The 272521-nt window shown below is 40.2% G+C and overlaps 7 protein-coding genes and 1 long non-coding RNA gene across 14 annotated transcripts in view; 4 read left to right on the top strand and 4 right to left on the bottom strand.

Moving 5' to 3' along the window:
* Positions 1–58275: 58275 nt before the first annotated feature.
* ksr2 (kinase suppressor of ras 2) lies at positions 58276–183302 on the bottom strand. Of its 4 annotated transcripts, XM_075467394.1 has the most exons (22): positions 182589–183302; positions 167557–167697; positions 165345–165495; positions 155262–155297; positions 152161–152662; positions 123512–123684; positions 102125–102194; positions 100824–100907; positions 100431–100516; positions 97795–97815; positions 97432–97541; positions 93930–94098; positions 91962–92003; positions 89046–89115; positions 82029–82077; positions 79589–79950; positions 76484–76580; positions 76253–76386; positions 73292–73426; positions 70595–70724; positions 69219–69352; positions 58276–58458 (listed from the first exon to the last, which is right to left on the bottom strand). In XM_075467394.1, the coding sequence occupies exons 1-22, from the start codon at positions 182760–182762 to the stop codon at positions 58452–58454; spliced, it is 2877 nt and encodes a 958-aa protein (XP_075323509.1). In that variant the 5' UTR covers positions 182763–183302; the 3' UTR covers positions 58276–58451. The 4 variants fall into 4 exon arrangements, with proteins under 4 accessions (XP_075323509.1, XP_075323507.1, XP_075323508.1 ...); XM_075467392.1 differs by lacking the exon at positions 58276–58458 and having other exon boundaries at positions 67312–69352; XM_075467393.1 differs by lacking the exon at positions 58276–58458 and having other exon boundaries at positions 67312–69352; positions 97432–97538.
* A 1367-nt stretch (positions 183303–184669) lies between these two features.
* On the top strand, positions 184670–190385 carry rfc5 (replication factor C (activator 1) 5). Its single transcript, XM_075467407.1, has 11 exons — positions 184670–184825; positions 186345–186409; positions 186824–186960; positions 187084–187163; positions 187290–187363; positions 188625–188784; positions 188937–189018; positions 189136–189265; positions 189521–189598; positions 189911–189965; positions 190072–190385. The coding sequence occupies exons 1-11, from the start codon at positions 184779–184781 to the stop codon at positions 190175–190177; spliced, it is 1014 nt and encodes a 337-aa protein (XP_075323522.1). The 5' UTR covers positions 184670–184778; the 3' UTR covers positions 190178–190385.
* Positions 190348–195818, bottom strand: wsb2 (WD repeat and SOCS box containing 2). Its single transcript, XM_075467406.1, has 9 exons — positions 195568–195818; positions 195160–195328; positions 193671–193873; positions 193456–193587; positions 192854–192954; positions 192194–192390; positions 191918–192007; positions 191715–191831; positions 190348–190916 (listed from the first exon to the last, which is right to left on the bottom strand). Exons 1-9 carry the CDS (start codon positions 195605–195607, stop codon positions 190703–190705), a joined length of 1263 nt encoding a protein of 420 aa, XP_075323521.1. The 5' UTR covers positions 195608–195818; the 3' UTR covers positions 190348–190702.
* Positions 195149–196405, top strand: LOC142382004 (uncharacterized). Its single transcript, XR_012769913.1, has 2 exons — positions 195149–196153; positions 196273–196405. It is a non-coding gene; the product is annotated as an uncharacterized LOC142382004 (long non-coding RNA).
* vsig10 (V-set and immunoglobulin domain containing 10) lies at positions 196248–206326 on the bottom strand. Its single transcript, XM_075467404.1, has 8 exons — positions 205917–206326; positions 205516–205824; positions 203069–203323; positions 200849–201133; positions 200602–200718; positions 200438–200450; positions 197772–197914; positions 196248–197680 (listed from the first exon to the last, which is right to left on the bottom strand). The coding sequence occupies exons 1-8, from the start codon at positions 205966–205968 to the stop codon at positions 197586–197588; spliced, it is 1269 nt and encodes a 422-aa protein (XP_075323519.1). The 5' UTR covers positions 205969–206326; the 3' UTR covers positions 196248–197585.
* A 1173-nt stretch (positions 206327–207499) lies between these two features.
* Positions 207500–209558, top strand: pebp1 (phosphatidylethanolamine binding protein 1). The gene is made up of 4 exons (XM_075467409.1): positions 207500–207847; positions 208134–208243; positions 208892–208992; positions 209126–209558. Exons 1-4 carry the CDS (start codon positions 207713–207715, stop codon positions 209341–209343), a joined length of 564 nt encoding a protein of 187 aa, XP_075323524.1. The 5' UTR covers positions 207500–207712; the 3' UTR covers positions 209344–209558.
* Positions 209559–210796: 1238 nt separating this feature from the next.
* Positions 210797–269190, bottom strand: taok3a (TAO kinase 3a). 4 transcript variants are annotated; one of them, XM_075467397.1, is made up of 21 exons: positions 269022–269190; positions 246018–246147; positions 238137–238370; positions 235265–235336; positions 234449–234550; positions 234061–234106; positions 233165–233261; positions 232649–232762; positions 231645–231736; positions 231362–231455; positions 229784–229865; positions 225896–226063; positions 224559–224756; positions 223314–223439; positions 218619–218855; positions 217549–217677; positions 216569–216772; positions 215758–215997; positions 215089–215301; positions 214627–214809; positions 210797–212222 (listed from the first exon to the last, which is right to left on the bottom strand). In XM_075467397.1, the coding sequence occupies exons 3-21, from the start codon at positions 238266–238268 to the stop codon at positions 212061–212063; spliced, it is 2691 nt and encodes an 896-aa protein (XP_075323512.1). In that variant the 5' UTR covers positions 238269–238370; positions 246018–246147; positions 269022–269190; the 3' UTR covers positions 210797–212060. The 4 variants fall into 4 exon arrangements, with proteins under 4 accessions (XP_075323512.1, XP_075323513.1, XP_075323514.1 ...); XM_075467398.1 differs by having other exon boundaries at positions 269059–269190; XM_075467399.1 differs by lacking the exon at positions 269022–269190 and adding an exon at positions 268755–268893.
* Positions 269191–271588: 2398 nt separating this feature from the next.
* The window catches only part of suds3 (SDS3 homolog, SIN3A corepressor complex component), a 7748-nt gene continuing 6815 nt past the window's right edge, over positions 271589–272521 (top strand). The window contains exon 1 of the mRNA XM_075467386.1: positions 271589–271793. Coding sequence (XP_075323501.1) covers positions 271682–271793 — 112 coding nt within the window. The 5' untranslated portion in view covers positions 271589–271681. The remainder of the gene's footprint in view (positions 271794–272521) is intronic.

Genomic DNA, 272521 nt, shown 5'->3' with positions numbered 1-272521 from the left:
AGCCATCTATTTCTGACTGTGGCTCTGCTGTTATACATCTCTCAAAACTTCTACTTGGAGTGTTACTCCTAAAGTTACATTTATTATTTCAATGCTGCTTTAGCCGTTTCATCAACAAATGCATTTTCTTTTGAGACAAAATCTGTGCTAGATGTATGCGCAGTGCATTTGCATACTGTTAATTTTTTGTTTTTTTAGCATTGTTAATAGTTCTACATGTGTCACGGGTTTTCCTGTAGATAGTACCATTCCTCTACATTTTATTTAAGTATGTACTGTAGCATACTGGCTATCAGTATACACAGTTACTCTTTTATCTATCATTAGTTTACATGCTTCAGCAAGGGCCACTAATTCTGCTGCTTGCTCTGAATAATTAGATAGTATCTGCTGTGCTTTTTAAAATTGTGGTGGAACTCACCACAACATATCCTGTTATTATTTTACCCAACTCATTTTTCCTAAAAGACCCATCTACAAACAATACTCCTCCATCAGCTCATGGCTGATCTTGAAGATTTGCTCTTGATTTTGCATTCTGCTAGCTCCTAACAGTTTTGTTTGCAGTTATAAGGCTGATACTGCATGTGGCTCTCTTAAAATAAGTGAATGGAACAGCACTATCGTTGCTCTTGTTTCTACGGTCATTAATGCAGCTTATTACGGCTCGAACACATAATGCCCATGTCATGCCACAGTATCTAGTTTAGATGAAAAATAAGCTATTGGTTTCAACTTTGCTCCATACTGCTGTGTCAACACTGAGGTCATAAAATGACCCTTGCAGTCTACCATTTGAATAAAAGGTTTGCTGTAGTCTGGTAATGCTAATGCTGTACTGGAGACTAACACCTTTTTAATTTCACAAATGCTTCTGGTGTCTATTTGAGGACAGAGGACATTTTCAGTGTTTCTTCATACATTAGTTTGTTTAATGGTGCTGTTATTTCTGCATAATTTGGAATCCAGGCTCTGCAGTAATTTGTCAGTCCTAAGAATGACATCATTTGTTTCTTTGTGGTTGGCTTGGGCCTGGAGAACCGCTGTTTTTTACTTTCTACTATGGTTCTCCCTTTTGCACTCAAATTATGTCCCAAATACTTCACTTCCCTTTTACACAGCTGTAGTTTACTTTTACTCGCCTTGTGACCTTCTTCAGCTAAATGTTTCAACAAAGCTAAGGTGTCTATTTTGCATGTTGGCTCATCTGGTGAAACTAGTAAAATGTCATCTACTTATTTCTATCAGGACTTGGCTGTCTTTTGGAGGCAACAAACTTTGCCATTTCTTGCACTCACAAGTTCTCCTCTGAGTGCATTCAGCAAAGCGTAAGGGTCTGGGACTTATGGAGCTCTCTGTATGACAGCTTGATTTACAGCTCTTAAATCCTGCACCATCCTCCATCGAATGGATGGGGCCTGTTTTCTTACTGGGAATGGTGTATTACACGGTGAATCATTACACAAAACTATAACACCTGCTTTTATTAAATCTTCAATTACTGGTTTTATTCCATCTTGAGCATCCTGTTTTAATGGATTCTGTCTAATATCTGTTTTAGCACTCATCTGAACAGTTTTCTGTTATCTGTCCAACATCAGTAGGTCCTTGTGACCTTAATTTATGAGGGACTCAGGAAATGCTTCATCTGAGTCACTAAAGTCAGAGGTCATTACATCTCATGTGGACAGTGTGTTTAATGGACTCCTGCATGGACCTGAACAGTCCAGAACAAAGCCTTTCTAATGAGTCCTGTCTCAGCACTGTACCACGAGTTAACTGATGTTTTTTTTTTATTACTAATTTTATTTTTATTTTAGTCTGTAGCTATTTCTCCATGTACCCAGATCCTCCCATTTCTGATTTTTTGCTTTGCTTACTGAGACATGCAATGGTCTCCACTCTCTTTTAATTTATTTATTTTGTCTGGAGTTACTCTTTTTAATTGTTTTTTCTAATCTTCCTCATTTTTATACCAAAAAGTAACATCTAGGCCCAGGGCTGGACTGACAGTCTGGCATACCGGGCATTTTCCCGGTGGGCCGACACCCCTCGAGGGCCGGTGATGTCGTTTTTTTTAATTAATGTAAAAAAAAAGTGACCGGCGGGCGGCCCACGATTTCATGTTGACGGGGCTAGTCCAATGAAATCTCTCAGCACCTCTTTGGCCCGCCCCTCCCCTCACCGTTGACACAGGTCATCAGTCCTACCATTTGAGCTGAACGGACTAGGAGAGAACAGTCAAAAACCGAAATGGATAAACAACAGAAACGAAAGGGTGGTGCACAGAAGCTGCGAGATAAAAGGCAAAAAAGCCTACAAGCAGCAAAATGTGCGAAGCTTAGGCTACGTTCAGACAGCACACTGAAATGACCCAAATGCGACCTGTATCTGATCTTTTCATGACAGTCTGAACAGCACAGATCGGATTTTTTCAAATCCGATCCAGGCCACTTGGATATGTGGTCCTAATTGCGATACGTATCTGATCTTTTGACATGCGACTGCAGTCTGAACGGCCAGGGCGCATTTATCCGACCTACGCGTCTGAAAAGCCGCTCACATCACAGTCCCACCACTCCTGGCTACGACGACGCACCCAAATGTGTCTTTGGATAGACGATGCCACTGCCCCACAAAAGCCTAGCTCTTTTTCTTTTTAATATCCTCTTCCGTGATTAATGTGCTGGCTCCAGCTGGACAACAACTTTAAAAATCTGTTGTGTTAGGATTTAATTACATTTTTCACAGAAAGTGATGAGATTACTTGTGTGATCGTATAAATATTCATGGTGGGCCGCCATGGCCAAAAAATGCCCGGGCCATTTTTTTGGTCCCAGTCCAGCCCTGCCAAGGCCTCACTAACATATAATCTTGTAATCTGGAAACTACACTCTTCCCTTCAGTTAATAGGGCTGTGGCTATTATTTTATTAGCTGGATCTTTGTCTAGCAGATCTAATGTGTAAAAATAATGACGTGATCCTGCTTTTTTTTTAAGAACAAAGAAATCTCCTGCCTTGAATTCCTTTGTCCTTTTCACTACAATCTCTCCATCATAATCTGGACTGACCAGAGACTCGACAGAGAAACTTCGAACTGACTTCTCCACTGAATGATATCTGACTGACGTTGACGGCAATGATAACTTTTCATGACTGGACAGACACCGACGGACAATTACTTTAAAGAAATTCTGATGGATGTCTGCCGTTCATGACACATAATGTGAATTCATTCACGTTCAAGTTCTTTATTAAAAAACATGTTGCGTTCAGTTCAACGTTCGCGAAAAAAATGAGCGTGTTCAATGAACGCGTTCTTTTGAACTCGTTCACGCACAACACTGCTGTGCACCCAGGTAATAGTTTTTTTTAAAAAAGTCTTTCCCATAGCCATACGTGAGGCGACAGATTTTCCGGGGGTCACTGTGGGTGGGATGGTACATAAACTGATGCTTTACGCCGATGACATCTTATTACTGGTCTCCGATCCTAGCAGATCTGTACCATGTCTTCTTGGAATTATAGACTTATTTTCAAAATTTTCCGGATACAGGGTGAACTGGTCCAAGTCCGAGGCACTCCCCTTAACAGCTTATTGCCCCTCCACTGCCTTCCGTCCAGGTGCATTTCAGTGGCCTCAGCAAGGTATTCTGTATTTTGGTATTCGGTTTCCCAGACAGCTTAAAGATTTGGTTAAAGTCAATTTTGACAAATTATTACAAAAAATTTCTTGTGATGTTGAAAGATGGGCAACTCTTAATTTGTCTATGGCAGGTAAAGTTAACATTTTGAAAATGAACTGTGTTCCCAAACTCAATTATCTTATGCAGTCCCTCCCCTTAGAAATTCCCCACTATTATTTTAAAAGGTTCGACAGAATATCCAAGATATTTATCTGGAATGGTAGACGGCCCCGTCTGAACCACAGCAAGTTACAGAGACCGGCTGATAAAGGAGGCTTAGGGCTACCAAAGATGTTATTTTACTATTATGCTTTTAATTTAAGGCACTTGGTCCATTGGTCTCTCCCTCCGGAAAGAGCCCCGCCGTGGTATTGTATGGAACAAGCTGTTGTTGCCCCTCTGTCACCCATGCAAGTCTTGTCTACTAAATTAAGTAAAAAAGCAAATGCGCATCCAATAATCGGTCATCTTAAATTAATTTGGACAAGGGTTGCCCGTATATTCAAATTTGATCCCTTTCTAAATATCTCTTCAAGTATCTGGTTAAATCCTAAATTACGAATTGGTAAATTTCCCATTTATTGGAAGATATGGCAGGAGAAGGGAGTGGTCACACTGGGGGATCTGTATTGTGATGGTTCATTAAATTCTTTTGGGGAGTTGGTGCGGCGGTTCAGCATCCCTACATCTCACTTTTTCAGGTACCTGCAACTTCGACATATGTTGGGGGCGGTCTTTGGGTCCGCTGCAGCGGTTCCCCACAATGCAGAGCCTCTAGAAAGAATTTTAAAGAGTTATGGGAAAGGACACGAGGCAGCTGTCTATTATTCTATGTTGATTCAGACTCTTGGTAATGGGCCCATTGCAGCTCTACAGAAGACATGGGAAAGGGATCTGAACTTGACATTTAGTGATGAGGATTGGAACAGAATTTGTAGGAATATTAAAGTAGTTTCAAGGGATGCAAGAATACGCCTTATTCAATTCAAAATTATGCATCGTTTTTATTGGACTCCCTCTAGATTATTTAGATTAGGATTATCATCCACTTCGCACTGTTGGCGATGTAAATCTGAGGAAGGTACTTTAATTCATGTTTTATGGTCATGTCACAAAGTCCAACAATTTTGGACCAATGTTTATGATAATCTATGTGAGATAACAGAGATGCTAATTCCATTTATTCCTAGACTATTTATTTTGAGTGATCATTCAGTTCTGACAGGACAGGATAAACATGTTAAAAGCTTTATCCAGTCTAGTATTATGATTGGCAGACAAATACTTGTCAGGGGATGGAAGACGGACGGGGTACCCTCTACGCAAGAGTGGGCAGTAGAGATGGCACGAGTTGCAGCTTTTGAAAAAATGTCATATAAACGACTGGGTAGACTGGATATATATGAGGCAAAGTGGAGCAAATATCTAACTTTTAACTTCTATTAAAGGGGTTATATAGTGGAGAGACGCAAGGTTTCAAAAAAGTTGTATAAATATATAACTGTGTTTCTTCTTATTTTTATATGTATTTTATGTTTTTTTATTGTTACTTTGATCATGTTGTTTGTTAACAGAATACCTCTTTAATGCAGTGCTCACCTTATTTACTTCTTGTTTTGATTTTACCGCAAATAATTTTCTGTGTCTATTTTTGTCTTCATTGATACGATTGGTGTAACTATGGCAGTTATGTGAAGGAGCACGGGGGTAGATGTTGGTAACCAGAAAGCGATCAGCACAGATGGTGGTGCTTGTTTAGGGGGGTGGGGGGTCTGTCTGTTTTGTAATTGTTGAATAATGAAAATGGAAATAAAAACTGTTAATCACAAAAAGAAAAAAGTCTTTCCCATAAGAGTTGGGTGGCTGCACTGAGTGTGTTGAAACAGAATAATCTTGTTTTGTGAAAAAATGTTCACTTCCAGAAAAAAAAACACCAAACCAGTGATAAATGGCTGTGATCTCCAGGCCCTCAGGTGGCACTGCTGAAAACAGGCACAATTCGGTGGTGGAAATCAGGAACACTTCTTGAAACTATCTTCGATGAACACATTTTGTGAACATGGCAAACCTGTCCTATTTGCCTCACCCATGTCGCTCCTGCCTCACCACCTGCTTTAAAATGTGCCTCAGTTACATTCCTGTTGTCACAGGTGTTATGCCGAAAAGTGCATTCCTGCCGAGAAATGCATACTTCTGCATACTTCGGCAGACCTTTGCCGAAAAATGCATCCCCTGCTGGTCCCCTGCTTTAAAGAGAGAATGGAATGATATAACTACATCATCATTTGTTTACCTGATTGAGTTAACAGAAGCTAATTTCAATAAATTCAAAATTGTCTTTAATTTTTTAGATTATTTCATCTGGGCTATACTGAGTAAAGATTGATACTCATAGAAAATGTCTCCAACCGTCTTGCGGGCTTACAACAAAAGTGTCAGTCACGGCCCTTACTTTGGAATATTTGTACAATAATATAATAATAGGTGAAAGAGATGCTATAAAATGTGCAAATGTCGGATTATCATAAGTGTACATGACATGTATTATTAATCCACATGAAAAAATTAGAAAAAAAGATGAACGAATGAAACACCATTGTCAGCTCAATATTATCACTGTAACTTTATTGGATAAATGTAATAATCCACACCTGAAACACTGGATGAATGAGGATGCATTTCTCGGCATAACACCGGCTCGCGTAGAAGTTTTCAAAAAACCAAACGCTACTGCAACCTTAATATCCTCCGCTCTCTAAAACACACTCTACTATGTGACACTGCCTTGTCTGTGGGGTTGTGGAATTGCCAATGGGCAGTAAACAAAGCAGACTTTATTCCGGTTTATGCCAACCACCTGTCACTTTACATCTTGGCTCTCACTGAAACCTGGATTAAGCCTGAAAACAATGCCACCCCGGCTGCACTTTCGACCAACCACACATTCTCCCACACCTCTCGTCCATCTGGGAGAGTTGTTGGAACGGGCCTGCTCATTTCCAACAAATGGAAATACAACCAACTGCTACCCAAAGCTAAATACCATGCCATTTTGGTAACTGCACCGGTCAAAATCTACATTGTTGTCGTATATCGCCCACCGGGACAACTCAGTGACTTTCTAGATGAACTAGACACCTTGCTCTCTTCCATCCCTGAGCATGACTGTCCCATAATGATTCTTGGTGACATGAATATCCACTTTGACAGCCCTAACTCTTCATATTTTCTGACATTAATGCACTCCTTTGAGCTACAACTGGTTGGCAGTCCTCCAACTCATCAAGCTGGCAAAGAGCTAGATCTCATTTTCACAAGAAACTGTGCAACAGAGGCCCTGTTTGTTACACCTCTGCACTTTTCTCACCACTATTTCATTCAGTTCAGAGTGAGTCTCCCAAGAAGACCCTCTGCTTCCATCCCTATGGTTTCCTTCCGCCGCAACCTCCGCAACCTGTCGTCCACCCGCTTCTCCTCCGTTGTTGACTCCGCTCTTCCGACCTCCAGCACATTTTCCTCTCTTGAGGTTAACGATGCCATGGAGTCCCTCTGCTCTACACTGAAATCATGTCTGGATGGTCTGTGTCCTCTAACCACCAACCCGCTCAATCCTCCCAGTCCCACCCTTGGTTTAATGACACTCTCCGAACGCTGCGCACCAACCTCAGAGCAGCTGAAAGGAAATGGCAAAAATCAAAAGATCCTGCAGATCCAACTAAATTCTAGGCACTACTGTCATCATTCTCATCCAATGTGACTGATGCAAAAAAGTCTTTCTACATTGACAAGATTCACAGTACTACTGTTGTAATTGCCGAAATTGAGCGCCAGTAGTGGTAAGCTACGTGAGGCTTCCGGGGGTTCCGGCAAGATGGTGGCGGAAGTGGTACCAAGTTATCGGGCTCTCAGCACCAAACTTATACAAAGTTTTATTTTGACCGACTACCTTCTGTTAAAATAGCTGGCGCACTCCACCAGTGACCTATCAAGCCAAGTGTAGTGCAAAACTAAGGCTAACCCAATCAGAATGTGGAAAAAAAAAAAAAAAAAAAAAGAGCGACATAGCACATCCAGGAAGGAGGCTAAGGCTAGCTTCGAAGCTAGTGACCATGACTATGAAAACAGTATGGAATGCAACCTACAGACACTCTGTGAGGACAAATTCCTACTCTTACAGGTCATCCAAGTAAGCCCCCACTTTCGAAGAAACCCACCCTAATCCAGCCGCATAAAGAATATGCGCTCGAGTCTGATGATGCTGTTCAATCCCTGGCTGAACTCATCAATAGCAGAAGCGACACCCTCGAAAAAATGATGCCGTCTGTCCGCGGAGAAATTAAAGCACTGGTGATACACATCAAAAGAAGAGTAGAAAGAACTGAAAACGATGCTCAAAAAAACTTCCAACCGGGTGTCTGAATTGGAACGCTACAGTCGGCGGTGGAATCTGCGGCTACATGGCTTGCCAGAAACCAGGGAGGAGGATGTACGGGCACGAGTGATCAGCGTATGCCAGGCGGTTTTACCGGAGGAAAAGGTGAAGCTTGCTGACGCTGTAGATGTTGCGCACCGAGTGGGAAAACCTCGACAGGATAACATGAAACCACGAGGGGTTATCATGAGATTCATCTCCCGAAGATTTAGGGATGCAGTCTGGAAAGCGGCAAAAAGCAGCTCCTTTCTCCAGAATAAGGGCCTACGCTTCACAGAGGACTTAACTCAAGAGGACAGAGAGAACAGACAAAAGCTGTGGCCCTCTAAAGAAAGCACGGGATGAAGGGAAAACAGCCTACTTTATAGGAGGTAAAGGCTACATAAATGGGTCAGAAATTCTCTTTTGATATGTCAAATTTAAGATGCCTAGGTTTGAATAAGTGCCTTTTTCTCAGTCCTTAAAAACGCAGGATTGTCTAATTGTCATATATGAGATGTTCACAATTTCTCAAGTTCCTTTACATTCCTTGTTCCACTTAAATATCCGGTAATATGCCTACTGGTCTAAAAGGGATCAGTCTTTTTGTTGTTGTTGTTGTTGTTAAAGTGATACTCCGGAGTAGATTCAACCTGGGGTCATTTGAACCGTGATATCCAGCCAAGTAGCCCACCCACAGTTTTTTCGATATTGGCTGAACATCAGCTGAGTTACTGAGTTATCCCGAATAGCTTCGTACAAGGGTTAATGGATCCTGGTCCGTATCTCCAAAATTACCACACTAAAATCACATGCCATGACACCAAACTTCTACAGTAGTACAAATATGGTCTGTACTCACCAAACGAAGCATTTGGAAGTTTGAAAATAGTCCAGGAGTTTATTATTATCAACACAAGCCTGATAGCTTCTCTGCAGCTAAAGCTGCGTCAACGTCACTTCAGAGAGCTGGGAGCTTCAAAGTAAGATGAGGGTTGATCTACTACTGTAGACAACAAAGTATATGCTATATTCTACATGTTTTTTTATGAATTTTTATGTTGTAGAGTTGTGAAGTTATTTTATCAATGGAGAAACTGAGCAGCCTTGCTTTGTTGTCTACAGTAGTAGATCAACCCTCATCTTATTTTGAAGCTCCCAGCTCTCTGAAGTGACGTCGACGCAGCTTTAGCAGCAGAAAAGCTATCAGGCTTGTGTTGATAATAATTAACTCCTGGACTATTTTCAAACTTCCAAATGCATCGTTTGGTGAGTACAGACCATATTTCTACTCCTGTAGAAGTTTGGTGTCATGGCATGTGATTTTAGTGTGGTAATTTTGGAGATACGGACCAGGATCCATTAACCCTTGTACGAAGCTAATCGAGATAACTCTGTAACTCAGCTGATGTTCAGCCAATATCGAAAAAACTGCAGGTGGGCTACTTGGCTGGATATCACGGTTCAAATGACCCCAGGTTGAATCTACTCCGGAGTATCACTTTAAGTGATTTACCTACCTTTTGATTTTGATTGAAATTTGCACTTTTATAAAGATTTGTTTATTTTTATATAAAGAGGTAATGTTGTTTTCCCAATTAATACTTTTTGTTTTGTTTGTTTGTTTTGCTTAGACTACTATGTTTAGTTATAAAGAAAATACGGTGCTGACCTCGATAGCTCTATGTTACTTTTCAACACTATTCTGTAACAAGACTTTCTTAAGTTTTGGTTACATTTTTCCTATTACATATTGTTCCTTTTGTTTGTTCATTCATGTTCTCACTTGTTTCACTAAACGCCAGGTGGTTACGCAATAACATTAGAGAAAGGCTTTATTTCTTTTTGCAAAACCGTTCAAATCAGATTTTTTTCTTCTCGTCACGACCTGACAGACAGTGGACCCACAGAGCAGACCAGAGGCAGACGAGGTAGACGTAAAAGGAGTTTATTCCAAGTCAGTACACGGGAAGGCAGTCAGTAAGGCAAAGGTACAAAATCGCTAGGCAAAGGGGTAATCCAAAACAGGCAATGAGTCGGAATAACCAGAAATGCAATCGATATCTCGAGAAGTAGAACGCCGGAAAGCTAGCAAAATGCACAGACAATCTGACAAAGACACACTGGGGAGCAAAGGTATAAATAAACAGAACACAGGTGAAAACAATGCGCAATCAGACACAACAAGAGTCAAGAAACCTAAAATGATGCACAACAGGAAGTGAAGGAAAAATAAAGGGGAACAAAATACACATTACTTCTTTAACCTTGAAAAACATCACTTCACTAACAATAACATTAGTAAGTTAAGTATTAAGGGTGCTGTTACGGAAGACTATCATAAAATTGCTTGACTTTTGCTCGAATTTTTATAAAGACCTGTATAGTTCTAAATTCTGCCAAACTGCTGCTGATAATTTTCTAAATCCAATATCAGTAAAAATTATAGGTGAAGCAGATAAAGATTCCTGTGACAGGCCTATATCTCCTCAAGAAGTACAGCAGGCTATTAATCATCTCAAAAACAATAAATCTCCAGGGTCTCATGGACTAACAGATGAGTTTTATAAATCTTTTTTTGAGGAACTGACTCCCTTTTTACATAAAGTCTTTATAGAATGTATTTCTAATGAATCTCTTCCCACCACACTGACCCAAGGAATTACTGTTTTAATACCCAAACCGAAAAAAGACCATCTACTCTTAGACAATTGGCGACAGATATGCCTACTAAATAACGATTACAAAATATTAGCTCACTTATTGGCATCAAGATTAAAATCAGTTTTAGGCTCTATCATAGAGGAAACACAATCAGGCTTTATGAACAAGAGGCATATTGCAAATAATGTCAGGCTAGTCCTAGACATTTTGGATTATCCAGATATGGTAGAGAATGATGGATTTATACTGTTTGTAGATTTCTAGAAAGCTTTTGATACCGTCGAACATCCATTCATTCTACAACCCCTTAAGAAATTTGGCTTTGGCAACTATTTTTCCTCAGCGATCAAAAGTCTATACCATAAAAGTAACAGCTCAATTAAACTAACAGGTGGCATGTCCCCTAGATTCAATATATCTAGAGGCATTAGGCAAGGGTGCCCTGCTTCACCATACCTGTTTTTACTTGTGGCTCAGCTTTTGGCTGATCACATCAAATCGAGTGAGGTGAATGGTATTACTGTCGTGTTTTATTTCACATTTTGTACTGGATGTTCGTTGAAATTACTCCGCCACCGCTAAGAAAATAGTGCGAGCATGAACGAGCTGCCAAATAAAACACGACAGAAGCAACTTTTCGCCACGAAATTTGATATGGATTACCAGTGCACACCAGTAACCACTCCGATGAGTTGATTATTTTGAAAACGGACGTTTATTGTGCTTTTACGGATCTTTCTAGACATACGCATGACTTGCCGTTCTGAAGCCGGTTGAGAAGAATCAAAATTAGGCAAATACCGGAGACAGCAGTAAACATCAAAAAAGCGGTGAGGGGGGTTCTAAAACATTGCAGACGACTCATAAAAGAGGCTTAATGTTGAAAATACCGCAGTTCCCCTTTAAGATGTCATCTGGCCTATTATCAAGCACATACTGAAAAGCCTGGAACCATGTTATTATCAAGGTGCACATAGCATGGATAACTTTTACATCTGTGAAGGCATTTTTAAAGCTGCGGTCGGCAACTTTTTTTTAGTCATATTAGCTTGAACTGTCATGGGATTCTGGAAGTAGAATATTAAATAGGCTGTTTAGGGAAAATCCCGAATTCTGTAGCTCCCTCTGAAGCCTGTAATCATGCTTGCAAAAATCGAGCGCTCCCGGCTGTTTTTAACCAATCACATTAGGGTGGAGGAATCCTACCTGTCAATCACAGCTTGTGCACACGCTGCTGAGCGTGAGTCTGCCCGCAGCTTGTGTGCTGCACACTGGTGTGAACTCACGTGCACAACCTCGTCCACAGAGGGGGAGGGGTTCGGGGGGCGATTCGGAGCTTGTTAGAGGTTGGGGGAGGGACCTGAAAGTTGTATCAGTTCGAATTTTCCGATTTTAGACTCGCAATTTTGAAAACCTGCCGACGGCAGCTTTAATGCTCAACTGTATGTTGCTCAACATGTTCCTGAGCAATAGATGTTTTCATCTATAGAACGTCTCTTTCAAAAAAGACTTGTCTTATATCAGGAGGACCAAATTCTACATACAGCCCGAATGCTCCACAGTTAAAGAGTTTGGATGCTGAACCGAACGTGCGACCTATTTTCTCAATGGTGCGACAAAAAAGAGGTTTGCACCGGTGCAACCACCCGTTCGAGGAAAAAAAAAAAGTATGCGACTCTGAAAGTCTCCCTGTGATTCAACAACAGACACACATTAGACCCATATCGTGGTCTAAACGAATCAGACATAGTGAAGGGCGAGACCCCCTCTGATTGGCCCGTGTACGTGTGTGACAGAGAGGTGATGAACCTCGGCTCGTCAGATAAACAGTGGATGTAACCGCGGGTGATAAGATGAAAAGAACAATTGACAACTTTTTGGTTAAGTTAAGGCCTGATACGTCCGAAAATAACCACAACCAATGCTCTGACACGGAGCCATCAACCTCCCACGTTATGTCATGCCCTGGTCCGGAGCTAGCATCCGGAGCTAGCATCAGATAATGAGCCGCATACGATCGACTCCGAGCCAGAACCAACTGAAATTAAAAGGGGTAAAGTGTATACATTTGACCAGTTTCCCTGGCTAAGATGCAGTAAAGCCGATAATATAATGCACTGCATTTACTGTAAAGTGTGGCAATAGTGCATTTGTGACTGGTTCTAATACATTTCGAATTGAAACGCTGAAAAAGCACAACGCATCTATGAAACAGATTACCTGCTCAGTGTCCCCTCTCCCCGCTGCCTTTCAGCGGCAGGCAGCAGCAAACACATCATCGGACGAGGCCCAGATGATAATCAAGTTTAACGTTGCCTACCATATTGCAAAAGTTCCCTTCTCTAAGTTGAAGTCCAAAAATAATTCTTCAGAAGAAAAATGGCTTGAATATAAACCCAACGTACAGCAATGATGTCGCATGCGTGCAATTTATAGGAGTCATCGCAGATACATTGGAAAAAAGAGACGTCTGTGCTAATTGCGAACAGTGAGTACATGGCATTCCTGATCGTTCAGGAATGTGTCATTGTGTACGGCAGTATCTTGAGGAGAGGAAGACCGGTGAATATACTGATATATATATATATATATATGTATATATATATATATATATATATATATGTATATACCCAACTACAGGAGTTGGCCATCCGAGGGGCATGTGACTGCAAAAAGGAGCTTGATGAAACTATGAATGAAAATTCTTTGAGGAGATTCTTTTTCAGATCTGAACTCTTGTCACTGATGTCTTTTATTTCAGTAGTGGAACCATGTGCGTTTGATAAGTTCCATGTTTCATGAGGTCGACACTCAGAATTTCCCAGCTCTGTTCGAATCCCTTTTTACAATGTTGAACAAAGTTTTAGATTGTGGGTCATCCAATCCATTTTTAATTGAAAAATGTGATGCGTGTAAAAGTTCCATGCACAAAAAACACATTCACTGAGGAAACAATACACACAGCAGCTGAAGATATCCTTGCAGTTCATTTGAAGAATAGAAAACAAGGAACTGTGACTGCATAACGACTTCTACAGTATGTCAGCCACCTTCATCTTGATTAACAGTCTCAGCTCTCATCTCCTAACCTCAATATCTGCCCCTTATTGTAACCCAAGTGATAACAAATAATACTGCCTGACATTTTTGTCCCTTTGCATGTAAATGCTAAGTGTTTTTCTTCCAAAAGCTTTTAAGATTTAGGGGACTTTAACAGAGTTGTCACCTTCTGTTGTCTGTTATCCTCGAGATAACAGAGAGATATTTAGTTTGTTAGGGTAAGGCAAGCAATATGAAGAATGTAAATGACCTTTTACTGCATTACAATTGGTCTCAAAAAGTTATCTGTTCCTCAGCCCCGCGTTCAGACAATTCAAACACGAATGAGCAGATTTCACAGCTGACTGAGCATTTTTGTCACAGTCAAAGTTATACAAGTGCTTCCTGTATAATCTAATCCTCCTTATAAACCTCCTTATAGCTTTTTTTTTTTTTACCTTCACCATACTTTTAGGAAGCTGCCTCTGGACTTTGCCTGCATTTCTCGGACAGGAAGATTTTCCTTGCTTGACTTCATTCTGTAATGGATTCAGTTTTTCTCACTGGGTCACCTAACTTCCTCTGAACTTTGGTTAGACAGCCACCATGACATTATCCTGTATGATAGCTTGGGAATTCATTTTTCCCCTCAAAGGCAGCAAGCAAGTCGAGGCCCAGAGGCAACAAAGCCCAAATCATGTTCCCTCCACCGCACTTCACCTTTGGGATGATAACATTAATATGCAAGGCTATAGTTCTAAAAAAAGTCCTCATAAGATGGTCAGACATGAGACGTAGGGAAGAAACATGGTTTAGAACCACAATAACCTTTTTCAAATGAGTCTTAAGAATTGCTTGATTTCCATTTCCTTTTTACTCTGTATACTTTATGGTTCACTCACTGACTATGTTTGAGAGTTAGCTACTTCGAACTACTTGGTTAGGTTTAGTTAATTTTGTAGCTAGCTTTGGGAGCTAAAACTATTTTGTTGAAAGAACTTAGTGATTTGAAACCTACTGCTTCAAAATTTCAATATGACTAACTAAAAAGTCGGCCAGAAAAGGGTGGATTGAATGCTCTCTCCGGGTCGGGAATGAGATCCTTCCCCAAGTGGAGGAGTTCAAGTATCCGGGGTCTTGTTCACGAGGGAGGGACGAATGGAGCAGGAGATTGACAAGCGGATCGGTGCGGCGTCTGCAGTGATGCGGGCTCTGCACCGGCCCGTCGTGGTGAAGAAGGAACTGAGCCAGAAGGCGAAGCTCTCGATTTACCGGTCAATCTATGTTCCTACCCTCACCTATGGTCACGAGCTGTGGGTAGTGACCGAAAGAACGAGATCGCGAATACAAGCGGCCGAAATGAGTTTCCTCCGCAGGGTGTCTGGGCTCTCCCTCAGAGATAGGGTGAGAAGCTCGGAGTAGAACCGCTGCTCCTCCGCATCGAGAGGAGTCAGATGAGGTGGCTCGGGCATCTGGTTAGGATGCCTCCTGGACGCCTCCCTGGTGAGGTGTTCCGGGCCCGTCCCACTGGGAGGAGACCCCGGGGAAGACCCAGGACACGTTGGAGAGACTATGTTTCTCGGATGGCCTGGGAACGCCTCGGGGTCCCCCCAGAAGAGCTGGAGGAAGTGGCCGGGGACAGGGATGTCTGGGTCTCTCTGCTCAAGCTGCTGCCCCCGCGATCCGATCCCCGGACCAGCGGAAGATGGTGGATGGATGGATGGATAACTAAAAAGTTGTGCTTTCCTATCCCGTTGAAAAATTCTAGAAAAGGTGGCCAAAAATTGTATTAACCTGAGCGGTCGTTTGTGGCTGATCCAAAAGCTTGTAAATCATATGTCAAAATGGCTAACTCAACAGCTGAAAGAGATATGTGTTCTGTCTAAATATACTGCAGCAACATTTGGGAATGAATAAGGGTAAGTATTTGCCTATGCAGTTTGTTGTTACATATTTCATTCTCCAAAGATGGACCCTTCTATTGCATCATAATGCGCCTCCCTACACAAAATATCAGTCAAGATCATGACACCGCAACATTTTTTGGAAACGTGATACTGGGCTCACATACGACGTTGAATTTTTATGTTCGAATTAGATCAATGCAAATAAAAATTAAGCGTTAATATAGGTTTAATTGCTTTTGCCAGATGAGGCAGAAGCTTAGATAACTAAGAGTTCTTCCACCAATCAGAGCTCATCAGTTGGGCAAAACTTTGAGATACTTTAAAAAAAAAAAACTTATCATAGGTTTAACCCAGCATATCAGGATACATTTACAAATGTTTCTGCATGAATTCTAAACATTGGTTTTTTTTTTGTAAATATATCTTGTTGAAGCAACATAGTCATTGAATGAGGACATCATACATGACTACAGGTACATTAAAGGAAGGTTTAATGAAAGAAAAAAATAAACATCTCAGCCCACTTTAAGGGTGTGTCATTGGAAACACAGTGACACACGCACTCATTCAGTGCACGCCCACATTCCAAAGTCAGTCATGTCATTATGTCAATCACTTCCTGCTTGAGTGGTACCATCTGCCTTCTCATAAAGCCACACTCCATGTGGATCACTGTGCAAAGCCCCTGCTTAGCCCAGTTACATTGCACATTGCTCAGAGTTAAGATTCCCCGGTTAAAATGACATTTGTTTCTTTTTATACACCATCCTCTCATCCTGTTTGTCCCTGGACCATCATCTCTTTTTATTCACTTTTAAAAAGAAGAGACAGGGTCATTATCCAGACTTGCATGCGAAGCTGTAAGAGACTGTTTTTCTTTTGCAGGACTGCATGTTTTATACATCCATAAATACACATACTGAGATATTATGCAGATGCATATTCATTCCCTGAACTGTGGATTTGATTGCATTTATCGTCCGTTAAGAGGAAAATCTAGGATTGTGTCCAACGAGCACAATTAGCCGATATTGTAGTCCTTTGCAGATCTGTTGAGACAAATGTTTTAAAGCATTTCTGATCACTGAATTAAATAAAATCATTCGTCAATATTTCCTAAACTGAATTGGAAAGACTTACCCTGTGATGTCAGCTGACTATTTTAGGGAATATATCAATGTGGGGAATATGTGATAAAAAGAATAAATCAAATATTCCACTGAAACTACTGTTTGTGATCCTGATTGAACTACTTGTAGAACTGTGAAAAGTTCACGATTATTTATTAAGAGAAAACAACAATGGAAGCAGTGAATGAGTGCATCTCATGCATACCTTGGAGTTGCTGAAAGTGCTTACGCAGTTGGAAGGCCCAGGTGTGCTGTGTTAGCTGATGAGCTTAGCATGTCAGCCAGGACCTCTCTCTCTCTCTTTTTCGTTTTTTTTTAATGGCGGTTGGCAAACAACTTTTAGTAGCATTACCGCCACCTACTGATATGGAGTGTGGATCACATGACATTTATCTATATCCCTATATTTATATATACCCGTTCACTATATATTTATATATATACATATGCACACATCTATATATATATATATATATATATATATATATATATATATATACCTATACATAAACATTCATCTATACACCCATATATCTACTTATGCCTACACTTTTACATATTCCCTACTCATATATCCTCATTTATATACTTTATCTATACTAAATTCTATTATATAACCTACATTGTTTTAAATAATAAAAAATTACCTGATAACATCTGTTTCCTGATTCTTTTTGCAATAAATCTACTATATCTAATTTCATTTTCATCCTACTAAGATTTCTAATTAAATTATTTCTCTGAGCCTGATAATTCCTACAATATATCATAACATGTTCTATTGTTTCATCTTCCCCACACTCACATTTCCCTGATTGATGTTTTCCTATCATATATAAGTTTTTATTTAATCCATTATGTCCAATTCTAAGTCTTGTTATAATGATCTCCTCTCTCCTATTTCTTTCTGTTCTTCTCATTTTCCCTATTTTCCTTTGTATTTTAAACAACCAACGTCCTTTTCTTTCTTCCTCCCATAACTTTTGCCATCTCTCTTCCATTTTTTGTTTTATAATACCCTTTACCTCTTTTACACTCATTCTTACATTAATATCAATCATTACTCGTTTTACACTCTGTTTTGCCATTCTATCTGCCATTTCATTTCCCTCAACTCCATAATGCGCTGGTACCCATATAAAATGAACTATAAGCCCCATCATATTTGTCTTGGCCTCACTAAGAGTAGCTATCCAAGCAGCTAAACAGGGATTCAGAAACTCCGCAGATTCTTTCTTGTGATTTTTACTGAACCTTCATTTTTTGTGAAACTGAAATACAAACACATACAAAACATGCATCAAAAATAGTACATGAATTAGTATTTAGCTAAGTTACATCATGTGTTTGCTATGTGAAAATACTTCGTTTTTAATTGCATTTTTTAACCTATAAACATGTGAATTATCAGCATGAAATAAACTAGAAGTATGATCAATTATGTAAAACAAAGTACTTACAGACGTTGCTTGAACAAGCATAGAAACATAAAAGGTGGCAAATGAGGAGTGGCAGACAAGGCAGCTGTCTCCACTGCAGGCTAGGTCAAAATGATTCCTGTCACTAAGCTTCTGACAACTTCCTGTTCAACTGAGTCGTCAAAATAAAAGTCTCTCAAAATCGTTTTTATAATAAGAGTCATAATAACAAAATAGATACATTGGTCTTACTACAAGTGTAAACAATGAAAGTTGCATGAAAGGAAAATATTTAATGCAAACATGACACTCCCCGCCTGGGGTCTGTAAGAACCCACATTTAACTATCAACATTGCTGGTGCGTTCTTCGGACAGAAGCAGGACTACTTCTGTGACGGGACGAGAGAAAGTCTTTTTGTTTCCGTCCTTAGCAGTAGTCACCTCGACCTTCCGGACTAGTCCATCTTGCCCTGGGAAAGTCTTTGTGACGACAGCGATAGGCCACTCGTTTCTCTTTGATTGAGAATCCTTGAGTAGAACTACGTCTCCGCATTTCAAGCTGGGCTTCTTGTCCTGCCACTTTTGACGGAACTGCAGCGTGTGAAGATACTCGCGCCTCCACTTGCCCCAGAAGATGTCAGCCAGATTTTGAACTCTCTTCCATTCTTCCTTGTACCTGGCCGCACCCTCAAAGTTGCCAGGGGGAGGAGGTGCTGACCCCGTCTTCAAGGTCAGGAGCATGGATGGAGTGAGGATCAAAGTTGACTCTGGGTCTGACGATACTGGGATGAGGGGTCGAGCGTTCATCACTGCAGCTACCTCGGCCATAAGTGTAGACAAGACCTCGTGTGTCAACTGCGTTCTTTGCTCTTGTAGCATACAGTCAAGGATGCGCCTGGCGATCCCGATCATCCGCTCCCAGGCTCCACCCATATGGGATGAATGGGGGGGATTGAACACCCAGGTGCAGTTCTGGTCACTGAGGTATCTCTCTAAGCTCTCTGAGGATGAATTAGTGCTGGACATTTGCAATTCCCGTGAGGCACCTACAAAGTTCGTCCCGCAGTCGGAACGGATCTGCTGTGCAGGACCTCGGATGGCGAAGAGACGTCTCAAAGCATTGATGAAACTGCTGGCAGTCATCGTCTCGATCAACTCAATGTGCACTGCTCGGGTACACATGCATGAAAACATCACTGCCCATCTCTTGGAATTGGCATGTCCTCCTCTCGTACGGCGTGAAGTAACCTCCCATGGCCCGAATACGTCTACACCAACGTATGTGAAGGGCGGCGCTACCTGTAGCCGTTCAGCTGGTAAGTCTCCCATTTGTTGCTGTTCTGTTTTTCCTCGCAGCTTCTTGCAGGTCACACACTTGAACAGAAGACTAGCGATGCTTCGTTTTGCACCAACTATCCAGAAGCCTGCTGACCTGATGGCACCTTCTGTAAAATGCCTGCCCTGGTGTTTCACAGCTTCATGGTAGTGACGTATGAGAAGCACCGACAGGTGATGACGTCCCTTGACAATGATGGGATTGATGTCATCCAAATCTAGGCCTGAGTGCTTTATGCGGCCCCCAACTCTCAAAAGTCCATCGGAGTCAAGAATTGGATTCAGTTTGCACAGGCTGCTTGAAGAAGAAATGTTCAAGCCTTCTCGTATGCACTTGATCTCTTCTTGATAGCACTCTCCCTGAACACTCTTCAGTATGCACACTTTGGCTTGTGCCATCTCTTCCACTGACGGCTGGCAGATGTGCCAACCTCTGCAACTGTTGGTGGGAGTAGAGTGAGAAAAGGTGCGAGCAATGTGGATCAAGTGCGCTATTGCTCTGATCAGAGTGCTTAAATTGGAGAAGCGTTCAAAACGCTCTGGCTGCACAGTATCTTCAGGGATGTGCATGAGGTTTGCTGTCACCTGGGGACGTATCTCAGAGTCTGTCGGAGGATCGACAAGGTCGTAGGTCTCTTGAGGCTCAGAGAGGTACAAAGATGGGTTGGTGAGAAAGGCTGGTCCTTTAAACCATGTCGTGCTGCTGAGAAGAGCCGCTGGCACAGAGCGAGAGCCGTAGTCAGCTGGATTCAAGTCCGAAGGTACGTATCTCCACTGTTCAGAGCAGGATGAGTGCCGTATGCGTTGGACTCTGTTGTGCACGTAGACGTAGAACCTCCGTCTTTGGTTGTGGATGTATCCTAACACTACTTTGCTGTCAGTGTAGTATACTATGTTGTCGAATGCCACGTCCATCTCTGTAGTGATCATCTCTGCCATCTCCACGGCAAGCACTGCCGCGCAGAGTTCCAGCCTCGGAATCGTCAAATCAGGTTGAGGCGCCAACTTCGCTTTCCCATACACAAAGCCAGTCTCTACATGCCCCTCTTGAGATGAGACTCTCATGTATGCCACTGCAGCCACAGCTTTCACTGATGCATCAGCAAACACGCAAAGCTCCTTTCGCTGGGCCCCTGATGTAGAAATGGGTGTGTAGACACGTGGGATTTGAAGTTCCTCTAGGTCTTGCAATGAGTCTCTCCATTTCATCCACTCGCCTTCCATATGGTGCGGGAGAGGTAAGTCCCAGTCCCCTGCCAGGCTGGTGAGCTCTCTCAAGAGCAGTCTGCCCTGAATGGTGACTGGGGCTAGAAACCCTAGCGGGTCATAGACACTGTTCACAGTCGACAGCACCCCCCTCCGGGTAAAGGGTTTCTGCTCACAGGTGATTCGGAAAGTGAATGTGTCCATTGCGATGTTCCAGGACAATCCTAGACTGCGTTGGATTGGCAGGTTATCCGCAAAGAGATCCAAATCTTCAATCTTTTGAGCACGATCATCAGGCGGAAAGGCTTCCAGGACTGCAGGCCGATTGGAAGTGAACTTGTGTAACCTGATGTTCGAGGCTGCGAGCATTTGTTGAGTTTGCCTTACGACACTGATGGCTTCTTCTTCAGTGCTGAATGATTTCAGCCCATCATCCACGTAAAACTCGCGTTCAACAAATCTTCGTGCTGCAGGACCAAACTCTGCTTCCTCTTCTTCAGCAGCCCTTCGTAAGCCGTATATGGCGACGGCAGGTGAGGGACTGTTTCCGAAGATGTGGACTCTCATCCGAAATTCAGTGACTTCACGTGCCATGTCATTGTCCTGGTACCACAGAAAGCGAAGGAAGTCTCTGTGGTCCTCCTTCACCACAAAACAATGAAACATGTGCTCGATGTCAGCTGTAACAGCCACCGCTTCTTTCCTGAACCTCATGAGCAAGCCCACTAGGCTGTTGTTGAGGTCGGGGCCTGTAATGAGGACGTCGTTGAGTGACACTCCGTCATAGGCTGCACTGGAATCGAAGACGATGCGGATCTTGTCTGGCTTTTTTGGATGATAGACTCCAAACAGAGGTAGGTACCAGCACTCTTTGTTCGCTTGGAGTGGTGGTGCGATCTCTGCATGTTGTCGCTTGAGCATGTTCTCCATAAAGTCCAAGAAATGCGCCTTCATGGCAGGTTTCTTGTCCAACGACCGCCGTAGAGACATGAGCCGGTCATAGGCGAGCTGTCTGTTGTTAGGTAGCCGTCGTCTTGGCGAATGGAAAGGTAATGGACCAACCCAGTTGTTGGCGTCATCTTGATGGAACTCCTCATCCATGATTCGCAAGAACTCTATGTCTTCAACTGATGGTCCGAGCTTGTGGTCGTCTGGGGTGCGATCGAAGATTCCTTGACCCAGGCTCTCACCATTGAGAGGTGTCATCGAACTGCATACTCGGGTAGGCGCTAGCTGATGACGACTGTTGGGCTTTTCTGCAAAGGTTTCTTTCACCTTGATTTGACCACTGCACGGCTGAAGATAGCTTGTACGACCATTTTCCAACACTGTGGTCTTAAGGCTGTTCACCTGGAGAGGTCTGTGGGTGGATCCAAGACAAACGTTTCCGACAATTACCCATCCCAAATCCAGCTTCTGTGCAAATGGGGAGTTGCCCACACCATTGATCTGATCTCTGACTTTGTGCACCCTTAGGATGTCCCGACCCAACAAGAGGAGGATGTCGACATCAGGATCCAAAGGTGGGATTTCATCCGCGATACACCTCAGGTGAGTGTGGTGTCGGGCAGCTTCTGGTGTAGGTATTTCAGAGCGGTTGCTTGGCAGCTGATCACACTCAAGAAGAGTAGGTAAAGAAAGACTCAGCTTCTTGTCTACCGACTCTATGATGAATCCACAAGCCCTTCTTCCTGACATCTCCGTTAGTCCAGCACATGTCTTCAATGTGTATGCATGCGAAGATCCCTTGATCTGAAAGATGTCAAAGAACTTGGAGCGAGCAAGAGAGTGATTGCTCTGATCGTCCAAAATGACGTACATTGTCTTGGACTGTTCTTGGCATCCAGCGGGGTACACATTGACTAGGCTGATTTTGGAGCATACTCGTGGGCTTACTCCTTCTCCACACACCTGTGTACACTTTGAAGTCACCTCTTGGCTGTCCGCTTTGTCGCCCTCCCTGCCATGGCTTGCTGGGGGATGAGACGCTTTGGATGACCAAGGGGCTGGACCAGGATGGAGTGCTGATACGTGGGCATCACTCTCGCATTCGGTACATTTGATTTCAGCTGTACAATCTTTCGCCAGGTGTTGAGTAGAGGAGCAACAACGGAAACAGATAGAGTACTTCTTAAGTAGCTGCTTACGCTCATCCATTGTCTTCAGTCTGAACCCGCGACACTTCTTAAGCGGATGCGGCTTTTGGTGGATCGGGCAGTGTTTACCTGGGTTCACTGCACTGTTCTCATTCTCACTGGGTGACTCTCCAGTAGAAGAGACTTGCGTCTTGTGGACCGCCACAGGTGTTTTAGCTGACCGGTCTGAATAGCCCTTTTTCACATTTGCAGGTATAGACGAAGAAGCAAAGAGATTAAAGCTGGGGTCTGTGCGCGCTTTAGCCTCTGTGAGAACAAACTCCACAAATACAGAGAATGGTGGAAAGCTGACAAGATGGGTGCGTTTGTATTTTGAGCCATACGATATCCACTTCTCTTGTATGTTGTGAGGCAATTTCTCCACTATAGGGTGTATGCCTCTGGCAGTGTCTAAGTATGACAGACCTGGTAGACTGCCATCTAGCTTTGCATACTCCAGCTCTGACAGTAGATCTGCTAGTTCACGCAGCTTCCGTGGGTCGTTAGATGAAACCTTTGGAAACTTTTCCACCTTTGTGAAAAGTGCGTGCTCTATAGCCTCAGGTGAGCCGTAGGTCTCCTCGAGCCGTTCCCAGGCCAATGACAATCCAGCTGGCGGGTGACGGATGTTAACAGCTTTAATTCGCTTGATTTGGTCAGCTGAGTCCCTGCCTAGGTACTTCACAAGAAGATCCAGCTCTTCTGCTGCGGACAGATCTAAGCCAGCTATTGCACTCTTGAATGATGCCTTCCATGACCAGTAGTTTATGGGCTGGTCATCAAATGAAGCGAGGCCTGACGTTACTATGCGGCTGCGAGCTAAGAATTTAGCAAGATCACTGGTGAGATTGAAAGACTGGTAATCTCCATGGTCAGGCACTCTGGGGATAGAACGTCGCGGAGCAGGTACAGGTGGAGGACCGTTGCTTGAGCGAGGTAGTGGACTGTTATCTCGCGGGGCTCTTAGAAGAGGAGGCGGGCCATAATCAGCAGCTGTGTGATTCACTGGCACTTGTAGATCTGTAGCAGTGTGGGGATTTGGCGTGCTAACATCTGCATTCCTCATCTGATATGGTGTGGCACCTGTATTAACACTCCTTTGTTCCAGCACATATTTGGTAACAAGTTGCTTTTTAGCTTCCTCCAGATCTGAACTAGAAGCATTACTCCTTATCTCATAGCCCATTTCCATTAATCCAGCTTCTAATGCATGCATTTCGGCTTTTGCTGCTTCTAGCTCTTGGTCTGCTCTGAGCGAATCCAGTGCGGCTTGCAGACGTGCTTGCTCCAGTTTAATGTCTGCTTCCTTTTTCATGAATGATGCTCTGGTTTGAGCTGCTTCAGCTTTCGCCTTAGCTTGCAAATACATCATGCTAGATCTGGAGCTAACTGAAGCTTGGGCACTATGAGATGCAAATGATTGGGTCTCAAATCTCGCTCTTGGTTTGCGCTCCATCATTTAAATAGTGCTTGAAAGACAGTTCAGTAAATGTAAGCCACTTGTGAGTTCGTTAGCCACTTAGCTTCGAAACAGCGCTGCTCCATGCTTGCTGTGATGCCGTCTTTTCACTGTCTTGGCCTCACTAAGAGTAGCTATCCAAGCAGCTAAACAGGGATTCAGAAACTCCACAGAAGCAGATTCTTTCTTGTGATTTTTACTGAACCTTCATTTTTTGTGAAACTGAAATACAAACACATACAAAACATGCATCAAAAATAGTACATGAATTAGTATTTAGCTAAGTTACATCATGTGTTTGCTATGTGAAAATACTTCGTTTTTAATTGCATTTTTTAACCTATAAACATGTGAATTATCAGCATGAAATAAACTAGAAGTATGATCAATTATGTAACACAAAGTACTTACAGACGTTGCTTGAACAAGCATAGAAACATAAAAGGTGGGAAATGAGGAGTGGCAGACAAGGCAGCTGTCTCCACTGCAGGCTAGGTCAAAATGATTCCTGTCACTAAGCTTCTGACAACTTCCTGTTCAACTGAGTCGTCAAAATAAAAGTCTCTCAAAATCGTTTTTATAATAAGAGTCATAATAACAAAATAGATACATTGGTCTTACTACAAGTGTAAACAATGAAAGTTGCATGAAAGGAAAATATTTAATGCAAACATGACTATATTAATTCTATATAGTGTTTGTTCTATTTCTATTAATACATCTGGTCTACTTTCTGACTTACTATTTTGAATACTAACTAATGAAGAACTTGAATCTGAACATATAATTGATTTTAATGGTTTAACCTCTTCTATCCATTGAACTGCTAAAAGTACTGCAATCCTTTCTCCAGTATATACTGATACTCTATCACTAACCCTTTTCCCCACTTTAATTTTAAATTGCGGTACAATCATACCTATCCCTATTCTATCATCTAAAGTTTTTGATGCATCAGTATATATATGTACATAATTATAATATTGGTTTATATGTTCCTGTACAATATATTTATTCAAACTAAACTTATTTCTATTCTTGTTTTCTAATAATGATAAATCTACTTTTGCTTCAGGTATTATCCATGGTGGAACTATATGTAATGGAATCATTTGACTTATATCTATTTTATCTAAATATTTTTCCCTAATTTTAACATTTACTATTGTTCCATAACTTTTAATTTTTTTCTTTTTCCCACCCTGTTTCTAATACTTTTACAGTTGGATTATCTTTTTTCTGTCCTTGTAATTTTGACCAGTAGTTTAAAGATAACTGTTCCCTTCTCATTTTTAGAGGCATTTCATCCATTTCCACCTGTATTGCTGCTATAGGAGATGTTTTTAAAGGCACCTGTACATATTCTTAAAGCCTGATATTGTATAGTATTTAACTTTTGTAGATTTGTATCTGCAGCTGAATTATATATAATGCTCCCATAATCCAATACTGACCTAATTAAACCTGTATAAATAGCTTTCAATGACCTTCTATCAGCCCCCCACTCAGTACCAACTAAACATCTCATTATATTCAAAACCTTCCTACATTTATCTATTATTTTCTTAATGTGTATACCCCAAGTCATTCTTTCATCCAACCATAACCCAAGAAATTTAAATTGCTTAACTCTTTCCAATTCCTGACCATATATTTTCAACTTAATTTCTCCATCCACTCTTTTCCTTGTAAAAAACATTATTTTAGTTTTTTCCACTGAAAACCTAAATCCCCATTTATATGACCACTTTTCCACCATTGAAATTGCTTCCCGTAGCTTCTTTACAATAAATTTTAAATTCCTTCCTCTTTTCAACATTGCGCCATCATCAGCAAAAAGTGAACAACCCATTCCACCTTCTGATTCCTTAAACATATCATTAACGATCACAGAAAATAATAATGGACTTTATGCTTCCTTGTGGTGTCCCATTTTCTATATTAAAATTTTCAGAATATTCCTTCCCTATTCTTACTTGTATTTTCGCTTACTACTTTGCGTTCCCCTCATATTATCTTCCTTTGTCCTTCTTTATTTTCCTGCCCTACCACTACCACATACATGACTCCAATCTCCATTTTCCATTTCATCATCTCCCTCATCTTCATGTAACCCGGTCAAAAAACAGTGATATCCTTCAAGAATAATAAAAAGTCAAACAGATTAAAAAAGGTAAAAGTTCATGGTAATGAATGGTGTTTTGTGTATTAAAAAGTGCATTTAATGTTATTATTTCATGTTTATAAAAGTGTTAAAACGTTACATCATTATTATTGAAAGTACAGTAAGAAATACGCATAACTGTTTCTGAATGTATTTTATTGTGAAAGGGTTCGTACGTCCCTGGGTGTTGTTTTTGGGAGAAATCGAGAGAGGGAGAGTAATGGCTGAAGTCCGAGAAGCGCGTGGGAGAAAGTGAGTTAGAGGACTGTGAAGTGAATGTCTGTCACCAGAGTTGTGGAGGTGTTCGACCAGAACTCTTGCAAGAACTTGGTGGAGCTTTTCCTGTTGGCTTGAGTGGAATACTCAATCTGAAAAAAGACGAAGCACAGAAGCTAGCAGCTAGCACAGTAGCTAGAAGTTTCCACAGACTTTTGCTAAAGCTAGCGACAAGCTAACTGACCGCAGAGACGGTGGGGATTGCGTGTGGAGTCGCAGACGGAGCAACAGAGCCAGAGCGCTGGAACGGAGCCGAGCACCGCGGCATTGGCAGTGGCGTGTCCTCCAGGCGGAGCCTCTTCTCATCACCTCGTCTATCCTAGAGCTGTAACAAAATCCGGGTTATCCGGTTTTCAACCCGGATAAATACGTCACCCGGGCAGACCGGATGGTGGCATGCATTTGATCCGCCTTAAAAAAAAAAAAATTAAAAAAAAGATTAAACCGGAATATATATATATATATATATATATATATATATATATATATATATATATATATCCCTCTTTAGTTGCCTACTAGGCTACAGTCTTTCTCTAGCATGGTGTTCAGTCACGAACACACAGTCACAGACACACACTGAGTGAAACGAAACCTAACTCCCGCCCCGTTTGTCACGAGCCGGTTAAGTGAGCCATGCCTCCTACTGATCCGTCCTGACTTGCGATCCGTCCGGATGGGACGAATCCCCACTGACTCGTAACTGCTCGAACGGCTCACTCTGCTCGCGCTCGGCTCTATCTCTCTGCTCGCTCGCAACTCTTAGTTGTATAAATGAGCCACACCACCACTTATGTTCCAACTTCGTAGCGTTGCATTTTTTTCTCTAGTTAAGCCAGCCACTTCATGACGGATCCTTGCTCGGTCAGACCGTATTGAGTCGTTTCTGTGTGGAAGCGGGTGCCTGAGTCTGGCGAATCATGCCGGCTCTGGGTGACTCACGGCCAGACGAGTCACGCGGCAGAATCGAAACTTAAAAAGATCCGAGTTGGCATGGATCCACTTCTTGCCCGTCTGACCGCTGAAACGCTGGCTCTGGGTGACTCAGCGGTCAGACGGGCAAGTAGCGGATCCATGCCAACTCGGATCTTTTTAAGTTTCGATTCTGCCGGCAGCAAGGATTGTCGACTCGTCAACCCATCTGACTGCTGAAGCCTCTGTAGCTCGCTACAGGCTCGGATAGCGTGGCTTCATGCATCTTGTACAGTCGTTGAAAAATAATCATTAATGCTACCACATTTGTCTATTTGTAAATGCACACACTAGCTGTTGTGTCTGGCTTTCAGATAAAATGGCATTGAATTATTACTTGACAAAAATAAATGAATGAAACTGTAGCCGTAGGCTGCTCTTTGATTTATCAAAATGAATTGATAAATGGGATAAAAAAAGGCGAGGCGCATAGCCACTAAACGGCAGAAAGGTTTTTTTGTTTTGTTTTGTTTTTTAATAAGTGACTCAAGTGATTCAAGTGATCCGTATAACTCGAATCCCCTCCTCGAAATGATCCGATCAGCCCGGATCGCCCAAAAGATTCGAGTTAAGCATCTCTAGTCTATCCTGCAGCCATTAGTCCACCTGTGTGTGTGGATAAGTCACTCGGGGGGTAAGGTACCTTTTTTCTTTTATATTGCCCGGTTGTGGTGAAGCAGCCATCTGGTTTAAGGCTACACCGTACCCGAATTTCATCCAGGCCTGCAACGTTTTGAACGTCATATTGAAACAGTGGTTTAATTTCATTGCCGGCTTTTTATTTTCATGTGGCCCATTTAAGTGTCATATATTGGATGTGGTTTGCATTCTGAAAAGGTTTGAACAGAAAGTGTGGATCTGTTGAGTGCATATTCTGATTTCATAAAGGTGATTAAGAATATTTTAAGTTAAAAACAAAGGTTTAAGGAAGAATATCCATATTTTTATTTTATTTTATTAATTAAATGATTGAGATCTACTTTTCTAAAAGCTTGTGTTGTGACCTTTATTACTTACCTGCTACTTACCTAAAAGAGGACTTCATAGGTAAGTTAAAAGAGAAACCTTGTGGTAAAAAATAACTTGATTTAAAGGTGAAGTTTCACAATATTTAAAAACCACTTTCCCAAGTATTTTTGTTGTATTTTAAGTATTACTGAAATCCAAATCTTATTGTTTTGAAAGAACTCAGGTTAGCCACCTCTCATTAATAGTTCAACCCACTAGAGAGGCGCTACATAAAATGAAGGCACCGCTGGGATAATTTTGGATTTCTGAAAATAAATAAGAAAAGAAAAAAAATATCTCAAGTAACTAAGCAAAGTACCAAACTAAGTTACAAACAGCATTAACATGGAGAGAACAGAACTAATATCAGAGTTAATAAGCTGGTGCCGTGGTGAGTGTTTGGAAGAGATGCATGCACTTAAGACCCTCGTTCCAGAAGGTGTGGAGAACAAAGAAGTGGAAGAAGTGCTGGAAACCATCACGTGCCTGGGCGGAGTGCGTGTCCGTGGGAGAAACTACAGTGCAAAACTAGACCAACTGATGGTCTTGTGTGAGACTGAAGTGAACGTGAGAGAGGACAGGGTTCCTGCCGAAATCGAGCCCCGTGAAGGTGTGAAGGCGTGGCCTATCATCATCATAGGGAAGGCACAGTCAGCTGCTGCAGAGTTCAACAGTAAACTACAAGGGCTGCTGCAGGCTGAAGGCAAAACAATGGAGGACCTCAACTCAATACTCACCAGTACATCCCCGCCCACTACCACCAGTGCACCCCAACCCACTAAACCCACTGAATCCATCCTTCGCGCTGTCGGAGAACTGTTGGGCAAGACAACAAAACCAGCAGATGGTGGGAACTATGGTCGACTGCGCATGTTCTCTGGAGCCTTACCAACACCGCCAGGTGAGGAACCATTTGACCATTGGCTAGAGCAGGCATGGCTCATGGTGGAGGAGACTGAATGCTCCGACAGAGAAAAAAGACGCCGACTTATTGGAAGTTTAAAGGGCCCCGCACTTGAGATAGTGAAAGCAGTGCGGCACACCAGTCCTGACGCCAGCCCCATAGAGTGCTTGGAAGCCCTTGAAAGTGCTTTTGGAAGTGCTGAGTCCGGAGATGACCTCTACTTTGCATTCCGGCTGATGCAACAGCAGAAAGGTGAGAAACTTTCCGATTTCCTACGACGTCTAGAGCAGTCTCTAGCTAAAGTGGTTCAACGTGGTGGCCTTCAGGCTGGCGACAAGGATAGAGTCCGGCTGGAGCAACTGCTAAGGGGCGCTGTCGCTTCAGACCTGATGCTGATCCAGCTGCGTTTGAGAGAACGTAAAGCCACACCCCCAGACTTTCTACGGCTGCTGACTGAGATTCGTGCCGAAGAAGAGTACGAAACTTCAAGAAAAAAGTTAAGTGCCTCAGTACATCAACTGCAAGCTAATCCAGAAGTGGATGCAAGGCAAGCTGAGATCCAGAATTTAAAGGCGGAAATCAAAGAACTGAAGTCAATGGTTGCATCAGTCGTGACCAACGCAGCTTATGTCAAAGAAGATTACAGGGAGGCTAAAACCATCTCTGAACCGCCTGGCCCCGAGAACCAGCAGGATGCCGAGCTGGCTGCCTTGAAAAAACAAATGAAGCGACTAAAACAGAAAGCTAGCAACAAGATGTCTGAACAAGGTGCTACAGCTGCTGTTTCTACCATGGAGGCTTCCAAACAAGTCTCCCACTCACCTAAAGGAGCACAGAAAAGGTCAGAGGAGAACTTCTGCTACAGGTGTGGTGAGAGCGGACATTTTGCCACAAAGTGCCGAAACCCTGAGAACCAAGCCAAGGTTATCAAAAAGCTGATTCACGCTTTAAAGGTGACTAAAGACAAACAGCAGTCTGGTGATTTCCCCCACCAGTGAAGTCAACTGTGGTGTCAAGAAAAGTGCTGTTACCTCATCGGAGCCGGCTGGTATCCCTGAGGGCTTGGTTGGTCCACCCAGCATCGTACCTGTGAAGGTAAATGGACATTGCTGTGATGCCTTGTTTGATAGTGGCTCCCAGGTCACCATTATCTTCGAGTCTTGGTATCAAACCTACCTGTCGGATGTCCCAATACGCCCCGTGTCTGGTTTAGCTCTCTGGGGGCTAAGTGACTCTGAGATCAGTTATCCCTACCGTGGGTACGTAGTGGTCGACATTGAGTATCCAGCAAAGGTGGCAGGTGCTGACCAGGTGGTGGCAGTCCTCGCTCTGGTCTGCCCACAGCCACGCACGGCAGACCAAACTCCTGTCATTGTGGGGACCAACGCCAGTCACATCCGACGTCTTATGCAGCAATGTAAAGACAACGGCATTGACATCACACAGACACTGGGGATACAAGCATGTTACAGAGACAACATCCTACCATCGCACGCCACAGCCTCAGCCCTGGAAGAAGAGGATGATGTTGGCAGTGTGTTATGGCAAGGCCCTGGCCCGCTCACTCTGCCCCCTAATGGAGACTGTACCGCAGTCTGCAAAGTCAAGTACAAGCACCAGGTTGACAAAGAAATCCTGATGGTTGACTCATCGCCAGTAGCTCCACTCCCCGCTGGTGTGCTACTCCAGCCCATGGTGGTGCCCAGCGAAGAAGTGAACGTCTACCATTTCAGAATCCTGGTTCAGAACGAGTCCTCGGCTGAGACAGTCATACCAGAAGGAACAGTTATCGGACACATGTATCTGACCGATGCTGTCACTCCTCTCTCTCCAGCCAAGACAGCGGACACCGAGTTCGATGCAAACCTGATCAACTTCGGAGACTCACCTGTCTCAGAGGAGTGGAAACAGAGACTTCTGCAGAAGCTGTCCACAAAGCCGCAGGTGTTCTCACTGCACGAGTGGGACGTTGGATTGGCACAGGGAGTAGAACACACCATCCGAATGTCAGATCCACGGCCTTTCAGGGAGCGCTCTCGTCGCCTAGCTCCAGCTGACCTGGAAGATGTGAGAAAGCACCTCCAAGAATTGCTGCGTGCAGGGATCATCAAGGAGTCTCGTAGCCCCTATGCATCCCCAATCGTAATTGTTCGCAAAAAGAACGGAGCCGTGAGGATATGTATTGACTACCGATTGCTGAACAGCAGAACAATCCCCGATCAGTACACAACACCTTGCATCGATGATGTGTTGGATTCAATGACTGGAAGCAAGTGGTTCTCTGTTCTCGATCTGCGAAGCGGTTATTACCAAATTGCTATGGCAGAGGAAGATAAGGAAAAGACGGCATTCATCTGCCCACTGGGGTTCTTCCAGTTTGAGACGATGCCGCAGGGGATAACAGGAGCCCCAGCCACATTCCAAAGATTGATGGAGAAGGCTGTGGGAGACATGAACCTGCTGGAAGTCCTTGTCTACCTCGACGACCTGATCGTGTTTGGCCGAACTTTAGAAGAGCATGAAGAGAGACTTCTTAAAGTCCTCGACCGTCTGTCTGAAGTTGGATTGAAAATCTCAGTTGACAAATGTCAGTTCTGTCTCCCCAAGGTAAAATACCTTGGTCACATCGTGTCGGCTGATGGAGTATCGCCTGACCCATCCAAGATTGAGGCAGTTACACAATGGCCGCAGCCTACTCACCTGAAGGCTCTCCAATCCTTCTTGGGATTCTGCGGATATTACCGCCGTTTCATCGCCAATTATGCAGCCATTGTCAGGCCATTAGCCGCTTTCGGACAGACCGTTCTAAGAAAGTAGTTATCAGAACTACCCTCCACGAATTTCGTTCTGATAACTGTCCTTCCCCAGCGGAACTGTTTCAGTCTGCATTCGCACATGAGTCGGGACCTGATAGGGACTGATGCGCCGCGTGCAGCCGTCTGCTTCAGTGACGTGTTAGCCGTTTAGCGCTACATTCAAACACAAAACAAAACGGTGAAAGTAAGGAGAGTAGAAAAAACACCACCAAGAAGCTAATATGGAGAGATGGGAGGCCACTGTGTTTATGGTCTGCATGATGGTGATATTAATCATGGACAATCACATCAGGCGTCTAATATCGAGGCTGGAAAAGCTCACACAGAGAGTCAGGAGATACTTTTTCATTTCATGAAGGAAGAAAGGAGAGCAGAGCCTGCAGACAAATGAGACCAGTGTAAGTTTAACTTATTAAACACCCGCCGGTTGTGTCAGTGTCTATGAGGAAACATTTCAGCCATGATAGCATGACATGGGGCGTAGCTACCGACCACCACACACCTCCGTTAGATTCATTCTATAAGAACTATGAAAAGACCCGACCTCGGAGAAGGAGCTAAATAGTTATAGGAACTAAGGGAGAAAGCCCCGAGTTCCTGTATGTCCGAACACGGGAGAAAACGGCCCCGCGGATTAAAAGGTTATTAGAACTGCCAAAGGTTCCTACAGTCCGAAAGCGGCTATTGTCTGAGCTCATGAAAGGCTACGCCCCAACACAGCGCGGCAAGAAACCTGAAAAAGACAATACAAAGACTTACCTCAAAGAGTCCGAGCCCTTTGGTGAGAGATGGGACCAGTCCTGCACCGAGGTGTTCCACAAGATTATCCACTGCCTTACCCACGCACCTGTGTTGGCCTTCGCGGATCACAACAAGCAATACGTCCTGCATGTAGACGCCAGCATGAAAGGGCTTGGCGCCGTCCTATATCAGGAACACAGTGTTGGCTTGAGACCGGTTGCGTTTGCCAGCAGGAAGTTGAAGACGTCTGAGAGGAACTACCCCGTTCATCAGCTGGAGTTCCTGGCCCTCAAGTGGGCGGTTGTGGATAAATTCCATGATTATTTGTATGGGGTCAGATTCACTGTACGTACAGACAATAACCCGCTTACGTACGTGCTATCGACCGCCAAGCTCAGTGCTGTGGGGCACAGATGGCTCTCTGCCCTATCCACGTACGACTTCGATGTTCAGTACCGACCAGGCAGGCACAACATAGACGCTGATCTGCTCTCAAGGAATATGCCTGAGGAGAGTTCAGAGGAGTGGACCACCATCCCACAGTCTGGTGTGAGATCCATCTGCAAAAGAATCTGTATCCCAGGTACTGCAGGCAGTCAACCGAGGTACGTAGATCAGTTGGGAGCGTCGCCTGAGTGTGTGCCTGACGCCTACGCATTCCCAACTCACCTGGAGTTGAAATCGCTGGGGCAGATGTCGAGACAAGAGTTGATTGAAGCTCAGGAGGATGATGCAGCCATCCAGTCTGCCATTCAAGCTGTTAAACATGGCAAATGGCCGGAAGACAACGGATCCAGTCCAGAGAGTTCTCGTCTAAAAAAAGAGATGGGGAAACTGATGATGAAGGATGGGCTACTCCATCGCCTGAGTAAGCGCCCCTCTGGAGAAGAACTCACTCAACTTGTCTTGCCAAGCGAGTTCAGAGAAATGGTGATGAAGTCCACTCACGATGACCTCGGACACCTTGGTATTGAAAGAACCACAGACTTGTTGAGGAGCAGGTTCTTTTGGCCGAAACTGGCCTGTGATGTTGAGCAGTACATAAAGAACTGTGGAGAATGTGTCACGCGGAAGACCCCCTGTCAAAGGGCAGCACCGTTACATCACATTTCAAGCAGCGGACCAATGGATCTGGTGTGCATTGATTTTTTTATTTTTTTTTGTCCATGGAACCAGACTCCGCAGGTATCAGCAATGTTTTAGTGGTCACGGATCATTTTACCCGTTATGCCCAAGCTTTCCCCTCCCGAAATCAGAAAGCGCTGACGGTAGCAAAGATCCTGGTGGACAAGTACTTCCTGCATTACGGTCTGCCAGCAAGAATCCACTCAGATCAAGGAAGAGACTTTGAGAGTCAGCTAATCAAAGAGCTCTTGAAGATGATGGGAATCCGGAAATCACGGACCACTCCCTATCACCCGCAGGGAGATCCGCAGCCCGAGAGATTCAATAGAACTCTTCTTTCCATGCTGGGAACCCTGGGGTGTGAGAAGAAAAAACAGTGGAGCAAGCATATTGGTTACCTGGTTCACGCCTACAACAGTACCAAATGTGACGCTACGGGGTACTCACCCTATTTCTTGATGTTTGGCCGTGAAGCAAGGCTGCCAATCGACATGTGCTTTGGAACCTCTCCTGATGGTAAAGCGGACGCTTGCCATTCACGCTATGTAGCCAAGCTGAAAGAAGACTTGCAAAGAACTTATAAGCTTGCATCTGAAGCTGCCTACAAGACACACCAGAGAAACAAGAGGTCCTATGATAAGAGAGTTGGATTCCAGACCCTGGAAATCGGCGACAGAGTCTTGCTGAGAAACTTAGGACTAAAAGGAAAACACAAATTGGAGAGTCGTTGGAGCCCAATCCCTTACGTGGTCCTGGGAAAGATGCCCAACCTCCCAGTGTACAAAGTGAAACAGGAGGATGGAGAAGGAGTCAAAACTCTTAATCGTGATCATCTCCTGCCGATTGGACAGTTCGTGAGAATGCCAACAGTGGAAACTGAGAACAAGTCACATGACAAGACAAGACAAAGAACAAGATCTGAAACACAAAAGAGATCAAAGAGAGTCTTACCTGAAGTCCAAGAAGTTCTTCAAGAGTGCACAGATTCCTCTTCAGATCTGGAGTACTATGGACCTGAAAAACCCTACAGTACTTACCTGAGGGAGATCATGGAAAAAGAAAGAGAAACTGCTGGACAGTCAAATCTCATACAAGAGGATTGTGATTCTTCTCAACAGTCAGATGGAGATCCTGCTGAGGAAAGTTCATCAGAGGGAGACAGTTTGGAAGGAGAAGAACACAGTATGAGAGAAGAGGATGGAGGTCAAGATTCTGATCCTGGAGAAGAAAGTGATCCTGAGTCTGAACCTTGCCACAATGAGCACCCAGAGATAGTCACTAAACCAAAAGTGATTAGCCAACCTGAAGGCAGGCCAAAAAGAAAAGTGAAACCAGTCATTAGGTTAACTTATGATGAGCCTGGTAGAGCAAGAGATCAGCCTCTCACTATTGTGCATAGAGGAGTTGTCATTAAGATTAGCAAGAGTTAATTTGACCTAAGTCATGCGCCCTTTCCTCCAGTTAACTGTTAAAGAAATAAATAAAAAAGTTCATTATGTTTGATGAGGACATCAAAGACATTTAGAAGGGGGAGGGTGTAACCCGGTCAAAAAACAGTGATATCCTTCAAGAATAATAAAAAGTCAAACAGATTAAAAAAGGTAAAAGTTCATGGTAATGAATGGTGTTTTGTGTATTAAAAAGTGCATTTAATGTTATTATTTCATGTTTATAAAAGTGTTAAAACGTTACATCATTATTATTGAAAGTACAGTAAGAAATAGGCATAACTGTTTCTGAATGTATTTTATTGTGAAAGGGTTCGTACATCCCTGGGTGTTGTTTTTGGGAGAAATCGAGAGAGGGAGAGTAATGGCTGAAGTCCGAGAAGCGCGTGGGAGAAAGTGAGTTAGAGGACTGTGAAGTGAATGTCTGTCACCAGAGTTGTGGAGGTGTTCGACCAGAACTCTTGCAAGAACTTGGTGGAGCTTTTCCTGTAGGCTTGAGTGGAATACTCAATCTGAAAAAAGACGAAGCACAGAAGCTAGCAGCTAGCACAGTAGCTAGAAGTTTCCACAGACTTTTGCTAAAGCTAGCGACAAGCTAACTGACCGCAGAGACGGTGGGGATTGCGTGTGGAGTCGCAGACGGAGCAACAGAGCCAGAGCGCTGGAACGGAGCCAAGCACCGCGGCATTGGCAGTGGCGTGTCCTCCAGGCGGAGCCTCTTCTCATCACCTCGTCTATCCTGCAGCCATTAGTCCACCTGTGTGTGTGGATAAGTCACTCGGGGGGTAAGGTACCTTTTTTCTTTTATATTGCCCGGTTGTGGCGAAGCAGCCATCTGGTTTAAAGGATAAGACCGGTTTTTTGACATTGGGCCCTTGATTTCACATTATAACATGATGTTCTACTCACCCCTGCTTGTTGTTGAACATTTGGAGCTGTTCCGAAGATATTCGAGAGGCGTCTGGCTGCTCTCTTGAGATATTCGGCCATGAAACGGTTTCCTATGGGCAAGCTTATACAGGCACAAACTATGCTGTTTATAATTTATTAATTACTGTACATTAGCACTGATAACGTGGAGGTGCGTCGCTTACTTAAAAAAATCCGGGTTACTGTAATTTTGATTTTTTTGTCGTAAAGTGGGTGTTACTGACGTCCTCGTCGTGCTACTGCCACAGACAGCCCACAGACCTGCTGCCTATTTATTCATTCGGCTAAAATTCAAAATTAGTAACCCGGATTTTTTTAAGTAAGCGACGCACCTCCACGTTATCAGTGCTAGTGTACAGTAATTAATAAATTATAAACAGCATAGTTTGTGCCTGTATAAGCTTGCCCATAGGAAACCGTTTCATGGCCGAATATCTCAAGAGAGCAGCCAGACGCCTCGCGAATATCTTCGGAACAGCTCCAAATGTTCAACAACAAGCAGGGGTGAGTAGAACATCATGTTATAATGTGAAATCAAGGGCCCAATGTCAAAAAACCGGTCTTATCCTTTAAGGCTACACCGTACCCGAATTTCATCCAGTCCTGCAACGTTTTGAACGTTATATTGAAACAGTGGTTTAATTTCATTGCCGGCTTTTTATTTTCATGTGGCCCATTTAAGTGTCATATATTGGATGTGGTTTGCATTCTGAAAAGGTTTGAACAGAAAGTGTGGATCTGTTGAGTGCATATTCTGATTTCGTAAAGGTGATTAAGAATATTTTGAAGTTAAAAACAAAGGTTTAAGGAAGAATATCCATATTTTTATTTTATTTTATTAATTAAATGATTGAGATCTACTTTTCTAAAAGCTTGTGTTGTGACCTTTATTACTTACCTGCTACTTACCTAAAAGAGGACTTCATAGGTAAGTTAAAAGAGAAACCTTGTGGTAAAAAATAACTTGATTTAAAGGTGAAGTTTCACAATATTTAAAAACCACTTTCCCAAGTATTTTTGTTGTATTTTAAGTATTACTGAAATCCAAATCTTATTGTTTTGAAAGAACTCAGGTTAGCCACCTCTCATTAATAGTTCAACCCACTAGAGAGGCGCTACATTCACCCTGAGACGCCATACAATCCAGTCACAAATCAGTTTATGCCAACCGCCCTACCGCCACGTCTCTCCAAACCTCCAACTCCTCCGAACTACGTTTTCGATTTCAAAATTCAAATCCACTCCACGTCATGTCCGTCTGAAGCCTTTGCTCCTCCTTCCGATTCCGATCGTCAGCCAGGACCGCCACAGCTGATGTGCAATAATGAAAACAGACATGAACTATGTAGAAACTCCTTTGAGAATATTTCGGTCGTTGGAAAATTTTCCATGTGTGTGTTCTTTGAGCCAATATTTCTACAAATGACACTTCTACCGTGTACTCTTTTTTTCCTAACGTAATATTTTCAGTTCTCTTACCAGTTTTGACAAGGCCAGAGACAGACATACAGGATTTACTACAAATTAAATTAATTGTTAAATCAATTTGTTTAGCAAGGTATGCTAAGCCTGGGATTAATCAATGTAACAAAGGTGGCTCACTTCTAATCTAGTAGATCGCCACGGTAACATACTGTCATTCATGCGGCATGTCTAACCTGCTTCAGAGGAGGAAACTGTCAGAGTTTAGAAATGAACTTACTATAAAAATCCCCACCCTTTCACGAACTACTTCCCTGATGGTATCTATATGAGAACTTTACATTTTCAGTTGAGGGAAAAAGGCACTGTCCAAGATTTTGATATTTTTTCATATGCTGCGAAACATGTTCACATGCTCCTTTTCTTTATGCTTTTCTACATAAATATTTAGTAAAGCACCACTAAACAGCCCAACTTACCTGCTGTTGATGATATAAAGCAGAATAAATGAAAGATAGCAATGATTGAAATTCCACTACATCTGACAGAAGTAACTTTTCGCAACGAAATTTGATATGGATTACCAGTGCACACCAGTAACCACTCCGGTGAGTTGATTATTTTGAAAATGGACGTTTATTGTGCTTTTACGGACCTTTTAGGACATGCACATGACTTGCCGTTCTGAAACAGGTTGAGAAGAATCAAAATTAGGCAAATACCGGAGACAGCAGTAGAATTAAAAAAAAGCGGTGAGGGGGGTTCTAAAACATTGCAGACGACCCAGAAAAGAGGTTTAATGTTGAAAATACCGCAGTTCCCCTTTAAGTCAGATGTAGTGGAATTTCAATCATTGCTAACTTTAGCCTGCCCGGGACCAGGCTAGTTCAGCAGCATAAACTACCATGGTTAATCAGCGGGCGTTCAAATAAGCCACGTTTATGGAACGGAACTCTCGCTAAATTTAGCCAGAACAAGCGAAATAAGCCAGGCTTTCCGCTAAGCAAGCTTCTAGGAATACCCCCCAGGTCTGGTATTTAGTTTAGCCATGTTTCCCCATAGTTTCTGTTGCTTTGCCATCACCTTCATTCACGTCACCTGTGTTTTTCCCCTCAGCTGCACTGACTCACCTATCACTCAGTCAGTATTTAGTTTCCAGGTTTCCTTATTGTGTTTGCCAGATCCTTCCCGTCAATATCCTTCATGTCACGCTAAGTTAAGCATTTCATTTCAAGTCAAATTCTTTGTTTTTGTTTTCTCAGCCATAGTGTTGTTTTCTTTTCTCACAGTTCAGTTATTGTCATCTGCGCTTTGTGTTAACCTTGTTTTTTTTTAAGTCTGCATCCGTGTTCCTTTACGCCTCACACCAGCCAAACCTGACGGAAACCAGCTGAATCTGTCTTGTTTTGTAGCCTAGCAAGCCAGACCCGTACAGCAAAAAGCTGTACAGGGCCCCGGAGCAAATTCCATTTGCGGCCGCTAGGGGCGTCTAGATTTCTAGGCTATCTGTTTTGCTTACTCAGATGTAATTAAAACATGAGTCATTACGCTGTACACAAGAGCCATCTTTAAGAAAACCTATTGCCAGTCTGCTTAAAATCTTTGCCTATTGAACATTGACATATTAAAGAGAACTCCTAATGATGTCTATTTGAAAGATTTAGGTTTAAACTGAAAATGTCTCGTAAAAAGGAATCCTATATCTCAACATTTGCATCTGCCATTTTAAGATGGATGACAACCCTCCAGCTTTAAATGCTAAAAAAAAAAAAATGAGCTTAGGCAGATATACCCCACTCTCTCTATACTGTGCCTGTATGTCTATCATTGTAAAATTGCATTGCAAACTGAGAGATGGAAAGGACAAATGGCCTCTTTAATGTATATCTGCTTTTTAACTAATCGCACGATTTAGCCCCAAGCTGCTTTCCCGAAAACATACTACAGTACAGGGAGAAGCCAGGATTAGCTCAGGGGGTGCACAAACAGTTTGTGAGTCCTGATGCTAGTCTGAAAAGGAAGTGGTGGATTACTTCAATAAAAATGCTTTTTAAATTAGAAAGTTTGTTTCTTCTGAAATGTAGGATAGGATTTCATGAAAGATAGATGGAAAGATTTCATCTTAAAGCAATGTAATAGTGAAACTTGAGAATAACGTTATATAGTTTGCTTAACAATAAAGTCAAACTAGACCAAACCAAGACATAATTTTGTTAAGATATACATTTTGATGTCATAGATTGAAACTGTAACTTAACTGAAGTTCAACCTTAAATGTTGCACAAACTCAGCCTTCCCGCTTGATTAAAAACAATTGTTGATATTAAAATACCATCACTGTAAGTAACAGCCAACTAACCTGTAAAGGCTGTTTCATGCCTCAGTCAGCATACTTTGTCTTTTGAGGTAGAAGGTGCGCCTGTCTTTAATCCTGTCCTTTAATTCTAAGGTTTTACGTATGACTAATGGGATTAATATAAACATTAAGATTAGAATCAGATTTATTGTCATGCATACACACGCAATTTGTCCTCTGCTTTTAACCCATCCAGGTTGGCACCTGTTGACACACTCATGCTCATGCACACTGGAGTCATTCACAGTGCCCAGGTGCCTTGCTCAAGGGCACCTCGGCCGTGACAAGGAGGTAGACTGACACCCCTCCAGCTGTCTGTCAGTTTCACCAATCTTTTTGCGTGGTGAGAGTGGGAATCAAACTGCCAACTTGCTGGTTATTGGACCACTGACATTAACCACTGAGCTACAGAGCCACAGCCACCCTATCTCATCTTCACTAGGTCTTAAAACTAGAGAAATACAACCTCACGTGAACAAAGAAGTATACGACACAATGTCACCCTTATTGTCACAATTATTTATTTCACGAAAATTTAACCAAAAAGCAAAAGCACGTCATTTGTTAGGCACTGATTTTTTTTCTTAAAAAAATCAGCAGTTTGATCAAAAGGACGTTCCTCGAGACATATCAGCTGTATGGTAACATAGTTCATGGACATAACCTGTAATCTTGGCTGTAATTGCATGATAGTGCACAGCTGTGTGTGGGTGGAACTGTGTTGACAACATTTATTCAAAACTGGCTGCGCCTCTTTTCCTACAGCTGGGGCACCAGCCTGGTAGAGCATATCTTTTAACTGGAGTGGAAAAGCAGCAAGAGGAGGCGTCTCCATGAGGACAAAGAAAAAAGAAAAGCCATACATTTCTTTTTTGTTTATTGTGTCATCAATCACTGTCAAAATAACAATACCAGAGAAAAAAAACATGCATAATCAATTACCTGCTGGTTAAAGCATAGCCTGGCATGTATTGTTTTGAGGCAGATTCGTTGACTTTTTCCATTGCATTGTTTCTTGGCTGGAACCAAATTTTTTGCTGAGCAAATGTCACTTTCGGAAGTTTAAGTGAGCAGAATATGAACCACCTCCCTCATGAGGGCTCAAGTTTCAAAACAATAAATGTCTCCAAACGATTTCATATAAATAAAAAGAGTCCGAAATCTCGTCCAACTGCTCTGTGCAGATAAGAAAAACACGACCAATTCTACAACATCTAAATGCCACATTGGATTTTAAAGGAATCCTTGTATGAATACACAAAATATACATTTGTTTTTTGTTGTTTGTTTTTTAAGGGATGCACATTAAAGTCTCCGAAAAGAAGAGGAAGCAAAACAATCTCTTGATGATAACACAGGAGGGTGAAAAACTCCATATGTAATTATCAAATGGTGAAAAACCTTTGAAAAAAAACGTATTTACATAAAACTCAGATCAGTAAGAGAAAATCTGGCTGTAAAGGGTAAAGTATTTGATTATCTTCAGGGTAATACTAACACTGTTCAGTGACCGGCTCTGTGAATGGGGGCTCTGCCATCCTGGAGGAGACCACTCCCATTAGGATGGAACCGTTTCCTCAACTCTATTTTGATTCTTCCATTTAAGCAGACCTCATCATTCCAGTAAAACTCACAGGAGTCCCACACTGTAGGGGTCAATTAATCAGATTTTTCCTTTCATTTGTCCTTTCTTTTGACCTGACTGAAACAGGTGCTAAATCAGTTACTGTTACGGTCCCTGACCTCCAGGGGGGGAGCTCTCTTCATGAGACACCCTTCTTACCTTTTCCTGTATTTCAGGCCTACCTTGCTGCCACAGGTGATTGGTATTACAGCTCGTCAGCTGCTCCATAAAGAGCTTCACTCAGATGTGCCAAGCCGCCCTTCCTTTTTCCTCTGGGCCTTGATCTGGTGATCGTGTTTGTGCTGGAGTATTGTGCTGGAGTATTGTGCTGGAGTATTGTGCTGGAGTATTGTGCTGGAGTATTGTGTTGGAGTATTGTGTTTTGAAAAGGTGTACAGTTTTGGCATTTGCTTTAGGTCACTGCCGAGTAATTTTGTGTTTTGTTTTCTCACAGTGGAAGCTGGTAGGGGTTCTCTGCCTTTTTTGTTCTCACTCTATTTTTTGGTCAGGCAGGGAGTTTAGCCCTTGTAATTTTAAGTTGACTCTTAGCCAGAGATATTTTCATTTCATAATTAGAGGGGGTGTTTTGTTTGTTGTTTTGGCCTCGGAGACCCTGAAGAGTAAAAGCTTCACTGTGGTTTTGGATCTTTTTGTTATGTTACCTTTTCACAATTATAAATAAATTATACTTTTTTCTATGGACATCAACTGACTGAGGTATTACTTACTTTGTTTGTGTTACACCCCAGTGCCATGACTAATCATAATTAAGAGGGTTGTAACAGTTATTATGACTGAGATCTCTACCAGTTGGCTGTCTGGGTTGGTCACTAAACTGTCAATTAATTGCTTCAAAGATTACATTTTCTTTAGAAGAGATTATGATTCTTCTCTTCCCTTAAAGGGGAACTCCGGGGCATTTGAAGCGCATTTCCATTGCTAGAGGTTGTCAAATACTGATAGTAGGACACAGACAGGTGCAAATCTGCGCTCCCTGTGTGGAGATAGCGCTGTTCGCTCAGCCTGTCATGCGAGGCTAATACGTGGTGGCTAAGGGGCAAGCGCTAACCCTTCCACGTAAAACAACAACTTGCACACTGCAGAAACGTCACACCACTTTATAAACCATCCGACAATAAAGTCACAAGCCTTACCATCAAAACCATATGCATGGTTCTCACATTACTGGCATGGGGACGTTACAAAACAACTTTATAAACAGCATGTAACTCACCGGTTAGTTGTACGCTCGCGCATGTGAAAGCCCAAAAGAGTCAATGGACGATAATCACATATACAAAACAATTATCTTCTCTAGAAAAACTGCGTTCAAGTATTTAAAACATTACAACAATACATGCCCAGTAATATTGTTGTAATGTTTTAAACTTGTCCTTTGGCCACCACGTATTAGCCTCGCATGACAGGCTGCGCAAACAGCGCAATCTCCGCACAGGGAGCGCCGATTTGCACCCGTCTGTGTCCTACTGTCAGTATTTGACAACCTCTAGCAATGAAAATGCGCTTCAAATGCCCCGGAGTTCCCCTTTAAACGTTGTCCAAATAAGTTGTTTGCGAGAGCAACTGCACATGAAGAGTCAAAATGGCGTCCATTAAGATGACAGTGGCCTTGTAAAAACTTTCTTTTTCTTTTAACCCTAATCATGATTATTTTCAAACTCAACCAGCTCGTTTTGATTTCTAACCATAACCGAGTAACGTTATTGCCTAAATCCAGCCAGGAAGTAGCAAAAGTTGTTTTTTCCAGAAATCTCCAGATTTTCTGTTTGTTTAGCATTGAGAGATGAGAACAAAGTGGGCAACACTTAAGAAAGGGTGAGAAGACTGAAATAGTCTAAATATGTGCAAGATGATGCCAGTGTTTTCCTACCGGCTACTTTGTGAAGAGTGTTCTCCTTTTGATGTGATCCGCAACATAAAATCAGAGCCGATTCCCCGAGCGAGACTGAAAATCTGTAAAGACTTGTGGGCCAGTGTGAGGCGGGAACTCCTCTGGGATATTTCAAGCAAAATCTCTCACTTGAAAAGAAAACACCCACTCATTGTTGGCACTGAGATCGTCTTGTAACCAATAGATTGAGCAACAAAAAGAGGGTCAAAGCTGCAGAGCTAAAGACGGGATTACAAAGAGCCAAGGGGCGCAAAGCCATTGAAATGGGCTGTCACCGGGAAAAACCGTTACATACACAGAGGAGCTCCACTTTCTTGTTTGTCAGATTTCCTAACAGACTATTGAGGATGATAACAGTAGCCTCAGGTGTCAACTCCAAAATCCTTGTGGGTGGCATGCACCACTGCTGCTGATAGTTATATTTGATTTGAACCTCATCAAATATAACTGTATTCCTTTTGATATTTCTGAAGAGCTTATTTCAATGCAGCATGAGCTTAAGTCTGTCGTAAAATTTAGAGTCAACATTCATTTTTATTTTGCTGTAATTTCACACAGATTAAGATAGATCTTGTAGCGCAGTGTTTCAAAAACTTGGTTAAAGGTTGCATCTTGTTTCTTTCATATAACTGTTAAGCATTGCAGGGCATGACCTAGGCCAGGTAAGTAACATTTACATAAATGTGGACGGTTTCATGTCCAGCCAGGAATTTAAAAATTGCACTGTAAAACTAAAGGAATCCTCCACTACCTTTCACAGCAACAGTTTTTGAAAAAGCAGGCTTTGTAATACGTGTTTTATACCTCCTTGAGAGCATCAAAATGTTTCTATAGAAATTCAAAAGCAACTGGCAGAGCAGTGAGATGTATTATCTTTCTACATTTGAGGGAAACCTTTCATGTTGGTCCCTGATAGCTGGTGAGATCAAGGTTTACTGGTTTCAAACCCTATTTCCAATAATACGTAGTAGACTGCCACAGTGAGCATAATATGAACAGATAAATTATGGTCCACATGAGGCTGCTTTGACCTATTGGAAGTATAGAGCATAACTGCAAAAGATGTTGAAGTTACTCAAGTGGAATACAATAATGGGCTCCATGGGAGTGGCAGACAATTTCAAATTCATAATCTTTAAGTCAATGGACGAGCCCACTGGTGCTATTGATACCGCAACTTTAAATTAGTTTTCTAACAACTTCTCCAAATGAGCAGAAATTTTGTTGTGTGTCTTGAAGTGGTCCCAAACTCTTCATATGGACTTGGCAAATAACCATAATGGCCCTTACATTTATAAACATTTTCCAATCTGTAAGGGAAAACAACAGATGTGCACTAACAAATACTATCATCTCATGAAAGGCTAACAATATCGTCATAATATGGTCGCTTAATTTTCACACTTGAAATTCTTGTGATAGTCCCAACTATGTCTATTCATTTAACTTTATAAGACCTAGGCTATTCTTTGACATTTCTACCTGAAGAAACATCCACAAACATGAACAACCTTGGGCTCTACAGACAAGATAAACTTGAGATAAATTCCAAATACAAGAGGTCTCCTTATCTGTGTTGTCAAGATGGAGCAAGTTTAGAAAAGCATCTCATTAAACCTGTTAATTAGAGAGTGAATAAGAGGTTTCCAACAGTTAGTAAAACAATCATGTTTCTGAACCTACAAATTATCAGCAGCAGCTCCTCCAAATTTGATGCAAAAAAAATCAATGTCTATTTTAGTCATATAGCCACCGTAACAAGTAATGTTATAGTTGGTTGTGGTATAAAGCTGCTGATTGTGGGTTCTCTCTGGGGTCTCTCATTTGTCTCTGTGTGGCCCTGTGATGGACTGGTGACCTGTCCAGGGTGTACCCTGCCTCTTGCCCGATGACCGCTGGGATAGACTCCAGCCCCCCTGCGACTCGACTGACAGATTAAGTGGATATAGAAAATGGATGGATTTGTTTCCAGAGACTCAATTTTGCTATTCTATTTATCCATAGAGCAACATATTGTTAACTTAAGTTTGAGTCTCATCCTGACAACGAGTGTCTTTAAGTAACTTTACTTTGTGTTATCCGGTTTGCATTCAGTTGCTGTTTTCCCTGCATGACCACTCATTGCTGGTTCAAGGCGTCCAGGAGGCATCCTAACCAGATGCCCGAGCCACCTCATCTGACTCCTCTCGATGCGGAGGCACTTAAATAATAAAGTCCAATTCAAACCAATTGGAATTCAATTTGTTGTACGGTAATCATAACAGCGGTCAGATGCGCCAACAGGCAGTTGGATGCAGGTGGAGATGGCCTCCAAACGGCAGTACAAGTCGGGAGCAAACAAAAGAAAGATGAAGGTCTAAAGAAGACATACCTCCGCTTATCAATGGCGCAAGAACGCTTGAGTGGCCTGGCCATCATAAGCATCAACTCAGAAGTGGCACAGCAGCTGTCATATGATGACCTCATTGATGACTTTGCATCCAGAAAATGCAGACGTGTGCATCTGTGAAAGGCTTGTTCCATCGTTGAAAGACACTGTTTATTTGATTTGGTCCTACTAATAAAGGTTGTAAACCTAAATGACATTTCGTGATGCAGTCATTTTGTAATGGGGGGGGGGGGGGGGGGGGGCTAAATTCTGCTTAGAGCCCCAGTTTGGCTAGGGGTGGCCCTGCTGACATTACAATACTGTGGTGCATTAAGATATAATTTTCCTGGATTACTGAGTGCCACAAAACAGCTAAACACACAAACTAGATATTATATTGAAATACATGACTTTGAAAGTCATGGTGGAAAAAGAAATACTAAAGTAAGTCTTTATCAGCACGAATACATGGTTTTCAGTAGCGTGACTCTTTCATGAGTCTGGACGAGCAGTCTGCAGAACAATGGCGTTGGCTTATCCACCTTCAATATAGTCTATTCAATTCAAAGGGGAAAAAAGCAGCTTGCCAGTATTTTTTTATTTCAGAATGCCAAAGTTGGTTTTTATGATCATGTGTGTTTGTACTGATAGGATTGTTCGTCAATTTTGTTGTACCTGCAAAAACAAGAAAGACTTTCCTTTAAGTAACTAAAGATTTTGTCAACCGCTGCTTGTTAATGGTGTATGAAATTAATACATCAGCTTGAATTAATGTATTTTTCAACATGCCGTGCCTTTTGTTAACTGGATAAACTCTAACCCTTCAAAATCTAATTTCTTAAAAGTTATTTTCTTGTCTGATCTCACGACTTTGGAATTGTGCTGGTTTTTTAACCGAAGCCATCTCATCAAGGACTGATGAAGACAAGGTGAATGCAAGGTGATCCCAAATAACTATAATTAAATATAATTAACTATAATTAAGTGTGTTGTAGGATGGAAAACCAGCATTAATCAGTGACTAGATTAGGAGCTGCTAGTTTCCACTCTATAAGTTCTGGCAGCTACAGCGTGGTTAATTTAAAACAAACAAACAAGAAAACACTTTTTTTTCCGCACACATCTTTATTCTGATTAAAACACAGTTAACCAAAACTACCATCTCTCCTCTGACCATATTTTGTGCTGCTGTTTCAGTCAGTGGGCACATGTGCGGGATCACCTTCATCTTGTGCACAGAAACACCTTTTGGCTGTTTTAGAGTCAACAACAGGAAATTCACAGAGTAATTACCTATTACTTTTCTTTAATAAACCAGAGAATATACATTATACCTAATATTACTCATCCAGATTTTTTTCCCCTTTTGTCTTTTGAGATTCAACATACTCAGTTTCCCTAAAATGATAGCAAAGATGGACAAAGTGCACCTACTCTCTAAATGATACATTGTGCTTCCCATCCACTCCATCAACTCAAAGTAAAAAGAAAAAAATAAAAGAGTAAAAAGGTTTAATAACAGATACAAAGCAGCAGCCTGTACCTGATTCCACATAAAATCAACTGGACCATTAGTTTTGGTGGTCCAAAACCAAGTGGATGCTTACCTATGGCAATATTAGGTTGAGAGTGCACACATACAGAGGAGTAGTTTTTCTTTCATGTCCACTGATTTGCATTCTTCCTCTGAAGTCTGAAATTACTGATTATATCCAACAGGGAAGCTCATGAGGCCAAAGACATCTCCTGCTGTCAGAGCCTGTGCCATTTGCTTGTGGGTGATTGCTATGTGCCTTTCGGGGTTAAAGATTCTGACCGAGGCGAACATCTTATAGCTGCAACTCCACAGAAAGCTGCAGGAGCTCTGGAGATCATTTACTGTAGAGACTAAAACACTGATGATAGTAATCAAAATTTTGAATTTTTAACAGAGATGATCATGAAGCGGTAGTCTTTAGTTGTGTCAGTCATGTGTTTTCCTCACTCGGTCACAAATTGCGCATGCTTTTGTAGAGCCTACCATGACTTTCAGTGCAACCTATTTCAGTTGAAAGGGTTTTAATGTCTTTGTGCCTTTGCGTCCTTTGCAGGTAGGTGAGATGGTCAATTTAAAGATGAGTCATGATGCTTTCCCAATCTTAATCAATCAGTTTTCAATCCCTGAAGCCATGTTCAGGGATTTCACAATTTACAATCAGAAAGTTCAAACAAAAGAAAAGTTCAAAACTGTATACAGTGGAAAAAAAAAAAAAGTACAGGATCAGATGAGGGACAAACTGGGCAACAGATGTGATGGCAACCCTGTGCATAATTAATGACACATGAAATTTAATACAGAGTTCTATTCAAGAGAAAAAAACATGTAGATTATGCTAACTGATGAAATATCAGCTAGAAAGTGTGGGGTTGAGGGTGTAAAAAAAGTGGGTAAATATATCAACATTATGTATTTTGGTCTGAAATCAAAGTTTTCTTTGTAATCATCACTAGTCTGGGGTAGTTTTGGTGTGGTGGTTAGCACTTTCGCCACAGCAAAAAGGTTGCTGGTACAATACTCAGTCGGTCCCTTTCTGTATGGAACTTAGGCCGATTTCAGACCAGAGCGTGGCGTGGCGGCAGCGAAACGACGGCAGTCTAAAGGCTGATTCTTACTCGGCGCAACCTCGCTCTTACTAGCTGGTCGCAAATGGCGCAAACGGTCACGTGACCCAAAATTCCGCCATGCCCCCCGTCGCAAGCTAGAAAATCCTCGCCCGGCGCAAGGGCGCGCACACAACTTTTTTTCTGACTTCGCGCGCGCTCAACCGGAAATAGCTGACCAAGAAAAAGAAAAAATGAACACTGCAGAGACCGCGGTGACCGAGAGGGTGCGCCTCTACAAACATCTGTACGACACGTCTATGAAGTTACACTGGGACAACGTTTGACAAAGTTAGTCTTGTTGCAAAGGACGAACATTCCACCTTCTCTTCTGTTTTTGCCGCAGCCGCTTAGCTCTGAGATACATATACAGTTCTACACCCAGAGTAAATTCATTCCGCATCAGATGTGCCAGCCTCTGCTGACGTGACACCACAGGTGGCATTGTGTATGCTTTCTTCGTATGCTTTTCAGCTTGTTTCCTCAACAGTGACGCCCGCTGGTCTGGAGAGAACTGCAAATGTGACGCATACTCGGCGCAAACTGCGCTTATGAGCTGAAGGAACTGTGAAGGGGCTGGCGCTTTCGATGACGTCATTAATGGTTCTCGAGCCAGAACAGTTGCGCGTTTGCGCCGAGTAAGAATCAGGCTTAAAGGCTCTAGCATGGTTGCTGCGTCTGCTCGCGCGAGCGGTGTTGATGACGTCACGAGTTCGTGCCCGCCATAGGACCCTATATAGTGGCGCAAGTCGTTGCGCGCCAGTAGTTGCAATTTTCTCCGTCACAGAGGTGGCGCTGCTACGTTAAGGTTACCTCTACTCTACAACCAGGAAAGTGGAGAAGAAAACAATGCCGCTGTCAAGAGCAGAAATACTGTAATGATACTGCTGCAGTTTTCGGATCATTTAAATTTTTTACTTAAGTTAATAGAGGTGAAGGTCTGAAGCCCCCGGCATCAACAGAGTCTCTGCCCTCTTCTTTTTCTTCACGTATCTGTCCCGTAGCTTCTTCCACACATTCTTACAGAACTCTCCCTCTTTCCCCAAAGTTCTGCCCATCTCTGTGCACCAGTTTTGGGAGTTTACGTGCTCCCTGTGCTGTTTCACTGCAGTTTCGTACAGCTGCCTGTACAAACGCACCTCCTCACTGAACCTGGTCTCACATCGGTCCATCCGGTTCGTTGTGCTCGGCGCCGCCAAGTTACAAAAATCGACTGGTGCACGACAACGCGCTGCGCCGTCTTTTCAAGGGAAGCGCCAGGCCTGAAACGTCATTTTGACGTCACGGTGCGACACCGCCGTGACAGACGCGGCAACCATGCTACCGCCTTTACGCCGGTTATCAGGCGGTGTGTTCAACTTGGCTTTTCACACCGGACAGTCCGCGGCCGCGGTAGTTCTGCTCCAGCCCTGTCTGCATTCCCCATTCATTTCAACGGGACACCGCCGGCCGCCGCCGGCCGCTGCCGTCCAAATTCCGCTCGAGTTCTATTTTCCAAAAGCAGCGCGGGACGGAGGCGTCTCCGCGCCGCTACCGCCCGACTACCGCCGTGTCGGTGTGCAAGGACAGATCTGTTTCCATGTATTTTCACCTCCGCCGGTGAAAATCGCTTCCGTTCCGCCACGCTTTGCCGCCCTGGTCTGAAATGGCACTTTCTTCCTGTGCCAGCATGGGTTTTCTCCGGGGATTCCATCCACCTCAAAACAAGTCATTTTAAATGACTAACAGAAATAGCAAAGTCCTTAAAGTGTAAACTCTGCTGAATAGTGACTGAAAGCACAAGGAAACGACAACCGAGCTAAAAGAATGTGTCAAAGTTACTTAAAACAATTCTTTGGGTTTAGGTGGCAGTTAAACTTGGTTGTACAGCTTGAGAGTCACTAACTACAAATGGGAACTTTTTCAACTATTAACCATGATAAATATTTCTTTCTTGGTAATGTCTCAAAATAGCATGAGACTGTGTTGCTCTGTATAGGTATTGCCATAGTAATATGTAATAACACTTTTTTTTTTTTTTTTTAAATGACAAATCAATTGAAGTTTTCCTGTCAGTTTTACATTTTCTAGTGAGAATGGTTTGAAACGTGTTTGGTAGAGCAGCATTAACCCTAACCCAGAGCAGGTGACAAAAGTACCAACCAAATGTCAGATTTACATCAACTGTATTTTACTTTACAAAAATGAATAATTGGATCTTTTCTTTTCCTTATTTCTTCACACAAATGACTTACTAGTATGTAGTCTACCTTATTCAAACTTAAATACATATTTTTAATCCCCCTATGCCAACTGCAATATTGAGGCCCAGATTGTTTAGTATAACCACTGACAAGCTGTAGTGTAATGTTAATATAACGCTCGACAAACCTCAACACCAACATCCATGGCCCTGTTTTAGAATTTAAATCCTGTGAATGTGCATGTGTGCTTGGTTTAAGTGTGTTTCAAATTACAGCCATGAGCTATAAGAAAATAGCATTAAAGTTGAGTCGGTCAGTATCAAGAGAATAATGAATCAGCTTTCTAAATCCAATGTCAAGGCAAAATAAACTGCCGTAACAGGGTTAATGATGTCTCAGGGCACAACGTGAGGCCTGCTGTTTGCTTTTTAATCAATCAATCTTGCAGTAAAGGACAAACGCACAAATAAAATGCTGTAAACCAAGATGTGATTTGTTTCTACTGATTGTGGTGAAGCTATTGCAATGCTATTATGGCACTCTTCTGTTTCGTTGCTAGCTCTCAGCACAAACTTCACACAAAACACATGAGCTTATCACTTAAATTTTTATTGATTTCTTTTTTTCTCTCTTCTGGACAGTAGAACAAATCCAAATGTTGCACAAAAAACACAAAGTTTATAACAAGGCCTGCAAATTTGAATTCATTGACATTCAGCTGAACAGCAGAAACTAAATCATTTCTGGAAGGGTAGAAAACCTTTATAAACTTTACTGTACAAATTATACAAATGAAGATCTGTTACAAGCTTGAATGCTAGATATGCTCTTTTGAGTAAAGACAGCATTGTGTGTAGCTGATGTTGTCATGAGAGCGACATCCCTGATGATCACAAGCAACATGACAGTGACTTTGATGATGATGAGTTGCAGATGTGATTTGTCACAGTTAGGGGGAAGAAGCCTCGTGGTTTTGCATTTTGACACTTTTGCAGCAAAGCATTTGAAGCGCCGCAAAAGAGATGACATGGTTTACTGTACGGTACTGTAAAACTGTAAAATAATTCTCCTCCATAGCAAACAGTATCCATTTAAATGATAAAAGTAGATTCAGAGCATATTTGAATCAGCAAAATAAGCGCCTGTGATCAGAAAGGAGGTTACACTGTATAATCGGGCTAATCTCTTCATACTGGATGAGCTCTTTCCTCTTGGAAAAGCTGCCTGTATTTGACATCATCCTGTAGATTCTCAAATTCAACTTTGATTTGATGAAAGATATAACTTTCAAATATTTCCAAACTAAACCTGGGGGTTGGAAGTATTATAAGAAGCCCTTTCAGTGTGCTCCCGTTAACTTTGTAACAGTCACATTGAGATCAGTACCTGGAGGAGTACCTCAGGGTTCCTCAGAGTAAAAAGCTGTAATCATACGCTTTGGGGAGAAACTGCAATAAGCTCATGCATCCACCTCTCTGAGCCTGTCTGAAATTGTTGCAATGAGCTGTGAACTGGTATAGGAAAATAAACATCTTTGCATCCAATCGACTGCATGTTCTCATCTGAGTTTGTTGTGGAAAGCTGCTTTTCTACAGTTGACTGCCTTGTGTTATCTGTAAATATTTAGTTGTAATAGAGGGAATTACGCGAGCAGGAAAGAGCACCTCATTTCGCAGTCTGGTGCTGCCTTTCTTCATCTGTGAACTGTAGTGTCCCCCCCCCCCCTCCCCTTCTCTCTTTTTTGATGTCCAGCTACTGTGTTTGATCTCCACAGGGCCCCATTAGCCAAGTGCACATAGGAAGGTTGAGAGGAATTGGTGAGAAATAGGTCTAATGGCGTTTGCAGTCTGCCTATAGGCTGTGTGCCCATACTAAAAAAAAAATAAGAAGAAAACCAGTGCTTTAGGAGTTAGCAGTTACATTTTTCAACAAGTTTGTTTGATTTCTTTTTTGGTAGGGGGGTTCATTGAATGCTTTTGGGGCATAGTCCCATACATGGTAGCGAAGTCACATAGTTTTGAGAGATAGACTTACATATTGTTAATTTGAGCAGATTTAATATAGAAAAAAATTCTTCTCAATTCCAATTTGTCACATCGCAAGACGCTTGGTCAGCAGCCCGATGAGTCTGCGCCACTCTTAGATGTGCAGGGTTTTTTGAGCTGGAAACATAGCAGTCGCGAAATGCTTTGCAATGGCAGCGAGGAAAATGTTGGCAAAGTTTTTTTTGCAATAGAATGCATTCAACACCGTGATGTTTGCTTTATCTTTTTTATCCATATCATTTTACTGCCTACTCATAACTAAGTACATTACAGCAAAAAATAAATAAAAATAAAGACCTGAAGAAAAATTAAGACATAAAAAAGGGAAAAGCAGCAGTGTCAAAGTGGAGCTCATGTATGAGTCGCACACTTTGGAATCGGGTAAATATCCACCTCCTCCAACCTCCTTTTAAGGTTTGTGTTAATTTTTCATAACCCAGCACCAAGCTGATGTATTTCTGTTAATTTTCATTATTGGCACTGTCACTTGCTGCCACTTAAGTATAACTGGTAACATGCACTTTTAGAGCAGTTCCCCGTGTGTCGTAAACTGCAGCTAAAGGGTAACTCCGTGCACTGAAAACTGACGCGATGGGACCATTTAGCAGTATGTGGTCATTTCGGGATGAGAACGTGCTGCAAAAACATGGCCACCGGTTTTAATGTAAGAGCACATCACGTGGAAGATGGTTCCTCTACATGGTCATTTCCCAGCTTTAAAAGGTATTGGGAGTGCTTCAGGCTCCAGACATAGCACACAGTATAAACTTCACTCATGTTTGCATTGTGTGCTGTGCCTTGAGCTTTTAAACACAGGGCACGCTGAAAGCAGGCTGTTCTGCTATACATTTACAGTCAGAAAGGCTTGTTCTGTTCTTTATTCTTTATATATCCATTTTGTCTGCATGTAAAACTAGACATTCACGCAAACAATGGTGAACAATGGGTATTGACTAAATAAAAATGCAAACCTTGAAATGTGGAGGTTGCTCTTTTTTGCCAGATTTAAAGAGGAGAGGCTTCATGTGTGTTTCCAATATCCATAAACCACATCAAACCTAAAGTGAATGCAAGATTGGCAAATTAAAAAAAAAGAAAAAAAAAGACATTTCTCAAAACTGTCAATGATCATTTTATGAAATCACCTCTTAAGTAAAATATTCTATGTTGTTTTCATTGCATAGTCATTACACACCTTCACGTGTAGGGAAAGAGTTTGAATGTTTAAGTAGCTCACTCGCTCCAACTAGCATGTATAAATATTCTATCCAGGTACCTATGTGATCTGCTCAAACAACATAGAAAATGCTTCCAAAACAGATAAATCTCCAATTGCATGGAGATCAACTGGTAAGGAGAAAATTCTTCACAATATAAGGATGGGAGTATCAATGGCAGTATTTTAACATTCATGTGGTGGGTATCTAATTCTTTTTGGGGAATTATTTCCATTTTTCCTCCCTCACTTGGAGGAGATTAATTTTCCTCTCCAGAGAAACGTGTGTGCTGATTTCTAAGTTAGTAGACCATGTAATAGAATCAATTTAACTGAGATATTCTCATTGGAAGGCATGATTTCCTCCACTGGCTCTGGGTGTCTCTCTATAGTTTTTCAGGGGCGATGACTTGCTTGAGGCTGCCTTCTAAAGCAGTTTACACATCTCTGTGAAAAGAAAGTATCTGTGGCAACATGACTGAGTATACAAACATTGTACTAAAATGTTGGTCAGGTTTTGGCTTTAGGGACCATTGTGCTGCCAATAAAGTTCACATGTGTGTGCCTTCAGAAAAAAAACCAACTGAAAATATTGGTGCTAATGAGAGAAATTAAAAGTCATTCTTTTCTCCTTAATAACCCCTGCCACTGAGATGCCTCTGAACAAGGCACTTAACCTCTGACTGTGCAGATGTAGCTGCTGAGTGGCGCCCAGCAGTAAATAAATGCTTGTGCAGCTGTGTATATGTAGCAGTCACACAACTGAACAATGTTTAAACAGTTTGTGTCAAGTGTTTTGCTGCCTCAAAGAAGCTACTTCCACAGGGTACTAATTTGTTTTCCAAATTTCCATATAAAATGTCATCGCCGCTTCCCTTAGAGTCTGTTCTGCATTTGTTCTGGTGAACAAAACACTCCATTTTTGTGCTCTTCAGAATTTGTGGGTACAACCCAGTTGCCAGAATGATATATTTCATGTTTCTCAAAATCATGCATTCATGTTATCACAAAGTTGCAAAGCTAAAAACCGCCTGGTGTCTCACCCACCTCACCACGTAGTGATGCTTTGTCTGGACTGACCAGGTTATTTGAAAGGCTGTATATTACATGAAATCATGATATTTTCCCTACCTTAGCTTCAGTTACTGTACCATTAATCTTGTTGCCTAAACCTGACCAAACAATGAGTTGAAACTAAATTAAAAGAATAGCAATAAACAATAGCCAGAGACGTGTGTGTAGAGGAGCAGTTTTCCACAAAAATATACAGGAATTACTTTTGTTGGTCATCATATGGACCCGAGTTCAGCAACAATGCACCTTTCTACATAGTGTCAGTGATTTGCAATGTTTCACAAAATTTAGCTCACCTGTTTGATGATTATTTTTTTTCAACTTTTATCAACCATGGAATACACAAAACTCTGTGCATTTACGGCCATGTATTTAAAATGATTGTGCAGGCATCACAGTCACAAGAGAGTGGTAGGCGATATATGCTGTTATGCTGCCGCTCAGCAATGTGCACGCAATGCACATGACACGCAGCTTATGTTTAATTGTTGAATAAAAAAAAAACAGTCTATAATGTGCAACTTGGGTGTCGTGTACTTTTGCTGGTTGATAAGACAGGCGCACATGCAGGATGACCAACCCAATTTAATGGAGGAAGGCAAGAAAAGAACAGCTGCGTATTTTGTTTTTGAAACTTTCAAAGGAACGTCTTTCAGGCATAGATTTCTCTGGTCTCTGCACCATGTTTTGTATCTTGCTGATGGTTCGGGCCTTGTCAACCTGTAAGCTAGAAAATCCATTTTAACAACGTGGGTAGGCACTGTGAGAGTATCTGTTTATGTTATATCAAGCTATGAAATCTTACTGAAACCTAACCAGTAGACTTTTAAGGCCTACTGCTCTCCTTACAGCTAGTTAAAGTGAATGAACAGTCATGCTTTTAACTCTGAAAATATACGGCCTCTGTATTTGTGGCTTTATGGGCGGCCGTGGCTCAGTGGTTAGAGTCAGTCGTCTAATAACCGGAAGGTTGGCCGGGGTCGATTCCCACTCTCGCCACTCAAAAAGATTGGTGGAACTGCCAGCTGGAGGGGTGTCAGTCCACCTCCTTGTCATGGCCAAGGTGCCCTTGAGCAAGGCACTGAACCCCCATGCTCCCTTGGTGCTGTGAATGGAGCCCAGGGAGCATGGGGGTTCAGCAGCTACTAATAAAAGAATGTTTGTGAGTCTGCAGTGCCAGAAGTTGTAGAGTATAATCAACCACAGTTTTGATAAAGTTTGTAAAACTCTCATGAAAGCAGTGATCAGGTGATTAGAGTTACAGAAACTTCTGTTATCCACGAGACCAGAGTTTGTTTCCCATCCCAGCCCAAATTTCTGCACTCACGATTGTTTAAACTTTACTTTTGTTTTCAGTCACCATTAACTTCCTCTTTCCCTCGCTCCTTCTTTATGTATCAGAATCCATGTGCTTAGATCTAAATACACCCTCTAATTATGATTTATTCATTTTATTCTTTTTTCTGTTAGGGTTTGGGTGAGGGATCACCTTTTACTAGTCAATCAACATGAAATAATTGATCTTTTTTTCACGTCTTTTTTGCATGTTTTACCACAAGCGCAGGTTGTACAGGTTGTTAATCCAGGTGCTCATGCATGATGCCGGAGAGTTCATGTTGAGAGTTTACATATACATCCATGATCTCTAGAAACATGAAATGGCTACATTCTAATTTTCCAACTGGGTTTCAGAAATTGAGTTTGAAAAAGAAAAGATTGTGGTTTTGACTTTTTGTTTCAAGAATTTTTTTTACCTTTCAATTGATGCAAAAACTTTTTTCTTTTTTTTCTGTCCAATGTTACTAAGACTAATGAAAACCATGACATTCAATCATCAAAATGTTTGTGGTGTTTTCAGATTTCAGTCATTAATCTAACTGTTTGTGCTCAGGGTATTTCACCAACACATATTTGTTTTTGCAGATAATAAGTATGTTGTTGTTGTTGCTATAGAGAACAGATGCACATGGTCAGCTGTTGTCAGTTAAAAAACTAAATAAAATTCATTTTAAAACAAGGTGTTTAAAAGAAAAATAACTAAAGGCTGTTCCGTGGTACCACTTAAAGCAGAAAACACAAGTTTGTAAAGTACACAGTAAATTTAGGCAGAGTCACCATGCCGCGTAGTCCAAATAAATCTGTTAACTCTTAAGAAACCAATAGATTAAAATTTTCTTTCTGTGTTGTACAAAAAAAGTCCAACTAATTCGGTCAAGAAAGAACCTTAAAGCAATGGATATTTGTGTTAATATAGTAAATGCATTGAAAAACAATTTAAAGCGTGAGTGTTATCATCAGTAATGATTGTGGATGTAAAGTCTTCAAAGAATGTTGAACAAAATGATAATTTCAAAATGAGACATCATGAATAACTTTTTCTTTTTCTTGAGAGAATGTCTCATGGGGCAAAGCTTCACAATCATTGGTATTGAATAAATAATGAATATTTGCAGCTGATGATGAATTGCAACATGGTATGAATGATGTATGAAGGTTGAAATTCCTCAACAGAAAAATGTTGAATTATTTTAGGGTAGGGCTTCAGGCATAAAGTGGAGAAAGGCCTCTCTGTTTGAAAGTCTGCGGCTTTGTTTAGTCACCCACTCTGGCAAAGTGGGTCAATACTGACCGCTAAAGGGTCCAATCAAGCATTTGGGTGGGGGGGGGGGGCATGTATGTGTCAAAGCTGCAGCAAGAAGGAGGATCAGGGAAGGTGGGGGGGCAAGGAGGGGCAAGAGAGGGCGGGTGGTAGGGCAGGCAGGTGGGCAGTGGAGCAGATGCGAGCAGAGCAGAGGACGAGCTTCACGCAAAGACACAGTCCCGTCGATGCCTCCGTTACAGCCTGGAGCAGGAAGGGGGAGGGAGGGAAAACAGAGACAACATTAAATTGTAAGCAGTCTTAACACACAGCCCTGCAGGACACCACAGAGTTAGTAGTCTATGTTGAGACAAACAGTTTATGAAGCAGAGCAAGCAAGTTTGCAATACCTACCATCACTGTATTCGTGGTTTCTTTTAACTTTGCCATTTTAAAACTGAAACAAACGGCATTAAAAAGAGGCTTTGTTGAAATAAATGCCTGAATATGTTTTGCATTGTGAGCAATATGTGTCCAAATGCTGCCTTGATGGATGAAATGTGTCTTATATGTGCGCAGTTTGTTTATAGCTTGTAGCAGAAAGTTCTTGTGCTTTTTAACCCAGAATATTTTTTTTTTCTTATTGAATTTGAATGAGGTCCCTCAAGGATATATACTTTGCTGCCCAAGTTAGTACACTTTCACTTATTTTTCAACAGATTGGTATAAAAAAGCTTTAAATCAAGCTCTTATAGGAAGCATTAGTAAGCCCTTAAGACACTTGTTAGCAGTTTATAGACAGTTTATGAATATCAATAAAACTCTTGAGTTTCATGTTGCTGTTTTAACTATTTTAAAGCACTACAAACAATTTAAACAGTCCACTTTTTTGTCATTGTTACACTTTTTATTTTTTGAGATGCTTTGATTAATACATGCTTCATTATGCATTTATAAGCAGTTCTAACATGCACACATTAATAATAAACTATGTTTTTCTCTGCTGCCATATCTAAAATGTCAGCAGTCTTTTATTAAGGTTAAGAACTCGTTTACTATCCAATAATAATCTGTTAATTTATATTTAAGAACTTCTTTCTTTCTTTACTGAGTTATTTTTTCTTGGATTATAGGGGCCAGAGGGTATAGTTACCTTGAAACTCTGTAGTGATGACAGTACAACACAGGGATTATTTTAGTCCAATTTGTCATTTAAAATTTTAGAAATAGCATAGATTATGTAACTAATATTGAGTTATCTTCACTGGTTGACTGATTTGGTTTTGGTTTGGTGACGGTTTTGGTTTTGGAAGGAAATGCACTTATGATTTCTTGTGACCTGAAGTTCTTTTGCCTACCGATGTGGAACACACTTATTGTAAGTCGCTTTGGATAAAAGCTTCTACAAAATGACCGTAATGTAATTTAATGTAATGACTTTTTATTCATCTATTTATTTTGGGCCAAAAGACAGACCCAGGAATGATAAAACTGTGTTCCATACAGTAAAAATGGACACAAATTAGACTGCACAATTACGTTTTTTAGTGACTGTTTCATGTTTGCTATAGGAATCTTTGTTCTGCAACTTTTTGGCCATCATTATCTTGCATTTTTGAAACAATGAATTACAGGCAAACGGCAAGGACAGCAGAAAATACACACCGCTATTGACTGGTCAATCATAACGAAACCCTGCTCTAAAGGAATAAAATCTAATTTATTCCTTAGAGGACCATATTTTTCAAACTTTCAGCGCATTAGATGAAATGCAGATTTTAAGGATTTTCACATTGGCTTTATCTTTGAGAGATTGTATGGGGGTGTGAACACGTTTTTTTTAGGTTTAGAAAGTAACTGCTGTGAAATAACTTGATCAAATGAAAATTATTTATTTCTCTAATAGACTTTCTTCTTCAATGAGAGGCCACAGTTTGTCTGAGACTTTTTTTTCCAGCTCTCTTTTGCTTGTTAAGCAGGGAGGGGAAATGGTCACTCACACAGTAAGCTTTGTCTTTGTCATTAAATCAATCATTGAAAGTTTTAAAAACGGATTTCTAAATTAACATTAGTTGCCAATAAATGTCGAATCTATTGTCTTAAGGTATTTCAAGGTCTTTTAAAACAGAAACTGCTTGCTCTTTGTTCATAGCTGTACCCACACACAGAGACCTGCTGTGACTTCCTGACTCTGATCAACTTTATCAGGACGAAAAGACGGAAGATAAGATGTTGCACATAAACTTCCAAAATGAGGTAAAGTTACTCTAGAAAAGGTTTAAAACACTCCGTTATGTATCGCTGCATGTATTGCAGCTTGTGAATGTAAAGTTTTGCATGATTTAAACCACTGTGGATCTTAGTGAGTCCAAATGTCACCGTTGTTGCACATCGTTTGCCAGATGGGCCGGCACAGGGCCTGCTGGAGGGGACGAAAGGGTCACATCCTCTATTCACTTGCATTATGTAAGATTTATTTTTGGGATGCACTGTTCAAATCAGCATGGTTTGCCAAGTGGTTGTCAGATAGTCAGCCACTCACAGGCTCTTGCTTATGATGTGAAATCACAACAGTTTGACCACATAAATAAAAAACATTTTTCCCCTAATCTATCAGACAGGCCTCCTCAGTTTGTACTCAGTCAGTAAGACATTTCCAGCTGATTTGACAAGACGAATATTTATGGCATTGGCATTAAATTCATTTGCTCACTGAATGGGGCCAACAGCTGCGTGGGATTCATTGTGGTGAACATGCAGGTGCTGTCAGTGTGATTCTTGGCTCCAAGGCTTAACAAGCGTCTCCTAACTGGCACGACATTGGACTCAGAAAGACTGAACCTTTAGTGCACCCCACTATATATGGTGCATCATGTAATGCTCCTGCTTCCCTTCTATCTTCCAAACATTTGCTTTAATGAATTCCATCTCTAGCATATTAAGCCATGTGGGTGGTGATAAAGAGGAAGCCACAGTCCTTCGAGGCTATGTGGCAGAGCTAATCTGTGTCTCTAAATTTCCTGATTAAAATATGAGTGTTTTTGTAGACCTAAACCATGTTTGTGAAAATGAACACAGAGTAGCCATAATTACTCTCATTAGATCAATCAAGGGACTTTTTTTAAAGCTTGTATTTGCATCTTATTTAAGAAAATTATGTTTTAAGACTGTTAAATATTTCCACCTAAGTCTCTAATCAAATCAAATCAAACTTTATTTATATAGCACCTTTCATACTAAAAAAGCAGCACAAAGTGCTTTACATAAACCACTGAACTTCTGGGTAGATCACTTTTAGATGTTTTGTTTTAATCTTTGGGGTGTTTAATTTTTTTGAGTTGCAGTCCATTGTACAAACTGCTCAACTCACACCAGAGACTGTAGTTAGCTTACTTTAGGTTATGTTAACTTTAGCAAAAATAGCAATATGATGAGTAGCCTCTTGCCACAACCTGAACTGGACCATCCGACCCCAGCCACATTCAAGTCAGCCATCGTGGTATGTAACACGATATCACTCCGGCAGAAGAGTAAGTTTGAAACCAACTTGCTCGCCATGTCAGTGAGTCTTGCCTTTGTCATATTATTTTATCATGTTATTAGTGTTTTTAAGATCTTAAGACCCTCAGTAAATGTAATTATATAGTACAATGGTACTTTTTTTTGTGGAGATTTTGCTGCTCTTATTCGTCAAACATATCATAATAATTTTATATATCTTATATTGCTGAGCAGCTAACCTTACCTAGCATTAGCTGGTAAGTTTTCATCTCACAACCTAACTTTAGCAAAGCCAAATGTCCATCCATCCATTTTCTATATCGGCTTAATCCAACTCAGGGTCATGGGGGGGCTGGAGCCTATCCCAGCTGTCATTAGGCAAGAGGAGGGGTACACCCAACACAGGTCACCAGTTCATAAAAAGACCAGCACATGTAGGACTTTAAGAACGCTATGCATCACCAAAGATGCTGTGTGAGTTTAAACAATACTTTATCATCCCAGCAACAAGCATTATCGGTGCTTTTTATCAGCTTCTCAGAAATCTCCATTTGTGAAGCTCAAACTTTGATACATCCTTCCAGCTAAGCCTTCATCCTTTCTGAGAGCTGCGGTGGAGTGGCGCCTGTCTTCATTCTTTTGTAACTCACAGATAAGCACAAATGGATCTTTTCCCTCAGTAAATAAAGGATATATATATATAAATGTGTTGTGTTTGTTTAATATTGAAACTCTTTAAAGACTTGCCTTATAGAATATACATTGAAACAGAATGCAATGATTTACCAATATTATAAACCAATATTTTATTGAGAAAAGAACATAGAAAACATATCAAATGTTGAAAGTGAGAAATGTTACCATTTCATCAAAAATATTTACACATCTTGAATTGGATCACAGCAACATATATTAAAAAAGTTGGAACAGGGCAGCAAAAGGCTTGAGATATAAGTGGTACTGAAAAGTAAGAGCTGGAAGAACATGTTGCACCTAGTTATGTTAAATGGCAATAGATCGGGTATAAAAAGAGCACCATAGAAAGATAGAGTCTCTTGAAAGAGAATGGGCAGAGAAATAATATTTACAAAAAAAGGCATGATTTTGTCATGGAAATCCCTGCATTAGCTTGGGGACACTTCCAAAAGTCATTGTCTATGAACGCAGATGCAGGTTAAAGATCTATCGTGCAGAGAAGCAGCTATATGTACACATGATCCATAAACTCCTCTGTCTTCTCTGAGGTAAAGCTAATTTAAAACAGACTGAGGCTAAGTGAAAAACTGTGCTGTGGTCAGACAAATACATTCATAATAAATTTATCTATTTTTAATCATTGATGCTGTGTCCTCCAGACTATAGAAGACAGGGGCCATCTGGCTTGTTGTCAGTTCGAAAGCCTACATCTCTAATGGTATGGGCTGCATTTGTGCCTATGGAACTGGCAACTTGTACAACTGGAAAGGCACCATCAATACTGAAAGGTATTTATAGTTTTTAAGCAACATATAACAAAGAAGACTCAGGACTATTGAGCAACTTGAATCCAATATTAGACAACAATTCAACAGCTTTTTTCTCCCAATGGTCCATTAACTAGTTCAACTCAGTTTCCAGATGTTTACAGACTGATGTTAAAAGAATAGGGGATGTTGCAAAGTGGTAATAATGGTTCTGTCCCAACTTTTTGAAGACTTGTTGCTGCCATCAAATTCAAGATGAGAGATTTTCTATGATTTTTACACATAAGTGTATTGTCCATCATGAGCTTACACTTAATAAACATTGCTGTTATTTTTGTCTTTTTATGTCATCATGTACCGTAAAAGGAAGTGCACTGAACCACATCAGGTTCTGACACTTAAGTCCACAGAAACCAAAGATTCATACTCTGATGGGCTTGAGCCTGTCTAGAATTGAGTGATGAGGATTTGTTTTACACCCCAGTGGCTGAAGCTGAGGAGGTAGAGAAGAAAGGAGGAGGACAGGTAAAGCTCTACCTATCAATTTATTACTCCTTTTTTCTGCTCCTTGCCCTCACTACTTCAGCTTCTTCAACCATATAGTCCCAGTTTTGACAGTGAATGATACACACACACAGGCATGCACACACTATCATGAGCATGCTAACTTGTTCACAGAAAAGTTTAAACAAATGAGAGGCAGAAATTGCAGGATTTGTACTCGTTGAACAGCTTTGTTGATGAAACTGTCATTTAGAGCTTAAAATTTTCTGAAATATCAAATCGAATGAGCTTCCAGACAAATTACTCAAATGACTTCTTATATAATAATACTGAGTATTATATAAAGTTATTTACACTCAAGAGAAATGTTCGCTGAGACCCAATTTGCACCTGGTAACACATGATCTATACTCTGAAAGTTATGAACTGCGATTGGATCTAAGCCAGGTATAAATGGAAAGGTACAACATGGCTGCATTAAATAAAAATCTATCTAAAACCAGCAAAAAGTCGCTACGACTTTGATTCCCAAAGCTGTGTCATTCATGTGTTTTTTTGGACATTTCAATGTTTGTAAAAGGGAAGACTTGCATGGAGATGTGTATCAGATGTAGATGAACATTAGAGAGCATCTCTCAATACTGTCCTTAAACTTTTTCTACAAGAGCATTTGGAAATCCTGTCATACGAAAAGTCAATCAAAAATGATATTGCATATGGCTGAGATGGAAAAAGAGGAGGTATGTGACCTCTAAACTTACCAAACAGATTTTGTTTAACATCAAGAATGTGTTGACAATGGAATGACTGACTTTACTTTGCTAACATCTGATCACAATCAAAAATACACCCGCTTAGTTTCTAACTTTATGATGTAGACTCTATATGCAACTTATGAATGCAGGCACCTAAAGACTAATTAGATATGGTCCCCTCACATACTGCCAATGGACGGTAATTTTAACCCGGGAATCACATCATAATTCTGAGCTGTCAGACATTGTGACGACTCAAAACTTTATAATGCAGTGTTTCCCATGTCTACCCTCCAAATTCTGTCAATGCAGCATAATGCCAGGTGTAAACGAGGCCTTTAAGGTCACCTCTTCCTGCAGATTTTTGAATTAATCAACACTCTCGGACGTGGAGGGCAGCTTCACGAAGGGACCCACGCTAACAGAGAACAAAATGGCAAATATGTGTTTTCGACTTCATGTTGCATTTTTATTATACTCTGCTCTAATCAAGGTCATTAGTCTGCATTACCTTCTTTAATTATAGTTCATAATAATATATCAGATGCTAATATTGCACATTATTTGGCGGGCTAATTTGTTAATTGAAATAGAAAAAACTGTTTTATTCCTGTTTCCAGTAAAGTAAACCAACTTGTTATCATTCAACAGCATTTAAATATAAACTGGAATTATCGTAAACTTACTTCCCGCTGGCTGTAGTTTTTCCAAATAATTAATCCATCTAAGTCGATCACATGGATGTAATGGAAACAAGTAAGAGGTGAAATAAACCTGTTAACATGAGGAAATGTCTATTAATTGTACCTGCTCGGTAAGCAAAGCTTGTTAAGGGAAGATGTTTTTTCTTAATCCTACATAACTTTTAAAGAAGCCTTTTTTTTTCTTTGTTCATTAGATTGACATTTGGGAAAACAGAAAATTTTAATATTGTAAGGTCTTCGGAGGTCCCTGTTTTACTGCAATGTGGCTGCTTGCTTTGACATTTGCTCACTGCATAAAAAACTTAAAGCTACTGGTTGTTAAGCTCAGCAAGGCCTCTATGGTTTTTATTTATTCTATAAACATTTATTCCTCTATATCATAAAGAAATTGTTTATACCTGGATACATTATCATTATTACTTGAAAATCAGAACAAAAATATAAATAAATAATCCTTAATGAGTTCCCATATATGATTGTAACAAATATTTCTGCAGTAAAGACTAACTCGTCACCAAAGTAAAATATGGATTCAGGTTGACTTGGATAAATATGACAGAAATGAAAGAGAAAAACATTCAAAATGAAAACATTGTTTTATTGTCATACATTTTGTAAAGGATGAGTGCAAATAAAAGAACTCATGACCAAAATCTACTCATCACTAAGCCATGGACCATAAGGCATTATTAAATACAAGCTTTTTTGGGAGCTATAATCTACAATACCAGGACGAAATCAAGGAAAAGAAACAACACAGTATCAATGCAATTAGAGGGAAAATGGAGGAAAATAAATTTTAAGTGAACAAAAAAAACAGAAGGCAACGAAAAAAAAACACAACACAATTTATACATTCAAAAGAAAAAGTTCAAAAAGTTCACAAGGATTATTAGTATTACGGCAAGTGACGATAAAACATATTCTACAATCTGTTATGTACACTTGGCACGAATGTTCTATCTTTGATTGTTTTCAATTCAGGTTGTTGTCACCTGTGGCATGTGTACAGGTTGTAACTCTTTTAGTGAAATTCCAGTCTAATAGTTTATATAGTCTATAAATATAGTTAAACAAACATTCTCTCAAACAAAGCTGTGAAAAGTTTTGCAAAGCCCGACGTAAAATTTGAGATCAAATTGCTCAATGGACAACAGGTTGTCAGAAAATGCTCAAATATTACATGTATGTGTATATATCTGTATCTATATATATTTATAGATACAGATAAATACATCTATGTATATATGTATATAGTTGTAGGATTTTTTTTTTTGTCATAACAAGAATCAATCTTTGAAAGTCCTTTTCATGCACTTGAAAGTTGTAAACAGTACAAATATAAATGTTCCACTTACAATATTTGAATCCCAGCAATTCCAAAATAGACAGACAGACTCCAAAAAACAGCAGCAGATTTTTTTGTATGCATTTTCCAACACCGGCATTGTGTATATAATGAGGTGGAAAATGGCTATTTCACATGATTGGATTGTCTCTATCTATCCGACATGTCTGGGGAGAATAAAAGCAGTATACAGCTCAAATGATGCCTCAGATTTTGTGATGATTCATAGTGATATGCCTCAGTTTGGCTCCATTTCTAAAGATACAACATTTAACATATACTTTGATATACAGTATGAAGTGAAAATGGCCTAAGTTTGGCTTCAGCATCCGGATATGTCTTTTCTGATATGTTAAAGGGAAAGTTTAACTTGCTCATATCCCATTTGACCATATTTTATGCTCGGAAAGTCAGAAATTCACACTAACGGTTTGTTCAAATTAGATACGATTGCACAATTAAGATTAGTTTGTGCTCTACAGTAATCTTTAGCAATGTTGTAGTAAAAAAAAAAATGAAATAAAAAAAGATAAATACTGTAAAATATGAAAATCTTGAGAATTGTTGTTAAAAATGATCAAAGGCTTTCATTTTGTATTCAGAGAGTAAATTACAGAGTTACAGCGCTTCACTAGGAACATGTCTGACGTCCACAAATGATACAAACGGTTATAATGGATATGATTAAAAAATGTAAGAATCAAAATCAGTGGCCCTCATGTTCCAATCAGAACGGAAATGGCAGATAATCATTACATGCTGTGCAAATTATACAGCATTCTTTCCCATGGTGCATCCTATCTAATTGTATAAATGCACAGATATTAGTCGTGTGCATGTGCCTGTGCCTGTATTGTACACAATTAGCCTAGTATTTTGTCCCTGGTCTATTTCAATCCAATTAGAAGTTGAGGAGTTTCTGCTGCCCATGCATTACATTAGAAGGGTTTGGATATCGCACCCCAATAACATAGAAAATTGAGCAATACATTTTTCCTAAACCTAAACAAATTGTTTAGTAAAAGGGCAACGGTGACTAAAGGTCGTCGTGTTGGACAGGAGAAAATCCTTTGCACAAAAACCGTCTGATATTCCACCAGCCAACATCATAATATATGCTTTTTTCACTTCATATACAGTAACAGGAACTAGTGAGAAATTTATTTTTGAGCCCAAGAATTTTAGTGAGGGAAATGGGACAAGCAGTGTTTAAAAAAATGAAGCATAAATCAATTTTATGACTATGTCATAAACTGCTTTGAAACGGTGCTGGGGGGCTCGGCTAAAGGGACATTTTTTCTGTATTATTTTTACCGTGTGGAAAGATGAACTTTTTCAAAATGACCCATCTCACATTCATTAAAATTTACAATTTATGTCAACTGCTAAAGATAGTAGCAGCAGCCTTTGCCATCATCCCTTGAAATGCATCTTGGGAGGTTCCTTGGATTAGCTCGACTTGACGCGAATATAGCGCCTTGTACTCATTTTACTCATTTCAATAGTTGGACATTTTCTTTTACTGGTTAACAATGACAAGAAAGGGAAGACCTTTAACTTTACACATGCTTAACTTGTAATATGTCTTTTACAGGAAAAAAATGTCTTCACAGGCCAAATAAATAACTTAAATGGTCATGTAAATCTCTCAGATATTTTAAGATATCGCATCAAAGTGTCGCATGAATGCAGAAATGGGAGTCTTCTCAGGTTAATACATAACTTATTAAGAATTAGCCACGCTTTTTTAATAAGGATCTGTAAAGGTGGCATATTGATGGAATGAAATTAGCTGATATTATGGTGTTGACGAGTTTAGAGTTAGATTTTTATCTCTATCTAATATAATATATAGCTATCATTACCTATTCAAGGTAAAATGATAGCTCTGGGAGATACGGGCTCAGTGAGAGCGTATCTGACAGGTAATCATTTCTGCAACAGTTGAGATACATTTCGAGTGTCAGCGATTTCACAGATCAGTGTCGAGTGAGGGAATCCTGCTCTGACTGCTCAAAGGCTGTAATTGTTCAAACATCTACCATATGTTCACAGGCAATTTTCAAAGCACTGGCTGATCAGAGAACAGTCTCCTATCAAAGAACTGGGCCAACACATTCCCACACAAACAGGGAGGCTGGCTTTTTCACATTCAAATGGTACAATGTAAATATGAGGACGTTTTGAGATAAACACATAACCTGGACATCCACGCAGGAGAGACTGTGAGGTAACAATGACAAAATGGTTTACACAGTTGACAGACTTGATGATGAGATAATGTCATGGAAATATACAGTGTGTGATGTTTAACAGTTACATTCATTCGGGAAAAAAAAAGACATGGAAAAAAATTTACATTTGTTCTCAAACATGTATTTTTTCCAGGATGATGGGATTTCTTGAGAGTAACAAACGAGATACATCCAAGAAATAAATCAAATATAATGAAGGGAACAAGTGGGAAAAAAAAAACGTAAAGGAAAGCTATCCAGTATGGTTCAAATCAATTCAAAGAAAACATGAGTCCCGACTGCTCTGAGAAACTGGACAGTCAACTTATCTGTGCACACACATGCCGACATTCCATGAAAATACACACAGCATGGGGCAGTTTTCATCACTGGGCTGGCTTTTGGATTCAGTGCATTCTTTGAGGAGGAGGGGTTATTTATGTGGAGTTATGGCGGCTGCTTTTTATGGTGGCCGATTGTTTGCTGTTTTAATGTCCCTAACTCATTTGACATACTCAGCTGACTTCCAGAAGTGCCCTGGGTGGGAAAGCCGGCGGTTCCTTTTTGGCAACTTTTCCAGTAAATCTACCAGCTTGGAGAAGCTGGGCCGCTCTTCCTGCTTGTACGCCCAGCACAGGAGCAGAATGTCCTGGAAACGAAACAGAAAGCAAGCTCTTAGATTCTGCCATGTTTCAACTATGAAAGGCGAGTTTGACACCAAGATAAGAAAACCGTTTACTCGCTTTCGGGTGAGGTTCAGGCAGTAAAACAACGCTTCACTGAAATGTTTCTGTTTTGTCAAATCCTGCGTTTAGGCAATGACTAACCCTATGCTTGGTTAGGATAAGGGAAATATCAAGTTTAGGACAGCATTTCATGTTTTTGGACTCTATTGTGTCACTTCTCTTGGTGACATGTCTTCACAAAAACACATCTTGACAGAAGAACTGTCATTTCCTATTTGAGTTTAGGCAATAAACATATTTGGCTAGGGTTAGAAAAAGAACATGGGTGAGCTTGAATACATCCTTTGTACTACAGGTGTGTGCAAGTGGTCTGAAAACAACTGAAAGTCAGTTACAGCAATTTACCTCACTGAGCACACAGTATCAAGAATGCAACACATGGAGCAGCAGTGGTGGCCATGACACATAGCTTTAGAGAGGACTTTTAGGGGACATCCCAGGGACCTTTTTTCTTTCGGCAAACAATAAATAAATATAAGGCATACATGAAGTCTATGAAACCGCATTAAGTTTGTGTTTAAACCAAGACTGGAGGTGTTTTAAAGAGTGAAGAGGGTGGAGATGTTCAGCAAGGTGAAGGCAAGAAACATGTTGCACTATTTGGCCAATATATAAAGCCATATTTGCAACCATTTCTCCTCAGAGAAGGCCCATAGTGTTACATTTTGACCTGAGACCCTTTGCACATTTTTGCCATTTTTCTTGTAAATTAAAAATGATTTCCTTATATCTTGCTAGTGCTGCCTGAATTTAATCAATTCCACAGCTGTGAGTGGAACTTTAAGTTTAATTAATTTAAATTAAATCCTGGCCAGTTTTTTGTATAAAGCGCAGTTGAAAATTAAAATAATGGTGGTTTCTAATTATAGCCTTTGAAAAGTTTTGTACTTATAATTTCACTGATGACCATTCCTCAAAAACTTAGTTTTCATCTTTAATATTCTAATTTCTTCACTTTTTTTTTTATTTCAGCTCTGGGCAGGATGTCTCCATCATGCAAAGCTTGTTTTAATACTAATAGAACATGGGGGGCCAAAAATGATTAAATATCTCATTGATGGTTCAAACATGAAAATTTACCAGCTATTAATTGTTGAAGAAGCAGAATGTGTGACATATTGAAAAGAAATAGAAAAGACGCTTACCAATATCTCCTTCCCCATGCCAGTTTGGGCGAGGTTGGGCTTCATCCCACTGCCAATCTGCCATATGATCACCTCTGCAGGCTGACTCTTGTAAGGCCACTCACGTGCATGTAACTCATACCAGATGGTGCTGTGAAGACAGTGGAGCAGAGCAGGTCAGTGCTGTGGACCGTCTGGTCATCAACGACTTTAAAAGACTCCTATAAAGGGTTCACTTGCAGGCCAGAGCAAACACAACCGTTTATTGTTGCAGTACCAACTACAGTAAACCATTAAACTCGTTGCTCTCAGATTTAAGATCTGCACAGAAGCATAAATTGGTTTGGTCTTCAAATTCGGAACCATTTTATCTAAAAGTTAGAGGCTTTATAATTACGGGTGAGGCTAAATTAGTATACACCGTGTTCCCTGTGCAAATAAGCTTTTTTTCATTCCGCACCTGCACGTCAGGTTGAGTAGAATAAAAATAGCTCTTCGCCAGGAGTAAAGGAAAAAAAAAACTGACGGCTGATTGTTGATGAATATGCATAACAGCCAAGAGGGTCACCTCTAGGTAACACAAAGGCCAACGGAGCAGCTGGACATTGTTCACCAGCGCTGCTCTCCTCTTCCCTTTAGTATAATATTGTGACGAAATCTCCATATGGGGAACCATCTGAAAATGCAATTGTGTTAGGAATCAACAGAGCAGGGTCCACCCCCACAAATGACGTTGTAATGGCAGTGGAGGAAGAACTGGAGCCATAGGGATTTTTAATCAACTTAGGACTAATTTAAAATTGGGCTTCAGAAGAGGAGCTACGAGACACTTTGTTTTGAGAGACTCATTTAACAATCAGAAAAGCAATCTGTGTGTAATAACTGAAGGCATTGGTGAGACAGCCGAAATATGTGAAATACCGCACATTCTTTTTGACAAGAGAGATTCAGAGCAATGCTACCTCGCATTTTAGGTGGATTGACAGAATAAAGATGGTTAAATACAAGAAATATTGCTTGCACTTTTAATGTATTTGGCCAGTTTTGAATACTCCTAATTGTGGTAAAATGATTCACTTTGAGCATTTATCCTTTTCCTGCAGTTTTTCAGTCAATAGGTAACTCACTATGGATGTGCAAAATTCACTTCAGTAATCTTCCAATTGTCCTCTTGCACAAACCCAGGAGAACCAGTCATTTATCAGTGTGCACTTTATCTACTCCCATCAGCTTTTCCAGTGTCCACCTGTCCTCCAGCTATAGCGCAATTAAAGGAACAAAATGAAGATTACTGAGAAGCTGGCAGAGGCTATATACCAGCAGACACCAGGCACTGATCTGGCCAATGATAAACCAGTGCTGGTTACTGATAGGCCAGCAGTGGAGGATGAGAAAGTGACTACTTATTTGACCAATGTGACATTTCGTATGTCTAACTAATAAGCCAGCGGGTTTCTTACATCATTGTGCTGGTTGAACAACAAATCTTAGCAACCCCCTGCATGAGACTGTGAAGTCGCAAGGCAACAAGAAGCAATTCTATTTTCCAGGCAGATCAAAATTTAGAGGAATGTCTTCTTTATTTCTGAGGGACACTAAAAGGTTTCATACCTCCTGAGAATATCATCCATTTAAGCTTATCTCTATGATATGTATGCTATTATGGATACTTTGTGTTGACAGTTTATTTTGAAAACTGTAAATAGTTACATATGAAAAACTCAACTAACTGAACTGACCAAATATGTTGTTTCCTTTTCTTCCATCCTTTTCCACTTTTTTTTATAACATTTCACTGTTCACTGGACTTAAATTTCAGTTGAAAGGCCAGCACACACCTGATGTAAGAGCAGCTGGTTTGACCATAGAAATGCAAACAACAGCTGAATGTTTAATCCCATCCAGTGGGTCTGCAGTGCTGGTGTGCAACTGACCTGACGAGGCAGTAATTTCCTGTTCATTTTGTAAACATAATCGGTAATAAATGGCTGTAAAGGGCAATTAGTTATTTCTGTTAGTCTGCAGCTGCAGTTTACAGACCATATATTAAGCGGAATGAGGCAGAATCACAGCATTTAAGAGTAGATGTACTCTGGCACGAATTGAGTGTTCATACTTAGGAACTCAAAGGTATTCTAACAGGTTACTTTTGCCAGTTGGTGACTTAGCAAAGTAAGTTGTTACTTTTCTAAGGCAGAAACCATGCAATTTTATTTGTCAGTAAGATACCGAATACCAGTACCATCGTATTTTTGGCCAGATCAGTCCTCCACCCACCTCTCAATAGTAATATTTGTTACCTTTTTAATGCACCATACATCTATCTGATGTTGCTTACATGCACATCATCTCCTTTCTCATTTCCGTTGTAACAGAGTGTCATTTATACAGCATATAAATCATGAAGTCCTCACTGGTTCTTAATCAAGAATGAGATAAGTATGTCCAAATCATCATTTTAAAATTCAAGTTTAAAATAATTATTCCTGCTCTACTTAAAAGGTTATCACATGAACAAAATAACAATCTAACATATGAGATTACATGATCTTTGTCTTTTTGTTTTAAATTTTTAGAAAACTGTTTCTGTACATTAATCAGTATTGTTTGAATGCACACACATATTTTGGCAATTGTCAACACTTCGCTATAATTATCCAGGCTCCGATACTGTTTGGACAAACAAACAACAGGACATCTGGTTTAGAGGACACTCACCCGAAAGCAAAGACATCTGACTGTTTGGAGAACGGAAGCTTGTCCTCCTCTGTCTCCGGAGAGAGCTGCTGGATGATTTCTGGGGCCAGGTGACACAGCCAGCCATTGGGGATCCTCAGTTTGTCTTCTCTCCGGCTGCACAGGCACACATTGTAGAGATGAACTGAACTGTTACACTCATCAAAGTGCAGAGTTGTTACACATACCCACAATTGATTTGTGACGCTTTTCAATTACTGATTTTAGAAAACTGTGAGCTTTAAGCTTTTCAGTTGCATCGCTGTCCTGTACTCATTTACAACCCATTTCTGTAACACCATCTATGAGAATGTGTTTATTTGTTCATTAAATTATCTGGTTGTTACCGACAGCCAAACGAGTTTGCTGCAACTCTCTCTGCAGGAATGGTTTTGATGAAGCCAACGTCAAAATCTGTGTTAAACTGCATTAAACAATAAGCTTTGAGGCATATGAGGCTGTGCAAGAAAAGCCCACTGAATTGTAATGCCACAATATAAGGAGAAACAGAGAAGAAAATATGTCTCATCATCCCACTCCATCTATGCTGCTGTCAGGTTTTGAAAATAAAACAAAAAGATATGCAACTGTGGTCTAAAGCATTCTTATTCATTAGAAGAAGAAAAAAATTGGAGAATTGTAGATGTGGGATGTTTGACCACACCATGCGATGTGCTGCTTCCAGACTGTGCTTAGATGTGGACAAAGTCCATTTGGTTGGCTCATGTTATGTTGATTCTTGTAATGTATCAAAATGACAGCAAATACACTATTGCAATGCTGTTTGGTAAAATCTTATTATTAGTTTGAGGTTATGATGACAAGAACTGCAAATAGGGATGCTGATGATAGTCATTGTACCAGTCAAGCAGAGAAACCAACTGTGTGGCACCCCTCATCTGTGCAACAATTCTGTAGGAATGGAAAAGAGAAATAAATGGCCATCCATCCAACTTGGTTGGAGTGGAGTTGGGGTGGGATGGCGCAAAGCCCATCCTAGCAAATATCAGACAAGAGGCAGGTCACACCTCAGACAGGTTGCCAGTCCATCACGGCAGGGGCAGAGACAAGCAACAAAACATGTTCACACTCAGTCCAAAGGTAGATTTGAAATTAACCTAACGTGCATGCTAACAACCACACTACCATTAGGAAGTTATAAATGTATCACACAAAAGTTGCTTTCAGTCTTTAGCACAGAAGCCCAAATTTAAGAAAGGCACCTAAGTTTGATCAGAAAATAAAAAAAACTCAATTAAATAAAATATATATATATATCTGACACTATATTGTACTGAATTGTGTGGTTAGACTGCTCATTCTGTCTTCCCAGAAAGCTTTGGCTTTATTTAATTTATTATTTATTAAAAATAATATTGATAAATAATATAATATTGATTAAAATTAATAGTATAATAACCACACTTGCAAAGCAACAAGAAAGAATTAGTGTGTTTCAGTCATTGTCTTTTTTCAGCTTATCCACTGTAGGTGACAGCCTTCTGAAAACAATGTTTCAGATCCCATAGGTGATTTGCAACCAGCTGATTTGCATCACGTAATCAACAAAAAAAAAAAAAAAAGGGAAAATGTATTCAGGAGCACAACTCACTTAGCTTTGGCTGGGTGGTTGATAAGACATTTTTCTGTTGTTTGACGAAACGCAATATGCAGAATTATGACTGCCTAAAAAAATTTTTCCAGCAACAATGTGTGAGCAGATGCATGGAAAAACAAAGTTCGTACGTAGGTAAAACTTTACAGCAACATTCAAATATCTGCATTAGATTAACCAGGAAGTTTTACAAATACATATACACACACCCATATATATCTATATACATATAGATATATATGTGATTTGTAAAACACTGTTATGTTTCAGATAAAATTAAACTATTGCTGGTCTTCTGCTTATTATATTTGGGGGATATATTTGTACACACTTTATATTTCATTCTGATGTGCATGCAGGAGTATGTGTTTTCAGACCGGTCATGCAGTGTGTTTACAAAGAACTTTCACTACCTCCAAACAGTTTCTGGAATGCTACTGAGGGATTTGGTCTTGTAAGGTCAAAATTGAGCGAAACACAACATGGGATGACTTGACATGGGATGCTTTGATTCCATTTTGTACTAATGAATTTAAACAAATTTACAGTTTTAATGGAATTCAGGTAAGGAACCATTATTTGCCAGTTTAAAACAGTCGGACCTCTTGTTTTCAACCTTGCTGTCAGATGTGTGTTTCAGTTCAATGTGCTGCTAAAATACCAAAGGCCTCCACTTCAAACTTTCAAACAACAGGTAAAACATTACACTTTAAAATGCCTCTGATAGTATTCTGATGCCATCAGAAGTCTCTGGTGCTAGAAGTAGCAAATCAGCCCCACAGTATGACAGAGCCTCAACAATGTTTTGCTGTACGTAGGCTGTCATTATCTGTGGGTTTTTGTTTGTGGTGTTATGATTTCCAGATCTTCTTTGTCATATCAAGTTCACCTCTCTGTTTCATTGGCTCGTTCTGTCTCTTCAGTCTGTTAGGATGAATTACTTTCCGTGTGTCCTTGTTTGTTTCTCACCTCTCATTAACACTGTTTGTGTTCCTTAACAAACAGGTATGAATCTCTTAAGATGACAGTTTTCTATTGAGCAATACCTTGTATTTTAACCTGATATTATGCACCATACTGTGACTAGCTTCAGAATCAAATCCAGACGAAACAGTTTTATAAAATAGAAAATCAATAAAAAAAAACCTGGCAAAAGAAACATATACTGTCTGTGGCCATTGTGCTAATATGTAGATTGCAATGCACCCATTGGACATTTTGGTGCCACTGGTAAACTGCATTTGTCAGTACTGTTGCTATAATGCTGTGAGTCTGTCTCCGAAGCAAACTCCTGCTCATGTCTCATGCTGTGTGTTGAACATAATTACCTGCCAGCCTGCAGAACCCCAGATATGGTGAAGAGCCCAAAGTCAGTGATGACGACTTTACCGTTGTCATAAAACACATTCTTGGACTTCATGTCTTTGTGTAAAATTCCCTTTGCGTGGAGGTAGCCCATCCCCTGGGGACAGAGAGTGGGAGACATGTGACTGTCCTGTAATATGTGCACTGCTGAAATGTTCTGGAGAATCAATTTTGAGTTGTTGTTTTTTTTTTACCTTGACCATCTCTTGTGCGATCTGTCGGGTCTTGTTAACGTCCAGGACAACCTTAGCATCCCGCACCACAGAATAAAGTGTCCTGCCTTTGCACAAGCTGACAGAAAGGGGAAAGATCAGGGATTAGAGGACAAAATCATGACTGAAAAGCAAATTTCTTTTGAGTTTAAACTTTAGCCACCCTTTTCCTAATTGAGCTCAAATGTCTATATGGTTCCATCACGCTTTCCCCATTAGTGCATTATAGTCAGGTGGCGTCATATCTGCAGGGGTGTCATCACAAACGCGTTTTAATAGACATTTCCACAACCACCCACTGCCTCGCACTTGAAGCTCTTAACCCCAACTGCGCCCCACAGGTGAGCAGCAAAGAACCCGAGGCCAACAGTTCATGCATATTCATTTCAACAATAAGCTGACAGCAGCCACATTTTACAAGCTCTCTTCCTTTGTTCTTTTCTCGTGGACGCAGAGATAGAGTCGATAACTGCATCCCTGACAAGATTATGAAAAGCTAATGATGCCAGCTCAACATGCTGAAAGTCACCTTTGTGCTTTAAAATGAAGTAATTCTACCATATATCCAGCAATAACATCACTAATGACGTCAAAAGCTTGAAACGAGTTCTTTATGCTCTGCAAAATCAATAAACGGTCAGTCACAAAGGAAACAATCGAAGAGGAAAGAAGCAAACAATAATTGTTTCCACTAATGAAAAAGTGAAATCCCACCTCCCTTATTGACCATTACACTTAATTTTGGTTTAATCTTACAGTAGTGTTGTGCTGTAGTTTGGCCAGCAAGAACACGATAAAGGCACTGATATTTGCTGTTATTTTCAGCAATCACCGGTGAGGATTTCTGAACACAATCGAGCCCCTCTTTCAGCTCCCCCTGCACTTCATCCTGCATCAGCTGAAATAATCTAACCATTCAATGGGCTACTCAAAAACACAGTGAATGGGATGTAGATAAAGCGGTTGTTTTTTTTCAACTAAACTTCCATCCTTTTTAAACATTTTATGACAAAAGAAAAGAGAAGACATACAAAGGTTAATAATTTTTCTTAGCGGGACTTTGTCTGTGTAGATAACAGCAGCAAAGGGGCAAATACCCTAACAATTTCATTTGAAAATAATTAGCTTGGCAAATTAATTAATTGAGTGCAAGAATACAGCCCCGTCTTCCCACGTAAAATGTGAACAGTAATCCATGAAACAATTAAAGGTGTTAGCTGTGTGAGAGAATTCATTCAAGCTCACTTGCATTTACGTTTGCATTGTCAGCTGTCAGACTGTCATGACAAACGCACCACTGCTGTGAGGTGTGGGTGGTTCATCTACTCGGCAACAGTCGCAGCCTGTTCTAATCATAACGTCTGCATGTTTCACTGTCAGACCCTCTGTAGAGGAGCAGATCTACGGCTGATCTAAAAGGAATGCCAGCAGACAGAAACTAAATGAAATCCTCGCAGCTCCCAAACCATAGAACAAGTGAGGACAGCAAGCCGCAGATTTAATATTTCTTCCTTTAGCTACCAGTGAACAGTTCCAAGCTGAAATAGTTACAAAGTTGAACATCCATTTAATTATGTTCTGTGGTTTTTACACAATTTTGTATAATTCTAATCCAAGATTATTTTTTTTGGTACATAATATTTTATATTATAATTTTCTAAGAGTGAGGTTGATTCAAACTTTGGTCTATGTAATCTAAAAATATCCCCGTAGATTTAATATTCTAACACATTTACAAATGACAATGTTCATGCATCCTTCAATGAATTCCTGCACTGCAGTCACGCTGGGTTGATTCATTTCTAGTAAAAAGTATCAGTTAATATTCCTGCATTCTCCATTTGCTGCAATGTGTCACTGTCCATTTACATAAAATCAAAAGATTTTGCTTTTATGATTGCATCTAACTTTTGTCTCGTACAGTTAAATTAGTTGTTTCTCTGTCTTACAATCTTAATTTTAAATTCTTAATTGAAGAAAATCAACCAAGTTAAAATATGCATCTAAAACGAGCACTATGAGCTGCAGTTTTGTAGCGAATCCACTGAAAGCCTCACAAGGCATGCCTTTTCTCCAAGCCTGCACAGGTGCAGCCAATAAAGACAATTAAGACTTGGAAGTCCAAGCACCACCTAACGACTCTTGGACTGCCTCTGTAAGGCCAGTGGGGATGCATACCAGAATATACATAATTTCAATGTAATTGTCAAAAGAAATGGAAGTGCTTTGACAACAATAGAGAGAGTAATTATTCTTAGCAGTGACAGTCCAGCTATACAGTGATTGATGTGTACCACATCGTGCATCTAAAGTCAAGAGTAATGCAAATTCAAAGATTTACAAGTATAAAATCAGGGCTTCAAGATGCAGTTGAGTAGTATATAGTGCCAGTATAAATCATAATTTCAGCGCAGTCTCAGGTGAAAGATGATCACTGTGAGACAATTGATTTCACATTAGAATTAAAAAGGCAATTCTAATTATTTAACAGTGGTCTACAGAGGCTCAAATACACCCAGTGTGACCAAAGATAGTTTGCAATACTATTCTGACAGTGTCAGAAATTCTGAATGATCATCTTGTAGTCTATTTCCTGCCCCATTGCTTAAAATACTAGCAACCTACGTCTTACTAATGAACCAATGGGAGTGCAGGATGGAGTGACATACTGGTCAATGTGATGCTGGCGCAGTTGTGACAACCAAACCAAAGAACGGTGTAGATGGAAGCCAATTGAGATAAATGGAACCTGTGGGATTCAAACTGAGACACAAATCTGGTTTATTTGTGTCAACACAAGTGTGGTGTTTATGACATCTCCTCCAGTTCATCATCGTTCATTTTATTTGGCGGTGTAGTTTCACAAAGTGAAATTTTCTGCAGAGTGACTGACTCAGAAAAAACTTGTTTCTGCTTTAACTTTAATGTCATGCACTGTATGTTGATTTGTGCAAATTGTATTTACAGTTAGATTTTTTTTAGACAGTGTGACAGAATTTTTTGGACATTAAAATTAGAGATAAAAAAAAAAATCATAGATTTGTTTTGCAAGCTTTCTAACACAATCTGTAAGATCTTTCTCCTTACCTGGTGATAATGGCCAAATGTGGCGGGCTCATACAAGCCCCCATAAACAGCACCACATTCTCATGGCGAGTGTTGCGGTAGGCCATCACCTCGCGCTTGAAGGCCTTCAGCTGGTCTTCATTGTCGCGCTCAATGTCGATCAAGCGGATGGCGACTTCTCCGTGCCATCGTCCGTGGTAAACTTTGCCAAAGCGACCTTTGCCAATCATCTCTCCGATCTCTAGCTGCTCAAAGGGAATGTCCCACTCCTGCAGGAAGATGCTGGTCTGGCTGGCCTTGCGTGGGAAGTTGCGAGCTGACAGGAGGGACAAGTTCATCTCTTCAAACTCGTCACCCGAGTCCTCGTCGTTGCCTTCCTCATTCTGTGGTAAAACAGCATTCAGTTGTTCACGGCAGTAATTGTAAGCCCACATTTCGCTAATTAAGAGACATGCTAGTATTATGGTTAAAATGCCCTCAACAAAGATGTAATAAAAATATTCCACCAAGAAATTTATAAACTTTAAGTTCATTTCTGGCATCCAAGGTTGCGTGGCAATAAAATAATAACAAGTGAGAAAAATTATTTATAACCCTTTAGAGTACCGTAGAGGGAAGGAAGTATATGAACTGATGTCTCAGACCAAATGGCTATGACCTGTGGGGTTCCCCAGGGGTCAATCCTGGGACCCGTATTGTTCAATCTGTACATGCTTCCACTAGGCCAGCAAATACGCAGCTATAATGTGTCCTACCACAACTATGCAGATGACACTCAGATCTACGTGTCACTGACGGCAGGAGAACACAGGCCTGTGGATACATTGTGTCGCTGCATCGAACAGATCAGTGTGTGGATGCAAAACAATTTCCTCCAGCTAAACTCAGACAAAACTGAAATCATTGTCTGTGGCCCACAGAAACAAAAAGAAAGTGTTATCAGTCACCTTGAGACTCTCTCTCTAAAACCTAATAATCAGGTTAGAAATCTCGGGGTAATATTGGACTCAGACCTGAACTTTAACAGCCACATTAAATCTGTAACATCAGCAGCTTTTTACCATCTAAAAAACATTGCCAGAATCAAAGGAATAGTGTCTAAACCAGACTTAGAGAGACTGATCCATGCGTTTGTCTCCAGCAGGTTAGACTACTGTAACGGCCTGCTCACTGGGCTCTCTAAACGGGCTGTAAGACAGCTGCAGTACATCCAGAACGCTGCTGCTCGAGTCCTGACTAGAACCAGGAAATACGACCATATTAGTCCAGTGCTCAGGTCTCTGCACTGGCTTCCTGTCGCTCAGAGAATAGACTTTAAAACAGCTCTGCTTGTGTACAAGTCTCCTCATGGTCAAGCGCCAAAGTACATCTCTGACATGTTAGAGCCATATGAACCAACTCGGGCTCTGAGAACCTCAGGGAGGGGTCTCCTGCTGGTGCCCAGAGTCAGGACTAAACAAGGTGAGGCTGCGTTTCAGTTTGATGCTCCTAACATCTGGAACAGTCTTCCAGAAGATGTGAAACAGGCCTCAACTCTGACAATGTTTAAATCCAGGCTGAAAACAGTTCCATTTAGCTGTGCATATGACACCTGAAAGTATTTTATCTGCACTCTTCACTTTTTAATTAACTAATGATTATTTTAATGGGTTTTTAATTATTATTATTGTAATTTTTTTTAAAAAATTTCTTTATTTTCTTTTTTTTTTTCTTTTTAATGATTTTATTGCCTTCTTATGATTTTATATAGCTGTGAAGCACTTTGAATTGCCCTGTGTATGAATTGTGCTCTATAAATAAAATTGCCTTGCCTGTATATTTTTGGTCTAAAATATTACATTTTACAGTAAATATGATCTGATATAAAAAAAATACATGTTTGATTATGGAGACTTCTTATAAAACGGCACATAATTTTTCTCTGGGTGTGTTTCCGTGAAATACTCACTACTGTTTGGTCTGATAACAAAAGAAAGTAGTTATGAAAAGAGAAAACAACCAGAAGGGAAAATCTGATTTACTTGGATTTGATTTGAAATACAATGAAACAAAAAACGTGAAAATTACCAATTCAAAGAGGCTGGCTGGGAAATCATTCAAGGCAATCTGCATCATATTTTCTCAGAATCTATCATTGTTACAGACACGCCGATGATGAGCGGTAAAGAAGTCGTTTTTCCCTCTTGCTGCTTTTGACACACAACTTTCCTGGAGGCTCCTCTCCGAGCTGAGACAAATTATGCTAAATGAGGGAACAACGCAAATGACTGCGACGAGTGATGGCGAGGCGCTGCGCTTTGGTTCCATTCATATTCACAGTAATTTCACACTGATATCACTGACAAAAATGTGGAAAATTAAAGCAAACTGATGAGGGGAAAAAAAAAAAGAAAAAAAACATCACACGCAATCACACGCAATCCAAGCATCAAAAAGTTCAATGATCAAAAGAGGAACTCACGTCTGACGTAGGTTCAACTTCGATTTGAAGTAAAGGGTTGCCCTCATTCCTATAAGGAAAAACAAGAGAATAAAAATCAAATCCAAGTCAATGAAAACATAAAACAAGGCCTGTTCCTGCACTGAGCAGGCTTTCAGAGGGCATTTTGGATCTTTATTGCCGTAACTGATTGACTATTTAGACAATTCTGTGGTCCTGACTGGTATAGCTGTGATTTTAGCTATTTAGACAGTTGCTACACCCTTTGGGAGTAGATGCTGTGAAAGACAGCTGTGATCTGCTGGTAGTCATTAATGTAGACTCTAGCTCCTAACCTTAAACAGAGATGAGGAGTGAGCTTCACAGGTCTGGCACTTTCACATCCTCTGACGTTTTTTTTATCTGCAAACATACAACGTATAATTTTCAGCACCGTGTGATTTGTCAGCCTCCTCTGAGGCCACAAATGACTTTGCTCTATACAACACAGGCAGCGCTAAAAAAAAAAAAAATCGTTTCGTAAAATCCTTTTCCTCTTTTGGCTCCGGTTTAGATTGTGTATCTAAATCTTTTGAGGTAAAGTCTTTTCATTCTATTCTGTAATAGATAAATGAATGCCTATCTACTTTTGTAAACTTTTCAACTGAAACAAACATTTCTAGATAATTTGCATCTATATGCTGATGTGGTGCGTGGTAGAGCTCTAGAGCAGAGATTCCTGTTTAATTATAGAAAAAAACTGTATATTTGAACTTTTATGGCTGCTTACATAGCTTGAAGTGCGTCATATTAAAACTGCATTAGATACAGCATTTACTCCAATCTAAAGATCAAACATTTGGTTTATTTAGATCAGAGTTGTCTGCCTGTTACAATGAGGGGAATGATTTAAGAAAATGTTTATTGTATGGAAATGCAATCTGCGCTGTTGCTTTCTCCTCCCACACCAGTGCACTGATTGCTGATTGATTGCACCTGTGTCTGACAAACTGCTGTGAGCTCTGACACTTTGAATCTGTAAGCGTGGAAGAAACTCTGTGGGACTGAAATATTTCTCATTATCTTCAGAGAGACTTTTTTTTGTGCATCGGAGCATAATGCAATAAATATGCTGCAAAGAGAAATTTGATTTCAACACGGTGGCTGAATATCGAAGCGGTCTGCCACTCTATTCTGTGAGCAGGTAACCTTTTCAGCCTCCTTTGAGCAGGGCCCCAAAGACCAGCCACCGCGTTGATGCAGAATCTCTTTGTTAAACCTGAGGTCCGTTATTGAGGCCGCTTCAATGACTATAAAATGAGCCATTTTCCCTGCTACTAGCTTTCTGCAGTTACACGCTTTACTTTAATCATTACAAAGAGTGTGTCTTTTCTATCAATGCAACACGACAAATGGCTTTACAGAATATTACAGTTAGGGTTTTCCCGCTTCGTCTTTTTTGCTTTATCATATCAGTCTCTTGTTTATCTTAAGGTTTTGTGACTTTATCTTTTGGTAGGTGGGCTCTTGCTTTCACCCTTTGATTCCACTTTACTTAAAAATGTTGTTATATATTAAATCACCTGCTTCACCATACAAGTGGCCAAAGGACAATGATATTCAAACTAACAGATTAATGACTAAAATTGGAACAGGATGAAATGTAAGAAAGGGCCTTTCCTGACCCTGATTTTTAATTTCAGTCATTTTATGAATTCTAAAGTGCATCTGCCCCCTAAGGCCCCATTAATTTCTGACCCCAGCATGTATATTGTCACCCACATACACAGTGGGTGCCGATGACGGCAATAACTGAACCCTCTTCATTTATTCAACCAATCTACCTTAGTCCACATTTCTGGCTGTATAACATCAGTGTGCAACCTCTAACAACCTCCCTGTGGTATATTAACACAAGTTCACAAAGCAACCCTGGATTCTGGGTAAGAACACAGGTGAGTCTGATTACGAAATAATGCGATTCCTGTGGCGCCAAGGGTCCCTACCACCAGTTCGAGCTCTGCTCTAATGAGGGAATCCTGCAGGGTGTTGAGGTCTGAAGCAGGCCCTCATTAACCCTGTGATGAGGCCATTAAGGCCAGAGAAAAATCTGCCAGCTGAAACTGCAAAAGCATACAGTAGAACGGTGTGGGTGAGGAGGGACAGCAACCTTAATTAAATCAGGGGAATGTGGGTTTTTAGAAATAAGGCAATGTATGAGGAATGAGAAATTGAAACAGTCAAAGAACAAAAATTAGAGTCGTAGCAATGTGTGAGTCTACAACCCGAACACCCAAATAAGATAAATAAAAAATTTGCTCAAGTGGAGCACATCATAAAAAACTTAGAAGAGGTTCAGACGTGCATCAGGTTCAGTGTGTCCAGACAGGAGATGAATAATGGGAAACATAAACATCTGGAGAAACACCCCTTCACACCCCATGCGTAATTCCCTCAGTTAAGAATGTCAAGGACAGCCACACCTGGGATATTTCCACACACATATACCTGTTAGCCTGACTACCGAATCCACCCAGGGTCACCAAATGGGGCAAGGTTTACCCTACATAAGGGGAGAAGCACCCCTCAGTGGAGGAGAGATGACACAGACTTTCAGGCTTCGAGGATCTCTCCAGATTTGATGCGTCATTCTGTAATTCTGACACGGACGAGGTTGGCAATAAAATACTTGCGTGTTCGACCATGTCTGTGTCAGCAGAGTTCTTCCTTTACCATCTACACATCAGCCGTTTGAAGGCGAACATCCCTCATACGCCACAACTTGTAAAAATCAAGACTGAAACTTTAATAGGACCAAATGACCACTAAATGTGGACTATTAATACAATGTCACATTCTTTTTCTCTTTGACTGGTGAAGTGACTCATAAGTGATGTTTTTTGCGTGGTCACAGAAATTCCACTGTGATTTAACTTTTCAATTCCAATTTGTGCCCTTTCGGTAGTCCTATGTGGTCCCCCCTATGTGGTCCTCGATCAGATATATAAACGACATGTGGGGACGCTCATAAAGGATCCCATGAGGCTTTTTAGCCTTTATTGTCATGATTGCACTTGGCTGTGGTGTTGTGTTTGTGTTTGAGTTTGAGTTTCAGGCAGGGTCTGAGCAGGTATCCAGGTCTGGGGCAGAGTCTGTACTGCTCCTGCCAGCACACCTGTTGTCAACTGTGCTCATACGGAGCAGCTTCTTAAGGATCTGCAGGAGTTCCAGTCTTTGCCAGATTGTTCTCACGGTAATCGGGCAGGCCAGTGGACCACTGTGGGTTTTCTTAGTGAATTCTACCTTGTCTAGCTGCAATCTCTCTTCATTATTAGCTCATCATCGCTACCCCTGTGATCCCGGACATCTCCATCTCCATCTCAACTCAACTCAACTTTATTTATAAAGCCCTTTAACACAGCCATGGCTGAAACAAAGTGCTGTACATGAGTAACAACACGAAATATAAGGCATAAAACATAAGAACAACATCGATCTGTCTCTGGACAAACCGTGAGGATAATTTGTGGTACCTCTTTGATGATGTCCTCAGAATCATCCCACAACCAACCCAAGTGACAGGGCGCCATGTTGAAATAGACAAAGAAATATGGGCTGAAATCGCCAGATAAATTTTTCGAGGGAGTGAGGGAGGTGGCAGTTGTTATTTTGTTGTGTTGTTATTGCTCAAATTGATGAATTTCTAGATTTTCAGATGTACAAATTGCTACGAAATGGTTTTTACATTTAAAAAAGATGGTTTTAAAAGTTTTAATGTTATTGTTTTTGGTCTATTACGCATGGTTTGTCAACTCTGTTATTCATTTTAACTCTGTTTACATCACCGTCAACTCTGTTTCTCTAAAGTTTTGTTTGAAAAAAATACTAATTAAATATGTTTTATTGTTGACAAATGAACCAGAAGCTGTGTCATAACTAACATCCTCAGTACATGAAATTTCAAAGAATTTCATTCATTTATGGAGCTATATTTAGAGAAAATGCAAGCTGTCTTGGCAACTTTCCAATTAAATGTCAATGTTTTTAGTCCTGAAAAAAATAGTCTTTATTTTAGAAAACTTAAAGTGGAATTAGTGGATGTAAAGACAAAAGTTCTCTTAGAGAAGGCATAGTTTTAAAATGTATTACATTTGAGTACTATAAATATTTACCCTAATTTGTCTGCAACAGAGTTGACTGATTTTACTGTTAGTACGATGATTTTCATATTAAATATTTTAAATCTTACATGTTTAAGCTTGGCAAATGCTGGAAATTTTATAATAATAATAATAATAATAATAATAATAATAACATATTTAATTTATAAAGCACTTTACATCAACTTTTTTAAAACTAGCATTTAAAAAAAATTAAACTGAAGGCTTTTCTTAAAAGGTGAATGTTAAATTTAAAGTACTCTCTATGAGAATGAAAAAGGTTTTAACGAAAAAAAATACATATTTTTCTCATTTTTGTCTAAACTTGAAATATACCTGCAAACATCCTGTTGCCTGTCTTATATCTGCCTGCTTGCCCCGCCGCCATCTTGGACCAACCACACCACAGCCTGCATCGATTCATTATCCCTCCAACTCTGGACCCCTCCTGGATGCATAGTAAGCGCTCGCTGAGCAACAGATTCTCTTTCACGGAATATATCTGGATCTATTTCCCTCTTCTCTTGGAGTTTATCTCTGGACTGGATTTGCTGTGGACTCGCCCCTCAATTCATCAATACAAATAAACTGTTTCTTTTCATGTACCTGTGATGAGTCTGCTCTTGGGTGCACCCTTGTGTGCACAGGCCATTTTAACGCAGTGATATTTATGGCTTTAAGTGTTCTCTTAAAGATATAAAGGCTTGGATGACTTTATTTCTGCTTCAAATTTCAGACTTAACTTTGGGTATTAAAGGCTTAAAGGCCTCAGATATTTTATCTATGTAATACAACCATAACCAGGAACTAGTCCATGTCCATGTGTTTGTTTTTTCAAGATGGGCCTCTTGCAACTCATTATCATGGTGTGCCACATGTTCTCTGAAAAACCTCCATCTAATAAAAAAAAAAAAAAAAAAATGTTAACAACACTTTGCGAGACGCATCAAATTTCTCCAATTTGACCTTCTTTAAACTGGCTTCCTGTTAAAGTTGGAAGAGAATTTAAAATCCCTCTCCTCACAAAGCGCACAGCTATGACTAACGAAGCCCCATCATATCTTAAAAGATCTCATGCTTCCATATTATCCCATAGATCACTTCTCTCTCTGTAGGTGTATTTGTGGTTCTGAGATGTACCTAAACGAGGCAGAAACTTTAGCTTTGAAGCTCCTCTCTTGTGAAACCAGCTCCCAGTTTTAGTTCATTAGGTAGACATCTCTATCTTTTTAAGACCAAAAATGTTCGTTTTTTTTAATCTAAATAACTTTGTTTTGAGATTATATAACTTGTTACTATGACTTGGACTGTATATATATATATATATATATATATATATATATATGTATATGTATATATACATATATATGTATATATGTATATGTATATATATATATATATATGTATATATACTGATATAACTGATCTTTTTCATATACTCTATAAATTTTTAGCTGCATATGACCAAATCAAGATCACACAGAAGTATATTTTCTTAGCTCTAACAAAGCCAATGAAAAAATTATTTTAAAACTGATCACACGGGGAAGTTGATATTTTGCAGACCAGATTGCAGAGTGAGCTGAAGGACAAGATGTTACATCTTGAACCTAATTACATGTCTTGCTCAAGATAATTTACTGCAACAGTTTCTTTGATGCACAATGTTATACCACTTGCAAGTTAGCCTTTAAATATAACATATTTAAAGGCATTTTAAATGGGTCGCATAACATCACCACACTGTTGACTGAATATCTAGCGATTTTTAATCAAACCGTTTGATAGTGCTTTGACACAGTTTTACAAAAAGTAGCAAAAAACTCGGTTGTTCTACCGGCCCTATGCTATGTTTTCTTATACAGTAAAATGATAATTTTGTGACATGACCCCCAAAAAGATAGATACATCTCAATAAACATGATCAAATTCTAATCAACTGTGCTGACAGCTGAAATTCATGATAAGCCCCATAGGGCACGTAGAGATAAGATTATTTTGTTTCTGTCTTTTCTATTTAGACTGTCTCTACTTAGATATGAATAAAAGAAATGATACAAGAATTTGTCACACCTTCAACTAAACCTAGAAGAGATCTTTACAGTTGCACAGCTGAATGTGGCCTCAAGATACATGAAATAATTTCAGTGTCACATTTCCATGATTATGGTAATAAATTAATCATTAAATCTTAAACAATCCTGCAATATCCAAACCCATATGGCACACACCATGATAAATGTATGCAATTATTTTTGTCCCTTTGTGTCATATTCTTTCCAAATATTTCTTTCTGATTTGTTATCTGAAAGCTGGCAGCTGTGACAGAAATGTGGCATGAAAATGTTCAACACAGCTTATTTTTAAACACAAATATATGAACAGCCCCATGCTTTACACCGTGAATAAGTTTAAAGAGTCATATCGTTTTACTTCCTGTGGTTGAACACCATTTTGATTTAAGAAAAAAAAATTATTTGCTTGATCTACGTTTCATGGAAACTGACCATGAGCCTATGGATGGAGGTTCTCTTGTCCTGTTTCTTGAGATAGATTGAGTTGCTAATCCAATTAACATCTGGGTCAGAAGGCAGCCCATCACTTTTCCTCCTCTTTCGGTTCTTTTCCCATGACCACTGGCTTTCTCAAAGAGTCAGTGAAAATCCACTTGGCATCCCAAGTGTAGCGTGAACTAAAGGCCATGCTAACATTAGTCTGTGAGTAATCGTCATGTCGTCCCTCGCATTGAAATTGTCACCCAAATATCTGTGCTCCAATAAGTTTGATTTGGCCTCTGACCAGCGGCCACAAAGAGAAAGAGAGAAGAGGAAGGAGACACAGGAGTCGTGCAGATGAAGATAGACAGGGGGGCGAGACTTCTTTAATACATTTCACTCACCCTGGTTCAGAAAGGACAGGATGCAGAATGACTTGTGGTGCTCTGCTGGGAGGTGCCTCTGGAGTAACATCTGGAAACATTGAAGTTATCAGACCAACACGTCAGAACAAAATAGAACTATAAATAGGACAGATTTATAGTGCTATAATTTGGGGTTATAGAAAAGTTGGGGAATAGTAACTGCATGTCAGAGTTATAGGAAAAGGGTGTTTGTGTGACATATTATATTGTGCATATTATATATTGAATAAACTGAAGTAAGCACAAAACCATGAAGAAGAAATAAAATTGTCCTTCTACAACAGTGATAATTAGTTTATATAAAAATCTCTTTTTTTTAGGGTGCTCGGTTGATTTTTTTCAGAGTCCTTGTTGAATTCTTTGAAAGCACATTTATCAACAAAAAAACCATATCAATCACATGCATTGATTTGTTTCTATTCTGCAGGTCAGCATTATGCAAGGACTGGAATATAGCAAACAAAAATATTAACTGTGTGTTAAATCCTAAATCTGATTTTGGGATTAGTATTATATATTCAGTGGTGTGAGGTCTACGTCTTTAAAAAGCTCACTCAATTTGATAACCATAAAAAGTGCCTTTAAGGAATATTTTTTCCCTAATTTGCTGTCTTGCAAACCAAACTTGAAATCTGATGGCGCATCTGCCCGATTTTTCCATTCCTGTTGATGACACCCCCAGAGCATTATGCTGCCACCACCATGCTTTGCTGTGAGAATGGTGTTCTGAAAATGATGAGAGATATTGGGTTTGTGCAACATGCAGTGTTGTTTTTGATGGCCAAAATGTTTAGTTTCATCAAACCCAAAGACTTTTTTCCACATGTCTATGGCATCTACAAGAAGCCTTTCAGCAAACTGAAAAGGCTTCTTCTTTCTTTTTGTGGGGGTTTCTTCCCTTTTTAAGCAGTGACTTTTTCCTTGCCACCCTTCCATGAAGCCTGGCTTTATGGAGTGTAATAAGACTTAAAGTAGTCCTACAGACAGGCACTCTAATTTCTGCAATGTAAGTAAGCAGCTCCTTCAGGGTAACTTTTGGTCTCTTTGTTGCCTTTCTGGTAAAAGCGCTTTTTGCTTTGTCTGAGTTTTGATGGTCTGCCTTTTCTTGACAGGTTTGTTGTGGTGCCTTTTTTTTTTCTTTTTTTTTTTTATAATGGATTTTATGGCGTTACAAAGTATATTTAGGTTTAGATTTTATTTTATTTTTTTATATAACCCTACCCTAATCAGCTCTTCTCTTGAATTGCATCACTAATCTGTTTGGAGAGATCCTTGGTTTTCATTGTGCTTCAAGCTTAGTGCTGCTGCCACCATAAATGTAGGGCTTTAAAGGGAAATTAGCAAAAGTAGATCCATATGCACAAGACTTTTTTTTTTCTTCCTCATTTACTTCTTTCAATTCAAATTTACCAGTTTGGACTATTTTGCACAGGTCTACTAGAAAATATCAATAAATAATCACAAAACATCTACTTTACTGACAGGTGGATACTGCGTGTTATTTCAAGAGAGATAAAAAAAATGAAGTCTGAATTCTCCCTGCTGTTCTTTGAAAGCACTCATTTTTACTCTTCTGAGATAGAGTATGGTCAGCTTTTGTGTTGTCTTTACCTCTGGAAGATACCTGAGGATCCACTGTCATGAAGAATTTGTGACAGAGAGTACAAGCCACAAAGAACAGTCCCTTTACAGTACGGCATTGAATATGTTCCAAATCAAGCTCTAAGATCATCAGGTGCTACTTTATTAAATTTTCCTAAAATGAAATATAAAAAGACGGGTGAAGCTGCTTTCTGTTTTTATGCACCAAAAATGTGGAACTCTCTACCAGTGTATATTCGTCAGTCAACAGATATTACAAACTTTAAAAACCAGCTAAAAACACATCTATACACCCTCGCCTTCTACTAGTTTTATAAATTCTATTATTATTATTATTACTATTTATATTACATTTATTGTTTCTCTATTTTATTGGTAAATTCATATCTATTTCCCCCCCCCCGAGTAACATGTTCTATTGTACTCTATTGTGTTATTGTACTCTATTTTGTTATTCTTGTAGTTATTTTACTTTATTCACTTTGTATATTGATCTTATTTGTAAAGCACTTTGAGCTACATTTTGTGCATGAAAGGTGCTATGTAAATTATTATTAGTATTATTATTACGGTGCATTAGAAGCTGGCACCGTCGCCTCACAGCAAGAGGGACCGTTTTTGGTTTTCTGTGTGAGGCCTGCATGAATATTTTCATTGATTCATTCCAAAAACCTGCAATCTAGTAGAACTGGAAGCTCTCAGTGTCAAATCTAAACTGTTATGTATGTGATCCATGTGACAACATTACATATTTCTATTATTTAATTTAATAATTTTTGGGGCAATCGCTACATTCCAGCAAAATTTCAGCAAAATGCAAACTCCCAAATACTTAAATTGCTCCAATGAATCTTTGGTAAATTCTTCATTGTTTTTTTTTTTTTTTTTTTTTTTTTAAATATGATCCAGCAGTAAATTTACGTGATGTGACTATAAGACTAGTTCCAGTTGATGTATTTCCAAGCAACTGCCTCCCCAGATCTCTGTAACACCTTACTATCTCCTCACACCACTCATGGTTGTGCTGCCTCTAATAAGCTGCCAAATGAGCAAACACTATGTGGTACCAGAGTGGACAAAACCACAGAGTCTGGGCATTGACAAATCAATAGGAAGCCTAAATGACACAAGCATGAGTGGGTGTGGGGGTGTGAGACTGTGGGTGTGAGAGTCTTCAAGTAACCAAGGTGAGGGAGTAAAAATCAGCATGGACATCAACACAGTCTCCCTGACTCATCCTTGGCTGGTTGCAGTGAACAAAGAAGGGGAAATGATCAATTATGGGGTACTTACCAGGGAAGATGAACTGCTGTTTGTATTTGAAATAACTGGAGGCTGAGAAAGGAGACAAAAAAAATAACGAGTTTGGACCAACTTATGTGGACTTGCTGGTCTCATATGGATGTTTACATAAAAGTATTTACATAAAAATTAGTTCATTTTGAGATTTCAAAAAAGTTTTGCTCAGTACATAGATTTAAAGTTCACACAGTGTATTTCTCAATGTTGATATTTACTGATTAACAATAAGATCTTAAGGATAGGTACAGCCTATAAGTAGACGTGTGATATGTTGTTGCCTAGCTAAAACCGACAGCATATCAACATTTTTAGAACAACTTTGGCTAGTCAAAAGTGTACATTAGATTGGGTATCCATTGTGCAGATTAGCATACCATTAGAGTACTATTAAGGATTAGATGCTTAACAAAGAAAGTGAACATAGTAAAGATTAGAATCGGTTAACACAAGCACTGTTTGCATGTTAACTTGCAGACATGAGCAGCCCCTTTAGAATAACTGTAGTCTAATTCGCTTGTAGGTTTACAGTTATGTTTTCTTACTTTTAAGCATGGTATGGTATTGGAAAGTTTTCCAAGTTCATTCCAACTATCATCTGTGGGATGCAGGTATGGGGTATGACATTATTAGTGGAGAGATATGCCAAATTCCACACTTACAAGAAATTTCTGTTCGTATTTTATCCTTAAAAAAATATCAGTAAATCACTTCAACTCCTTCAAAAGTGATTAGCACCTGAAATGTTGTTGCCGAACATAAAAGTGTCAAAACCGCAGTGCTTTGACTGGCCACTACTTAACTCCAGAACCAAGTTCATCCCTCACTTTAAAACAGTAATGAAAGAGTCTATGAACAGGTACAAAAATGAGTTTGGTCTATTTTGGAAATTACAGAGCAGTGTGTATGATTTACTGACATGTAGCGTCAAGATATATATTACAACCAATTAAATAAGTCTTACTCAAGCATAAAATGTGTAAAAGTCCGACTCTTAAGCAAGCATTTGGTTTGACTGTTGTGGGCTACTGTAGACTCATGGCACTGGATTATGGTGGCTTCGTGAAGGGGGTCCATGTCAACAGTAGACATAAAAAGCTCGTTCTAAGATAATGAAAACACAACCATTCTTATTTTCAAATGATTCTTTACTAATGACAACACAATTGTAAAAATCGTATTGCTCATCTGCCAATTTATGCCCCTAAATCCAGGATATTCAAACTTTAAAGTTTAATATACACTCCCTTAACTGTCAAATAAGTGCTGTCATCTCTACCTCATCCTTGGGTTCTCAGTCAGATCAACATCTTACATCTGGATCCAAAATGCCAAATTCGAGGCTTTAACAGGGTTGTCACTAAACCACTGGATTACCATTCACTGTCTAGAGCCAGCGTTTAAATATAGTTTCTATTAATAATTGATTGTGATGAATGATGAACAGATAGCAGCTTGGACACAGGTGACCTTTTACTGTTGTATTAACAAACAAATGTAAAATTCTTGTGAAAAATCTTGTGAAAATGGCTAGTTTAAAATTTCAAAAGTTCTTGCTTTCTTTTTTTGCATGAATCTAAGAAAATGGCACTGGAAAATGAATATTTTTTAATCTAACAAGTGTGATATATGATGCTCTATGCTCCTAGGTCACTTTGAGCAATGCACCAGCCCTTCTGTCTCTAATTGTGGATTTTCTTGCTGTACTAATAACTGATAGCAGCATGTTCAGCCTACTAAGAGGTGAAAAAGAACATCAACTGGTCACCAATCTGTGGGAGTGATAACAATTGGTAACATCCATTTAATGGGTTGATAACATTCAAACCAGTTGATTTCTTTTGACGATGAGAAACACTTCAAAAACAGTGATCGGTGAAATGTTTCATTGCTACCTATTTATTTGCACCTAAATCCACAAATGTGCTCACATCTTGGTTAGCCGTGTTCTTTCATTCTTACCTGTCAAGTTGAACTGTTTTTGTTGCCGAGCTGACTGTGGGGAGGGGTGGAGCGGTGAGGGGGGTGTGGCACTGCTGGGCAAAGGAGGAGCCGGGGAGGATGGAGTGGACGAGGTGGTGGACGAGGGATTACTGCTGGAGTCTGGTTGGTATGGAACTGGGATGTGATCCTGAACGGAGACGAGAGAGAAATTTTGTGCTCTGAATTGGTCAATTCCATTTTAATTTTTCTTTCAATGTTGCTTCTTTCTAAACACAACGCACAGTTTCTAGATTTATTTTCTACCTTCAAAGGACAATTAGGTTTCCATTCATTTCACTACTTTATGAAAGCAATTCGCCTGACAGAGTTAATCCATCATAATGAGCTTTATGCGGTCTTCATTTTTCTAAAAGCAGTGGAAAATATTATTGTGTTGGCCATCAGTTGTGAGCATTGAACTATGTATATCAAAGATGTGCCATTGTTAACCAGATTTACTCTATATTATATTTGTCTTTATTTCACAGAGTCTGTGTTCAAGCTGTTCGTTTAAATTTCTCTAAACGCCTCTCATAATCAGTCATTTAATTACATTTTGGCAGTTGTTGCCGCTTTCCCCTTCTGTGTTGATCACAAACAGCCTTAAATGGTTTTGAAGTCAAGGTCCAGTTCACTCCCTGAGCTATCCTGCTCCAGACAAGACAGGATCAGTTCCTCAACAGGATATGTCATAACACTCATTTTAGATTTCTATCACAGCCCCCGACTAGACTCCAATTTACATCTAAGTAATTTTATATCATTTTGTAAATATGATTTAATTTCGAATGCATAATTTCTCTTTAACCAAATTAGTCTTTTTAGTAGAACCAGTTCAATCCTCTTTTACATTAAGTCTCACCTGAAGGATGAAAGTCTAAAAGAACAGTTTATCAAATGACCTCAGTAGTTTGCAACATAATTCAGGTTTGATCAAAAACACATAAGACATGACAGGTCTGTTATGCACAGCAGTGTTACAGTTTTTTCAATAACCACAGCACAAAGTAATTTATCATAATCCCCATGAATAAGCTATCACATTGAGCGTATCATCAGGAAATGAAGACCCCATAATTATATTTGGATGTGTGCATACCTGAACATGTTCTACTTAAGTTAAGTAAATAATTACTTATGAGAACTCCTTGAAACCCGGGTCTAATCCATTCAAAAGTGCATTTCATTTGAACTCAGAATCCAAGAGTCAACAGCAAAATGTAGAAGCAGCTCTAAAGGACATTGAGGGGAATATGATCCTCTCAAGTGTGGATATGGAGAGTGATTGTGTATTAGACCTTCATAAGAAGAAAGAAACTAAAGTAAAATTACTGAAAGTTAGGAAGCAACTGCTAAAGCATTAGTTTAAGACTGGTGTTAGCTCAGATCAAGAAAACTGTATCTTTATGAGAAATAAAGTAATACATACAATACAAAGGACTAAAACTAAATTTTCCATTCAAATTGAGTCTGCAAAAGGTGATTAAAAGATAAAAATCCAGCAATCTTGCAATAATTTAGGGCGTGTACATCCGGTATCTTTATAGTCATTTTCATAAACTTGTCCTGTTCCAGTAATTAAAAAAATAAATTAAATGAAAATAAACATCGTAAAGCACTAAACTGAACTGAAATGAAAACTTGAATATTCCAGACATAAACATGAGTCTCCTTTTGCAGCAATAACAACATCTAAACATTTCCATGTTGATCAGCTCAAGGAATTTTAGCCCATTCTTTCATGGCACGCAGATTCATTTTGGGGTGTTTGGTGGATGTCCTCACACAAAGAGCTCCCTCTAGGTCTTTCCTAGAACATTAACATTAAATCAGATTGAGTTTTGGACATTCCAGAATTTAGTTATTCTTTGACGGGACAGCTTATGACTTGGGCCTATCGTCTTGCTGCCTAATTAAATTCAATTATTTACTGAGAGAAATGTTCTGGCTCAAATTCAACTAATAGACCCAAACAATGGGATAACACTCTTTGAGGGTCATCCATGGGGAGGTGGACCCCAGTGTTGAATTGCTCCGTTTGTTGCATCTTATATTGGTGGAGGAAATCAGGTAGGATTTTGCAAAACTTTCAAGCATGAAGAGCATCAACAACTCATTTCATGATGTCCTCAGAAATTTCTTTGTTCATACTATGAGACACCTCCACAAATATATCGTTAGCATTCTATGTTCTAAGATGGCGCTGAACTTACAGCACCACCATGATTTTTTTTTTTTTTTTTTAAACTAATTTTTCAATACTTTTTTTCTATGCTGTACTGCTGGAACGATTTTTGGTGATAACTCTGGCCTGGAATAAGCAGACTCACTGAAGAGGAGACGCTGTGGATACAGCAGCAGGAACAAAACAGAAATAAATGGGAAACTAGTTTAAACCATTTCTTCCATAAATCATCATGGGAAGTATGAGATCAATGGTGGATAAAATGCATGAATAAGGTCACAGCAGGAATATCAGGAAGCCAATATTTGTTTCATTGAGACATTGCTTCAGAAACAACTCTAACACTTCAGCTTTACCACTATACGGGCAGACAGAGACTGCAGACAGGGAGGTAACAGAGAAGGTGGAGGATTACAGGGCTTGTTAAAAACATATGTCCGGTCCGAGTCATGTCACTGGGAAGGAGAATCTCTGCCCCCCGAATGTTGACCTGGGGGCAGTGAATTCCTCTCCGTGTTTTCACCTGTTACCTGTTGACGCTGTCAACCAAGTTGTTGCCAAGCTGCAAAATCAGTAGGTAATCCTCCGGAACAGCTGACACACTCCGCTGTTAGCACCTGAGTGAGTCATTCTTTTCTGCTGACCTGTATTTAGCTTTCCACTTGTTCAATGATATAGTAGTAGAGTTGTCAGCACAAATTAAAGTTCTTATCATAGGTAAAGAGACTCACCTTAACCTGTTGTAGACAAAACACTGCAATTTCCACAGCATAAAGATAGATAGAATTAAGCAGGGCACCCACTCACACCTGATCATCACCCTATTGCTGCTAATCCCAGTGGTTTAAATACTTTTGCCCCTCAAAGATATGGAATGTTGCATAATTCACAACTACTTTATCATCATAGCAGCAGAAAGAAAGAAAGATGTTTCAACAGAATAGGATTTTTTTTGTACCTGCGTGCCAGAACGTCACCGTTTTATTCTCATGGTCATACCCACATATTCTTTCAAAACATGCATATTTGTTTCACAGCGGGAATCTCATCGTGATGCACTTTGTATTTTGGAACTGAGCATAAACTGTGAGATGTATTCTGGCTGCAAAATATTCAATGTATGGAAACAAATCCGTCTGTGTAAACATCAATATTGGTGAAGATATTTTCGCACTGTTTCCTAATCCCCTGGGAAATACACAATGACTCATAACCAGCTCCCAAAATTGGAATAATGCAACATGTAGGACAGGTTATACACATATCGTAATGCATGGCTTCTTCTTTCACACTTACCTTGTTGATTTTGTTTGTTTTGGGGAGCGTCTGACTGATGTGCAGGTCTGTGTACCTGAGTGGGTTGTTGATGTCACATGGCACTGATTCTGTCCGTACCAGACGAGCTACTACACACAAAAGAAAAATGAAGCACTGAAGGAGGATGAATAAACACTTTCCTAATAGCTTAAGGGAAGTTATGTGGGCATTGCCTCTAATGTGAACAATGTACAAATTGCCCTTTCCTGAGTACTATCCATTTGTTATCACACACGGACACTATGGAAAAAAAGTTTTCAACAAACCTTCAACAGTTAATTAAGAAACTGTCACGTTTTCTGACTAAAGCAGGGTAGAAGAAGTCTAATTAGTCCTCTTTACCTTGAGTCGTTCCTTGATGATCTGATTTGGAGAGAAAGAGAGGGGGGGATGCAGAGAGAGGACAAAGGAATCTTAATTCTCAAAGCAGATAATGGGATTTTTTTTTTCAATGCTGTCAGTGTCAGTATAAACAGTGCATGATTCAATCACATTTGTCAAGCCTAAGTTGCTTAATTAATCAGCAAGTAACCTCCTATCTGCCTAAACCAAATGGAGACGGAAAAGTCTCTTTAATAGCACATTCATTTTCAGATAAATGAATAATCATCAGGGCAGCATACAGATGTGTCTGGACAGCAGGCATCCACTCTCTACTGCTAAGGAGCCATGGTGTTGTAATAGAATGGGATTTGACTTGTTTTTTCTTCTTCCTGGTATGAGAAGCTGACTGAATGGTAGCATTTGTTGCTTTGAAACCTATATATACCATTCGCAATTACTGGTATATTACTTATATCATCATGGATGCCAGCTTTTGAACTGTGTTTTCATAAAAAAGTAATGAACTGAAGACAAGTGGCGGTCACGTTACTTGAAAATTTAAAGCGGAAAAAATAAAATAAGATGCCATATTATTTATTCCTTATTTGAAATTAGTAATAAAATAACTTAAAGGGGAACTCCGGGGCATTTGAAGCGCGTTTCCATTGCTAGCGGTTGTCAAATACTGATAGTAGGACACAGAGAGGTGCAAATCTGCGCTCCCTGTGTGGAGATAGCGCTGTTCGGACACCCTGTCATGCGAGGCTAATACGTGGTGGCTAAGGGGCAAGAGCTAACCCTTCCACGTAAAACAACAACTTGCACACTGCAGAAACGTCACACCACTTTATAAACCATCCGACAATAAAGTCACAAGCCTTACCATCAAAACCATATGCATGGTTCTCACATTACTGGCATGGGGAACGTTACAAAACAACTTTATAAACAGCATGTCACTCACCGGGTAGTTGTAGGCTCGCGCATGTGAAAGCCCAAAAGAGTCGATGGAGGATAATCCCATATACAAAACAATTATCTTCTCTAGAAAAACTGCGTTCAAGTATTTAAAACATTACAACAATACATGCCCAGTAATATTGTTGTAATGTTTTAAATACTTGAACGGAGTTTTTCTAGAGAAGATAATTGTTTTGTTTATGAGATTATCGTCCATCGACTCTTTTGGGCTTTCACATGCGCGAGCCTACCAACAAGAGGTAAGTGACATGCTGTTTATAAAGTTGTTTTGTAACGTCCCCATGCCAGTAATGTGAGAACCATGCATATGGTTTTGATGGTAAGGCTTGTGACTTTATTGTCGGATGGTTTATAAAGTGGTGTGACGTTTCTGCAGTGTGCAAGTTGTTGTTTTACGTGGAAGGGTTAGCTCTTGCCCCTAGCCACCACGTATTAGCCTCGCATGACAGGGTGTCCGAACAGCGCGATCTCCACACAGGGAGCGCAGATTTGCACCTCTCTGTGTCCTACTATCAGTATTTGACAACCTCTAGCAATGGAAATGCGCTTCAAATGCCCCGGAGTTCCCCTTTAAGTTAAGATATCAGAGAAACATGTTCTTAACTTTGTCTTAAGTTGGATAAACTAGTCTTTTCTTTCATTTTAACAGAACCCTTCTCCCAAAACTGCCCCAAAGCCTCCACAACCAGACATCCCTGTAGACTGCATAGTGTGGATTTTTGATATTTACTCAGCATGGTAACATGCGCAGTTGAATCAAGCAACACTTACAGTTGGCTCTGGATATTTCACTTGATCACTGTCCTTATCCCAGTGAGAAAAAGTTAAAGACATTCTGCCGTCTAACTTTGTTTGTGGGAGCTCATCATACATGTAAATATGGCTGCATTTACTGCAGGGCTTTTAAATATCTTTAAATTTCAAATGGTGATTTTTAATTTTTTTTTTCAGTTGAAGCTGAGGTTTTAAACAAATTGTGTAAGTTTACTGATTTTCCCTCACAATTTCTAACACATTTAGTCATCTGACACAAAAAAGAGAAAAATATTTGAAATAGAGCTGCTTTATTAAGAATTCCTATATCAATATAAACTTAAACCTTATTGTTTTTACAAAAAGATGCAAAAATGTGGAACTTTCATACGATTTCTGTCGAGCTATCAGGTTTAAAAGTTCAGTTTTCGGTCAACCTAACACAATATGTTTTTTTGTTAAAGTGCAAAACGAAAATGTGCTTTCTGAAAATTAGCTATCCTGATTCTTTCCTCTGTCATTTAGTGTTTAACAAAGCTGATGTTACTATGGCTAAACAACACAACATGTGAGTAAGTCGGCTTTGAAGTTACTACTGTAAGAGGTCACCAGGAGGCAAATTTCTTTTTTCAGACTGACAAAGTAGATAAAAATACACAAATGAGCATGATAGACACGCCTGGAGTGACACAAACTAAGGTAAAGACGCATCCATGCAAGATGAAAATGTTCCACCTTGCATGAAAAATTTGCGTTTATCCTGGGGCTTTACAGGAAGTGTCTGGAAAAAAAACTCTCTTCATTAAGAGTTACAGCCTACATTCACTCTGTAATCACCATTTTGCTTTGCAGTAGAGATGTGAAAGTATTATTAAAGAAATGCAGAAAACTTTCACTAGAAGAAAAATGTTAAAAAGTACCTTTAAGGGATTCTCGTCCGCCTCGCTGTATGATCAGCAAATGGCAAGGTGGGGCTTCTTTGGTGCATTTGTTGTGGCACTTCAGCCTAAGTGCACATAGAACAAATTTGATTACCATTTGTCTTGTTGTAGCTGTTTGTTTGTCAATTTAAGCAGCACTTAAAAATCATTTAAGGTGAAAACATGAACATGAACAGACAAAAAATGCAATTTGTCTATTTATTCAAGAGAGATAACAACAAGGGCGGTTAAACAATTAAAAGAGAGAAATATAACCAGAGAACTTGCAAGATGAAATAAGTGTTGTATATCAGCAAATATGTGGTATCAGATCCCAATTACTAGTATGACCGTAATGAATAGTACTTAAGACAGACAAGTCTTGATACCTACTTGCAGTTTTTACATTTTAGTCCAAACAACATTCCCTTTCCACATACTATGCATGTCTGTGACATCCAGTACTTTGTGGAAAACCTGCAAGCAGAAAGAAGCTAGAATGAGATTAAAAAGAAAAAAAAAACAAACCTTTAATTTCAGTTTGCACATCTTTATGGCATGTAAAAGTTGAGAACACTGGTTTTTACATTTGCAAAGCACACCATTCCCCGTGTAAGCTAACTGCGAAGAGAACAGACACCTGAAGAAGCTACCTCTCTGAAAGTGTTTACCTTCCTAATCTTCCCCTCTTGCTCATTTAATTTGGGCCCATGACATTTTCCATCTTTCAGTAACCCCCATGTGAGTGAACATCTTGTGTAGTCGATCTGTAGTGCAGACGTGAGAACCATAGGGTTTAGCAGAGTGATGGGAGTTTGGAAGCATTTGCCACTGTTAAAAAATCCAATACAGTCACTTCTGAAACAAACAAATCCACTCTGTGCTCTGCAGCAACAACCAATCTCCTGCGTAGACCGACTGAGCGGTCTGAGCACGTTTGTGACTATTGGCAGTATTTACCGATTGCAGCGGATGGATGCCAGAAGTCAGGCTGGCTGGTTAATGACAGGTGACTAATGCAGTTTGACAGAATCCAAATCTCTTCATTAGGCCCCTCCTTTGCTTCAAATGAGAGTCACAACTCACTCAAACCAATTTGGCTTGACAGACTTTTTAGTGGACTGTCAATTATGAATGATAATATGACAGCGTGGGCAGATTCTGCAGGAAGAAATTATCTTTCAGGGCAGAGTGAGCCCTAAATAAATGCATTTATATGAACAACCCAGTCACCAAGGGAACAACTTTGAAATATGCAAACTGGTAATTAGATGGACAGATGGCCTTTCTTAAAACCTACTCTATAAATTACACTCTGGCTCTATATGATGAAGCTTAAAGCTTTTCTTTTCACCTTGTTGACTTTCAACACAGGAAACAGTTTTTTCTTTTCAAAACTTTTCTTTTGGATTACTCGCACAGTGGATCTGGCACTTTGAAAAAAAAAAAAAAAAGAAGACTACTGAAAAAGAGAATACTGAGTTATGCAAGGGCCATCTTGATTGGACTGTTAAGTGTATGCACACTCTTACACCCTCTGACCTGCACTCTTTCCTTTTTACACTCTTTTTGTTGTTAATATACAATCATTGTAAATATTAATACATTTTTGAGCTACTTGACTAATTAGAATTTCCCCCATTGGGGGATGAATAAAGTATTATTCTATTCTATTTCTATTCCTCCAGACATACCTGTGTTTTATTGAGTTTCCCAGATCTCTTCGGGGAATCTGTGGGGACCAGCGAGGCACTGAAAGAGTGTCTGGAGACGAAAAGAGAGGAGAAAGGTAAGAACATCATGTTTTGATTTTTTTCAATGAAATGACAGTACTTACGAAACTTTCAGAATCGACTAAACTTGATACATTAATCTAGAATTGATCATATATGGCATTTCAGGGTATGGACTGTCTTTTGGCTGACTCAGCCAACTTTGTGCTGTAAATTAGATGTCCTAATTGAGGAATTGGGAGGGGTAATTGTAACTAGTTGGACTAATGGTTAGTATATGGATATACATTGCATAACATACTGAATACATACCTCCGCAAAGTATTTTAAAGGTGAATTTAAAATGTTATTACATGTACATAATGGCATCATTCATAAATTGACAAATTACAATCACAAATAAATACCATAGGAATTTTATATTGACATTACAAGCCCTTAAGTTGAAACTCATTACCACAAACATGATCCTTGATCACTCACACAAAATGTTTTTGATCCAAAATGAAATACTTCTGATTTCCAATTAGTCAAACTGCTGATAATAAAATCATGATAATAAAATGACTGATCTCCAGAACTTTTTCAGGTTTAGGCCTTTAGGCTGTCTATTTACATGCTTTTATCCTAGCTACACAAGCAAAAAAAAAAAAAAACTATGTTACATTAACTATGTCAATGAAAAAAAAATTGATATTTACAAAAAAGTTTAGAGGAACATCAACAAAGAAAATCTCTTGAAACATAGTTACTGGCACAAGTTCCTCTTTGGATATAAGAATTTCACTCGGATATCTAGAAGAAATCTCCAATCTTATCCATCTTGTTTGATGGCACCCAAGCAAGTGATAATCGTTTGCTGTTTGGCACACAACAGTGAAATTAAACTTTGCAAAAGATCATAAAAAGCATAATCAATATGCTTTTTGGGAAATGGGAATCCATTCTTTGAAGCGATTGAACACACTGTCACAAGAGAAGGTAGGGCAACGCCACACATCCAGCAATGAGACGTGAAAGAAAATAGTGTTTTATGATGATGATACATCTGTCCAGAAATTTGTGGCACGGGTTTTCTCCTTGAATGCTCCTTTGGGGGTGACTTGTTTATGTGTAAATATTTGTGTGGCATAGGAGAATTACATCTGTACCTTTTTCATACAATTTTGTAATGATTATTGATTTTAGTATTAAAGTATTGAAAAACAAGGATCTCTATCAGGAATGGTGTACCGTGTTTTGCGACAAGGACGTTGTGGGGCCTGTATATTCCATTCAACTGTTAGTTTTTCATTTTCATATGAGCACAATTTAAAAAAAAAAGTGCACTTAGTAGGAGCTTATTTGGTTTCAAACATTTCACATTTAAGGGATATTCGACAATGGTGTACTCTGTTGCATACCGCATACGTAAACAATGAGCACTCGATGAGATAAAATTAAAGTTACAAACACAACCAAGCTTCCACTGCATTTAAATCAGTCAAAAAGACGATATGATGTAAACAAACAACAAAAGCGGCTCTTTGTATAGGGAACTCTTAAGCATTTTGAATTAAATTAGTATCAATCAAGGTTCAATCTGCTCCACCTAAATTGTTTGCGTGTTTAGCTGCAGGCATCTCTCGATGATCAGGCTACTTTTATGCCATTTGTATTCCATTGTGAGGAGCTCTGGCTTAAAAAGAATTTCACCACAAAAACCTTTCGTTTGGTCCATTAGTGCCTACAAAAAGTGAGCAGCCTGGTACATTTATGCGTCACCTCTTAATGACAGGTGAGAATGGCAGCCTACACAATATTGCCTGGGCGAGCGGCTGGATGTGGTGGATACGCAGTGAGACGATGGCACCCTCTAATAGCGCTGTCAGTCAATGATTCTGAAAAAACTAAAAGTTATGTTGAAAACTGCTGTGAAAGTTTGGTCATACTGGGAAGAGGATCTCGCATGATCATTTAAAAAAAAAAATCATATCAGAAACGCTGTACATCATACGCACATCATAGCGCCAACTAGTAGTTAGTTGTATTCTGTTTCATATTTGACAATTTCATACACATAAAGTCAACTTTAAAAAGAAAAGAATAAAAAAAATACTAATGCAAAACTATAAATATCTACCTTTTATAATCATATCCTTTTCTGCATTAAAAACCTACATTTACATGACCCCCAAAACAATTCTACCCACAATTTTGAGAATTGGGTGCTTTACGCTAAAAATAGTAGATAACCACAAGCAGACATGAGGTGATGGTGACATCTTCAAAAATATAGATATTTCTTTCCCTCTTTAAGCTTACAAAAGTGTTTAAAGCTTTTCTCATATTAAAAAAAAAATAATCTAATTGCATATTTAAAATTCCTTCATGCCTGAAAATTACTTAAATCTTCACTGTACTTCTTCTTTCATCCCTTCATCAGGGATCGATCTCACATCATCGATTTGGCGCATGCCCTTCCTGACGCAACCCTCACCATTTACCGGCACTAGAAATACACTGCCTCGTGCTCCCCAGTGGCTGGGCGCTCACCCTCACACCTAGGGACAATTTCACATCACCAATTAACCTAACATGCGTGTTTTTGGGGGTGGGAGGAAGCCGGAATACCCAGAGAGAACCCACGCATACACTGGGAGAACATGCAAACTCCCCAGCTGGGAATTGAACTGTTGCTAACCATCACACCAACGTGCAGCCCTAAATCTTTGCTGTACTACATCATCTAAAAATGAATACTGTAGCTAAAGTTATACAAACCTTGAGTTTCTTCCAAGTCTCATAGTATCAGCTGTTTATTTCAAGATATTTCTTCAATTTCATCTAAAGACACCATATTACCTTACCATACCTTACCCTGGTTAAGAGCTTGATGTTGGGTGCCTTAAAAACATCTCAGTCAGTACTATTACAACTTTAAATAGAATAAAACCAATGAGAGTAATTATCAGCGTAAGTATTCTAAAATATGTCAAATATGTAAGAAGTGTGTAACGTCTTATAAGGCTATTAGGACACTCTTGGCTGGAAATGAGTGCCAGGAGGACAGGAGCAGCTTGAGGTTATTTGTGTGGGCACAAGAAATAACACATAAATCAGGTAAATGTGAGAATGAACAGTAAACATGTTTTTCAGGTTCTTTCCACAATAAATCAAACTCCTGATGTCTTAAAAATGGAATCATGTTTAATGAGATGGGTTTAAATATGAGTGGACAAAAAAAGTTCACTTTTTTCACTTTAAATCAGGTTTGGTAAATCCTGCTATATTATCAGAGGGATTTAATCATCTCTATGGATGTCTTTGTCAATTTTCATACCAAAGCAAAGCAGAAAGAACAAATATGAGAGGGAATCCTGGTCACAGGCTAAAGTTGGCAACACTTACAGCTTGTTAGGTGTATTGCCTACAGTCTATACTACAGTTAATTTATTTTCAATTGCAGTTTCAGTTCAAATGTTTTTGTTTAAAATGACTAAAACTGCTTTAAAATAACCCTTTGTGTTAAGAAAAAACATAAAAAACTTCAATTTTACAGTCATTTCATGGGATCAAAGTTCACATCACACAAGCTAGCAAGGCTTGTTTAATTTATTTGTGCATGTTCTTTAACATGAATTCCTGAAGATGAGTTGTGTAGTTCTGATGAGAGCAAGAAATAAATCTTTGTTCGGCTTTTATTCGGTGAGAGCCCAGCCAATTTCATTAAATGATTACAAGGCTGCAAGTAATCACCAGCTGCTGAGAATGATAATGTTATGGCTCTGGTGCCATACAACATTTCCTGGTTCCTGAAACTCCCTTCCTCCTGTCCTCCTCCAGTCTCTCCAGAGGCTTGGTGTCTTCTCTCTGCACTCCGATACATTGCTCAATTACACTTAATCATCCCAATAACTTAATATAAAGGGGAACTGACATCATCTGCTTCTTGTCAGCTCTTTTGGTAACTGGCAGATGACTGAACTTGTAAGCAGGTTGGTTAAAGTTATCAATCATCCTCTGTGAGCCTGTGTGCTGCTGACGGACAGTTTTTGTCTTTTTTTAATTTTTGTTTAAACAGTTGATGGCATTTGTGTCGGTGAGTCCTCGTGAGAAAGCCCTTGTTCACCGACAACCACTAAAAAAAAACTTTATGTTTGCTCTCCAAAGTTTTCTTTCTCAGAATTGAGCATAAATTGTGATTCATCTTGTTAATATTGTCAGTATTTCTAAGTTGCATTTCTCTACAAAAGTATGTGAGTGTATTTAATGTAATTTATTATTACTATAGATAGTAGATTAGTCCATGTAGATTCAGACTGACATTTAAAGAAGTCACATATAGTATTTCAAGGTTTGTGTGGATGAATGATCTAAAATATCAGACATTCACACAAGTCCAAGAAGTGGGTTAAGACAACCAAATAAACTAAATCAAGAGTTCGTACTCAACAAAGCCATACTCAGACAGACTGTACAAATTCATGCTCATCGTTTCCTTTCCCGGGATTGGTTGACCAAGTGGTGTGTAATTGCTCATGAAATAACCCGGGCTACCTTCTTAGCAACTATAGGCTTTTCCAACAAAAAAATAGCATACATGAGGTTAAACAACAATGATCCATGGGTCAGGGTTGCCAGCAGAAATTCACAGTTCTCTAAAGATGACATTGTTGCAAATTTGCAATTTGATAAAAATCACACAGGTATGGGAAAACTATTTTGTGTAGGTATGAAACCAAAATACAACTTGTCCCATACATGAAACATGGTGATTGTGGTATCATGGTTTGTGAATGATTTTCTGAATCTGGGCAACAGCAGGTTGCCATCATTAGAGAAACAACAAATACAACAAATACAAAAAAAGAAGCAAAGGTGAGTTGTGCTCAAAGACACTGACCCAAATTACATAAGATATTCTTGTAAAGAAGTGTGAAAAAATTAAATTTAAGTCCAACAGTAAGCCAACGTAAGTGTATTGGAAGAAGGTCAATTGAAGCAGTTCATTTAAGGAGAACCACTAACAGCTCCTTGTTGAAGTTACATTTAAAATAACGCTCTACAAATTGCTCAAAGTTGAAATGCAGGAGTTATGGAAAGTATTACATTGTACTTATTGCTACATGAGGGTGACGTAACAACAAAGATTCCCTTACTTTATAATATTATATCTATATAATATTAGGTATTTTCCATCCTTCAATAAATGACAAGGCAATAAATGACAGGTTAACCAGTTCCAACACTGGTGTGAAAACCTAAAGACCTTAGGTTACATTTATACAGAAATGCCAGCTCCTTTTGTACCACTGGTTCACTTAATTTTCATAAGGACGTATGTGGAAAAGGCGACCAAGGCACATCTTGTAGTCAGAGCTGCCCATCTTCAGTTCATCAGCAAAGAAACCATCTTTATACTGTAGGCCTTTACTGTTGTAAAAAACCTATGAATGGCATGAGGAGTATGAAAACTGCACACAACTGCGCTTTGCTTGGCTGCAGAGTAAACAGATACTGTTCTGCTGCTCAACGATAGCCGGCTGTAGTGTTTACCTGCAGTTGTCATGTTGAAACAAAGCAGCATCTGCACCAAGATTAATTCAAACCCTGAGCCTTGTGTAAAGCAGTTTAGCTGGTGTTGCCTTTGCTGTGTTGAAATTCATTAGATGTCAGAAATACTACATTTCTCTTCTAGATGTAGAGGCAAAACAAAGGTGATGATATCTCAGAGCAATGCAGAGCTGTTGTAAACATACACAAACAGAAAACTAATAATAAAAGCACATCAGGCTATTGTATGTGTCCATGTTCCCACGTTTGACATCTAGTCACGTGAAAAAAGCAGTGACATTTTCGGAGACGATATAAAAAAAAACATGCAAAACAAAAACTAGGGTGTGCTGCACTTTCAATATACATGTGTGCTATCGTTTGTGTGACAGATGAGCCTGTCGGAGCTGTGTAACCCCAAGGCGCCAGACGACAGTGTCCTCCTCCATCTTCTCTGATTGGGCTCAGCCTAATTAAGCTGGGACCAACCTTCCCCCTCCTCCACTAGCTTGTCACATGACACAATTCAGGCCACGGGGGTTGAGAATATCTGTATGTGGTCGTGCTTATTTCTGTGTGGGTTCAAAAGAGAAATGTAACAAAACAAGGAATACATGTTTCTATCTCTGTGTGGGTTAAACAGAGTGGTTGCGAGTGGATACATGGACACTACTTGAGTCTGGGAGCCTATTTAGAGTCAAATCTGGTTTAAATCAGACTGAGATGCCTCTCAAACTGATTGACTGGATGCTCAACATTGCAATTTTTCATGGAGGATAATTTTACAGCAAGTAAAAGAGAAAAGAGTTGGCAATCAAAAAGCCATAACACCTATACAATAATTTAAAAAAAATACCTCACAGAAATTCAGTTATTCTCACTGTCACTACTTTCACCGAGCCATCTCACCCACGCCTACACTCACTATCCTAAGAATCATTAAAGTTGTACAGCTCAATTGGCAAACTGAAACACTTAGGCAGTTTGGATGAAGGCTTCAATCAAATGGTTGAATGCAATCAACGGCACAAGAGATGATAATAATTAGAGACAATCAATAGATTAAGACCAGAAAGCAAAATAAATAGAGCAAAAAGCAACACTCAAAAGCACACTTTCAGATGAGAAGCTTAAGCAAATTTGCCCAGATAAGAGTGTCACTGAATGATATACACAGAGAGGACTGTGCAGAGTAGCAGAAAATGTCAACAGGACTGTAAAATTAACGCGGAGGCGTACACTGCACAATGTGCAGCTTTATTTTACACGAGTTCTGTACAGTATATGTTACAGGCTGTGCACACCATACTCTTATCATTCCTCATCCATGTGTTTAATGAGTTTATCCACAGTCTGAATTGAACAAATATTTGTTTGGAGTGGCTGGAAGACACAAACTAACTAGGGTAGAAATAGACGTATTTTTTTTATTTCTGTTCCCGCATGAGGGGATAAAAAAACTGCTCTGATGCTCTGATGAACAAGAGACAAAGCCAGGTTGCACAGTTGCTATGGTAACAACTGCACGCCAATCAGCCTTTTTGCAGAATATTGTGCTGTCATCTCTGACAAGCAAGAACACACTCACACATGCGCATTTACAAGTGACACACAAAATCTCTGTGATAAACAGACAATACCATTCACAGCACTGGAAAAGAAATAGCAATTATCCTTGATGAAACAAATATCTCCAGCCTGCCTTCTAGATAGTGGGAGTCTTTTAGCACTGTCGGTTTAAGTGTGCCAGTGAGACGGAGGGAGGAGGGATGGGAGAACAGATGATGCCTGCAGGCCTCATGGCTCAGAAGAGACTTCCTCAGTTGGGCAAATCAAGTGGCTTGCAGCATGGACACAAGTAAAGTGACCATCGGGCAGAACAGGCTTTGGTGAAGATGCTACGGGGAGCTTGCGAGTCAGATAACACACCCACAGGCAGCCATTTTAACAGGTGTATAGCTCTTGGACAACAATGACAACAAACAAATACACAAACAACCACACAATAATGGTGGCACAGCTATTATGCAAGGTGCTTGACAAATATCATTCAGAGCAACAACAGGTTCAGCGTCCTACCCAAGGACACTACAACTTGTGGGGGAAATGGAGATTAAACCGCCAGTCCTGTGACTAGTTAAAATTAAATGAAAATTTTTTTTAAAAATATTTTAAAAACTTTATTTATGCCAAAAGAAAATTATATTGTTGCAGTAATTCTTTTTTCCCTATTAAACGTCTTTATGAACTTTCATTATGAATGGTTATTGCTATTGGTAGGAATGACCTGTATTGTTCTGTGTAGCAGTCAGGGCTGTAGTGGTCAAATTAGAGGTGGGTAAACTATGAATTTTTTGATCAGACAGACCGTGACGCGACGCAACGCAACGTGACGCGACACAGCACAAAGCAACGCAAGGTGTCGCGAATCTGTATGGCTGTCCTGGCCATATCCCATGACGTTATCAGTTAAAGTCATATTAAATCAATGACACTCAACAAATGTGTTTGTAGTTTGTAGTTTATTAAATTTCAAATTTCAACAGTAAAGAAAAGTATGTGTAGAGTAAGAACTATCTACAGTAGATATGGTGTGTGTGTGTGTGTGTGTGTGTGTGTGTTAGTATGCATGCTTTTTAAAGTAGTGCCCAGAGGGCCTCCTTGTCCGCTACGTCAGGTTCTGCCTTGCAGGGGCGTGTTCTGGGGTCCATGGCTACCCTGTGCTTCACCAGCCAGGACTTCATTTCCAGGACACCAAATTTATTTTGGATTACAGTGAACCCTCGTTTTTCGCGGGGGTTAAGTTCCAAAAAGAACCCGTGATAGGCGAAATCCGTGAAGTAGAAACCTTTTTTTTTTTTTTTACAATTATTATACAATGAAATACTGCATAATGTATTGAAACCAAAGAACAAAGCCGTTTTACAGGCCCAAGCATTTGTTTAACAAATAAAAGTACTGTATAAACGTTTTTTTTTTTTTTTTTTTTTACAAATAACTACTGTAGCCTACTGTAAAATAATCATTTTCATCATCAATACGAACTGAAGGCTTCAAATTGTGGAGATCAGCACTGCCCCACCGTGACCCGAGTCATTGGATTAGAACGGGAGAAAATGAAAAATGATTTTGAAAAAAAATACAAAGTACAGTGGGACAAATAGTGACTCACGTGTATTTCACTGCTCTTCTGACTGAGCCGCTGCATCCTGACTCCGCTCTGTAGCGTTTTTTTCTTCTAAAGCCCGCGGTGCAGGTGTGTTTTTTTCGAGAGAAGAGCATAGATCGGTAGTTGTTGTCGCTCTTTTTTCTTCTGGGCAAAAATATTTATATATACCGACATGCCACCATCGATTATGTTTGAGAACTGTAATGAACGTGTACGTGTACATATTAAACCGCAACGTTATTGACACACAGGTAGAGAAGAAGCGGAGAGACTGTTTAGCCAATCAGAATGCAGAACACAATGCACGATGCAAATCCGTGAAGCAGCGAGACCGTGAAAGGTGAACCGCGTTATAGCGAGGGTTCACTGTATTCCAACGGCAGATCACAAGGCGCAGGGAACTTTGACGTGCGTAATTGCCATTAAGAGCTGCGTAAACGCTATTTAGAGGTGGGTAAACGCTATTTCCTAAATTCCAGAGGTGCGTAAACGGCGTTTACGTGCGTTTACCCTCCACTACAGCCCTGGTAGCAGTGGAGCAGAAAAAGCCACAAAAGTGTTGTTCGTTATGTTCACCAATTTGAGCAGCATTCTTCTTTTCAGTTACTCAGCTCCTTGCACGTCTCAATTTTTAAGCCAACAAAGGTTATGGATGCCATTGCACCCATTAAGGTGAAGGTCATTTCTAGTAAGAAATTAGCTCTATGATGACACACCATGTCATTTAGAATGGGGAGGGAAAAAAATGTCATAAAGCTGAACGTTGGTGACGAAAAACTTATCTTCAGGTTCTTGAGATATACAATGAAATACTTTACATTTAGAATTGAGAAATCGCAAGACGGCTCTACTTTTCTGACGTCATCACCAAAAAACAATGACAATGCTCGCTTCTTGTCTGTTACTTTTGATAGATTAACAAATCTTCCTGTGCCAGGAGCCTCTGAATTTTTACCTGCAATGACTTTGCTGCCTTTTTCACAGACAAAATCTTGAATATTAGACAAGCAATAACAATTACAGTTATTTGAAATGCAATGTCAATTTCTGTGCAAAAGCTTTATTTAAATATAATAAAACAATTTATCCAATTTGTGTCTTTAGGTAAACAAACATCTGATCCGACAAAATTGGGATGTGGAGTATCTCAGGGTTCAATTTTGAGGCTTGTCTTTTTCAATATTCATATGCTCCCACTGGCTCAAATAACAACAACAAAATGTACTACAAAAGTTATGTGGACGACACACAAATTCAAATCACCCAGGGATTATAATCCTTTACGCACACTAATTCAATGTGTTGAACAAATAAACTACTGGATGATCCAGAATTTCCTTCAGTTAAACAAAGACAAAACAGAGGTGATTGTCTTTGGAGCCAAGGAAAAACAGCTAAAAATCTGCGCTCAATTTCAATCTGATATCTAATGTTAGGAAGCACAAACCAAGCCAGAAATCTGGGTGCTAATATGGACTCAGACCTACTATCACCTGGAGAATATTTCATGGATCAAATAACTAACAGTGATCCAGAAAAGCTGGTCCATGCTCTTATCTTCAGTGGACAGAATGATGAAAAGATGAGATGCATGATAACTGTAGTGGGTCCTGTAAGGGGTTCACCTGCTTACTGAGGGGAGCCAATAACAGTCTTTCTGGGATGTTCATACTGTGGTATTTTAGGGCACCTGGTCTGCAGTCACTGAGAGCATACGGCTGAGATTTTTCCAGGGACTGGAACAAGGCACGGAGTCTTCAACAGCACTAGAACTTTCTCCTGATTCAGGCTAAGGTTAAAAATGTGCTTGAGAATCCCACATAGCTGTTCCACACAGGCCGTCAGAACCCTGGGGCTTACCCCAACTGTAACTGCAGCCTTGTTCTGCTTCAGTCTCTCCAGCTGCCTCTTCACCTGACTGCCGAAGACAGATAGGCTAGAGGAGAGCCAGAGGTCTCAATGTGTCTTAATATGGGTGGAGACGTTGGAGAAGCTGTGTTAAGACCCATGACTAAGGTGGAGGAAGAACATTACAGTGGTTCTCTTTCACCTCGATGTCAATGTGATCTTTTTAAATCCCTGACCACACATCTTTCACCTTGTTCGACTGGAGCTTGATTTCTAGCTTTATTCTGTACACCTCTTTGCTCTATGTTATATTTTTTTCAGCTGCTCTTCAACAGTCCTCAATAACTGCCAGTCCCTTGGTTGAAATCTCCAGAAATCGCCATGAAAACATGGGGGTGTTTTGTCTGTAGCCTAGCAAGAACTGAGCAAGAACATCACAGACCGTGCTGGCAGTGGCTCCAGGTAATGTATACACCACTACCAGAATAACACATGTGAACAGCGGCTTTATCATCTTAAAGCTGTTTAGAGGTGTTAGAGTCCAGTATATGCTTCTGCAGACGTGTTTGTGAAACACATAATTCTGAATTCTCAATATTCTTTCTGTGTCTTCCTGAATGCTCCAAGCTTGTCCATTTTATTTCCGAGGAATTTGACATTCCCCATCAGTATCGAGGGAAGACCTGACCTGAACCTCCTAAGTGTTTCTGCTTAAAATTGTCAGGGATTTGACGTCTTTTTTTCTTTCAGGCTTTATTTGACAATTGAAGAGCTCAATTAGCTGCTCCCATTTTTAAACGACTTTTACGTTGGCATGGTAACTCATCATCACAGAAGTTTAAAAAATAGGAGAATCCACTCAAGCAGCACAGCTTCCAAACCAGCACAGAAACTCTTTTTTTGTTTTTTAAATAGCTGAGTATAAATCACGAAAAACACCAAGTACACACACAATATGAAAAAAGAGCCAATGATTCATCTGCCTTGTTGTTTTGCTCCTGATTTTTTTTTCCTGATAAAATTCCTCTTACATGATGCAACTATTTCAGGATATTTCATCTTGTCCCCTTTTTTTTTTTTACAAAATTACGTACTTTTCAGCACAACCTCATAAGGTGCTTTCAAGCCAAACAGTTTTAGTCTCTAAATTCAATTCAAGTTAATAATACTCCATTAATCCCATAAGGAAATTATATTGCTTTATGATAAAAAAAAAATTAATAAAAGCCGCAGTATAAATCAGGGTGATAGATTATAGTTACTCATCTACTTCTGGATTTACCTTACTGTTCTTCTTTGCTCCCAGCCACCAATGGTTACGGTTAGGAGTCAAAGATCTGTGATTTGGGTTACAAAATTGTACATTTATCACAGGCAACACATTCTAATGCTCATTTGCATGTCACTCGTCATGCTACCCACAAAATAACTGCCTATCAAAATGCTTTCTTCTCCCAATGTTTAAGCCTGGATTGTGAACCTACTACCTTTTGGAAGTGGGGACAAATACTTCTATTTCACAATTCTGATTACACTGTGCTGGTAATATCAAAATCAATTTTTTTCACACCACCCAACCATGCTCATTAGAATTTGCATGATTTTAAAAATCTGTTCTGTTTCTCCATATCGGATCTAGATACAGATTACAAAGGGATGCTTCAGCAGAACAAGTTGTACTCTGTTAGTTAAAGCATGTAGCTTTTTGAAATATATCAAAATCTGTTTTCTGCACCAACATGCAGGATATCAAAACAATATATATATTCTATTTTGTTGAGCTGTCGCTATGATCATCAGGATTGTTTGCTGTCACCTAGCAGTAGAGATGCCGATACAACAAGCAGTACTGTTTATAAAGACTTAGGGTGGGTCGGACGTGACATTCTTTTCATCCATCTAAAACAACCAACATGTCAACTATTGACCAGTTCCCCTCTTAATTTACTGGTTTTTATGACCTCATCTGCAGGGTTTCATTATTGGCGTGAAAGCTTGATGGGAGAGCTCTGCACCAGATGGAGAATAAATTAAGTCCCAATTGCAAAACCTTTACCATCTGCAGAACAGTTTTTCTTTTGTGGTGGCCTGATGCTGCAAGATAAGGTGATAAAATACAACCTCATTACATATTTTTTGAACAATCGTGCTCGTTTTCTGTTCTTTTTTTAATCTACAAAAAAATAAATAAAAATAAACAAAGGTCATAGGTTAAGCAGTTTTTTTTTTTAAATTTCTTATCTGCTTTAGTCGTTCACACATAAAAGCTGAATAATTCTTCCATACATGAGTCAACATGTCAACATTCATACTTGATGGTCGAAAGCCAATAATTTGCATGAAACTTACATCCTTACTGAAATGCTGCATTGATACCAGGCTGAACTGGTCTTCTCAGGTGGCTATTTTTCACCCTGATTCAGAATTTATTTAAAGCCATTATCTATCTGCCAATTCTCAAAGGGGCCTCCATTGTGGCACCACATTTGGTTGCTAGGAAACCTGTGATGCAACTGCAAATCATTTATGCAAGGTTAAGAAGAGTGCATGACGTCACTGGAACACATGCAGAAATATAAAAGAGTGAGTTCTGCACGAAGTGTTTGAAGAACATTTAAGCCATTTATATCCACAAGCACACACTTGCAGACTCCCACACTCTCTCTTCCTCCCTCTCGCTCTCCATTTTACACGTACACACATTAGTTTTGGAGCAGGTGTGTGAGTTGGTTGAATGCCAGAGCTGGTTCTGGATCTCCAAGTGGACGCAAGGCATCATCGCAAGCTGGGGTATCTGTCTAATCCAACTGTGTGGGCTAAAACAGCCTGAGGCACAAGAGGTAAGGTACACAAAGAAGAAAATGTTTTAGTGGCACCTGCAGCCAGAGCACAATTCACAAAACTTCCAATGGACAAAAAAACCCATTACAGGTTGTAATGTTTAAACAAAGCGCCAAGGGGGGGGGGACACTTTAGCAAGCCGCTATATGGGTTACTCTAAGCAGGTAGTGAACTAATCTTAAAAAAACTAATCCCTATTAAGCAATAAAAGACTACAAATACATGGCTATGTGTTTTTGGTCAGTCGTTTCTTCAGTTTGCAACTTATTCAAAACACAGCTGTCAGGAATGGTGGAAGTAAAGTTGAGAGGACTGTTGTAACATTGCTAGAAAGGCAAATCAAATCGCTGTTTAGATGCAAAGAGACTTAGCAGGTGCACTGTCACTGTCAAATGAATTTCTAAACCTGACTGTTCTACCAACCAATAGTGTGTAGAAAAAAAGGGAAACTAATGAAAAGAACACCTCCCAACACTCTACGTCATTATGAAAATTTCACTGATAAAAGAAGAAACAGACTGAAATGCTAACAGTTTGGAAACAAATGCCAATGTGAACAACATGGGCTCTAAAGCTACATACATAAGTTGATGGTCTTGTCATAGTTCTCACAGTCCCGAGACCTAAATATCAAAAATCTCACTAAACTATCAGCCTTTAGCAGAAAGAATGAACTAAAAGGCTCTTGGTTGACCACAAAAATTTTTTTTAAAAACTGCTACTTGCTAGAGAGATTGTCCCCTGCAGGGTGCCGTAACTTTCTTTTTGTTCTTTCTCTTTTTAGAAATGTGAAAGATGAAAGTAAAGGAGTTTTGTTTTAGATATTAAGAAAACATCTGCTCATTTTTTTTAATTTGTAATGCTTACTTGTTATCACTGTTCTATTATGTATTTTCAAATACAAGCAAGTACTCTTCCTTACCCTAAGGATGTGACTTTGAAGGGCCCTTCCTACCGTGGAACCATCCTTGGTTTTGAGAAGCACACAGTTATTCACATTATGATTTCATCTCGTGACTACCAATATAATTTATACATTGTTATTATTAAGTCCTATTTAGTTATTAATGTAAATACCAACACTACTCACTCAGTCTTCCTCCACTTTACAAAAGCACTTTAGTAATTGAGGTAGTGGGTAGCTCAACTGGTTGAGCTTGCAGCCCATGTACAGAGGCAATGATCTGTCATTACAGCTGGCCTCAGTTCAAGTCCCAGCTCGGGCCCTTGGCTGCATGTCATCCCCTCTTTGTGCCTCCATTATCTATCACGTAACTTTGAATAATAAAAGCAAGTGGTCTTTAAAAAAAAAACGTTAAAAAAAACTAACATAAAAAAAAAAAAAGGTTTAGTCGTTTACCAGGTAGGTGCCCTTAGAGTCATGGTTGTGCCTAACAGAGGACCCAGACTCAGTCTTCAGAGACATGCAACTGCGATAAATGAACTTTTTCCTGAATGCAAAACAGAATGAGGCAGGAGCAAGAAACTTTGCACGTAACTTGGTAGTGAGAAGATATATAAGTTACAATGAAAACAAAGATGCAGACCTGGCACTGACAAAGAAAACTTTGTCATTTGTCGCAGATATGTTACCGACTACAACCATTTCAGTATCCCACAGAAGTGTAATCATAAAACACAAATAATTATATTCCATACAAGTGTGCCAACTCAAATATTCTGTTTTGCTCGTCACTTTCTGAAGATGAAACATATAAACAACAATTTATTTTGCCTGTTTATCCCCTCCAAATGAGTTCAAATGTTCGCTGCGAAACACAATGTATACCAAAGCAACGACATGTACAATAATATAAGAGTTAATCTGAAATGCATTCAACTCACTGTCTGCCATTTTCAGATTTTTCAAATTTATGCAAAATACTGTGCATAGGTCAGAGTTTCCACACTGAAAGGAAGTATTATATCATGACTGTACGCTACATCTGTCAGGACTGGAAGAAAAAGATGGCAATTCACACAGCAACTGTCCTGAATTTTAATCAACTGCTCGCTCTACTGTAAGCTATGTTGCATTTTATAATACAGCAAGTTGTGGATGAGTGACTGAACACAGACATAAAGCTGTCCCACAAGCTCACTCACCAAACACATACACACTACTTGGCCTAATCAGCCATGTGTGGGGCCTTTTTAAGATGTATTCACTGGAGACTAGATGACAAATCTGGCAAATGTGTGTTATTCATTGTTAACGCTAAGAAAGTCATGTAGCCTAAACATCAGCACACAAAATCCACTACTGTGTCTACCGTTTTAATAAAAAACTATCTGGAACCATCAGCCAAAGAGCACCTGAGCAAATAAAAACTACTGTATTGTTATTTTGAAAAAAAATCATCATATCATATTATCGCCAGACAATAACAAACAGTATATTCTGGTGTGAAGTCAAACAAACTCTCAGGACAGCACTGATGGCTCAGCTTTGACTGGGCAATGACTCATGGCGGGCAGACGGCGTGTGGTCTCGGTCACTTCGGCCAGTATTGTGGATCCTCTGTGTGTTTGGATACACACGACACGAGGGATGAGTGGTATTGCTGTTGGCTGGAGGGCACTGACGTATGAGATGGAAAATACCGTAATCCCAAACATAGACCCGGGAAGGATGTTTGTCCTGGGTGACCGGCTGCAAACAAACTTGTTCGTGTGCTCACACAGGCATTTAAATACAAACACACATCAGCCGTTCCTAAAATAAAGACCGGAGACGTTCTATTTTGCTCCACACAGTTGTTTACAAGTAAGCACAATGTGCAGTGAGTGATCAGATGTTTCTGTATGGTAAAGCATTTTCTTGTCACGCACACACCTTGTAACAACTATATTGAACTGAAAACGGCAAACAGTTCAACATCTGGGTAACAATCTAAAAACAATAGTGCCAAATTATCAGTGATTTAGGTGGCTAGTTGAACATTGAAGTTATGACAAAATAGGGGAAAGGGTATTGTTAATTAAACAGAAAAAATCACCAAAATTGTTTAATCTGACATACAGAGAAAGGGCCTGTGTATGTTTCCCCAATACCTTCTCATTCCAGATATCCACATATTAAGGCTTAATTAATAGACTATTTTCAACACAATGGGCTTCACCATCACTTTTCCTCCGCAGCTGAGTTTTGCGAGTTACACTTCTGCAGCAGTAACTGACTGATAGCTCCAACAGCTGTTGAGGGGAAATATAATTGTACAGTGCTTACATATCAACAAATAACATCATGTGCAATCCAAGTTAAAATAAATACTTTTGGGAAATTGTTAAAAACAGAAGGAAATGATTGTGAAATTATAGAAACCAATCTCCTAGTTCCTATCTCTTCTATCAAATGTTGAAAGTGAGACATTTCACTATTTCATGAAAAATATTCGCTCATCTTGAATTTTAGGCAGCAACATTGTCTGATATAGGATTCTAGCCGCTCAATATCCTGGGTCTACTTTGTCATATTTTGCATTTAATGATGCCCAAAAAATGTTTCCAGTTGGTGAAAGGTCTAGATTGTAGGCAGGACAGTCCAGAATCTCAACTTTTCGACTACAAAGCCATGCAGTTGTAATAGATGCAGTATGGGGTTCATCATCGTCTTGCTGAAATGTGCAAGGGATTCCCTAAAAGACTGTCTGGTTGGAAGAAAATGCACACCTAGTTCCCAGACCACCATCTCATCGAGATGCAAGTAAGCCTTTAGGCCTGAAACAATTAGCCCCTCTAACAGTCTAACTTGTATTTGGGAAAACTGAATCATGCTTGAAATATTCCGCTTGCATAAATGTCTAGAATCAGACTCTTCCAGTCAACTTGAAGCAATTTATGGGGCTGTATGACTCCTTTAACCTTCATAGCTGTTCACGGTGGATGGCTTATTTTGGATTGTGGGTCTACAGAAAGGTTTCCAAACAAGCTGTGATAATAACTTTATTTATCATTGCTTTCTACCACAGCAGAATGAAACGAAAAAAAAAGAGCATGTGTCACGTATGTAGGCGTGGAGGTGAGGAGAGAGGGCCCGAATGCAGATTATAAATGAAAACTTGATTTATTCAAACAACTGTAAGACAAAACGCGGCTGAGCTGGAATACCAAACAACAAAAAACTGATCACACAAAAACTGATGAACAACCAGACCTGACTGGATATAAAAGACCTAGTACAGAACGAGTAAACATGCGGCGTGACGGTGAGGATCTGACAATGAGTGAATCACATCTGGGAGTTTAAATAGGTGATAGGAGGAGGGTGATTAGTAAGTGAAGGCAGCTGAGGTGAAACACAGGTGAAGTGGAGCTGATGACCAGACCAGAGGGAACTGAGGAAAAAGGTGAAGCTAATGAAGAGACAGAAACATTTATCTCTAGCTTTATTTTACCATAGTATCACTCTACACACTCCTGTACAGTAGGTGGCGGTATACAACAACCAAAAGATGTAATCTGCCAATAAACGAAAGAAGAAGAAGAAGAGACAGAAACATAAAATGCAGAACATGGCAGCATGTTCCTGTCCCAACTATCTTCATAAAAATAATATCCATGCTATAGCCTTGAGCAAACTGTCAACCTGGACAAATAATCTCAGTGGGATTTCAGTTTGAACTCCAATCACCTGGAGGTGGAAGTTCAGTTATCATTATGTACACCTTCATGATAAACCTTTATAGATTTATTTAGATGACTTCACATCTTTATCCAGGTAAGAGTTACACATAGGTATCCCAAAGCCAAGCTTCCCTTTTTTTTTTTAATTTGAATCTCTTTCTCTTCCTCAGCTGTCTCAGGTGCTATTCAACCCACACCATAGGACACCTCTGCATTGCAGAACTTTTGCTTCAAATCTTTTACATACCATAAGATAAAGATTCACTCCTGATGTCATGACGCACGAGCTGCACTTATTTTAGATTCACAAGAGCAAACCCTCAGTGTTGGCATGCCCTCAATGATTTCTCAGGATTTGGATAAAGGTTGAATTCACTAATTAAAATAATTCTAAAGATAGCCACATAACATTAATCCAGCATGCCAAACAATGACACTGAAATGCACAATTTCCCTATTGTCCACCAAACATAGTAAAAAAACTGATGCGTCGGTAAAGACTTCATTGTTGGCACGGTGAAGCAATATGTGACAAGGACAGGGAAATAAAATCCCAACCAATAAAATGACCAATTAAAAAAAAACAAAAAGGTCGACAGATCAACACAGTATTTCAGCTGGACAAGTTTCTGGCCCAGCAATGACACAACTGGTTTGTAAATTATTATAACTATAGAGTTTTGAGGAAATCTTAAAGAAATGTTGATGATTCACCCTGCATTTTCTCAAGTTTCAATTATACGCTGAGCCTGCGCAACATGGTGCCTGATCAGACCATTAGGCCTGATGCATCAGGGCAGATGGGGCCTGGGAATCACTGGTATGCAGAAGTAAATGGAATGCGGTGAGGAACTCTATGTATGTTAACTTTTCCAAGTTTGACTATACCCGGATGACTACCAGCCACTCATCAATCGTATTTTTCTTCTTAGAATGAGATGTTGTCAGCAGATGTGTAAGCAGACCACAATGCATCTTTTTTCTGACGTTTGGCAACAGCTAATAGAATGAATGCGTCATTATTTGACGACAAAACAGGTGATACTTTACTTTGATCAAAATCTCAAGTTAGGTGACGAGATACCTGAAAAGCAGATTTGAATTTCCCATTTCAAATTTAAAAAAAAAGACAACAATCATTAGGTAACATTTAGCCATTGTTATCTAAAAATTCAACTTCAATGTGCTTTGGTATCATGTTGCTTGTTTGTTTCATATTCAAATGCAAAAATCTAAACAGATACAGCAAATAATCACTGTCTGATAACCAATAATTACATTTTAGATTATAGTATAAAAATCCTAATACACTTTTTACCCGTTTTCCTTGGTCAGAAAATCCACTAACAGCAGCTAACATCGACCTTTTAAGGGCATTTGGAAAATGTTTAATCTACATTTAGTCCTGTGTCAAATGACCCTGTAGTAGTATTGGAGCAGCAGTAACTCCAGATCCAAAGCAAGTAGTTCATAAATTATATTACCAACCCAAGTATGTAAATGTAAAAGAGGTTTACGGAAACACACTGTAAGTAATATGTCATTTATTTGAATGTTTTGCAATAATTTTTCTTTTTTTTTAATTTTTACACAGTTTGTTTTTTTTAATGATTTGTTCATTTGTCTTTGCAGGATGGACATGCAAAAGCTAAAAGCTACTCAGAGGGCGATCTCAAAAGAAGTCTTTTTTTTTGCCATCTATGAAAACTAAAACCTGAATTTTCATGAAAGATTTCATTTGGATTTTTACATAGAATAATATCTGTATCAGTTACGTGATGAAGTTTGTGTTGCCACCCGTACCCCTTTGGGAATGCACTGCGGACGGAGTTGTTAAAAAGACATTCTGCAGTTGACAAAGTGTAGTGGCAAAAACAATCATTGGTTGGTCATCACTGATTGATGGATACTATTTTGTTCACATACGGGCAACAGCCCAAGAATTTACTTCAAAGGCTCAAATAGAAAAACGAATAGCCACGCGGTGAAGAAAGAAAACAAGAATAAACATTGGTGTCACATTTTTCCAGATCTAAGTTGATGATGAAGAAAAAGAGATTGTTTTTGCCTACTGCAACAAGTATCTTAGTCTTCTCTTGAATACATTCATAAAGCAGCTTGGTTGTGGCTGAGTGGGATTTGAAGTTATTTCTACCTCTAACTTGACCACTAGATACCAATAATTATTACACACCGTTAATTTAAGTATAACTGTGTATTAAGCCTTTATTATATCTCATGGCCGACAAAGGCTTCTCCCTTTGCTGCAAAAAGAAGTCAAAAAAGAAGAAAAATTCAATCTTAAAAAAAACAAAACAGAGTAGGCTTTACTTTGGGAATTTTGGTCATATCTAAAACAATGAGCTCAGTGATTTTAAATGCAGGTCCACAAATCATTGCTGACATCATGGTGGCTATCTCAATCTATTTTGTCCAGTTTATGCTTTATAAAGGGAAAGTGCAAATACACAGAAGGAAATAGTCCATCTTACCAAGGGAGACAGTTAGCACGGGTTCTTGCAATGTCTGTATCTGTATTTCAAGTGCATCTTCTGTTATTGTCTCTGTCTCGTGCATATAATGAGTGATTATTCCGTGTCATGCCTCTAACAACAAATATTCATGGTTGTGCCCCTCATACCAGTTAATTATGTCGGCAACTATTCCCGACACTAAGTGATGGCCATGCATCACTCCTTTCAGTGACAAGGCTTCCATTACTATCAGTTTCTCTGCCTTCCCCCATATCCTCCTCAATCTAATGGCTTCCGCAGTTTGTCCATCATACTTCAGACAATAAGACTGCCAGTGTGCAACAACACACCATCTCCGGCCATTATGGCACGGCTTGATTCTTCATGTGTTGCCTTTTCCAACTGAGCTGTACCTAAGTCTTTCCAACAGAGTAAATTGCAGCGCTAATGACAATTTAAGAGTGGTTTGGCCAGATGTCATGTCACTCTGTCACAACAATGAGCAAAAACTTGTTCTAAAAGGGTGTCAAAGCTGTTTTCTAATGAACATAAGAGTCATTGCATAGGGGTCAGAATACCTTATCTCTCAATGAATCATAAAAACTCATTTTGGGTTACAAATGCAGATGATCTCTCCACAGAAGTGACGTTTTCAAGCGCAGAGTGAGCTACATTTTGTGACTTGGCCCGGCTGGGAGCAGACTGATATCCCAGAAATGAAACATTGCCGGTGAACTAAATAAGCAGATGTAAGATGGGATTAGAATATGAATGAGATATATTGAAGGCATCTGAAGAATCTAATTTCATGAGAGCCTGTGTGTGAACTGATTAAAAAAAGATGAGTTCACTTACTTGCAGAGGGCGTTTCTGCGTGGACGGGAGGTGTAGAGGGGATGAACGAAGGAAAGAAGAAGGATCTCAGAGATCGTTCCGTGAGGAGGGGCGAGCGCTGCGTGGGCAGATTCTCACAGCTGCCCACACTGCTGTGGATCTTAAGGTTCAAGGGCTTGGTCTTCTTCTTGGCTCTGAAGGGAAAACACGAGAAGAAAATAAAAAATAACAAGGTTGAGGGATGGAGTAGTGTTTACACTGAAGAATGAATTCATTGAAGAAACTTCCTGTCAAAGCTTTCAATTGTATATACAGTCAAATACAAGTCAGTCATGTGAAAAAGTTCAATGTTAAGGTTTTTGACACACTGCAGAGGCAGCATGTCAGCACAAACACCTCATACCAATCGTCAAGTATAATGGTGGAGGGCTGATGATTTGGGCTTGTTTTGCAGCTACGGGACCTGGGAGCTCTGTAGTTATCAAGTCCATCATGAACTCCTCTGTATGCCAAAGGATTCACGTTAAATGTGAGGCCATCTGTAGGACAGCTAAAGCTTGGCTGAAACAGGGTCATGCAACAGGACAATGATCCCAAACATAGCGGCAAATCTACAACAGAATGTCTTATACAGAAAATAATCAAGGTGTTGCAATGGTCCAGTCAAAGTCCAGAACTCAATCTGATTAAAGTAGGAGCTATAATGGACTGATAATGTCATACTGATAATAAATGTACTTATTTGTCTTATATGACACAATGTAATTTGTCACATGTTGTTGATCAGGGTTTGTATTTCCCTCATTTCTAGACTAGTTAAAGATCATATTATTATGATGTCATCTAATTATTATGTCATCTTGACATATAACACCTAAGAATTTAAGGATTCACTTTATTTTTTTACTTGACTGTAGGAGATATTTATGTTTGCAGTTTCTCCACCAGGAGCAGTCCATAGACTTGAACACTATATATGACTGCTTTTAGGGTAAACATTCTTTGCTTCGACCATGAACGGTCATTAGTATTCTCTTCCTCTAACTCCTGAAGGGGCATGAAATTCACTCTAAAGAACAAAGCAAGCAAAGAAAAAGCCACAAAAGTGCACCAACAAAAATTTGCTGTAGCAATGTGATTAAGAGCACCCAGCAAAAAAGACTAATGGGAAGCCCTTTTGTACATTTAGATGAAGGATCAACGTGTATCAACATGTATTTTTTGTTGTGCAAGAATAACCGTTGACAAGTTGTTGAGCAGGCAGCAGTAACCACAAGCTCAATCAATAAATCATCATTACAAAAGAAATCAACAGGAAACAGATCCAAATAAAGTTATGGACCTCATTGCCAAGAGAAACAAGTTGACCGCTGTATGTCTGTTGTGTTGCAGTTCAGACTATTCTCGCCACTTATTTACTTATTTATTATCTTTTGGGCTCGAAACAAGAGCAGCAGTGAAGCCAGGGGCCTGTTCCATGAAGCGAGATTAGCGGATTATCCGGCTGTCTTGGGTATTTATTCTTGTTTTTCTGTATCGCAAAGCTGGCACAATTAATAGAGGGGGATTGTCATGGTAACGTATGCTGCATAGCCAACCTGTTCCAGCAAAGGTTAACCTCAGAGAATCAGATCAAAACCTGCGCATCTCCACTCAAACCACTGGAAAATGAAAAATAGAGTCATCATTCCTCCAGGATCCTAAATACATTAGAATCTATTAAATCACTGCAGCTCAGGATAACAGGAGGTGACTTTGTGGGTATAATTGGAAATGAAACGTACACCCTCCATTGTCCTTCATTAGAAACCTAATCCACACACTGGTCATTAGCTCTCCGTCGGTTATAGATGCAAATTTTCAATCACATAGACCTTTATACCCATCAACTTATTTATATCCCTGATTTCTTCTCATCTAAGTTTGGTTTACTTTTAACGTTTTAATAATACTTTGCATATCAGGAGTCACAAGAGCAAAACTTATGATGAATAAATTTACTAAAACAAGAAAGAAAGAAGAGTGTTTCCTTATTTTTCTTTCCTTGGGGCAATAATAATAAGAATCAATATGTTTGTTTTAATTGGTTGGAATGACGCTTTATGGTAAAAGTATTCATATGGATTCATATGGATCAACATACTCTCTCTTTGTGCAAAACCAAATGGTAGTGATAGTTTAGGGAAGTTTACTATATTTTGTAAGATCGTATAGTCACTGAAAAATACCAAATGGTAGAGCAGGACATAGAAAGGTTGGTGGCCTTATAACCTACACAGCCTTAACAACTTCATACTCTACTTTGAAGTTGTTAAATACATGGATGAAATGATCTTACTTGTTATCAAGAGTTCTCTTCTCCAACAAATGAACAACCCCATAGCTTCCAAGGATGACTCAGATTTAAGCAAGACAGTTGATAACTGGCCTTGTGATACCAATTATCCCAGAACTACAATGTTAGGCTCAGTCAAGCCGGGTCCCCCAAGAGAAAGACAGACGAAGACTTTTTTTTAAAGGCTTTTTCATTATGAATATATCTCTCGAGGAGGTGAGGCATTCATTAACAATATGGTTTACACTTACTCTTAATATTAAAGTGTTGTCCAGTCAAGTTACAGTGATATACAGTCAATAAAGTCCCAGTGGAAGTTAATACTACATAAAAGTCAGATGATGTAACACTTTACATGATGAATTTAGTGCTCAGTGCTCATTTAAAAGGCTGATCTTCAACACTATCCAGCTTCTTATTGTGAGCACAGTTGCAGTAGCTTTGCCTGGCTGCTGAGGTCGAACTGTATCTTGATATTATGTTTATTATTTGAGTTTACGCTGTTGCTGCTGTGATACAAGCTGTGCCACATATGTATCAAGGTTTAGAGCCATTTGAACCTCCCGCAGTTCCTATGTGACAGATGACAACACCTCAGAAATTCAGGAGTTACCTACAGCAATTTAAATACAACGTCCGGACAGCAAAACCCACACTGTGAGCACACACTGCGGCTGCTGTGTGAAGTCAATCTTACAAACTTTGTGTGTAAAAAAAAATGAGTGTATCAATGCCATGAACTTAACAACCAAAGAACAAACATGCCTGCAGCCACGGTCACAGTGACAGCTATCCCATGGCTCTACTCATGATGAAAGCTGCAGACTGTCTCAACCGGCCTCAGCAGGGGTCAGCGAGTGAGCTGGAGAACTAGCACCTCTAAAGGTGAGGACTTATTGCTTATACCTTGTTCATCTGAGAATGAACTGACTCTCCCTGTAGCCGATACTAAACTGAAACCTTCAGGGCTAAAAAAAAAAAAAGGAGTAAGTAGAGGTAACACTGAATGATATAAACATGAATTTTATTTGTGTTCACCCACCCAACTGAAAAAAATAAATTTTTTACTGTTCTGTTCTAACATGTTATGTTTCTGGGTTAGACAGGATTACCCACCTTTCCATTTCACACAACTGAACTATCAGCTACTAGAGTCGGCTTATCATTGGTAAGATCAGTGGATGGCCTATTGGAATGGAATCTTAGAGTTGTTCCTGGCTCCCCAGTAGTCCTTTGCCTTTTTTTAGGCAAAGGACTACTGTGGAGTAGTCTTTTGCCTAAAATTCTTTTTGTTAAATTTCTTATGAAATTCATAATCTACCCCAGAGACAAAAAATTGTCTATAATAGACCACATCCTCTAATTCCACAATGCATTCCATAGCTTTGTGATCAAGTTGGGCAACAACATCAGACTCCTACTTCTGTAAATGGACGACTGAGCAATGCACAGACTCATCTTGTAAACAAGAAAAACAGTGATAGACAGTCAGTGATAGACAGTCAGTAATAGACAGGTGAAAAAAGTGCATAGAAAATGTGCCAGAAAAACAAGACACATAAACTTCTGTAGAGAGGATCCATAAACAAGTATCAACAAGTAACAAGTACGTGAAAATAAACAAAAGAAGCAAAAGCAGCTTAATGGATGAGAAGATTTAAGGGCCAATGTTTGATGGCCAAATACGCTCAACCCTGAAAGCAACAGGTGAAAAAATGACAAAAAACTGTTTTTTCTATGAAAAAAAAATCACTTTTAAAAGTCAAGAGTTCTGACTTATTATGCAAAGTGAAAGTCATAAAGTGCTCCCACAAGAAGTCTTCCTCCTATGTCCTCCACTCCCTTTACTGAGTCATGCAATTAGACCTCTAAACCAGCCCAGCACTTCACTCCCATCTCCTGCAATAAGGAAGCAGCCTGCAGGTTATCGCTTCTCCGTCATAGAGCTTTTGTCAGCCATTCTGATTAGCCCACTTTATACAGTTTGAATCTAAATGAAACCATTCATCTCCCTGCGTGCATGCCTTTATCCTCTCCCCGAATAATTTGTGGATGCGCAGTGAGGGTAAAGGGAAAATGAATGTAGAAGGCAGAGGATTCCCACTTTTGGGTTATGAAAACGCCGTCGTTGGTGAACGCAGGCAGAGAGGGGTCGGGCAGGGGACTTTCAGCTCTGCAGTCGTTAAAGCATCTATTCAGATTTTCTACTCAGCATATGAAAAGTTCAAGCAAAAATAAACTTAAAAAATACATGAAAGACAGAAGATGAGGGAGGTGGGTAACTTGTCAAGTGTCAAGAGAAATCAGCATAGGTGTGAATAGTGTGAATTGATGTAGCCTAGAATTGAACATCAGGATGCATCACTCTCAAATGGAAATCACTGCATGTTTGTGTCACATTTCAGGGAATATTTTTAGGTCCTTTACTCCCTTCAGGTCTTCTGTGTTCAGTTAACAGGATTTTTTTTCTAACTTTTTTTTTTCCCAGTGTCACGCAGGTTTTTCCACAGATTTAGTTTAAATTTCCCTTTTGTGTTACGCTGTAGTACTCGGTTATTAGCTGGTGATATCGTATTCCCTCCAATTACATCATTTTATGATGTGCTGTAGTCTCTGACAGGTAAACTGCATCTATTTTAGCACAGCTGATGAACTGTTAAGAGTTTCATATGGATTATGTCAGCAGCCCTATTTTAAGAAATGACAGGAATCCTGCTTATTGTGAAGTGCAAAAAATAAACAACTTTTGTACACACCAACATTGCAACTCTGTCATTCTTTGCCTTTTTGGTTTCGCAAAACCCCATAATATAGGATGGAAACTTTATCTTGTATTTCCTTGATGGTTTACACTTCAGAAGGATGAGATTTGCACTTCACAATGAGCAAGCAACAGAAAAAAAATAAGAGCCTGACATTCATGCACATACCCATTCATCCACCCACTCCCTCCACATCCACTTTCCCCACACTTGCGGAGACACTAATTACAGTGACACTTTCAAGTAAAAGTTTCATTTGATCAAGGACAGAGGTGAGAGCAGGGGAGCAGTGAACCTTCAAATGACACTTTCCCTGTACGTTCTGCCACATCAGGAGGATTATAAAAAGGCAGGGTCATGAATATTGTAAAGCCAAACTGTCTAGCAGTTGCTCACTACACAAATGGCATATCTTTATAATAACCCTGTGATACTGCAATTCATCTTCTCTGTCTAATTAACACTTGTGCCTAAATTGTCGACTAAATCACTTGCAGAAGTCCACATACCTCCACTTTTTACATTGGAAACATGCAAGCGAGCTCTGCAGAGACCCTTGTGGCACTCTGTTGCTTTTTATGCAAATGGAACTGTGGAACAATATCTTTGCAGCCACTGCTCTGTGCTGCTTTGATAAAGTTGGTGGGAAAAAATTAAATAAAGTTGGATAGAATAATGATTACAGCTGAGAATTACTCGGAGCCCTTTGAGCGGTTTCATCCAAAGCAGGTGCTGCTGCTTTTCAGAAGTCTGCGGCATCGAGCTTGCGTTGAAAAAAAAAGCAGTCAGCCTGGCAGATCGGCTTTTTAAGATGTTGTTAAACCAGCGAGAGTTGTAGTTTAAAAGGAATTTTGACGTTAATGCATGATTAGTGAAACTTTCTCTTTTTCTCTTCTCAACGCATTTTGAAAAATTGCAAATATAGTTTAACACACATCTGCAGAATGAATATGCGGTGGTTTAGATATTATTTCTCCAATATATTTTTGATATAGTTGCCGTTCTCTTTGCAATACGAGACAATCGGCTTGATAATCGGTGTAGACTGATGTGTTTTGGCAGCGTGCGTTGTTGTCTCCCAGAGTTTATAATGTCGTGTCACCAGGTGTTCCAAAAGCGTATGCTCTGGGAATGCAACAGCATTGCTAAAAATATGCCAGGCGAGGTAAAATACAAACTGTCAAACAATCAAACAGGTGGTAAATAATATCTCCAGGTTAGCCAAACTCATGCTGAAGAGAAAACAGTGGTGAGCTGTGTCTCTTCATTGTAAGTATTTGTCAAAGTGTAGGAATAAACTACATGCCATCTGCATGTACACAAAGTTATTTAGGGAAATGAAAATCACCATCATTTCGCCTGTGTTCAGCTTCAGTTTATCACCAGATGTTTGACCTCCAAATAAAAGAGCATTATCTAGGCTGCTTAAAATCTATGTCTATCTAAGACATTACATTCCTACCATTTGATCATATATATCTTTCTATTTTACATACCCTAAATATGAAGACAGGAGCCTAATACAATTATGTAAGAATTCACTGGAAAACCTTTGGTAATTGATGAAGATCATCAAATATATGACACATACGGCAACAAAACTCTTGCAATAAATGTTCCTACTTAAGAATAACTGATTTCTTTGCTGAATTCACGAGAAGAAGCAGCTAGAAGGTCAAAGCATCAAAGAGGGATTCAGTTTGTTGCAGGCACTAAATACAAACATGGTGGATGTGTAACCATGAAACACTGCTGCAATGTTACTGCAAACACCATCTTTAAATTAAAGTGCCTCATGGACACAGAGAGTGGCCTTTCTGAAAGTGCTTTTGATGTCTCAGAAAGATCACCTTTTGAGAAAGATGCATGATAACGCACGGGTAGGAAACAAAAAGTGCTCTCCCTCTTTCCTTCACATGTTATCGTCTCTTTAACTCTCAGCATCTGCTGCTGTCATACGTGTAGATGTCAGTACACTGTCAGAGGCCAGGGGAGGAACAGGGCTCTCGTGGGGATTAGAAATGTGTAAGTGTGTGTGTATGGTGGACTGAACAGTGAACACGAAGCTGAAGAGACAGGAAGGCACCGAAGACAAAGCAAGAAGCACAGAAACAGGGGACTTAAAGTGAAGGCAAGCCGGTGTGAGGGACAGAAAATAAGAAAGGGACAGAGAGAAAACTTACATGGGATAGACCAGTGGTTTGAGACAGCGGAGACGTGGCAGAGAAGATGCAAGCTGACAGGAATGCAGGTTCTGACATGTTTTTTTCAGAATATGTAAGCATGAAGAAATGATAGGAATGAAAATGCTTATATTTCAACACATTTCATCCACTTTGGTCCACCTCTCCCTTCTTTTCATGTGGAGGAGCAGTCTTCTCTGAGCTCCATGTGAATGTTACAATGTGAGAAACCCATTAGAGGTCAGCCCAGATACCCATCACAACACATTTCTGTTGTTGGAAGCTCATTTCCGCAATTAATCTCCATAAGTTGCCAGGGAGGTCCTCCCTAGGGCCAAGTCCTGGCAAATGGGTTCTTTATGGTATTTCTATGCTCTGACTTTTCTAAGTAAAAAAAAGTTTGACTGACAAAAGGTGTCTGTGAGAGGTTAGTGCGGTTCAATCTAATCTAATCTAAACCACAAAATCACATTGTTCTGAATAAAATATCCATGCAAGGCTTGAGATTTTTGCTGTGTGCTATTTGATCTGCCATCAATAAGCCACGGTCTGAAACACAGGCAGGGAGAAGGGAGTGTGACACGGTAGTGGAATAAGGCATTGAAGTTCTTCATTAGAATTAGATTCAGACATAGTGTTGGGTTTATGATTTCACATTGTCAGGTTTAAATAATTCCAACCCCAGCTGTGAATCTTTAAAATGAGAACGCTTCTAAACCTTTTGTTTTCGCCCCAGGCAACCCTGAAAAACAGGTTTCACCAGGTTTCAACAATAGTGTGTTTCCACCAGCACCATTTTGTTGTCGATCAAAAATATTTGGCACTTGGAGACAATGTCTTTTTAAAGACATTGTTTAGTTCTTTAAAACAGTCTGTATTGAACAGGTAGCATGAGTGCTAAAATACTCTGAAAGCCAAAACTTGTTTAGACTTATGCAATGATGAGTTATTCTTCGTGTCCAACTTTACCTCAATTGCTGCTACAGTATTTGAAACAGAATTAAAGAACCATTCATCTCCAAAGCCTCTAAAGAACAAACTCGTTTCCCATGATTCTTTGTCTCTGCGTGTGTAAAAGATAACCAAAGTGGGATGTTGTTGGCACCATCACTTGCTGACAAATGGCTATTTCATGTTGTTTTAGCCTTGAATGTAATGAAATGTACCTGCTATTTAGTTTGCTTCTTTAGTGTCTCTTAGAGTTTTGTTACAGGAAAAGCCAAAGCTGCAACGCTCCTATCAAATAAAGTGTGTTTATTTGAGGTAATTCTGTTCAACCATGAGATAGACTTCTGTCTTAGCAAGCGTGCAAGATAAAAAGCCCAGGAGCAAATTTGTGGCCTGAGAGACGACGAAAATTTTCTTTCATCAATGGTGTTATGATGAAACTCCAGAGATGCTGAGTGGGAGATACGGGAGCAGGTCGTTTAGGCCATTGGCGTTTAGGCCGCAGTCGTTTAGGCCCCCCTGCAGTCGTTTAGGCCGACATAGGAGTCGTTTAGGCCAGGCTACCTGAGCAGCTGAAATCTTTATTATTGTACATTCGTTATTATTTGAAGTGGGCGTTTTATTTTGAAGACGGTTTGTGCAGTTTCTCTTCCTTTCTTCACGTTCACCACTCGACATGTTTACACCGGTGCGGCAGTCACTGACGATGTAAGTTATGTTCATACCGATGTGAAATGAATGTGTACATGTTACTTACCTTTCTGATAGTGTTTTCTTGCTCCTGGTGTGTATTTGCACTCTTTAAAATGTCCGTTTCTGCTCGTTAGCATGATCGCGATTTAGCATTGTTAAGCGAACCGAATATGTATTATACAGCATTATTGTCCAATGAATGTGGCAATGCGGATGATTATTTCCACAATTTTATGAATTTATAAATCACCATTTATTAAATAAAAAAAACGTTTCCACACTAAAGTTGGTTATTAAATAATTTACCATAGATATGTAGGCTACCCAGACAGACCAGTAGAGCTGACTTATATCTTATAATAACGAATGTACAGTAATAAAGATTTCAGCTGCTCAGGTAGCCTGGCCTAAACGACTCCTCTGTCGGCCTAAACGACTGCAGGGGGGGCTAAACGACTGCGGCCTAAACGCCAATGGCCTAAACGACCTGTATCCGGAGATACCTGCCATATATACATATACATTAATTCCATTACGACAAGTTGAATAATGCATGTCCCACACACACATACTACAAAGAAACCAATGTATCCAGCAAATCATGTTGTTATACAGCTGAGTACTAACAGGGCTAAGGAGATTCATGAAGTTAAACTCTTTATAAAAGTGACCTGATGATCATACGTCTCCAGAGGGTTCAGTACAAGGCCAAGGGCAGGGCAACAAACATTTGAGTAAAGCTCCAATAATTCATTGGCCTGAAAAAACGGAACATACCTGGACCTCGTAAGGTAAGTGATTTCTCAATGCCAGAACTTTAAAGTCATATCACTCTGCTTTTAAGTCCTGACATTGCCACCACTAAAACCCGGAATAAACCGTGCAGTTCTGTGCCATCCCAGATCAAAGGCGACATATGTTATAAATGCAGAGGTTGTGCCCAAATTGAACAACATGATCAAAGGTGAAATCTTTACTCACCCTTATACTGGGGGAAAGTATTACAGCCACGATGTCATGCCAAGCTCCAAATACTCGTTATTTTAGTGATCAAAAGTCCTTGTGGGTTAGCTTACGCTGGTACATTTCATTATGTGTACGCATACTGACAATAAAGAATTCTTGATTGATTATTTCAAACATGTAATCTCATCATTTAAGTTTCAGGGTACTGAAAAGGTGATTCAGCCAGAAAGAAGAGGCAATACGTTAGGAAATCCACCACTTTTATGCATGTGCTGGATTGCAGAGATGTTTGCATACATGCATCTTGCCTACATGCTTTAGATAAGTCAACCACGGAGGTCTGAGGTTTATCACAAACGTTAAGACCCTTACTCATGATTGTACATTGTATGCTCAGATTGGATAGTCTGATTTTACCTCCCATCGTCTTAAAGATTGGTACATTTTTCTTTCACCTGTGCAACAACACTCAAAAACATACAGCAAGTTATCTTCACGCGATAGATTATTTCATTCTAACCAACCCTGAAGCCTGTACTGAGCAGAGAAAATAGGGTGTTTTTTTTAGATCAGCTGCAAAAACAACTGGTTTTCATGAAACAAATCAAATTCAAAACAACTGTAAGTCATTTGGAAGCAGAAACATCTGACTGCAAAAATGATTTAGCCGACTATAGACTGCCCCAGTTTGACCTTCACTGACTGATATTCTTATGTTCTTCAATTTTAATGTATACACTTTGTTGAGTTCCTGTACTTGATCCATGCTGTATGTATATTGTTACATGGGAAATGATGGGTGTACTGTCGTCATTAATGCTAATATTTCAATTTCTCCTGGTTAAATAAAAGTGTAATAAAGATAAATATGAAAATCTACATCTACTTAAGATTATCCCTTGACTTGATAATACTTTGACCAAGGCCCATGGGCTGAAATGTCAGTATGAAGTTTGATAAATGATAATGCTTAGTCAGAGCGGTTTTGCAGGGTTTTGTTTTTTGTTCATGTGAGAGAGCACCTTTTTTTTTTTTTAAATTTACCCGTCACAGCACACTGAAAAACAGCTCAACAATAGCATTGTCTCATCCATGACGCTAATTTACAAAATGTGAACCGATTATTTTTCAGCTGATATATTGCGTTTTCATGTCACAGTGCCAAACGAATCAATCATCTCAGTGGAACAAACAGATTTGTTGGCCTGGACCCTGGCAAGGTTTTTCTAGCTGTAATCCAGTGCTTTGACTGTATTAAGCATTAAATTTAAAGATGGACTCTGCTTTTCACAACAAAAAAAGTTTGTAAACTCAACATTAAGTTTGCCCATTTATATTTTTTGCTACTCATTTCCACCCACAACCTGACAGTTGCAGAGCTGTGATGGAGCGTTTAAGACTGACATCATAAGTAACTTAGAGTTGGATGTCCCTCCTAAATACTTTTCTGCGTGGGGGCATGATTGAGCCGCAAAACCCAGCAATTAAGTGTATGACCTATCTTCTACCTGACCCACAGCCACAAATTCCGCTAATGACAAACTGATATAATGGAGCTTTAAGTATGAACAGCAATTGCGATTTACCAGGTGATCATCATTGAGGGCTAACATCGAATAAACATTTTGTGCTGCACTTCCAGAGATGGAAAACATGACCATTTCAAACCAAATGCAGAAGAACAAATATACATTTTTTTCCCCCTGGTTAAGGCCTTTGTTCATAACTCTTCCTCCTCTTGATATAATATTTAAATTTCCTCACTTTTTGGCCATCAACTGGCAACTAATTTAATATAGTTTAATTTGTTCATGTGTTTAGAAACCTTGTATTGACTGCTTATTCGCTCTTCCTGTGGCCCTACCAGCCAATAATAAGGCTAAATGTTTATAAATGTGTTGCTTTCTTTATTTTCAAACTGTGAGCAGAATTGTTTGTTTACAGAAGGAAACTTTTTGTCAGAGCATTGTAAAATGTTAAGGTTTTATCATAATCCAGCTTCCTCCTCTTATCGGTCTCAAGCACGCCAGCAGGTCAGTGAGTGTGCGCGCTTGTACTGGGCACATTTTTCCCTGCGTTCGATTCAATCTGAATTTATTTGCTCCATTCAGTCAAAATGAATCCATTGCTCAAACCTTTAACTCTCTAATCCAAGCATTAAAGCAACACTGCTGGATGTGAGAACAGCGATATGACCCACATCTGTGCAGGTTAAGTGGTAGTTTTGAAGCAAAGGCTGAGCGGTAAATGACAGCGAGCCTAAAAATAAGGAGGGGGTCAGGGACGACATGGGAGCTGGAGCTGATATTATCTGCTGCAACATGAACATCAGAGAGAAATGCTGAGATGAAAGCCTCCACTTGATGGCTGGAATGATGAACGATCGTAATAACTGCCTTCATGGTTGTTGGGCTGTAAAACAGTCATACCCTCACCTTTAAATAAATCAGACAACAGCAGTCAATTTGGCCCCTACCACTTTGCTTTGTATCTGTCGGGCTAATATTTGGCATCATTTTCCATCGTTCCATAACACAGACTGAAATGAAACTTTAATGATCATGTCAGGAAACTTTTCTACAATTAAATCAAAGGCAAAACAAGATTTCCACAAAATCGAATAAATGCCTTGAGCACAGTGTAAATGCCATAAATCCTTCTAGAGATGGTAATTTGTCACAGATTCAGTTTTTTTCTTCTTAGAAAGAATCGCACAACTTTTGAGGATAACTTCTCATCACCCACTCGAATGCTGTTATCCGCCCCAACAAGATCCCACTCATTCACAAATGACTGCAGGAAAACCATCAGCCCTATAAATCCATTCTCCACCGGCAACTGTGGCATTTGAGCTAACCTCTACTCTTAAACACTCATATAAATTCATAATCATGACTCCAATCTCTTTGACGCCCAGGGAGGAAGGGATGAGCACTCATTACAGCCGATATATGTGTGAATGGATAAAATGGAGGGGTGGCAGCGTCTGGCTGCTAACGGCTGGTGTTGACATCCCCTCTAACCTAAATTATCATGAATGGCAAAGGGGCCAAAGTCCTGATTAACATGGATGAGCTTTCGTCCACAGAGAAAAAACGTCCCCCAGTTTTTTTCCCACATCCGCATACTGGCTTTGTGGAGTAGACTCAAGTGCACAGTGAAATGTCCCACGCAGTAGAACATGTGGGAGGAATAATTCTCCAGGGTCAGAGGTCGCTAGTTAATGTGACAACGTGTGTGTCCTGGGTTTATCAGTGGATCGCCTGAGAAGCGGTGAGTTTTTCCTCCAACCAGTGACAGGCAATAAGCATGGCCACAAATTACAAAATGGTCCATGAGACAAAGCTCAGCGGCGGCAGTGATAGTCATGTTAGTCGACCCTGCAAAGTGTTTAGTTTTGTAGCATTTGGGAGTTTCAGATGTTCTCTGGTGTAACATGTGAGAAAACTGCTTCAACGTTTTCATCAAAGGTCTGTCTAATCCCATATTGGACAGCTCAAGCATAGTTCCGGTCAACGGTGTAAAACGGTCCCGTTTTAAACCACCACCTACTGAACTGCCGGTTACTGTAGAAACTTCCCTTCACCTTTAAAATGTTTTACGAGATTAGTGTGGCTCAAAATCTCTGAACCACTATCCACTCTGATGCTTTCAGAGTCACCAACATAGCCAGATATCTTTATGAAAATCAGACATTAACAGCTGGTTTTAAACTGACTTCAGGGAATAACAACTTTCACAAAATGTATTTTGCTTCTCTCTTAACAGTTAAATGAGTCATTGACTCACCAAATCACAAATAAAATCTGTATGAGTTTCTACTTTATGATGTATGAACGCATTATACTCTAGTTTATCCGCTTCATAAGGACATGGGTGTGGTGATAATCAGCTGAAAGTCGATTAGTAACATCACAGCGTGGCAGTTGCCGCCACAGTTGAGGAGTTCAGCTTAACAGGCAACCTCAGAGTCTTTGCTTGTTCAGCATCAGAGAATTCAGCTAAATCCAAGTAGTAGCACACAACTTCATTTTGATGCACTTTCAACACACAGTATGAGCTTGGTTGTAAAATCACCAGTATCAACATATCATGGCAAGATTTTGAGTTGCTTGGTTTTGACTTGCATGTGACTTTGTTCCAAAAACTACTTTTAACACAAAACATGAATACCGTAATTCAATCTAAATGGCAAGTCACTGAGCAGCTCAATAATCATAATAATAATACATTTTATTTATAGGCGCCTTCCATAGGCACTCAAGGTCACCTTACATAAAAACAAACACAATTTAAAATACATGACAAATAGATAAAAAAATAAATTTAATTAAAACAGTGCAATAGTAATCACAATGCATAGGCTAATTTAAACAGGTGAGTTTTAAGTTTGGATTTGAAATGTGGCAATGTTTGTGTGTTACGGGGATCAGGTGGAAGAGAGTTCCAGAGCTGGGGAGCAGATCGGCTAAATGCTCTGCTCCCCATAGTAACAAGACATACGGGGGGAACAGTGAGATGAATAGAGGATGAGGATCTGAGGGTACGAGCAGGTATAGTAATGTGAAGAAGGTCTGAAAGATACGGAGGAGCAAGATTGTGGATAGCTTTAAAGGTAAGAAGAAGTATTTTGTAGTTAAAGGTGGGGTCTGTGATGTTTTCTGGAGCATTTTTTATCATATTGTCTGAAAACCTCCTCACGACCCCATTGCACCCACTAAAATAGAATGTTTGGAAAAAAACAAAATCTTTTAGTCCAGTGTAGAGGCTGTAGCCAGAGGAAAAGTCTGACCAATAGAAGTACTGATGAGAGTTACTTCTATTGGATTCTGACATGCCCATCAACTGCCAACCCCCCTCCCCCTCCCCCCCTGCGCGTTCACAGACTTCTGAGTTTTTTTTTGTTTTTTTTTTGTTAGCTAGTAATAGACGTGAGCACTGTCGCCTCATCTTGTGTCGCGAGCACTCGTGAGGTCTCGTCTAGTTTCGTTCTCGATCTCGGGAACATCCGAACACCTCGACCGACAGCATGGGAGTTCATGTGTTTTGAAGGCATGGTTTCGAGGGGTGGGCTGAAGGGAGAGGCAAGGTTGTGTATTTTCAAAAATATAGCTTGCAGTAACCTTTTTTCCAAGATCTCAGACCCCACCTTTAATACGATATGGGACAGGAAGCCAATGAAGCTGTTGCAAAACAGGTGTGATGTGATGGATTGTAGGGGTCCGCGTGATGATGTGGGCAGCCAAGTTTTGAACCAACAGTAATTTTTGAAAAGTTACCAGAGGTAGGCCAAACAGAAGAGAATTACAATTATCTAATTCTAATAATCTAAGAGGTGACCAAACTGTGGACTAGAACAGCAGTTGAGTGAGGAGTGAGAAAAGGATGACACTCTGACTCTTGACCTGAGGGGAAGGAAAGATGGTGGAGTTATCAAATGAGATAGAAATATTATGAAGTTTAGTTAGCATTGATTTGGTGCCAATTAGAAAAAGTTCTGTTTTACTACTGTTTAATTTAAGAAAGTTAAAAGTGAACCAGTGTTTAATTTCAATGAGACAACCAGTAAGAAGGTGGAAGTGTAGATCTAGGCTTAGCTGAGAGGTAAACCTGGGTGTCATCCGCATAGCAATGAAACTGAATATGATATTTGCAAAAAATGTAACCAAGAGGGAGAAGGTAGACAATAAAAAACAGGGGACCCAGGACAGAGCCCTGAGGAACACCTGAAGTAACGGAAACAGAATGTGATGTGAATGATTTTAACTGAACAAACTGAGTGTGACCTGAGAGGTATGAATGAAACCAATTGAGAGGTATATTTACAATGCCAAAAGAGGAAAGTCTGTCGAGAAGGATGTTATGTGAGATTGTATCAAACGCTGCAGTCAGATCAAGCAGAAGAAGTATGGAAAATAAACCAGAATCAGCAGCAAGGAGGAGGTCATTAGGGATTTTCAGGAGTGCTGTTTCAGTACTATGTAGTGGACGAAAACCAGATTGAAATTGTTCATATAGATTATTGCAGGATAGATGAGCATGAAGTTGAGCAGAAACAATTTTTTCAAGTATTTTGGAAATGAATGGAACGGAAATTGTTGAGATTATTGGGATCTAAACCAGGTTTTTTTAGTCTTTAGTATTTATCAATGCAGGTTAAACCAAACCTCTCCTGTAAGAATAGACTGTGTGGTAATGTCTCTTCCAAAATATATTGTTATGGATTAGGCTTAGTCTGAGGAGCACTCTAAGCATTGCAGGCACAACTAAATGTTCATAAAAATATTTAGGGAATATTGTAGGAATGCAACAGCCAGCATTAAATCTCAGATATTCTGTTACTCTTCCCAAATGTCACTACTGGTTTTGTTACTTCATAGTTTGGTCATGCAAATGACTGAAAGTCAGGACATAAGAGGTGCTGCACGTTGTGGTGGGTAGCTGTTTTAAAGATGGAAACCAAAAGAGGGCGACAGGTAATAACAGCTGGGTCCATGGAGTGTTTTTTCATATTAGAAAAAAAATTGCTTTGTCACTTTTTGGCCCAAACCTTCCACATTTTCTAATAAGTCTACCTGTGTATTGTCTGAACCTGTCTGTATCGAGCTTTTTCCTCACAATTGGTAGACATTGAAGTGAAATAGTCATAACGACAGTGAACAAAGTCTGAGTCGGCCGAGATGCTCAAGCCCACTGACACATTCTGTCCTCTGATGTTTCACTGTATGTAGCAAAGGTCCCATTTTACCATTATATGTCTTATCAAATGTGGTAAAAACAATGGGAAGAGGGAAATAAATCAGATTTTCTGGATGTTACCTTGGTTGTCACATGTACCATCCATTTGAAGATTGTTACAGCCCAAGCACACATCCTAACATCAACAGCACAGAATTATCTGACATCGTCACAAGAAACTTTGTCCACTGAGTGTAGCAGGAGCTCTAAGGTTAGCTCATTAGTGCCCTGAGTGTGGCCAAAGCCATTGTCAATTTTTTTGAGCGTTGTCAAGCAAGGTATACCTAACATAAATATTTTAATAGAGCAATGTTTGCCTTTTTCCCCACTCTGTGCTACTACATAATAAATAATCAAAAATCCTCCCCTGTTCTTACTTTGCTCTGCTCCTGTCCTAAACATCTGGCAAAAAAAGCATGTTGGCATGTCAACACATCTGTTCAGACTTAAAATTATGTTAAATTGAGGTAGCTGAAATGAAGGTAAGTTAATCACAAGTGCTTAGTCCAAGACAGAAGACAAAAATCCTGGGTGACTAAAGCCAAACTATCTTTGTTGGTTGCAACTCACACAAGTGGGTTTGCTTCTGATTGATGAAAGAACGTATCGTTGACCAGCAAAAGGGTTTTGGTGCCATCAAAGGGACGGAAACTATCATTAGCAGAGGTTATCTTAAAGTTTTAACTAATAAGCTAACTAGGCCCTTACCTGATAATTAATTAGAATGTAAGATAATGACCCAGCCCGGTGCGGGGGTTATCCTGTCCATTTGGGTCAAATATGTAACTGTAGGTATATAACACCTCTTTACCTCTTTTGCTGAATTATTTTTCTGTGATGTTAAACACTGAGTCATCACAACTTCATCCCCAGTTCGTTTGCAACCCAGATAAAACAAAATACATAAAAAGAATCTACAAATTACGAACGACTGTAAATTAACACGTTGACAAGTTCTCAAAGGAGGGGCATAATGAGAGGGGTGAAGTCAGAAAGAGAAGGAAATAGAGAGCGAAAGGGGTAGAGAAATATATGATGTGTACATGATCCCTGTGAAAGCAAACAGCTAAATTAGTCATGGAAGGAATGCAAATTTGCTTCCCCTGAGTGCTGCGTGGTAGAATTACCCTGAGAGAAGCAGAGGGTGAATCATATCATCCCCCGGCACCATGTGATTTATTAGCAAACATCCAATTCAATAAGAAAGTGCTTAACATTCAAAAAGCTGTGAAAGTCTCATAAGGTGGCATTAACTATATGATATTACCATTCCTTCTGGGGGAAGGCAAGACAAGAGGTAGTGGAAAAACAAAAACGCCCACTTTCCAGAACGAACTTGGTGTGACGTGCCAAGTGGGACAGTGACAGACTGAAAACTCACTTGGCCTTTTCCACGAGCACATATTTATTACTACTCATTAACATAGACAACGAGGTTCATTAATTGACACTCTAGCCCAAAGAGCCTCTCTGCTTTGAAAAGGGCATGGAGAGAGCAGACAGGATGGGGGGGGGTACAAAGGGTGCAACATAAGCAAAATGAAAGTTGGCATTGTGCTCCCAGAATTTAAGTTTAAGTGATACTGGCTATCCAATACACTTGTTTTAATGTAAAACAGTTCATGTTAAGAAAACTATTTCTATTTCTACTTCTCAAACATCGAATCTGTGAAATATAAACATTTCTCAAGGTTGATATATTTAAGGAGGCTTTTCTTACATAATCATAAGCTTAAAACTGGTACAGTGGAAACCGCTCATAGTGATCACGTTGGTCCAGAGCCAATTTGAACACTATAAGCGGTTGATTACTAAAACCGAATTTGTATTATTTTATTTTTTTTGCTATTTTAATTTTTACTCCCTTGATTCCTTTCTGGACGTCTGCTTCTGCCTCGCTAGCTAACGTAACGAGTTGACACCGGGCAGCAAGCCGAGATGCTGCGGCGAAGCTTGGCATTCCTCAGGCTACCTTGCGCAGTCTAATTAAGCAACGAGAGACAGTCATGAATGCTAACGACGGAGAAAGAAAACGATGGCGCCCGGAAAAAAGCAACTGAGGAATGCCAAGCTTCGCCGCAGCATCTCGTTGGCTCGTTTTTGGTAATTTGTCATACGCCTCGAGGAGACTACGTTTTTCATTCAGAGAAAATGACTTCCTTTTTCCAGCCATGATTCGCGCGCTTGCTGCCCGGTGTCAACTCGTTACGTTAGCTAGCGAGGCAGAAGCATAGGGCAGGAGCAGACGTCCAGAAAGGAATCAAGGGAGTAAAAAATAAAATAGCTACACGTAGTTTTAAAATTATTTTTGCACATGTTTACATTCATAAAATGGCCAAAAATGAACATTATAAGCGGATTTCTTGATTACTATAAACAAATTATTTAAACAGCATTTGTATAGAAATGATTCTGTCCCAAGCCTTTTGATCTATATAAGCGGTTGATTACTATATCCGTGACCACTATAAGCGGTTTCCGCTGTATTATTAATGTTTACCTAAAGCTGACCAGACAAGATAAACTACAGCACCAGACACAAGAAAATACTTCCAAACAAATCTGACGATGGAAAAATCGATACATTCTGCACATGCATGTCACATTTGTAAATGATTCATTTATGTCAAACAATTGTGTCGGATAAATGAGCTGTTATAGAGTGCTTTTGTAATTACTTCTTTCAGGTGAACCCATTACCATTGCAGGTTGCATGGTTGCCTGACAATGTTGTTAATAGATAGATAGATAGATAGATAGATAGATACTTTATTATTTATTTGGGAAATTGTTTTGTTGCAGCAGCATACAGTAAAGGTATAGAATAGAATAAAATAAATATAAAATAAAATACAATAAATAAATAAAAATAGTGAATAAACATTCGCTATGTACAAATCTACAGTATTTTTTTTTTTTGTTTTTTGTAATATGGCTCAGATGAAAAGCAAAGACAACTAGAAAGCTGCAAGCAGCTGTATGCGGGGCCGCACTGGACGTCGTCGTCGCGTAGCTCAACCCACACGCACAATACCCTCTGCGTATGTACGAGCACATAATAACCCCAATGTGGAGGGGTTTTTGAAAATTTCTAGGGGGCGCCACTGAGCCATTTTGCTCCGTCCACACATGATACCCTTTACATACGTACGAGGTCATCAGGGTGGACGTGTGTGCCAAGTTTCATGACCTTGCGATGATGATGATAAGATTTTCAAATCACAAACGCCATCACACGATTTTCACCGCCTGGCCACGCCCACACCGTTAAGACGTTTCCAACCACCAGCAGGTGGCGCTATAGGTGGATGTCACTATGATAATATGTAAGCGTTTAGGCTGGGTCCAGCATTCACCGTATGAAGTTTGGGACAGATTGGATAATGTATGTGAGAGTTATTACCGACTTCATTTTTTGTGGCGAGTGATGGCGAGTCATCCAACTTTGAGGCGTCGCCACGGCCACGCGGCCTTTGAGTTTTGAAAAAGTTCCATCCATCCATCCATTATCTATACCGCTGAATCCGTCGATCGGGTCGCGGGCGGGCTGGAGCCTATCCCAGCAGTCAATGGGCGAGAGGCGGGGTACACCCTGGACAGGCCGCCAGTCCATCGCAGGGCCACATAGAGACAAACGGGACAAACAACCATGCACGCTCACACTCACTCCTAAGGACAATTTAGAGATGCCAATCAACCTAACATGCATGATTTTTGGACAGTGGGAGGAAGCCGGAGTACCCGGAGAGAACCCACGCATACACGGGGAGAACATGCAAACTCCACACAGAAAGGCCCCAGCTGGGTGTTGAACCTGGAACCTTCTTGCTGTGAGGCGACGGTGCTAACCACCACACCACCGTGCAGCCCCCGTTTTGAAAAAGTTGCCCAATGATTTTTTTCCCCCCATGTCTTAAGAGTAACCTGGCCAAGTTTGAAGTCTGTAGCATTAAATCTGTAGGACAAGTTCAATCATATGCAATGCGTGGAATCGGGCAAAAATGGCACGAAAACGCACTTTCCATCCAAAATGGCCGCCTTCCTGTGGACGTGGGACCATGGCGGCAAGAGACTTTTTGTGCGTCTGGGCATGATGAATGAGTGTATCGAATTTCTTAGTCCTACGCGAAACTAAGCCCAATGCGGGTACCATTTTTAAGCATCGTAGGGGGCGCTACAGAGTCAATGAGCGACTCCCAAAAATATAATGTTTAGATTCTTTCATGTCGTCGACTGGCAGGTGGTGCTTGCAAAATTTCAAGAGTTTTCAAGCACCTTTTACAAAGAATAAGAATGTAGAAAAAGAAACCTTACAAATACAATAGGGTCCTTGCAGTTTCACTGCTCGGTCCCTAATAAAAAAGGTGTTTCAGGCGGTTCTGGAACAGTGATTATCTTTGGGAGAGAGTAACTTGCTTTGGTGCAATGTAATAAAAACACAATCATTCTAATTTGCACTCAACTACATACTATTTGAAAAAAATAGTTATTAAGCTCGTATTGGGTTTTTCACAATAGATCCTCTTATACACACTGGAATTTTAAATTGGTATACGAATGCGTCTAGTAGTCTCCAGCTGCATATGTATGTTTATTGTCGGTGTTCGTACACTGAATGACCCAGGCCATTTTCAACTAATCACTGCTTCCCCCGCCCCCCCTCGGACTCAGCGTATTCTGTTTCATGCTTGTATCATCCCATTAATTATAGAGTAAGGAATATGCAGTAGTGTTGTCATGGCAGAGTAATGTAGAATGTACACTTGCAAACAAGAGGGGTGACTGTAAAATACCACCCCCTCTTGAAATAGCTTCAGGCTCATGCTTTTTTTCTCTCTTTTTTTTTTAGCTGAAACAATGAATATTCTGAATTGTTGACTCGGAGTATTAGTTTTAACGCACAGAAAGAAAACAAAAAACAAATGTTTGCTGTTACAATAGTAAATGTAACAAAAAGAAAAGACTTCTTACATTACAAAGAAACGACACAACTACTTGCAAACTTGCAAACAATTTCACACCCTACTTATTGGCGAGATTTTGCTATTTGTTAAAGCCGTGCCAGAAGATCTATTTTTACATCGCATCTATCAGCCTGAGTCATTACCATAGGAACTAAAACAATGTGCTTCTAACCAGTCATAAAGAAATCTGCAGATTTTAGATGTATACCAAATGTATGAATTTCTACACAGTGAAAGTATAACGAAAAACTTTTTTATACATTTAAAACAATATACAGTAAGTATTATGAGATCAAGACAGAAATGTAATATCATTAATAAGATTAACACATATTTTTAAGAGAATGTCATTCTGGGGTGTGCATATTTATCCTAAAGACAGATGTAACCAAATTAAAAGACCCAATATCATGTTTGTCTATGATCACTAAAATGACTATTTATTTTCTGGTATGACTCCTCTTCTAACAAGAAGCATTGTTTATCTGTGCTATTAAAAATCAATCTCTGGAGGATGCATAGCTAAACTGATTAATGTTTAGTCTCAATAGAGGATCCGTGAATGTGTACAATTCACATGATATATATTCATCATCTCATTCTCCGTAGAGCTTTCTGCTTAATCACTTATAAAACCAAATGCAGCCAAAAACTATCGTACCTACCCGTTTGAATATGGCAGTAAAGACAGTGGAGCATTGAGTGAGAAAAACAGAACCTAATATCTCTTTCAGGAGACAAAGGAGCGAATCAGCTCTGAAGCACAAGTGAATATTTTTGGACATGCTCATGACAGGTGGTAAAAAAAAAAAGATTCCAATTTCACCACACAGATGGAAGTTTGCTTCTCTTGTCCGTTACGACTCGCAAGATTGATAGCTGTTTCATCTCAGGGTGAGACTTTCTTGGATTAGATAATACTGAACACATCGGTGAGGATGCAATTTGCTCATTATTTCTGTGGGACGGTGGTTGAAACCATTCTGTGGTTCACTGCGACTGAAAGGAAAACACATTATCTTAGAGACAAACACATTAAACCAGGAATCACAGAGCTATAAAGCAAAAGGCGAGGGTCCTCACAAGGCACCATTGCTTTCGCAGAGTTTTGCAATGAAGAAAAAAAAACCAAAAAGCAACCGTAACCAGAGATGATTTTCAGATGATGATGATTGCAGAAAGACAAGTCTCTGAGTCCCATCTTGTGCAGCCGAAAATTGAATTTATTGAAATTGAAACAGCCCAATAAAGATGCTCTGAAAGCAAACAGTGGAGACATTGGAAAGTGGAAACAACGTTGCTAAATGATTTTAATTATCGTATGAGCTCAGTTACATCCCTTTCACCACAAGCTTTCAAATTATGGTCACTATAACTTACGCAAGAAGAGAAAAAGTTTTACAAATACGTCAGATTCCCGCTTGCAGCAGTTCAGCAACAGTTCAGCAGCAGTTCTCTCCTCTATCCTTTGTCTCTACATTTATGGGCACACTTGAATGTTTAATAAAAAGAATGGCAAGAGAGACATTTTTACATGCTGAAGTGCCATTTACAGAAGTGTCATTGGCAAACCCAAACTTCAGTTCTCCTTCAACAACATATGCTGAGTAGTTTTCTCACATTGAGCTGTGGTGTATTATGCAGTGATAATGAGATATGAAGCTATATCTCATTAAGATAAAGGGAGAAAAGTGCTTTTTGGGGTCAGAAGGTAATCCACGGTTATTGTGTCGTGGCCACAGTGCCAGGCAATTAAGCACAGGACAGAGGGAGCATTGTGAGCTTATTAAAATTCAGATTTTAGTTATAAGGGGCAATATGAGTAGTATGGAAGGAAGATGGTAAATCTATAAAGCAAGCAGGATAAATGTTGTATGATGCAAACGTGTATGCTTAAGTGTTTGCAAAAAAATTTCATTCAAAGCGAGCAAGTGAAAAACTTACTTAGAAGAAATAATGAACATAATGAAATCTTGATGCATGACGAAAGAGAATATCAAATTGTAATTAGATTTCCAGTCTCGAGGTATTTACATGAAGAAGAAAAAACAGATGCCAACTTTGCTTTGAAGCCAGTTCTCTTGCACACACACAGATACAAACAAGTACAAGAGCCTCTCATGCCAGAACTGAGCAACCACCCCGTTGCTTGCCAGCGCCATTTTCCAACCAATTATGATGTATTAACAGAGATACAGGGCTATCAGAGAAGCCAGCAGATCTGCCTTGTCTCAATGAGATGCTACATTTCCAGGCAAACACAGGCCATTGATTAGACAGGCTCAATGTGCAGCCTGCAGTCTATCAGCACTCAGGGACCGGTAATCAATTCTCTAATGCCATTTCAGCCTATTCACCGCAGGTACGATCCACTGGTCACAGATGCACGTACACACACCAATCCCCACCGACATTCGTAGAAGTGGTTCTGTCTCCAACCAGGCACAAACCACATATAATCCAGATGGCCATCGTACAAGCAGAGGACAACTCCCAAATATTAACTTACCAATTGTAGCAGTGATAGGGCACCGACATCTAATGGCATTATCAAAATGAGTGCAGCTCTCCTGAGGCAGACTCTGGTTCCTGATTACCTTGCAATAGCGGACCCTGTTCATGGTCCAATCTGATCAACATAACACCAGACATAGAGATGGCCAGTCAGGAACTCAGCCCGAACGGCCCTTATCTCTACCGACAAGCAACTGGTTCTTTACGGGCAACGATGTCCTCCGAGGGATTTATCTGATTGGGGTGTGGTGTAAGATTATATTGTCGTAAAGCAGTTAAAAAGAAAGGTAAGAGCCGAACTTTCTTTCTGAGCAACTAGGATCAGGTAGAAATATGGAGTGAGACCTTGTACAGGACAAAGAGAGGGTGGAGAGAATCTCTCAATGTTTGCTTCAGGCAGTCCATCTGCTAAAAGTGACTGACCACTGTTACTGTATTTGAGACACTTCATTAAAAAATAAACAAACTGGCACAACCAAGAGCCATGCAGCTTCATCATCTGCCTCCCAACCATCCACAATGCAACTGCGCATGTTTTTAGAGACATTCGAGTCAAATTGGAGGAATTCATCTCAAGTACTAAAATACTGAAATATACTGAAATAAATGGGTAGGTGTTAAATTGAGTGTTCTTTAAGGAAAGGTATAAAAGGTATATTTAAAACTACAACATCGATGCCAAACGGTGGAGACACTGTGTGAAACGTAAAAAAAAAAGCACAATGAAACGATTTGCAAATCTCATAAATTGATATCTTATTCACAACAAAACATAGAAAACATGTTTAAAAAACATTTTACAATCTCATAAAAAAATGTCAGTTTTATGGCAGCAACATGTCTAAAAAAACAGGAATGGGGTCAACAAAAGCCCGGTGAAGTAAGTGGTGCTAAAAAGTGACAGATGGAAAAACACGTTGCAAATAAGGTTTGTGTTAGTTCTCAACAGGTCAGGAATATGATATGGGTATTAAAGAAGCACCTTAGAGAGGCAGAGCCTCTCAAAAGTGAGCGGTTCAGAAATCAGCGAATACTGAGTCTATACAATGCAGAGCAAATTCAGGATGATGTTCCTCATTGTGGAATTGCAAAAACTTTGGAAATTCCATTATTTACAGTATATGATATATTATGGACTCCGAAACACTTCCTGAAATCATTACCTATCAACAAAGGTCACTGTGCCATCCACAAATGTAAGTTAAAGCTCTATAATGGAAAGAAGAAGCCATATGTGAACATGATCCAGAACTGCTGCCGTCTTCTGTGGACCAAAGCTCATTTAAACTGGACTGAGGCAGTTAAATTCACTGTTAAAATTTAAAAATTAGATTGATTTGCGCACATAACAGTATGTGTGCAAATCAATCTAATTTTTAAATTCTTTTGAGAAATCATGAGCACTTTGTCCTCTGGAGAGGAGAGAAGAGGAGACCTTTGACCTTTTTTTTTCCATTCCATTTCAAATTCCAACTTATTTTTCATTAGAAAAAAAATATATATATAATATATATATATATATATATTATATATATAATAAATAGAAAAAAATACCAAAAAGACAAAAAAAACATGAAAAAAAAAGAAAAACAATACACAATACGATTCAGTGTTAACTACACACAAATTTGCATAATATACTTGGATATACTTGGTTATAATATGTATAGTCTGTCTAGTCAAGCTGCTCTCACGTTACCGTCACTGACTTTAACCCATGTGTACTGTCTGACTGATGAGTGAAGTGTTCTCTAAACATCAACAAAATCATTTTCCTTGACCAGATTAGATAGAAACACGGCTGATGGAGGGTGCGGTTAACGTGTGTTCCTGTCAACAGTTGGTTGTGTGGTGCAGTTCCAGTCTCCTCCTAAAACTACTGTATAAGTGAGCTACTGTTGAACTGTTTCAGTTTGTCTTTAAGCTTCTGAAATAATCTGACGCGATCCGTGCCTGAGTTATTTATGAAAATAAAGGGTGTGTCTTTTATTGTTGCTTGTACAATTTGAATTTGTCCTTTTTCTACTTCACAGGCCGAAATATTAAATGTTTATTAAATTTAAATGTAGGCGCTGTGAAAACACAGTAGCTATTCCTGCACTTAGGTTGGTGTATGGCTAAGGAAGCAGTGTCCTCCCCAACTCATTCCCCAGTCTGTTGCATTATCAGCAGAGCTATGTGTTTCTTGTAAAAGAAATATATCTATATTTTTGTTTTTCCTTATCTGAGATAATGCTGTCCTCTTCTCTCTATCCCTCCCACTGTTGATGTTTTAGCGAGGCTATTTGATAGTCTCCATGAAGAGAAGAGAGAGAAAGAAACAGAGTAAAGTTGACCCTTACCAATAGAACACCACCTTCAGTGCATCACCCATTGTCTTCATTTTTATGCATTTAAACAGATTTTTTCTCGTTTTTCTTTCCTAAGTTTTGTCAGTATTTTTTTTCAAACGGAATCTTTTTTGTTTACTGAGTTGTTCATATCCCACTACCCTCCTAATTCTTTGGACAGATTTAATAAATTTGTCAACCTGAGGGACGAATTCTGTTATTTCTACATCCTGTCTTCCATACGTTTCATCTAAAAAGTTGTTTATTTCCTTGAGTGAATATGAGTTCTGACTGTCCAGTGTCACAGTGTCTGAGCACTGAGACATGGAGTCATCTTCAAACATGTCGTCTTCATTTTTTGTTGCTGTGTTAATATTATCATTATTAGCAAGATTTTCCTCATCGGTTGTATTATTAGGTTTGTTTGTGACACTGGTAGTTTGTGTTAAACTGTCAATGGTGTTTTCACTGTTTTCAGTGTTTATGGCAGTTGCACCACCAGTGTCACCAGCAGGCTGTGATGCACCTTGAGCGGTGCTGTCAGCCTGTGGTGAGCTGCTGTCACCGTTGCCCGCTGTTTGTGAGGTGCCTACCCCTGCACTGTCATTACACTCAGCTGCCTTTGGCTCAACTCTGCCATTGCAACCGTCGGCCTGCGGCGCAGCGTCGTTCCCTGTAGGTCTCTTTATATCCAAGCCGAACTGCTCTGAACCCGCTTCCGAACTTTCTGAACCAGGTCAGTTCTTTCTCAAGCAGTTCGTTTGGTATGAACGGGGGGAAAACCAGACCCTGTTATCCGTGTTGATGGTGTAAACAGGGGTGACACCGGACTAAACAGGTCATCCAGGAAGAGGCCTGTCTCAATAAGCCGGTGAACCAGGCACTCTTCCCGGAGAAACGCCACCACTGCTCTGTTCATACGAGAGCCATACGTGATGTTTTCATGGCCGACCTGCTCCCCCGCTGCCAACACCACCTGCTCCACAGCGTACCTCGGATCGGACGCTATTCTAACCCCGTGTCTGATTGACAGGGCCGGCGAACCTCCACCAGGGAGGGACGCCATTACTCGTCACACAAACTTTTCTAAACAAAGTTTTTGCAGCTTTTTCCACAAATTGATGAATGAAACTGCTCTTACCTTACCATCAATAAATGATAGACAAGATCAAAGTTTTAGAAAAGGCCCAAACGTCCCACACTCAAACCCCCTTAGCAACTTCCACATACTCACGCCCCCACTCAGACTCCCAGCATGCAGTGCAAGGAGAGGAGAGGAGAGGGGCCATCCTGTCAGTTCTCAGCACTCAAAAGCCTGAATCTCTCATGGTATGGGGTGCATTAGTGCCTATGAAACTAAATACTTTTACATCTGTAGGCTACAGGTCGTAGGGCAATATATACTCCCATCCAGATGGCAAATCTTTCAGTGAAGGCCTTGAGCATTTCATCATGACATACTGAACCACCTACTGAATCCTGTACAACAGCATGGCTTCAGAGTAGGAGCACCTAAGAAAGGCTGAGCCTCTCAGTCCGGGTGCTGGACAGTCCTGCGTGCAGTCCAGACCTTTCCCCAACTGAAAACATTTGGTGTATCATGAAATGCTGCTACGCAGCGGTAAACATGGTCCTGTTCCAGTTTTTTTTTTTTTTTTTTTAGACATGTTGCTGCCGTGAAATTCAACAAGTACTAATGTTTTTTATGAAATAATGAAATGTCCCTTTCAACTCAATGATACGTTCCGTTCTGAAAAAATATATAGATTTATGAGATTTGCATCCCGCTTTTTATGTTGCAGTGTAGCTAATAAGAGTGCTACCAAGATCTGAATACTGCACATCCCACTTTACAGAAATCACATCATTTTTATGATTCCGTGTGAATTTGAATTTTAACATGAATTTGTTAAAACAATGTTGTTTGGAAACGGGCAAATAATGCATGACTTTAATGACATATTGGGCTTTGATTAAAGGTTTACAACTTCACAACTGAAAAAGTGGGGCACATTTCTTTTATCTCTAAAATCATCCAGTCCTTAATTATGACGCCAAACCAAAACCACATGTGACATCTCATTTTTATCCATCTGCAGATAAATCACAGCATTTGTAATAACGTTAAAAAGATATTTTTCAGGGGAAAAAAATCTGGTTCACAAACTTATAAATAAACTCTTAACATCACTTATTTTTCCCTATGGTTAGAAAATACATAGGAGTACAACACTTACTTTGGTGTCTGCGTGTCATCCAAGCGGTTCCCCAGCTGGAACTCGTGGGATTTGCTACGGTGTAGCGCGGTGAAGCCTGGCAGCAGATGGATGAGCTTGCGGCTTGGAGGAGGTGGCGTTCCTGGGGCCTTGACTTTGTTCCTTCGCCGCATGGGGGGAGTGCCAGGCGGAGTCATAGTGTTGACCACCAAAGGAGTCCGAGGAGGCGTGTGGCCAAAATGCCTCTGGCGTGGTGATGGGGGCAGGGAGCGATGACCAAAGTCCAAGGAAGGGAAAAACCCTGTGGCTGGGCTGTCGACAGTGAGCCGATCAGTGTATAAAGGGGGGGGCAGGGCCTGGGGGCTCTGGCACATGTGCTGGTTGTACTTGGACTGGACTTTAGGACTTTGGGAGAGCTGGAACCGAATCCACTGACTGACCTCTGGCTGGCACACTGGAGTATTTTCTTTGCCCGATTCAGAGGTGGGCCACTGGATGGACCAGTCCTGTTTCGCCTGGCTCCCTGTTGGAAGAGTGCAAAGATATAGATATATTTTGAAAATGTAGTTGCTGCTGACAAATTAGCCCAGGCTTCCGTCTTCTGCAGACCAGCCAGGTGACTCAGTGAGTTTGCATGTCTTTGAAAAAAAACTTTAATTATTGTGTTAATCTGACTGAAACCATTCAAAATTGAAATTTTTAAAGTCTACAAGCTCAGATTATTATCACAACAATTTTAAATTAAATTCAATTCATTTTTATTTATATAGCGCCAAAAACAACAAATGTCATCTCAAGGCACTTAAATAATAAAGTCCAATTCAAGCCAATTGGAATTCAATTCATTGTAATCATAATTATTTATAAAATAATCCAATTCATTAATATAGAGCCAATTCAAAAACAATTTCCTAGCTAAGGAAACCAACAGATTGCACCGAAACTGCACCAATAACCGCAATGGATAGCGAACATCTCATTCGTAAAAGACGAAAAGCGTACAGCCGGTATGAAATGTACAGAGCTGTGAAGCTGTCCCTTTCATCACTCGACTTGGAACCAGTTTGCCATGATCTTAATTATTTTTCAACTGTTGTGGTCTGTGTGACATACAAAATCAACCAGAAAAAGTCCAAATCTAGCAACCTGAAAAGGGGGACATCACAGCATTTCATACAGAGGTCGGAAATACCTTGATTAATATATCATTGTTCCTCCAATGCTTCCCACGCTTGTCCAGGGACAGAGAGATTATTCCAATTAAATGGTATTCTCAAGCTGTACCTGTAGCTCAACTGAACTGCACTTGTAAATCAACTGATGGTTGTGGCAGTCCGCATCATTTGCCATTGAGTCTCTCCTCTTAAAATGGACTCCAAATGTCTCAGTCAGCAGTTGGCAACAGTAGTCCCTGTTCTCGTATGAAGGAGGGGGCTCTTCAGCCACAACCTGGATTATATGCTGCTATGTCACGTTTACCAAGGCTGCAAAGCAGAAATAGGGCCATGGTTGCAAGATGCAGTGTGAATGACATGAAGGACCATAACAACAGCAATCTGATCAACCTGAGGATAAGGGAGGACCTGACAGAACAGGGCTAGCTGGTCAGCAGCAACTGACCTTTCAAAGTTATCATTTCCATAAAAAACCTTTAAAGGATTCACTCAAGCTACTAAACTAGTTATTTTTATTGATATCTGTTGTGGTATCCAGCCATGCAAACACTTTTGGCTAAATTTGTTCAGGTTTCAAGATTTCTTTTCCTTATAGGTAGGGGAGGAGATCCTGGATTTTGAGTCCAGCGAAGCTGCATTTTGAAAATACACAGGTCAAAAGTCCCAACCCCTTTCTTCAGACTTTCCCCCCGAAGCCACGCCTCTAGAGTACATGAACGCGCAATGCTTGTTCACGAGCACGAAGGTGCACGAGCGCTGTTCTGACAGCAAGCATCGATTGGTTTGGCTAACTTTTGCTAACTTTTTCTCATGGCGGATTCACAGGTAAGAAAATACCTTTCAACATCATAATGAACCGTTTAATAATGCTAGGTGCTAGCCAAGCTGGCTCTAGTTTAGCTTCCTGCCAAGCTTCTGGACACGCGTAATTCGTTCACGAAGAAGGGTACGCGCACAGGGGGAAGGAGGGGGAGGGAGGAGCAGATTGCAGTTTGATAGACACATCAGAATCCAATCATCGTTAACGGTCTGTTCAGTATGATTGGATAGTGTTTTTCCTGGATTGTTCGTTCTAGAGGCCACTAAAACTTTTCATTTTTGTGTCAAAACTTTTAATTAATTGGTTGTAATGGGGTTGTGAAGAGTATTTCAAGCAATATGTAAAAAAATGCTCCAGAAAAAGAACCCCTACCCCACCTTTAAGTGACACCATGTAGATGAATGGGATTTTGCTCATTTTGCTCACTGCTTTTTAAAGGAAATACATTTTTAGAAGCGCTATAGTTACTCAACGCACCTCATAACTTTCAGGAAGTCTCTTAAGATAGACAATTAAAACTGCTGAAACTATGCTTTTATGACTAAAACAAACCTACTTTTAATTTAAAGGCTTCTAAGCACTTCTCCAAGAGAGAACCAAACCAAACGCATGCATGCCATGATGCCCCTTGTGAAAGAAGTTTTTTTTTTTTTATTATTATTTCTTTAATTTGAGGGAATGTTTGTGCATAATGTGGTGTATCAAGTTATCTAAATTGGTTCCTGCTGTACGTTTAACACTAAAACATCCATTAGCGGTATCTCTTGATTGCAGGAGTAAGATAAACACAGGGAGCAAGCAAACATTTACAAGCTGAAGTGCTTGGTTTCAGTAATGAAGAATTAACTTTGCAGTTGTGTGATGCGGACATATTAGTAGAGCAGCGTTGTTAAAATAGGCTGATGTGGAGCCGATTAAGCATCAGTGAATGGAGCAATAGAATGAGAGAAATAGAAAAGTGCATAAAAAACATAAAAGGGCAAAGCTACATGAGTCATAACACAAAGCCAACTTTCATCAAAACTTAACTTTCAGTTGAATGAGAAAGAAAAACAGCAACAGAAGTAAGAGACTTGAAAGTGAGCAGCCAAAATGAGTGTTTTTGAGGTCAGATGACAATACGTTACCTCCGTTACTGTGCAATTTATCCTCCTCAAGTTGTTCTTCAGAAAGAAACAAAAAAGATTGTGTTTATTGAGCTGGAAAGGGAAGCAGCTGAAATAGTCTGCAAAAATCTATCTTTCCATCTGCACTTATCTATAAACAAAAGACTGTTCTGGAAAACAAAACATAATGTTTGTAGAAAATGTATCCTCAGTATATCTAAGCAGATGCAGTATGTCAAGCTTCATTGAGCGTGTGCAGAACTAACCTTCTTTCAAATTGCTAATGACCTTCTAGCCACCACTAATGCAAATTTCTATCCATAACTCTCAACAGTTTTCTTTTTGGGGCTTGTGTCATTATTTTCTTTTCCCCCATGAGGATGTCTCTTAGGAATTGCAAGCATCAAAAACACAAACTTCAAACAAAATATCAATACCCATCACATCAGATATACCACTGGAAATATCTACCATTAAAAAAAAAAAAAGGTCCCATGTGAGTTGCAGAACCTGGGGTAAAACAGCCCTTCCCATTCTGTAATGTTATGGAAAAGAGGCCGCGAATAATTATGAACTTTGAGAAAAGAAAGCTGAAAAGACACAAAAGGCTTATTACACAAATTTTCAAGTCTTGTTTTTCCCCTTTTTAAAAAAATACTTTCAGATATCCTGATGGAGGAGGTAAGGAAGGAGAATGTTGACACTTTGCTGGATTTACATTACAAGAGGATTTTACTTCAGGGAAATAGAACGGAAATGGTGGCACATAGCTAATGACTAGTGATCAATTCAAACCAATTCGATTTATATTACAGCAATCTTAGGACACTGGAAGATTCCTTTTTGCAGTTATGTGTGTCATCTCCATAATTCTCAGAGACATTTAACTTAAAAGGTTCAACTTTGTGTTTAATAGAACAAAAATAATTTTTCGTGCATAGTAGGAGGGCTCTGGTTGTCCTTGGTGGACATGGGTATGGTGGCCCTGAAGTAAAAAATCACAACGGCAAAAGAGAAAACACAACGATATTAACCAAAACGGAAGAGGTAGGTAGGTTTGCTTTGTTAACAGACAGATTTCTAGCTTTGACTTATGGGCTCATTGGGAGTCGCAGAGCTAAATCTATCCATCATATATTTCAGTTTGATTCAATTTAATCTAATCAAATTGTGCCAATTTTTAACAAAAATGATTTCAGGGCACTTTTCAAAGTCAGCAAATAATTTCTCTTCAAGACCGTTAAAATATATTCCAATTCAGTTCAAGATAAATGTTTTTGTAGAATGCCACTTTAGAAAAGTAAGGAGATAAAGATAGTTCCTGGTTGTCATGGAAATCTTTTTGGTATTTCAGCACTGTATGTCATATAACTGCTGCAGAGAACACATCCCTGTAATGAGTCATTTACATGACATGCATTACTTAAGACCACACTTTTGCAAACCAGCAGTCATTTTAATTACATCAACAGTCATTTGTGACTCCACAAACATAAAACGCATCTAAAGTAACTCATCAGTCTGAAGATAGCACGCCTTGTTAACAGCTGTAATTCACACCTCGGGGAATTAGTCGGGATCTCTTGACTCAAGCTGTCTCTGCCCTTGGTGTGACCGCCTGAGGACCACATTTACACTTGTGTTTGAACCCATTACTCACCTCTGCAAAACCCTTCAGAAAGATATCAAGATGGAGAAAAGACGAGTGGGCCTGAGAAAGTGCTCATCCACGAATGTTGGAAAAGATGAGGGCGAGCTCAATCAAGCCTCTTTTATTAGGAGATATCTAACTGCCACAGGCCACTCAGAAATGTAAAAGTTCAGCTTGATGTCGTACGAACATTAATCAACTCTGATAAAGAGAATGAGACTGACATCACAGATGGGATGATTGCCTGTGGGCTAGTTGAAAGATGTCTAAAACCTGACACACGAGGTGCCAATTAATGCCATACATTTCAAAATTAGGTCGTTTCTGGAAATGCTGACCGATCACCTCCGTACAAATCATTAGTTTCCCTCTGGTAATTATACTCTTGCATGAAGCAGCCTCTCTGTACAAGTACTTCTGACAGTGTTTGTCAAGTTGATACCCAGGTGAAAATTCTCTGCAAGAGAAGCACTGAACTTGCATCTCACACATGAAACTGTTGCTTCAAATAATGAGTCAAATCATGGAGCACATTAGTATCTTAGCAACTGCCACAGCAAAACACTAACTGGGCCTGACTTGTGGATTTCTTCTGTCAGATAGTCTCACCTGAGCAAATGCCTGAGTCAAACCAAAAACAGCTCTTTGAAATGAAATGAAGAACACAGACCGTGCACAGGTCCTTGGAGAACTGCAATCTAAGTTGATTTGTGTACCTGACTTGTGCTTGTTAGTCAGTGTATCAAGGACATTTCAGAAGTCGCTGTCTTTGGAAAGCTTTGATCTTCAGTTGAAATGCATTTCCATAGTCCTATAATTTATCCCAACTTCAGGGCGCTAAAAGGCATTTCATCAGTGTAGTAGCCTGTCGGTCTGTCCTTCGTAAAATCCTTTGTTGCTGTTGTTCGGAATTAATTCAATTAAAAGCACGGCTGCTGTGAGATTCAATTTGCTTTTCTTTATTGCTTTTCCTTTACTTTCCTGCTAATCTTTCTAAATCCATCAAGTGGCATTTAAAGGGTATCACTAAACAAGACAACAAAATGCATCCTGAACCGCTTTTCATGTTCATCTGCGAAAAAAAACTGATTATTGTCGTAATGAGCAAGCAATGTCCTGCTCCCCAGCAAAGTCACAGAAGGGCACAAATCTGCACCGGACATAATCGCTTGATTTCAGTTTTAACTACAATTATCCATTACAAAATGTATCCTAAATAATATAACTTTAACTTTCATTTACATGTTTCACCATCAAAGGCTTATGTTGCTGCCCAGTGTTAAAGTGCCTACTGTTATATATTCGCTTGAGGTTTTTCAAAGGTTTAGATGTGTTTTTGGTGAGATTTGAACCTTGGAAGCTAATAAATTAAAAAAAAATCTATGTTTTCATATTTGTTTGTTGGTTGTTTCTTTTAGTAGCTATAGGTAGTCTCTGGTAGCAAAAAGCTTCATTAATGAATAATTTTTATTAAAAAAAAAGGAGGTACCCTGTCTTTCTGTGTCCAGATCCCGAAATGAGTGTCAGTGTTTCTTTGTCAGTGTTGGATATGCGTACAACTCAGGAAGTGATAAGCTAGTGCTCTGTTTACATTTTCTTTGAGGTGTCTGCCACCCAAAAACTTAAATAAGAAAAAACAAAAGAAAATCATCCTACAACAGGTTTTAGAAGTTGTTTTGAGGGGTTTGTACTATTAGTTCCTTGAAAACTTAAGCATTCAGTGGTATTCCATCTTCTTGACATTTTGAGACTAAAAAAAAATGTGCGCCGTGCGCATTAGGGGTGGCTGTAGCTATTGAAATAGAGTGGTCATCCATCAATTGGAAAGAAAGAAAGAAATTGCTCTGATAAACCTGTTGTATACTACTATGCTAAACCCGAAAGAAAAGAAAACAAGAGACAAAACAAACTTCAAGCCTATTTAGACAACACAGCGTTGATCATCTAAAAAGTCACCTACTTTAAATCAAGAAATAAAGAAATACTAATTCTTACATGACCAACAAAGTAAGCATCCACGCTATGCTCTTTAGACGCAGCCATTATTAACTATCGTCATACCCAAGGGGCTGAACATGCTTCTGCAAGCTCTCTGGGTAAGGGCTTCACAAACACACGTCTACATGTTATAAAGAAGATAAGGTGGTATGTAAAAAGTGCAACAATTTGAACTGGAGCTGCTTTTGGCTTTAACTGTGCTTTTGTTGGTGCTTTAGCTTTGTTCTCCATGAGAAAAGACAGATGTCAAAGTGGACAAACATCTCCTTTGTGATGGAGTGAAACAAAATGTAGATTGCACCCTTTTATTGTCCTGCACTGCTGTTGTTTGAGCTTTTCACCTGTGCTTCTTTGCAATTTCTTGTTTATGGGGCTTTGTCCTCTTTGTTACATATCAATTGTCGTCAGCCCTTCCCAGCCTCAGCTAACTTTCAGTCAAACAGCATTCAATCAATCATCTCTGTAGTCTATGCACATTTAGCTTTTTGGAGGATCGTTTGTCTGCACTGCAAAAAAAACATACCTGTCTGCAGGGGCTGAGGGTGACACAGTGGGATCCCTCCATGCTAGTACAAATGAGCTCTAAAGTGGGAAAATCTCCAAAATGTCAGCCCCCTGCTTTAAGAAATGTGTTAGTCTCTCCCCTTTTATTAGCAAATGCTGATGGTGTTTATGTTTAACTTCATAATCAATCTTCCATTGTCACATCACATCAAGTGTAGGGCACTAAACGGTGCACCTGGAGCATTCACAACTGCTGCTCCTCTGCAGTGATGAATGCAAAAAGCACAGCCCACCACCATTACTGGGGCAAACTTAACGTGCACAAAGGCTTTGAGAAAGGCTGATAACAGCCTCATAATTGGACTAATTACCTCTAGATATGTTGCTTCTTTTGGCTAAATGGCAGTGAAATGCCACTGTAGCTGGTCTGTCTTAAAGCCATTGTAAACAGGTTTTAGTGAAAAGGGCAATGGCTGTGTTCAATAAATTAAGCGTCCCTTTTTAATCTGGAGTCTTTTGAGTTGACGGCTTGTGGAAGGTACTGGCAGTGTAATCAGTGGGACTCAAAGTTAGACTCAGCTAATTAGTTAACAGTCAATACAAACTACCTGGGGGGGGAAGAAGGATATTGGGGGTTCAGCCAATACTTCTTCTGGTGGTTTTCCTGCCCGTTTCAATATGAGCTTTTCTTCTCGACATGAGAACGAGTCTTCTTTACCTCCTGTTGTTTCTTCCCTTCATTTTCTCTCATTATTCCATGTCTCCCCCTCCTCCCTCACACGCACATGCACATGTGCCTCCTTCTTCCTCCGATCCCTTCCTTTAATATTCTTTGACTTTGCCCGTGTTGATCTCTTTTTCTTGCTGATGGCATTTGAAGCCAATTAGGTGTTTGTGCGCATGCAAAGCTGTCTCAATGCAGAGCGTGGTGACATCCCTGTCAGTTGTCAAAGATTACAGAGCAAAGGCACAGAGAGACCTGTTGCGCACAGCAAAGATCCATACTATTACCTGATCAGCAGATGGAAGGATGTGGGAAGGATGTATGTGTGTGCACCTGTGTGTAGACTTAGGGGCAGGCTGGATAATGGGTGCATTTTGCCGCACCATGGACCGGCCGGCTGCATCCAAATTGAATGACTCATCCTAACTGCAACTTGTGAACTGCAATCCCGAGAGCTTGTAGTGAAAAAATTCTATTAACTTGTATCAGTTTCCTTCCTCCATCCATACACCACGGTGCCACATACATTTACTTGATACTTCCTCTTTATTTAAAGATGTATGTGGTATATAAACTGCCAGGATTGCAGTCTATGACTGTCAATGTCTGCCAATTTCAACCTATTTCCTGATGACTCATAAACTAGCAACATGTTTTCTTTGGAAAATAAAAACCCACATAAATCTGTATACCCTCCTCCCTGATTTCATTCATTGAGTTTGAATGCATATCTGTAATATTGTATCAAAAATATCACTCTTGTAAAGCATCCTCAACATCTATCATGCCTAAAATGCTTTATATAGGAGTGTTTGACTCTTAAAAACATTTATTCGTCGTAGATTCTTGAAAAAATTATGCTAAAATATGGGTGCTCACAGAATCCCTGTGACGTGCTCAAATGCTCGCACACACAGATGTGCAAATGTGTCAGTGTTTGGAAGCTATGACACATCTCCTTCACCATCTGGGTAAGAATATGAAGGACGTCGCTGCAAGCCTTGAATTTCTGTCGGCTGAAAGTGCCTCTCACTGCTCTGTGGTGGTGGTGTTGCATTCGCACATCTCTACCAAGCCCCCTGTTAAAAGAGCCCATTAGTGGCTCTGTATGGCCAGACCTTGTCTCTGGAGAGCCAGAGAAAAGGAGGGAGAGGAGGAAGATTGAAACCACAAATGAAGAGGAGAGGCAGGGAAGGTAATGAAAACAGTATGCAGCAGAGAGGAAATGACAAACACAGCGATACAAGACAGCCTAGACCTCCAGTGCAAACTTATGCTGTCATGTGTGACAACATGGGGCCGGATTTGGACTTTGGTGATTAAAGGTGAGTTACAGGGTGAATGGCAAATCTTTTTTTGTCAGCGTTCAAACAGTCCAGGGTTAATTTGATACATCCTTAAATACATTTGAATCAATGCTGATTATAAAACATGGGGAAATCTAGTGTAAAATCTGGATTTAAGGAGTAAGGGAGTGGGGGAATGCTGAACAATTCTACAATTTAATCAACGATCTGAGTAAGTAAGTTCCACTCAAATTAAGTAAATTGAATAACGTCTTCGGTCTAATTTGTTCAAAAGCTACACGCAAAGCTGGTTCTGTCTCACCCCCCTTGCCATTACGAGACCAGAAAAAAACACCTCCAAATCATCAGGGAACATTGGCACCGGAGTGTTTCAGTCACAAAGAGTCAAGACTTATAACACGGTATTCAACACATTAGGGTCACAGTTGCAGGACACCACATCTCAAGAGAGGAACACTGGAGGTGTGTGAGAGGCTTCAACTTGCAACTCACTTCCAGACTTTAGTTTAGATTTCTCTTTTTCATCCTCAGACATGGTTGAATAAAACTTTCAACAAGAGCTGAAGACGTGAGTGTGCTGAAGGACATAGTATAATGGAAAAAATGAAACCCTTTCCAGACAAACTGAACTCCCGCTACAGAAGGGAGCTTTTGTTAACGTCCAGTGGTTCTCTGTTCTGGCCAACCGTGAGAGGGCAATCGTCATCATGGCATCTCGCTCTGTTGCAAGCATTTCTCAGTTTTCAAGGAAGGCTACAGTTTATTAGCCCGACTACGTCATACTCACGATTCTAGTCAGAATGTGAGTCTGATACCGCTCAATAGAGATTTGAGTATGGGGCGTGTTTCAACCGAACCAGGAGAAAAAATGCCTCTTCGCTCAATTGGATAGACCTACAACCAATCAGAGCAACGTAGTATGTCACGTAGATTAAGCGACACACACTTGTTGTAGGAAGGACGGCAAAAACATCTTTTCTATCGATAAAAGCCTTTATCGCGTTCCTCTGTTCGTCTTTCAAAATGAATACAATGTGGAGATCCTGTAGAACAGACTCGATGGCAGAATCTACACACCCTAGCTCTCCAGCGGCAGCCATGTTTGTTTCAAACGAAGTCAAACCAAGCGCTCTTTAGTGACGTAGTCGATAATGTCCCTGTTGATCATCTGTCCATCATCGTATAAAGCCCGCCCTGGCAATCTGATTGGGTCGACCGATTCTTGGTCGGGCATAATGATTTCCCAACTGAGCAGAGCCAGACCGAACTTCCCGACAAAAACTTTTATGGGCGGGGCTAAGTTCGGCTGGCACCCAGGCTAACAGTTTGTAGCCTTTGTGTTTCAATTTAATTTTTTACATTTCCGAACTTGTCCTCTTTCAAATGAGATGCACTTGGGCTGGGTCTGGTGAAACGGACGTAGCATTTGTTGCGTTTCATATTTTGGTAGACGTGCAGCTGAGACTTTGTAGAGCACATTCATTGGCATCAGTATCACTTGCTCACTGCTATATGGTTGTTGTTTTCTCTAATTTACAGTTTTTTTATAGACAGAAATGAGAGGCGTCAACAAACATGTTTTTCAAGTGTCTCTGATCAGATGATGTTGATTAAGAGATTTGCTCAATTTAAAAGAAAATCCCAAGTGTCTTTTATGTTTAAAGCTCAAGGTGGTTTAGTTTGGCCTAACATGAAATTTGACATGAAATTTTGTTAATATGTTCAAAGTTTAGTTTTGTTTCTACTTTTGCACCGATATACAAATTCCAGTCATTTTTTGTTTTGTTTTTCTAGACATTCTGTGGCCATATCCAAAGTCCCAGAGAGAGTGATGGCAAAAGCTGTGTCCACAGACAAGTAAACTCCAACTTCTATAAACCCAGCTGGACTGAGGCACGGCTGACAGCAACCGCCTGATGGATTCTGCAAGGCAACTTCTGTATGCCTGTCTATGTTCCTGAACAAATTCTGCCTCTGTACCCAGCCAGACTGACAAATGAGTACATGGACAAACAGAGAGTGTTTTGAGATGCCAGCCGCCTTGCAAATAGTCTGATTTTTAAGGCTGCACTGCTTGTCAGAATGTCTATAGCCAAGTTAAACCTCCTCGTATAAAATACTGCTTTAGTGGAGTTTTGTTGAGGGCACGCTGAAGAAAGACTACTCATCAAGTTAATTTGAGTAATTATTCAGCAGTCCCCTTTCGGAAAGGACATCTGTTACAGAACAGAGCGTCTACATGTGCTGCTGAGGAGAGGAGAGGAGACGCACATATGTTATCCAACGAGTAAAGGTTGCTGCTAATCCAACCAGCCAAGTTTCAGTGATGCTCTACTGCCCCCTTCTGGTTAGCTCTCATCACTGCAAAGTTTGTCCATTTAACAGTGAGAGCAAAATGTGGTCTTTTAAAGCCACCTGGTGGGCAACAAAGGAAGTGCATATCTGTCAAGTTCTGTTAGTGAAAACAAAATAAGACGACTGTGCCTTTTAATGGTACTTTCAGAAAGGCTACCTGTACAGTTTACTTTCTTTAGCTAAAAAGGAGAAGGCAAAACTCAATTTTTAGATCTTTGAGACACAGCCTATGGCATCAAATAACACCTTATCCATCTATCTATTCATTCATTCATTCATTTTCCGTAGCCATCCAGAACAGCAGGAGACATTATTTAACTAAGGAATTTGTGACAAGAGTTTTTTCTTTGTTTTGTTTTTGGAATTGCATCCAGAATAGCACATATTTTGCCATATTGCCCATAGTGGACAAATGACATACACTAAAGCTCCCCTGGAAACATATCATGCTTAATAAAGTCAATGAGACAATAAGAGCTGCATCATTTCTAGAGGATCCAATTGATATCAGTATCTTAAATTATAACAAATCATTGCACTAAAAGAGAGGGTTTTTTCAAACGTATTAAAAAAAAGGAATCAGGAATATAAACTCTTACCAGTTCAATTAAATTGCCAAGAAAAAACTACACAGATGTTAACAATGCAGTTGCAGTAGTTTATCGTTACAGTTAGAGAAAGATTAATTAATCAGTTGAAAGTCTATTCTCAATGCTTGGAAACATCTGGTCCTAGCATTCATGCAGATTTAACATTGGTGTGTACAACAAATCTAAACTTTTCAAAGAGTCCCTGATGAAAGCAGCCTTTTCTAGCGCGGGAATCTACCCACCACACCGTGAAAACTGCTCAGGGGCAACTTGGAAAACATGAGAATGAACCCAAAGTGTTGACCTCGCCTCAAATCCCCCGAAATTTCAGTCTGACCATGATTCTAAAGGATGCATCGTAACAAGATAAAAGATGGCCGCAGAGGGCCCATCCTGCAACCCACTGGACTCCCCCTTCTCCTACATCTGACGTATAAAGATGTTGTACAAGGTGTTGGTTGTATCTTAAATGGCAGAGGAACGAGTAGTGGATCACCAGCCAGCTCTCAACAACAAGCGTCTTTGTCTATAATCGATAGATCGATTTTTTTTTCCCTCAGTGGTCTACAGTTTAAACTGTTCAAGCCATTTTGTTCCCTATGAAGATTTTTTTTTGTATCAGCCACATTTGTCAACAATTTAGTTTACACTCCACTAAAAAAAAATAAAAAAATAGATGAATAAAAAACTTATTTTATGTATTTATTTTAAAATATATATATAATTCAAAAAAAAAAACACTCCACTAGTTGTCAGTCATTTGACACCCTTTGGCAAAAATTGAGCAATCTAATAGGAAAAAAACACACACAGCTTGCGTAGAAGATTACATTTTTTTTTCTAAAGAAAGTAGTATTTTTGATTCATGTGGCATCTGTATTTTCCCATGTAAACATTTTAGTGCAGAGGGTGTTATGGCCAGTGGTGAGTTTTTGCGTGTAAAAACATCCCTAAGTGGTTCGGCTGTACCCTCACCGAGCTGGTGGGCCTTTCTGAGGCTGGAGAGGGAAGCATTGAGCCGGGCACATTCCTCTTCGTTGGCACCAAACTTCTGCAGAAGCTCACACACCTGCTCCTCGCTCATCTCCAGCAGGCCCTCCAGAGTCACCTCTCCTGGGCTCATCTCCTGACGATAACGACACCGCCACAAAACAGGCACGTGCAGCATTAACACATGGAGGTCTTACTCTGCACTAAAAAAAAAAAAAAGCTGTGGTGACATGATTAACATATTTCACGGATTGCGTCTTGTCAGTTAAAGGTGAAAAGAAAATAGTGGCTTATCTTTATCATGTTTTAAAGCTGGATTTCTTTTCCCACAGAGTGTAAAGAAAATTTTGAGCTCTTTCTCTTTAAAAACAAAAGTGAATATTTAGTTTAAATATGTTGATGCTTCGAGGTCTCATGCTTTCATTGCCACCATGTCAATTTTCAACTGTTCTGCATGAGTGAGCGAGGGCCAGTATTACCAACAAAGTTGAAATGGGCTTGTATATGAAAGTTAGTGGTTGAAAACAGGGTGAAACATAGTGAGTGAAGTTTCCGTGTTTGGTTGAATTCCCATTCGTTTTAGAGAACATAACATTTATCCAACATACCTTTGCACAAATTCTGTGCCTTACTTAACACAGCCAACAGATCGGCCTTAAAGTTAGTGACTCAACAAAATGACTACTTACAACGTGACTGATGTCATGTATATTCTTCTACTTGCATCACATGGTTTAACATGGCCATCATTTCTTTGAATATGCAGCCTGTATACAGACTCTGAAGCATATCATTACACATTTAGACTAATTCTTACAGGTGTGTCTCTTTTTATGATCTCCCTGTAGTATATGTTTAAATGCCTGTCGCTCAGAGAATAGACTTTAAAACAGCTCTGCTTGTGTACAAGTCTCCTCATGGTCAAGCGCCAAAGTACATCTCTGACATGTTAGAGCCATATGAACCAACTCGGGCTCTGAGAACCTCAGGGAGGGGTCTCCTGCTGGTGCCCAGAGTCAGGACTGAACAAGGTGAGGCTGCGTTTCACTTTTATGCTCCTAAAATCTGGAACAGCCTTCCAGAAGATGTAAAGACAGGCCTCAACTCTGACAATGTTTAAATCCAGGCTGAAAACAGTTCTATTTAGCTGTGCATATGACACCTGAAAGTATTTTATCTGCACTCTTCACTTTTAAATTAAATACTTAATGATTATTTTTAATGTTTTTTTTTAATTAATTTTTTATTTATTTTTAATGATTGTATTGCCTTCCTGTGATTTTATGTTTTACTTTGAATTACCTTGTGTACGAATTGTGCTCTATAAATAAAATTGCCTTGCCTTCTCTTTTGACTCTGTGGTTTAGTCCTCGTCTCTTTTCGGCCTCCTGCTAAAAGGCTGACTGGCTACCAGGCTACGTTTGCTTACGTATGTGATGTAACTTCCATTCTAACTTCAAGGATCATGGTTTTAGAAACACACTATGATACTAACGTGTAAAATCAACAAGTTTCTGCTCAACATAACCAAGCCTATCCCAGCTAACACCAGGCAAGAAGCAGGGTACACACTGGACAGGTCGCCTGTCCATCGCAGTGCCAACACAGAGATACTCACACTACAGTCAGTTTACAGTCACCAGGTAACCTAACACGGATGTTTTTGGACAGGGAGAGGAAGCCGGAGCGCCTCAAGAAAACAAGTACCTCCACAAATGGGCCTCAGCCATAATTTGAACCAGAAACCTTCTTGGTGTGAGGTGAAAAGAAGTGTGATGGCAATGTGATAGAAAGCAGAAACAATCATTAAAAAATTATAAAACTGTTTTTGGATAAGCCTTTCAAAACAGCATCTAAGCTGGGAAACAACTCAGAGTAGCACCTTTTTCTATTTGAAAAATATAATTTTATAGAAGTGCTGATAATTAGCATTTAGTTATTAACTTAGCAAAGCTCGCTTCTTATGTGTCCTACAAGTAAAAGTCAATAACTTAACAAGGATGTTGCTGTAAAACAACTGATAAAGAACATATAAAGTTGACAATACAAAATGCTTAAAAGGCAGTAGTTCAGTATAATATAAAATAGATTGGGTAATAAATAATAATCTGTTTTACATTCTCAAGTTGGAATTTGTCATTAGGATTAATAAGGTAAATGTGTTATCATGTAGAAACATTGTACCACTTTATCTCACCTGTGTGACCTCTTTCCTCAGGTTGACAATGCGGAACCAGTGTCCGAGGCGAGGGAAGTCCTCCAGCTCAGTTCCGCGCTCCTCTAAGGCCACTTTGCACTTACAGGAAAGCTGGCGGCTAAAGTACTTCACCAACTTCCCCTGAGAGAGAGAGGGACAAACGCAGAGAAGAAAAAAGGCCCTTTTCATTCTGACAAATTCTGACAAACATTTTTCATGCATTCAAATACTTAAAAAAAAAAGATTTATAATTGCTGCTGTCAGTTTGTTTGGAGTACAACTCTGCACAGTCATTTTAAAATGCATTTAAGACATTGCTGCAAAATGAATAAATGACATATTCCATTTACTTTACACTAAGCTAGAATGTGAGTCTGTATCCTGGCTCAAAACAACAAACTGTCCTTTGTTTTAGAATAGTGTCCTGACGCAAATGCACAAACTTAAATGTTGATTTTGCAAAGAATATCTGATATTTTATAACAATCCCATTGAGTTCTAATACAAAGTAAAATATATATATATTGAATTTCTGCTCAATGCAAGTCTCATGTCACACCTATGTTTTTACCACGCATGCATGATTGTAAGTGAGTTTTCTGACAATATCTCCAATACTTTTTAGGTGCAACCACCGGACAATCAATGCTAGGTTGCAAAAACTACACAAAGGAGAAATGTACAAATCAGCTACCAGGAACCCAATATTCTCCCCCTGGCCATCATTTTTCAGAAGTCCTACAGATCTGCAGTGTCCGGACATACAAGCTGTCAAATGTTCAGACATTGCCAAGATAAAGAGAGCAAACACTGGAACACCAAGGAAAACATTCACAAGTGGAAACACTCATTTTCAGTATAAGGGGCATCCCACCACCAGCAAAGTAAGCCGGTTTCTGGAAGATTCTTTCCTCGAGCAGTGGTACAGTACCCACAGTCTTTCCACAAGACCATGCTTTCTAACACCTGTCCACCTTTATCACTCAGCTAAATTCCTGCTGAAAACTTGTGGGCACTTCCCTAACATAAAATGTGCTGCTAGGCAAGAAAATACTCCTCTCAGATCAGCATTTGAGAGGCTGTTGTAGCAGCTTCACCCAAAATTGGCCATAGATGACGGGCTCATGGTAGGTCCTGACAAGAAAAGTGACTAAATTAGTGACTAATTGACATCAAGAGTTAGAAAACGTTTTTTTTTGTTGTTGTTGTAATATACAGTATTAAGATTAAGATCAGATTTATTGTCATGTACAGGGAAATACACAAAATTACTCCTCCACATTTAACCCATCCAGGTTGGCACCTGCTGAACACACACATGCACAGGGTCACACACTCATGGAGACAGACGCCATATTCACAGCACCTGGGGTATAGGGCCTTGCTCAATGGCATCTTGGTTGTGGCAAGGAGGTGAACTGCCACCCCATTAGCTGTCAGTTCACCAATCTTTGAGTGGCGAGAGTGGGAATTGAACCGCCAACCTTCCAGTTATTGGACGACCCACTCTAACCACTGAGTAATACAGTATAATGTAATATAATGGTATAATGATATAATATATTATAATATAATATGAATATTAATTTGTTAAACATTTATTTTTTATCCTGAACTATTTTTTTTCTACTTTGATCCTGAAGAATACAGTCTACTTACTAAATATGCGCGCAGTGTAAGGATGTTAGGCTGTTGTTTGCTGCACAGATTGTGAGTTTTTGCTTTGAGGTATTAAAATAAGAATCTTTTTGTGAGTTTTTCTGCTGTATGTCTATTGCATTACTTGCCAGAATCTCCCTGTTCTGCTCCCGAGCCACATAAGTAGAGTCCAAAGAGTCCTTTGACCTTTTGGATGTAAAATGTCGTGACTTCATCATTTAATCCTGTTTGACATTTAATGTCAAGATTTCTAGTGTATGAATGTCGACTTAAGGCCAAAAACGTGTTGTGATGTCACAGCAATGTTTGACATTTGTCCTTAGACGACCTAAATATCATCAGCCCATCTTTTTGTATCAGTATGAACAAATAGATTTTGAATACATAAAAACATGTGGGATGGACTGATGGACAAAGCCCTAAATATAATGTATCATGCAGCCAGCTGTCACCACTGCTAAGGCATATACATTTGAATAGTTTTTAATCTTTTACATTGTATTCATATGCAATTGGACAAATGGATGAGAGGATAAAGCAATAACCTTGAAAATTAAGCAAATAAATGTCTCACTAAATTGTGATTTAACGCTAAAAATGTGTCCTTGTATCAATTTTCATTAATGTATAATGATTGCAAAATGCTTGCATTAAATTTGTTGTGTTTACTTAAAATAACTTTTTTTAGTGAAACTCCCCTTTTATACAAATTATTTGTGCATCTGTTTATTAATTTACTAGGGTTTTATTGCACAACAGGGCAACAATAGATAAGATCAGTCTACATATGAATATCCCCCTTCTGCTCTTCAGTCAGTCCGACCTCCATCTCTCACAGACGCTTAGCTATGTGACGGCTTCACATACAGTCTGTCGTTTGAGTGACACACAACAGACAGAGGGGAACTGGCACATTTGGGACTGAGACATGCCAACCGCAAAGAGAGCTGGGTATGCTGCAACACATAGCATATGTTCTATATTATGTAACAAGGCATTCTATATTATAGGGGGAGAAATCTGAATGTGTCTCATATTGGCAAAACATGAAATAAAAAAAGACACATTAACAGACAGCTTATAAAAACAACTAAAAACTTAGAAATCCTACTTGAAAAGTTAAAAAGTGACATTGTAATTTGATAGTTCATCCCATCAGCTATTAAGGTCTTCAACAACCATTGCTGATGTAGCATGTTGCCTGTAACACTGTTCTCTGTGCAATATGTTCATAACTTCTAACTTTCACCTTTTTGGTCACATGCTATTTTGTTATCTTCCTCCTGCTGCTGTGACAAGAAAAATTCCCCAGCTGTGGGATGAATAGAGTTCTATCCTATCTTATCGTATTTGTATCGTTGTCATCCTTGTGTATCTAAGTCTTGCTACATCATCCACAACACATTCTGTGGGGGGTTTTGTGACCTGACAACTTTCACTTTTGTTCATACTGTACATCACAGAGCACCAAAAAACACAGCCAGACAATAATATTGTTGAGGAGATAACAAAGAAAATAGCCTTTTCTGTGCACAGCATATATGTGTGAGTCTGATACAGCAAACTCAAAGAGCAGAAATAGCGTGCCTCTTCATACTCGTCTCCATCCAGCTTCAAGTTCAATAGGAAAAGTAAACTCTCTTGCTTTTTGCTTTGCTATTGACAATAAATTCTCATAAGCAGTTCTATAGTTCTCTTAAAGAAATTAGATAATATTCAACCAGCTCTTTGACTCATGTTTACATCCCAACTTTTAAAAGGCATTCTTTCTTTCTTTTTTTCCCCAGTTGGAAAGCCTAAAAAGAAGCCCTGCTGTATGTGTTAGCATTAGCTATCAGGCTATTCACAGCATAATCTGCCCTATGGTAATGATGTGCTTTAAAAGTCGTACAGATCTTAAAATAGGCAGACGGCGTGGAAGAGTGGGTGGATGACTTCATGCCCCAAAACGTGTCGGTGTGAACAGAGGCGCACCTTCATGGTGGGAAAAGGAGCTGTTGTACTCTCTCTGTGGTATCTTGACAAAAGCTTGTCACACACAATTCATTAAGATCACAAGACATTGCAAGAAAAGGGCATTGTGAGTCTTCTTCAAAGAAACGTGCTAAACTATTTGGTCATTTTGAGATTTGTGTTCTCACCGATGTGTTTGATTATTCTGAGACAATTTGTTCTGACTCTATATGACTGTACTGCAAGCCTCCCACCACTACAAGCAGGACACTCAAGTGTCTTTGTTACTGAGCAGTTTTGGTTGGAAATAGTTGGTCTTATTGAAAAGCGATGGTAAAGTAAGGTCCAGGCCCAGAGAGACTGACGTGATGCTTGAGGACTTAAGGATGATGCATGTGGATGGCCCCGTTCCAAAAGTACACCTACAAAATGACTGCTAGAAAATAGACGGTGCTGGCCTACATCAGTGCATACCAAAGTAGAAACCAGTGGAGGAGGGACCAGCGAGTCACCTCTGAATGCAGAAAACCCTACAGTAAAAGCTGCCCACGACTGCTCCCGCTCTGCCTGATAAGGCAGCTGCTCAGTCCACACCTACAGAAAAATACACATTTACCCTGCCTAAATGTGCTGATCTATTACTGTGTCTCATACTTTGATATCAAATGTATCATGCAAAATCAAGAATATATCGAGCTGATTTTATATACATGTATAAAGTATCAGGTAATCCTATCAATTTTTCCAAGTACATCTAAATATGAGCTTTTGGCGCTGTCAGTCATTTTATCATTTACAGAAGTCCAGACCGAAAACACGGAAATATGGACCCAATCAGGATATTTATTTTGTATATTCATGGTTACTTTAGGATGCACTGTAGTAGCCTGTGGGACTCTCTGATCTGACTGATTACATTGGATTTAACTAGGGCTGGGCAACGATTGAAATTTTGAATGTAATTAATCACATGATTTCCCTGATTAATCATGATGAATCGCATTTGTACGCAAAATCCAAAAATGAATTCAAAAGTAGTGTAAAGCTTTTAGCATTTAGTTTTATTTTAAATGTGCTGCCATGTGAATGAAAGTGCCATAACATTTGTTGTGAAAACACACTTTTAACATCAGCATTTTTATGTAGTTTTTATGTAGAAGCCTCGCTCCACTGTCTGTTTCCTTGAATGACTTGCTGCTATCAGTTGTGTGTTTTGCCTTTAAGTGATATTTTAGACTGGAACTACTACGGTGAGAAGACAATTCAACATGGCAGTGTTTACAGATGACTTTGGTTCTGTCGACTCCGCCGTCTGGAAGAACTTTAAAATGAAAGTAGGCTGGTAAAAGTTCAGTACACTTCTCCATGTTTGGTGGATCCGCCAATTACTTTCTTTTCCGGTTCCGCAGCAGACAGCAACAGACTTTTACAAAATAAAAGCCTGTGAGAAACAGACTTTTACAATTATAAAAATGAATAATAAAACAGGTGTGGTCTGTGGCGTAGTGGGTTGAGCAGGCGCCCCATGTACAGAGGTTATAGTCCTCACTGCAGCTTGCCCCGGTTTGAGTCCCACATCGGACGGCCCTGTGCTGCGTGTTGTTCCCCCTCTCTCTGCCCCCTGCGTCCTGTCTCTCTGAACTTTCCTATCCATTAAAGGCACAAAAGCCCAAAAATAAATAAAATTGAAAATAATAAAACCTGCGTTAATGCGTGATAAAATATTTATCGCCATTAAATAATTGACGAGTTAACGCGATAATAACGAGTTAACTCGCCCAGCCCTAGTTTTAACATACATTAGCCGAAGCTGTCAGTGGTCCAGTGCTGGACATAAGAGAATAAGAGGCTCTGTTGTGTGGGACACACAAGGCAAGCATAATGAGCTCTATTCGTTTTTTTTTAGTTCTTAGAAAGAGAATTAGAAACTACCTGTTTGGACTCAGCAGGTCAGACCTTTTTAAAAACTATTGGAAATCAATCAATGCATCTCATGGGCAATACTGACATACAGAACTAGAGTTACTTCCAGTAACTTCAAACACCTTAGGCAGGACAATCCTGAAAGCTACAACATGTTGGGATGGCATTATGCTGAATTTCAAAGACATGTCTTATAAACATGACTTTCCAAGATGATTTAGCAGTTTAACTGGACCACGAGCCCCACACAGTGGCATTGAGAGCTAAAGTCGCCATGCAGACTGGTAAATCAATCAATCAGCGGGTCGTTGCTGTCACTTTCAGAGCTTCCATGTGAGACATTATAAAGGACTACCACTGTCCTTAAGCCGTGGTCAAGCAAAGTGAAAACCATTATGGACACACTGCACAGCATGCGTATGAGCATAAGCTGCTAGGACTTACAGGATAACAATGGCATGCCATAATTATTATTGATTTTTACATTTTATCATCTTTACCTTCTGCCTCTCCGTTTGTAGATGCACAGAACCCTTCCGCTAAAGCTTCTGGTTTCTCATAAATCCTCATGTTGCACACAATCAGTGGTGGAAGAGCTACTCGGATCTTTTACTTAATCCTGGAGAGTGGGATATTTACCAGTGCATTCAAACCATCATATGATGCTGATTAGGTCTATCAGAAAGATGTGGAACAATATGAGCTATAGAAGGAAAGTTGTGTTTTTTCAAGGAAAGTTTTCAACGCTCCAGACAAGACACTCGATGCTCAAAGGAAGACTTACAACCTTAAAAAGAAAGATGATGATTGATGGTGAGGACTAACTCGATTTATGACATTTGTGTATGTCATAAGCATTTGTGGACATTATTAGTGTCATTAATTTTGCTGCAGCAAAGGAAGACAAAAGATTTAAAGAGGACATATTATGAGCAAAGCTCTTTTTTTGTCTGAAGTCACTACCATTAAAAAAAAATATTGGTTTTGTGCCATTTTCAATGGCAAGTTACATCACTTGTCAGGCTTCTGATTTGCTTTGTTCTCTAAGCCATGCCCATCACATCCAACCTGTTAAAATGAAGAAGCCAGCTCTGCACAGAATTACTCTGTTGTCTCCCGTACTGATCACCAGACATCTTACATCATTCGAGCCTCAGAGGATGTAAGAGCCAGGTCAACAAACTTTATATTTGAAGGTAATGTTCCAGCCAGACTTAGCAAAAGACCGTTTTTGTAGCAACCACTTTTTATCAGACTTTTTTTAGCAGCTTGAGTTCACACTGGACTTCAGAAAGAAATTGTGCTTCAACGAGGATTTGGTTCCAATTCTTTGCGGCTGAAGTAACAATTCATGTGTAGCTTTTTTGGGGGGACAATATATATATTATCTTAAAATATATAATATATTAGAATATATAATTCTAACATATACTATATCTAATATATAAATACATCATTATAACTGTCCTTCGGACACTTATTAATATTAGCTTATAACTAAGCCAGCTCCTGCTTGATCCCCAACATTTGTTCAAATCATGTGTTGCTCCTTTAAAAAGACTCTGAGATGAGCCTATATCATGCTATTCCCCTTTGAGACATGAGCTACACTGAACTCTTCACAGCTGCTATTCTGTTAATCCTGGTAAACTGGACCACTTAATGAATGTACAGCAAACTGTCACTTCCACTGCAGCTTGTTCTGATCTGTACAACTCGAGCCATGTGCTTTCCTGCATTACAACTGTCCAGAGACAAAACCTGCTTCAGCAAAAACCGGTGCAATTCATGGGTTCACCTCCCCTTAAAGTAAACGCACAACTGCTCAACTTTTAGCATCCAAATTTAGCTCTCTCATCTGCAGCATACTGTGGTAATTAATAATTCAATAACCAAGCTGGTTTGTATATGAAAAAAAATGAATCTCATGCATGCATAGAGGCATTAGCATTACAAGTGGCATGGAGATGCAGAGGTCTTGCTACATGAATAACGGTTTACATGCCAAATGTAGTCAAACATATAAACCCTGTTAAAGCAGACTAACAGTGAATGCTGCTGGAATGAGTTTGTAGCGGACTTTAAAGCTGGCAGATGTGTAGAGACATATATTTGAAAATGAAAAGATGAAAAGATGAAACAGCAAAGACAGATATTTGTTAGCCTACCCGTCCCATAATGAAAGTCACAGGCCTTTCTAACTTTATAAAAGTAAATACAAATCAATGGCTTCATTTGTTATTGTGTTTTCTAACTTAGTTATTTGTATTTTGGATGACACAACTGTGTCTGAAGTGATGGAAAGCTGTTCTAACCTTTATTTACTCGAGTAGATATGAATTGCAGATATCAGTAATTCAACTGCTCCCAGTCAAAAAAAAAGAGCATTGCAGATATCTATAAAGTCATGCTTTGTGACACAAAGGCAAATGAGTTTCTTGAAACTAGTTTTCACTTTCGGATCTGCAGCTGAATTCTAACTAGTCTCAATTTCCCCCAATTCAGGAGATTTAAACTCATGTAAAAAAAAAAGTACATCCTGTTGCATTTCTAAAGTTTTATGTACCAGAGCATGATACAGAAATCACATGGTGCTGACTTAAAATTACTACCTCAGATGAACAAAAACATTGCACATTATTATTTTTATATATTCACAATGTTATTTTTTTTACATTATTCTATAATTAAACAGCCAGAACCACCAGCAACCAGCATGAATAACTTGTAGTAATGTTTTCCTGTGTGATGTTGTCACTAACTCACTTCATTGCGGATAAATTTTGTCTCACTTTTTTTTAACCTTTAGTTCATTAAGGTGTACGAGCATTATCTTATGCACAGTTCTCCAAAGGTTCTATGATCCTGTTGGGCTTTTCTGTCGGGTTGAAGTCTGGACTTTGACTGGGCAACTCATGCTTTAGCTGTCAGCTGTTGGGTTTTTGCAGTTTTTTTTGGTGTAAACTTTCTGGGAAGTCCACTTCTGGGGTAAATTGGGAGCTGTCTTGAGTGTTTTCCACTTGTGAATAATCTTTCTAACCGTAGAACCGTGGGCTATGGATTGTTTGGAAATGACCGTATGACCATTCCCAGATTGATGGGCAGCAACAGCTGCTTCTTTCATATCATTGCTGATGTCGTTCTACTTTGTGTAAACACACACCTGAATGTTCCAGACCAGCAAACTGACAAAAAAAAAAAGAAGTGTTCACAAATACTGAAATATGTCATGTGTTATCTTCCTCTGACATTACCCAACTTTAACACCAGTGAAGAACCAGCCCAAAGTCTTAAATGAAGTTTTACCGATTCAAAAAGACAAAATGCCATATATTTACTGATATTTGTCTTTCTTATATACCAGTAACTGCCAACGCTTCTGTTTTTCAGAGCCAATATCCAGTGGGAGGCTTCACAAGGGTACACAGCTGTCTCATCACCCCTAAATCAGTGCATTGCACGGATACAACAATAAATCCAGGGACGATGGGAAAAAATAAACTGTCATGACATGAAAGGTGTTGGACCTTTCACCGTAAAGTTTCCACACTGCATTTCATCGGCATTTATAAATATCTGCGTCACATTGTTCTGTTACTTCTTCCTGATATACCGTTACCTCTCTCAGTTTTATCCCCTGGATGCAGACACATTTGCAGCAAATTGCCCCATTGAGATGTTTTGATTCATTACTGGCTACACAATCATAAATAAAATATTGTAAATATATTACATATTGTTGAAATAGTAGTCCAGGTAAAATAGTAATCATTTAAATTTGAGACTTTATCTGTTACGTTATCTGTATGATGACATTTTTCCACATAAAAGCTATCCAGGACAGGTTTAAGTAAATGAATATTCTGCAAAGTAACGCAAAAAATGACCTGATGGCAAGTCTTGCATGCATTATTTTCCAAGTCAGTAAATCATATTGATTTATTTATTAAACGTATCTTTCTTTGAAGAGATTCTTGGTGGCTGACACAAACCAGTCACCAGGAAAATGTTCTTCTTCTTTCGGCCTCTCCCTTCATCAGGGGTCACCACAGCGAGTTGATCGCACATCATTGATTTGGCACATGGTTCCTAAACAAACAACCCTCACCATTTATCCGGGCTTGGGGCCGGCACTGCAAATATACTGGCTCATGCTACCTAGCAGCTGGGCACTCACACTCACACCTAGGGAACAATTTAGAATCACCAATCAACCTAACATGCATGTTTTTGGGGGGCGGGAGGAAGCTTGAGTACCCGGGGAGAACATGCAAACTCCACACATAAAAACCCCAGCTGGGAATTGAACCTGGTGCTAACCACCACACCACCATACAGCCCAGTCACCAGGAAATGTTGTGATGAAATTTTTTCAGGTGATGTTGTTTTCCTCTCTTTTCTTTGACTATTATACGTACCAAAGCCACTTTGTCTAAAACCAAATACCAATAAAAGGTTAGGACATAAAACCCTAAGTTAGGGGGAAAGAAAACAGCATAGCTTGGCATTCTATATAATATTTATAAAAATAATATTTTTATATTTTCCATTAATGAAACACAGATTTTCCTCAGAAGTTGACTGAGACAAAAAATGCTAAAATATCCTAAATATTGAACTTATTGTATATTTACTAAGGGGAAAGAAACTTTAAACGGAAGCACTTTTTTGTATTACAGTATTTGTGAAAGAACTGCAGTGCATGCAGCTTAACACAACCATGCAGAGGTTATAATGTCAGGCTTTGCATGTGGTCATTCCGAACTGGTAGAAGTACTCTTTAGTCATCGTCAGATGACTAAAGAGTACTCGTATGACCCAGTTTTCCTCGAGCATAATGAAATCTTCATTCTTCTAAGCTACAGTGCCTCAACGGGTCTTTAGAGCTTTTGATCACCTAAAAGTGAGTAGAAAAACGCCACAGTTCCACCTCTGAAGCAAACAGTAGCTGACACCATCTTGTTTGAGTGAATACGAATAAAGTGGTTCTCACCAAAATTTCTAATGTATGAAACACGTTTGATTGTGTCATGTGTCCGCATCTATATGAAACCATTAAAACAAAAAAAGGTCAGTCACCATGAGTGCTGATCATCAGTGTATCCAAGGGACACCAACAATGCGTAATTATTTTAATGGAAGCCGGTGTAATACTTCATCCAGGTAATGGTATAGGATGCTATTCTGGGTAAAGCTTTTGGCTCGAACAAGGTCAACACTCAACGCTCCTGACAGACAGCGTCTGAGGCCCAATCTGCGTATCTTTAGGGAAATTATAGAATAGAAAAGCAGAAACTTTGTCGAAGAATCTCCCGTACACACCACACTCACAATAGATCAGGACAAGGAAAGCTTTGTGCATGGCTGACATCATTGTGACCCTAATCAAAACAACTGCAGGACAGCTGTTGTGTCATTGTGTCAATAAAACGACTGAAAGCTTCTTGAGCTCAGTGGATCTGAGCACAATGGGACAATATTCAGGAGCGACTCTTTTGTTGTACTTTGGAATTATATTGGAGCGTTTGAAGTGTGTTTAATCTATTGCTTTTTTTCCTACTGAGCATTTCTGTCACAAATTTGTTTATTACATTTCTGCTGATTTTAAAAAAAAAAAGATTAAGAACAAATGACTAATAAACTGAGATGCACCATCCAGACCATGTTTAGAAAAAAGCCATGTGTCTATGTGTTTCTGGATCATTTCTAAAATTTGTTTAACAAGGGAGTTGTAGCCTAAATTTAACAACAGTACAATAGCAGCCCACAACAATACTCTGGCCTGAATTTATGTTGGTGTAACTGTGATCTCATAGAAGTCTTGCTACATCACTAACAATGGTGCACGGTGTAAAAGTTTTAAAATATCCAGAACAAATCAGTGACATCAGTATGAATTTCTGCACACCTAAGAAGGGAAAACAGAGAAAGCAGAGATGAGTTTAGACATGAGCTTGACGCACCTGGATACAAAGAGTGGTAATACTGGGCAACATGGAATCCAACATAATTAAAACCGCAACAATCAATGTGTAATACAACAAGCCCACAAACTCTGGCCTTAAACCTTTATCCAGATGTAGCATGTGTCTATTTTCAGGAAACAATAAAACAGTTGCAACTAAAAAGCAAAATGCATTTCTGAAAAGTTAATGGAGATCAAAACAGAAATGCAGAAGGAAAGTTAGTTTTAAAAATAACAGCCATTAAACTTTTCTTTACATAAATGCTAACTTCATTATAAGTTTGCCTTACTTTTAAAAAGTAAAAGTTTTGATGTTGCTTCACCATCAATGCCCACAATTAACTATGCAACAATTCAGTGTCACTGACAATAATCAGCTATACCTGCAAGAAAGGTTCCTTTCACTTCTGGATAATGATAAAAAACAATAACTAGAACTTTTAGAACTGTGTGTAACTTGAGTATGCCTTACAATATGCTGGTTGAACCCAGAAGAAACACAATTGAGTTGTAGTGATCTTGTATGCAAAATGTTTCTGATGTCCAGATGACTAAATTTGTTTCTTTTTAAAAGACATGAATGTATTTTATGTTAATTCATTTAAAAAACAAAAACTGAAATATTCCATTTCCATAAGTATTCATTCTGGGTATGACACTCATAACTGAATGAGTGCTTCCTTCCTTCATCGGAAGTCCTTGAGATGCTTCGAGAACTTGACTTTAGTCCACCTGTGACCATCTAAATCAATTAGACACAATTAAGAAGGCACATGCCTGCACATGTCTGTCCTGTAAACGATGACCTATATCAGGTCACATATATGTATGAGGTTGATGGTGTATATCAGAATGAAAACCAAGGCATGTGGTTAAGAGAGATGTATGTAGACCTGTGAGACAGGACTGTGTCAAAACTGATATACATAAACTGTTTCAAGCATTTAGTCCCCCTGATCAGAGCAGCTACCATCGTTCTACAATGGAATATGGTTGAAAGCACCAAACTGAGTGATCAGGGGCTATTAACTTTGGTCAGACAGGTAACCAACAAGTGAATTTTTAATCAGAATATGAATCTAACAGAAGGCCTGAAAATAGCTGCACAGTGATGCTCCCCATCCATCATGGTTTACTTTGAACGTTTCTGTTGGGAAACACTGGGAGAAACTTTGGAAGAAAAAGAGTCCTGAGTTTACGATCACCGTCATCTTATCACTATCCATCCATTTTCCATACCCACTCTATCTTGTTCAGAGTCACTAGGGGTCTGAGTCTATCCCAGCTGCCATTGGGTGGGAGGCAGTGTAAACCCTGGACAGATCACTGGCCCATCAAAGGGCTGCCAAAGATTACTACCCAGGTAAAGGACCTGAAAACTTATGGAAATGGGAATTTTTCCCTCGTATTTCACATACACTAACAAAACACACCAAAGACTTACTTTTGCTTTGTAATTGTGAAAAAGTGTGGGTAGAATGACAAGAACAAAAATTAATAGAAGTCATTTCATAATAAGCCAAAGCAAAAAACAAAAATTCAATTTGCACTATTCATTGTGTGAACAGGTTTTGCTATTAACGTGTATATCAAGGCACTATATCCAATCGTTTGTTGTCCCTGCATTCAAATCAATTAATTTGGCATGAACAGATGAATAAATCCAGATTTGTTTGGGAGCTTTATTATTAAGAACAGTGTGCAGCTGTCTCCCTCTTTTTGTTAGCTCACTGCTAGCTATCATTATCGCCCCCTGCGGTCAGCAGATTCGTGTTTCACAGTAATCCTTGTGCAGGTGGCATACTTGTCTGTTAGACACAAATACCATCTCATCAAAACACTCCAATATTTCACAGGCTTCTGTGCACACAACTATCACTGCAAATGCTTTAGGTGAAAAAATGCAAATTCAAATTAAAATACTTCCTCTATCATCATTACTTTATCAGGATATTATTGTAATTCAGCCTCTAGCATGTGCTCTCAGTGTGCATGTAAATAAAATTATCTTTTTTTGGTGTAACAACTTGGGTGACATTTCACAATATTGCAAAGGAAGACTGACGGGAAACACATACTTAGTATAAGATGAAGGTCAGAGACAAGAGTCAGACAACAAAATGCATCCAAAATGGTAAAAGAAACCTCTCTCTTTTCTCTTAAGTAGCCAAAAAACTTTTTGTGCTGTCCCTTCGCCACACAGCACTGTTTGCAGCAGTTCTGTCGTATTTGGTTCAGACATATCTGCAAGAATGTAGTACCATATCTCTGTGTATCTTTACCTCTCCTCTAATAAAAGCCCTTAGACTCATCCAGATATTGTAGCATTCTAACTCTGTCCCACTTTTCTTTCAGCTTAATCACGTCACCATCAATCAGATTTTTCAGAAATCCAGCACAAGAGATCTGTCAGGTTTAGTTTTAACATAAAAAGAAGAATTCTGTAATGCTTACAACAAATAACCCGGCACCCACAATGCTTTGCAATGCAGTAAGGGAACACAGTGAACATTTATTTCCTGATTCTAGCCTGTAAAGTGCTGGCAGCACATTTGAAGCCATAATTCTAGTTCTCTGTTCCCAGGTCAGCCCTGGTAAACCTATGTTACCAGCTGAAATGATGCACTACGGTATGTTTATGTATGCTATCACACAGCCTCACATCTCTGTGGCATCAATGTCTGGAACTCACAGGGGACTTTATGGTCGGCTGTTTTTATGCAGCATCTCAATTATATTTCCACTGGGATTCAAAGTGTGTTGATGGTGCACACAGATACTCGGTGGTGAGTTTATGGGTACCTTGCTGCACTAAATACTGTTTGTTTTAATCTCTTCACATATCACCATAACATTCTCACGGGGCCTTTCATGCTGTGCTGTGTCTGCAGTGCTCAATAGTCAGTTTTCACTGACCTTAACGCACTTTATGGCATTTTTTTATACCCTGTAACAGCCTGCCACGGGTGAAGGGGTTTGTTCGACGGCTTAAAGTGGTCTCAAAACACGACAAGTCTGATATCTCAAACACAACACCGGGGGTATTGTGGCCATTACGTAACGCAATTTACGGAATACCCCCACTGGCCAATTAACGGATAACAATATTTTGTAACAATGTCAGTAATCTGTGCGCCTTGCATAACGCCTGGCTCTGGATGCGCTGCGAGAGGCTGGCATTCTGGTAATGGATTGTAAACACGGGCTGCCCATAGGCCTCGGCCGCTTCAGATATTATTCTGATGGAGAAGAGCCACCTTCTCTCCCCGCCACCTGCAGAATGCGCAAGTCACTAACAGCCCACTGCAGCCCCGTGGCCTCTTGATTTATTGCACTGCACAAAACAGATAGCAGAGAGCTTTAGCAGAAATATTGGCATATTAATGCTATGACAGCACAATGCAAGTTTCCCGCTGGAAAAAAAAATAATAATATGCAGTGGCCTCAAAATAACATAGTGACAGCCCCGCGGCATTGATTTAGATGAAGATGCACAACACGAATCCAGGGATTCCGCTCAAAAGGTGCTTACCTCCAGCGTTCGTATCTCTTTTTGTGTCAAGTCGTTGGATGTGGCACATTTGGTCCGTAAACCCTCCAAACTAGAAATGCTTATGTCTATCATATTTTGCACCAACTCGCACTGCTGCAAGGCTTTCTGCAAACTAAGATGCTGCTCCTCGCTTTTTGTCATCTCCTCGTTCATAGTTTGGCGAGCAGTGGATGTTATTTTCCCTTTGCACTTACAAAAAAAAGAAAAAAAAGAAAAAAAGAAATGAAAGCAAGAAAAAAAATAGGAATAGTATTTCAAAAAGGAAGCGTGGAGGAGCCCGCAGAGCAGAGCAACCTGCAAAACGCCATGAAACGGTTTGTTGTGGGTTTAAAGACGAGGTTTGAGCCGCGAGAGAGTCGACTCCATTGCAACAACAGTCCTCGTAGTTCCTGCTGGATCATCAAGGTGTCTCTGGATGAAGGCTAAATCAAACACAGCATGAAGATACTACACGGTTTGCCTCAGCATCCATTGGCTGCCCCTTCCTCTCAAAAGGATGTTGGAAAAAAAAAAGAAGGAAACATAGACTCTGCTCAGCGCATCATAAGCGGACGGTTCTTGGTGAAGCCTGGTGGTTTTTAAAGGTGCTGATATGTGGATTTGGTGCAGGTACTCCCTGTCTCCCTTGGCAGCAGCTGCATCCCGGTTCGCTCCCACCACACCGACATGTTTCCTGTCAATCAAACCCACAGCAACAGCATCGCAGCGCTCAGGCTCCGCGAGGGGCCGCTCTCGCGAGATCAGAGTTGAGTTGCAGTGGGCTTCAGTGTCCAGGCCTTCATAAGAAACAGAACTAATTCTAAATATTTTAAAGCTCTCTGTGCTGGTTGATTATGTCTGCCTGTGATTTGCAGACCCTGTTTGACTGGCTGCCTTAGTCCTCGTCTTATTTATTCCAAAAGAGCTTCAATAAAAGACTTATTTTCTTGGTCCAGTTGCCTTTATTCAAGCTTGCAAAAGAGATCTTGGTCTCTGTAAAGCGGCCTGATTAAAGTAGCACAAATAGAGCTGGACAAGATTACAACTTAGACTATCATGGGGGTCGGTATCCGAAGATGAACCTGAAAAATGAAAAGAGTAATAAGCAATCTGATAAACGTGTTTATGTGACACAAGATTTGAGAAGCAAGATGAGATAAGATAAGACTTTATCTACCCCACGTTGGGGATAATTTGTGTTACTGCAGCATGAATTTCATAATGTGTAGTAGACACAAATGCCATATACAAATAGTACCTCTTCAGTAAGAATGTCCAGTTTCAGGTGCCCTTAAAGCATCTTATAAATGAAGCAATGCTAGGAGGACAGCTCACAGTTCAGGTCCCTAATCCATGATGAGGTGTCCAAGACCATTGGTCAAGACACAGCTTCATTTAGAGGTCACAATCCAAAAAGGTTGTAAGCTTCACCTGTAAGGAATTTGTTGAAATCACACGTGGGATCCTCGTTTTTGTCTATTTGTTTGTTTTATTTTGTGTGTTTTGTCATCAAATGGATAACGATCGACACAGAACTGCAAGTATGACATGCTGCATATAAAAATCACACATGGACACACACCACAGAAAAGCTGATTTTGACGATTTAGGTTGGCAAAGATGAATAGCAATGCAAAAAAGGTCCTATTTGGGTACAGTGCATCGAGAAGGGGAATGGACAGACTTTATTTTTCTTAAATCTAAGTCAAATAGATCTAAAGTAAAATACCATAGGCTTTAAAACAACAGCACCATACAATTTTTCCTTATGGTCATCTGCCGAGAAGTCTGCCAGCAGTAGCCTACTTCTAAACACAGTTAAAACACCATGAGCCACACTGGTTATATCATTTATTTTCAATCATATGAAAATGCATTTGTTCCAGAAACGTATTAACAAAGTGTACCAAAAATATGATCGTGTATAAAATGTGTAACATGGGATAAAGTGTGTGTAATTATTGCAGCGGTAAAAACAGATTTTTTTTTTTTTAGAGTGTGCAAATGTCCCCATAATCCCGCCCATAGGGAAAGCAAATAGATGTATCTTATTGGTTGTACGCGATGACGTATGACGTACATTTAGTTACTGAGCGCGGCAGAGAAGGCTTGCATCAAGAGTGAGCGGAGCAACATAAGCCCTCAAAGTATTTAACTCGCCTTGTCGTAATTTCACAGTTGACGGGACATATGGCGTCTACAACTACAGCACGGTTACAGAGCAGGAATTTACCATGGTGAGCTGAAAGTTGATGTTTATCACTTGCACGTTAGGTATTGCTAGCTAGCTAACATGGTCACTATAAGGTTGTCAAAGCTAGCCGCTTGTCTCAGAAGACTCACGTCTTCGGCGCACTGACGTTAGCTTTTGAAATCCTTACAAGATACTTGATACGTCCACATAGACGTAAAAATGCCTATTTACTTGTGAGCTTTGTGTGCATTTATTTAGTTGGGCTTTGTTTCGTTGACAGTTAACCCATGGTGTTCATCGTTCAAGTCGTCAACTGTATACATGTTGCCATTTGAAATGGACATATACCTATAACACGGTTGCAAATTAGTTTCAACGCAGTATTCAAAAGATGACTTCTAGGTTAAGAAGCTGCTTATCTTTTAGTGTTGTCTTAAAGTAACTACAGTCTAAAAAAATAAGAAAACCTTGGGACGGTGTGTAAAATGTTATTAAGATCTGAATCTAATGGTTTTTAATTCTCGCTAACTAATATCTCATTCACAATAGAGCAAAGAAAACGTGTCGGATGTTAAAAATATGATCTCATTTTGAATTTGAGGGCAGCATCGCATCTCAAAATAAGCTGTGACGGGGCAACAAAAGACTGGAAAAGTAAGTAATAAATATAACAGATGGAGGACAATGTGTCATTGATTAGGTTGAGTAGCAACAGGTCGGTATATGATTGGGTATAGGAAGAGCAGTTAAGAGAGACAGAGTTGCTCAGAAGTAAAGATGGGCAAAGGTCCAGCAATCTGAAAATAATTTTTAAAGATTCAAAAAGTCAGCATCTGCAAATTGTGGCGCCATTTCAGAATTTGCAAAGGCTTTGAATATTCCCTCATCTGCAGAACATAATCTAATCAAAAGATTCAAGTGCTGGAGACATCTCTGTGCACAAGAGATGGGGGGTGGTAGTCATGGAGGCCGTGTTCTGCGGACTATAGAGGAGAGGGACCATTCGGCTGGTTATCGGCATTGTGTTGGTGCCCATGAAACTAGGAAGTGGCACAACTGGAAAGGCACCATCAACGCTGAACAGTACTCGCAGATTTTAGATTTGGAATTTTTCAGGGAAGGTCTTGCATGTTTCAGCAAGACGATGCTGAACAACATACTGCATCTATTACAACAGCATGGCTCTGTAGTAGAAGAGTCCAGGTAGTGGACAGCGCTGCCAGCAGCTGGTCTCCTCAGCTCCCAGATGTTCACCGACTGATGTTAAAAGAAGAGGGGATGCTACACAGTGGTAAACATGGACCTGTCCCAACTTGCTGTCGTCGAATTCAAGATGAGCTGATATTTTTCATAAAATGGAAAAGTGCCTCTCTTGATTGGTTTTCTGTTCTGTTGTGAATGTTTTGTTAATTTGTTTGTAAATGATTGAATTGGCTCTGTATTTCCATGCAACACAGCATCCCAAACTTGGACGTGTCCAAAGCATTGGTCAGTAAGCGGTCTAATGTATTTAGTGCTGATGAAAACACGATTGTTTGATATGTGTCTGCTTTGTATTCCAGGGTTGAAAAATACAGACCGCAAACTCTTGATGAATTAATCTCGCACAAAGACATTCTGAGCACCAGTAAGTATGCACAGTGCAGGAATGAATGTGTGGTGTAATCTTCCCTCCTGAAGCCTCAGCCTGCAAGGTGCACTACAAACACACTCCAGATATCTATAGCTGGAGTGTATCTATATCTAAATAGCTATAAATGGCCTTTAATAAACCATTGTAGGAATATCTGTGTAGTGATGACTGTTCCTGCTGCCTGCCAGTGACACTAGGGCCCAATCATAGCTCCTCCCCTTGCCCTTGCCTCTCTTTTTGTTCAGGAAAATGTCCCTTTTCTTTTTGAACTCAAAGAGTAGTGGTCATCTAGCCATCCACACGGTCCGCTACCCCAAAGCACTTTGGTACATCGTAAGGATTGTTTGTAAAGGGCTGTATAAATAAAATACATTTAAATTTACATATAACCTCTTTTCATCTGTTCAGTCCAGAGGTTCATCAGTGAGGACAAGCTTCCCCACCTCTTGTTCTACGGCCCGCCTGGTACAGGCAAAACCTCCACAATTCTCGCCTGTGCCAGGAAGCTCTACAAGGAAAAGGAGTTCAACTCCATGGTGTTGGAGGTACAATGCAAATCCTCGTTTCCAGGTTTTGGTTTATTGGGATTTGAAGGTTTCAAATGTTGAAAAACTAGACTTCATGGCTCTTTAATATTATATTGAAATTGGTCTAACTTTGTTTTGTAGCTAAATGCATCAGATGACAGAGGTATCGATGTTGTACGAGGTGCTGTTCTGAGCTTCGCCAGCACCAGGACCATCTTCAAGTGAGACTCGGAATCAGTTATTCAGTCTTTGTAGAATGTTTTTAAAGCTCTTACGTTTTCAGCTAATAACTGAAACAGAAGTTGCTGTAAGTTGCTTCCTGTTTGCCTTCCCCTCTTGTCCTCCAGGAAGGGCTTCAAGTTGGTCATACTGGACGAGGCTGATGCCATGACCCAGGATGCCCAGAATGCATTGCGGCGAGGTGAGCCATCTGTTCGCCGGGGTGTCGCCCACTGTGTGCCGCACGGCTCACTGAGCAGCCACAATTTGGCTGCTTGTGAATAAGCCTATCTGTTTATGATGTTGAAACACAGATCTGAAAAATAAATGCACACAGCAATGTTTTCGTGACATTCATCGATCTTCTTGGCTGATTTTAAGAAAACTCCCCAATTAACTGAAGAAAATTGGAAGTATTAAATGAACACTGAAATGTCTTTTAAAAAAAATTCGACAAGCTACTTTACCTCATTACAAATAGACATGAAGTTCCAAGAAAAAACTGCGTAGATTATTTATTTATTTGTTTAAAAGGAGTCCCATCAGCGGACTGATGGTGATGCCTGTTTTTCACTGAAGGGTCATTTAAAAGCAACAGTTTCATATGTATAAAAGACACCATTATCAATGTTCCCTCTAAGCTGCGCGCCTGCGCAATCGCGCACTGCTCGCACATTCTCCGCGCACAAGAAAATCTATGTAGCGCATAAAATAAAATTCACCATAAACGTATTAATTAATATCTAATACCAGACCTAATGTTTTTCTGTACCATTTTTCAATGTAATGCAGTGAGTGACAGGTGTTCAGCCAATGATACAGTACGGTTTACTTACGCTATGCAGCCAATCAGAGCATTGATGGTGCTTGCATATGTGCCCTGCCCAAATGCGGTGTGCAGGGTAGCTAGCTAACAACAGTGTGGCGGAGTTAGGAGTTATCATGGCGAAACGAACGGGCAGCGCCAGCGACACATCCACTCACCAAGCCAAAGTAAAAAAAGAAATTCGGTTCTTTTAGGATGGAATCTGAGTATGTGCAAATAGAAGAACAAGCGGTGAAACTGGGTGAGATTTTTTTTCTTTTTCGAGTGAGAAAGATCTACTCTGCAAAACAAGGCTGCAAGCATGACTCTCACATATAACATACTACACATCTCATGAACAACAAGATTTTTGTCTTTTTCATTTTAAGTGGGCCAAATCGCTTATATTAAAAGTAAACTAATGAGAATCGCTGCTGTGATTTGATTCTTTTAATAAGCCGTGTAACTTGCTATGATCCAAGGTTTTAAACAGCTGTGATACAGGTGTGTGGCCACAGCGTGCACATCTGATGTTGCTCCCAGTGGTCCTCAGTGTGCTCAGGGAGCTTGTGTTTATGCCCAGACACATGAAAAATTAGAGGGAACATTGACCGTTATCTAATGTGCGCCTTCTAACGCCACTCTGTCACTGTCTCAGTTATTGAGAAGTTCACAGAAAACACCAGATTCTGCCTCATCTGCAACTACCTCTCCAAGATCATCCCGGCGCTGCAGTCTCGCTGCACCAGGTTCCGCTTCGGCCCGCTGTCCCAGGATCAGATGATCCCTCGGCTGGAGTACGTTGTCCAGCAGGAGAGGTGAGAAAACGTGGGACTGTTTCTTCTCCATGTTGCTTTTCATTTGACTTTATAGGTAAATAATAACCCCCTTACTTATAAGGAAGTGTGAGTTGAAGTATCAATGATGAACACGAGTCAAATAAAATATCGAGTGAATCTTTTTGTGGCAGCATTGACATCTCTCCAGATGGAATGAAGGCCATTGTGGCCTTGTCATCGGGTGACATGAGAAGATCACTCAACATCTTGCAGGTACGGCCAGAAGCTCAGCGCATAGAAAATGTTTGCCACATGTATCTGTCATGTGTAACTCGACATCCTCGCAGTGAGAATGGTAAACCTGACCGCTTGCTGTCTGTGTGGTTTCAGAGCACAAACATGGCGTACGGGAAGGTGACAGAAGACACCGTGTACACCTGCACAGGCCAGCCCCTCCGCTCAGATATAGCCAACATCCTGGACTGGTGCCTCAACAAAGACTTCACCACAGCGTATAAACGTATCCTTCATCCACCTTTTCTTTCAAGAAAACACCTCCTTCTATATAAACTGAACCTTTCTGCTCTGCAACTTACTAAATATGAGAGTCTATAGCTATTAGTTTAGACCTCAGTGCTTGTTTAAATGTTGGAAGTGTACGCAGGATTTACTGAGGTGTTGGAATTATTTGGCTGAACTTTATTTCTAATCCTAAAACATCTGCCAGCAGCCGTTCAGCGTGTCTTCTTGTAAGTCTTTAACACCCCTGTGACAGAAATCCTCCAGCTGAAGACTTTGAAAGGTTTGGCTCTGCACGACATCCTCACTGAGGTGCATCTGCTCATCCACAGAGGTGACAAATGTTTTCACTTATATGTCTCCATTTTAATGCAGTTTACTTTGCTGTTTTCAAATACCCAAGTTGCTCTTGTTTATCGGCAGTGTGCTTTTAGTTGGTACGATTTAACACCAGATCTCTAGCACACACACTCAATCCTTTAGGTGGGGAATGTTGTTTTGTGGCACCTGTGAGAGTAAATGGTGGTGTGTAGTGTGTTTAGCCTGAGTCAAAATGGAAGTAAATTCTGTTTCAATGCCAGTTAAATCTTTTGGGGCTTGCCTTGTGGTAGTCTCTTAATTTATTCATTTGTTTTCTCCATTCCAGTGGATTTCCCTCCAGCTATTCGGATCGGTCTGCTAATCAAGTTGGCTGACGTAGAGTGAGTGCGACGCTTTTGTTTTTTCCTGTAGAAGTGAAAGCACCATTACATATTAATAAGGCATCACCGCGTAATGAACGATTCCTCTGTACTCGTTTCATCTCAGATACCGGCTTTCTTCAGGAACCAACGAAAAGATCCAGCTCAGCTCCATGATAGCAGCGTTCCAGGCAGTGAGAGACCTTGTGGTCAGCGAGGCCTCGCAAAAATAAGCAGCTTCGACTTGTCACCAGAATTCGGTTTCAGACCACAGACACGGGGAGATAAATATTTCAAGTTGTCAGCAGATCGCTATCACTTTGTTTATACCGCAGTGAAAAACAAGCGAAGCACATGACTGCATTCCAAGCTCCAGATGAATAATAAATCTCCAACATGTAAATGTGTTTCAATCACTTTAATAAAACCTTTTTCAGTTTTTGTTATATTCTGTCAACAACTAACACGAGCAGGTACAGCAGCAGCGCTCCTCTCATGAATATGAGCACAGGAATTAAAAATGCATAAACATTTTCTATTTACACAATAAATTAGCAGTATAAAATGGTGATATTCAAGTTAAATGATGTGAGCATTTAGTTTACGGATCTTATTAAAGTGGTAGTGCAATAAATGGGATCTTTAGTGTAGAGCGTTGCATCTAAAGTAGATTACTGGATGGTTTTCATAATCGGTCAAGCTTTAAAGGTATTTCCTATGAGATACAGAAAAGGCATTTCTCATCCTTCTGTTTCCATTTAACTCTCCCAGTCCTCTTCGTCCGAGGAGCAGCAGGTCTTGAGCCGTTCAGGGATGTTTCTGTAGGTGAGAAACTCGAGGATCCTCTTGGGGAGGGGCAGCGCTTCTATCTGATGCGTGGAGACCGAGTGGCGCAGGATGGACCGACACAGGTGGCACAAGCTGGGCACCGTCCTGGGAGCCGTCCAGAACCTCACGTGGCCGTCTCTGGTTCTGCCGAGAGAGAGAGGGAGAGAGCCGAGTGGTCAGGGTGGCCGGAGGAACAGAGACAGATGTCAGTGCTTTTACTCGGCTGGTGTCATTTAAAGGGTGAGGGTGAAGTTAAATCTGTCCTCAACCAAAGGTCAGGTGCCAATAATGATGTGTTCACAGAGCAGCTGCGAAATTTCAGCTAATTTTAGTTCAGGAGTTCCTCAGTGGGGAAAAAAAAAGCTACTTTCTGCTGATGAATCCACAACGTAAGGCTGTTAAAGATGCAGAAATGAACATCCTCATTGTACCAACAGCTGCAGGCAATGGCACAGATGAGTATCCATGTAGAGAATCAACAGACTGCAGAGATTTTAGACGCCTGTAGGAAATGGATGTGGAAGTGTATTTGAACAGAGACGTTTCCATGCTTTCAACCTGGGTGAAAAACATGACGGTGGAGTGTAGTTTAGCTCTGAGAGTCAGATATAAGAGGGAGAGAGAAACGCATCAGTGTACCGATCCTGTAGGAAATTTGTCTTAAAAACACTTTCACAGATTTTTTTTTTATAAGATTGTGATGGAGGATTCAAACTAAAACATTTGTTTTAAACATTTTCTCCTCCATGACGAAAGAGGAATTAAATAAGTCGTTGATACCATTCAACGTTCGCAGCATGTTTTTCGTACTCGCTGACTTGCAGGAGCTCCTCACTGAGCTCCATCCTGACTGCTGTGAATCTGCCCACCTTACTTTCTAAAGCCAGTGAGAGCATCACGTTCAAATACTTAAATTATGGTGAACACTGATGACCTTCTTACCCGGTGGCAACTACGCCCCCTTGTGGGTGATAGTTGCAACAGAGTCCACTGGAGTCTCGGTCTGTCTTGGTCTGCATAGTCATGCGTCTCTCTCCCGGCTCCCAGATCCTGAGAGCTCTGCAAACACAAAGCATCCGTCTGAAGACAACAGTTCAGCGTGATAAACATTCACTGTTATGAGGTGGAACTAATAAACCGCTCACCTGTCATCAGTCACGATTGCTAAGTGCAAGCCGTTGGGAGAGAACTGTATCGCTGATATTTGGTTTTGCCCGTAATCTTCGAAGTAGTCCCTGTGGTAAAAGACAAAATTTAAAAAAAAAAAAGACAAGGCTCTTAAGACATGCTTCCAGCATCAAACTTCTTCCCCTGCTTGAAACTGATCTGTACCTTCCTGGTAGAAAGACTTTACTTTTAGTTCTTTCTGCCTTTCACTGTCTCCAAGTGTATCAGAAATGATGTGTTACGAACAAACTTACGCTAGAGTGGCCAGTTTCTCCGCCGTGTACGGATCCCAGAGGTCGATCCACCAGCTGGAGCCGCTGAAGGCCGCGGTGGCGAGCACCGCCCCGTCCGGAGAGAAGTCGCAGGAGGACAGCAGGCACAAGGTCTTATGGGTCCCGCCTGACAGGTTCCTGATGAACGTATACGACCGTAGACTCCACAAACACACCATCTGATCACAGAAACATCAAGCAGTGATGGGGAGTCTGTCGACTCTGCTGCGAGGACTGGTTTCCATTTGGAAAACTACAGATGTTGTATTTGAGCCATTCTTCTCAGCTGCAGACGTTGCAGTGCCAGAAAATGGAGTAATACGAGTCTCAGAGTTGTTCTGGCTGTGTCAGCAGGACGGGCCGAAGCGCACCGCGCACCGCTGAGAGTTGTTGTGATCTTAAAGTCTATAAATGTAACTTCAGTAATCCGAATGTGAGCCGATAGGAGATCGTAAAAACCTGAGATCATTTGAATATAAATATTTTCTTTACTCTTGCATAATTTGTTACCTGGTTGAAATGATTCTAAATGAATGTTAAAAGGGAGCTTTTACGCAGCTTTGACACTTTAGGCATAAAATGTATTAATAGCATCCTTCAGGGCTCTTAGTAACTGCCTGATTAAAAACAACAACAACTCACTCTATCAAATCTGCCAACAGATGCGATCATGCTGCAGTCGGATGATACGCAGCAGCAGTTGATCCAGTCCTTATGGCCTGAAAGGACCTGCACCTTTTTACCTAAAACACACAAAAAGAGAATCCAACTGAGCCGAATGTGGCTGAGGTAGAAATAACGAGTCCCTGACATGAAAGGGAACACGTGCAGATGCTGTTTGCAGCGATAAGACAGCAGAAAGCAGGCTCTGGTTCCCCTCACAGTCATTTTACAGGGTGAGGATTGCAGATGCATGATGAGGATGGCAGGAACATTCAGTAATCTGCCGACGAGCCTTGTAAATTGTGAGCGACGCTGTCTACAAAGAAATGAATCAAGAGCAAGTAATAAGATTCAGGCATATTGTGTAGTAGAGCCAAATCTGTAAAGGAAACCTATTTTTTTTTTTTTAAAACACTGGTTTGCAGAAGCTACATTGATTGTAATGTTCAGAAACTCCTGTTGTTTCCTCATGCCATTTAGTTCAAAACCGATCAAATTGAATTTTGACAACAAAATATTACTTATATAAGTAAAAATGCCTTATTTTCTCATGTTTTGCACACACACAACTGTCCGTGCACCTTTGTGAGCAAGATCCCAAATCCTCAAAGTCTTGTCCCGAGAAGATGATATGAGCGTGAGCGTCCCGTTCTGAGGGAAAACCAGGTCCCTTATAACACCCTCATGGCCGTGGAGATCAAATACAGCATTCCCTTTCAATGCAGAGAAAGAAAAGCTGTTGGAAAGAAAAAATTAATCTCCAAGCATTGTTTCCCAAACACAGCGCAAGCCTCACCTGTCAACACGTTCCAGATCTTTATCACCCCGTTCTCTAAACCTGTGGCCAGAAGCAGGCTGTTCTTCCCTTTTGTTGCTTTTTTAGCCGGCCGTGTCGCCGTGGCCGATTTGGGAGGTCTGGGGCCGAAGGCGAGTCCCCACACGGGGTGACCACAACTGAAGCTCTTGTCTCCTCGGTCGGTCTCTCCATCCTGACCTTCTCTGTGGGTGAGAGCCGCATCAAGTATGCAGATAGCAAATGTAGGCGGTGTGCGGCTCGAACAACGCTGTGAGAAATGGTGTCAACACTATGCTGGCAAGGTCTGATCTTGGTGTTCTGTTGTTTTTGTTTAGTTTTTCTTTAAGTAGGAGCTAATGACGCCCGCTTGGATTCTTCTTCATCAACACTGCTGCAGTTTCCCAAGCCTGAAGACGACCAGTGTTATATGCATGTAAACCTGGCAGTGACCAAGTCTACAGCATGTTAGTTCAACTATGGTCACATTTAGAGTTAAATAGAAAAAGCAAGGTATGCTTTTCAGGGCCTGACCAGTTAATGCACTGCACAGCAGCTTTAAACTGCAGCGATGCTTCTCAGCAGCCATTCACACACAGATTTCACGGCGAGCAGCTCTGGCCTCAAGAGTCTCGTCCAAGGCAGCTTTTGGTGGGCAGTGGGACGAGTGGGCAACATATTCTTCCATCATAGTCAGCCCCCTCACCTGTGGTGCTTTGAATCTGTTAGATATGATAACTTCCGAGACAACATTTGTTAGTAAATAGCTGTAGTTAATACGTGGCAAATCACGTATTTGATTAAGATCCTCAGGCTGAGATTCAGAGGGTTTATCCGTGATGTTTGTGCTGCAACAACCACCATATTGCTACACTTGCACTGCTCAAAGGTCAAGGTGGTGGCTGCATGACTAGCAGTCTGACTGGGCATGTCTTTGCAGGGGGAGCGGGCCGATCAAGGGAGATTAATCGTGTAAAAGAAGGTGACATGCACATAAAAAAGAGAAAGAGAGAGAGAGACTGTAAAATTGTTAACTAGGTTTATAGTTTTATAGTAGTTTGCTGCTCCCAGCCACTAAAAGATACGCTCTTTTATGATGTACATTTTTTCCTTCCAGTAGTTTTTATTTCACAAATATCTTCTTTTGAAACATTATGTGTTTCTGTTGCACAATGACATTTAGCCCACTGTGCATTTATGCGATTTTATTTCAGATAAATGGCTGAAACATAATTTCACTTATTCGTGGACATAAGATAACGTTGAATATATTTTGTCTGACTTTTGGAAATATCAACTCTCTCATTATTGAGCTGACCCAGTGACAGTCACTGGAGAAAAGCGGTTATTTTAAGGCCGTTTTGCCCCATATTCCACTCCGCAAATGGTCCGCTTCTCCTCGCACACGGTTGTCAGAATGTACGAGGGTGACGTGATGCGTCCCGTTGGGGGGGTGGGGGGTGGGGGGGATTGAATGTACAGGTAAACCTACTCGGAGTCGAGAGGCCAGGCGACCACCCAGACGATCCCGTGTCCCATCGACCAAGCGAACCAGGCTCCGTCCGGGGAGAAGTCCACGCTCCAGGTCTCGCATCCCGCCAGGTCCAGCAGGGACGGGGGGCGCCGGGTCTTTAGCTCCAGCAGGAGCGCCGGGTCTGAGGCTGAGGGGGGGTGGAAAAACGGAACAAAATCAACGTTTGACACGTTCATGCTTCAGCTGGCAGAGGCTGTGGGTCTTTCCCTCGACATTTAACCCTCCTTTCACCTCTCTCGGCTGCTTCTCCCCCCCCTGTAGGTTTTGTTTTTTTTAACGCTCCCACTAGAGAACCCGCTGCCTGGTGACGGAGCGTTGCGATGACAACACGACCAGGCTCGAGGATTATTCAGAAATGGGACTTACACGCTGCGTGCAGCTCTGCGTTGCTGTCAGTGGAGCACATCGTTGCCTTTTTCTCATTCTTCGCTTTAAGGAAAACGTCCTGAATGTTTGTCCCTTTTCTGTTCGACAGCAGCCGTCGTATCAAACGGAGTCAAAACTTCTTTCTCTCCTCGCTGCTGATATCAAGCGTTCGCTATGTGAAGAATGTACAAGTGCGAAAGGCAGTGTTCAGCTGATGTCCTGACGGCTGACTCACTTGGTACTATTGGCTGCAATGTTGCCCAACGTAGTCACGTTTTCCCTCTGTTACGTAACCACTGTGGGCCCTAACCACACCCCCAGGAGATTAAAAAACAAGTTAACAATCCTTTGGTTTCCACCCTTTATTGTTTCACTGCTGTCCAGCAGTGCTACTGGAGAAATCTTTGGAATAATGAATGCAGGAGCAAACATTTGTTTGAAGAAAGAGAAGCAGAGCTGCTTCATGTAAGAAAAAATTGAACATTTGAATAAAAGAAGCCATATATGGGAGTTTTTTTTCTGTCCTCAGAGTGAAACAAACAGACAAGAGCATAAAAAGAAATGTGGAGGAAACCTGAGTCCCAAGGTATGCTGGACCTTTTCTCAAGACCTCATTCAAATTATTCGTGTTAAGGCTGCTGTTCACGTTCATTTCCTGTATTCAATGATATAAACAGTCGTGTTTTGTTTTGTTTTTATTAACAGAAGAACAACTGGAAGGATGCTCCAACAGTCACCTTCAACCTGGGGGTCGTTTTTTGCTGAAGTTAACATATTTTGCCACGAAGAGAGAAGTGATAATGGATGTCAAATAAATGTACAAGTGTCAGAAAAAAAACACACTGGAGCCTTGTATGATATTGTGTTTGGTTCCATTTACAGCGTTTTCAGTCGTGTCATACAATCTTTAGCTTGGGGGTCGACCTTAAAACATGAACAAAAGGTTTAAGGTTTACACTTCTCTCCCCCAGTTTCCACCGAGCTGCATTAGGCGAGTGCTGTTGGCTTGGCTTTGCCAGTAATTCTTGTGTGATCACGGACATCGGCTTTAACTTTTTCACAAGCACCCCGAACGAACGTATAAAAAAAAATATCAGCACGGGGCGTTTTTGATACAAAGCATACATTATTCATGTTCGCGTTCACACTTTTCCAGCAGATAAGGTTCTCTGGATCTACTTTTGACGGTATGTTACATTATTCAAATGCTCTGACGTACATTTGCCCATTAAAAAAGCCACGTAGAAAGAAAAAGTAGTTTTAAAACAAGTCTGCATGTACAAAAAGTGTGCGTTTGATTCAACAGTGACGGCATAAAACTTGGATGCTGACTTTAACACCTCACTCAGTTTACTCTACTGTTCATTAAATCCTAACGTTTAATTTAGAATTTCATTCGAACACTTCTGGCTCAAGAAAAATTACATTTTTTAGTCTGAAAAAGATGCTTAAATTCGCTCTTTTTTGGTCCGACTTTCTCTGAAATGAGGCAAAGAAAAGCATCACAGCCTAAGCTGTGCAGAATCATTTCACGAGAAATTACTTAAATAAGTGAAAGGAGGAAAAAACCCTGAGTTGAACCAGTAATTTAATATTTTTACAAACCATTTGAGCCTTTATTTTCAAACGCTCCCACTCACTCTCGGCCGGATTTCATGCAAATCTGTCTGGATTCAAGTCATTCGAAGAGAGCGAGTCAAGTCTTTGCATCACAAGACAAAGTTAGAGAGGACTGATCGACCCTGCCGCATTTTTTAAATGTTTGAGTGCAGACGGGGATAGTCAGAGGTCATTTACAGTGTGCGCTGCAGCTTGTGGAGGTGCTCATAAAAATAAAAACCATCCACTCCACAAACGACCCTCACACATTCAAACTGCTGTAGGCTACATACATATTGATCGTAAAAATGAGCTTCCAAAAAGACATCAGATTGCGTCCTCGGTTCACATTCTCCCTGGGAGTAAAATGCATTTACCTAAAACGACATTGATCTAAAAAGAAAAAAAAACGCCAGCAGCTAAAATGTTACAAGATCTTCCGGCTCCTCCGCCTGTTCGGTGTCTTCCAGCTGCTGTGGACTTGTGTCGGCAGTTTCTGCGTCCTCGTGATCGCCTGGAAGAAAAAGAAAAAGAGGACGTCGTTATATATCCCCAAACACTACGACGCAAAAGAACACGTGCCAATTGCCACAATGGGGTCATACTGGATGGCATCCGATGTATCTGGACTAGCGTCGTGTGGCGGCCGTTGGTTACCGGCGGCAGCCGGGGGACGGCGTCCTGAAAGAGCTGCTCGTCATCCGACTCCACCAGACTCAGCATGTCTCCCCGGTCCTCTTCTATTTGCCTGAAGAGCAGAAAAGTTGCCGTGACATCACTGCGCACCTGCCTCTGTCAAGGGGCATGATAACAAATACTCTTTTACTACGGACATCGACATCATCAACACTCTACAGGTCAGTCCTTCGCCAGAGGCATTCTGCAGACATCAGTGTGGACATTCCAACAAAGTTTAAGAAGGTTTCAAGTACCCAGGAAAAGCACGAGAACAGTATCTTTAGAGCAGATCCCCATTTTGTTTAATGCATGTGTCCAAAGAGGCCTGTGCATAATTTAGAGAGGGACTATTCAGCTGTTGTCGGTAGCAACCGGCTGAGAAATGTGGGAATTCTTCAACAAAAGCAGTGAAAGTACAATAACGCTATCAAGCAAACACCGATGTAAAAAAAAAAAAAAAAAAAATCAAGGTTTCAGTATGCAGGATGAGTGATTCTGATGAGCTCAATGGAGATTTTGAATCTTGTCGTGGCTGAAACAATCAAAAAGGCTGTTACAAAGTATCTGGCTTTAGTTATTTATTTTGTACGAAACACCAACATAGTCCTTTATTTCTTGTGTGTCTACAGCCAAAATGAGTGCAACAGTTTCCCTGTTTGTCAAGCTATATACACACATCTGTTGTGTGTGCAAGGGACACGATACAAATGGTTTAATCTTTTTCTTAAAGGTTTTCTTGGATGTAACCCTTTTCTTAGTGTGGCACCCAGCCCCACGCACGCACATCCTGTCTGAAACACAGAGATAATGCAGCCTCTCCCACCTTCACAGGGTGGGCTTCAGACTGGGACTTTTGTTTGATTCTGACCGGTTTTGAGACGGTGGGACAAAACTTTCACAAGAGCACCTTGTGCGACTTGGAAGGAAAACCGCTCAAAGGAAGCCAGGTTTGGTGGTAAAACTGACGCTTAAAGTGATACTCCGGAGTAGATTCAACCTGGGGTCATTTGAACCGTGATATCCAGCCAAGTAGCCCACCCGCAGTTTTTTCGATATTGGCTGAACATCAGCTGAGTTACTGAGTTATCCCGAATAGCTTCGTACAAGGGTTAATGGATCCTGGTAGTATCTCCAAAATTACCACACTAAAATCACATGCCATGACACCAAACTTCTACAGTAGTACAAATATGGTCTGTACTCACAAAATGATGCATTTGGAAGTTTGTACATAGTCCAGGAGTTTATTATTATCAACACAAGCCTGATAGCTTTTCTGCTGCTAAAGCTGCGTCGACGTCACTTCAGAGAGCTGGGAGCTTCAAAATAAGATGAAGGTTGATCTACTACTGTAGACAACAAAGCAAGGCTGCTCAGTTTCTCCATTGATAAAATCACCCTCATCTTATTTTGAAGCTCCCAGCTCTCTGAAGTGACGTCGACGCAGCTTTAGCTGCAGAGAAGCTATCAGGCTTGTGTTGATAATAATAAACTCCTGGACTATTTTCACTTCCAAATGCATCGTTTGGTGAGTACAGACCATATTTGTACTACTGTAGAAGTTTGGTGTCATGGCATGTGATTTTAGTGTGGTAATTTTGGAGATACGGACCAGGATCCATTAACCCTTGTACGAAGCTATTCGGGATAACTCAGTAACTCAGCTGATGTTCAGCCAATATCGAAAAAACTGCGGGTGGGCTACTTGGCTGGATATCACGGTTCAAATGACCCCAGGTTGAATCTACTCCGGAGTATCACTTTAAGAGTAACAGTTTTTACGCGCGTCTTAACCGTTTAACCGATAAATGTTTTAGTTAATGATTGTTCATTTAAAATGTATAGAAAAGTTTCTATAAAAGGAGAGGGTTACGATAAATTAATCTGAATTTCAGCTAACATTACATATTATGTGTAGAGTATTTGTAGAGCAGAAAAAAAATGAAATACAAATTTCAAAAAGATAAAAATATATGAAAGATATAAATGTAGACAAATAAAAATAGCACTTAGAGCATAAAACAAGAGTAATATTGTCATACAATAAGGCCATCAATGAATCCATCACCGTCTACACTCATGCGGCCACGTTATTGTCCCACTACCTCTGTGCTTTTTAAACATCGGCAACAAAGGCCATCTTTTAACTCGCTGCTGTTGAATTCAAATAATTCCAATATGCAGCGCCGCATCAACGTGTGCTTCCATGCACCAAGCAGGTGTCGTGGAATCAATTCAATCGATTCAACTCCCCACGCTGCCTCTGTACTTTGGCACATGGTGACGATGGAGAACGAAGGCGCATCAGTAATGGCTTAAAGATCATATGCGAAAGCGCCGGTTCTTTTTATTGCCTTTATCAAAGTTTAATCACGCAGTTTCAACATCATCTTGTGATGTTCCTCACAGTCTCCGCTGATAAACGCTTTGCCAAGGCTGAAGATGTTTGCTGTTTTTTTTTTTTGCGGAGCTAACCCAAGCAACCTCAAGCTCAAAATACAGATGGATTGATTTAGATTAGAGTCAGTGTCGTAGTGTGTTAACCGGACACGTAGAGGGTAATAAAGATAAGCACGCAGTGTGAGATACTCACCCAAAGTCTCCTCCTGAAACAAATAGATAAAAAGTCAGTATTAGTGGTTTCACGCCGTTTCCACAGCTCTCACAGAAAACACTTCAGAAAACACATTCATACACACGCACAGAATGAACGGCGTGCATTTGGGACTTCTGCTGCAAAGAGACAAGAAACGTTACCCAAACAGATTCTGTGTCGACTGGAGTAGAGTGTTTTAGCCACAATAACGGCCGAGCCCACGATCAGCGCGGCGATAAAGACACCGATGATGGCTCCGGTGTAGGCGGAAGAGGCTTCTGAGAAACAAACACCAGGAGAGAGTTAAGAAGAAGCAGGAACAGGGCGGAGCAGCAGGTTTATCAGCCTTTCTCTGTTTGTGAGACTATCGGCGGCAGCCCGAACCCTTCCCGCTCATCCTCAACTCACTCTTCACAGTGAGGTAGACCTCCAGCTCGCGGATGGCGAGCTGGTTCTCGCTGTGGCAGAAGTACACGCCTTGGTCGTCCTGGCTGACGTTGAGGATGGTCAGCTTGAAGACGAGGCCCTCCTGAGACAGGACGTACTTTGACCCGGACACAATGCTGTCGTGCTGCAGCCCTTTTCTCCACACCGTGTTAGCGGGGGGGAAGGACGTGGTCTCACTGCAGGTTAGAGTCACGCTGGTCGCCTCCAGGGCCGTAGCCAGCGGCTCACCCACGGGGTACGGAATTTCTGGGGCCAAAGAGACAAACTTTTAGTTTTTTCTAAACATCATTAATCTAAAAAGACTCTTAGTACAGTTAGAGATCACATATTTATTCCAATTAGCTGCAGAGGGAATAAACCCCCCATGCAGGGCCAGAAGGTGATTTGTTAAGCTTTTAAAACAGGGAGATGGCAAAGTGGGCGTGTCCTGATGCTTTCCAAAAAGCAGGGATGGTCCCTGCTCACATCCTAATGGTAAGAAGATCCGTTTACAGCACTTCACTGGTAGATTAGGGGCTGGGCAACAATTAAAATTTTTTAATCTAATTAATCACATGATTTCCCTGATTAATCGCATTTGTACGCAAAATCCAAAAATGAATTCAAAAGTAGTGTATAGCTTTTAGCATTTAGTTTTATTCTAAATGTGCTGCCATATGAATGAAAGTGCCATAGCATTTGTTGTGCAAACATCAGCATTTTTATGTAGAAGCCTCGCTCCACTGTCTGTTTCCTTGAATGACTTGCTGCTATCAGTTGTGTGTTTTGCCTTTAAGTGATATTTTAGACTGGAACTACTACGCTGAGAAGACAATTCAACATGGCAGTGTTTACAGATGACTTTGGTTCCGTCTGGAAGAACTTTAAAATGAAAATGGCCGAGTAAAAGTTCCGTACCCTTCTCCATGTTTGGTGGATCCGCCAATTACTTAATTTTCTGGTTCCGCAGCAGACAGCAACAGACTTTTACAAAATAAAATAAATAATAAAACCTGCGTTAATGCGCGATAAAATATTTATCTGCGTTAAATAATTAACAATTTAACGCAATAATAACGAGTTAACTCGCCCAGCCCTATGGTAGATACATTTTGTTGCATTCTCGGCATAAAAAACTGAAGTCCAAAGCTAACATTTCATAGTTTTACATTGATTCGAGGGAAGCTAGTCTTTTCCAGGCCTAACACTGAAACTGGGACTTCTGTTCATCCACAGGTAGCATTTTTACTTCTTTTACTAAAACCTCATTCACTAAATGATATCATCCAATTGTTCAAACAGTGCCCACAGGCGCATAACACTGGTCATATCATTCCTCCCTGTACATACAAGCAAGAGGTTAATCCAGACACACCTCATGTTCGGGTTTCAGACCCGTCAGTGAAGGCTGAGGATATAAAAGCTGCCCAAACATGTCACACACTTCACTTCACTGTTTGACAAAGGCCTGGTAATGACCTTTACGTCACGAGTTGCTCGGGTAGCGACATCAAGAGCACGACACCAACTGTGTTTGAGACTCAAAGTCTAATAAAATAGAACATATGTAATCTAAAATCTAGACAAAAATAGCATTAAGGCTACAATTCACTTCATACAGAAAGCAGACTGAATCGGTTTTCTTGGGTTTGTCGTACTAAGGTTAACTTCACACTGCAGAGACGGAGCAGATTAGAACAGGAACCAGTAAAATATGCTTTCCTCATTGTATTCTCTTCCTCATTCGAGGAGTATTTTCTGACATACCTCACACAACCTGCTGATGGTTTGGGTTACGTCAATATCACGATTGCTATGCGGGTAACAGTTTAGCCTTTAAGACGGCCTTCACTTTAAAGCCAGAATATTCTGCCATTCATTCATAAAATACTTTAGCAGATGTATTTTGGTGAGAACTGTGTAAATTGGTACCAATTCAAGTCTTAAATTGTGACAAAGTTTCGATCGGAGCACTTTGTGAGCACGAGCTGCTTGTACAGTATGACTAACTGAGATGCTCAGCCCCAAAATAACCAGTCAGAGCCGAGTAAAGTGTCCCTCCCGCCAACCTGATCTACCACCAGATTACTTGGAGGCTCACAGTGAAAAGTCTTGTGGCTTTTAAAGTGGAAACGCATCAAATATTCAGTAGTTGCACGTCTCAGGATTATAATGTGGCTCATTTCACCACAACATGCTTACTGAGGGTTAACGAACAGGACTTCTCTGTCCCGGGGCCGAGAAGTTGGTGCTGGGCCGTGCACCTCATGGTCTGCCCGTCGGACAGCAGGGAGCTGTTCATGGTCACAGACAGGGTGTTCGTCACCTGGAAGGCGCCATCTTCCCCCCAGCGCAGCTTGGGCGGGGGATACGCTCCGAACCAGGAGCAGTTGAACTGGACCTGCGAGGGGTCCTGTGCTGGTACATACATACAGTCAGGGTGTGTGTCCGGGACATCTGATCAGGACAAAAAACACAATATCTTTAGTCCAAATGTCCAATCTGATTCTAGTTTCGTTTGTAGCCTATAAGCACTTTAGGGTTAGCAAGTAAAATGATGAAAGCAGACAGTGTTGTTTTCATGTCAGAAATTCTTGAGCTACAGCTGGAAGTAATTAAAGAAGAAAAAAAGAAAAAAAGTGCATTCAGCAGTCAGGGAGTTCACTCATCATGACTGCAAAAGAGCCCCAACCCTGCAGGGAATGCTGCAGAGGCCGCGCAGATGTAATTATGGTAACATCACAGTTAAATGCTTTGTCCAGCAGATTCTTTGAGAGCAACATCTTCAATCTTTCCTGTACATCAGCCCACTCGGGCCCCAATCCCAGTTCGTCCTCTCGCCCTTAACCCTTTGTTTCATTGTGATGAGATGTCCCTCGTCTCTTTTGGTGATCGAGGAGTGGTGCGTATCTCACCCTTCATCCGGGGCGCAGGGGGCCATATGGGTGGCTCAACGCCCACCTCTGTTAATTCACCCAAAAGAAAAAAAAACAAACAGGAGGGAGGAAGTGGGATTTTTGGATGAAATTTCAGCCCGCAGAAGCTCCACTGCTAGAGCTTTTTAAAAGGCTGTTTAGTGCTGCTTTTTTAAAAAAAAGTTTTTACCCTGATCCCAAAGAGGAAAATATCAAAGCCATTTAAAACACATGCGCTGCGGCCTTGATATTTTCTGGATGCCTTTCACACAGGCTGCAGGTGACAGAAAATGTCTGCGACACTGGTGACAACTGAAAAAATAAAAAATAAAAATTAAATTCCACAAGATCCTGATTCATTATAACTCAAAATTATGTAGATACACACTGACTGTATCCTAGATAAAATGGAAGATTTGATCACAACCCTGTGTGAAGCTTTCAAACGCTTTGTATACAACCGATTCTAACCCCGTGGAATTATGGGTATCCAAATTTAGATCAACTTTATCCATTTATTACAAAAGCTAGCTAATAATCAGGCCGGTTACTCTGACAACACAAACCCACGGTTTCGGAAGTTTTGGGATTTAATCATTCGGTTTATCGCAAAATAACGAAAGTTAAACCGAAGCCACGTTCAGAAACTGTATACGAGCAAATTTACTGTACAAAACACTTTCAGTTGGAAAACAGTTTTGATCCTTTCGGATATCAAAGGTACATTTCTGAATGACTTTTTTTTTTTTTTTTAAAGTTTGTTTTAATCATTTGGACAATTCCAATTAATAAAAAGATACGCTGAGCATTTAAAACCCCCACCAAGAGTCACCACTATTGTGTGATATTGTGTAAAACTGCTTAATCTAACATCTGAGAAAACATACAGCTTTGTTTCAGTTTAGGTAGAGCAAAAAAAGTCCTATAAAAACACATCTATAGATAGATAGTAAATGAGTCTACAGTTAAAACCATGTTGGGTGTTCCTGGTCAGCTGTGTGTACAATTCGGAGCAAGCGCAACCAAAATGCGAAGCCTGTAAAAAAGGACGCGTACAGGTCGACCAGATTTAAGACACATCTGTCTTTTGTTGTTTTTTTCCCCTCTTTTTTTTTTAAATAAACAGCCCTCAGGTGTGGCAATTCCATCACTTTTGCCACAGGTTGGTATTCCAAGAGTTTCGTAGAGCCTGTTGAGTCGCCACCTCCACACGTGGAATGCTGCTCCTTCTAGACTGTTTACGCTAAGTGAAAGCAGTCAAACCATTTTTGTTGGCATCTTTTTCCACCTTTTTTTGGAACATGCATTCATGCTGGTTTCTCACAAACACACAAACACACACACACACACACACACACACACAGTGTGTGGCTTCATTCTTTCCAAACAGCAGACCCGTCCTTTCTTCAGTCTGCATTTTCCTCTGACTAACATCAGACAGAAAATATTTTTGTCTTTAAAGGGGAAGCGACTTCTTCGTTAGTTCTGTCGGGTGAACTTACGACCCCAGACCTCAACCAGCTGAAAAGAACTCATTAAAGCCTTGAGAGATGACCCGATTCCTGATGGAATCTGATTAAATATGGGCCCTACCATTCCCACCCAGAAAAAAAAAGATCACCTGTTGTCACGTGACCTGCCTGACAGTTATGTTGAAGAACCAGTTTTGTAGAGAAGTTGTTTCAGTAACCGGTACATCTCATCATCACACCGGGCTCATGAGTATCCACTTACTGGTTACTTGAAGCAGCACATGAGCCTGAAAGCTGCTGTTGTCTGGCAGAGTGGAGGCGCACATGTAGCTGCCTTCATCCCCAGGTATCACCCCCATGATGTTCAGGCTCCCATCATGCAGCACGGAGAGTCGCCGTCCGGCGGGCGAAGGGCTACTAACTGAAACGCCGTCGCTCATGTTGACTTCTCGTCCATTTTTCATCCATGTTGTCAGAGTCGGTGTTACGTTTCCGACTGTGTAACACGGAAGTAGAGCGACGTCGCCCGGCGCGGCTGTCAGGGCCGTTTCGGTGGAGCCGTCACCCGAACCTGCCGCGTTAAAAAAGAGAGAAGAAGAGTTAAAAAAAAGAGCACGAGATATTATTACGACGTTATGATTTACCCGCGAGGCTCTAACTCACCTGACGCAGACAAAAGCAGGTGTAGAAGAGCTACAGTTGCGACTTTATTCATGATAACTTTCCTACATCGCCCTCAGAAGTAAGTGAACAGAAGGTTTTCTGGTCTAAAACCTGTCAGAAGTAAGTGAACAGAAGGTTTTCTGGTCTAAAACCTGTCAGAAGTAAGTGAACAGAAGGTTTTCTGGTCTAAAACCTGTCAGAAGTAAGTGAACAGAAGGTTTTCTGGTCTAAAACCTGTTCGGCTGGTCCACCTGTGAGAGCCTGGCTGTGACACGCGGCGCTGCAGCGGGCACCAGTACGCCCATTATAAACCAGGGAAAACCGACCATTACACCTGTACAGGTGACCAGTTTGACATGATGTGCCACTTCTGTGCGTCTGCAGCAGATTTACCGGACGTGCTTTGTTTACAGGAGGAGCACGCTGGTCCGGAAACGTCGGTACGATTAAACCACACCCAGAACTCACCTACTTAAAGGTGCAGTAACGTTATTTTTAATTGACGAATTGTGAGCTCACCACATAATACCCGGCAGTAATGTCTTTAAGAAAGAAGTAGTAGTAGTTTAAGAAATACAATTTAGTAGCTCATACAATTTTGTATCAGCATGTATATTCGTCAATGCACTGAAGTTGTGGCAAAAAAACAGACATCTAATTGAATTTGTTCAGATGAAACAAATATACAATTATATCATCATAGTACAATATAATGTAAATTATCCATATACCCTATATTTCTTATTGGTTCAGTCTGCTCAGTTAAATTTATTTTTACCTTTATTGTTACATGTACAAATCTGTTTTTATTTGGTTTACTGATGTTTATTATTATTACTATTTTTATCATTTACCCTACTCTTCATACTGTAGATTTGTATATAGCTAATGTTTATTTCTCTGATGTTTATTCTATACTGTAGATTTGTTTATAGCTGATGTTTACTCTCTATTTTTATTATATTCTATTTGCTTGTTTTTCCTTTAATTGTTTGCATATCTTTTATTAGATTTAGATTAGATTTATAAGATTGTTCAATTGTTCCAAATATTTCTTCTTTTTCTTTAAACCCAGTGAGACAATTCCCTCATTGTTAAGCTCCAGATTCTCAAATAGGATCTCTGGAAAAGAAAAGTGTTTCAATAGAGTGTTTGAGGATGAAGTTGGGGGGGCAGATTTGACAGAAATTTTAGCAAAACAAATTCCACCTGGTAGTGACAAAACGGCGCCCTCTGGCGGTTTCTGTAGCTGTTGATCTTTTTGTCGTTCAAATGTTCAAAGGTCACAAGGCGAAAGTTACAAATGTTGTGAAAGACTGAAGGAGCATAAATAACAAGTTGATTTACAATCTAATTGTATTAGTTTCCTCGCATTTAAAATCACGTTGACATCACTAACATATAATAACAAGCAATACAACAATTGATGTTATTGCGTTGAGCTAATAATAAAAGCTTTGATGGAAATTTACATGATCAAATCAAATCAAACTTTATTTACACAGCCCTTTTTATACAAAAAAAGCAGCGCAAAGTGCTTTACATAATAAAACCAATATATACATAAACTCTCTCTCACACACACACACGTCACACTGACAACCCCTCCATACTAAAAAGGATTCTTTCAAGCTTATGTCAATTTACCATATTTTGACCCACTGTTTTCGTAAACGCGCACATTCACTACCAGTTCCCATAGTTTCCGGTGGTCCACGAACGCACCACTTTTGTCAATTTCTGCGTGCCCGCAAGTAGCGGTTCAGTCAGCGTCTGCGAAAGGAGTGCAAATCAAAATGCCCGTCGATTTGAGCCAGTGGTCCGGGCCTCTCGCCCTGCAGGAAGTTGAGGAAAAACCTGCACAGTCTTTGACTGTAAAATACGGCTCTTTGGAAATCGACGAGCTCGGTAAAGTGCTCACTCCAACACAGGTTAGTATATCAGCTAACTCACAGTTAGCTAGTGAAGCTAATAACTCAGCTAACTTTCAGCTGAGTTGTACAGTTCAGCTATTTTGCGAATACTTTGCTAATGCCCGTTTCTTCACCAACAGTTAAAAATATTAAATTGCATCCATGGGTGTGTGTAGTTGTATGGCAACAATCAATTGGGTTTCATACTGCCTACAACATGTCTGCAGCTGTAATAGACGTCGACTAGCGCCACCAAGTGGCAGTAGCAACCCAACTTATTACTTTCGCTTATATTCACCTGCAGGTACAGAGTCGACCCACCTGCGTGGAGTGGGAAGGATGTGACCCAAGTAAACTGTACACTTTGGCTCTGACCGACCCCGACGCTCCGAGCAGAAAAGACCCCAAATTCCGGTGAGAATCATTGATAGGAGGACTCAGAAGGCCAATTGTTTGTACCAGTAGGCTAAACAGAACATATTTTAAAAGCCTGCTGATGGTTTACAAATCCCAGAACGGTTTAGGCCCAAAATACATCTGTGATATGTTCAGAGATTATAAAGCCAGCAGAGCTCTTAGATCCAAGGACTCAGGTCAGCTGGTCCAGTCCAGAGTCCAGACTAAACATGGAGAAGCAGCATTTAGCTGTTATGCTGCAAACAAGTAGAACAAACTGCCAGTGGAGATTAAACTCTCACCAAATGTAGACATTTTTATATCCAGGTTAAAGACATTTCTGTTCTCACGTGTCTATGCATGAAATATCTTTTAACTTATCTAGACTGTTGCTTGTTTTTAAATTCATTTAAATGATTTTATTTGTTTCTCTTTAGATTCTTTTATGTATTTTTAATGCTTCTTACACTCCCTGCTGCAATGCTTTTATTTTATGTAAAGCACTTTGAACTGTTTGTACATGAAATGTGCTATACAAATAAATTTGATTTGATAAAGAGTTTTAAAGGTACACTAACGTCCCACAGTGAGTCTGCTTTGAGTCAGATTTAGCATGCAGTATGTATCTCCCAAATAAATCGTCTCTTGTTTTGGCTTTCGTCAAAGGGAGTGGCACCACTTTCTGGTGGTCAACATGAAAGGGAACGATGTGTCTTCTGGCTGCGTCATGTCCGACTACGTGGGCTCCGGTCCTCCCAAGGGCACAGGTAAGAGCAACTGAAGCCTACAGATGCATCGAGACCGAGATGGTTTCTCCCGACAGTTGGACCAGTGAAGCTTATGTGTCATGTTACCATCTTTTTGACGTGTGTGTAACCCGACTGTATTTTTCTCCCTCAGGTCTCCACAGGTATGTGTGGCTGGTGTACGAGCAGCCGGCCAGCCTGTCCTGCTCCGAGGCCGTCCTCACCAACCGCTCCGGAGACGGCCGGGGCAAGTTCAAGATCCAGAGCTTCAGGCAGAAGTACAACCTGGGAGCCCCGGTGGCGGGAACCTGCTACCAGGCCGAGTGGGACGATTACGTCCCTAAACTGTACGAGCAGCTGGCGGGAAAATAAAAAACGCTCAACTCCACAGGCTTTGGCTCTGTGTGTTCCAGCTGAGGGTCTACAGGAAATTCCTCATCATTACAAGAACAAAAAACTCCCAACAATGGCCACAAAGCATTTCTTGTGCAACTGAATAGTTTTGTTTTCCCATGTTTTGACAAAAATATCAGCTTCTCTCCATGAAGTCAAAAACTCAGTTGCATTAAAATCAGTTTAAAAACTAATGTGGTTGTTGTTTTCATAGAAATGCTTTCTACAAAAGCACCTCTCCCAGTGTTTTGTTTCTCTTATATATAAATGTGAGACATGTAAGAATTTCTCCCTTAAAGGGATAGTTCGCCTCTTTTGACATGAAGCTGTATGACATCCCATACGAGCAATATCATTTATTAAATTTGACTTGCTGAGTCCTCTGAGCAGAGTTGCAGCCTCGTTTTGTTGACAAAGGTAGTCCGGCTAGTTGGCTGGGGCCACAAAAATAAAGCGTTTTGCTTCTCAAAACAATATGCGTTCAAAAGAGTAATACATTTGCATCAAAATCGTTCATCCAGAAAAAGTCAGACCTCACAATCGCTTGGCGCTATTTTCTCTCTTTCCCATATTGCTAATATGGAATGTCATACAGCTTCATGTCAAGAGGCGAACTATCCCTTTAAGACCCAAGTGTTTTTTCAGTGATTGATTCATCCTGGGCTCTGAACCTATGACCAGATGTTTAAATCCTTAAACTGAGGTCGGTACAAATGGTGGGTGACAGCTGCACCGTCAAAACACTGTTTCCTTGCAGCTATTCAACCATTTCTGTCATTGAACCTTTTTCTGGCAAAGCCAAATATTTACTTTATTCAGTTTCTAATGTGAGATTAACCAGTAACGCCCACTTTAGACATCACAGGAGCCGATGAGACTGCAAAGGTCACCGATTTGGCCTTCTAGCAGCCTCAAAATATTTAGCTATGTGAAAGATTTCCGGGTTGCAAGGAGACGAGAAGGGACAATTTAGACAAATGAGGTAGTCTACAGCAGCCCGACTACTATATTAGATGTATCAGTTACAACCAAACTGAAAACCCGGTCACATTTCTAGTTTTAAAGGTCATCGTGTCAGCCCGAACACCGATTGCTGCACATTTAAATCTGAGGCTTTTGCTGCTTTCCCCCCCCGGCTTGTCCATCTTCTTATCTTCTTACCCCATTTAGACTGTTAATGATGTAAGGAATGCCGTTAATTAATATTAAATGCCAAAAAGGAATCAATAAATGTGCATGAAATAAAGTAACTACCTTTATACATGAGTTGATGTAGTTGAACAGTTACTTCATTGGACTAAATAAGTCTCTGAAAGGAGATTGAAGTTGCCCAACTGATTCAATAGATGTGTTTCACATTCATCCAATTTAAATAACAGTGGCCAAAGTGGCACTCCGGCGGGTATGAGGTATTCAAATGAGACATCTGCACTTTGTGTGATGAGCACTTTATTTACAAATATAATTAAAAGCTCTGACAGATTCATGCTTTCTTTAAACCTGGAAAAAAAATAATAAAGTGCATGCAATAATAAAGCATCATACTGGTCTGGTTTATAAGAAAATACACAGCTCAGGAGTTGTGTAAAGCAAAAAATGGAAAGAAAAAGAAAAAAAGAATCAAATGTAATTCCCGTTGATAAAAGACTGGACCGCAAACACTATCTGAGGAGGGGGCAGGAAAGAAAAGAAGAAAAAAGAAGCGTCTTTAAAAATTCTTTTCTGATTCGAGTGACATTTAAAATACGATACGAAAATAAGTAAAAGCTCTCCATAGATCCATCCAAGAACAAGGCCCCCCCTGCCCTCCCCATGAAGCCCTTTGTGCTCGCTGATAGTTCACGTGTCACATGAATTATTTTTCACATTGGCTGCCAGTGCAGAGAAATCACTACGATACACATCCAGTACCATGATTCAGCCTCCCTTCAGTAATCAAACCCACCTGAAGGAATCACATTTAGTATCAGCGTACCTGTATGTACATTGTGATGTTTGTGTCTCCAAGTATCAAATTGTTCCATTTTTTTCTCCTAAAAATGTCCTGATGAATAAATACCAAAAAGTGTTGATAGAAGCAGCACTGACGAACGGCTGCGGAAGGATCAGTTGGTCGATTTTTATCGCGTTAAGAAATTTGCCTTTTTTGCTTTTGCTTTCTGCTTAAGACCAAAAAAAAAAACCCAAACTAAAGACTAATTAAATCACTTCTGGAAACTGGAACGATTTGGCTCACCGAACCGCCCTCCTTTTTCTCTCCCTCCTTCTCTCGACATCCACTTTTAGTCACACCAAAAGTGTCATCATTGCACAAGAAACGAGAAACACTGTGACTATGTTATCATTATTCTTACAAAAACATGACAACTACGGGAAGTTATCCAGCATTTTTTTTTTTCCTCTTTTTTTTTGTCATCTTGTGACATCACGAGAGGCAAGGAGGGGGAGGAAGTTTAGTTGGGTTTTGGGGGGGGGGGTCACCTGCCAGCGACCCCGTCTGACCAGCCCAGAAATCACTGAAGCTGTTTTTTTCTTTCTTTTTTGTTCTTTTTAAATGCGTCTGTGTGAGGGAGCGTCGGCAGAAGTGAACACCTGCATAGACGCGCCGGGTCAGGTCGGGTCAAAGGAGAGGAGGGGTGTTCTGAGGCAGGAGGACGCCCGGAGATAACGAGAGACGGCAGCAGCGGCGACCTCCCTCATCTGTAGTCGTCCTTGGGAAAGTCTAAGGTGCCCAGGTTGCCGAAGCCCAGTCGCATGCTTTCCATGTCAAAGTTGTCAATCTCCCGCTCCTGGCGCTCCAGCAGGTGTTTGATCCGGTCGGTTCGCTCCTTCTGAAGGGAAACCAGCTCCTCTTCAATCTGCACAGCACACAGAGGAGCAGGAAATAAACACGGTGCGATGTAATGTTTTAAAGAGCTATTACTGCTGGTCAAGACTTTTTAAACTTTGTGACAACTCTGTGCACCCTGCCACCAAAATCAAATCCAATAATGAAGTTAAAGTCTTATATGGACTTCATAAGAAACATCAGGAGCTGCCACATTTATACACTCCTACTGAATAGGAATACATACATATAAGGTTGTTGGTCATGTTTAGATTTTGGACAGGGTTTGTTTATATCATCCATAATGTGCTGTAAATCATCAAGTATGTGCCGAGTAATTTATCTGGATTTTCATTCCAGACGGTTCCTTGCTCAGACGGAGGGATGGGCTGTTTTTGCCTTTGTGTATGCAAGCTTCTCGTGTCACATGACCACAAGACACATTTTTGAGTGCGGTACACAGGAGCAGACTTGTGTTTCTTTGATCAACTGCATTGCCTGGAGAGATCCAAATTTAATCTGAGCTGTCCAAACAATGCTAAAAAAAAAAAAAAAAAAAAGAGGGAAGGTTACTGCTGAAAGCACAGTAGAGTCGAGCAAAACAATTCAAAATACCCGTGGCTGTGCATCGTGGGCCAGAACCTTAAGTCTTTTGAAAAAACAAACAAAAAAACAAAAACACTTTGATATCAAATTTATGTTGACAGCGTTTGCTTTTGTGGGCAAACAGCTCAATACGCTGCGGTGCAAACTGCAGCGTCGATATGAACAGAGAAGTAAAACCAACAAGTCAACAACAGAGTCAGAGTGTAACACACGCCACGGTTTTCTGATGATGGCCGCACTGCAGAGCTGTTCACTCGGTGTGGCTGCTTCGTAGAAATGATGAAGCACACTATGATACCTGTAAAAGGACGCAGACTTTGCACCCAAGTTGTATAAGCGGCGTGTCTGGTTTCTGTTGGAGCTTTCAGTCGAACACACGCATCAGCTCGGCACACACATCCACAGGTGCAGACAAAAAAAAAACAACCGCATGGCGCAATACGGCAAACCGGCCAACTACTGAGCATGCAGAGAAAACTCCAGACTCTGACCATGAACCGAACCGGAGGACAATAGTGCTTCTAAAACCAATGACATCATCCCAGTGCCAGTGTGCAAACCCGGGTGCCGCCAGGAGGTGGCAGCACACCACCACAGCTCAAACAGGCAACACTGGACCCAGCAGAACTGGATCAGGGCGGCATTTCAAAGGTCTCTTCCTTTGTTGTCGGAGTGCTGTCTACTAGACTGTGGCGATGACGTAGGTCAGTTTGGAAGGAGTCGTACTCATGCACGGTCATCACATGGCACTGGTATACATGACAGGTTGCCTTAATGGTCACATTAAAGATGACAGAAGTCCTATCAGGAGGGCCTTGTGGCAACGGGACGAAGGCTGGAAAAAAAAAAAACTGTCCAAAAATCACAACGAGGTGAGCAGCCTGCTGCACAACAGCTGCAGACTTTATGACTAAATTAAAAGTGACAACAATGTCAGTGTACTGTGGAGTGATGATTTTAGGTGTGCAGACCAGACAAAAAGGACCGTCTCTCCAGAAAAAGCTTGAATAAGCTGAACTGTATGAACGGCGTGTTATCATGAATTTAGGATGACAAGCATTGCAATAAGAGAACAACTGTGTGAACGGGAGATTTCACCACAGTTACGAGTGTGTGGGAGAGAAATGGTTGTCTGCTCCCTGCAGGAAGTCATGTCACTGTCATCACCACCTGTGGTGAGGGAAATGTGTGTGTGTGTGTGTGTGTGTGAACATGCGAGTGTCTTTCTGGGTCACCTTTCATGGTTGCACTGTTTGCTGATGTAGATGCAAATGTGTATCCGGATCTGTTCGCTCAGGCATCGATGCAGACTAGTTGTATTTCAATAAATAACTGGTTTGTCCACATACGGACACGCAGGCTTCAGAGGTTTAACATGTTTTTCTTCCTTCCTGTGTTCAAAATATGGATTTCTTCTTACAACAACTGGTGACATAACATTAAGGTTTCAGACTTTTTCTTTTCTTTGAGTTCTTTCAGAAGTTTGATCAATTTACACCCATCAGATATCCTAAAGGATGCAGTAAACTTAACTGTAATTATCTAATTTGTTATCATACATTTCAAATTATCTTATTAAAGCCTGCTGACCTAGAGCAGGTTATAACCCCCAAAATAGATCTCTCATTAATCCATTTCTAACAGACTTTCTTCAGTATGTCTTGAATTGTCTGCGGAACTCATTCCATCATTCGTAAACTGTAAGAGACACTTCCTCGTTGTTCGTTTCATTAAGTTAACCAAAATGAATATCAGTGACTGAAAACGTATGCCCTGCAAAGAAGTAAATCCTAAATGTATGACTCCTTTGAAATGTTTCTTCAGCACACCTTTTGTTCCAGGTGAGCACGGCGCAGTGACACCTTCTGCTCCAGCTTCTGCTGCTCACGCTCGTGCTGCGCCTCGGTCTGCATCTTGATCTTGCTCTGGTAGGCATTGAGCAGCTCCATCTCTTGCTGCAGCTGCTGCCTCAGGGCCTGGCACTCGGCTTCCTGGGCCTCATCCAGACGCAGCTGACACAGCCGACCATGGACCACAACAGAGGAGAGGGAGGGACAAAGATGCAGAGAGAGAGAGAGGTGTGGGGGGGGATTTAAGGGCAACAGGGACCGACAGGACATGGGAAGACAGTGAAGAGGGAAATGGAGTTTGGAAAAGTACACGAAGTGGACAGAATAGGTAAGGTAAAGCAGGAAAGGTGTTGGACAAAATGTAAAATCATAAGCAACAGGTCCAGAGAAATGCTTCTTATTCACTTCTTACTTTTCAGTTTTTAATATTTCTCCACTTACCGCTTGCGAGGCCATCATCTCGTTGATGCTCTGCTCATACTGCTCAGCCAGGATGGCCAGCTTGCGTGTCTGCTCATCCTTCAGGGCCTTGAGCACAGTCTTGTGCTCAGCCTTGGGCGTAACTTCCATCTGGTGGTGGCGCAGGGCCTTGTACTGCTTCGTCTGCACCTTGCATGTGTCCTGGAACTGCTTCTTTATCTGCAGCTCCAACGCCTGGTGGATGGGACATGAACAGGGACAGAGACAGAGCGAGAAACGGAGACCGTGAGAGGAGGACACAGATGGTATCATAATGGAAGACTTTAAAACCGATCTACTGTTTTTAGATTGAGAGACACTTGTGCTGCCAAAGGTTGATGGTCTAAAATAGCTTCAGGCACATCTCTTTGTTGCCCTCAAAAGCTAATTAAAATGTAATTTAATTCAGAGAAGACACATTTTATGTGTTCTTACACCATTTTCCCCAATTTAATTCATTACATTCAGGTTGCATCAGTGCTTTAAAAAAAAAAGAAAAAAAAGATGTTGCTCATTGCTTGCGCCATCTTGGTTCCGAGTCATCTCTTCAAAGACAACAGAATTCATAAAAAAATAAATTCCGTTAACAAAAATCATTCTTAAACTTTTCCATTTAAAAGCGAAACCTAAACTGTCGCTGCGTCGACTCACTTTGAGGTTTTTGGGCTGCTGCCGGAGCTCCAGCACATGCTTACGATGAAGTTCACGCTCGCGTCTGTTGTTGTACTCGATCTGGTTCTCCAACTCTGTCTGGTGCTGCAGGCGGATCAGGTCCATCCTCAGCTTCTGCAGGGTCTTCAGCTGCCGCTGCTCCAGCTCCTGCGTGGACTCGTCATGGCGGATCAGCATGGCGTGCTCCATCTCCTTCTGGGTCTTCTTCTTGTTCAGCTCCTTTGTGGACCAAGGAGAGACGGAGGAAAAGGGCGACAAGCAGAGGAGGGATGATTCGTATAGTTGATTAACATTGTTCGGCTTGTTTTCTGTGTGACATTCGTATTTTCCCTTGTAGAAATCAATTTTCTAGTTTCGTTTTACAGACCTACAACATTAGCTGCCATCACCAATAGCTGAAAAATCAATGAACACTTCACATTAAATCTATTACATTCACTTTGCATTTAAACACTTCCTGAATGTGTGCGTTTTCCCTCCGGAAGCTTTTGGCAAATCTAGACTTCCTCGAGATTTACAGTGCACAGCAGCTTTTCAGATTATAACATTGTTGGCTTGCTTTTCTGGATAATCCTCTTATTGAACAATGGGTGTAATTATCACAGACACATTGCTGTTTGCTGTGAAAATGTCACATTGGGCCTCCTCCAACCAACATTGTAAGAGTTAAACTTACAATTTGCAATTTATGGTTTGGAGAAAAAGTTTGAAGATTCTAAATGAACATATCAAATATATATTTCATTTAGGATTTTATTGAAGTGCAGATTTCTGAGTACATCCTCCACACCTCACGGATCTGTTCCTGCTCCAAGTCGTGCCTCTTTATCATGACTTTGCGCTTAAAGGCGCGGCAGTTCCTGTCATAGAAAACCCTCTGCTGGGCCAGGAGATGGGCCTCCTCCTCGGCCTGGGAATGCTGCATGTTCTCCTTGTGCTTGGACAGACGCTCCTGCTTCTCCTTCTTGGGTGTGCTGTGGTCTTCATTCATCTCCTGAGAAAGAGGAGAAGTTTTAAACTGGACAGCTGGAGCAGAGGCAGCATATTGCAAGTGAAACAAAGTCACTGGGAAATGGTCGGTAAGCAGTCTAATTTGGGATATAAATGGATGTGTGAAAAGCAAATGTAGATGCAATACAAGTCATTTACAGACGGGTTTTAAATGTGGAAGGCAGGTTCATACATCATCAGACATCAAGGGTTTAGAACTTGAGGCAAACTCTAGTTGACCTTTTATTAATGGGTTAGAAAAAAGACAAATATGCCAATTATAGTCCCTCAAAGTATTATTTTTAATGGGCTTTAAGGCAATCTACAAATGCACTAATGTACTAAACACAATCCTGATCCCTGATCCCTGTGGTATCTAATACTGTTGTAACCCTCAGTTGGGTGGAAATATCGCTTCCTGCCAGCGATGCTTTCTTTCAAATGGGCTGACCCAATTTTTGGTAACTTATCTTGTAACCAAAAACACAATGTATCACAGTCCTAGCCCACAGGAGCATTCGTTGGACTTTGGAGCATTTTTGGGCCTCCACAATCTTGAAACAATGTGTGTATGGATTTATGACTCCTTGTTTTTGTGCGAATACACGCGTACACACATAGTAAGTAGGCTTAGTGACGCAACAAAACTTCCACTTTGGAGGTACTGAATGTGCATGTTTGTGTGTAGGAGGGCTGACTCAACAGTAAACAGCACACAGGAGCATGTGTCACGCTTGAGAGGCGTACAAAGGAGCTCGACTGAGGAGGAAACCAACACACCTCCTTAATCTTCTCCTTGCAGAGTTTGTACTGCTTCTTCTGATTATCCAGAAAAGTGGTCAGCTCCTTCTTCTGCTGGGCCACAATCTGCTGCTGGAACTTCTTCTCATCTGTGAGTGCCGTCTTCATCTGGAGGACACGTGACACAGAGGGAAAAACAGGGGTGACACGATGAGCGGTTTGATTAGCATGGAGGCTGAGACTGAGAACACATTACATAAGCGAACACAGTCACTCTCCTACTTGTTTCGTATTACCTAAATTCTACAGGTACTTTTAAAATGTAAGCTCATTTCTGTCCTCGAAAACAAAATTGCCAAAAATATGTTGCTTTTACAACAAGATCGTTTTTATGGGTTAAATTATTGTAAACTGAATATCTTGCGTTTTCAACTCAAGGTAAAGCAAACACAACAAAGAAAAAAAATGTATTTGAGGGCATTGCTTTGAACTCACTGAAAGTGCAACATGCATTTTTCAAAATATCATATTTTTACAATATAACCAGTTAAAGATCATGGGCTGCACTGCTTGGTTCGATAAACTAAGTTCAATGTCAAACTTTGGATAAAAGCATCAGAAAAACTGTGGATTTCCTGCGCTTAAATTGTCTATTTTCAAACGCTGACATGTCACTTACTCGTGAAATGTGTGTTTATGTAACCGTTGTAGGTTTACATGCTTGTCTATATGAACAGATTATATTATCTCCTGGGCTGTACTGGCATGCCATGTGCTAATCACAGAGATATGCAGCTTGTTTTTCAAAGCGTGACATTCTGTGACCCACTTCTGCCCTTGTGCTTCATCATATGTATCATTGGGTGGCAGCAGTGTGTAAAATACAACCGAAATTCTTTCCAGTGCACTCAATGTCAGTGTAAAACTTTCTTTCAGTATCTTTAGAATCATAACTTCAACATCACGCCCACCTGTTTCTCCAAAGCTGCCCCTGACCCCCTCCAAACTGCTGCATGGTACATGTAGGTAGGTGTGATTATTTGTGAACAATTACTGTACATGAACATCCACTTATGCTCTGTGACATCGCCACCCCTCATAAATCCCACCTCTTTCTCCGTGTGCACGGCATGGCGTTTGGCCAGCTTCTCCAGCTCGATGTAGGCATTGTTGGCCTGCGTCTCCACCTCCTTCTGCAGCTTGAGCCGGTGTTCGTCCATCTCGGCCTTTAGCTTGTTCTCCAGGGCTATCAGCTGCTTCTGGTGCTGCCGCCGCATACGCTTGTAGCCCGACATCTGCTCCCGCAGCTCACTTTCCTGCTCATGTTCGTGGATCTGTTTGGTCACCTGTGGAGAAAAGAGACGTCATGATATACAAGCTCTGCGATGTGCGATTTTTGATCAAAGCAAAAATAAATGACAAAAAGAAACAAAAAAAAAATTTCATGTAAACACAAGAAGAAATTCAAAGCACCGAAGCTTGCACACAAGCAGCAATAATTAACATGCCACCTGTTCTTAATTCGTCTGAGTCACCATCTTATCTGTTATTTTTTCCAAAAAAGATCTGAAAACACAATTTATTCTAATGAAACATTGCTAGTTTACAGATGCCAGAATATAAGAAATAAAAAATAAATAAATAAACAAAATTCAGAGAAATTCAGCAGCAGAGGCCAACAAAAGCTCTTTCATTTCACCATCGCGCGTACACGGTCACTGCATAGAAAAGGCAACAACAAAGGATCTAAAATGTCCTTGAGTCAGATAAAGTAATACAAACAACTGCTACATAGCCAAATTTAATCATAGATGAGGATCAGACTCGAAAATCTTAACATTTTTCAAACTATTTTTTCACAAGTGATTTATTTCTTTAAACCAAAAACCTAAACCTGACACACCAACCTCTGGACAGAAAGGGTTCTCCACATCTAGGTAGTATTCACTGCGCATCTTCTCATAGCTTCCACCTGAACTCCTCAGGCCAAACATGATGGCGACTTTAGCCAAGTGCACCAGCATCCAGGAACCTTGTGCAGCATCCTATGCCCGACAGCACCCTGCCTGAGCTCCAATGCCACCCTGAGACCCCCCCCCACCCCCCCCCTTTTACTGGACACTGAACTCCCTTCCCTCTCTTTGGTTCGCGCCCTGGGCACGCAGCGGCCGAGGCAGACGTGTGAACTGTGAATGAGGCAGGCCGAATCCGCGGGCCAACAAGAGCACAGAGCTGCTCTTTAGTAAGGCTAACGCTAAGCGGCGGACAGCAGGTGGGTCACATAAATACCTCATTGAGAAAGAGTGAGAGAAGTTGGAGGAGGGTGGGGGTCAGAGAGGAGAAGGCCTAGAGATGAGGAGAGGGAGGGTGGCTGCAAAGAAGAAACAGCAGATGGAGAATGACTGGGAGAGAGTAAAATGGAAAAAGAAAAAAAACTGAAAAACTGAGAAGGAAAATAAGAGCCGCTACAAGGAAAACAGGGGTGGGTGGGTGGAAATAGGTGGACGTTGAGCTCCCCTTTCTCCTTAATCTGTGTCGAATCAATACCCCTACTGTAATAGAGCCTCCCAATCCTAGTCACTTGCTTCACTGCCACTCTGCATACTGCCACAAAGGACCAAGTCACATCATGTGATGGCCTCTTTCACACAAGGCTCTGGGACTGGAAAGGAGATCATATTCAGGGAGAGGAGGGAGGCATGCAGGCTAAAGGTGAATGAGATCAGTGGGAATTGGACAGCTGAACGTTTTCTTTTTATTTCTATTATTTTGTAGCTGAAGGTAATATGAATAGCACTGGTGAGACTGATTTGTGTGACACCTTAAGTAGGACTAGCACTCACAAAATGTCTTCTTGCATATTTGTTTTGCCTTGAATTAATGGCAACAGCCCACTTGAAAACACAATTTGTTCACTCGCTGTTTGCATGCCGACACATAGGGAGTAAAGTTAATAAATCTGGTTTCTTTATCGATTTAGATTTGAATAACACTCTTTTCTCGATAGAGCAGTGTAATTATCTTAAATCCGGAGAGGGAAACCGGAGCGGATGTTGCTTCACATGTATAGTGACATATGGTGAAGTCATCTGGCTGAAAGAGGTAAGCAAAAAAAAAAAAAAAAAAAAAAGCCTCCACAGACCACCGTTTAGTTTCCTGTAAATCCAAACATGTGAGGGGCTGGGTGTTCTCAACCTTGAATATTCACCTGTGAAATAAGTCTTAATTCCTTTGTACAGTATAGCTACGTACAAGATACAAGTTGGGCATACTGCTGTAAACTGTCTGTTTTAACAATTGCAAGAAAGAACTGGCTGACAGGCTGGTGCATGCTGTGATGCGCCTTACACTCTTCTGTAATCAGCTGCCGGCACACAGGCTGTCAGGTTACAGCCTGCAGCCAGCAGCTGAAGATGTCGAGCGACAGATGAGGTGAAACAGCGGTGCAGTTTGTTATACCACCTTCAGTCGGTGACTTCACCAAACCTTTAATAACCACCTTTCTCTCTCTCTCGCTCTCCCTGCTTATGTCTCACATTCTCACTTTGCATCTCTCTTCTCGTGGTTTCCCTCCTCCTCATACATTTTATTTTCCGTACATCTCCCCGGGTAATAATCTGGACATTTTACACTGCCTTCTCTGTTGCTCCCCGACTATTTGTCCTTCTCTTTAGTTTTACCATTTCGTGCTTTCGTAGTTTCTCAGTTCTACTTCAGATCGGACTCTACGCTTATTGTCAGAGAAGAGTGTGACACATTCAGTTTCTCCCTGCTTTGTCAGTCCAGATTTGAATCATCGCTGCTCTTTCTTTCCTCACCTCTGTTTATGCTCTTCTCTCTGCCTTTCTTACCTCCAAAACATCCGTGTGGTTAGCTTCGACTATGACTGTACACTTATAATTTCCCAGTATTGTCATTCTTTATCCAAATAGTCTATATTTAATGTAATAGATTTTATTATTTAGAAACCAGTATCCTTGTCTTTGTGAGGATGTGTGTTTAGTGGCACTCGACTTTCATTATTTTCAATTTCTCCACCTTTTTCTCTCACTTTTGTTGTTCTCCCTCTTCTTCTCTAGCAATCCTTCACCCATCCCCATCTGGACCTTCAGTTTGTCTTCGTCTTTCTCTCTTTCTTTGTCTACCTGCTTCTAGTTGCGGTGAGTCGAGGCCAATCTGAGGATGTCTGGGCTCCGCAGAAAAACATGATGTCATCGCTTTGAGCGCCGGCAGGCAGGGACCGCCGCTATCTCACTACAAATTTACAGAATGCTGCTTCATTTTAAGACGGACTGCCTCAATTGCACAGTGTGGGCTATCCACGCTGCATAGATCTCATCTCAAGTCTTTGACTTTCATCCGCAGCATCAGTTTGTATAGCAGGAATTTGTGCATTTCTTTTACAAGAGAAAGAAAAGCATTATCTAGTCGTATGTAACAGAACACTACGACCTTTCTTTTGTACATTTGGATACTTTTCAGTCATCTCATCTTCTCGTGCAAAGTGAAGACACTGAAGACACCACACTTCTGACATGAGAATGTGTGAATGTGTGTCCTGACATGACAAGACTGGAGTAAGAAAGCTTTCCCCGTAGTGCAACTTACTGTACAGTATGTCTTTGTAATAACTGACAGTGAGCCATGATCAACTCTGTGTCAACATAAGTAAAATCACATTTTTGATTATACTCCCCAAGCCTCCACAATTGTATCCCTCTGGAACGTTTGATTTCTTTCTAAACTACTGCATTGTCCCACCTCTTTGTTTCGAACTCTCAAATTTTAATGGTGTAACCTGGAAATGCAAAAACCTTCAGCTGGATTCATACAGCTCCCGTAACAGTTAGGTCACCGCATGTTAAAAAAGACGATACGCGAGTGTAAGACTTAAAAATGTGAATCTGAAAGACGACGGTCCATATAACACAAATAACACGCAGCCCTGAACTATCAGAGGTTCGTGTCCTGGTCCAGGACAACATGAAGACGGGGCAGAGGGTTTAAGACCCGACAGCAGAGAGGACTCACAATTAAAGCCAGTGGGTCAGGGATGGGTGAACACATACATATACAAACGCACGCTTACACACAACATCACAACTACTTTCTTGCTACGAGAGCTGGTTTCCATGACAACAGACGGGGAGAGAGAAAGAGGGAGAGAAAGAGAGACATAAAAACAAAGCAATGGAGCATTTCGCCCCCTTCAAGTCGGAGTATTGACTCGCATCTGAGAATGATGTATTATCAAATGCAGGAGGGGAAGAAAATAAAGATGGGGGGGGCTGAAGGGAGGGTGTGGTAATGGGAAGCGTAGTAAAGAGAGAGAAAACAAAGGGAGAGCAGTGAATGAACGTAAAAACAGCGGCGTAATCTGTGTCAAAGAACAAGCTGAAAAACAGACCCAGAGCCAGACAAAGTGAAAGACCCAGAGAGGAACTAATGAAAGCAAAAACTGAGTAAACTGTAAAAGAGTTTTAAGTGCAGATCTGCTTTCACACAGCGTGTCACAACATCACTTTGTCTGAGCATGAGTTGAGGCATCAGTCACAAACTCAGCTGTTTACCAAACACAATCACAGGCAGGTCTTCCCAGAGGAGGAAAAGAGTTCCTCTGTGCTACATTAACACTCTGAGATTCTGGTCTTCTGCCAGACAAAGTGTAGTCTATGTTTTGCCTTTTAAAAGTAATGCAACTTTCAAGGGGACGAGCTCCACAATATGAATGAGAAAAGCAGCAGGTGGCTTGGAAATCTCAGGAAAAATACAACTAAAGAATAAAGCATTCGATTTGACCTTACCAGTGAGGCAGACTTTATGGTGGCAAAGCGACCCTGGTTTTTGTAGTTTTGGGCTTGGCTGCTCTTGTCTGAAGAGGCTGGCCTGTGGTCTCTGTGGATCCCGTCATCCCAGTTATATTGATGGTCCTGCGTGGATCACAAAAAGGAGAAAAGATATAGAACTTATAACTTATCATATAAATTATCTTGGGTACAGAGTTGTTCACTTTAATAATTCAAATAAAATAAGGATGGAGCAAAAGGGAAGGTGAAAACTCTGCTGTTTGATTACAGATTTGAACTCACCACAGACTTTGCAAACATTGAAATTCTTCGTCATAAGTCTGTGAGTTTCACCGATTTCATTCAAGCGACTTCCAAATTTCAAAGAAATCTTTTGCTCAAACTGTGTCAACTGTAACCTTTTAAAAAATACAAGATGAAACATATAGACTCAATTCCCTCTTTAGAAACGGAACATTTTCAGTAGCCAGGGGACCAAAGGGTTGATTCATGTGAGGAGGGAACTTCATCAGCATCTCAAAACAATATGTGTCAGTTTCAACTGTTCTCAGCTCAGCCCCTGAACTCGGAACAACACCCCGGCTGTCAGCTCATTACGTGACAACCTTATTCATGCACTGTCAAAACACAAAGAGCAATTGAAGAAGGAGAATGACAGAAGTGACAGCCCTCTCCCCATCGATTTTTAAGTACTACAAGATATAGTGTTGTGTTGACCCGTGTGTAGTGACTGAGTGTGTCTGGTACACGTAAATGGGGAATCTGTGAGGAGCACGTGTGTGTTGCCTGTTGACATGCATGCACGGTCTTTGTTCTCAAAGTGTGAACGGTGTCAGTGATGAACTTGAAGCAATCTGCAAACAGTGAGGACTGTGTCAATGGTTTCCATGGTTTCACGGGGGAGGGGATTTAGCATACTCTTGAAAACACAAGAGACCTCAGAAATGAAGTGATCGTACTGTTAACATAGCATTTGACTATGCTTACTGTTCATCAGTATAGGTTAAATATGAATGGAACTATGGGAAAAGTGTTGTAACAGCAGGTATCAGTGGGAAGGTACAAGAATCTCTAACTAATTCTGGGGCCTGGGCATCTGTGCCTTATTCTAAAAATGTAAACATGTGTATATGAATGACGGTCAGTGTTAAATCACTGGAGCATTTCCGCCCATGTCATCGAATTTAAAATGCACACAGTGGAAAAACAAGTTTTGGGGCGAGGTAACTCCATGACCTTTACCTTCTTGGTGTGTGCAGAGGAGTCCAGGGTGCTGCTGTAGTCCTGGGGGTGCATCATGGTCATGTCGGAGCAGCTGTCATCCAGCACCTCCTGCATGCTGTTCACACTGCTGCTCTGGCTACCTGTGCTGACCGAGGTGCTGGGGATGGAGTGGTTGCTGCCCAGGCTGTTCATCTTACAGCTGGCTGCCTCACTGTCCTGCAGGTGAACACCGTCCCGTGCGACATATTTTTAGACAAATGTGCGTTTAAAAGTTACACAACTAAAATCCCGACATCAACTCCCATCGTCCTCACCTACTTGTATACATAACAAATTCACCTTAACACGGTGGACATAATCAGAGCATTCCAGATTGCATTATTCATGGTAAATAAGCTTTTGAAGCTAATTGAGCTAAGTCTTAAACAATAACCTTTCACATGAAAACATAAAGCCAAGCATGGAACAGGAGGGTTTCTCAGGGTGTCATATTGCAGTGAGGTATGGTGGCTGCTCTGGTCAGCATCACGTGGTGTAGGATGACACTACTGTGGCTAAGAACTGTCCATGCCAGTTCATTTTACCTTAGGCCAGGTCGGTAAAGAAGACTTTTTCTCTCAGTTTCAGGCTGCAGAAGGAAGACTCCCGTTTGATGTGATGTCAACGTGTTAGACTGCTATGAGCAGCCATTAACTGTGTTTCTGTATTTTTGGCCCTCATTAAAGCCCAGACAGTGAAAAGGGATAGTTTGGATAAAAGTGTGATACCTGGCATTTCCCTTTCTGAGATTGTTTGGGTTTCTTTAACATTACTTCAGATAGATTATCCTGTCCTCACCTTTTGTGTGAGATTCTAAACTGGGCTGTAGTTAGAAAACATTTATAAAGTTTGCAAAAATGATGTGAAAAACACCCCGACTGTCGTACTGATGGGGTTCTCGTCTCAAAAGGGAATTGCCAAAGATTCCCTGAAATTTGATCTTGCACTTCGGAATATTTTGACTGACATTTGTCATTGCCTAAGCGTGAATCATCTGTGCGCCAACAGATCATCAGCTTGTAAATGCTGTGCGTAAGCCCAGCCTGCCCACCCCAAACTATTTGATTAGAACTCATCTCGCAAAAATTTGCGATTATAAATTTTTGGGAATGCTTCTGTTTGACATAAAGGTTTACGTATGTCATCACAAAACCCAGACTTAACTTTAAGCGAAAACTAGTGCTTAAATAAAGTTGAACGGATTTAAACTTTTCATCTCTTTTTTCTACTTTTAACCGTTAATCTAGTAAAAACTAAATATCTTTAACAGTCCGACTCCTTTTCTTTGAGCCCAACCTCGTCGTTTTTCCTCCCACCTCTTCCTCTTCCTGGCTTTCTCCCATGGGCCCATTGTGCTTCTCCTGGTAGAGAATCTTCTTCATCTTGCGGTACTGCAGATTGTCCAGCTCACGGACTGCATCCTTGGTCCTCTGGATGAGGTCAATGAGAATGCGCGGTGAGCGATCCCGACGCACGAAATCATGCTGAACAGGAAAACAAAAGGCGTAGTGTGAGTCATTCGTCAGTAACTCAGGTCAGACATTAAACACTCAAATTCAAATGTACTCTTTAAATTGCCAATTCACAAGATTAACTGCATTTCTCTTGCTTCCTAAAGAGTTTTAACCTAAATCTACCATATATCCCAATAAATTTGATTGGTTGCGTTGGAATGCTGCAGATTTAAATGATAGAGATTATCTACACACAGCTGCATGACCTTAAAGTTTCTAAGTGGAAAAGTGCTCATCTTTGAAGATCTTAGAAGTAATTCAGAGTTTAGGGCAGCATTGTTCAGTGTTTTTACATTTCTGTGAGCACCACAACTATCACTAGAGGGCGCCTGTAGGTTGCTTAACCTATCCTGGGAGTTTCAGCACTTCACATCCTCTACTACTCTGATCTGAGAAAGGTTGCCTTTAACAAAATATGATCAATAGTCAGAATCCTTTTGATTCCAGTTAGGTTTTTAAATGAATTTGTCTCGGCACCGAGTTATTGACGATCGTGATTCAAACATATCAAGTAAAAAAAGCTGCTGAATAATCAGCTGACGACAGATATTTTAGTCTGAGAATGTTCTTTTTTATTTTCTACCTTGTTCATTTGTTTGTCTGAATGAATAATTAACAACTTTTGTAATCCAGAATCATTGGAAATGAAAGTAAAAAAAGGGTTTCAACCTTAATTAAGTCATATTCCGTTTACCTAATCTGTGCAACAACATACAAACGATCAGATTAACACTTTTGCTGAATGATGATTTCATTCACAATTTTTTTTTTCCCCCCATTCTTGGTAAAACTTCCACTTCCAAACTGAATCTAATGTGATCTGATGGATGTGTAATTTGGTGGGTCAGGGCATTGTGTTTATGTAATTATTTATTTTTCCTTACGTAATGACTTGGTCATAACAGGTGGATTGGTTGAGAAAGAGGAGATGTGTCCACTTATTTTCAGTAAGCGCACATTTTTAAAACCTTTTTTTTTTTTAGAAACTGTTTCAACACCATGAATTAAATGAAGAAAAAGAATAAACTAGAGCAAACAAAAGAATTGATTTTTCTCACCGACGCTTCCACCCACTACGCCCCACACACACACATTCACACCTCCCCTGAGTCACTCTCATTCATAAAATATTAAGTGCTTTAATGGCTGAATTGTATGCAACCTGAGGGTACCAGAATAGACTATACGGCCTGTGTTAAAAAGTATGTTTTTTTTGTTTTATTTTTAGCACCCCTCTCTCACTGCACACCTTCCTCTCCATGTGACAGATGCTGGTGTAATGGGTTAGTCAGGACACATGGGAGTGACATCACACTCTGAAAATAGAGATGAGAGTGATTTGTCCCGTTTTTTGATGGACCTACATCCGAATGTGGGTGGTTGGCCACCCATTTCCCTTCAACCAGGGAAAACTTATTTCTCAGATTCACTCTCTCTAAAGTGTTGGTGTTGAGAGGACAAAACAGCTTTTCTACAGCACCTAAAGTCCCTCCTCCATATGAACACTGTGAAATCACTTGCCATTATGATCCATCCATAGAGATTTAGATCTCTAGCAACTCAACACATGTTAACTCTTTGGTGTACCTTCCAACCTGTACAGAGAAGTTTATCTTATCAAACAGCATTTTCCAAGGCAAACGGAGAACTTTCAAAAGACCCAATAACTCTAAAGTAAAAACAGGGTTCTCTGCACATCCTCAGCAGAATACACCAGAATCAGGAGCGTCTAAGCTCAAGAATAGTGAATAAAGAGAGCTGATGCTCTGATTAAATTTACAGCGCTTAATTATGCAAACAGACCAATGTTTTGACCCTCCTGCTTCTTTATAAAAAGACAAAAAGGTTTGAAACTCTATATTGCATATTTCATCCATGGAGATTATTAAGTGGTTTCAAAGTGGATTTGTTATTTCATATATGTCCCTGGTTAAGCTTAACTAAGCAGCTGCTGCTTGTATATTAACCTTGATGACAAAGGTAATATTCTCATATTACATTCAGCGACTAATGAACTGAAAATCATCTATCAACAATTGCAAAGATGGATTAGATTTTTCCCTATTTGGGTCACTTTTATAGTAGATCTATTAAACACTAACTGGTCCCAAAAAACCGCATGGATTTTTTCTGTTTTTCTGTTTTACATAATGATGAATTTTATTATTTTAATTCATCCTCTTGCATTGAAGACATTTGAGGTTAGTTGATTGATTTATGGGATCTAAAAATCATCCAAAAGCCAAACAACACACAATGCTATTTTTATTATTTTTGTTTAAGAGAGTATTTCTGCTTAAACTATAGATGCTTTTCAGATAGGGTCACTGAGCGGTCACGATTTTTTAAATTAATGACTTTCAGTGAGGTATACAAGGAGAGAAACTATTTCACCTTAAGCCAGAAATCAGATAGCTCAAGGCCCACAGATTGGTGACCTGATTCTCTCTTTTAAAGAGCTTGGAGGGGTATGTGCCTGTGCATGTTCAGTCAAATGAAGAGTTAGTGTTTTCATGTCTGAGAAGAGATAGTAGGGTATTAATCATAAACTAACACCCCAACCCCCCATGCTCTTCACTATAAAACGGGCCCTTCAACACTGATCCAAAGTCTGTTTGGTACTTATCCCTCTTTACTTTTTCTAGCCAGGATTTGGGTCAGGGGTGTTGGGATAAGTGAATCCCAAACATAACCTCGATCCTGTCCAGGCAACAGTTCACATTTCCGCATTTGACCTCTGCCTAACCTCCCACCTTTCACTCATCCCCACACCTGAAACAGGTGTCAAAAATCTTGGACGAGATCTGCACCGTTGAGCGTGATCACCAAGAACATAAAACGCTTAGCAGCTCAATAGGATTACCTGCAGGTCACAAAAACAAAAAGATAAACTCTGCAACTACAGGGAAACTCACTGGACATTCATGGATTATCAAGGGATATGTTCATTGAGTTTCTAGGGGACAATCAGCAGCAGCTATGAAACTGTTCTTATACAGACTAACTCGCACAGTAGTTTTAGCTTGGAACTGAAGAACTTGACCTGAGAAATAGTGACTAAAAACTTCCACTTTTAAGATCCTTTATGGTCCATTTATCGCTTACGCTTTGTCCATCTATTTGGGGTTTTGGAGAGCCAACTATCACACGAATAAAGGAAAAAGGAGCCAAACGCTTAAGGCACCAGTCATGAAATTTACGGTGTCCAAGCCAGCTTTTTTTTTTTTTTTTTGTGCCTCCCCTCCCTCATTTCCTGTCTTCTCCACCATCTGACCACCATATTAAAGCATACAATTCCTCCAAAATACAAGACAGACTTCTGAATCTATCCAAATAACACAAATAAAATTCTTGAAAGCTTCCAATTCTTAAGAATTTTTCTGCAAACTAAAGTGCCAAATATACAGAATGAAAAACTGCACATATAATGGACAGAAATAGCGTACAACTTGGAAGCACCACACATAAGTTTTGTGGAGTTACGAGAGAGCATGGCTACAAAGTACAGCACAGGAAGTAAGGCGAAATAATAAGCAACTCTCAGCAGGGTGCTTGAAGAAGACACTGTGTATATTCTTGCGTATTTGGGAGCTGTGGGTGTATGGGAGTGACTCATCCTTATGGCTCAGGGACTGACTGACACAGGAAGTGAGGTCACAGCTGGAAGGATAACAGAGGGAGCCCACTCACTCGTAGCAGCTCCCCTGACGAGGGTCTTTCCTGAGGAATTTTCAGTAGGCAGTAGTCGACAAAGCTTCGGAAGATGTCAGACCTGGGCAGAGGGGATAATGGGATGTGGGTCAATAATTCTTCTCACTGAAACATTTAAAAATCAGAAAACAAGAAGCTGAAATAGCAATGAGTAAATAAAACCCAGCTACTGTACTTACTGTCAAATTAATGATTTGTGCTTACAGAGGAGTAATCTCTTGTGTAGTGCTGTGTTTACTATATCACTCACTTAAACCAGAAAAAAACAAGACCCACATACGGCTTATGTAAATATGTGGAGCAACAGAAATTAAGGCCAGTGGTACTGTGGAACTCTACTTATGGCTAAGTACATTAAACCATAAAATACCATCGGTTTTGATTTTTGAGATTAAGAAACCTTCAATGTTTTGTAGGATTTGAATAAAATCAATATGCACATTCAGAGTAATTTTTGGGGTAAGTATGTGCAAAAGCTTAACACCTACCACTCCTCTCTCTGCGGCTGACCCAGGTCTGTGAGGGCACTTGTATGACATGCCAACGTGTACACAGTGTGGTCTTGTGTTTGTGTACTGAGCACTATTGAGCCAATGTCTCTACTAGTTTTATCTGGTGATGTTGTTCATGCCTCGGGCTCCTGGAGCTCCTCCAAAAATACCATAATCATGTGCAGTCCCACACAATCACCCACCTCAGCATTATGCTAAAAGCAAACTAATTTTACAACAGGTGTTTTCTCTGAACGGAGGAAGTAAATGAGGACTAATTTTCAGCCGCTCTGAAGCAGGTAAAGAGTAACATTCAGCTCTGCAGCCCCATACAGCTACTGCAACATAATGTAAGGAACTAACATCTGCACGATTGCATGCCTAGGATCTTACATACTTAACTTTCAGGCCATGATAAGAGGTTAATAATTGATGAGTGCCTTTTCCCTTATCAAATCAAATCAAATTTATTTGTATAGCACATTTCATGTACAAACAGTTCAAAGTTCAAAGTTCACTTATGACAACTGCACCTCACCGTCACTCACCATCGTGCCAGAATATTTATTGCCCCACTAAATTCTTTCTTGTAACTTTTACCATCTTTCTTTGCCAGTTTAGATCACCTACTTTGCTGTGCATACAGTAGTGTAAAACCCCCTTTATATATCTCGTTCCAAAGTGCAAGACTTTCTTAAAATGCTTTGAAGTGGTCGTGAGTAACAGTTCTTCAGGCTTTCTAAAGGTATTTTACCCATTTTCAAGCCAATCCTTTAGTTTTTTTGTCGGTTTGTTTGTTAAGCTCTTTCAAACAGACCTATTAGACCTCAAAAAGGCACCTAACTCAAGGTCTGAACCAGTGTCCTGTCTATGCATCATAGATAACTTAGCAAAAGTCCAGTTTTAAATTCAGTTTTTAGCATTTGTGTTGTTAGTTTAGCAAATTGTCAAATATAACTGTTACGTAGAAGGGAGGGAGAAAATAAGAAATAAAATAAAACATACAAAAACAGCCTCAGAAAAACATTTGTAATCTTTGGTAAAGAAGGACGGGCCTTTAACTCACCACTCATTTGACTGCAGCGTGGGAGAATCGTTCTGTGCTATGTGGTATAAGGCACTCATGGCATTCATGTTGAACAACGGTGGTTTACGTTCCGCTGGCATAAGAAAAGAGAAGAGAGATACACAGAGTTATTTTAGTACCAAAGTTTGAAATATGACCATTCAGCTTCTCCTTTATTTAGCTAGAGGAACTGAGGAGTACGTAGAAGATGGAAGCTGTATGTTTCAAATCAGCTTAAATTGATTTAATTTCTGAATGTATGGGCCAATCATTGCTTTCTCACCCAGTTCAATACAGGTGATCCCCAGGGACCAGATGTCAACTTTCCCTTCGTACTGACCCTCATCCATGGCTAAAATCACTTCTGGGGCCATCCTGGGGACAGAAAAACACACGGGCAAACACAACCACACACACACACACACACACACACACACACACACACACACACACACACACACACACACTCTATTAAGTATGGAGGAAAATCCATGAAAATGTTATAATCTGCTAAGCTTCTCAGAGCTTTTTAAGACTCTGGTATGCTGTGATAGCAGCTCAGTTTTTGGAATGTGTTTCTATAAACGCAGCATGTGACAACTTTTGTGTGTCTGACTACTGGTCCAGCTGTTTAAGTGATGCATTCATTTACCATCAAAGCTGGCAAGGGTGTGAAAGTAAATATTTCGGTGGGTCAAGTAGGGCTGATGATTTGATATTGAGAAACAGGAGAGACGCGATGGCTTTAGACTTTCCTAGGCGATAAATCTGAAACCTTTGGCAGACAGTGAATGTCTAACACAGTTAACCCATCCAGCTGTTGATGTGTTGTTTTTTTTGTCATTCAGACAGAGGGCTCACAAGATGTGCAAGAAGGAGATCCACTGCTTGCAAACAGCAGATGTTTGAAAGAAACGTGGTATGAAGCCATTTCACAGATTGCACCAATGATGACCCACAGTGTTTTCTCACAGTGAACACAATTCATTACTTACTATTGTAACTTTTAGGTTGAAACCAGCATATTTTGTTAATGAGACATAAGATCCACATGTAAAACTGCCATCACAATCTGTGTGATAAAAGTGCGTGATTCCCATGTTTTGGGTTGTGTCAAAAAGTGTCAAAATTCACAAAAAGAGAGTAAGTTCCCCACAACACTGTCCGGGAAGCTCACAGTCACGCAGGATATTTAACAATTTACGTTGTCAAAGATCACGTTGATCTTCTTAGAAGCTGAAGTCCTGCCCCGTAATCTGTATCGCGTCTTTTGCTCTGCATACTGACCAGTAGGGTGTTCCGACAAAGGAGTTGGCAGGTGAGGCAATAGAAGCGGAGCCAAAGTCGGCCATTTTGACTTGACCGAGCTCAGTCAGCAAGATGTTACCAGCTTTCACATCTCTGTGAAGGAAGAGGGACAACAGAAGAGCGACCACAAATTATTGTTCTTCTCCATTTTGACACACCGAACCCTACTGGTGCGCATTTACGGACGTCACGTTCGTTTTTTAACCAACATGATAAATTCTCAAAATATCTGCAATGAAAATCCCCATGACCTTGAGAAGTAACAAGCATTAAGGTGTCGACGCCATTATCAAATCTTTCTGGCCTGTGATGGAGAAGAAGGGTTGTAAAGTCCTAACTGTGATATTCAGGAGGGATTACGGACATGAGTCTTTTATAGCTTGATTTCCACTCTCTGCAATAAAGAGTGTAAGTGTCTTAACTAATCTTATCATGTCTTTTTATGGAGCACTGCCTGTTCCTGATGGGAAATATTCAAATCAAGACTCAACTCACCTGTGAATCATATTATGGGAATGTAGGTAAGCCAGTCCTAACAAGGCACCGTGGGTAATGGCAGCAATTTCCATCTCTTGGAGTGGTTTCTTATGAACTTGGGAAAAACAAGTGCAGTGGAAATTAGTTACGTCGAAGACCTGAATATTAATGACAATAATAAACGAAAAGGAGAGCTCTATATAAAAAGGTATGCGTCTGTGATATGGATAACATGTAAACAGTTGGGTCCCTGTGAACTGTTGGTACAGTGAGAGTATGTGCCAAAGTAAAAGGTCACAGCAGAGATGAGTGAGAAATTTCACAAAGGTTAAAGTCCTGAAAACAGACCACAGCCAACTGTCGTGACGGTGTGCTCTACGTCAGCCATGAGTACACACAAAGGTGCTTAAAATAACACATAGGTTTCGGGTCTGAAGTGGTTAGAGGGTCAACAGTTTAGGAGATTCAAGCTTTGAAAACTGGATGTTCTCTGGCATTTACAAAAGTTGTTGGTTACAAAGTAAATGAAAGAGATACTCTTTTCAATCTGTGGTTTAACATGAAGTGGTTTTAGAAAATGCACTAGATTACGGAGTTAAAAAACGGCTACAAGTGAGTGGATTTATTGTCTTGTCTTATCTTATCTTGCTTTGGTTGTCATGGACAGAGCCTGAGCTGGGATTCAAAGAAAACATTTATGATGGTCCACTTTACAAAACAGAGCAACAACAACAGGAAAAAACCTGAGAGCTTCTTTTTTTTTATTTTTAAGGTAAAAACCTATAAATTCCACAAAGTTTCACCTTGGAACTGTGTTTTGTTTTTGAAATAGATAATGACCGACAAAAAAAACTAACAAACACAAAATTGTCTTTTAATCTGTGCACATATCAAACATCAGCTTATATACTTACCCTCTAGTAAATCTGATGCAGAGCCCAGGCAGTACTCCATCACCAGCTGAAACAGGAATGAAAACTAAATAAGTAATGACTCAGATGATGAGCGATGCAACTATCCTAGGTGCAAAAAATTCAAGTTGGAGAATGCTGGTGAAGCTGTTTTCTGTCTCAAACTGAGAAGAGCCCAAAGAAAGCGATGGAGGTAGCATTAATTACAGCATCTGCAGAGATGGAGTAGCAAACAGTGAGAAAACACAGGAGAGGCACACGATAAGAAATAAAAACAAAGAAGAAAACTATCAGACAGGAGGAGGGAGGGAAAGACACCGTAACAAAGTTGCCAGACTTAAAAAAGAGAGGCGTTGAAACCCAAGAAAATATGGAGGAAGGACTCACTGACCCAGGCAGTGTTGTCTTTCAAGTAGCATCCTTTGTACTCAATCGTGTTTGGGTGTCGCAGCTGTCCCAAAAACTTGACTTCCTTAATGATGTCCTGCCATTTCTGCCAAAACAAATTCACACACAGATGGTTAACAAACTACAATCCCAGTATCACCCCCATTTTGACTTTGATAGCAATGGGGCAGCTGTCTTCGCTGTGGTCACCACTCACACAGGTATTATTGCTGTGCCGTATCTTTTACTAACGTGTACTTACGGACAGGACAGTTTCATGGCACTGCACCAACATAAGTAAAGGAAGACTCAAAGACTAGCTCTCTGTCTGAGCTAGATCGAAGAGGTCTAAGAATATCAAGAAAAAAGCCTACACACGAAACCATCCCTCGCTGGTTTATAAAAAGAGTCTACTAAACCACAGAGAAGAGGGCTAGAGTTCAGCCGCAGTGTGAGCTGTGATCACGTGCTTTCTAAAATAGGTTTGTATATAGAAACAGTTTCCTTGACTTGGGGATGTTCCAAGCGTTGCTTCTGGTGGTGAATAATTATTTTTCTTCCTTGAGACGTCTCACAAATTCACAAGTTTGCATCAAGCTTTCTGCGAGATAGCAGTGAGAGTGGTGTACTGCTGCTTCAGCATTTTGAGCTACAGCCTAACATGGAGCAAACAAACTCCGTTTGGCCGTGGCCTTGCTAAATGCCCACTAGAGCCTGAGCTTTTTTTATGATATGGTTAGAGAAACCCAGCTGCCAAACTGTGGGGAACATCTCATGTGCGCTCACGTGTGTGTGTGTGTGTGTGTGATTTCTTTCTTACTTCGGTAGTCTGTTTTCCATTATAGGACATCTTTTTGATGGCCACCACCTCATTGGAGTAGGAGTTCCGTGCCTGTAAGCGACAAAAGGAAGAGGTCATATTAATTTGGAGTCAACCACAGCAAAAACACATACAATAATCCTCCCACACCATATGAGAGGAGCTCTTTATCGGTCTATCTACCCATCTATATTCTTTAAGAACAGCGTAACTAGTCGTTTCTATTAAAAAGGGAGTCACATAAAGCTAGAGGAAATAAAAGAAACGTTGGACCCAGTACTGCACAACATTACAAGAGAAAAGATACAGCGGGAAATATTTAGTAAATTTAAAAATAAGTGGCCTTTCATGACCAGATAAATCTGATGCATATAAAAAAAATCCCAAAGAACACACAAAGTGAAACCACAAGGTTATTCAACAGATTGTCACATTTGAATCTTAACAAAATTCCACCTCATAATAGAACTAACCTACGAAAATTGGGGAAGCCTGCAGGTAAGAGCTGCATTGTTCTCCTGCAGCTATTATAAAGTGTGAGTGAGCTGTCAGTCCACATGCTCATGTAAAACCTGTGGTGTTAACCTTGGAAACATTTGGCGTCAGGGGCAGCAACGCTGCAGCTCGGGATAAGCCCCTCATCTCGGCTTCATCCCACATATAAATGGGAATTTCGTGTTGACATTCAAATGGAATTACAGTACCAGCAGGCAGCAGTTTTATTCCCACTCGACTCTTTTTTTAGATTAATTTGATCTCTGTGATTGCCTGTCAGTTCATGCATGCATACTAGCCTTTTCCTCTTTAGCAGGCCACAACTAGATGGTTTGGAGATAGCAGCAGAAAACAGAGATCATGTAACACTAAAATATTGAAATGCATCCAGGCTAATTGTCACTGCAGGTTAAGAGGAACAGCAAATCAGAAATTAGAACAGTCAAATCCATCCCAGATACACAATAATAGGGCTGTGTTTAAAGCCCCTTAGCAAAGGTCTGCATTTTTTAAAAGGCAACCCTAACCCTTCTAAAATGTGGTTCATCCTTAATATTTATACCCATAAACTACAAACGTTAAACATGTTAACAATGCTTCAGTTTATCTTGCTTTTTCATTTCACATCATTTCTAGGGTTCTTTATATCAATATAGTTACTAAAGTAAAAAAAAAATCTTTGCAGAGAATGTATAAATCTATCCAGAAGAAAAAGCTTTAGTGTGAACCACATTTACGAAAGCTGCTCAAGCAAACAGCTAGCAGCGCTCAAGCAGTAATGCAGACAGCAAAAGTGTGTCAGTGAGCACAGCACTGGCATCAGGGCAGGATTAGACCAATGCTGGAGCCTGATAGCCACACAGACATGGGCGCCGGGGCCACTCGTGACCGATGCATCGGCTATGTGCATGCATGTGTGTGTGTGTGTGTGTTTGTGAGAGAGAGAGACTGTGTGTGAGATTGACATGGGATAGAAGGGGGTAATGAAGCCAGGGCAGTCAAGAAAATCTATACCAAAAGAACAGCTGTTTTATGGGGTAGGGAGGAAGCTAATTGCCCCCAGCCGTACATCTGGAGTAGAGGAGAGGAAACAAGAGGGCAGAAACAGGGAGTGAAGGAAAAATATAGTAATAGCAGAGAAATGAAGCGTTCCTTACAGATAATGAGATTAATATGAGAGGTTACAAAGGCACCATTGAGCCTCTTAAAGAGCCATCATGTGGCGAAGTGCATGACTCGATAAAGGACTATGTAAGGAAACTCGCTAATAAATTGAAGCTATATTTGCTATATTAATAAATTTCATGTAGGACACGGCACAAAGTGCTAGATATGATCCAGCACTTGATGTACTCGAGCTAAATGAAGAGCCCATCATTTCCACCAACTGCATTATTGCTGCATTCTCATGGAATTTTATATTTTACATTTTATAAAAGACAACATAGAGATTTCATCTAAACAGAAAAGGCTTCAGAGTAAATTTACAAAAAGTCACATTCCAGTATAGTTTGAACCCGAGTTTAAAACCTAATCAATAAGGCAAGGCAAGGCATCTTTATTTATATAACGCTTTTCATACCACAGGCAAATCAATGTGCTTTACATAAAGAGAAGGCATTTAAAAGAACAGCATAAAAACGAGCAATTTAAAGAGAATAAAAAAAAATAGAATAAAAATTAAAACACAGTTAAAAGCAACCAAAGAAGAGGGGAAAAGGAAAAATATAAACTCAGCCATAAGCACACCGAAAGAGAAATGTTTTTAACCTGGATTTAAAAGTGCTTACAGTTGTGGCTGATTTCAGTTCTGCTGGTAGTTTGTTCCAGTTGTGTGCAGCATAACAGCTAAAAGCTGCTTCACCGTGTCTAGTTTGAACTCTGGGCTCCACTATCTGACCTGAGTCAGCAGATCTCAGAGCTCTACTGGGTTTATACTCTGCCAGCATGTCATTCATGTATCCTGGACCTACACCATTCCGTGATTTGTAGACGAGTAGCAGAACTTTAAAATCTATTCTGTATCTGACCGGGAGCCGATGTAAAGACCTGAGAACTGGGATGATGTGATGTGATCTCTTTGTTCTGGTTAAAACTCGGGCTGCAGTGTTCTGAATGAGCTGCAGCTGTTTGAGACTCTTTTGGGTGGAGTCCAGTCAGAAGACCGTTACAGTAGTCAAGTCTGCTGGAGATGAAAGCATGAATCAGCTTCTCCTGATCTGTTTGGGACATGAAACCCTTAATTCTGGATATGTTCTTAAGTTGATAAAAGGCTGATTTGGTGACTGATTTGATATGATTGTTGAAGGTCAGCTCCAATAACACGAGAACCCTCTGTGTCACGCAAAAGTACACAAAACTGTGAAATGGCACTTACAAAATAGACGGCCCCAAAGCTGCCATGTCCGATTTCGTGCAGGTCACAGAAGACGTCTTCTGGATCATCTTTGAAGAAGAGGTCGGCCAGCTCGGGGTCCTTCGGTACTCCTTTCCGTGTGGACGACGGCATTATGGGCTGGACATGGGCTAGGCGTCGGGGACCACACTCGCATACACGCTACCACTACCACCACCAGATGTCCACAACGGCCCCGGCATTGGCCAGCTAGACCTGAGACAAAGAATCAAGTCAGGATGAGAGATTATTAACTGACCATATGTTTATTACATCACACTTGCATATTCAAGACTGGTTTAGTCTCCATAAATAGGATCGACTTCAATTACAATGACTCACACACATAATTGTTTGATCCAAGGCAGTTTTACAGTTTGAAGTATCCATATGTATACAGTACTGTGTAAAAGTCTTCAACCACCCCTCATTCCTTTGTTCTTCCAGACTTTCTTGTATCCTTTAAAAGCAGTCTTGAGCAATAGTTCTCTCAGATTTCTGAATGCATTTTGAAGTGTTTCCTTGGACATCGTCCAGTTTTCCACCTATTTTGTTTAGGAAGTGATTTATAAGTCACTTAACAATCGCTTATAGATCGTTCAAGCTTATAAAAGGCACCTAATTCATGTGATGAATCAGTGTTGTGTTTACAAATAACAGACAACTTAGAAAAAAAGCTATTTTAAAGTGAATCTTTAAAGCGGCAGTAGGCAACTTTTTTTTAGTCATATTAGCTTGAACTGTCATGGGATTCTGGAAGTAGAATATTAAATAGGCTGTTTAGGAAAAATAACGAAATCTGTAGCTCCCTCTGAAGCCTGTAATCATGCTTACAAAAACCGAGCGCTCCCGGCTGTTTTTAACCATCAAGTTAGGGTGGAGGAATCCTACCTGTCAATCACAGCTTGTGCACACGCTGCTGAGCGTGAGTCTGCCCCAGCTTGTGTGCGCTCACACTGGTGTGAACTCACGTGCACAACCTCGTCCACAGAGGGGGAGGGGTTTGGGGGGCGATTCGGAGCTTGTTAGAGGTTGGGGGAGGGACCTGAAAGTTGTGTTAGTTCGAATTTTCCGACTTTAGACTCGCAATTTTGAAAACTTGCCGACTGCAGCATTAAGCACTTCGTTGCCAACAGCCATTCAGAAAGACGCATCATTTCCTCCCGTTTCTTTAGGTTTATCTACAAAGAAAGCCAAAGACAACACAGTTCTACAGACATGAAATAATATTTCTGTACCAATAAGATTGATTCCCAAAGAGCTATTTGCTAAAAACTTGACATTTCACAGCATGGTGTGCAGTGTGTCTACAATTTGAAGAGACTGAGGAGACAAGTGGACAAAAGAAGAAGTGTCAGGCCTAAAAAACTCTGTAGCAGATGAACAGTATCTGAAAGTGATGTCCTTAAGAAATTAAACAAAATTCAGCTAAGTCCTGAGAAATGCATCTGGACCTTCAGCTGATCCATTTACTGGTCACTGAAGCCTCATCAGAAATGGTCTCCATGGAAGGGTGGCTGTCAAGAAGCCGTTCTTAAGGAAGGGAAACAGGGAGAAAAGGCTGAGTTATGGCAAATGACACGAGATGTGGACTGAAAATCAGTGGCAACGGGTCTGATGGAGGGATGAATCCTCCCCAGAGCCCGGACCTCAACATTATTGAAGCAGTGTGGGATCATGTTGGCAGAGAACGGAACAAAAGGCAGCCCACATCCAAAGAAGAGCTCTGTTGTATGTTTATATATGTTTGCTAAATCGCTGCATCCATTTCCCGTTTCCTGGTAATATATGAAGAAATGAGGGGTTCCTCAAGACTTTTACACCATACTATAAAGAAACGTGTGTGTCTGTATTGTGTGTTGAAGACTTTTTTTTTTAAATGATTGCTTTTTTGTGTCTCATTGGCAGTTGGGACATGATAAGACGGGGGGGGGAGAGAGAGAAACTCATGATGACAAACTAACAGTGTACTCATAATGCTCATCCAAGTCTAAATCACACTTAAGTTCACATCCACACACATGCACAAGACAGCTGAAGCTGAGTCACGAATGCATCACTTCCACACATGCTCACTGTGTAACAGTTGTGCATGTGCGTGCAGACGTATACACTCATGCTAAATGTTATGTATCACAAGGCTGTAGCCAGGCCGTCAAGCGCGTACGCACCCTGGACACCCTGCTCCAGTTAGCTTCATTGCACATGGAAAACACACATTCACACGCCATCTCTCGGATCTCTCTCTTTCTTTTTTTCCCCTACCATGAAATCTCTGTGCACATCAGCCAGATGTAGCAAGTAAATCTGGCTCCAAAAGCCAGCACCACACAGAGAAAGTTAACACAGAGGCAGCAAGACACGCGGGCCAAGACAGTAAGCATCACCATCATCCAAATCCCCTGCTCTTAAAAAGGGATCCAAGGCATCACACCCAATCCAAAAATATCACTGTTAAAGGCAAAGTTCTGTCCTCTGTTCAATAGAACCAAATGCACAAAGATGGCAGCCTCAAGGTTGTAACTTTTATGTTTATATTTGCAAAAAGTGTCTAGAAAATAAACTATGTTTGGTAAAAATCAAACTGATTGCAGCCTTCAAGTGATGTTTTTGAGCAAAAGAGAAAGAGCTGTTGGTACCGTCGAGGGTAAACACCACCCATTCCTCTACACAAAAGCTCAGGCCCTTTCAAGAATTTCTGCAGTGCAAATATTAAAGGCTTACAATATATTGACTGACGTTTGTCATTTTTTTACTCTATAAATGTAAATGGGGAAATTTTGAGCATTTTGAATTCATATAAGGGCTGGTTATAGGACAACAGAGTGGCATGCATGCCAAGAAAAGCTCCAGAATGAGACACATGCTGCTTTTTGTGAGTCCTGAGGCACAATGACACCCTGCTACTTTTCACTACAGTCTTGTGACAACTCAGCATTGGGAAAGTTGGTTGTGCTGTTGCTATTAATACTAGAGAAATAAAGAAATAAAAATTAACCTGCCCCCCCCAAAAAAAAAAAAAAAAAAAAAAAAAAAAAAACTTTAGGAAATTTAGGTTTGATTGCATTCAACAAATGACCTTTTTCCATCAAGTAAAATATCACATAAGCAGTGGCTTTTCTGAGAAGCAGGAAACCTCTGGCTGAGCATGCCTACGATTGGGGGGGGGGGGGGGGGGGTGATGAATGATGAATGACCTGTGTACAGTACAGCAGTGTATAATGTGAATACAACCAGGAGCCTGTAGAGCCTTCTACTGGGTTTATTCTCCAAAACCGGGGAGTAAGAGAACACCCCAAATTGTCCTATGTGTTTACAATGTTTGTACTTACATATGTGTGTATCTGTGCATGTTTGTGTGGCTATTAATTACTTCATTGTGTGCACATCTGTTGTCAAGCTATGAATATACAATATGAACCTGTGCGTTACTCCGTATTTCTCTGTGTCTTTTGGTTGCATCAGCTCGCCTGTCTCTCATCTTTCCTGCTTGAGCTTCCCAGACAGTGATTCACTACCCTCCATCTCAACTCTTTCCCCATCAGATGCACACTAACATCCCAAATGCACAAAAAAAAAATGCACTCAGGCTGTAGTATGACTGCCTTACCAGAAATTAAGATGATAAGGAAAAGGTTACCAAATATAGAAAAACATACGTTTTTGGAAAGACAAAGTAAGGAAATCAAAGAGAGAAATCTATGTGACTGAGGCAGCTTTTCCCCGTGCGAGCGAGCTTTGAAAATAGATCTAACGAGAATCAGAACATGGTTAAAAGACAGAAATGGAGAACGGGAACACGCAAATCATGTGATCACTGGAGACTGCACACCTCTCGCTCATGCGTTTCCTCTCCTCATCATCCTTTCCCCCCCCACTCTCATAAGATGTGTGAAGTGATGCAACTTGGCAAAAACAGGTTGTAACACAGGGGGCTTGGTAGAGCTGCCAGTGGTCCGAGTGTGTGTGTGTGTGTGTGTGTGTGTGTGTGTGTGTGTGTGTGTGTGTCGTTACTGTGGATCTATGAATGGTATTGTTCTGAGAAAGCTGATTAGGCAAATGGCTTAAACAGATTAAATGCTTGGTGCGTGTGTTTGAGTTCTTTACTACATGTCACACAACTGCATGACACCGTCTGTACAGTACAGGCGTACAGGAGTGTATATGTGAATGAATAAGGGACAGTCCTTTAAACATCATATGCTCTGTGCATCATTGAGCCCCATTTTGGTATTACAATGACTAATTGACCCGCCAGGTATTGCTATGAAACCAACTCCGCTGAGCTCAAGGATATAGGTCCGTGTCATGGGGAATTTATACTGAACTTCACATCGTCTCCTCCCTGCCATTTATACACAAGAAGAGAAAACATAGCACAACAACAACAGTTCTTTGTTGCATTTTTGTTTGACACTGATTCGAACAGACGTGCAGAATCTTTCCTTATTCTACTTTGTAAGTAGGCGGCAGCAAAAAATAACATTGCAAAACATTCAAAAACTCAATCCGGGTCATCCAAGGCTGAGTTTCATGGACAAATTTTGAATCTGACATTTTGGTTTGAAAAGACCAAACAGATGAGAAAGTAAAGAGGAAACTATCTGATAATATGTTGTGCATTTGCCTTTCTGGATAATATGGATCCAATAAAAATGTCCCATTGAACGCCATCTGATCCTTCTGATCTTTAAGATCCTTTAGTTCCATCAAACATTGTGTTTTCGTTTTCTCTTTCCCCTTTAATCGTTCATTGCTTTAAAAGCAAAGTCTTTGATAAGGGAGAAAATGAATGTGTGCGCATATACAGTATTAATGCATGTGAAAGTATGAGCATTAATATTCATGTGTATGAGTATACAGTGTAGACAGGAATATATTTGTCCCAATCCACCAGAAAAGAGAGATAAAAAGCATACAAGTGTCTATATTGCACGTGTAGGTCAGCATGTGTGCATCAGATTGTGTGTGTGTGTGTGTGTGTGTGTATATATAGTCAGGGGGTTTATCAGCTTACTGGTTCCCCTCCCAGCTTTTGATAGGAACAGGAATTAGACAGACTGTGGGAATTCTTACTGGGATTCAAATCACCAGCTCTAATCAGAAACTGAGAAAAAAACAAAACAAAAGAAGAAGTAAATCCACCAAACTGCACTGAAACAGAGTGTGAGGGCAGTGTGTGTTGGTGTGAAAAAGGGAGAGAATGAGAATTATGTAATAATCCAGATCCCTTAACTCCTATCATGACGTTATACAGAGCAGGCTTAGAGCTTTGAGGGTGTGTGTGTGTGTGTGTGTGTGTGTGTGTGTGTGTAAAAATGCACACATGTACGTGAGAGAGCAAGAAAGTCTAAACTGCAAAAAAACTGTAGCTCAGTAATCCTGTTTAATAAATGCATGTAGAAAAACTAATGTAAGCAGATAGTCTCTCATCTCACAAGAAGGCAAGGCCCTCAGAGAGTACTGCATGCGTGTGTGCGTGACGCGGGCTTGCGTGTGTGCGTGTGTGCAGGGTTCTTGTGTCACATTAAATGGGCCAACCTTTTAACTGTATGAATAATATAAAATCTTATTTAAATGCACAGCGCCAGGTTGTATGCCGATTAAAAGGCGACTTTAAAAGAGACAAGTATGATGTAGTTTTTCTTTTCAATCCTGATTCTGCCTTGCTTGCTCCTAATCGCTAAGAATAAGGATCCGTATATCTGCACATAGGTTCACGTGCACAGAGGCAATTAAGAGTTATACTTGGTCATTTAAAGGGGCCACGGACCTGGTCTCAGTATGCATGTGAGGGAGGGAAGTGAGTTACTGTCGGCTGTTTGTGAGGGAGTTCACCACACAGACAAATATAGCTGAAATATAGCAACGTTTTGATTAGTACGGGGATTTTTTTTTCCAAGTGAGGTATGAAATTAGACAATAGCATTCATACAAATAAAATTTAATGCCATGTGTGCCCCGTGAAGCTGTTCCTCCTGCTTCCAACTCTTCCCTCAGCATTTGTCAGGTGATTTTTAATCAAACAACATCCTTGTTGAATAGGACAGGGATATTTGGAGGGATTCTAATTTATTTATGGCCTTTGTATAAAAGTACAAGTGACATCATAAGAGTGGCATTGAGTTCAAACATTTAGCCCAACTGCTGTGAAACATCAGAGAATTTTTGTTCCCCCAGTTCTATACATACGTTGTTTTTAAGTCAATTGAACAGTGATTTTATCACATGTTAGAGTTATAAAGGATTTCAGTGAAGCAAAGCAACTGGGAGTTGACACATCGTGTTAATGGGCTGCTCTTCGGTCAGAATTTCTAACATGTTTAGCCGTGAGCGTTAGCTATATTGATATACACTGACCTCTTACTATTTAAAATAATCAGATTTACATTATCCTTTGTGATGATTCTTTATTAATTCTTGTTTCCTCTTCCGTGTATTTGACATAAACTCGGCCAATCAGACCCAATCACATTATATCGGCGTGTATGCTAGCTTAGATTTCCTATCATGATTATATGCATCTTCAAAGTCTGATTGTGGTCTGACAAACACGATAATTTGTCATTTTTCTAGTGTAATCTACACGTGTTCAATAGTTTCATTTCAATGTCAATTGTCCACCTGGCACCACAGATATTTCTTTGATTTGCTGCTTTTAATGAGTCAAATTTAATTTAGTTTCAGAATTAAATCCAAATCTGAAAGTAAAAAAGTGCAGGATGTACAAGTCCTGTCACTTCTTTTGTCTTTTAATTATTATAATAATATATCAAATATGTTCATTTAATCCTCTGCAGTTTTCACTTCAGGCCATATGATTCACAGTTCTTCTATAGCGAGAACAAAGACATCAGACATTGCATCATGCTCTGGGTATTGTGGGCTGCTAAGATTTTTAGCTCATCACCTCATTCAAAGTTCAGAAAGTTACATCTCTGGTAAGACTTGCCAGTGATTCTATTATTTCCCAGTCTGAACCTCTCAGGCTCATACATTTGAAATTAAACCTCATCTTGCCTGGAGAGTCTTTCTGTAACCCAAATTGTTTCCCTTTACCACACCCAATCGCTACAAGCTCTTTTCCCCAATCAGGGTGTGACTCAGCAGGATGAGTTGCCCCCGGCACAGAATGTACACTTTCACACAAGCCAGGCTTTCAATCACATCAAACGTTTGCTGTGGGCTCTCTGTTAAATGATGACAAGTTGCTGCCAGATTTACGTTATTGCCCAATTCACAAAAGATTTCAAACCACAAACAAACCTCAGGCTTTCTTCAATCAGTGCAGCTTAGAGGTGCTCAAGCACAACAACTATTTATCTGGAATGGAAGAAAGATATTTCACAACAAAACAGAGCATAGCCAAGTGTTCTGTAAACACAAGAAACATCTAGCATAAAGCAGCACTTTAAAGTCAGATCAAAATTCACCAACTCCTGTCTAGAAACTAAGAGTGATATGTCGTGCTATATTTTGGCACAACATTGGTAGCTCGAGAAAGAAATGGTGTAGGACAGATGAACTGGAGAATCTTTGCCTTGTTGCAAGTGTTCTGCAAATTCAATATGACACAAGGCTGGTTAGCTGTTTGTACATCAGAGCCAGGAGGGCAGTGACCTTTCAGTTCAAGGCAAAATAACCCAACTTACAGGTGGTTGGTGCCTGTGCTTCTTATCTAACTGTAGCTTGAGGAATATTTCTGTACAAACACACTCACACATATATACATATATATATATACACATATATATATACATATATATACACGTACATACATATATATATATATATATATATATATATATATATAAAATTCTGGGATGTTTTCTGCTCTGAGTTCAGACAACGTGTGTAAATGACCTGTTAGAAATGTTCAAAGAGGGTGTCGTGCTGGCCTCGGTCCTGCTCTCCGTCTCCTTTTCTCTCTCCTTATTGTAGGTTCAGAATGACCAATTTGCCAGCCTCCATCACGACTGGAATAATGCTGTACCTGCAGTGAGAGAGTAGAGGAAACCAAAGAAAGGTTTAGAACGCTGGGTTACGATTCATCAAGTGCATGCAAGTTAAACACATGAAGCGGCGGCACTGTCATGTGATAGTGTGACTAAAAGGTGAAATTACAAGCATCTTTCAATGATTAGACGGTCAAATTAACATTTTTGATCACGCTGAAGCACTTAATGCAATCATCTTTGTCAATTAATCTATGATTTGATCCAAAAAAAAGTAAACTAAAACTTAAAGACTCCTGAGCCCAGTGGCACTGATGATCGTCTACTTGAGTTAGCGACTGATTAGCAATCCTGTAATTACCCACATGAGGAAAAAAAAAAAAAAACATGTTTTCCATTCCTTCTTACCGAGACATTTCCAAAACACAAGACTCTACAGCCTGAAAAGCATCTGGACTGCATATTATACATTTTATACAATGTTCTCCAGCACAGAGGGCTGTTGCTCGGCTCATAAAGCGAGGGAGGAGAGTGAAGAAGGTGAGCAAACAGAGGGAAAGCTTTCAAATTTCTTCAAAAGAGCAGATGGTGGAATGACTCAACAGGCAATGAAAATCTCTTTAATAATTGTCAGTTATTATCCTCTCAGCAACTCCAGGATCCACTGTGATGATCCCTTATTTCATCAGCCTCAGGAGAGAAAAACCAACCTCCATAAGACAACAAGAAAGTTCAGAGGAAATGTGATGCTGCTGGTTTGTTGTTTTTTTTTTATTTATTTATTTTTTTTTTTATCAAGGGCCATAAAGACCCAGATGTGCTGTACCAGATAGCTCCAACTAAATGTCTTGGCAGTATGCAGCCAAACAGTCTTTCAGATCTTTCAAATCCACGAGTTCAAGGACACAACAGTCTGGACAAACACAACTTTCAACATGCACACACACAAAAGCAGGCATGAACAGTACTTTCCCTTCATCACACTCAGTATCTTCACACCGACGTCAAATCTGAGAGCTGTTCTGACATAAGAGTGCTGTCAGTAACTGCATCCACAGTATAAACCTGTGAACACAGTCTGACCTAAACCTGGTCTTTGGCCAGGCCTCTTCTCTCAACAAGTCACTTCTCCTCCCCCCCCCCATCTTTTGCCCTCTCGGTTAAACCCACCAACCTCTCCCTCCCTCCTCGTGATGGTGCCGGGTAGCAGATCGGGTGCTCAAAGAAAACCACACTCAATAATAAAACAGGGAAAGAGGATGGAGGGATGAGAGAACAGGGATAAAAATGTATTGTGCCCCTTCTGAGTGTCTCTGAATGATTTATAACACAAACTGACGCTTGCATGAGCCTCTGGGAAAGTTGTGGTTACCCTCCTCCTCCTCGCTCACTCCACCCTGCTTAGCATTTATGATCAGCCAGTGATGCAAAGATTTGGAAAAAATGTAGCAGTTGGAGTGGGTTTGTGTTTTTTTATTCAAGTCCATCTTTAGAATGTCCTAAAATTAAATTTGATATTATTCTTGAAAGATCACCCTGAACGTACAGCCTATATACTGACACATGTTCTCATCCAATGGCTTCAATTAGAGCCAAACAAATCTAGCAAATGTTGAATAATTAGTTGTATTTGAATTATGGCCCATCAGTTAGAAGAGCTTCATTTCAGAGACGTGGAGAAGTAAGACAGCCCTGTCTGCAACTATTAAAACAGCAAAGTTAAGAGGAAAAAACAGAAACAGAAGTTTCGCATAATGACTTCCAGCACAGCTGGGGCGGCAGTTTTTTTTATTTTTTTAAGAGGTTAAGAGGCATGTCATGAACAGCCACAGAAACAAAGGGTTGCTGAGATTGTGAAGTCATTGTTTGAGTGTATGCGAGTTGGGGTGATGGGGAAAAAAAAAAGAAAAAAAAAAAAAAAGAAAAAAAGAGTAGGCCAGGAGGCCAGATGAGGCATGACGAGGCAAAATCTGTTAAGCACAACCAAAAAGTGAGAGAAAACAGTAAAGACTTGAAAGGAGATGATAGAAAAAGAAGTATGAGGCAGGGAACGGCTGAGCTATTTATTTATTTATTTTTTTTACAAAAATAGGATCAGTGCATATTAAATTATAGGAGATATAGGGAAATGTAGTTAATACAAAAAGAAAAAAAACAAAAAAACAAAAAAAACTTCCTGTTAATAAAACCCTTAACTGAATAGTGCTCAATGTGCTTTACTCACATCTGTTAGTAGAAATGTTGGTCATTTTTGAGAAATTGTAGTTCTATTAAACAATGTAGGTCAATGTCAAGTAACATACTACTGACGTACTGTACTGGTATGCAATATTGAGGACTTGTAAAAATCCTGACACATGCCCATAACTTCGCACTCCTCCTGTTCTATGACATACACTGAGATATGAATCAGAAAGCCTTTGTTTTCGAGTCCCAACTTGGCAAAGAAAATGGTTGCGACAGCCCTGCTTATAGTTCTTGAGCAAAGCTAAAAACAAAGCGACTTTAAGACAGATCGGCCAAAGAAATGTAGCCTATCAAGTTGAACGTAAAATCAGATGAATAAATTCATTGTTTAATCAATTTCAACAACTGTCCTGAAAGTGGCTGCAGCAGCACCAGCAGCAGCAGCAGCAGCAGCAACGCCAGCAGCAGCACCAGCAGCAGCACCAGCAGCAACACCAGCAGCAGCAGCAGCAACACCAGCACCAGCAGCACCAGCAGCAGCACCAGCAGCAGCACCAGCAGCAGCACCAGCAGCAACACCAGCAGCAGCAGCAGCAACACCAGCAGCAGCAGCAGCACCAGCAGCAGCAGCACCAGCAGCAACACCAGCAGCAGCAGCAGCAGCACCAGCAGCACCAGCAGCAGCAGCAGCAGCAGCAGCAGCAGCAGCAGCAACACCAGCAGCAGCAGCAGCAGCACCAGCAGCAGCAGCAGCAGCAGCCCGTCCACAATGAAACGGTGAAAACCAGGATAATTCTTCAGTGGGACCAAAATGTTTTTGATATTTTGACTCCATTTGAGAAGCAATGCTCACTGACCATCACCAGTGACAGAAACTGACTCGTTTCAAATGTTAGCAGCTTTTTGTAAGTGTGGATTATATCTAAAACACAGCAAACAAATACTGTAAACGGCTGGTTGAAATTCTTCATGTCGACTTTGATCGCCGACGTGCCCGATTTTAAATCAGAGACTCAACGTTCCCAATTCAAATCCCATTGATTCCCTGTGTGGCCGATAATGACTCAGGGTGTTTAGTGTTTTGTTGAGTCATGGTGGAGGCAGGTGTAATTACAAATGTGTCCCGTTGTGATATATTGAGGCTAAACAGTATTTCCACAATATGCTAATTCTCCCTGGCCTGGAAAAATAAAAAATAAATCCAGTGAGATAAAATGAAACCAAACATTATGTTTTGATCATCCTACCAGTGAGACATGGTGTGGATTTTTATAGCAGTGACTCATTTTCACACAGGGAAGAATACACACTTTACGCTGTAAAGCAGGATTTGGAGACTTCAGGGCAGCTCTCATCTCACAGGCTTTAGTGACACTACTGACACAAGTAAGCACATAAAACACACACGCACACACACACACACACACAAACACACAAAACACACACACACACACACACACAAACCAGGAAGTGTTAACTTCTCAGATTAGTTTTAAGGCTAATGCCATCATAAATGTGGGTGTTGGCAGATCTAGGGACAATTCATTTAAATTACAAAAAATTACAAAAAAAAAAAAAAAACTGAGCCAGCTCTTAATGTGGAATTTAACTAAACGGGATTTCACTTGATATTCACTTGTTGCCTTTAAGAAACAAAACAAAATCCAATTTCAAAAACTACAATTCAACTAAATGTTAACTCTGGAAATCTAAATGAAAAAAATTACTTTCATCAACCAATACAGGCATCTTACTCCAGCGCTGGGGATGAAGTACTGATGTAAGAAGAGTTTCTTTATCAGAAATATTTACAATTTTTCAAGAGTAAAAAGTGAAAATATGAATGCAAACATCACCTTTGAACTTATATTGTTTTTGAATAAGTTACTTTTGCTTAAGACATATGCAAAACTAGGATGCTGTTATCTAGTAAATCGTAGAAATGGACAAACCAGTGGTGGAGCCAGAAAATTCTCATGGGGTAGCCAATCTGAGACAATTACTCTCATTGGTTTGGCACAGAAACTGATTATCGTTTTTTCAGTGTGGCACCTAGCTGTAGGGTATGCAGCTTTTTTCTGGGCATGCTTATTTACACAGGCATGACTGCCATGGAGAAGTAAACCTGTTTTTTTAACCCATATATTGCTCAAATGAGTGCAGGGGCAATTTCTAATATTAAGGTTTTTGAACTGCTGATAATTGTCATGACAAGTTTACATTTAAAGTACATGAAACAACTACTAATAATCACAACTCGACCTAATTGTATGAGCTATGTTTAAAGTGTGTGGTGTAACAACCCTCCCACTACAGCCATTCAAGTAGATTAGCTCTAAATAGTGCCAAGTTATATAGTTTACCCTTGTGACTTAGCAGAGGGCTCCATTTTCCCTTAAAGCTTTAGGTCAATATCAATCTTAATCTCCATATTGATGTAGAAAAGCCATTTGCAATGATATGGATTTACAGGGTGTTATGTAATAAGAAACAATTTCAGCATGCGGTAGCCTTAACACTTGAGAAGGATTTTCACAGGACTTTTTGCCCTCTAACAAGTCCAAATATAGGATATCTGTAAAGTGGTAGCTGTGCAGCAGTAAGTCAGCCTTTTGGCTTGGTGTTGGGCTGGAGTGGTGAGGGAAGGATTATCTCTCTTTACTATTAATCCCTGGTTTGCGGTGGACCATCCCAGTGGCACTACATGAACATTCAACGCAAAAATAAAAAATGTGTTAGCGAGTTACCAAACCAAAACGCATGCACATTTAATGCTTTACGGGGGAAAAACTAACAAAAGAAAAAGTAACTGCGAAACTAATTGAGAATCATTTATGATCATTTACTAAACAGGTGATCATTTATGAATTTGGTATGGATTATCTCCTGATACTTCCCCAAAGCATAATAGAATGGTTAGAACACTGTTCTGCTTAAAATAAAAAGCCTTTCCTCCAGATTGTTTGCACATTTATCCGTTTTAATGCTTTGCGGACCACCAGGGATGTTACAGAGAAAGATAACTCTGGCAGAAAATCCAAAATAAGTCTACCGATCTACAACGATCGCTTGGAAAAAGTTCTTTCCCACATCTAAAATTCAGATGTTTAACCACTGAACTACGTGCTGTAACTATTTTCAGTTGTCTTCAACTACCTTTCAAACAAACAAGCTACGGTCTTCTCTAATCATAGGACTTGTAAAAATCCTTTTGCATCCCTTAAAGTTCCTCATATATGACGTTTAGACTGAAATCTCTTTCATCTGTATTAAGTCAAGCACTGCAGCGACCCAGTGTCATTATGCTTTGCATATTGCACATATCTGTACGGGTCTGTGAGCACACAAGCACGCAGTATTTGTTGCACACGTCGTGCTCACTCAGTGTGAAAGCTTTTTCAGGGAAATCCCGTGAATCCAGAGCAGTTGTTGTGTGTGTTTGTCCCTCTGGAGCTAAGCCTGGTGTTTTCTCTATCAAAGCCATTCATCCTCTCTGGCAGCGATCAATGTTAGCGCCTTTTCAGCTGAGCTTTTTTTTTTTTTTTCAACCTGGTCAATAGTACGCGTTGTCTACAGTCTTACTTTCTCCAAACTCAGTTTCCCCCCTCACACACACACACACACACACACACACACACAAGGTCCGTCTCCACGTGGTCTTTTGCAAACACCTCCCACTTCTAACACACAAGCTGAACGAAGCAAGCAAACACAATGAGTGCAGTGTCACAGAACACCGTCACTGGGCTGTTCAATCATTCAGTAGTCCCTCAGACAATTTTGCACATCAGATAAAGTAAGGGATGAAGAGGGGGTTGCTTATCGAGAGAAGGATCAACAGGTTAGACACACAGATGTACAGAGTTAGGGACAGGAGAGTATTCTACTGAAAAGCCTGCTCACTTAAGAAAATGTTTACCGGGGGGTAGCGGGGGCAGTTTACTTACTGATCCGTCAATAACAACACCTCTAATTGTCCCGTTTCCTGTTTAAAAGTTCAAAGTCTCTAAAGTTAGAACAAGATTTACTTTACGTTTTCTTTGTAATAAACATTCTTTAAATATTCTAATACAATTTCTAAACATTTTTAGAAACATAAGGCTTTTCTTATTGCATTGAATCTTACAAAAACAGTTCAGTAATATCTTAATTGGCCAACTTTACTCGCACTTCCTGGTGTGTCCGTTAACTTCCTCTTATAGTTGTAAGGGAAATACCAATCATTTTGGTCAAACTTTTTTTTTTCCCTTTTTTTAAAACCCTTGTTGCCCAAGAACAGTACCAATTCATTATATTAAAAGCACAACTCCACCAGCGCCACCTCCTCTAAGCTGACTCACCGAACAAACACTAATGTGCACATGTTAGATTTTATGCAAATTACGTCCAAAAACCATTCAATTAATCTGAAGAGATTTGCAGAGACTCTGTTCACCCTAACAACATTGCTTTAGTCATTGTCCCCTGGGAGAATCCAACATGAAATCACCCCCTGGGCTCACACTAACCTACATCTGGCCTTTAATATGGGCAAAAACTATCATTTGGCTTCTAGCTCTGTGTTACTACAGTCAGAATATGTACGGTGTGCCGTCTGCTTATGCATCTTTTAAGCTTAAAGTGAGTGAAATAAACAAAGAATGGAAAAGAAAAAGACTGACAAACAGAGAGACAGAGAGGAATACGTAAGGAGAGAGCAAATAACTTGTAAAACACAGATAAATGAATTAGTCTTTTTCCATGAGAAGAGTCCTTCAAACTTTAAACTCCTCTGTAGAAAAAGTGCAGCTGATATTCTAAAGGTAAAGAGTAATGATGATGTCCCATCACCGGTGGACCCCACCAGTGCTTTAGCTCGAATTAGCTTTATATGTCTACTTGATGCATGTAGTTCCATTCGTTTCAGACTGAAAAAGTACAACCGAACATGAATAAAGCTGAAATTATCACTACTCATTTTGCATCTCTAAAGCCCATCACCAAGATAAGCTATAATAGTCACTGTTTGTGAGAAATGCAATTGAAATGTCTGTCCTCCAGAAGAGAATCTTAGCTTTAGTGACATCTGATGAGTCATTCAGATCGAAGGCTTTGTTTAAAACATAAACATTGAACTACTGAGCACGTGTCTAACATCACATTACTGAAGGGGAAGTCATCCAGAGGGAAAATGTGCTGTTACAAAAAATAAATAAAAAAATCTCTACTAATGCATGCGTTTTAAACTAAATGGTCGACCTTTCAACCTAAAGCGTGACGATGTTTTACAGAGTTCTATCTACAACTTAGAGGATCAAGGCACAGACGAATCATTTCCTCCTGCTTATAGGGAAATCAGACTAGAAAAAAAAAATTGCTTGAACGTGTCGTTCTAAAGGTCATGGACAAACAATGGCTTGTTGATCAGTCATAAGGAACATTTTCCAACCTGAACCAGAGTGCATTTCACACAACACTGCAACCATCACCTCAGCCACTGCTAGAAGATTTCATTCCTGCTAATAGTTTCTTCTCAAAAACACAACCCAAGTAAATACAAACCCCACATCTTCAACACTGCTGACCGAGGACAGAATATTCTCTATAATGATGGAGTCATTTTTGAGAAACAACGACGGACATCATTCACAACCTGGTTTTCACTTCAAACTTAAAATCCAACAAGATCACCCATGGCCTGTCATGCACACTAGAACATACTTTGTTTGCATACATGTTTAATGGCTCCTGAAGCCTATAATTGTCTACCACTGAAATATTTAGTCACCGACTCCCAACAACACCTACTAGAGCTTCTACAATCTCAAAAGAAGAACACGATATTAAGGTTCAAGTACTATTATAATCACAAAAATCAAATAGTTGTACAGAAGCACATTACCAACCTGCTCAGGTTTAATAAGCCTATAGGTTACTGGAGACCAGTCAGTCAGAGGGTTAACAGGTTGTAATCTCCAAAGCACTGGTCCATGCATAAGCCAAATGTAATCCACAAAGCTGACCCAGGATCACAAAGTTCAACAAAGAATCAGTCTGAGTCTCTCTGCAGTCTAAACTTGTTAAGTTTCATGACACACCTGCGTTAACTAATTCAATTTTTTTCTGTACATGTCATAATTCAAGTGTCTCTCCATCAATTTGGATAATATTAGGGCTAGATTGTTTTAAAGATTGTAACGGGCAAAAATATATTCAGCAAGTAAGGGTGTCCAAAATGTGTCTCAATAGCAAATTCTAAACTTTGATTACTTCAGTTTAAAGGTCTATAATAAAAAATAAATAAAAAAGGGCCACATGAAAGGAAAATCTAAAAATAAAGATACCTTATCTGGCTTTTAGAATGTTTCCCAGTCGGACATTTCCCTTGCTTTTGGATGCTTACACAAATCTGGCGCAATCAAAATATAAAAAAAGCTAATTATTGTCTCACTACAATCTGAGGGGAAAAAAATTAAAATAAAAAATTAGTGTAAATAAAGCTGTTCATAACACTTTCAATTTGTGACTAATATATCCTCAAAAACTATGACAGACCTGGCAATACGATTCATTTCATACTGGTGTTCTGCCTTCAAGTTTCTGGGAGTGAACTGAAAATCATGGGAGAAATATTGTGGCATTTCACATGCAGAAACTCATTACTTGGCACCAGAAATACCATTTCTGTTTACAGTTCAAGCAACTTTTACAAAGTCAAGACACAGACCTCCTCATTCATATAACTTTAAGCTCACACCACTACTGCATTGAGAATTACATTTAAAGTTTCTGGCCCCTTGGTGACTGTTTCTCATGCTAAACTGGTGTGAAATCCAAACAAAGTAATTCAGCGCTCACCGCCTTTGGCCTTATCTTCCCAGACTGCGCTAGGACCCAGGACCCTCATGCTGACTGGACCATATCCCAAGGCTTTATTATGACATCATCAATTCCCAGCTGTATTGATTGCTGCTACAATGGTATTCTTTACCCACAATTATGAAAGCAATGGAATTAAAACCAAGCAAACAAACATTGAGCTGAACTTTGTGCAACGACAAGGAAATATGTAGATGTTTAAATGAATACATCATAGACGTGTGACACAAAGAAGAGGTCAAGGCCACATAATGGGACGATTTTAAAAATCGATTTTTCTCCCCTGAATCGATTATATTACGTCATATCCGTGTCCAGAAAAACTTCTTCAATTCAAGTCATGTTAAGACTAGCCCACATTTGTGCTGTGTGGACATTTCAATTAATTTTGTAACTGTAAACTTTAAAAAATGCTGTGTATGTTAAGTACCTCTTTTTGTCTGCTGGACTGACTGACACAGACTGATGTGCATTGCTTATGGGAACGACAATCATTCTAGAAGTGTATGATTCAACTTGTTTGTTTTTTTAAGGAGGAAGAAAATTGCAATTACTGATTATATCAAATCGCAATACTTGTAGAATCGCAATTATCAAGAATCGTGATACAAGAAGATTAAAGAAGATTACTAGTATGATTTTATTTTTCCTTTTAAGTTTACCATCGTTGAGTGTCCCAACGTTTTCCAAAAGGCCTGCTGTATGGAGATGGAGTGTGACGGACTGTGTGTGTGTGTGTGTGTGTATATATATATATATATATATATATATATATATATATATATATGTGTGTGTGTTTGTACAATGTGGTGAGGAAACAAAACCTCACAGCACAGCAACTTACGGGGATTTCCTGTAAGCATGGAGACCGGAAACACACTCACTCACACGCACTTTATTTGATTCATTTACTTATAATATGTGAATCAACATTGAAATCAGCATAATATCATAGCATCATTTGATTATCATTCTGCTTTCACTAAAATCAATTAGGTCACATGATAAATGGTTTAAATTAATGTGTAATCCAGTACTATACTCATGTTTGCTAATTTTCCAGGTCTTCTATATGCTGTTTGAGAATAAATTAAGCTTGTGTTCAGTTGTTTTTCCATAGACATTTAAAAATAACTCATTTTAGGGCCTTTTATTTCAACACAGTGAGTAAAACCGTGATATCTTTTTCTTAAGGTTATACTATCTGGCAATTAATCCATCAGGGGGCTTATTCAAAGATATGGGCCACAATATTCGCTCACATTTAGAATCACCAATTGAACTTTCAATGAATGTCCAAACAGTTGCTTCGCTGCACCACCATGCCACCCTCAAAGTCATGTGACAAACCATTACACAGTAGATTACCAATACATTTTATGTGCCGTGTGATGGGCGAGGTTAGAGGCCCTGTATTTTGGGCTCTTCAAAGTCTCTGGAGCTCTCCCCATGTAGGTCTTGGATAAGATTTGTGCTGAGAGATTCCCAGCTCACTACTTGACACAACAGCAATAAGTGCCACATGCAAAATGCATGAGAATCTAAAAACAAGAACAAAAATACTCAAAAACACACAGACTTGGTATACATAACCAAACATACATCTATGGAGAATGCATGTGATTACAAAGCAACCTTGTTGAAGTACACACCGAAAGATCGGGCTTTTTAAGTTTAAGGCAGTGTGTGTGTGCCTGTGTGTGAGGAGAGTGTTGAGAGCTGAGTGAAGTGTTTCTTTAAAGCCCGACAGGATTTTCCAATCAAGGGCAGCAGAAAGATTAACAGAGGCGTATTGCTTGCTCCACAGGACAGCAGAGCAAAAGAGAAATCATTACAGAGTAGGACATGAAATCGTCACTTGCTGAGTTTTATTCAATATGAAATATTTAGAAGACCCCGAAACTTAACAGACAGCGTGAGCTGCCATTAGCTGGGAGTGAGTGACTGGTGCTCCAGTAACATGAGCATGACCATATGTGGTCAGCCAGTACTGACCACATATGTGTCCATCTTTGTCAGATATGGTGACTGAACCAGCTTTTAATGTATTCTGTAATCTGGTGCAACAGACTGAGAGGAGAGGTTCATTTTTTACGGCCAGAAGAAAGAGTTGGAATTGTTTCAATTACCTCTTTTCCTTGAGATCCAAACCAAGGTTTTCTATATGAAAAGCAATTCTTGTTCCACCTCCAGACAAATACACGAGTCTAGTCTAAATCTCCCATTTCGGAGAATGGATTCCAAGCAAGACATCTATGCTGGGTGGATGAGACGCCCTTGTTTCTTAGAGGCCTTGTTCTTAGTGGGAAAACAATGATGTAATTTGGCTGAGGCCTCATGGGAAGTTGTGATTCACGGTTATGTCTTGGTCTCCTAGAGTGAAGTGAAGGAGCCTTTGCGTTTCAGCTGACCGAGAAAAGGAAAAATAAATAAATAAACAGGGGGTGTATAAGAGATGTGTATTCAAATCTGCAAACGGCTCCAGAGAAACACAACAATAGTTTGTCTCACTCTCCGAAAGCTTATAGTACGGCACAGTGCCCCAAATTTTTTAATTTGATCTGTGTTACAGAGCTGCCAGTGTGTCATATTCAACAGGGTAATGACTCATAACTATTCTGCTTCAAATAGTACGACACATCAGGCCAAGTATAAGCTAGCTGAGCTATGCCACCCCTCCCCTCCTTTGCTTTTAAAATGAAAAGACCCAAATGATTGGCCAAAACGAAAGAAAGACAGAGGGAGGAAATTAAGAGGAGGAAACACCAAAAAAGAAACATGCATCTAGGCCACTGAGTCATTTCCCTTGAGATTTGCCTCTTCCTCTTCTTCGTCAAATATACACTGACAGTATAAATTATGTACATCATCACTGGGGTTAACACAGAGTGGGAGAGGGCCTATGGGTTTTAAGCTTTAGGATTTCAGCTTTTATCCCACGTAAAGTCTGTCCGCAATTAGTTTGGGAATTAATTCACACTCAGAACTTTTCCTCCCCCTTCCCCTTTTAGGTGCCACAGTTTCATCCAAGCTGCTTTTACACATGCACACTAGCAGAGATAGGGGCTGGCAGGAAGAGAGAATGAAGAAAATATCTACTCTGTGGAGGATAAATCTTTTCCATATAACATAAGGGTAAAAATCAATGTTAACTGTTACTTGCATGCATTTGTATCCTTGAGTAACCGATGGCCAGGCCAATTAAAGGAATGAACAAGCATCATCATGTTAACAGTAATGTGTTGGACTTCCAAACCTTGGGCGCGTAAGTATCAATAGGTGTTGTTTAATGATTGTTTCAGAGATTACAATTTTAGAGGCAGTGTAGCCTACAGTGTGTCCATAAAAATATAAACCTGAAGTAAGATTTATTTTTATTCATAAAAATCATTTTCACAAGACAACCTTCTGCAACCTTCTCCTAACCAACTGTGGGACCATTTGCAAACTTGCTAACAGGATTGTTCCATCATGTGTTCTTTGAACAAAATCAGGAAATATTTCCTAAGAAGGACATGACTTAGGGACTCCAGATATGTTGATGTCCAGATATATCCAGATATGTGTGCACCTTCAATAATCCACACAAACAAATTGTGAGGCGTGTATCGCCCACAAAAAACAACTATACCTGAACTTTTCACTACCCATAAATTAAGGCGTGAAAGGATTCACTGTAGTTTTGAGTTTGTATGCTGTTAAATTAGCCAAGTGTGTTGTAGATGTAGCCTTAAGGCAGGTTTGAATGCTTTATTGCTCATTTCTTTACTTGCAAGTGTAATGTAATTTGCAACTAAAATTCATGTTCATGACAACCAGGCTATATATATATATATATATATATATATATATATTAGGGCTGGGACTTTAGCGCGTTAATTTCGATTAATTAACTACACACATATTAGTGCGTTAAAAAAAAAATAACGCATTTTAATCGCACACTATAATTTATTTATTTATTTATTTATTTTTTAAATACAGACGGATGGAAGCGTCGACAAGAGCGTGGTTGTGTGCAGATTATGCAACAAGGAATTTGCATATCACCGCAGCGTATCAAGCCTCAAATATCACCTCAACGCTAAGCAGCTAGCGTGGAAGCTAACGGGGCCCAACGCAGCTTAACATCCAAGATTCTATATACTATGTTTTCATGCATGCTACATTCAGATTTCAAATAGGGATATGTTCTGTGTTTGTTGAAATATTGTTGAAAATGTTCATTTTCTAAAGGATAAAGTATATGCGATTAAAATGCGATTAATTTCGATTAATTCATTTCAAAGCCTGTAGTTAACACGATTCAAAATTTTAATCGAGTCACAGCCCTAATATGTATATATATTATATATATATATACATACATATACATACACATACATACATATATTATATATAATCTTAACATACACTTGTATTTTTGAGGACATGGTCGAGGGGACCTGAATTGCAGGAGTGTAAAAAAAACATCAAAAAGATTTCATAGTTCAGAGATTTTCAAGTTACTTCTAAATCGCCCAAAAGTGAAAAGGAAACTCTTTAGAAAAATCAGTCTCTGTTTAAGATAAGCATTTCCTTTTGTTGATACGAGACAGTCTTACTTAAATAGGCAATAGCCTAATGAGAAGAGATGCTCTGCGTCCATGTCTATGAGCAGGTTAGCCTATAGTTAGCCTATAGCATGTCTCACCATGGCGATACACCCAGGTTAGATAGGAATCAGCTTCGTGACACTGTAAACCCATGGATGAACCTGATCTTACTTCACTAAGCCACTAATCCTGCTCTGTAGTACAAATACTTGGTGATGCAAATTTCAAAGCTTCATAAACACTCAGGGTTTGTGCCAATAATTGGCAGCCGCAGGCTCCTCAAAGCCACCGCATAGTATTACCAACAGTGGATGCCAGACTAAGAGGAGAAGGCTATCGAACAAAAGCAAAGAGTTACCAGGAAGCCAATCAATAAATTCACAATGTCTAAATAACTTGAAATTAGCAGGAATGATGGACAAGTTAAGCTCTGAAATATCAAAGACGAATCAGAACAAAATAATAACCGCCGCTTTAAGAAAAAGGCCTGAAGCAAACACTGAACACACTGCAGTTGCTCAAATATGACCTTCCTGGACGAATCAAAATCCGTCCCATGTCCTCACCACAAAATTCAGCATTAGATGTTTGCAAGTGTATCAGACAAGGATGGTACAACATTCCTCTCCCAAAGCTCCAGCAGCTGCTCTACTCAGTTCCCAGATGTTTACAGACTGTTATTAAAGAAAGAGGAGACGCTCAGCTGGTAAACACGGCCCTGTCCCGTCTTTTGGAGAAATTTAGTCAACAAATTCAAGATGACCACATACTTTTCATCAAATAGGTATTGGTATGTTTTCTATACCCCATTGTGAATAATAAATTAGTTTATGGGATTTGTAAATTATTGCACTGGGACCCAGAATCCCAACTCTTTTGAAATTGGAGTTTTAGATCATTTTTGGTATCAATAAACTCAAGGTGGACCCAACGAAAGGAGAACAAAAGCGCACAGAATTCCATGAAATCAAAATCTTGTGCTCTTGTCATGAGATACTTTACCCCTTGAGGGAACAAACAATAAAAAAAAAAAAAATAAAAAAAAAAAAAAAAAAAAGGGGGAATTCAATGGAAAAGACTACTTGAAGCATACACCATACTCTCTGCAACAAAACTAAAGGTTGCTTCACGCAACAGCAAAAATCCCACAGTGGAAAACCTCAACAGGAACAAGCTCTTCACTTGCTGTTACCCGACCTGAAAGCCATTAAAAATCTGTAGGCAGACCTTAGAGGAACAGCGTAAGTAGAACAACCAAAGAATCTCACAGATCCAGGAGACCTTTGTGTGAAGAATGAGGCAAAGCTCACTTCAAAAAGCTTTTACAAGCTTCAAATTCTGAAAAAAATACTGATCATGCCGAGTGTCAAAACCTTATCTTTTGGCTCGTTTTCTCTTTTTCTATCATTTTGAAACTTTATGATGAAGGCGGTAAAACCAGTCTAATTCCAATCATTTCCTTCTGAATTGGTTAGGATGTGGAAAAGGCTGTTCCAATCTGACAATGACCCACAATCATGCCACGCAACAGCAGCTGGACATGGGCCAGGCAGGTCGCTGTCGAGGGAGAGTGTGTGCATACGTCGGGCTCTTTGATACCCTCACAGCCTGATAATTTCACTAATTCCTCATTTTCCCTTTGGGACAATGTCAACCCCCGCAATTACCCTAAGGTTCACAGCCCTCTGTATTTGTAGCGCTGCACATCTGGTTTATTTGTTCTGATGTATGATGAGAGCTTTTGTGTGTGTGTAAGAGTGAGAGGAAACAAGAATGAGTGAGGGAAGCAGAGGGGTAGGGTGTTGACTGACAGAGATTCCTTCAAGTCACAGTTTAATTGGACAATTGTTAAGTTTAACCTCAGGCTTTTTGGGTTCAGAAAGGCATACAAAGCCATCCTAGCATGGATTATCAAGCAAGAAAAGGGTGGCAGAAGCTTTCTTTGACCTCTATTGCATCCTTTTTCTTCATGAGAAATTCTTATTGTGTGTTCCCTCCTGCCATATGACACGTATCCAGTCTGATGGATCAGGGCATTAACGAAATAAGCTAAGTTGGAGAGTTATTGACAGCAGTTATGGGAGGACACTGAAATGCAAGGGAATATTTTTTCTGTTCAGCAGATACTGCACAGTCTCCATAATTCTCTAGCCATGATTATGTCTGATGGGAGAATCCTGCAGCAAAGATCTAGTCAGGGCAAAAAACGGAGTTAACCCTTTTTTTCTTTGAATTAAAAAAAAAAGCCACATATACCCTGATGCACTGCTGGTTGGTGAGAGCTCACACAATCTCACCCAGATTCATCAGCAGCAAATCTCCACTTGACCCAATGGAGGCTGTCCAGTCACAGTATTAGGGCTGCACAGAGCTTGGGCAGAGGCCTAGTTTCTCCTGGGGATGGGGGGGGGGAAAGAGAGATGGGGGGTGGTTTGGCACACACTGTGTTAGCCCAACAGATGAGGAGTTAAAGAATTCACATCAGGTTCGGTGTCCAAAAAAGGTTCAGAGCAATACTGCCAGGTGAAATCATCCTTCAATCATTTGTGAGTGTTTTGGAATAACAACTCATCAACAGTCACTGAATAATGTCACTGCTGACCACAGAGCCCAGTGTGCTGACACAAAACTGCTCCGCCAATGACAAACAAAGCAACAAAAGACAAGTCCCGACACATGTTTGAAAAGCTGCTGAGTAAAAATTGTTTTGTATAATTGTGTGACACAAAAGCGCTTTGGGAAACCAAAGGATGCTCCCAAAATAGACCAGGGTGGTGCAATATATTACCTCACCCCCACTCGCATCAGCAAAAGTGTCCATCACGTTCATGCATGCTAAGCTTTGCTGACATGCCCCACTCTGCTAAGCTAACAGTGCATACTTGAGTTTTCCCAGTCGTTGGCATGCAGGGGGGGGATGTCAGCAGAACAGATACAAATTTAAGGTTTATGACATGACAGTTTCAATTTTTTAAAGACCCCCATAACAGTGAGCCATGTAGTTCTAAAAATACTCATATCTCTGCCTTTTCCTCCCCCCCGACAAGCTAAATTAATCCCTAGACCCAGAGGGGTGGTGGTGTGAAGATATAAGACAAGTCAGCCATAAGCAGTGGTGATGTCTCTCGGTGATGGTGATGGCTGCTCATAATTCCCCGCCACTTCAAGATGCCCGAGTCATGGGAGAGCAGATAGAGGCTTGCTGATTTCACAATCGGGGGGGGGGGGGGGGGTGGTGTTCCTCATGGTCACAGCTGCATCTTTGCTGGAGGACTTAATGCATGCTTCTAATAAAGGGCTGTAATCAAGTCACTCATGCTAGCCTCCCCACACCCACCAAGGCAAACTTGCCAGAATGCCTCTTTTATGACACATCGTTTGGCAAAAACAATCAGAATAGAACATGTCCTTAAGAAAAATAATAATCAGTTTACCTTGTTTAAAAAAAAGACAAGGTGAATAAAGGCCATTATGTGCCCCTTCACATGCTTCCATTCAAAATGCTGCAATATATGTCTTTTAGTGAGCACAACTCACTGTGAAAACTTCAAAGACGGGCAGCTGGATCCTAACACTAGCCAAAAACTTAAAGTGGTGGACTAAGACAGTGCAAGGTGATGAGTAAACAGCAGAGGTGGTACAGTCAGTCCGGATGAGACATCTGTTGGCCTGTGATTTCCTCCCCTCTAAGACACCTCTCTGTTGACCAAGGCCATGACTCAAGTCAGCACCAGCTGCTATGCTATGCCATGACGAGATCCATTTCACAATTTTTCCCTCCAACTCCTATCAAGCCTTACGTTTCCATCAAATCCAGGAATACAGTCGGATGAAAGAGCTTCTGACTGTGAGCTGGCCTTTTGGTATATGTGACAGGAATCAACACATGGATAAAAATTAAAAAAAAAAAAAAAAAAGACATTTCACATAGAGAACCTTAAGATCTTCACATTTTTGTTCACAAACACATTTAATCAAATAGAGAAGACAGATGACAGAGTCTGCCTTGTGTCCAAACACTGATTTAAACCTATATGATGGTGACTCAAGGATTTTTCCACTATGAACGTGCTTCTGTGTGTAGCCTTACAATTAGCTGTCTAAATAAAGTGCTACTGTGGATTTATGCTGTTAACAAATATCTATGCAGGTGTTCCATTGCTGGCTTTACAAGACTGAGATCTTGCAGCAGAGAGAGTTGCTGTCTTTTGAAATCATTAAAAGGAGTACATATGAACACATCTGCAAGTAGAAGGGAGGTGGGGGTGGGGAGGGCATAATTCTTCTTGTCATCTGAGACACCATTCCTATATTAGACATGCTAAACCAGATCACTGCAGAACATTAGGCCTGAAACCGTCACTTTAACATTTATGCGCTCCGCTACTGTAGCATAAACCACCAAACTGCTGTAGCACTGACCATGCTGACAATTCTTTAGCAAGACTCTTTAAAAAGGCAGCCGTCCTAAACTTGGAAGTGAAGACAGGTTTTCCACTTCAACGGGTTGGTTTAGATGCAAAACATTCCAAGAGGCATCAAGCATTCAACTTAAGGAAAATATCAAAAACATGGCACACAGATATGTAGAGAAGTATGGGCCAACTCTTTAAGTTGCTCCTCCACATAGAAGAAGATCGTTACACACTTCCTCAAATACAATCCTTACTAGCAGGACAAGTTGTGCTTTGCCTGAGACTAAAATATGTTGCATTCAGCACCACAACATATCAAAGTAGCTGTAAAAGGTATAAAGAAGTCATGAAAATTATTGTAACAAGTTCCACCTGTTTTACAGAAAAGAGTTGACTATTATACACACAATGCTGCAGCCTTTATATCATGTGTACGGGCGTGTGTTTAGGCACAAGACTGTGATTAAGCGGTGAGAAGTAGGCTTTCCACTTTGCTGCATCCATTTCCTCTATATGAAGTTAATTCAATCATTTAAAACTCATAAGGACACATTCTCTAATCCGGATCAAAGGTTTGGCTTGTATTTTGGCTGTAGAAGACAGTCACATTTTCAATAATGGGTCAAGTTATGCATCAAAAGAAAAGTTATCGATGGCACATGGTGCTACTTTTGGTTTTGGAAGTAAAGCAAGCCTTCACAGCTTTTCTATAGATAAGGGGGGGGGGGGGGGGGGGGGGGCAAGAACAGCTTTTTAAGGATATGTGCCTTTGTTCTTTCCATGTGTCCGCAGATACATTTGGTGTTACTGATGAAAAAAATAAAACTACATCTAGATTTTTGTCTACACCACGCAGACATTTTAAGAAGTAGACAGTGACTGCAGAGCTGTTGACACACTGCAAGTGAAAGAAATTAAACATCAGAGACCAATTTTACTCATTCGTCTCAAATTCACACACACACACTCAACATTTGGTGGCAGGCATGTTTATTGTTAGCCATGCCTTCAATCACAAACACTGGCTGAACCCAACAAACTCCAACAAATTCCTGCTGCTCCTTTTTTGTAAAGACCTGGCGCTCACAGTTGGTTACCTGGACATGCACAGCAGTGCATCATTGGGTCCCAATATTCGACTTCTGTACTGTTTTTTTTCTTTTACAAAATGATCTCAAAACAAGATCCACCTCCTTGCCATTTTGGAGCTTTCCATTCATTTTGAGCTGCATTAAAAACATGGATGAAACTCACAGAAATGGAATATTTCCACCTCTGTTTCCACCTTTTCTAACTATATTCTCAGGATTTATTTACCTTAAGTTATGTACTTATTGTAGCGGTAAATTCAAACACCACGGCTTCTCCACATACCCATTTTTGTTGGGCCCGATCATCTGAAGGAGGTGATCTTTTTCTGTAGACCGTCATTCAAGACCATCTTTGATATTGAGCATTCTGGCATAGGAAGGCATTTTTACATTGAGCTTTTAAAACCTGAGACTCCATCAGGGAACTAATATAGGCTAACCGTATATTGCATTAGGTCTTAATGGGTTAATGGCATGTCAGACCATCTTTTCTTTGGGTCAAAGTACAAGCTTCTCTAAGGCTGCATTATTGATCATTTAATCATGAACCCTTAACTTGCTTTTGAGGCCAGGATAAGAAGAATATGTCACCCTGCAAAACTTCCCTCTCTCTTTAGCGACCTTGTGTCATGTTATGGCGAAACATTGCATGTGTGCATCTTCTTCCATCGAGTCCAATCTTTATGTTCCCCAGCAAATCCAAGCCTTTTTTTTCCGCCGGTTAGCCTCTGATGAGTGTGTCCTAAAGGCTACAGAGCTGTTTGGTCCCAATTCCTGGAGCAATCTTCACATTGCCACATGGTCACTATTAAACATAACCGTGAGTTCTACTGTTGAATTTTTACAATTTGATTTCACCAAAGTGATCGCCGATCACGATCATTCCCTCCACATTTCTTCCTCACTATCCTTCCAGTTTTTAATAGCATTCTCCTTAGACGTTTCCTTTGCTTGATGCGTTGCCATTAATTTGACGCTTCTGTAACAGATTGAAATCTTTTCCACGACCACAGGATGTGTCTTCTGACATGCTTTTTTAAGAAATGAGAAGCTACTCACTGGATCACTTAGAGTTAAATAACATGTTGACAGCTGAAATACAATCATCCGTGTAGTAAGTATCCAATGGGAGGCTCTTACCCATTTGCCTAGTTAAATCCAGGTGGTAACAGGCAGTGTATATTCTTTCGAAAGGCTTGTTGTGCTGTTCACGTAGGTTTGGCTGAGGAAATTACGCATTGTTAGAAATCAGGGAGCCTCAGTAATGAAAAATGAGGGGAAAAATCTCACACCATTGTGTCACGTTGCCAGCGAGCCCTAAAAATGTGTTTGACTTTAAACTAATCTTGAAGCTAAATTGTGTAAAAATGGTTGACCACCTTTAGTATGAACCATGGCATCAGTGTGAGCATGTCTGGTTCACACACAACCCCCCACCCCCACCCCCACCCTTTGCTTCTGAAGTTTGCTGTTGTCACATTACATACCAATCATACTTAAAACAGAAAATAATTGCTTTTTAGAACACATCTTACAACATGTACTATAAAAAGCCATTTCACAAAATTTGGCCAATTTCACTGGAGTCAAACTGAATGAAAAAAAAAAAAAAAGCTTTTCCAACAACTCACGGCCATGTGAAACAGAAGGTACAGATTCCTAAGGATGTACGTACCATGGAACAATAGAAAATCCCCTGGTCCTTACTGGTTAATGCAACTTCAGATGAATAACACTGACAAATTACAACTGAAGCAAAAACACAGAAACAAACAAAAAAACACATATCAGCCCAAACACCTCAAACCAACAGTCAAGCACGGTGGTGGAGGGCTGAGGATTTGGGCTTGTTTTGCAGCCACAGGACCTGGACACCTTTAAGTCATCGAGTCGACCATGCACTCCTCTGTCAGATGTAAGGCCAGTTCAGGTCAATGACCCGGTCCAGTCAAAGTCCAGATCGTTTGAGGTTTTATGGATCTAATTTTAGACCTTGTGAGGATGAGATTATTTGACCTAAATCGTCATTATGTCGGGATGCCTGAAGCTTTAGGAGTGAAAGGTGTGCTTTCTTTATCACAACTTTATGTGCACCTGCACCTACTCTAGATACATCCAACAACAGAGTTTAAAACCTTCGCAATAGGTTTTGCAGGGTCAAAGTAAAATCATAAATTGCCCTAGATACCATTACTAATAAGGAAGTATGTCACTTTCTGTTCCCACAGGCATGATAGGTGGCCACAGAGCCTACCAGACATGAGTGATGCGGAAGAACTTGCACAACAGCAGTTTGCTCTTTAAGCAAGTAGGGCACTAAAATTCTTGACAAATTGCATTGTACAGAAAGTTTAATTGATGCATTTCCTCTAAGTGACATCGGTTGGGCACGATGCATCACCGTCAACCAGTGAAATTACATTCTGCAAACGAAATGCGTGTGGAGCGAGTTTTCTAACCACACGACATCCTCTCTTTGGCTCTGAGCATGAAAAGAAAAGAAAAGAAAAAGTCAGACAATAACGTAAATCGATTTGAAAGACGAACAGGTGCAATGTCACCATAAAGGATTACACATCCGGTGATCTTGTGGGAAATTGTGTGAGCTGGCTTCATAAAATATAGCATTTTTTTCCCCCCACTAATCTCACAGTTTAGCAGTGAAACGCGGGTCTGCTGCCTTTCACTCATGCGCTCTACAAACGACAGATGACATCATGTTGGGTCAGCTTGGGTTTTTAGTGCTCAGCTTGCCATCTACATCTGCCATTTCGAGAGCGTCACGTTAGCCTACGTTTAGTTGTAACGCCGCTTATTTGCCCCATGCAATATCTCGCGTGCAGCCGATTACCGTTTATGGCTCTGACGCAGGGAAAGTCTTGTCAGATAAAGACAAACGAATGAATGCGTTGTTGTCTTTTGCAATAAATCAACGCAACCTTTTACTACGATCTAATTCGTGCGGACAAGAGAGTCCCCGAATTAAACGAGCGCAAGGAGACGTAGTAAAATGTAGTAAAATGGGGTTCGGGTCATGTGTAGTGGACGTCGGTGTCTCAACTGACAGCCATTGTGACTGCGCGTTGATAGTAAAACCTCACTCACAACAATGTAGGGTACAATGGAGGGTACCACAGTCATTTAAGGATGTGACACGCACACACAAACTGACCCAGACTGCGTGACAACACCAACATTACATATAGGAGAGTTTACACAACATCAAGGCGCCTTGCTGCCGTTACAACCCCCCCTCCTACTGTAGACTTCACTACAACCTGTCATACGTTTGGCTCAGCGTACTCACCCCCCGAGGAGCAAACCAAGCAGCAAAGCTTCTCCTCCGTCAGTTCGCAGCGTAAACATACAAATTTCGGCGTAGCTTTTAAGCAGGTACAATCGCGCAAGAATGTGAAAACAATGCACTTCGCTTTGGCCGTTAAAAGGCAGACCTACGCACTTAAAAGACTGCGAGCTGATGCTGGTATCTTTTACTCACCACCTCCGAGGAGAGTGGCGTTGAAACAACGAGCCGAACAAAACCAGGCGACGGTCCAACTTCAGGTGTAACATTGGAGCATTTCCACTCATTAAAAATCCACTTTAATTGCTGTGGTAGGTAGCTACAGTTGGCTGCGCCGTTGACACAAGAGGAAGTGTCATTTTCAGTTTGAGGGCGCGAGGTTACAGCACGAGCCGTTGACGGTTAACGGCGCAACAAACAGTGACAGCAGCACAACAACTGTGGAGGGAAAAAGCTGCTCACCTTTGGTGAAACTCGTCCTGGCTAAATGCGTACGTACTTCATGAGTATTTAGTCCGACTCTGGAGATGTCGGTGTGACTTCGCGAAGTGCTGTCAGTTGGTCTAGACTTCCTGAATGACGGAGCAGCGGGCGAACAACCTCCAGCTCGTTGTTTGACAGTTACTTTGACAGACAGGCGGAAATAAAGTTGTCTCGTGTGGTGAGGGTACCGCTGGAGGATATGCACTTTTAAAGCTTTTCGTCAAATAGAAAAGACAAACAAAAAAAAATTTAATCCAAAGTTGAATTGGGATACGTTTCGTTTATTTACAAAAATCTAAACAAAAACTAATGCAAAAATATAAAATGTTGAAAATCCTCTCAGGGGCGCCGCTTTAATTAAAAAAGTATCTTGCAACATGAAAGTGAACGACCAAAACCATTCTATACCTTATTTCCGTTACGAATCATTAAAGATGCATGAACTGAGTCATCACGTTTCTATTGCATCTTCAGTGATGGGCTGTTCGTCTCCAAAATATACTTAGTCCAATACTGCCACCTGCTGCTAAATTGTCGAAATTCAACTAGTACCATTCAATGTTTAATGAATTTAACACACTCAGACTTGTTTTTTGTTTGTTTGTTTGTATTTTGTTTTAAAACAAAACTGAGAATTGTTTAGTTCTAAATCATATCTATTTGAACTTTAGTGTAAACATGCTCTTGTATTTACCGAGAGCTATAGGTGGAATGAAAGACATTTATGGAAAAACTAGACCCACAGGTTGGGAAAGTGCTCTCATATGAACGTTTTTACTGTGTAGAATTTAAAGAAAAAAATAATAGAGGTACCATCTTTTGGCTATTTAATTGCAAATTCAGCCACCAAGACACTGGGCTAAAAAAAAAAAAAATAATAATAATAATAATAATTATATTGCATCTATCAGATACAGTACCTGCTTGATATAAATAACTTTCAGATAAAAGGCAGATCGTTGTAAGTCGCACCTACATATTTACTGAAATGTCTGATATTGCTCAAATTAAATTGGTGGTGGATTCGGATTCAGGAACCGATCAAAAGATCTACAAACCCAAATAAAGAAAACATGGCGACAACATGCAAAATGCAAGTTGAAAAAAAGATTCCTATGTTTATTTGACCTTTTTTTTCATTCCAGGAAGTGTTAATCCCAACATATTTCATGTTGTGTCTCATCAACTTACTTTCATTTGTTAATGTGCATTAATTTATGCATTTCAGTGCCCGAAGCACATTCCAAACAAAGGGTTTGGAGCTTTTACTGTTTGAAAGGCACTCTGGCATTGAGAATCCCATTTTTGCAAATAAAAAAAATCTTTAAACAACTTGTTTTACTGGCATACATGTTAGAATGTGCATGGTTTCCAACCTCTTTTGGGCAAATGGATTGCCCGATGTATCAAAGTTTAGTTATGCCACAACACAAAAACATTTCTGCCATAGCTTTATTTTCATGTGAAATTCACTAATCCAGGGAATTTTAGACCTAGTCTTCAAAAAAATTTAATCATGGCTACCCTGTTAAAGCGCCAGTCAGCAGGAATTGTAGCTAGATGTTATGATTTCAAGATTTTTTTGGGCACGGTTCATGTTTTTATTCCTAATTGCAAGGCTTTTCTGAAGTCTCTGTGCTAAATTTCTAGCAAGAATACCAAATATAGATGCCATGATTCTTTTCATGGCACAGTGATGGCATAATGAGGCTTGCAGTAATCATGAGTACATTCGGTTTAAGGAAGACACTGGGCCTTTGCTGCTTCAAAAGACTTTTAATTATATGTCTTTTATGTTTTATGTCCTTTTTACTAACTGCGACACTAATTGTCCTACGGGGACACAAATAAATCTGAATCTGAATCTGACTCCTGTGTTGTTTCTGGTAATTGTCACTCTGGTTGTCATGTTGCAGGGGTTTTTTTTGTGGCTGAATCTGATACTTTTTGCACAACTGTTTTGGTACAGGAAACATATGGATTAACTATTTAATTAAATCCCTTTAAAATAATAGATGGATTACGTATTTCATTTGTGACTGTGTGTGCTGCAGGTGGCAAAGCATTCATCTTACCAACTTTACACAAAATGCAAATGATTGTTTAAATAACCAGCCTAAATAAAAGTGGGAAATCCATTCTCAGTGCTATTTGGTCACTTCCCGTTGCAAATGTCTTAGGAGTAATTTCGTTGACCACTTAGACCAGACAAAAACAAAGAGAGGGAGCAAGAATATATCCCAGTGGCTTAAAGAAACAAACAAAAAAACATTTTTCCAGCATCCCATTGATGCCAGAGTAAGTGATAACTAATGCAGAGCGCCAACATTAAACAACACACAACCCATGCTGTTCGATAATATGCCCGTTTACATTTTATTCCGTAGGCATGCAGAAAAAGAATATGTGAAATTTTTGTGTCTGGTCTTATAGTATTTATTCTATCGTTTTATTTAAAAATTCAAATTATTTTTTTAGTACGTTTCTGCGTTGCTATTATTACGGAAGTAATCTTTAGGCACATGATTAGACAGCTTGACACTCTGGGGTCCTACCAGTTGTAGGCGCAGTTTCAACCAGGTTGCAAAACACAAATCGATTGTTTATTTTGTGTTTGTTTACATTTTCCAAACAGATAAATGGCTTCGACTTTGTTATCGCCCATGGTGGATTATTACAATGACGAAGAAGAACTCGACAGCGTGGAAGATGACGATGATCGCAGTTTCAGGGGAAGAGACTCGGAAGAAGGTATCGTTGAAAACTAAAACCCAAACTAACCGTCGGGCTCGGTATACTTGCTGGAGAAGAAACGGAAACGCATGGTTATTGCATTAACGTAGCGATGCCTAATGAAAAGTTTTATGTGGTCCCGAGTGGTGTCTGTTTTTTTGCTAACAATGTTCTGCGTTTTAGGCAAAATGTTGCGCCCAATTCTTAAAGCTGGAGAATTAGGTCAGCGGGCGCCTCAGTCACACGTAGTTAGCTTAGGAGCTACATGACGTTAGCTTCCCGATTACCGCCTGCCAGGAAACATTCTTGAGGCAGGTAAAGTGTCGATATACGACTTGCTTTCAATGATGTGTCAAATGTGAGAGGCTTATTGAGCCAATGGTTTGCATGAGCAAAACGCGTATTTGTTTATATGCTAACCCGCTAGCGTCTATTTTCTGACAGCAGAAACCAATCAGCTGTAACTACAACGTTGGCCACACTGGTTTTACGCTATTTGCAGCGAGACACTATGGGTAAATCCAATAGAGTTTCCCGATTTGGGGGTATTGTGTTACTGTCACGTCTTCCTTTACACTAATGGAAGGTAAAACATAAAAAAGAACACATTTAGGTGTGTTTTTACGGTATTGCATCCACTGCATCTATCTATCTATCTATCTATCTATCTGTAAGTCGATGCCAATCGGTGCATGCGTGATGAGATAATATTCATCATTTGTACGTGTGTAAGGTTGACGTTTCAG

Source organism: Odontesthes bonariensis, chromosome 6 (genome assembly GCF_027942865.1).
Source record: "Odontesthes bonariensis isolate fOdoBon6 chromosome 6, fOdoBon6.hap1, whole genome shotgun sequence".
NCBI classification, from domain to species: Eukaryota; Metazoa; Chordata; class Actinopteri; order Atheriniformes; family Atherinopsidae; genus Odontesthes; species Odontesthes bonariensis.
This window is presented reverse-complemented; position numbering and strand designations above follow the sequence as displayed.

Bases quoted from the DNA above. Each gene is read 5' to 3' on its own strand.
- ksr2 (XM_075467392.1), bottom strand. From the start codon at position 182,762: ATGAACGAGGAGATGACAAAAAGCGAGGAGCAGCATCTTAGTTTGCAG. The intron at 92,004-93,929 runs GTAAGAATGAAA...CTCCTTTCTCAG, and splicing joins AAAACAGTTCAACTTGACAG to CCTCCAGTTATTTCAAATAC. The intron at 89,116-91,961 runs GTAAGTACCCCA...CAATGTTTCCAG, and splicing joins ACAGCAGTTCATCTTCCCTG to ATGTTACTCCAGAGGCACCT.
- rfc5 (XM_075467407.1), top strand. From the start codon at position 184,779: ATGGCGTCTACAACTACAGCACGGTTACAGAGCAGGAATTTACCATG. The intron at 184,826-186,344 runs GTGAGCTGAAAG...TTTGTATTCCAG, and splicing joins CAGAGCAGGAATTTACCATG to GGTTGAAAAATACAGACCGC. The intron at 189,966-190,071 runs GTGAGTGCGACG...GTTTCATCTCAG, and splicing joins ATCAAGTTGGCTGACGTAGA to ATACCGGCTTTCTTCAGGAA.
- wsb2 (XM_075467406.1), bottom strand. From the start codon at position 195,607: ATGTGCTCCACTGACAGCAACGCAGAGCTGCACGCAGCGT. The intron at 192,955-193,455 runs GTGCACGGACAG...TGTGTGTTTTAG, and splicing joins TTGGGATCTTGCTCACAAAG to GTAAAAAGGTGCAGGTCCTT. The intron at 190,917-191,714 runs GTAAGAAGGTCA...CTCTCTCGGCAG, and splicing joins GGGGGCGTAGTTGCCACCGG to AACCAGAGACGGCCACGTGA.
- vsig10 (XM_075467404.1), bottom strand. From the start codon at position 205,968: ATGAATAAAGTCGCAACTGTAGCTCTTCTACACCTGCTTTTGTCTGCG. The intron at 205,825-205,916 runs GTGAGTTAGAGC...TTAACGCGGCAG, and splicing joins CCTGCTTTTGTCTGCGTCAG to GTTCGGGTGACGGCTCCACC. The intron at 203,324-205,515 runs GTAAGTGGATAC...TGTCCTGATCAG, and splicing joins TGTGCTGCTTCAAGTAACCA to ATGTCCCGGACACACACCCT.
- pebp1 (XM_075467409.1), top strand. From the start codon at position 207,713: ATGCCCGTCGATTTGAGCCAGTGGTCCGGGCCTCTCGCCCTGCAGGAA. The intron at 207,848-208,133 runs GTTAGTATATCA...ATTCACCTGCAG, and splicing joins AAGTGCTCACTCCAACACAG to GTACAGAGTCGACCCACCTG. The intron at 208,244-208,891 runs GTGAGAATCATT...CTTTCGTCAAAG, and splicing joins AGAAAAGACCCCAAATTCCG to GGAGTGGCACCACTTTCTGG.
- taok3a (XM_075467397.1), bottom strand. From the start codon at position 238,268: ATGCCGTCGTCCACACGGAAAGGAGTACCGAAGGACCCCGAGCTGGCC. The intron at 223,440-224,558 runs GTAAAGGTCATG...TGATCCACGCAG, and splicing joins CCTCTGCACACACCAAGAAG to GACCATCAATATAACTGGGA. The intron at 212,223-214,626 runs GTGTGCTGAAGA...TGTGCTGTGCAG, and splicing joins GTGCTCACCTGGAACAAAAG to ATTGAAGAGGAGCTGGTTTC.